This window comes from Pollachius pollachius (assembly GCF_949987615.1).
Source record: "Pollachius pollachius genome assembly, chromosome: 7".
Taxonomy (NCBI): domain Eukaryota; kingdom Metazoa; phylum Chordata; class Actinopteri; order Gadiformes; family Gadidae; genus Pollachius; species Pollachius pollachius.
Window position 1 is genome coordinate 15,757,574 of NC_136940.1, and position 243,219 is coordinate 16,000,792.

At 43.4% G+C, this 243,219-nt stretch overlaps 13 protein-coding genes and 1 pseudogene across 21 annotated transcripts; 6 read left to right on the forward strand and 8 right to left on the reverse strand.

Annotated features, from left to right (window-relative positions):
• Positions 1–16,749: 16,749 nt before the first annotated feature.
• Positions 16,750–17,220, forward strand: LOC307078280 (uncharacterized protein; the record flags this gene model as incomplete). Its single annotated transcript, XM_079740024.1, has 1 exon — positions 16,750–17,220. The coding sequence occupies one exon, from the start codon at positions 16,750–16,752 to the stop codon at positions 17,218–17,220; it is 471 nt and encodes a 156-aa protein (XP_079596150.1).
• An 11,031-nt stretch (positions 17,221–28,251) lies between these two features.
• On the reverse strand, positions 28,252–35,284 carry LOC307078281 (lamin-B2-like; annotated as a pseudogene). The gene is made up of 9 exons: positions 35,270–35,284; positions 33,214–33,350; positions 32,494–32,512; positions 31,940–32,059; positions 31,270–31,335; positions 30,802–30,873; positions 30,536–30,661; positions 30,182–30,402; positions 28,252–28,633 (listed from the first exon to the last, which is right to left on the reverse strand). The product of its transcript is annotated as a lamin-B2-like (transcript).
• Positions 35,285–40,610: 5,326 nt separating this feature from the next.
• Positions 40,611–76,195, forward strand: LOC307078282 (cystinosin-like; the record flags this gene model as incomplete). The annotated part of the gene is given in 11 exon segments (XM_079740025.1): positions 40,611–40,683; positions 41,414–41,492; positions 71,057–71,147; positions 71,348–71,451; positions 73,403–73,540; positions 73,846–73,919; positions 73,922–73,944; positions 74,922–75,038; positions 75,546–75,716; positions 75,799–75,916; positions 76,068–76,195. Coding segments are annotated over 11 exon segments (1,116 nt in total).
• A 533-nt stretch (positions 76,196–76,728) lies between these two features.
• LOC307078041 (lamin-B2.L-like) lies at positions 76,729–89,088 on the reverse strand. The gene is made up of 13 exons (XM_079739612.1): positions 88,656–89,088; positions 87,333–87,469; positions 86,161–86,317; positions 85,910–86,035; positions 84,836–84,934; positions 84,356–84,427; positions 84,090–84,215; positions 83,740–83,960; positions 82,905–83,133; positions 82,570–82,677; positions 82,105–82,224; positions 79,881–79,988; positions 76,729–79,658 (listed from the first exon to the last, which is right to left on the reverse strand). The coding sequence occupies exons 1-13, from the start codon at positions 88,866–88,868 to the stop codon at positions 79,620–79,622; spliced, it is 1,755 nt and encodes a 584-aa protein (XP_079595738.1). The 5' UTR covers positions 88,869–89,088; the 3' UTR covers positions 76,729–79,619.
• Positions 89,089–94,653: 5,565 nt separating this feature from the next.
• On the forward strand, positions 94,654–96,702 carry rpl36 (ribosomal protein L36). Of its 2 annotated transcripts, none has more exons than XM_079740332.1 (4): positions 94,654–94,714; positions 95,403–95,497; positions 95,709–95,843; positions 96,587–96,702. In XM_079740332.1, exons 2-4 carry the CDS (start codon positions 95,405–95,407, stop codon positions 96,674–96,676), a joined length of 318 nt encoding a protein of 105 aa, XP_079596458.1. In that variant the 5' UTR covers positions 94,654–94,714; positions 95,403–95,404; the 3' UTR covers positions 96,677–96,702. The 2 variants fall into 2 exon arrangements, with proteins under 2 accessions (XP_079596458.1, XP_079596459.1); XM_079740333.1 differs by having other exon boundaries at positions 94,674–94,710.
• Positions 96,703–97,955: 1,253 nt separating this feature from the next.
• lonp1 (lon peptidase 1, mitochondrial) lies at positions 97,956–111,642 on the reverse strand. The gene is made up of 21 exons (XM_079739449.1): positions 110,988–111,642; positions 110,517–110,605; positions 110,088–110,207; positions 109,088–109,259; positions 108,303–108,416; positions 108,151–108,212; positions 107,577–107,706; positions 106,880–106,963; positions 106,640–106,708; positions 105,883–106,034; positions 105,550–105,688; positions 105,172–105,350; positions 104,600–104,687; positions 104,358–104,480; positions 102,201–102,317; positions 101,864–102,004; positions 99,727–99,892; positions 99,541–99,627; positions 99,269–99,396; positions 98,888–99,052; positions 97,956–98,338 (listed from the first exon to the last, which is right to left on the reverse strand). Exons 1-21 carry the CDS (start codon positions 111,525–111,527, stop codon positions 98,189–98,191), a joined length of 3,015 nt encoding a protein of 1,004 aa, XP_079595575.1. The 5' UTR covers positions 111,528–111,642; the 3' UTR covers positions 97,956–98,188.
• Positions 111,643–122,356: 10,714 nt separating this feature from the next.
• On the reverse strand, positions 122,357–126,289 carry LOC307078498 (F-box only protein 24-like; the record flags this gene model as incomplete). The annotated part of the gene is made up of 10 exons (XM_079740345.1): positions 122,357–122,458; positions 122,682–122,852; positions 123,103–123,234; positions 123,401–123,516; positions 123,831–123,992; positions 124,223–124,436; positions 124,723–124,973; positions 125,586–125,754; positions 125,937–126,005; positions 126,140–126,289. The coding sequence occupies 10 exons, from the start codon at positions 126,287–126,289 to the stop codon at positions 122,357–122,359; spliced, it is 1,536 nt and encodes a 511-aa protein (XP_079596471.1).
• A 4,331-nt stretch (positions 126,290–130,620) lies between these two features.
• Positions 130,621–132,463, reverse strand: vmac (vimentin type intermediate filament associated coiled-coil protein). Its single transcript, XM_079740335.1, has 2 exons — positions 131,763–132,463; positions 130,621–131,527 (listed from the first exon to the last, which is right to left on the reverse strand). The coding sequence occupies exons 1-2, from the start codon at positions 131,951–131,953 to the stop codon at positions 131,050–131,052; spliced, it is 669 nt and encodes a 222-aa protein (XP_079596461.1). The 5' UTR covers positions 131,954–132,463; the 3' UTR covers positions 130,621–131,049.
• A 374-nt stretch (positions 132,464–132,837) lies between these two features.
• ndufa11 (NADH:ubiquinone oxidoreductase subunit A11) lies at positions 132,838–134,664 on the forward strand. Its single transcript, XM_079739505.1, has 4 exons — positions 132,838–132,952; positions 133,439–133,531; positions 134,212–134,334; positions 134,497–134,664. The coding sequence occupies exons 1-4, from the start codon at positions 132,874–132,876 to the stop codon at positions 134,607–134,609; spliced, it is 408 nt and encodes a 135-aa protein (XP_079595631.1). The 5' UTR covers positions 132,838–132,873; the 3' UTR covers positions 134,610–134,664.
• Positions 134,665–135,671: 1,007 nt separating this feature from the next.
• On the reverse strand, positions 135,672–147,586 carry wwtr1 (WW domain containing transcription regulator 1). Of its 2 annotated transcripts, none has more exons than XM_079739257.1 (7): positions 146,857–147,586; positions 140,606–140,757; positions 139,740–139,925; positions 139,426–139,532; positions 139,002–139,129; positions 138,460–138,575; positions 135,672–138,287 (listed from the first exon to the last, which is right to left on the reverse strand). In XM_079739257.1, the coding sequence occupies exons 1-7, from the start codon at positions 147,258–147,260 to the stop codon at positions 138,100–138,102; spliced, it is 1,281 nt and encodes a 426-aa protein (XP_079595383.1). In that variant the 5' UTR covers positions 147,261–147,586; the 3' UTR covers positions 135,672–138,099. The 2 variants fall into 2 exon arrangements, with proteins under 2 accessions (XP_079595383.1, XP_079595382.1); XM_079739256.1 differs by having other exon boundaries at positions 139,411–139,532.
• A 1,935-nt stretch (positions 147,587–149,521) lies between these two features.
• Positions 149,522–152,565, reverse strand: commd2 (COMM domain containing 2). The gene is made up of 6 exons (XM_079739247.1): positions 152,396–152,565; positions 152,113–152,190; positions 151,524–151,606; positions 151,336–151,410; positions 150,475–150,573; positions 149,522–150,317 (listed from the first exon to the last, which is right to left on the reverse strand). Exons 1-6 carry the CDS (start codon positions 152,460–152,462, stop codon positions 150,117–150,119), a joined length of 603 nt encoding a protein of 200 aa, XP_079595373.1. The 5' UTR covers positions 152,463–152,565; the 3' UTR covers positions 149,522–150,116.
• Positions 152,566–152,993: 428 nt separating this feature from the next.
• On the forward strand, positions 152,994–155,759 carry ddx10 (DEAD (Asp-Glu-Ala-Asp) box polypeptide 10). The gene is made up of 2 exons (XM_079739244.1): positions 152,994–154,371; positions 154,516–155,759. The coding sequence occupies exons 1-2, from the start codon at positions 153,022–153,024 to the stop codon at positions 155,638–155,640; spliced, it is 2,475 nt and encodes an 824-aa protein (XP_079595370.1). The 5' UTR covers positions 152,994–153,021; the 3' UTR covers positions 155,641–155,759.
• An 807-nt stretch (positions 155,760–156,566) lies between these two features.
• szt2 (SZT2 subunit of KICSTOR complex) lies at positions 156,567–213,999 on the forward strand. 6 transcript variants are annotated; one of them, XM_079740181.1, is made up of 74 exons: positions 156,567–156,895; positions 157,382–157,507; positions 158,513–158,686; positions 158,914–159,084; positions 159,286–159,408; positions 159,701–159,863; positions 160,131–160,237; positions 160,475–160,685; positions 161,550–161,720; positions 163,600–163,831; positions 164,481–164,610; positions 164,974–165,119; positions 165,508–165,660; positions 165,981–166,095; positions 168,043–168,251; positions 168,688–168,924; positions 169,006–169,084; positions 169,819–169,907; positions 170,207–170,372; positions 170,900–171,011; positions 171,202–171,321; positions 171,551–171,751; positions 172,997–173,094; positions 173,540–173,678; positions 174,021–174,284; positions 174,645–174,837; positions 177,999–178,126; positions 178,415–178,664; positions 178,774–178,927; positions 179,132–179,224; positions 180,481–180,553; positions 180,959–181,267; positions 181,582–181,717; positions 182,047–182,163; positions 182,247–182,316; positions 183,062–183,247; positions 183,506–183,754; positions 184,248–184,491; positions 184,834–184,908; positions 185,129–185,267; positions 185,357–185,471; positions 186,122–186,242; positions 186,875–187,027; positions 187,218–187,320; positions 188,168–188,276; positions 190,080–190,167; positions 190,588–190,706; positions 191,037–191,201; positions 191,562–191,646; positions 191,963–192,136; positions 192,766–192,957; positions 193,530–193,723; positions 193,982–194,148; positions 194,755–194,852; positions 195,014–195,146; positions 195,258–195,388; positions 195,607–195,654; positions 196,178–196,299; positions 196,708–196,890; positions 199,079–199,349; positions 199,441–199,520; positions 199,755–199,880; positions 200,143–200,345; positions 201,894–201,993; positions 202,166–202,249; positions 204,208–204,282; positions 207,466–207,531; positions 209,178–209,391; positions 209,793–209,988; positions 210,191–210,313; positions 210,443–210,998; positions 211,609–211,719; positions 212,492–212,560; positions 212,651–213,999. In XM_079740181.1, the coding sequence occupies exons 1-74, from the start codon at positions 156,872–156,874 to the stop codon at positions 212,792–212,794; spliced, it is 11,094 nt and encodes a 3,697-aa protein (XP_079596307.1). In that variant the 5' UTR covers positions 156,567–156,871; the 3' UTR covers positions 212,795–213,999. The 6 variants fall into 6 exon arrangements, with proteins under 6 accessions (XP_079596307.1, XP_079596309.1, XP_079596308.1 ...); XM_079740183.1 differs by having other exon boundaries at positions 209,793–209,976; XM_079740182.1 differs by having other exon boundaries at positions 202,169–202,249.
• A 120-nt stretch (positions 214,000–214,119) lies between these two features.
• hyi (hydroxypyruvate isomerase) lies at positions 214,120–216,621 on the reverse strand (the record flags this gene model as incomplete). Its single annotated transcript, XM_079740187.1, has 8 exons — positions 214,120–214,342; positions 214,423–214,557; positions 214,730–214,799; positions 215,055–215,104; positions 215,360–215,438; positions 215,701–215,815; positions 216,021–216,132; positions 216,372–216,621. 8 exons carry the CDS (start codon positions 216,619–216,621, stop codon positions 214,287–214,289), a joined length of 867 nt encoding a protein of 288 aa, XP_079596313.1. The 3' UTR covers positions 214,120–214,286.
• Between the last annotated feature and the right edge of the window lie 26,598 nt (positions 216,622–243,219).

Below are 243,219 nucleotides of genomic sequence, written 5' to 3' on the forward strand. Positions count from 1 at the left end.
GAGGGACCACCGCCACGGCGCTGCAGGAGGCGGTGCCTAAGCGCTGACCGCTGCCGAGGTGGTGGTCCCGAGGTGGCAGCGAGGCTCTGGCGGGAGACAACCACGGTCAACAATCGCAGGCAACAATCCCTTTCTCATCCATGTCGTGGTTCAGTCTACTTCAGATTGAGGTGGACGTGGAAGAACCAAAGACGTCGGAGACCCCAACGCATTTCATAATATCGTCTGGAGGCTCACACAGCTTTTGGCCGTGATAATATAGAATATATGATATAGATATCTATGTATAATATGATATTATTTAGATATAGAGCTCCAGGACTCCCGTGTGTTCTAGAATATTTACAGAACACGGCTAAAGGCTGTGTCTCATTTGCATTAAAATTACAGACACCGAAACGGCACATTTGGGGAAAGCTCAATGTGCGACTGGCTCGTAGTGGCTGTAATTCTGCACCACGGCTGGATTTCGGGAACGTCTTCAAATACTGTGTTTGGGGCCTACTAATATCTATATTAAAGCATCTATAAAGTAGCATGCCATGGGACCTTTAACGTTCTTACGTGGTTTAATTTACATTTACATTTAGGGCATTTAGCAGACGCTTTTATCCAAAGCGACTTACGATAAGTGCATTTGTTACAATAAGTACATTTGTCATAAGAAGTGAAACAATATATCGCTGTCGGTACAGTAAAGACGTTCATAGAACCAAGTGCAAGTATTACAATCGCTAGGCTACCCCATTCCCCGTGTAAAGCAGCTACTGTAGATGCTACACAATTAAGTACCTTGAATAAATGCAATGTACAAGTGCCAGGACGTACAACATTCAATGGTGGCTGTGCATTGGTTTCTATGCAGAGTCGAGATGAACTCTGAACAGGTGAGTTTTGAGTCTTTTGCGGAAGCTGGTGAGCGACTCTGCGGTCCTGACATCGGTAGGGAGCTCGTTCCACCACTGAGGTCCCAAAACAGAGAAAAGTTGTGACTTTGCTGATCGACCTTTGCTTGCTCTTAGCGATGGCGGTACCAGACGTCCAGCTGAGGTAGTTGAGCGGAGGGATCGAGCTGGGGTGTGTGGCTTTACTAATGCTTGGAGGTAGACAGGGGCAGTTCCATTGACTGCTTTGAATGCCAGTACCATCATCTTGAATCTGATGCGAGCTATTACAGGGAGCCAGTGGAGGTCTCGGAAGAGGGGGGTTACATGTGAGAACTTTGGTAGGTTGAACACGAGGCGCGCTGCCGCATTCTGGATGCGCTGCAAGGGTTTAATCGCAGAGGCAGGGAGTCCAGCCAGGAGCGAGTTGCAGTAGTCGAGGTGGGAGATGACCAGTGATTGGACTAGAAGCTGAGCTGCTTCCCTTGTGAGGAAGGGCCGGATCCTGCGGATGTTGTAAAGGGCAAATCTGCAGGATCGGGCCACCGCAGTGATGTTTGCGGTGCAGCATAACTGATTGTCCAACACTACACCAAGGTTTTTGGCAGTTGGAGAAGGAGATACAGTGATGTTCTCAACAGTGACCAGTAAGTCCATGTGTGGGCAATCTTTCCCTGGTATTAGGAGGAGCTCAGTCTTGTTGAGGTTAAGCCTCAGGTGATGGGCAGTTGTCCAGGTGCTGACTTCTGCCAGACATTCAGATATGCGTGTTGCAATCAGGGCTTTGTCAGATGAGGGAAAGGAGAGAAATAGCTGAGTGTCGTCAGCATAGCAGTGATAGGAAAAGCCGTGGGATGTAATTACAGAGCCCAGAGATCTGGTGTAGAGGGAGAACAGAAGAGGCCCCAGTACCAAGCCTTGAGGGACACCTGTAGCAAGGTTTGGACAAGGAGCCATTTCATGTTACCTGATAAGTGCGATTCATCAGGTAGGACGTGAACCAGGAAAGGGCAGATTCAGCTATGCCAAGCTCGGCGAGAGTGGCGAGGAGGATCTGGTGGTTCACAGTGTCAAATGCTGCAGACAAGTCAAGGAGAATGAGAACCGATGAGAGGGACGAGGCTCTGGCCGCCCGGAGGGACTCAGTCACCGCGAGGAGAGCCGTCTCAGTGGAGTGTGCTTTTTTGAAGCCTGACTGGTGAGGGTCAAGCAGGTTGCTAGATGAGAGATAGGAGGACAGTTGGTTAGCGACGGCACGGGTTTGATTTAATTCTATTGAGTGTTGTTTATCACATTACCAACCTGAAAATCAGGAAAAAAGGATGAAACAGGGCAACAGCTTCTTCATTCAATGGAAGTCTCTGTGGTTATGAGAAAGCTTTCAAATAACACACAGGAAATCGCTACCGTAAGCCTGCTCCCTGCTGGTACCAAGGAAATCAACCTTCCGAAAAGCACAAATCCTACATGTAACTTCAGCAACCCTTGTTACTTACTGAAAAACACTAAAGTATAATACGATTCACAAAAACAAAGATAACATTTTTGTGGATGTCACACACTCCCCAGCAAAAAGAAATGGGTCCCACCGTTTACTTATCTTTTCTAAACTCTGAACTCTCCTAAATTCTGTGTTTTCTTTACTTATCTAGCAAGTGACTGGAACTGGTAACATACATGGTTGTGGTGTGAATGTGTAAGGCATGTATGTAAATGGGGGATAAGGGGTGGTTAATGGGTTGAGTGGGTATGTGAGTGTTGTGTATGGAACAAGTGAGTGTAGGGGCTGGAGGGTATGAGGTAAGTTGTAAGCAAGTGATGGAATGTTTGTGTATGCTGAGTTACTTGTAGCTTGTGTTGTCAGTATGGGCTGATAAGCTCTGTGTTCTCCTGATATCCAGCTTCATTTTCAAGTTCAACAACAATAGAGGGACCATCATCCAGTCTTGGTTCCTCCCTTTGTTCTATTTCAGGTCTTGGGTTTGTTTCAGGTAAGTACTCTGTTATTACTCTTTCTTCTCTCCTTACAGGTACTGGAGCTGGATGACTTGAACTGGTGGTAGGCTTTTGGTGGAGGATTACAGCAGGTGTCTCTTGCATACTTTCTACTGGCACCCTCAGCCAATACCGGTTACAGTTTTAGTCTCCATCACAGTCCGAATCTGGATCTGACCCTTCCGTTGGGTTTGCAGGTTGAGTTCTGGTAAGTTGTGTCCAGCCTTGGCCTCTCTATGCTCTTTTCCCAGTGACAGACTTGGCAGGGCATGGAGGGAAATCAACTGGAAGGTCATTAACAAGCAATAGCAGATTGCAGTGCAGTGTTCTTGTCTTTTGTTTGTCTCCAGATTCACGATACACTAGATACACTGGATTTTCAGAAATCTGTTCTTTCACTATGTAAATGGCCTTCTCCCAATATGATCGCAACTTTCCTGGTCCTCCCTGTCCACTGAGGTTTCTAACTAGGACCCTATCGCCAGACTGTAATACTACACCTCTTGCCTTCTTGTCATAGAGTGTTTTGCCTTTGGCCCTGGCCTGCTTGCTATTCTCACTAACAATCTGGTAGGCCTCTGACATCTGCTTTGCCCACTTCTTGGCATATCCCTTGGGTGAGTCTGGTTCGGCATCTTCGACTAGTCGAAACAGCAGATCTATGGGAAGATTGGAATGACGGCCATAGAGAAGAAAGAAGGGTGAAAAGCCTGTGGACTCATGCCGAGTACAATTGTACGTGTGTAGAACTTGTGGGAGCTTTTCTTTCCATCTGTCTTTCTCTTTGTCAGTCAATGTTCTTAACATCTGTAGTATTGTCTGATTAAGCCGCTCAGCAGAATTTCCCTGTGGGTGGTATGGCGAAGTTCTTGAGTGACCAATACCTGACAGCTGACGAAGTGTGCAAAACAATTCATTCTCAAATTCACGGCCTTGGTCATGGTGCAATTTTGATGGATATCCAAAGCGTGGTATGAAATCATTGAAAATGTGCACAGCTGCTGTCTTGCCACTCTTATTCCTTGTTGGGTAGGCTTGAGCGAATCTTGTGAAGTGGTCAACCACTACAAGTATATATTCAAAGCCCCCGCGGCTTGTTTCCAGATGTAAGTAGTCTATACACATTAACTCTAGTGGTGAGTTTGATGTAATACTGCCCATTGGGGCTCTCATATGAGTTACTGGCTTTTTCGATTTTATGCATGGACATCTCTTTGTGATATGGTCGTCAATGTCTTTTGCCATAAAAGGCCAATAGAACCTCTCTCTTGCCAGATTAAGCACCCTTTCTGTTCCTACATGAGCCATCTCGCTATGAAGCTTCTTCAGCACCAGATCTTTATACTTGCAGGGAGCACTAGTTGTTTCCTTTCATTAGCGCGTCTGTACAAGAGACCATTTTCAAGGCCTAGTTTTCCCCATTCATGGAAAAGTCTTCTGGTGGCAGCACTTGCCGTTTTATGCACTTCATCACTCAAGGCTGTACCTGCTTCTTTTAACTGTCCCAAACAGCACGTACCACATCATTAGAAAATTCTTCAGTACAGGACTTGGCATAGCGTTCAATGCCCAAAGGTAGACATGACAGTGTGTCAGCATCTGCATTGGATTTACCTGGCTTATACTTTAAGTCGAATCTGAATTCTGAGAGTTCTCCAATCCATCGATGCCCTACTGCATTTAGTTTTGCTGTGCTCATAACGTAGATTAATGGATTGTTGTCGGTATATACCGTGAAGTGGGGAGCATAGTACAAGTAATCTCACTTTTCGCACACCGCCCACTTCAGGGCAAGGAACTCCAACTTTCCACTGTGCAGGGGATAGTTACGCTCAGCTGGTGTTAGCGTTCTGGACCTGTATCCAACGACCCTCAACTTTCCATCTTGATGCTGATATAGAATGGCTCCATGGCCAAATCTGGAGGCATCCGTGTGCAATACGAAAGGTAAGTTAAAGTCAGGGTACGTAAGCACAGGGGGGTTAACGAGCAGTGAGTTGAGTTGTTCAAGGGCTTGTTGGTGTTCAGCAGCCCAATTCACAGGTGTCCTGGAGGACAATTGTGGGCCGTTGCTTTTACCACGCACTGGGGCTGTCTGTTCAGCATTGACTTGAAGTAGCTCATAGATGGGTTTTGCTATCCGTGAAAAGTCCTGGATGTAGGAACGGTAGTAGCCCAGGAACCTGGTGAGCTTCCTCACATCTCCAACCGTCTGTGGTGTCCTGTTAGCTAATGACTGCACTGCTTCCAGGTCTTTAGGATCGATTCTCACTCCCTCAGCTGACACAAGACAGCCAACATATCGTACTTCCTGTCGAAATAACTCACATTTTTCAGGCTTTAGCTTCACCCCATGCTTCTGTAGGGCTTGGAGGGCTTTGCGGACCCCTTCCACATGCTCGTCAAATGTCCTTGCATAACAAAGGACGTCATCGAGGTATGGGATACAGCAGTTGTCTCGCAAGTCGCCTAGCATCTCCTCCATATTCCGCTGGAAGGCTGCAGGGGCGTTTGATAGGCCAAACGGGATCCTTACCCATTCATACAGCCCCCAGGGGGTAATGAAGGCAGTAGCAGGTCTAGAGTCTTCAGCTATAAAGCCTTGATGATAGGCCTTGCCCTGGTCAAGGATGCTGAACCAGGAAAAGCCACCAAGTGTGTCAGTCAGGTCTTGTATTCTAGGTAGCGGATGTCGATCGGGGATGGTCTTCTGATTCAAGAGGCGATAATCTATGCAGAGGCGAAGGGTGCCGTCTTTCTTTCAGACGCAAACCACTGGAGACGCATAGGAGGACTTCGATTTCACAATCCAGCCTTTCATCAACGGGTCTTCTATGTACTCCTTCACCTCTTGAAAAGTGGTTTGGGGACGGATGAATATGCTCTCTGCACTGGAATATCATCCTTGAGTGTGATCGAAATCTGTAAGCTAGGGATACATCCAATATCATGGCTGTCTTTGGCAAAGGCAGATGATTCCTCCCACAACATTTTTTGACTTTTTGTTGTTCTTCTTCATTAAGATGGCTAAGGTCCACAGAAGGCTGCCATAAAGTTGGACTAGATTCAGTGGCTGATATTGGTGCTGCGCTAACCACTGTTCTTGGCTTAGACCCCTCGTGTAGATCTGTTTCAATCACCTTTGCCACAGTCTGTACACTACCCAGGGCCGTCTTCCTTGATATAGTGACAGGGTATCGTGACATAAGGGGTCTTGAAAGCATTCTTTACCTCCAGCAGGCCATGTTCAATCCCTAATTCTGTCAACTGTGTATTCATTTCGTCAGGTTCAAACAACAGGATAGTGTCCGCTGAATCTACACAAGGCGGGACCTGGCACCTAACCCAAGCTACTTGTGCTGCTTGAATAACAGTGTCATAAGCACCAGTCCTGAGGCGTCCATGATGCACAGATGATTTGTCAGCTTGGATGAAGTTCACCAGCAGTTCAGTCTTTCCAGTAGGTATTGATATTGCTTCAGAGAGAAGGTTGGCAATAGCTGGCGCGAGTTCTGCTGGACTACTCTGAACAACTTCCTCAATCACGTCAAATCCTAATATTGGCTGATCAAGCTTGATATTGCGGATGAGAAAAGGCACTGTGATAGGCTGGTCAAAACTGTCATTTCCACTCAAGTTGACCGTGATGAGGATCCAGCCATTGAAAGGGAGTATGTCGCCATTCACTGCATGCACTTCTAACTCTTCTTTATCTTCAAATATTTAACTGAGTGGCCTAGTTGGTATGCTTCGTAAGTATTGTTCTTTCCAGCTCCTGTCAATCATGCTTACTTGAGCTCCATTATTTAGCAAGGCATTAACTGTTGAGCCACTAAGGTTATATTTCACTAGAGCTTTAGCTCCTATGAACTTAGCCATGTGCATACTCCTTTGAGTGGGTAAGGAAAGAGCGTTGTGAGGAGATATTGGCCCCGCGTGATCTTTTTGTCTTTGTTCCACTCCATTTGGTTTATCATTAGAACTTTCGAAACTCACTGTGTTGCAATGAGCAGCATGGTGTGTTTGCGGTTGGGACTGAATGTGAAGCCCGGTCACTGCCTTCCCCGTGGCAGGGACGGCTCCGGTTTTCCTGACGTTTGGGTCTCTTCAGACATCCTACAGCCCTGTGGCCTTCTTCACCACAGTGAAAACAATGAGTGCAACCTGAGTGATTCAGCTCAAGACACTTGGCACAACTGTAAGATTTGCTTTTCTTTTGGTCTACTTTAACTTGACAGTGGTGGCAGGGTTCTGCTTGGACCTGCACCGGCTGCTCCATTAGTTCAACTTTGTTCATCAATTTCTCTACTTTCTCAGTTAACTGTTGGAGTGCATCGGGCTTGGGCATTTTATCTGACACATCTTTCCTTGCACTACTGTGATGTGCTGCTGCAACGTCCAGCTGTGTGCTATGCACATTTGCGTGTTTCTGTCGTGTGACAGCTCCTAGACGTCTTCGTCGTTCATTTTCAGTGTTTGTTATCTTCATCACTTGTTTGAGGATTGTCTCATCAGACACATTGCTGTCTGAGAGCAGCGGTTTCAGTCCTCTTCGTATGTCATCATGTTTGTGAGTGAGGCCTTGTTATACTGTGTGCAGGAAAATATCTTGGACAGTGATTGTATTGTATTTCACTTGTGTCAGCATATTTAGAGGTGAACAGGATCTTTTGTTTGAGGCCTATGACACGGTATAAGAACTGCTGTGGTGTTTTATTGTCATTTTGTTTAGTGCACATCAGCTAGCTGGAATAGCTCTCTTACTTCGCCTGACTAAATGAGACTATAGGAAGCCTTTTAGCTCATCTAAGGTTAAATCATCCTTGTGCATTAACATGTCCTTAAAGTTTCCTGATTTGATGACTCTGAGAATGCCTCTTAGGATTTCAGCCTCACTGAATCGTTCTTTAACTCCTTCAATTTGTTTGCATATGTTGTTGTAGCTTATATCTGATGCCTGATCGCTGATTTGTCCTCCTTGAACCTTGAACTCACGCCGGAGTAGTGAAAGATGTCGGAGGGGGACCACTCGGTCAGGTGCATCACGTGAATGTTCAGTTATGCTTTGAGTGTTGTTAGGTTGTAGTGGTGATAGTGTAGGTGTGGGGTTTTTGCACTTGGTGGTAGCACTTTGTTGCTAAGCTCAGCATAGTTAGAAAGCATTCTCTGTAACTGTTACAGCTCCAGGATGTTCGCTTGCTACGTCTAGGGGGGAAGTAGGGGAACCATAACACATGTAACTGTTGGACTGACTGGGAGAACAATAACGCATGGCACAATAGCAAACTAGTTACATAGGTATATTTATTTGGCGAGCATTCCGCCAAGGGGAATAGGGAACTATAAGCGGAGCCAAATCAAAGAAAACAAGATAAAGTGACAACTAACTAGTGCAAACATACAACCTACCTAATACATACAGAGGGTGGCCCTGCTTCTAACCTGATGTGATAACAGAGGAAAACTACGTGATGGTAGTGTACACCCAAGGGTATCTTACCTATTCACCTAAACCCCTATGGCATCTCAAAAACAAAAGGCAACAGCATGACACAGCCAACAAACAGGCAGACAATGGCGTGTTACAATGGAGACAGGCAGGTGCAGGTTATCAAGGCCTGATGACACTGATTGACCATCAGACAGCTCCCAGATTGGACATGGGGGTTGGACGATGGTGGAGGAACAGCCAATGGCGTGAGACCTACAGAGAACACAAGAAGACACAGGAAAACAACCACACACGTAACACCCCCACCCATAAGAGCAAACATCATACACGAGAAAGGGCATCCGCGCACACATTTTCGGAGCCCTTCTTGTGACGAATCACCAGGTTGTACCCCTGCACAATCAGCGCCCACCGCATGAGGCGCTGGTTCTGATTATACATCCGGTGGAGAAATACCAGGGGATTGTGATCCGTGTAGACCACAATAGGCCTAGAACTCAATCCCAAATAAACTTCAAAAACTGGAGTGCAAACAGCAAAGCCAGAGCTTCCTGTTCAATAGTAGAATACCGTCTCTGGCACTCATTGAACTTCCGCGAGAAGTAAGAGACCGGATGGTCCAGACCGTTGGAATTGTCCTGGATAAGAACGGCACCGGCGCCTACATTACATGCGTCTACCTCCATCTTGAATGGCTTCTCAAAGTCAGGAGCCACCAGAACAGGGGTACTACATAGCAGAGCCTTAACGGAAACAAAAGCGTGTTGGCAATCTGGAGACCACGCAAACGGGACCAAGGGGCTCAACAGAGGAACAGAGGAAAAATTCCTACAGAAACCACGATAGTACCCAGCCATACCCAAGAAGCGGTGCAGCTCACGCCGGGTGGTGGGCACTGGGAAGGCAGTGATAGCAGTCACCTTAGCCTCCAAGGGGCGCACTTCACCACCCCCAACCTGTTTACCAAGGTAAGTAACCGTAGCCCTACCAAACTCACATTTTGCCAAATTCAGCGTCAAGGAAGCCCCTGCCAAACGCTGGAACACTGTTGTCAAGGTATTTACATGAGCGGCCCAATCAGACGAATACACAACCACATCATCGAGGTATGCAGCACAGTGTGGGACGTCAGCCAAAACGATATTTCCCCAAGTGCTGGAAAGTGGCAGGTGCGTTCCGCATCCCAAACGCCATCACAGAGTACTGCTGAAACTTGTCTGGAGTAACAAATGCAGAGATCTCCGAAGCACGAGCAGTGAGTGGGACTTGCCAATATCCCTTTAACAGATCCAGCTTTGTCACGTACCGGGCAGACCCAATGGTGTCCACACAATCATCAATATGCGGCAACGGGTAAGAGTCAGGAATCGTGACTGCGTTCACCTTCCTATAGTCCGTACAGAAACGGAACGTGCCATCCGGCTTGGGTACCAAGAGGCATGGTGAACTCCAAGGGCTAGAGCTCGAAGTCGCCAGATTATTCTCTACTAAATAAGACACCTCCTGCGTCATGATCAAACTTTTTGTAGCGTTAACGCGGTATGGATGCTGCCTGATAGGTGCTGCACCTCCCACATCTATATCATGTTTCAAAAAGGTGGTCAGGGAAGGAACATCACCGAACAGACAAGGGAACCCACGTATTAGGGCTACCATGTCAGCCCTGCGTTCCTCATCCAGATAGGCCAGATGCGAGTCAAGAGATAACAGCATCTGAGAGTTCAACAACCGAGGGGTCTGTTGAGGAGCACTCCGCAACTCCAATCCATCCTCGTCACCCTCAGTAACCTGGTAGGAGCTTGGAACCAATACAGCTGGAACGGCAGACTTGACCGTGGGACCCGTAGACCCTTCTACGGAGTCCTCATGAGGAGTAACTTTTGCATGATACAATGATGATACAATGATGCCGGCTCACATAAGTTAACACATTCTGAGAAGAAGCACTACCCGAGCTAAGCTGGTCTTTCAGAACTCTGAGAGGGCCGCGTACCGTGTCTCCAAAACAAGGTCTGCCGGACTAAACCCTAAGGACTCCTGAACGATCTCACGAACCGCAAACAAGGCAAAAGGAACACCCTCATCCAAGTCCCTCCCGGTCTCGAGACAGTACTTTCGCAGTATGGATTTAAGCGTTTGGTGCCAACGTTCGAGGGCACCTTGAGACTCAGGGTGGTAGGCACGGGAAACTCTATGTGTAATAGACAAAGATGTCAATACCTGCTCAAAAAGGTTAGAAAGGAAATTAGTTCCTTGATCAGTTTGCACAACTTTCGGGAGCCCAAACGTCGAGAAAAACTTAATCAAAGCCTTGACTGCTGCCTGAGCAGTGATTTTCCGAAGGGGAATAGCCTCGGGATAACGTGTAGCAACACACATAATGGTCATTAAAAACTGCTTACCAGTCCTAGACTTAGGCAATGGAATAACACAATCAACTAACACATGCTCAAAAGGCTCACCTAACACGGGTATCGGACAGAGAGGAGTGGGTGGAATAACCTGGTTTGGTTTTCGTGTGACCTGACAGGTGTGACAAGTACGGCAGAATGCAGCTACATCACGTTTCAGACCTGGCCAAAAGAAGTGCCTTAGAATCCTGTCGTAGGTTTTTGTGATACCTAAATGACCAGACCATACGTGACTATGAGCAAGTGATAGAATATCCTGTCGATATGCAACAGGTACTACAATCTGATAGATCACACTCCAGTCACTTTCTGAATCAAGAGATGAAGTCCACTTACGCATGAGAAGAGCATTATCTAGGAAGTAACCCACCTTACCGTCGACATCACCACCCGGAGTAACAGCCTTCACATAATACTGCTCCAGTGTAGAATCTATCTTTTGCATCGCAACCAGCTTATCGAGTTATCGGTAGAGGTAATGGGTCGAGACTAAGGCCAGCACACTCAACGGCAATGTTCTTATCAGGCTGTGGAGGGGGCACAGGGGTAGCACCAGTAACCTCATTTGTGTCCCCTACTGGGACAAGAAAGGAGTCGGATAGGTCAACCACATCACTCAATGGTCGGGACTGCGCCCGTGTAACAGCACCCACTGGAAAAATCCCAGGGAATCTCTCGGCTAACTCATCCACAGCGTTAGCTTCGGGACAGTCCAATACCTCCAACATAGGCAGTACTCTGCCTCCAGCAATATCATTGCCCATGATAAACTGAACGCCTTTTACCGGCAGGTTATGACGTACCCCGACTTTGAAAATTCCACTGACCAAATCACATTTTAAATGTACCAGGTGCAAGGGGACTGGCACAAACCCCATCTCTATGCCCTGAACCAAAACACTGGAACCACAGAATGAATCACCTGACAATGGCACTACATCAGAGAGAATAAACGACTGGGCCGCCCCAGTGTCTCGGAGAATCTGAACCTTTTTCTGGTCCTTTAGATCACCGGTCAGTGACACGAGACCACTCAAGATGAATGGTTTGTAGCTGGGGTCAGGAAGGTCAGAAACGCACACATTCGGCATAACTGCCACAGAGTGAGAAACTGTACTTATCAATCCAACCCCCTTTGGTTGTTGAACGGGCGGTAGATGATTTCTCATACGAAGCTGACAGTCAGCAATTAAATGGCCAAGTTCCCTAGAGCGTAAAGGAAGCGAAACTGACTTGCGAAACTGAGTGGTGGGAGAGGTAGAGAACACATGAGCGGGCTTGTGGGTCAGTACAAACTCGTCCGCTAACACAGCTGCCTGGGACAGTGACATCACTTTTTGCTCATTCAAGTATGTTACTATTCATTCGGATATACTATTCTTAAATTCCTCCAGCAGGACTAATTCTCGAAGAGAGGAAGAATCTGTAGTTTTAGAGGCGGTGCACCACCGATCTAACAAGGTGGCCTTCTCTCGAGCAAACTCCATGAAAGTACGATCAGGAGACTTTTTGCAACTCCTAAACTTTTGTCTATATGCCTCAGGCACTAACTCATACGCACGAAGAACAATGGTTTTAACAATTTCGTAATCTAGACTGTCCTCCAACGAAATGGACGCCAACACCTCTTGAGCTTTACCAGATAGTTTACACTGAAGCAAGAGGGGCCACACCTCTTTAGGCCACTTCATAGAAACTGTGATGCGTTCAAACACACCAAAATAAGGATCGACTTCCGATTCCCGGAACTGCGGAACCAAAGCCATTTGTTTAGTCACATCCAATGTGCGAAATGAGCTTGCTAGTGGAGAAGAGAGGGTGGTTTGGGGTGAACGTGCCGCACTTGCAGCCTCCAATTCCAACCTCCGTAGCTTCACCTCCTTCTCTGCCTCAATCCGTTGAATCTCCAGTTGGTGCTCACGCTCAGCTTGCCTCTCTCTCCTGCGCCTCCATATTCAAGTGGGCCAACCTTACTTTCAGACGGGCGTCCTGAGACGACATTGATAAAGTAGGTGACAATGGATTAAAACGCGGTAAGGTAGAGCATGGCATAGCCTCTGCCCCAGCCTGCATGTCCACACTGGCATCACTACAAGGAGAAGCCGCTGTCACACCAAGCACCTCCTTGTCCACCAGCATTTTCACGACACACTCCTTAAGTCTCGCTTTGATCAGGGCCCCCTGAACTGGAAACTCAAAATGATCCGCTATGGCATATAAATCAGCCTTCCGGCATCTGTCAATCCGATCCATAGACGGATCAGCCAAAAAGACACCCAAATCAAAAGCCTCCCTAACGAGCCCTACAAAACAACTACTGCCTATCCTATACACACAAACCAGCTACTCTATGCGCACACCTGCACCGAACAACTCACAGCCATCCTGACGTGGAGTCCTACAATGAGTATCCCGGATGAGCCCCCAAATATGTTACGGCTCCAGGATGTTCGCTTGCTACGTCTAGGGGGGAAGTAAGGGAACCATAACACATGTTACTGTTGGACTGACTGGGAGAACAATAACGCATGGCACAACAGCAAACTAGTTACATAGGTATATTTATTTGGCGAGCATTCCGCCAAGGGGAATAGGGAACTATAAGCGGAGCCAAATCAAAGAAAACAAGATAAAGTGACAACTAACTAGTGCACACATACAACCTAGCTAATACATACAGAGGGTGGCCCCGCTTCTAACCTGATGTGATAACAGAGGAAAACTACGTGATGGTAGTGTACACCCAAGGGTATCTTACCTATTCACCTAAACCCCTATGGCATCTCAAAAACAAAGGCAACAGCATGACACAGCCAACAAACAGGCAGACAATGGCGTGTTACAATGGAGACAGGCAGGTGCAGGTTATCAAGGCCTGATGACACTGATTGGCCATCAGACAGCTCCCAAATTGGACAGGGGGTTGGACGATGGTGGTGGAACAGCCAATGGCGTGAGACCTACAGAGAACACAGGAAAACAACCACGCACGTAACAGTAACTCTGTGTCATTATTCTGTGTAGTTTCAACAGAAGTGCCTGTTGTGGAGGATATTGTATTAGTGACTGTTGAAGCTTCAGCCATGCTAACTGTGGTCTTGTGAGTTGCATTCATATCAGGGACACTAGTTGCATTATTATCTGTGTTTGCATTTAGCTGATCTGTTCTCACATTATCATTTGGTTCTGATAACACCTTTTGTACAACACCATTGACTACAGTTTCAGTAACACGACTCTGAATCACATCATTCACAGTATCATCATAAGCTCTAGCAAAACTGTCCTACCTGAATCCTCGGACTCTACCAAAGTCTCACAGTTCATGAAAGCCAAAAGGTATTCGAAGCAACTCTCTTCATCTTTAACCCGAAGCGTGGATGGATCCTTACCTGGCACAGCACCAACACTTGAAGCCAATTGAAAAAGTTCATCAGATATCAGAGTGAGCAGATTCTTCTTGATGCTCCAGATCAAGCTTTTTCTCTCATTGTCTGCCATGACTGATTTTCCCTCTTCCTCACGGATGATCTCTCTTCCAGGTATCTCTTTCACCCTCTGTTCACGGCATTGCTCGGCACGTCAAGCATGGTCTCAGCTTTCCATTCCTCACAGGTGTTCAGGATGGTGAAGGCCATCGACGTTGCTTGTTGAATGAAGTGGGTTGTTGTCTCTTCGCGATCAGCGGATGAGGGGGAGCACTGTGGTCATCACACCCAATCTTCCACCAGCTGCATGGACTGAAGACGTGTCAGCTTCAGTCAGTTGTTGGTTGAGTCTGGTTGTGCTTGTAGCCTGCGCAGCTGTTGCCGTACCCGTAATGGCCACCAAAAATCTGTAACGGGTACCGCAGCGGCAGCACCGTTCTAACAGATAATACTCCTGAAAATCAGGAAAAAAGGAGGAAACAGGGCAACAGCTTCTTCATTCGTTGGAAGTCTCTGTGGTTATATTTGTTGTGTATTTTGGGCTTTCTATGATTCCGTAGTTATAAAGCACTGGGGTATTCTGGGTGATATTCTGGCGGAAGTCCCTCTCGGTTGTTACCACTGTTCACGTGCCATGGTGGCTTAATAAACAGTTAACGCAACGTTGTTGTCCGTGTTTAAGTGAAGAAGTAAGGATATAACAAAACTGGCGACGAGGACGTCTGAACCGGCGCGTGTTGTCTACTAGAAGTGGAGTTTTCTGAGTTCTCTGTTTCCCACTGATTCGCATGACTGCCGACTTCAGCGCGCGGGGTGTGCTCCGGACAAGTCAGCTGGAGGGAACAACGGACAATCTATGACATCGTGAGTTTTATTTGAGGGGGAAGCAGCACTTATAGCAAGGGGCTTAAAATGGCTGCAATTATTGGCTCAATCGGCACCTTTGATGAGAGCATCGAGCAATGGAGCTCATATACAGAGCGTTTTGGCTACTTTGCCGTGGCTAATGGAATAACAGATGAGAAACTTGTGCCCAATTTTTTGAGTATAATGGGAACAAAAACGTTTAACCTGCTGCGAGATTTGCTACAACCAGTAAAGCCAGGCAGTAAAACATACGAGGAAATAGTGGATATACTGACAAACCACCTTTCACCCAAACCCCTGGTAATTGCAGAAAGATTCAGATTTCACAAACGTGGCCAGGAAGAGGGTGAGTCTGTCACTATGTTTATGGCAGCCCTACGCAAGTTGGCTGAACACTGTGAGTTTGGGGATGTGTTAAATGACACACTAAGGGACAGGCTGGTATGTGGACTGAGAAATGAAGCAGCACAGAAGAGATTGCTCACAGAAAGTACATTGACGCTGGAAAAAGCCATAAATGTTAGTGTGACAATGGAAATGGCATCAAAGGAAGCCCAACAACTAAATGCTACAGGAAGAGTACACCAACTCGTCAGTGATAAAACATACGTACAAGGGCCATGTTTTCGCTGTAGTAAATCTGGACACCTTTCAGCGACAGGCTGGGCTAAAGAGTTGGACTGTCAAGAATGTGGAAAAAAGGGCCACGTAGAAGGGGCATGCAGAAGGAATACGAGCACAGGCACAAGCTCAAAGATAGAGAACAAAAGAGACAATGTCAAATACAAACACAAAAGACATGTGCGCACAGTCCAGCATAAAAATGAGAGGAGTGATTCCTCTTCAGAAGAAGTAAATACTGTGCGGATAATGAGTGTGGATGGGAGCTCAGATGGCTACTGGGCTGAGCCACAGTTGGAAGGGCACTCAGTAAAAATGCAGATAGACACGGGTTCTAAAGCATCATTACTGTCGCACAAACTGTACAAGAAATACATGAGGCACCTTCCACTGCGGCCATCAGACACTGTGTTTAAAGCATATACCGTACATCGAGTGCACATGGAAGGGATGACAGATGTGACTGTAATCCACAACGGACAAACAAAAAAGCTTCCAGTCTATGTGACCAAGGGGAATCATCCTGCTATAATGGGACGTGCATGGCTACGTGAAATTCGTCTTGACTGGCAGGTGGTAAGGAAGCTGTCACACAGTCTCACTCCCCTACAGGAGATACTGGAGAAAAACGCAGAGGTTTTCCGTGACGAATTAGGTAGCATGAAGGATATAACTGTGAAGTTACATGTCAAAGCTGACTCCAAGCCTGTGTTCATGAAAGCTAGACCAGTGCCATATGCAATCCGAACCAAGGTGGAAGCGGACCTGGATGCCCTGGTCAAGAAAGGCGTTTTGGAGCCTGTGACGATCAGTGAATGGGCCACGCCCATCGTTCCGGTACCAAAAAAAGACGGCGGAATTCGGACCTGTGGAGACTTTAAAGTAACGCTTAATCCCTAATTGATGACTTGTTTTCTGGGCTAAGTGGGGGTAAAAAATTCCGCAAGATAGATCTCAGTCAGGCTTACCTACAAATGCATGTGGAAGAACATTCACGTGAAATGTTGACCATCAACACACATAAGGGACTTTTTAGATACTGCAGACTACCTTTTGGCATCACCTTAGCCCCAGCACTCTTTCAACGGGCGATGGATCAGATCCTCAGCGGATTGCCAGGGGTACAGTGCTACCTCAACGATATCTTGTGCACTAGTGATGATGAACATCTGGTCAACTTGGACGCTACCCTCCAAAGACTGAAGAACTACGGCTTGAGAGTCCGTAAGGAGAAATGTGACTTCTTCCGACCATCAGTGGAATATCTGGGGCATGTAATTAATGCAGATTGGCTACACACTGCACCATCCAAGCTAGCAGCAGTCGTGGATGCACCTCCGCCCCAGAACGTCAGCCAGCTACGATCCTTCTTAGGACTGTTGAACTACTACGGGCGCTTCATCCCCAATTTATCTTCGCTGCTACGACCGCTGCACGAACTGCTACGCCAGGATAAAAATTGGAAGTGGACGGCTGGCTGTCAGGAGGCTTTTGAAAAGGCTAAAATGGTGCTGACGTTGTCCGAGGTCCTGACTCACTTTAACCCATCACTTAAGTGGTGAGGAAAAGCCAATGCTTTTCCTCACCACTTGTTTAATGCCCAAAGGACATTAAACAAGGCAGAGTCTAATTATGCTCAGCTAGAACGGGAGGCACTGAGCATTGTGTTCGGAGTTCGGAAGTTTCATCAGTACCTATATGGGAGACGGTTTACACTCCTAACTGACCACAGACCCCTCACAACCATCCTTGGTCCACACACAGGTATACCATCGCTCGCCGCTTCCCGACTGCAGCGGTGGGCTTTGTTGTTGTCAGCACATACATATGACATCAAATATCGGAAGGCAGACTCCGACTGCAATGCGCATGGTTTATCTAGGCTGCCACTGCCTGTCACGAAGCCGGAGTCTAACACAGTGGACATATTCTACTTTAGGGAGGTAGAAAAAGCACCTGTTTCAGCTGTACAGGTTAAGAAGGAGACACGAAATGACCCGGAGTTGTCTGCTGTGATGGATATCATTGTCAAGGGTCGTCTTGCTGGTGATGACACAAACTTGAAACCTTTCCTCGGAAGGAGGTTGGAGCTGTCTGTCCAGTCTGGGTGTTTGATGTGGGGGAGGAAGGTTGTCATTCCCTTGTCACTTCGCACAAAAGTGCTGCAACAGCTACATTCGGGACACAGTGGAATAGTATGTATGAAAGAAATAGCAAGAAGCTACTTTTGGTGGCCTAAAATTTATAGCCAAATTGAGGAGCTTGCCAAAAGCTGTTCATCATGCCAAAAAGTCAGAAACAAACCTCCCCCCGCACCTCTTCACCCCTGGGAGTTTCCACAAGGACCATGGCAGCGTGTGCATATTGATTTTGCGGGACCATTTGAGGACAGAATGTTTCTTATCGCTGTTGATGCACACAGTAAATGGACGGCGGTGGCTATCATGAGATCTACCACAGCAGAGAAGACTATTGAGAAGTTTGGGGGAAATGTTTAGTCGGTTTGGATCTCCTGCACAGCTAGTCTCTGACAATGGACCCCAATTTGTCTCACAGGAAATGGCCGGGTTCCTACAAGCTAATGGAGTTCAACACATTAAGTCAGCTCCTTACCATCCCGCGACGAATGGTCTCACTGAAAGGTTCATTCAGACCATGAAGCATGCTTTGAAATCATCACAGGGACAAGGAACACTACATCAGAGACTGCATATCTTCCTGCTGACCTACCGCAACAGTGCACATGCAACCACCAAGACTTCTCCTGCTAGCCTAATGCTAAAGAGAGACCTGCGCACCACCTTTGACCTCTTAAAACCCTCATCGGTGAAGGACGTTGTCCAAAGTCAACAAGAGAAACAGGTTGGGTACAGAGAACAGAAGGGCAAAGAAAGAGTTTTCACCGCAGGAGAATCTGTGCTGGTAAGGAACTACCGTGGCGAACCTAAATGGATTCCCGCCACTGTTATTGCACAAACTGGTCCGGTGTCTTACACAGTCGAGACAGCTGATAGTGTTTGGCGAAGACTCGTTGATCAAGTCCTGCAGACTCCGTCAGTGCCAGCGGTGCCGGTACTGGGGAATTTTCCAGATGCACCTGTCACTACACCGGTTCATTTACCCTCACAAGTGCAGGACCCAACTGCACCAGAGACAACTGTTCCATTGGAGAATACGGCTGTAGCAGACGCTGAGAGACCGCCCCTTACAGTAGCACCTGCATCAAGCTCACCTTTGGAAGACCATGAGATTAATGTGTCTTCGGAGAATAGATACCGTACCAGAGAGCGACGGCCTCCTGCTCGCATGGACTTGTAGAGATTTAGTTAGTGACTGACCCAAGTTGCTGGGGCAGAATAATCCCCGTGGGTATGGTCAGGGAACTGAGGTAGTTCACCCTCGCCCCTAGGTAGCTATTTAGAGAAAATCTGTATCGTAAATTTTACGTTATTCATAACTGTTTAATGGTTGATGTGTTAGACATCTACAATGTTATATAATTTATGGTTATTTCACAAAAGCATGTTCTTTGTAAGAGGGGAGTTGATGTTGTGTATTTTGGGCTTACTATGATTCCGTAGTTATAAAGCACCGGGGTATTCTGGGTAATATTCTGGCGGAAGTCCCTCTCGGTTGTTACCACTGTTCACGTGCCATGGTGGCTTAATAAACAGTTAACGCAACGTCGTTGTCCGTGTTTATGTGAAGAAGTAAGGATATAACAATATTTATTTCACATTTTCTTTCAGGAATTGCATTTGTTTTATAAATCATCTTTAGGTTAAATGTAGAATATATATTCACATTAGAATGAGTTTCAATTACAATTGTCATACAAAACCCATAGCAATGTATTTTATACAGGATTAACACATAAATAATAGTCTAATTAATCAAATAGCAAATCTGAATACATTGGCTTTTAAGACCAGGATGTGACATTACATGTCTTTATAATCAGCACTAATTTACCACTTTACTGTGTAAAATGCTCACATCTACTATTACCTATACATATGCAACATTAACCATTTAGCGTCTTAACACAAACACATACGGTACAACACATCTTTACGTTAACTTAAAGGGTTTTATGCATGAACCGCGCTAATATTAACACGTCTATGCAAATATATACGAACAAACGGGCGAACACGTGTGCGCCACAACAGCACTTAACATTCCCATATCAGGATGTAACCACTTCCTGGCGTTTTAAATAACAGGATCCTGAGTGCTTAGCAGTTGATGGTGAGTTGGCTAAATCTCCTGTTTACCAATAGATGTTATCAATACAGGCGTATGTAATTAGAATGAAAGAATCAAGAAATAATAGCACGGTGCCTCCACTGTGGAATTACTTAACTCACACACTATGAGCTGTACTGATATTTCCTCAGAAACAATGTATATTTGAAATGCTTATAAAATGTTATCAAATGATATGTCCAGGACAACCAAATAAAGGTATAACAAATACACATGTATTTGTGCTATGGTTAAGTCAGTACCCGTGTACTAGAAAACCCTTAAAGAAAATAACAAATGCAAATAACATTGTAGGCACGTGCCCTTTGACCCGTTTTACCTTTCACAGGAAAAATACCAACATTAAATAATACTTAGTTATAACTAATATCTAAACAGTCCAAACCAGAAATTGTATTTTAAAACAATAAAATATGAACACAAATAACAGTCCATGAAATGATTTGCTTGTGGTGAACCAGTTCAACCTTTTCAAATGTATCTATTACCAAGCGCTTCGGTTTCTAACCTTTGGGGCCCATAAGTTGATGCACATTTGGAGAAAACCAATCCTTAGTTGCTTAGGCGAGATGAAAAAGATAATCCAGTGTGACAACGCAGGTCGGGTAGCTGAGTCCCTCCTCACGAGGCCGCAGCAGCTAACCAACGGCACTGAAGGGAAGTATTTTCCTCTCCGGTGAAGCAGGCCAAACAAGTCACTAACTCCCAGTGGCACATGAAGTTTCTCTGCCAGATACCCGTGCCACCAACACTCAATAAAATACTGAAGTATTCTGTCTTCAAATATCCGTCTCTTCGCTAAGCTCACTCACTCCTTCACTTGTTGAACGCATCACCTTTTTCAACCTCGTGCTAGAGGCATTTTTTTTAACAAGGCCGTCTCTGATTGGCTAAGAATGCAGTAGTACATAAATCTTATTGGCTTAATGTTACTTCGCTTAAACACATTGAAAATACCTTACAAGCCGCCACAAAACAAAGGGGTATGGGCCATGCAGTTTATTTATCTTTATTCACAAATGAAATAAAACACACTCTTTATTCATCAAGTGGTATTTATCCGCAGATGAAATAAATCAATTGGTATTTATTTAACTGTATTTTTGTAGGTCCCTCCATTCTTCCCCCACCAAAATCCAGCGTGCCTGTCAGGATTCTCGTATGGACTGTTGTTTTTGTCTCCCCCTACCTGTTGGAGTGTGATAATTCTGGACTTTGTCTGTGTTTGTAGTCATGTGTTGGTCATGTGCCCGGAGTAACACCCATGTCCTTATTTAGGCAACTTCCTCCCTTTGCTTGTTTCCCTCCATTTTCTCTGTTCACCTGTCTCTCATTGGGTATTGATTGGTGGAGTATTTAAACACTGCCCTTTCTGTTCATTTTGTCAGATCGTCACGGTATGTACTGTTTGCTACCTGACTGCCACGTGAGTGAGACTAGCGTGAAGCTTTTTAAAGAGGAGCTATAGTTTACTGTTCTTCCCGGTTTTGAACCCTGCCTGACTGGACTAAGTCTTCTGCCTATCGGTTTTGGATCTCTTGCCCGTACCTGTCCGTCTGTATCTGTCTGCCTGCCTGCCTGTTTACGAACCCTGCCTGTACCTGGAATCTGATTTGCCTGCTGGACTGTTTGGGAATAAATCCTTTTTGATCTGCAATTGATTCCCACTCTGAGTCGTGACAGTACGATCTGACCAAGATGGAATCAGCAGATCTGATTCAGGTGAAGACTGTGCTGGAGAGGCAAGGAGCGCTTCTCGGTCGACATCAAGCCCAGTTTGAGACACTTGAGAGGCCTTTGGAGGCCATCACCACCCACATCAGAGACTTGGCTGCCCAGCTGCAGCAGGTCCAACTGGCCCTGGTGCCGCCACTCCAGCCTCAACTGCCAACACCGCCCGACCCACCCGGTCCATCTGGTAACCCGCTCCGAGATCCCCGACTGCCAGCTCCTGCACTTTATGCCGGGGAACCAGGAACATGCAGATCGTTCCTTTCGCAATGTTCGCTGGTGTTCCAGCTGCAACCCGCCACCTTTCCGTCGGATCAGTCCCGGGTTGCATATATCATAACCCTCTTGACAGGCCGTGCAACAGAGTGGGGAACTGCGGTTTGGGACTCCAACTCCCCAGTCTGCCTCAGCTATCAGGCATTCATAGGTGAGATGAAGAAGGTCTTCGATCGCTCGGTGCATGGGAGAGAGGCTGCCAGAGTGATGTTGCAGATCCGTCAAGGCAAGAGCTCTGCTTTCGACTATGCTATAGACTTCCACAGCCTCGCCACCACCAGTGGCTGGAATCCAGATGCACAGTATGATGCCTTCCTCTATGGACTCTCTGAGGCCATCAAGGATGAGATCGCCACCCGCGAACTACCTTCCACCTTTGACAACCTCGTTGAGCTTGCCATCAGAGTGGACAAACGCCTGAGGCAGCGCACTGGGGAGCAGCAAAAGGCAACGCTCACCCGTAGAAGGGGATTACTGGTGAGCGTCACTCCTCTTCATCCCTCTTCTACCCTCCGTACCCTTGTCCCTGCCACGCTCATTACAGGAGATCATTCCGACCTCGTGTCCGCACTTATTGCCTCGGGAGCTGATGGCAATTTCATGGACACCTCTCTGGCCTCTGAGCTACACCTCGTCCCAGCCCAGCTGAAGACACCCCTGGAGGCAAGAGCACTAACCGGAGAAAGGTTCTCCCAGATAACCCATGTCACGCCCCCGGTGAGTCTATTCATTTCTGGCAACCATCAAGAGAACCTAGTGTTCCATATGTTAGACTCACCGACTGCTCCCATCGTCCTCGGCCGGCCCTGGCTGGTAAAGCACAATCCACATGTTGATTGGGCCAATAACACCATCCTAGGCTGGAGCCCATTCTGTCTGAATAACTGCCTTAAGAATGCTCTTACCCCCCTGCCCGCAATCTCACAAGCCACAGATGATTCCATGGATCTGTCTGATGTACCACCTGAGTACCTGGATCTCAAGGGCGTGTTCAGTAAAGCCCGTGCAACCTCCCTGCCACCACACCGGCCCTATGACCTGGCCATCGATCTTCTACCTGGTACGTCACCTCCTAGGGGCCGTCTCTATTCCTTGTCTCCCCCCGAAACCGCAGCTATGAACAAATACATTGGTGAATCACTAGCTGCCGGTATCATCCGCCCCTCTTCCTCGCCTGCTGGTGCCGGGTTTTTCTTCGTAGGGAAGAAGGACGGCGCCTTGCGTCCTTGTATAGACTATAGGGGTCTAAACAACATCACGGTGAAGAACCGCTACCCTCTGCCTTTGATGTCCTCAGCTTTTGAGCTGTTGCAGGGGACCAAGATTTTCAGCAAGCTGGATCTCCGCAGTGCTTACCATCTGGTCCAAGTAAGGGAGGGGGATGAATGGAAGACTGCATTTAATACTCTTTCAGGTCACTATGAGTATTTAGTCATGCCTTTTGGTCTCACCAACTGCCCAGCTGTGTTCCAGGGTCTGATTAATGATGTCCTGAGGGATATGCTTAACAAGTTCATTTTTGTTTACCTAGATGACATTTAAATTTTTTCTCCGTCGGTTTCCCAGCACTCCCAGCACATTCGTAGTGTCCTGCAGCGCCTTTTGGAGAACCAACTGTTCGTTAAAGTGGAGAAATGTGAATTTCACAAAGAGACTGTTTCCTTCCTGGGGTATGTCATCACAGCAGGAGGTCCAGATGGATGGTCCGAAGGTAAAAGCAGTCACCAGTTGGGAGCGTCCAACGTCTAGGCGGGAGCTACAAAGATTCCTGGGATTTGCTAACTTCTACCGGCGATTCATCCGCAACTATGGTTCAGTGGCTGCTCCCCTAACCGCTCTAACCTCCCCCAGGGTGAAATTCTCTTGGAAACCAGCTGCCGAAGCAGCGTTCAACGACCTGAAGAGTCGTTTCACATCGGCCCCGATCTTGAGCCAACCTGACCCTGACCATCAATTTATCGTTGAGGTGGATGCCTCAGATGTTGGGGTGGGTGCTATTCTCTCTCAGAAGTCTGGGGCAGATCACAAGATCCACCCCTGTACATTCTACTCCCACAAACTCACTCCCACTGAACGCAATTACGACATTGGGGACAGAGAGCTATTGGCAGTAAAATTGGCCCTAGAGGAGTGGCGTCACTGGCTGGAGGGAGCTAAGGAGCCATTTTTAGTTTGGACGGATCATAAGAATCTGGAGTATCTCCGTTCGGCTAAACGTTTAAACCCCAGACAATCTCGTTGGTCTCTTTTTTTCTCCCGTTTTAACTTTTGTCTGTCCTACCGACCTGGCTCCAAGAATGGTAAACCGGATGCCCTGTCTCGTCAGTTCCCAGATTCGGATCCTGCTCCTGCACCTAGCACCGTCCTGTCTCCACAGTGCCTCATAGGAGCTGCTAGATGGGATATTGAGACCATTGTCCGCACAGCCCTGTCTGGTGAGTCCGGCCCCAGGGCTTGCCCTCCTAACCGTCTGTTTGTACCACAATCCGTCCGCCCCCAGGTCCTGCAATGGGGTGAAAGAGCTCATGAATTGCCTGCTGGACTGTTTGGGAATAAATCCTTTTTGATCTGCAATTGATTCCCGCTCTGAGTCGTGACAGTGCCCCCGTGCTGGCTACACAAATTAGACCAAGTTAACTAATTACCTTAAAAGGGCCCTCACAATGTGATAACTGGTAATATAGTGAGTGAAAGAAATGATTTCATAGTCACACATGACTTTCACTGAGCAAAAGAGTTACACCACCATGCATGTAGCGTGACTGTAGCGTTAAGGAAAATACATTACGGGTACGTTAGCTGAGCGAAAACTTTTCTGCTTTACCACTACCGACTCTCTAATAGGCTCACCAAGCCTTGAATAAGTCAAATGTTCAGCAGGCTTTCTATTCCTCTCTGTTAACTACAACGTCAGTAGCTGGGTCAGGAGTGTAGACTCTGTAGGCATTACATCATCTTCTAGCTGACCACAGATGTCCTCTGACTTGTCTGTTATCATGTCTCCTAGGTAATGTCCATACTCTGACTCAGTCTGAAGAGTACTGCTCTCCCAGGGGCACATCAACTGGCGAGTCATTTATGTCAACATTGGGAGTTTGAGTCCCCTCCTTAGCTCTTCTGCGCCTGAGGGCTCTTGGAGAGGGGGTAGGCGTGAGGTCAACCTCAGGACTTAATCTAACTTGTTGTCCCAGGGGCAAAAGATGATTGCGGTGCATGACTTTGATGGGTCCTGAACCACTTGCAGGCTTAAGACGATAGACTGGAAGATCAGACATTTGACTCTCAACCACATAAGGTGTTGCATACCACCGATCAGCAAGCTTTTGCTTTCCTTTCAGGCCAAGGTTTCGAATAAGGACTCTGTCTCCAGAATTCAAACAATGGTAACACACGTTCTGGTCATACCTCTCTTTATTACTTTGGTTCGATTTGGCAGATGCAGCTTGTGCCAACTGATAGGCTGCTTGCAATTCTTTCCTCATGTTGGACACGTATTTCAAGTAGGACGTTGTGGAGGTTCCATCAGCTGACACACCAAAGGAAACGTCCACAGGAAGTCTGGCTTCCCTCCCGAACATTAACAGGTAGGGTGAAAATCCAGTTGATTCGTTGGGTGTACAGTTGTATGCATGCACTAGATGAGCCATGTGCTGACTCCATCTGGACTTTTCACTGGGCTCAAGAGTTCCTAACATGTTCAAGAGAGTTCTGTTGAACCTTTCGGGTTGAGGGTCACCTTGTGGATGGTAGGGTGTAGTTCTCGATTTTTTTTTTTACACCCAACATGGTCAACATCTCTTTCACCAACTTACTCTCAAAGTCTCGGCCCTGGTCATAATGTATGCGATTGGGGAGGCCATAGTGAATGCACTACTTTTCCCACAATGTTCTGGAAACTGTTATGGCTCTTTGATCTCTGGTGGTGAAGGCTTGTGCATAACGGGTAAAATAGTCAGTCACTACCAACACATAACACATTGCGGGAATCTGGCTCGATGCTCAGGAAATCTATGCACACAAGGTCCATGGCCCCTGAGCTTGTGATATGTGACAGAGGTGCTGCTCTCTGCGGCAGGGTTTTCCGCTTTATGCAGCGATCACATGTCTTGCAGTATGCCTCTACATCTAGCTTCATGCGGGGCCAGAAAAATCTGTTAGAGACGAGGGCATATGTCTTGTCAAAGACTAGATGTCCATTATTATCATGCAACGACTTCAAAACGAGGCTTTAAAACTGTTTGGGGAGCACAAGCTGTCGGCTTGAGCGCTTGTCAGACTGTTTGAATGTTCTGTATAGCAGACCTCGTTCAATGGACAGATTCTTCCACTCTCGTTTCAGAAGTGTAACATCTGGTTGACTTGCTGGTACTTTGATGATAGCTAGCCATGCTTAACCAATACAGGGGTCGCTTTTCTGAGCAGCCTGAAGGTCGGCTGAACTAAAAATGGGCATATGATCTGTTGTTACTGTAGCAGCTTGACAGAATGCTTTGGGAACTGCCGAAACAGTTGCTCCTACTTGTTCAATGACACATGGCTAGGAGTGTTTATTTTGTGTGCTGCCTAACACATTCTGACAGAGAGCTCGCACTCCTGGAACTGGGATCTCTTGCCATTCATCATCAGGTGTCATGCTGTTATTTGGCTGTCGGGACAATGAATCTGCATCAAGATTTTGCCGACCTGGTCTATACTTCAGACTAGGGTTGTCACGATACCAGAATTTCAGTAGTCGATACCAATACCTGTGAATTTCCATGATTTTCGATACTAATTCGATACCACAACTTTTTAAAAAAAACAACAGGACCCATGTACTTTTAAATTCACTAATTCATTGAAAACTGCTTCAAATTGTCAAGTATTTAACACCACTGTGCTTCAACATCTTTTTGCACAGAATTTAAATTACAGTACCAGCTGCTAACAGGTAACTATACATTCAATCTTTGTTTTTTTTAACAAAGCCATCTCTGATTGGCTAAGAGTGCAGCAGTACATAAATCTTATTGGCTTATGTTACTTCACTTAAACACATTGAAAATACCTTACAAGCCACATCAAAACAAAGGGGTATGGGCCATGCAGTTCATTTATCTTTATTCACATTCACATGAAATAAAACACACTATTTATTCATCAAGTGGTATTTATCCGCCTATGAAATGAATCAATTGGTATTTATTTTACTGTATTTTTGTAGGTCCCTACAAGGATAACAAACCTAGAAAAAAAACACATTCTTATCACTTAACTACTTGGCCAGAATTGTTAGTTAACGTTCTGACATGGTTTTATTCTATTGAGTTGTTTATCACATTACCAACCTAAAAATCAGGGGAAAAGGATGAAACAGGGCAACAGCTTTTTCATTCGTTGGAAGTCTCTGTGGTTATGAGAAAGCTTTCAAATAACGCACAGGAAATCGCTACCATAAGCCTGCCCCCTGCTGGTATGGAGGAAGTAAAAAAAGTCCATATTACCAAGGAAATCAACCTTCCGAAATGCACAAATGTAACTCCAGCAACCCTTGTTACTTACAAGAAAACACTAAAGTATAATACGATTCACAAAAACAAAGATAACATTTTTGTGGACGTCACAATTACTACTACTCCTACCAATACAACTACTACTACTACTACTACTACTTCAGCTACTACTTCTACTTCAGCTACTACCTACTACTTCAGGTGCTACTACTACTTCAGCTACTAGTACTTCAGTTACTACCACTACTACTTCAGGTACTACCACTACTACTTCAGCTACTACCTACTACTTCAGCTACTACTACTACTACTACTACTTCAGCTACTACCACTACTACTTCAGCTGATTCTACAGCTACTACTACTTCAGCTACTTCTACTACCTACTACTTCAGCTACTACTACTGTAATGTCTGTGGCTAACTACTAACAGGCATATATATTTGGCTACACGTGAGTTATCATTGTTCGGTTCATTCCAGAACTGCCAAATAGTACAACGCAATGCATTAATGTGTATCCCTTTCTTCGACTACTTGGCACAGAACAATGCCCCCCTCATTAATTACTCAAACATTTCCCCCCCCTTTTTTTTTTTCCTCTCCCCCAAAGTCCATACTGCAAAGTCTCTTGACCCTGAGTTTTCCCCAAAAACAATCCCACAGTCCCTGTTCACCAGCTCAGTTTGACTAGAGGCTTGCTCACTCTGCCAGAATGAGTGACGATCTCAGTCCCTTGTGGTCGTAGGGGAGTGTATAGTGTCCCCGCACCCTGTGTGTCCCCAGTGTCAGTATCAGTGACCTCTGGAGTCACCTGGTCAGAACTTTAACTGACAGGCGTAGACTGCAGGTGGCGTCTGTTCCTCCTGTAGCGCTCACCTTGTGCTGTCTCCACAATATAGGACCTTAGAGTGGAGCTAGAGCTAGGAACAACAGCAGGCGTTGTCCACTGTTTCTGTCCATCCAGTTTCATTAGTGTGGAGTCCCCCGGGCTCAGGGGTGGTAGGATCTTGACTCCATTTCTGCGGTTGTAGAAATAGGCCTGCCGCTGCTTGGCTGCAGCGTCAGCCTGCCTGATCCCATCCTCGTTGGGCCAGTTAGGTCTCAGATTGTCCTGCAAGATGGGCAAGATGGGCAAGGTGGTCCTAATTTTCCTGCCCATCAACAGTTCTGCTGGACTGATTCCTGTCGATGAGGTCGGTGTGGCTCTGTATGTCATTAGGGCCAGAGGGGGTCTTTCTGTCTCAATATAGATTTAGCTATCTGAACTGCCCTCTCTGCCTGCCCGTTACTCTGGGGGTAGTGAGGGCTGGATGTGATATGTACAAAATCATAGTCCTCACTAAACTCCCTAATCTCTGCTGAAGCTAGCTGGTTTTTTTAAAGTTTTTTTTCTTTCTTTCTTTCTTTCTTTCTTTCTTTCTTTCTTATACTCTACAAACTTTCGGACCTATCTCCTTCCTCAATTTTTCACCTAGAGACTCCATTCAAATTTTTAAATATTCAGAATAGCTTGGAATCTCCCTTCTTTTCAGATATTTTATACTTTTTAAGATATTCTACTTTAAAATATTATCTTTTTTTTAACATAGGACGGCTCTGCCGATAATATCCAAAGGGTCTCAGAATCACAGTTTTATTTTCATACCGGCTTCGTTTTCAGTTGGTCTCATTGATTTACGTGGACGCTGGAGCGTGAGGACATTCAGCAGTGTTGCCAGATTGGGTGTTTTTTCCCGCTGGATTGGGCTACTTTCGGGGGACGTTCAGGCAGTGTTGCCAGATTGGGCTGTTTTTCCCGCTATATTGGGCTACTTTTAATCCCGCACTGGCTCGCTATTCTCTTAAAGACACACACACACACACACACACACACACACACACACACACACACACACACACACACACACACACACACACACACACACACACACGCGCGCACACGCACACGCACACCAGCAGTGCAGGGAAATACATTTGACCTTTCAGATACTTCAGTTCAATTCATTTTACATGTCTGCATTTTTAGCATTGCTTTGCGCTTTCCATTCAGCTGTCACTTTATTTTTTTCCAACCATTTACTTTTTCCTAAATGCTGTGCATTTTTATATTGTTTACTCCATTTAGACTTTTGAACTTTTGTTCAAATCCCTTCACTTGGTTTAAGCCATTTAACGTTTCTTTATGTCTTAATCTATGTGGCTTTATTAAAAAATATTTTCATTTCTATTTTTATTTCTTTGTACTACAGCACTCTTCGCATTTTCTGCAAGAAATGCATTTTCTAGTTGTATTCATTACTCCCAATGTGCTTGAAAGACGCGAGTCTTTTGAAAAAAAAAAGTATAACTTTCAATTTGACTACAGCAAAAAAATGTAAAAAAGTGTGCCGTCGCTCAACGAAAGTTTGCACCCCTTTCACTTTTCAGACTTCTTCTGGTACCTTGCGATAGACATTAGTTTTCTCTGTATACCAGTACCTGAAAATGCTCACTGTTGTCATGCTCACTGTTGTTTTTATGCTCACTGTTACCCTGCAGTCTGATATATACACAGAGAGTGAATATAGTTTCAATTATTTTATACTTTTGTATAATATATATTTGTTGCGTTTGTTGCTTAAGCGATGCTAAGCAGCGCTGTTGCTTTTGCTGGCAAAGGGCTGTAGGAATCCCTGTATACTATTCTCAGTTGTAGTTCTGCTGTAGCTTCCTGCATCCATCCAATAATAATTGTGTCCATGTGCAGGCCATACCGATGCTCCTCGCCCTCCAGCAGCTTCCTGTAGGCGTTGATCTCCATATCAAGAGCCAACTTGACATCCAGGAGTTCCTGGTACTCATTCAGTTGGGCATTCATCCGGTCTCTCAGCTCGCTCATTTCCATTTCTTTCCCCTCAACGAAACGACGGTGCTTGTCCTTCTCTGCAGATAACAGCTCTTCAAGCTCTCTAGCACGCTCTTGTGCGGCGGAGGCCTTAAAGCAGACAGTCAAAATGTTGTCAAACTTGATGTACCAAACCGAAGGCCACAGCACATTTCCACCATCACCTCCAATAGCTAATGCATACTTGAAGGACTGATTTACAATGCAGTGACATGGGGTTTACCTGTTTCTACAACAAGCTCAGCTGGTATCCAAGGCTTTCTATCCTGGTACGAGCCTCATGCACTTCCTCCCTGGCTGTGCCCATTGCCTTGTCATTCATCTCTGACGAAACCAAGGCATTACCCAGCTAGATGGCAAACAAATAGGTTATGAACGGTTAGTTGGCCACAATAATGAAAGAGGAAATGTCTTTAGGATTTTGTTGGCATTCTTTTATGGTAGGAGGAGTACAGTAGGAGAGCCATAATGGAGGCATGAGTCTCCTACCTTGGCCTGGAAGGTGTGCTCCAGCTCCTCCTTGTACAGTGAAACCTGTTCATCGTGCTGCTTCCTAAGGTCCTGGTGGCAAAACAAAATACTAACTGAATAAAATTGTCACTTCCATTATGAAAAATTATAACTACAAATTAAAGCCCATACCTTTAGCTCCTAAAGCAAAACATGCATTCTGGTCACCTTACCCTAGATTAAATAATGAAACTGTATAGATTGAATAATGAATTTCAGAACCTGTAATGTAACATTGAACTTAAGAAAGTGTAGCTAAACTGTTGTGTGCAACACATGAAGTATAAGTAAGACCTTTTCTATACACCAAGTATGTATACAACACTTACTAAAGGTAGCACAAATGTCCAACAATGTTTGGAGTGATTATTAATGAACGCTATTGTTATAAGAAACACATTATATTCAGAGCATTGAAACATGCGAAACAAACACAATAGCACATACCTGTAAAGCCTGTGCCAGTTTAAACTCATAGTCCTGTCTAACTCCAGAATCCACTTCCACAATTCTCTGCTCTTACCTACACGAGACCCGCGCACCTCCATAGGAATGAAGAATGCTAAATGTTATAAATACATACATGTATATACTGTCTACCATTTAGCTTGTAGATTGCTACTTGATTGCTCAGTCCTGAGAATGATTCTGTTGTATATGTGCTATAAAAGTAATCCTATCAGCCAATAAAAAAAATTATGTAAATAAATATTTGAGCTTTGTATACATCATTGTATAAAATGCACATACAAACTTTAATATAGGTCATTGACAAGTGGGCACTGGGCGCAGTGTGGGGCTCCTACCACTAGGGGATGCCCCCGCACCGCGGCCCAAAATAAAAAATAAAATAAAAATATAATACACCGACCCTCGCGGCCCAAAAGTCAGACCGGCCCACCGGGAATTGTCCCGGTCCTCCCGATTAGCTTCTCCGGGCCTGGCGGTGCGTATCGTTTTGACCAGGTCCACCCGTCAGTAGCGCATCGAAAACATCAGGAGCAACACCGTCTGATCAGTGCAATTATAAGATTTTTCCATTGTTACAAAACAGATTACATTTTAAAAACGTTACAATAAAGGTTAACGTAAGCGGTACAGTCACCAAATGGTTTACCTCCTCAAACATGTTCTTTCGGAACTCCAGCTCCTCAGACTGGCAGCGGTTTTCCAGATCCACTCGCATCAGGGTTTCAGCCTCCAACAGCCGCTTGGAAACAGTGTGTCTATGTTCAGCCTGTAAACAAATATTTAAATAGCAGCTTAACCAATTATTTACGTTACATAATACACAGCACAAACATGTCATTTTTGATTATTCATACCTCAGCCAGCATGGATTTAACATCTCCAAGTTCTACACTGAGAGCAGCATTTTGGCTTTCTTCTTCAGGCTGGTATAGGCAAATAGTGGTGGAATGTAGCCGATTTAGCATGCAAAACAAATACACATTTATTAGGGATATTTATGAGAAGCAACTTGTTTGGCTTCATTACATTGAAGGAGCATTTCATGGCGAAACAGTAGAGGCTGTGGCGGGAACCAGCATGCCATTTCCCCTTGTCTCACAAACCAGCCAATAGAATGAAGCCTCAAAAGTCATCGTAACAGCACTTGTGTATGAGAATGCCGTGGGTCACTTCCTCCATCTTTTGTCTTTCTAAGTGTACCTCTCTAGCATCACCTTCGCTTCACGGGTTGTGGATCCCATCAATGTGTGAGACAATTTTATTTTAACCCAATCCAAGCCCTTCCATTTATACCTAAATGCGGGAGAAGGTTTGCATGTGTCTAATCAATCTTGAATAATTATTTTTATAATAGGAATAGGACTGTATGTAATACAGGTTATACTGACTTTCCATATGTGTTCATCGGATGGATTTATCGCGATTTGGAATGAATCTATGGAAGATGAGTGCTTTTTTTCCACTATTTACTATTCTATTGGCCATAAGTATTTAAATTTAGCAAGACTCGTCTTATTAGGCTAATGGAAGACACACAGCATTGTAGGCTAGACAATGTCCCACATGATAATGACCTCTATCCCCAACGCCGTTTTCATTTCCTAGATGTGAAGTACTACTTCTTTAGTTCATAGAAGTAGAAGTAGGATAAATGTTGGGTGTGATCAATTTAAATTTTATTGTAATATAATGGTTACATTTCGCTTAGTAAACCGCTGCGTTCGGTTGCACCACTAGCAAACAAATTATTTAATTGAATATTCTTTCTCAACAGCTGATGCTCAATATTGGCACCATGGTTAATTGTTGGTTCACTTATATAGCCTTTATAAAAAACTAAATACATCATGTGGGCAAAAATCAGATGAACAAAAAACAAGGGGTGATCAAACCCTGAGTTTATTACACATTTTGCATTACCTGCTAGTGGTTTCCTCCAAGTCAGCTTGAGCCTTTCCAAGATCAATCTGCAACCTGGCCCTCTATGTAGCAGTCTCATCAAGAACACGGCGAGCATCTGCCAGCTCTGCCTCGTACAACACCTTTAAACCGCTCACCTGGATAGATACCAAATGTTTACATTAAATAAATTATTTTCATCTTATCAATAAATTGGCTTGTATTTATGTTGCAAACACAGACATGCAACACTTCATAGTTGATGAACAAATGTAACTTTCTATCTTATCTATGCCAATGGAAATATGCCAGGCGATTATTTGAATGCAATCTACAAAAGAGAAGAAAAAAATGCACTCTGTAAAGATTATGTATGTATGAACAGCAGAGGGAGTTACACTTAATAAGGAAGGAAACAGACGTGTATGTCCACCAGACATGTGGAGCTCAGTCGTCTCAAGAAACTACTCCAATGATTCCCGACAACGGACACGGTTGACACGGTTTTCAGGAACGGACACTGGTCCGTTCCTGAAAACCCCTGAAGAATGAGTTTGGTGCTGCTTGTGAACCTGTCTGCAGGCCTACAAACATTGTCACCTTATAGGTTGTAAATTATTAATCAGTTTTAGACAGTTAATCCTCCCAGTTAGTTATTACAAAGGGATGCTAAATGTTATTGGTATGAACAAGTTAAACATTATGTAGACTCAGCATTCTCCTTGATTTAGGCCTACAGAAAGCATTCTCAAAACAAGTAATCAGTACTGTGTTCTACATATGAACCATCCAATCAAGTTCATACTAATTTAAACTACTAACTTATTGAGACCCCAATCATAAAAACAATCCAACACACTTCTCTTGCTCATAGACCATCATCATTAATTTGTTTTTCATACATATCGTCCAGTTATTACAAGATGGGATGATGATGTACCCAGAATGTTTGATTATGATTATGATTATATTAAATATATACTCAGAAGATAAGCTTAACCAAACCAACCAAATTTATCCTTTTGAGGGACTTTGGAAATTATACATTTTTGAATAGGCTTATTCAACCGTGTTGAGAATTATTCAGAAGCAATATTGTGAAACAGGAAGCAGCCATAATGAAAGCCTTTAAGTCGTACAGCACACATCCAATACAGGATACATTACCGGTTCCAGTTGTTGCTCCATAAAGGAGCTTTTGAACACATCTTATACAATCAATTTATATTTAATTGATCACTTATCAATTTAAAACAGGTTATCTATTCTGCAAATCCATTTCCTTTTAAGAAATACTATTTTTAAACATGAACTGTTTATCCATATATACACTTTAATATAGAGGGCCTGATATTGCTCCTTAATCACAAACTATCACTGCAAAGCCATCATGTATTCCCTCTTCTTCTGCCGTGCTTTCCGTTGCTCCTCTGACAGAGTGGAAAGATCCACCGGCATCTTTTTTAACACAAACATCTACATATTAGTCACATGTACACACAACAAAGGTAAAATGTCAACTGAATTCAAATGAGCACATACTAACCATAAGAATTTTCCTTGGCTCTTTGTATCTGATATTAATAGTTGATCCATCAGGTCGGACCAACAGAACAGGATAAACTCTCATATTTCTGCCTCCCGCAGCGCACCACCGAGGTCCTGTTGGAGTTGTGTTGAGGTGCATGCACATGGAACAGTGCAACTGAAATCTCTGACCAGGGCACAGTATGCCAAACATGGCGAGGCAGCGCCAAGAGTGAGCCAATTTGTCCAGCGGTGTGACGAGAAAATCTGCCAAAGAAGGATACACTTTGAATGAAAAAATAGTCTGTACTTTATTAAACCAGAAAGGATATTATACAAAATAAAACATCCTTAAAGTTGCGGTATGCAAGATTTGAGAAAGAAAGCCATAGTCATCTCCCTACATTTATTAACCATTAAGAACGGTTGTATTCATGCACCGTCCTGTGTTCGAGCGAGGTATGCACATGTGTGATGGACAGGCAAGTTGAGTTCCCAGATCTAATAAGGGAAAAGGTTATCTGATTATAGAGCTTAAAACATAATTTACCTTTTTCAGAGGCATCCTCGTAGGTTAGGTTTCACTGCTAACACTAATAATGGTCTGCTTGTTTTTTTTAATCTTTTTATATATGTAGGCTACCAGGGCACGAGTAGAAGACCAGAGACTAGTGAAGTTAACACCCACTGACCATGGACCCCCTGTACATAAAAGCAGCAGACCCATAATTAGTTATATATAGTTATGGGCGACTTGCTACGTTTACACCTCTGTGAATATGGTATATTGTCTCATAGAGGCAAGCACAGTCAGTCACTAACTTAAAGCTGACAGATGGCTATGGTACTTTTTGGTAGGTTGTATATAGGGCATGGTAGGTAGGCCTTAACTAATTGCAATTCCGGTGATAGCACGAACAACTGCTGTTGTGTTTTCTGATTTACTGTTGTGTTTTGTACTTCAGGGCCACCGTACTAACACATATGACCCAATTAAAATGACTAGTAGGCCTAGTTAACATGGTTCTGAATGTGTTTATTTCCAAATATCAACCTCTATTCTTCCTGAATCGATGCAAGACAAAAATACTTGAATAAATATTACACTGAGAACCACGTTAATCATTGCTTGGTACATTTACACCCACCCTGTGTTAGATATGAATACATAGTTAGCTGCAAATGTATACACATGATCTTAGGAGTTAATGTGTAAGATGTTACCCAAGATGACACAACCATCATCCTCTAGCCTCAATCAATTCATAAATTAACCAATTACCGTGAAGTAGCAGTGGGCTTCAGCCAAATCTTCAACGGGGACATGTCTGCATATGTTATAACAACTTGACCCTGGTTTAATGTTAAAGCTGTTCGATTTCCAGATCAGACCCGTGTTAGCCCTACACGTTAGCGGGGTCGCACAAGGGCAACAGTGCTACGGTGTGAATTATTTGAAATGAACGTGTTCATTTGAAATGAACGTGTAATTACTACTATTATTTATTTTACTATTTATTATTGAGGTAGTATTATTGTTATTACTTTGATATATGTGATAATGGCCTTATCACCCACTTCATTCACCCTATTATCCAATACAACTCCACATCCACCTCTAACAGTCTTTCCATCTCTATATCATGTTTCCTACAGTGCATTTATGTATGTTCTATCATTTGCTGTCTGGTACTAACTAATTTAGGAGATGCATTTAATCTGTGTTGTATTACCCTGCCCCTATACCTCTGTCTGGTACCAACTAAGTAAAGTGATGCATTTAATCTATGTTGTATTACCCTGCCCATACCTCCTTTCTCCTACATGTCCCCAGCCCTTCTCTAACAGATTTTTGGAGTCTATAACAATGTCTCCTCTTTTGACTCTCGTCCCACTGCTGCCCATTGTCCACTCCCTTTTCTGTTTGGATTTATTTTCATGTTCCTGCATCCCACTGGCATTTATGTCCTGTTTCCCCGGCCCTCCTAGCGACTGCGTCGGCCCTCATATTACTGTTAACCTGCATGTGTTGGAACGTAACACAAACACACCACTCTTCCTACAGTCCTTCCTGTCTTAAATACTTCTCATCTTCCAAATTCTCAGTGTTGGCATTTCCCCAGTGTATGCTTGTATTGCCCCAATAATTGAATAGCCATCAACTATCAATCTCTTCTGCATTTATTTTAGCTGCTGCACCCTTAAAAAAACACCCATCATCCATACATGCCAGATATGTGTACAACACAGACTGTAAAATATATTAGTCTGCAACAGTGTTTGTCTTTCTGCCCCCAAATGGGATCCTTCCACTACCATCATGAGATTTTATTATCCTACACTTTGTTAAATGTCCTTTCCAGTGATCCCATCAAACAATATACCTGAGTATTTCAATTCTGATACTTTTATGCTGACCATATATTTAGCCATATATTTAACCTTCCTCTTAGAGAAGGCCTATACCATCAGATATAAACCATACAATTTGGTCACATGCATCCTAATCGGCATGTTACATTCAGATCTGTCACCAGATCCACTGCCTCGTGTAAATTTTCCATGAACTTTTTAGATTCAACATCACCCCCTCTCTTCCAGATGCAAATCCTTTGCAGCGTCTTCTTCTTCTACTTATTCGTCTTCTTTCACAGAGGTAGTGCGTCATCGCCTCCTAATGTGTTGGGAGAGTTAACTTCGATTTCCCATGTTTATGTTTTTGTTCGTGCAGAGATGCCTTAAAGTGACAGCCATTGCGCATATGCAGTACGGAGCGGACAGGCGGCACGGACGGGTTGTGAGCGTGAGTGACGGCTGGGGAAACCGAGAGGTAAATTGCAAAAACTAAAAAAAGGAAAGAAAAAAGCAATAGTAAACACACGGCGACTATACTACTGCTAATCTTGGCAAGATCGGAAACAATTTGAAGCAAATTAAGATAAGTGTTCAGCAAAGTTAAAGAAGGCAGTCTGGCAAAAACATGGTGAATAATAACAGCAAGTATTTTGATGTAATTTCTGAGTGTTTGGTGTACTACTCAGTGAATGTAGGCTACTTAACGTTGACTATCAGAAACTTCCCAGAGTCGGGCATAAACGTTCGCCTGCCAATCAGTGATCTATTTAGGAATGTGAAGAAAACATCAACACAATCTTTATCCAACTATGCTTCTTAAACCCTTTACATCGAATCGTGTGTCAAATCTACAGTTCCCCACGTTTTAAAGTTCACTTTGCTCTACGAAGCTTAATTCCTAAATCAGGTGTTGTTTGGGCCACAGGTCCAGTGTTGGGAAGGATACTTTTAAAATGTATCCAGTTACAGAATACAGGCCGAAAAATGTAATATGTAACGTATTCCGTTACATCACTCAATCTGAGTATTGTATTCTGAATACACATTGAATTGCATTTTATAAGTGGAGGAATGCGGCATCAAATAGTGCTTACTAAACAGGCCTATTCTGGTGTGTTCTTCTGTTCCAACTGGCTGAATGTGTTCGGCCCAAGTCTCCTTGAAAGTGCACTAGGCCTATAATATATAATTTGCTGTAGAGGAACAAAGACTAGGGTATATTTATGCAAAAGATATGACCAACAGACGAATTTACCAATTTCAAGGTCTTTATTTACTCAGCTGTTAAAGTGGGAAAATAGACAAACATAAAATATTCTGTTTCTGTACAGAATTTGCTATTACATCTAACATTTTTTTAGATGTAATAGACGGTGCATAGGCGTTGCCTATAAAATCACCTTAAAATAAAAATAAAAATAGAAAGAGAGAGAGAGAGAGAGAGAGAGAGAGAGAGAGAGAGAGAGAGAGAGAGAGCGGGACGTTCCGGGACTGACAGATATGACTATACTAACTGTTGTCCCGACTACTTGTACACAAGTTACAATATGATTTTACTGTATAGATTTTGAGAAAATGTCCTTTGAAAACTTCACATATGCATATTTTGGCCTTTGCAAATTGCATTATGTTAGCACTTTGAAGTGAGCTATAGACAAAATTATAGATAAGTTCCGGCACTGACTGATATGACCATATTAACCGTTGTGCTGACTACTTGTACACCGGAACCATGTGATTAGCACTTTGAAGTGAGCTACACCGAATTCTGCATCCCACCGAAATGGTGACCCCAGGGGGCGCTGTTGCATATTTTCTGCAACATGCACGAGTTTGAAGCGTAGACAGGCATGACTAAAACATAAATCAAACTTAAGATCTCCCCCCACCCCCTCATCTTGTTATAAAATGTGCTTAATGAATACATTTGATATGATTTGATTAGCATTCCACAGACCCATACAATGGATAGGGCGTTTAGTACGGTCCATCACGTTGCTTCTTTCCCTATAAAAAGCTACAGTCAGTGTTAAATAGTGTTGATTTACCTTTGAGCATTTCCTATTATAGGCTACTGTGTAAAATAGTGTTTAGAATTAACGTTAGTGTCAAGAAAAGAAAGACGTGGGTCTTTCTTTTCTTATGGGCACGAGGAGTAACGCCTCGTGCCCACTGCACCGTCAATCAAAGGACGTCGGAAGGCGTGGCTGACGGATGGGGGAGTTTTCCAGGGTCGTCACGCCTCGTGCCCACTGCATCCGTCCGTTGACTGATCCACATTGACTTTGAATGGGGAAGGATGCGCAATGCATTGTGGATACGTGCGCTCCGTTGGAGCCTTCGGCGGCGTCAAAAAGTTGAAAAATATTCAACTTTTTCGGCAGCAACGGATCCGTCATCCAATCAGATGACGGATCCGTTGCTGCTTAAGAACTGGATCGGACCGAGGTGCGCTCGCTTTCACATCTCAAGCGAACCGCACCAGGGTTTGTTTGGAAGCGAACCGAGACCACCTCTTCAGGGAGGTCTCGACCGGCTGATTTGGTGCGCATCAAAGTGAGGTGGTTACATTTCACACCAACGCAAACGTACCGAACCAAGGGACCAAAATCGTTTAGTCGCACTAAATGCTGTTGGTGTGAAAGCACGAATTAACTCAGGAAACAGAACGTCATGTAATCCATTGATTTCAACAATGTAACTGTATTCTAAATAGGCTACCAACTATTTAAATTGTAACTGTAACGGAATACAGTTAGGTTATAATTTGTATTCTGAATACGTGACTCTGGTACACAACCTGGTCTCACCGTGAATAGACCACGGACGCTTAACTCAAAATCCGTGGGATCCTCACGGAAACATGCTGATTTCCGTGATATGGCCACGGAATTAGCTCCAATGCAAGTTAATGACACTGATATTCCGTGGCACACACACAGATCCCCGTTTCAACGAGCGAGTCGACCACGGGCCGTTAACTCAAAATCGCCGGTGCTCTCACGGAAACACTTAAATTGTCCGTGATTTGGCCATAGAATTTGCTCCAATGCAAGTGAATGACACTGATATTCCGTGGCACATACACAGATTCCCGTTTCAACGATCGACCACAGGCGCTTGATTCGAAATCCGTGGTGGCCTCACGGAATCTCTTAAATTGTCCGTGACTTGGCCACGGAATTCGCTCCAATGCAAGTTAATGACACTGATATTCCATGGCCGTGAGTCTTTTTTAACCATGCAGAGAACATCTGGACTATGCCAAAAAAAAAATTTTACAACAAGGCCAGACATTCATCCAAATCACATAGCTGGTATCACCATTCTATGCTTTGTCTATAAAATGTATTATAATTAAACGGATACATAATATTTATATATATTCTAATCTGTACAATTCTAATCACAGGTTAACCTGACCATTGAACGTTTATTTCCTTACTAGGCTGTATGTGGCCTTGCCCACTCATCTCAGAAAGAGTGTGCTCATCTGGCCATGTGAGCTGAGTCAGAGTGCTGACAGCTTTAAAAACATGACTACAAGCAGGCCGGCGCTTTTGCTGCTAGCACTGGTGCTGTCTTCGTTGACGGTATACAGTTCATCAGGCAAGTGACTTGCAAGTTACAGCAGACACCCTTTGGTACTACCAATAATTCATTTAGTGAGTAAAGCACACTAATGGTTGGATGAAGCAGACGTTGGGATAACTTTACGTGGCATTTATTGTCATCGGTCTGCAACACATTAAACATACGGTCGGATAACCACACTTCTTCATATACAGCTCTCTAGTTAACTTTCTCAACAGTCACGCTTTCCTCAGGACCACTAAGACCCCCCCCCCCCGCGGGCTGCCCCTATGTGCCTGTGTGTGGCATCCCCATAGCTCCTGACAATTCTACAATAACTTAATTCCTTTCATTCTGCATGTACATATTCAGTCACAGCATAACTTAAAATAAATCAATAAACAAAACCTCAAATAAAATATACAGAGGGTGTAGATGTTTCCCGGCACTGGACAGTGCACCTTTTCCCATAATGTCCAATACTGTAGCCTAAATTAGCCAGAGTCCCACATGAGCATTCATCCAACTAGTGAAATTAAGGGGTCAAATGAATGCAGCATGTCCCGCTTTGCTAGAGATAAGCCTCATTAAAATGGCTTTTGTAGTAATTAGTTGGAATGAAAATAATGGCATGGTTTTAATCTTCATGACATTTGTGTGGCAACTCCTGCATTAAGTTTAAATGATCAAATTGATAAATGGGTATCCAGGCAGTTGGATTAATATAAGGAGATAATTGTTGCTATTTCCTACCCTTTTCTTCAAGGCTCCACTGTTTCGCTGATTGCTCCTGATGTTGTTGACCTAGAGCAGAAGTCTTCAGCATCTGTCACAATCTCATCCAGGTAACTACAGCACATAACTGTAATGGGAAAATTATATTTTCACATTCTGAATCTGTAAACTGCCATTTGGTGATAGTGCCTTTTCATTGACACCCTTTGGGTGGTCAAAGGTCAACGGGTCCAACTGAGAAGTCACACCTCACATTACAATTGTCAATGATCAATTGGATAATGTTAACTTAAGGCAGAGTTTCCTGTATGCTCATCAAGGAAAATAATGCATAAGGGGATCTCTGCTGCATCATGACCGGTATAACCCAGGTACAATGGTTAACGTTAGATAACGCTAGGAACAAGTAGAGTGGATGGACATTGCAAGGAATAGGAGATAGAGCTTACATGATGAAGGGGAAACAACGTGATAGATTTTTCCATCACACATCATGCGTGAAGCAGAGCTGATCTCAGAATTTCCGAGACCTGTGCCACGGTATAAAGTCCTCGCATTAGATAATGCGTCGGACTTCAGCTTGTACAGCTCTTGGAGCGGCACAGGTTGATTTCCCATGCAGGGGACTTCAGCTTGCGCAGCTCTTGGAGTGGCGCAGGTTGATTTCCCATGCAGGGGATTTCACCTTGCACACCTCTTGGAGGGGCGCGGGCTGATTTCCCATCCATTGGATCATTGTTTGTTATGTTTTATGGTTTGCTGTATGATTGTTTGTATGTTATTGTACCGTTATTACCCAAATATATGACCATAATTGTTATAAGATGACTCTTTGTTCTACCCAGTTTGGTCAGTTTATGACTGAATTGGTTCCGGAATTCCCACCACAAACTTGGTGGCAGAAGTTGGATCGCGACTCTCCTCGAGGACCTCCGAGCGGACGCGTTGACTGACTGATCATCCCTGTGGGCTCCGTTTATGGAGAGGCGACATCAGGGCTTGTGAGGGACTTGGAGAGTCTGCGATCCACTCACGTTCTTAGCACGCTGAGAATCTACGTCAATCATGATTAGAAAACCATTGAGGTAATATTGTATCGATTTTATGTTGGCCAAAATAAGTAAGTCGTAGGCTACACACTTAAAGGGATACTTCACTGGTGGAGATATGAAGGTTATATGAAGTAAATAATTCTATGTATTATAAATGTGCAAAAAAAAATGAAATCGGTTCATCCTAGCCTGAGAAAAGGCAGAAATTGTCCCCCTGGCTCAAAAGTAAGAAATCCTCCAACTACCACAGTGCATTGTGCTCGCTGCACCGCCCGCCTGTTTCCGTTTGGAGGGGGAAGGACCCATGGTCCTAGCGCGAGTGGTAGCGCGAGCAAACTTTGTGTAAACATATCCCCGTGATATGTTGACTAGTTTAGACTTCTGCCCTCGTTTTTTCGAACGCATCATTTGTACATTACTGTACAGCATAAAAACATTTGCTAATTACAGTAGCTTAGCATATCGAGTATTTGTACTCAACCTTTTCTCCCCAGTTGAAATAAGGGTTAGGGTTAGGGTTATCTTATACAGTAGGCCTACTTTAGTATAACAGCACTTGGGTTAGTAAACAAATCACAACAACCAACATGAATTTGAAGTTTTATTCATGAAAAAATATGAACTATTTACACAAATAAAACGTGTTTGCTAACAGTCAAAATAGTCACAGCTCTTCTTGAGCATCTACTGTCTCCTGGTAGAACTGTACTGCCAATCTTGTGCTGGGTAATTAGCCCTGATGGCCTGGACAACACAGAGAGCCGATACTGTCTAAGAAAGAAAGAGAAGAACATTAGCAAAGCAAGATAAACTATGCCTTGAGTAGCATATACAGCATTACACAGACTTCAAGCTAACGTAACGTAGCCTATGCTCTGCCAATAAGATCGGCTACTTTTGGATAACTACATTGTCACGTTTCCCGGGACTCAAAACTATTGTAGCCAATGTGTTAGTAAAAAAACGAACACTTAGGCTGAATCCAAATTCATTGCTCATTGCTCAACCCTACCCCTCATTGCTCAACCCTAACCCTAACCCTAACTTTTAAGCCAACCCCCTACCCCTACCCTTCTTCCCCTACCAAATGGGACAACCCTACCCTGTGACGTCATCAGTAGTCCCTACCCTGTGACGTCATCATTAGTCATCATTAGTCAACTCGAAATGCTTGACCCCCAACCTCCCTGTGACCCCCTAGCAGATAACCAGACACCTGGTAATGCTACAAGGGACAGACTGGCTGCCATTGTCTCGGACAACGGCAAGCCCCATTCTAAAGTTGTTTAACCTGAAATGGTATTTATATTATGTGTTTTATAATTGGCAAGTTTAAACAAAGGATTTTTTTTTTTTTACTACAATCTGTCCCTCGTAATATACCATTTATTTTCACTCACTTAGCTACATATTTGTAGCAGGTTCGAGGAATGAGAGCAGGCTGGGTTGTCGTTCTCTCCGCAGGAGATCGGTTTATTCACTTTGTAAACGGAACAGAAATATCAAAATGTAACAAAAGGGTCCATTTAGCCGTCTCGCGGTGGATCTCTGTCAGTGTCACGCTCGCTCAGGACCTCCCTGGTCCGTTCGCTCCTGGGTCTCCCTCTACTATAACAGAAAGCAGGCACATAAGTACAGCCTCCCTGATTGACCTGAGTGCAGACGCCTGCTCACCACCAGGTTCAATCCCCCCCCCCCGGCCAATCCCGTGCGCTCCCAACCTGTCCATACTCCCCCTGCAGGCCAGACGTCGCACGTCCCCCCACACGCCCCCACCGCCCGACACCGGCCGGGGTCACATCCGGCCGCCGACTCACTCCCCCCCCCCGGAGCGGGAGAGGAAGTCTGCCACGGCCATTTGTGCCCCAGGCCTGTGCATGACCCGAAAGTTAAAGGGCTGCAACGCGAGGTACCACCGGGTGATCCTCGCGTTGGCGTCCTTCATGCGGTGGAGCCACTGGAGGGGGGCGTGGTCGGAGTAGAGGGTGAATGCGCGCCCCAACAGGTAGTAGCGAAGGGCGCCGACCGCCCACCGGATGGCGAGACACTCCTTCTCCACCGTGCTGTACCGACCCTCCCGGTCCGATAGTTTCCGGCTCAGGTACAGCACCGGGCGGTCGACCCCCTCCACCTGCTGGGTCAGGACCGCGCCCAGCCCCCTATCCGACGCGTCCGTTAGGGGCGCATAGGACCGACTCTCCACAGAGGGCTGTTTTAATAGCCTGCAACAACACCGGGCATGGCTCCGACCACTGGACTGTATCTGGGGCCCTCTTACGGGTGAGGTCGGTCAAGGGGCTGGCCAGGTCCGAGAAGTGCGGCACGAACTGCCGGTAGTACCCTGCCAGCCCCAAGAACCGCCTCACCTCCTTCTTGGTTCTGGGCCGAGTGGAGGCGGCCACCGCCATGGTTTTAGCGACCTGTGGCCAGACCTCCCCCCCCCAGGTGGTACCCCAGATACTGGATCTCCCTCCGCCCGATCACGCACTTCTTCGGGTTGGCCGTGAGCCCCGCTCGTCTCAACGACTGAAGGACGGCCGCCACCTGCCGCACATGCTGCTCCCACGTTCCACTATAGATGACCACGTCATCAATGTAGGCAGCAGCATACGCGGCGTGTGGCCGTAACACCCGGTCCATCGTTCGTTGAAACGTGGCCGGGGCCCCGAACAACCCGAACGGAAGCACCTTGAACTGGTATAAACCGAGCGGAGTGGAGAACGCCGTTTTTTCCCGGGCTGCTGGAGACAGCGGAATCTGCCAGTAGCCCTTCGTGCAGTCCAGAGTCGTATAATAGGTGGCCATGCCAAGCCGGTCCACGAGCTCGTCGATCCGAGGCATTGGGTAGGCGTCGAACTTTGAGACCGCGTTCACCCTACGATAGTCCACACAGAATCGGACCGACCCGTCCGGCTTCCCCACAAGCACGACGGGACTGCACCAGTCGCTGTGGGACTCCTCGACCACGCCCAACTCTAACATGGTTGCTAATTCGCGCCGTACCACATCTTGTTTGTCGACGGGCAGCCTATAGGGGCGTGTCCGCACCGTTAACCCGGGCTGCGTCTCGATGTCGTGAGTAATTAGCGGGGTGCGACCGGGCAGGGGTGAAAATACGTCAGCGAACTGGAGTTGCAGGCCGGCAACGTCCCGCGCCTGACTCCGCGAGAGGTCCTCGCCCTGACCTACCGGAGGGGTGGGACCTGGGCCCGGGACTTCCGGCCCGAGCTCTTCTCCCTCCGGCAGCGTCGACGCAAACGCGACAGGGACCACGTCGTTCCACCTCTTCAGGAGGTTGATGTGGTACACCTGTTTGTTTTCGCCCCTGTCCGAACGAGCTACCTCGTAATCCACGTCCCCGACTCGCCGCGTGACCACGAAGGGCCCTTGCCACTTTGCGAGTAATTTGGTGTTAGAGGTGGGCAGCAGTACCAGGACCTTGTCCCCCGGGGTGAGATCGCGTAATCTAGTCCCTCTGTCGTACAGGCGTCTCTGACTCTCCTGGGCGCGGTGCAAATGCTCACGTGACAATACCCCTAGTGAGTGAAGCTTTGCACGCAGGTCCATGACGTACTGGATTTCGTTTTTGCTGTCACTGGACCCCTCCTCCCAGTTTTCTTTAATGAGGTCCAGGACGCCCCTGGGCTTGCGCCCATAGAGTAACTCAAATGGGGAAAACCCCGTGGAAGCCTGGGGCACTTCCCGCACTGCAAACAACAGAGGGTCTAGCCATTGATGCCAATTTCGAGCATCTTCATGTACGAACTTGCGGATCATGGACTTTAACGTCCGGTTAAACCTCTCACACAAGCCGTCCGTGGCTGGGTGATAGACGCTTGTGCGGACGGCCTTGACCTTCAACAACCCGTAAAGTTCTCTAATCATGCGTGACATGAAATTGGTGCCCTGGTCAGTGAGAATCTCTTTCGGGATTCCCACCCGCGATACGACATGAAACAACGCCTGCGCAACACTCTTCGCGGAGATGTTGCGCAACGGAATTGCTTCCGGGTATCGGGTTGCGTAGTCGATCAGGACTAACACAAATCGATACCCTTGTGCGGAACGTTCTAATGGCCCGATAATGTCCATGCCAACGCTGTCGAAGGGGGATTCCACCAGGGGGAGGGGCCGTAAGGGAGCCCTGGGGACGCCCGGGGGATTCATCAGCTGGCATTCGGGGCAGGATGCGCACCACCTGCGCACTTCCGCCCGAATCCCCGGCCAATAGAACCGGGCCATTATCCGGTTGAGTGTTTTCTCGTACCCCAAATGGCCCGCCATTGGGTTGTAATGCGCCGCCTGGAAGACCATTTCCCGGCGGCTCCTTGGCACCAGCAACTGGGTGATCACCTCCTCACTCTGGGTGTCACGACTCACCCGAAATAGCCTGTCCCTAACCACCATAAAGTGTGGGTAAGTCAGCGCCGCGTCTGGCCGGACCCGACTCCCATCAATACTTATCACCTGGTCGTAGGCTGAGCTCAATGTGGCGTCACGAGACTGCTCGAGGGGGAAATCCTCCACCGGTGGGAATCTCGGCGCTGGGACTCCCCCGATCCCTGAGCAGCGTCGGACGCCCCGCCTCGGCGCAGAATACCGCACATGACTGACATATCCCTACCTGTCATGTCCGCATCCCCGTAGTCCCCCTAACTGCCTCTGGGAACCCCGCCCAATCCAACCCAAGAATCAGGGGATGCGAGAGGCTCGAACTAACCACCGCCTTCACCCTATATTTTCTACCCCCACAACGAATTTCGATGGGGACCAAAGGATACTCGTGCACATCCCTGTGTATACACCTCACCGAAACGCTCGACGCCTCCAACAATGCCTCGGACCGCACCAGGCGCTGGTGGATCATGGTCTGCATGCAGCCCGAGTCCAACAGCGCCTGGTGCGTCCCCCGCTGTATCCTCACCGGGATACGGTACGCCTCGCCGGGCCCGTGGGGAGGAGACGGGGCCCCGGTGACACGGACGACCTGACCCACCTCCATCATGGGGCACTCCCGCCGGAAGTGGCCAGGCCGCCCACACCGCCAACACCCCTCCCCTGCCGCCTGAGCGCCCGTCTCTGGAAGGGGGGTGGAAGGCGACTCATGTGCCCGCTCTGGACCGCCCCCCCCCCCATCTCGCCCTCGGCGCCGGGGTTTGCTCTCTGCCGCCGCGGGGCAGCCGCCCCGGTACGTGGGCCCGGTGTCGGCGGTCGCTGGCACGCCGGTGGTGGCTGCAGGTGGCTCTCCGCCAGGTCGACCGCAGCAGCGAGGCTCTCGGGCCGGTGGTACCGGACCCAGGCGGAGGTCCGAGCCGGCAGCCCCTCCACGAATCTTTCCAAGGCCACCTGCTCGACCACGTCCTCCGCCGTGTTCCGGTCTGGGACCAGCCAACTCCTGGCCTGGTCCCTCAGCTGCTGGGCGAAGGCGTAGGGTCGGTCCCCCTCGCTGAAGGCCAGCGCCCGGAACCGCCGCCGATGTTCCTCGGGGTAGAGACCCAGCCGGTCCCGGATGGCCCTGGTGATCGCATCGTAGTCCCGCTGGGCCCCGGCCGGCAGGCTGTGGGCCGCGAGCTGCGCCTCTCCGGTCAGGAGCGGTAGGAGCCGGTGCGCCCACTCCGGTCGAGGCCACCCCGAGACCTCGGCCACCCCCTGGAAGGTTTCAAGGAAGGCTTCCGCGTCGTCGGCCTCCCCCATCTTCGGGACGTGAATCTGGGCTGCGGGTCCCGGCCCTCGGGGTCCTCCGCCGCGTCCGCCGGAGGCGAGGAGCTCATGGAGCATGGCCTGATCGGCGGCAAAGGACTGGGCCAGCTCCGTGAGCACCTCGTTCTGTGCCTGGTGGAGCTGGCCTTGCCTCTCGGCCATCTGGGCCAGGTGCCCGAGTACATTTCCCAACGGGGACTGGTCCATTTATCTGCTCTAGGGCCCCGCTTTGGGCTCCAGTGTAGCAGGTTCGAGGAATGAGAGCAGGCGGGGTTGTCGTTCTCTCCGCAGGAGATCGGTTTTTCGCTTTGTAAACGGAACAGAAATATCAAAATGTAACAAAAGGGTCCATTTAGCCGTCTCGCGGTGGGTCCCTGTCAGTGTCACGCTCGCTCCGGACCTCCCTGGTCCGTTCGCTCCTGGGTCTCCCTCTACTATAACAGAAAGCAGGCACATAAGTACAGCCTCCCTGATTGACCTGAGTGCAGACACCTGCTCACCACCAGGTTCAATCCCCCCCCCCCCGGCCAATCCCCTGCGCTCCCAACCTGTCCATACTCCCCCTGCAGGCCAGACGTCCCCCCACAATGTTAAAGGTGGTATTAGATAAGAATCGGTTAAGAAAAAGAACACTTATCGGATCGTCCTATAAAGAAGAAACCCTTTATTTACATTAAGAAAGAAATATAAAAACCTGCGATTCCATGGTCCCTATACCATATATATTTGAAAGTAGGCAATGTCTCTTTTATAGAAGGCTTATATTATTTAATAGAAATTGTATGCGTTAACGTTAAATGAATATTAACTGTATCTATCAGATTGATTCATATCTCATCAAATCGCACCGGATCGTTAGAACATTGAATCGAATCGCATCGAATTGGTATCATCCCTGAATCGTATCATAGCACATGTATCTAGATACGTATCGGATCGTCCTATAAAGGAGAGATGCACACCCCTAATAAATATCATACAAACAAGAGCCAGTGATATAATGGAACTAATATTGCACATTACAAAAAGGCGTCAACCATCACATTTTATCAATAATTTGGTCGGTTTTAAACCATCCAAACCAGTGGATGGTTAATCTTTCTATCTTCCTGGGGGTTTTAGGGCTACCAATGCAGAAGAGGTGCTTGAGGTGATGGCGGGATGGGCGCTGTGATGGCAGCGGCCTCAATGATCTCCTGAAAGAAAACAAATAACAAATAAGAAGGAATTATAACTGGGTTATATGGCCACATGTTATATACAATCTATAATGATAGATAGATAGATATTTCTACCAAAATAAATGAAAAAATACACTGACTCATAAAAAGAACATTGATCCACCATTCTCAAGGCTACTAAGCATTTTTAAAACGAAATATTGCATTACTTGGCAGTAGGGGTGTGACGATACACTCAGCTCACGAGACGAGACACGATATTGGGTTCACGAGAACGAGACGACACGAGATTTAAAGAAAACTACAATGACAAAATATATGACTGTACCAACAGACTTTTATTTAACCGAGTTGCACATGCATTTTGAAATGTTTTATTATAACTCTTTACATGCATGAAATTGAAACTAAAACTAAAAGTTATAAAAGTTAAAGTAAATTAACGTTTAAACTAAATAATTCTCTTTTTTTCAAGTGCAAACAATAACCAAAATCAAAGTTCTACTCCGTCAATACAGAGTGCAAATAGTGCAAACAGAGTCTGACCAAGTATGTCACTGACAACTTGGTGCAACTACACAGCCATGTTCTTTTTTAAGAATATAAGCATGTCCACATTCGCTGGCAGCAGTTGGGATCTTTGCGCATTGACTATGTCTCCTGCTGTTGAAAAGATGCGCTCACTTGGAACGGAGGTAGCAGGGACAGAAAGGCACGCTTTGGCAAGATGAGACAGCAAAGGATATTGGGAGGAGTGCTCTTGCCACCACTTCAGAGGGCAGCCACTGAGAGGGATAGGGGCCTCTTTTCTGTAGTTTTCAACTTCCCTCTCAGCCTGTTTTGAACTGTTGGACTCCTCTGGCTCAGAAGAGAAAGAGTTCCCTAACAGGTCCTCAAGTGCTGTCTTTTTGGGAGCAGGTTCTGTCACTTCAGGCCCATCATCTCTCACAGCCTCCTCTCTACCGTGTGTGGGACAGTGAGCTCCACCTGCTGCCCCTTCTTCCCCCTCCTCAGCTGTGGTCTTTCAACAGAAGAAACACTGGTGTTAAATTTGATAAGTAGCTAAGAGCTCACACACACACACATACACACTGATGCTCTCATATTTCTAACACACACACACACTTCATCAATCTCTTAAAAATGTTTAGCTGACAAACATACACAATACAATTTAAAGTGATATACCTGTTTTTGCAGCAACTGTTCTGCCTTGTTCTGTACCCTCAGGAAGACGGCCTCACACTGGTCATGGTCTAGCTGAGGTAGAGTCCGGAACCGTGGGTCCAGTGCCGTGCACTCCAGCAGATAGCTGAAGGCATCCCCACTGTATCTGTTTGCAATATTTGTGAAGATTGCAGTCTTTGTGTTGGCCACGGTGGTGGGATCTCCATCATTTGGTGTCATGTTCTGTTCAATCATGCTATTCAGTGGCACAATGAGAGACACTGTAGGACTCTTCTCCTCACACAACACTGTGGTGGCTGTCTTCAAAGGATGCAGCAGCTTCATAAGGTCTTCATCATCTCTGACATCGCAGCTGTCAAGTGTATCAATGCTTCGGGCGTTTTGTCTTATCTCTGGGCTGGTGAGAGCTGCTGATATGGCAGCTTTCTGCTCGAGGTAACAAGCCAGCATATCCAACGTGCTGTTCCATCGCGTCGTAACGTCCATGATTAACTTGTGTGATGAAAATTGTAGCTGTTTCTGCTTGGACATTAACACCGCGGTAGCCGTTGAACTCTGATGAAAAAAAGCAACCACACGTCTCACCCGCCCGAGCAAACGAGCGACGCGGGGAACACCGAGGCCAGCTTGGGTTGCAAGATTTATAGTGTGCGCAAAACACTTAATGTGTGGCTTCAATCCCGCCTCACGCATGGCCACGTCCACATTACGTGCATTGTCAGTAACAATAGCGATGCCGTGGTTGGGATTTTTAAGCTCCCAGTCAGTAACAGCTGTCTGTAAAACCTCAGCTATGTTTGCCCCTGTGTGGGACTCGAAAAGTGGCCTAGTCTGTAGTACAACACTTTCCATTTTCCAGTCATTGTTGATTGTGTGGGCTGTAATTGTGATGTAGCTTTGCGTACCTCTCGATGTCCAACCATCTGTTGTTATGGCGATGCTTTCTGCATCTTTCAGTATCTGTACAACCTTGCTCTTGGACTCTCCATAGAGGTTCGGGATCACTGTGCGGGTAAAATGCGTGCGTGATGGGATGGTGTACTTCAGTTCCAGTGTGTGGAGGAGTCGCCGAAATCCTTGATTTTCTACCACAGAAAATGGCCTCATATCCGCTGCGATGAAAACACCTATGTCTCTTGTTATTGTTGTTGCTCTGGCGCTTGACTGTGAAAGTTGAGGTCCGAAACACTATCAGCGTTGTCTGGCTTTTTAGTGTTATCTTCACAGGTACAGTTGTTGATTTGAGTACCGAGCTGTGGTAGTGCTGTATATGTCTCTGCATCGTGCTCGTATTAGCCGCGGTGTACGGCATTATTTTCATACAATGCTTGCATATTGTCCGTGTCTTATCAGTCACTCTACTGCCATTCATGATTTCCGCCGGGTACCCAAAATGCTGCCAAACAAATTATTTAAAAGTGGCGGGGGCATCTTCGACGGTAATACGGGTATTTTCCAACGTCATTCTTGCTGTCTATGGCTGCTTTCGCTGCTTCCCCTGCTTCCCCTCCTTCTCCTCCTCTTCTTCTTTTCCTTCTCCTTCTTTAGGTCCTGGCAGGCTAGACGTAGCAAAGGCGCATTACTGCCCCCACAGGCCACAAATAGAAGTTTGGATAGCTCACAAATCTCACGAGACAGATTTTTAACGCGACGGGTAATATCGTCGAGTTTAATCTCGCGAGATCTCGTGGCACGAGATCTCGTCACACCCCTACTTGGCAGGGGATTAAAGCACATATGGATATCATACGACATGAGACCGGCAGCGCCCCGGCCACGGGCCGCCCGACCCCGGTTAACAGCCGGGCTGCGTAGCCCGCGGCCGGGCTGCCGTGGAGCCCCCGGCGTGATTATTAACATAGAAAACACTTACATTTGTGGTTTTCAATCCTGTCTCATCTTTTCGCCCGCCACCTGGCCTAGGATTTTTCTTGATTTTCCATTTTCTCTCAAGGTATTGTGGGAGAAAGTCACAACTGGAGCGTTCTCAGTTTCTTTGAGTGTGCCCATTGAAAATCTCAATTTTGAGGGGATGTTAGCCCTCCCCCTCCCCTTTACGCTACCTTTAAATCAGGGGTCTCAAACTCAACTTACCTGGGGGCCGCTGGAGGTAGAGTCTGGGTCAGGCTGGGCCACATCAAGTATTTCACAAAAAAAAGTAGCACAACTGACCCAATCTAAGTTAATGATCGGACTATAATGAGATCACGTTGGCTATGTAATCGCTGACAACAGGGAACATTTCATAGTGGTTGGTGGAAACCGGGACACAAGTGATAAAAAAGCGTGGCAAGCGACTCAGCAAAAATGTGCGTTTGACAACAAACACTAAACTTTGATGTCAAGTAGGGGGCCACAAAATATCATTCCGCGGGCCTCAATTGGCCCCCGGGCCATGAGTTTGAGACCCCTGCTTTAAATGGGTTTCGGGCATGGCTCCACGGCGCGTGAACGCGCAACGGCGAGGGGTAGGGCTGAGATTTTCCTAAGAGCAATGATATCGGACTGAGCATTACTCTATGCTCAGACGTCTGTTTCTCCCGGCGGGCTTTGGCTGGCGTTTCCAGTTCACTTTCTGGGTGCGGAAATATGTATCCAATACTCAACTGTTCAGATGAGGCGTAAAGCCTGGGTGAGAGGTTACACACATGGCCCCGTCCTTGCCAGATTCAGCCATTTATTCTAGAAGAAACTGGCATCGCTGAAATTCGCTGCAGCACAGGGACTCTGTGTAAGTGTCTATAGACGAACAGAGCAAACCGGCTCTCCGGCTCCTCGTCCTCGACAACAGGCAAGGCTTGTTCAGCTGCAGCCGCAGCAGCCTCCTCCTCTATTTGTGTCAATTCTTCCTGGCTGTATTCTGGCTACAGCCAGCCCTGAATGAATACAAATAGCCCTGAATGTCCGAATCCAACAATAGATTTTCAAAATCCACTTTGGCTGTTTCACATTGCAAATGTGTTCTCTAGTCTAGCTAAGCGGTGAAGAAACATGGCGGACATTGTGTTTACATCTTGTACGCAAGCTCCCACCCACCCCTTATTAGTGGGCTGACAAATTTGCGGAACCAGTTGTTTTTTAGTCCTCGGCCCTTCTAGCAGGCAAGCAGTTTTACTGAGATGACGTCAAACGCACCATTCAACGTCATCTCAGGAGAAAATTAGGTCAGGAAAGCTGGGCCAAGGCCGAATAGACTGAGTTATAATATGGGTTAATATTACAATAGCGATTTTATAGATAACGATAGAACGCTTGTTCTGAATGGGTGAAGTATCCCTTTAAAGTGGTACGCGATAGGAAATGCGTAAAGGTGAAACTAGGGTTTCTGCTAGAATCCGTCATTTTAACTAGCAATCGCATGCGTGTTGGTAAACTGGGTTTACTTTTTTGAGTAAATCGTATCAATAACATTGGGGTGATACGGGTCGAGTAGCACAATAAGACATTGTGTGAAGGATTAATGCGTAGACATGAGGCAAATAAAAATAATGAGGTTTTATTTTTTCAGAAGCCACAACTAACCTTAGGTAAAATGCATACGATTTCGTAAAAACTGGGTTTTTACAAGAATAAGTAATATGCACAAAGGTGGTATGCAAAGGCAGCAGAAAGGTAGGCCTACCTCGCGACGTTTCAAGGTATGGCCAACATCAAATACAAACAAGTGGCGTGGCGTGGGGATTTTTTTGGAGGAAGCCAAGGGAGACAAAAACCTTTAATCTACATGCTTTTTTGAAGCTTGTATATATTAAATGTAACTACGAGAGCTATTTGAGCGCCTGGTCATTTTACCAGGACTTACACACGCCTGTAATCTGACCGACACTCACTCACACACACACACACACACACACACACACACACACACACACACACAGTCCTCCTAAATTTCTTAATTAAATTATACATTTTATAATAAATGCACCCCCCACCCCGACCGAAATGCAGAACTAGCCGCTTAACGCCCAATCCAAATTCGACAGTGAATGAAAGAAGTGTTCATTCACAATTAGGAGACGTTTTACGTAGGCTATTTCAAGTTTCACGCTCACGTGTAACACGACTCACACAATCAGTTGTATATGTGCTTGACATACACACATACTTTTTATACATCCTTTTCGTTTAAAACTAGGCCAAATGTTCATTATACAACACTACTTAAAATACAACACCAAGACAACCCAGAAAAAGCGGCTATAAACAACCACAGCTGCATCTGTTCAGGTGAGCCTGTGTTTCAGTTCAACTCGTGACCGTGTTAACTGGTGACCATCAGCCGAATGCGTCGCTTGTTGTCGTGGCTACAGCAGCTGTTGGAAATCAGGAAAAGATTCATAGATTTCCTTGCGAATGCCTCTTTGATTCGTTTTCAATAAAATGTCAAAAACATACCCATCTCATTCGTATTTGGAGTCTAATTGGAGGAAACTTGTCACGTAGAACCATTTTAAGTGAAAATAAATGGAAAATGTGTGCTTTTTTAATTATAAATACAGGATTCGAACTCATACCATTTTGGGGGAAAATATTTCAAGCTGAGATTCCATTTCATTGTGCCTTTGAGTCACAGCAGAGACTTTAGAGTACTAAAAAGCACAACTAGTCTTCTTGCAAAAGGCAGGAGGCAGCCAGATCAACTTGTGACCCGACTGTCCATGTTATTATAGACCATGGTATTTGTCTCGTTTCCAAAAAGAAGAGGCCATTACACCAGTTATTCAAAACCTAATGTTGTGTTTCCCTCCACTGCCCACAACCCAGCCAAAAAAACTGTTATGCGCTCTTTCGCTATCATTTCGGTTGCCTGATGGTGTAGTCTCTTGCTCTGGATCGTATCTAAGCAAAGCAGCGAGCTCGAGAATCAATGTGACGCAAGGCAATATCACTCTGAGGCACAACGTTTATTCAGAAAAACAAAGCATACCTACAGATCGTCCAAGGGATGATAACATTATTTCAGTAACTAGTTATTGACTAGTTATTTCAGTAAAGTAGCCTATACAAGCAGAAAAGTGGCACACACGGTTATAATAAGAATACATGTATACATTGTATGAAACAATCACTCACGGAGATTCATTAATGAAACGACATGGGAATGATGCATATGCACATTTTCAGATATAGAAGCAGAGATTGTCCGAACACATTGATAAGTTACATGATATGGCACAAATCCCAACAAACAGAGAAACACTTTTGGAACAAACGATTGATTGCATTTATATAGCGCTTTTCTGAGTGGCCACTTACATTTAGGGCGTTTAGCAGACAGTTTTATTCAAAGCGACTTACAAAAAGTACTGTTATGTATGTGGTATACCCACATAACGAAGGCACTACTTTTTGTTGCATGCGTTACCTGGGTGCTATGTGTGCGCAGTGTTTTATGTTTTTAAGCCTGCTGAGCAGTAAAGCTATGTTGACTGCAGCTCCTGGTTTAGACATCCTTATTACGGTTATTAATGAAGTTAATATATAACAATTGGCGACGAGAATCGTGTTGTATCCCCGTGGTGCAATGCTCCATAAGACAGTGCAAATGTGTCTTTGATGGCTGTCAGAATCACGTTGTTTGCCAACCCGCATGGCTGCTGCTTTAATTGAAATGCTACGGAGGAGGAGGGAGCGCGTGATGACAACTACGGAAGAAGTGATTGGATAAAAGTTTAACAGTGAGTGAAAAGAAACAAAACAAGTGAAAATGTTTGGAGATATCGGACCAATGGATTGTTTTGACGGTACTGTAGAAGATTGGTCTGCTTATGTGGAAAGACTCAAGCAATACTGTGTGGCAAATGAAGTGGAGGAGGAAGGTTGCTGTGCTTTTGAGTCTGATGGGAGCTAAGACATACAATTTGCTACGTAGCCTCACAATACCGGATAAGCTGTCTGAGAAAACCAACAGAATGTGGATTGGCTAAAATGCCACTTGAATCCGAAGCCACTAGTCATAGCCGAACGTTTCTGATTTCATAAGAGAGATCAGCACAAGACGGAGTCTATATCCGAATATATGGCAGAGCTGCGCAGATTGGCTGAACATTGTGAAACGAGCCTGTCAGAGACAGGCTCGTATGCGGATTGGCCAATAAGAGTACACAGAAAAGACTTGATGAAGAGAGATCTAACACTGGACATGGCATTTGACATCGCCGTTTCAATGAAAACTGTTGCAAAAGACGCAATTCAATTGCAAACGAAAAAAATGGGAGAATGCTCTGTGAATAAATTTCACACAAAACCAAAGGAAAGAACACAGTCATGTTTGAAACAGATGAAAGACTAAGATGGATACTGTCACAGTCTGCACAGGTTTTCCAGGATGGAATAAGCACCCTGAAGCACCTGAAAGCACAGGTTGTTCTAGAGGAAAATGCAACACTGAAGTTCCACAAGGCTCGTCCTGTGCCCTACGCCATTTGCCCAAAGGTGGAGGCGGACCTACAGCACTTGGAGGATCACTGTATTCTTTACAAAGTTGACTGGTGTGAATGGGCAACACAATTGTGCCCGTGGTCAAGAGGACTGGGGCTGTGCACATCTGCGGTGAATTCAAGGTCACAGTGAATCCTGTCCTGCATGCAGACCAGTATCCCTTCCCACGCATTGATGATATATTTGCGTCCCTGGCAGGTGGAGAGCGTTTCTCAAAGATAGACCTTGCTCAGGCATACTTACAAATGGAAATGGAGGAGTCTTCACGGAAGTATCTGACGATAAATACCACAAAAGGCCTTTTTCCAATACAATAGATTGGTCTTTGGTATATCTAGTGCCCCAGCGATATGGCAACGTGCCATGGACCAAGTACTCCAAGGGATATTGGGGAACCCAATGCTATCTGGATGACATCATTATCACTGGAGTTGATGACAAGACACACTTGACAAACAGAGAGTTCTGTCCAGATTGGAGGAGTATGGATTGAGAGCCAACAAGGACAAATGTGAGTTCTTCAAAGACTCAATTGAGTATTGTGGTCACATCATTGACAGGCATGGACTCCACAAATCTCAGGACAAAATCGATGCTGTTCCGAGAGCACCCAAGCCGGAAAATGTGAGCCAGATGCGCTCATTCTTGGGCCTCATCAATTACTACCACAAATTTCTGCCAAACCTCTCCACTGTGTTGTACCCACTACACTGTTTGTTACAATTGGGCAAGAAATGGAAGTGGTCGAAATACTGCGAACGAGCGTTTAAGACTGCTAAACAGCTCATCACATCAGAGGAGGTCTTGACACACTTTGACCCCAGTCTCCCTCTGAGCCTTGCCTGCAATGCTTCCCCTTATGGTATCGGTGCTGTGCTCTCACACAGAATGCCTGATGGGACGGAGCAACTCATCGCTTTTGCATCAAGATCTCTAAACGCTGCAGAATGCAACTATGCCCAAATTGACAGAGAAGGCTTGAGTTTAGTGTGGGGGGTGAGGAAGTTTAACCAATATCTATACGGAAAGCATTTCACATTGGTCACAGACCATCAACCGTTCCACTTGACCCAACTAGAGTCGCTTCCTGTCACAAGAGCTCAGATACAAAAGGAGACCAACAGAGATCCCTCAGTATCCAAGGTATATGAGTTGACGTTGAATGGATGGCCAACTCATGGCTACCCCCTGCTACCTGAGTACTCCAGCCGTCGTGACCAGCTATCGGTGTGTCAAGGCAGTGTCATGTGGGGCACACGTGTCATTGTGCCTCCCAAGCTGCGTTCAAGAGTGCTGGAGTCACTGCACGAAGGGCATCTCGGTGTAGTAAAGATGAAAAGCCTTGCTAGAAGCTACGTCTGGTGGTGTGGTATAGACAGTCAAATTGAAAGCCTCGCTAAGACCTGCAGTGGGTGCCAGCAGATACAGCGCCAGCCCCAGACAGCACCCCTCCACACATGGGAGTGGCCCTCTACTCCATGGCAACGTATTCACATTGACTATGCAGGACCCTTTATGGATCAGATGTTCCTCATTGTGGTGGATGCCCACTCAAAGTGGCCCGAAGTATTCACAGTGAAACAGGCCACATCTGCTCAAACTGTGGTCATGCTGCGAACACTCTTCTCACGCACCGGTTTGCCTCAACAACTGGTGAGTGACAATGCAAGCATATTCACTGGAGAGGAGTCCCAGAGGTTCATCAGGAAAAATGGTGTCAAGCACATTACCTCAGCTCCTCACCATCCTGCAACAAATGGCTTAGCAGAGCGTTTTGTACAGTCTTTCAAACAGTCGATGAAAGCAAGTGGGAAGGAGGGAATGTTGTTACCACAAAAAGTGGCAAACTTCCTACTGGCTTATCGAAACTCAGCGCACGCTACAACGGGACAGACACCAGCGATGCTGTTCATGGGCAGGCGTTTGGATTTGCTAAAGCCAGACATTCGCAAACATGTACTGGAAAAGCAGTGTACAAGTGGACAGACACGAAAACAACTGAGAACATTCAGTGTTGGACACAAAGTGCTTGCCAGAGACTATAGAGATAAAAAAACAGAAATGGCAGCTGGGAGAGATTCTGTCAGACAGGACCACTGACGTACACCGTGCGTGTAGGGCCTGACATGGTCTGGCGCAGGCATGTTGACCAGCTACTGGAGGCAACGGCTCGCAGTACCACGGCTAAGGAATCAAAGGCACGTGAAGACTCGGAGGAGGTTGTTTCTACAGCACCAGAGGACTTTGATGATGACATTGAATCCACAGGGGCTGCAGAACCCCAACCAAGTCCCACTGTATCTGGTTCTCCACCCAGGCGTTACCCTGAGAGAAATCGCAGAGCACCACAGAGACCTGATTTGTAGTCATGACTGACTACCACCCTTTTGTTGTTGTTGTAATCAAGTGATGTTTATTTGAGGATTGATAAAGTGTCTTATTTCTGTTATAGTTATAGTTATTTAACACAGTACTTACCTTGTGATGTTTACAGGTTACATCAAAGCTGGAAGGGAGGAATTGTTATGTATGTGGTATACCCACATAACGAAGGCACTACTTTTTGTTGCATGCGTTACCTGGGTACTATGTGTGCGCAGTGTTTTACGTTTTCAAGCATGTTGAGCAGTAAAGCTATGTTGACTGCAGCTCCTGGTTTAGACATCCTTATTACGGTTATTAATGAAGTTAATATATAACAAGTACATTTGTCAGAAGAAAGGGAATCGAGTATATATCACTGTCAGTAGCCTACAGTAAGGATGTTCATAGCACCTCTGAGGTGCTGCTTTCTCCAGTTTCCCTTTCCCCACAGAAACGGGTTCTGTCAGGTCATCTGTTAAAAGATTTAGGGAAGTCAAGTATAGGGAAATGTTTTGGTACGGTCGATATATATTGAAGCTTACCAGAACAGTCTCCTGGCCATTTCTATCCATTGCCACTTGCCCGTGTATTTTACTGAAATAACTAGGGCGTTATCATCCCTTGGACGATCTGTAGGTATGCTTTGTTGATCTCAATAAACGTTGTGTCTCAGAGTGATACTGCCTTGTGTCACATTGATTCTCGAGCTCGCTGCTTTGCTTAGATACGATCCAGAGCAAGAGACTACGCCACATCAGGCGACCGAAATGATAGCGAAAGAGCACATAACAGTGTTTTTGGCTGGGTTGTAGGCTGTGGAGGGAAACACAACATTAGGTTTTGAGTAACTGGTGTAATGGCCTCTTCTTTTTGGAAACGAGACAAATACCATGGTCTATAATAACATGGACAGTCGGGTCACAAGCGGCTGATCAAGTCTCTGTGACTCAATGGCACAATAGAATGCAATCTGAGCTTAAAATATTTTTCCCCCAAAAGGGTATGAGTTCGAATCCCGTATTTATTATTAAAAAAACACACATTTTCCATTTAATTTGGCTTAAATGGTTCTACGTGACAAGTTTCCTCCAATTAGACTCCAAATATGAATGGGATGTTTTTGGCATTTTATTGAAAACAAATCAAAGAGGCATTCGCAAGGACAGCTACAAATCTTTTCCCGATTTCCAACAGCTGCCGTAGCCACGACAACAAGCGACGCATTCGGCTGATGGTCACCAGTTAACACGGTCACGAGTTGAACTGAAACGCCGGCCTTATACAGCTACTGTCCCTGGTGCTGATTCTCAGCACCAGTTGTTGTTTTATTAACAACCGCGATAAAACAACAACAATTTCAGTGGATTGACCAATGCAAATTATTCCAGGCAATCAAGGCACAATTAGCAACAGTGTTGGGGGTAATGCGTTACAAAGTAACGCGTTACAGTAACAATATTACTTTTTTGTGTAAAGAAGTAAAGTAACGCATTACATTTAAAATATCGGTAACTACACTACTTTACTAGAATATAGTAACGCGCTTTACTGCGTTACCCAAGCCGTGTTTGCCTGCTTGTAAAGTTCTGATCTGTTGTGGTGCGTTCACGCGTGCTGTCTGTGTGTCTGCAGTGCCTGCTTGCCTCGGCACGTTGCCATAGCGATCGATTTGAGTGACGTAGCTGCTTGTGCGAAGGAGTGTTCAAGTTTTGGAACGCAGAAGCAGGTGACACAGAAAGACCGGCTGGTTGCAGGGTTCATTGTAGAAGACATGCTTCCCCTGTCGACTATTGAATCGCCCAGATTTAGAACAATACTAGATAAAATACCCGCCACTCACAAGCCAACATCCGACAGGAAAACATTTTCCCATTACCTGTACAAGGATTATAGCGACATGGAATCGAAGTTCTAAATAATTTTTGAGTCCTCCCTGGATCATGTGTCCACCTCCAACAAAAGTTACTTAGGAATGGTGCACTGGATAGACAGCATTACTTTAAAACTTGAGAAGGCTGCTCTTGTCTGCAAGAGGGTGAGAGGAAGACACACTTACGATGTCATAGCTTGCGAAATAGATCAGGTTCATTCAGCCTTTGGACCACATAAAGTAACAGCATGTGTCACCGCCGCTTAAGTGTATTTCTGTTTTGATTGTATAGGATAAAGTGACCTTTTTATATTTTTCATTGACCACTTAATTTTTGTTCTCATGTTTCCCAAATGCTACTGATTGACCTCACCAAAGCCTACTTTATCCTGTTTGTGGATTTTACAGTGAGGCATTTCTTTGTGCTGACAGGGATATTGTTCTTTCATATGGTTTTATATGCTATTTTGTATAGATTCACACAATAAACACTTAGTGATGATAGGGCTATATTGTTTGTCCATGTATCTACAGTAAATTAAGAAACGGGAAAGTAAAGTAATAAGTAGTGAAGTTACTTTTCAAATGCAGTAACTAGTAAAGTAATCTCATTACAATTTACATAAGTAACTAGTAATAAGTAACTAGTTACTTTTTTTGAGTAACTACCCTAACACTGATTAGCAATATAAGAACACAAAAAAGAACACGTGGCTAGACGTTCAGGGAACAGTAAAGCCTCACCGGGAGAAGGTGTGTATTTTACTCACACTATTTATTGTCAATGGCCATAGTTCTCTTCACTTAAAGTGCGATAACCTCTCTTTCTCTCCACACGCAGCTGAAGCTTCGGCATTGGCCTGCCGTCAGATTTGATTTTTAGTTGCTGCTGAAGTGGCAGTTTGGTAAAAATTATTTTTTACTAAATACTCTAAATCTCCGCCCTCCATAACTGCACTTGCTAACAGGCCTAAACTAATATGATAAAAATGCAAACATGCTAATCTCCCACTATTTGTTTACATTTCAGTGACGTTGATAATGATGCTTTGATTTGATTGGTGTGAAGCCAAGGGCCCAGTGGCTTCCCTTGGCATCCTGCTGACTAATTACAGGAGGGCAGTGTCATGACGGTAGCCTCACCTGGGGGGTATTCCATCAACCAAGCTAAAGGCAAAGCCAGGCTTATTTTGCTTAGCTTCGCTACTTTAAGCTAGAGTTGCGTTCCATCAACGTGACTTAAGGGAACCTCCGCTAAGTAACCATGGCAATTTATCCAACCAAATGAACCTGGTCGGTACCAGCCGGCTAACTGTCAGGCTTACTTGAGCGGTGTTCATCAGAAGGAACCTTCTGAACCATCAGAAGGTTCCGCCAAGCCTAGTCCTCACGATTTTGTCATAAATGTACATATATGAAGTACAAACAGCCTATGTTTTCACTAAGGGTCTAAGATTAAATGATGCAAATAAAATAATGAAAAGAATTGCTATCTATTGTTATCGTGGATATTTTCTAAACACATTTTTAGATAAATGTATGTATTCTATCAAACTTAGGAACCAGCAGTTGGGTGAGTGGTCTAGCATCTGCCCTATACTACGTGCGATCCGAGTTCGCGTCCAAGTCATTGAATTCTTGCCGTTGGCTTATTTTTGTAATTTCCTTTATATCAAGAGAAATTAGGCCTAACAATTAACTTTTTATATAATAAATATGTCTTACAATATCCCTAGAACCCAAATATAACCTATGGTCAAGTTAATGTTAGTATTAATGTTACTGATAAGCCTTTGTCACAATGACAAAGACATTGCTGCATGGGAAATTGCAGCCCCATAAATTCCATTCAGGTGAGTTTCACGGCAGGCAGCAAAGACGACTTCTGTTTAGAAAAATACTATGGTCAGTCAATTTAGAATAGGCCTATTCAAAGAAGGAAAATAAATGGCATGAAAAGTTTTTTGATTTCTCCAGTAATCCTTCCTAAATTACCAATTAGGTGGGGATTAAACCCCAGACGACCGGGTGCAAGTCCAACACGTTACTTCAAGACTATCTGCCTGATTTCTAATCTACAGTCAATATTACATTAAAATATGTTACGCTTAATACTACTTAAGTAACAGGGACGCTGGCGAGTCTAAAACCGCTCTGTCTGGCTTGTTTTTATTCAGTATTTTTAAAGGGGACATATTATGAAAACAGCACTTTTCCTGGGATTTGAGGTGTTGTTGTGGGTATATGGTGCTCCCACACGCATACAAACTTTGAAAAAAGTCTGTACATGATTTTTTGAGTGAGATACGCATTTCTGGAAGCAGCCTGCCTCCAGCTACCAAACGAGCGAGTCAGTTTCGGCGCCCCCTCCTACGTAGGAAGGGGGCATTTGAATATTACCTCCCACTTCCCCACTCCCCTCCTATCAAAAGATTTTGTGGACCAGTGGACGAGCAGCTCCGGCGGGGGGAACTCGGCGCTAGCCCTGCAGCCAAGCTCCGGGAGTACAATCCCTTACTCTGGCGCCGAGCTCACCCCGCCGGAGCTGCCGCCGAAGCTTCGGCGGAAGTCGGGAGGAGGAGACATGGAGTAGAAAGGGATTGTACTCCCGGAGCTGAGCTGCCGGACTGCCGCCGAGTTCCCCCAGCCGGAGCTGCTCGTCCGCCGGAGCTGCTAGTCTGCTGGAGCTGCCACCTAGCTTCGGCGCCAGTTCAGCTCCTGGAGTACACCGCCGGACTGCGGCCGGACGGCTTCGACGGCGGCCGGACTCCAGTCTGGCAGCTCCGGCGTGGGGAGCTCGGAGGCAGTCCGGCAGCCCAGCTCCCGGAGTACAATCCCTTTCTTCTCCATTTCGCTGTTCATGGACTTCAGAGAGTCAATGCCAAAGTTCCTTCCCCCAAATTCTTCTCAACCATGGCCGAGATATCCCCCACCCCCACTCCCCCAAGAGTCTTTACTTGTGGAAGAACCAGAGACGTCAGACACAGTCTTTATTATTCATAATATCATCCGAGGTGCACACGGCTTTCGGCCGTGATATTAGATATATTATATAAATACCCGTATATAATATTATTACTATGTTATATTATATTATATAGATATAGAGCTCCAGGAGTCAGCAAACGGCAACAATCCCTTCTCCTCCATGCTGTGGTTCAGCCTGACAGCTCCATGGTCAATGGGCAGCAGCTCATTTTCATCAACGCTACAGACACCAGAAACAGCGCATTCTGAAGGGACTGAAACAGAGGGGAATAGCGGTAGACGATATTTCTTTTCCTAAAAACTATTTCCAGCAAACAGCCTCAAAAACATGTTTTCTGGAACTCAAATACTATGTTTACTTGTTGGGAAAACACCATAATATGTCTCCTTTAATATTTTTCACGAATGCATTGAACATTTTGTTGATTTTTTTGTCTATAGTAGTTTAGCTAGGTTTACTTGTTATGTATAGTCACTTTTCCCTATTGTAAGTGCGCCAGTTTTCTTTTTTACGTGTTTTATGCGTGGAGTCTACAGTTGCTTGACAGGTGGTGGACGCTGGCGCGTTTGGCTGCCGCTTCTCGCTCTGAACATCATTTTGAACATTATTTTTAAGTTCTTTGGTGCTGCTTTCCTATTTTAGCTAGCTACCTACTTTTTCGACCAGCCGTCTTGGACACTTGGACTTCTGCTACAGGATCCATCGCCGTAACTTGGTCGAAGGTAAACACGGGCGAGCTTCCACCTGTACAGGTACGGTTGCGTTGGCCCTCGCTCTGGCCGGACCGCTGCTTTCCTTTCGAGCCAACCCAGCTCCCATCTGGCGGACATCTTTCATCGCCGCTCAGTTGAGGCCACCATCCACCTCCAGCAGCGTTTGCTTCTTCACAGCCTCGGCCATGGCACTTCGCAACTCAACCATGCAGCTCCGCCAGCTTTTTCCCCAAATGTCTCCTTCCACTGAACTCATCGCCACACTAAAGAATTCTCGACTTCTTCTCCATCCCCGTTACATTCACAGAGGCTCCCGCCGTAAATGTATGTACAGTTCCACTGCCATAAACACTATTCCATCGCTGTGCTCTGGTCGCAGTTCACACACCGGCTTCCGCACTTCCTCATTGCGTCATCACAACAACACACGTCCTCAGAATGACTCCAGCGTGAACACTTTCTCCTCCTCCTGAACACTTTCTCCTACTCCTCGGCGATTTCAACCTCCACATTGACTCCCCGGAATGTAAAAACGCTATGGACTTTCTAGACCTACTCAACTGCTTTAGCTTCACCCAACACGTCAACTTTCCCACCCACCACCGTGGGCACATCCTAGACCTGGTTTGCTCCACTGGCCTCCAAATCCACAATGTCTCCAGCGCCGACCTCTCCATCTCTGACCACCTGGCCATCACACTTGTTATTGACATTTCCGCCCCCAAACCCAAACAGGACCGCAAAATCCCTTTCCGCAATCTTAAATCCATCTGTCCAGTTTCTCTCCACCTGCATATCAAACACTCTCTCCGGCCTCACCCTTTCTGTAAATCCAGCCCCCATGGACCTTGTCAACATCTACAACAACACACTGTCTACCTCCCTCAACAAACTTGCCCCCCTGAAAACTAAAACTGTCACGTTCACTCGCTCGGCTCCCTGGTTCACCCCAGAACTTCACAAACACTAAAAACAACTTAGACAACTAGAACGACTACACCAGAAAACCGGTCTCACAGTACACGCCCTCGCGTACAAAGAGCACATGTACCTCTACAAATCAGCACTCAACAAAGCCCATTCTGTCTTCTACTCTGGCATTATCCATTCTGGATCCTCCAACCCACGCACTCTTTTTTCCACCATAAATTAACTCCTCAAACCCAAGGATAACATCTCATCCTCATTCACCCCGGAGAAATGCAATAACTTCCTATCATTTTTCCACTCCAAGATAGAAATCATCCACAGCCAGCTTACCACCTCCTCTGCCACAAGCCTTGACTCAGAACCTCCACTTCCTTCAACCCCTGAACACCGGCTTTCCATCTTCTCACCCATAACCACAGCAGACCTCTCCAAAGTACTCTCAACCATGAAATCTTCCACCTCCCCCCTGGACCCCATGCCTTCTGAACTCGTCAAAGCCTGTTTCACCTCTCTCGCCCTACTCATCATAGTCACCATCAACTCCTCCCTAAACTCTGGCACCGTTCCCCCACCTCTTAAGCTTTCTGCCATCACCCCCCTCCTTAAAAAACCTGGCCTTGACTCCGACAACCCCAACAACTTCAGACCCATCTCCAACCTCACATTCCTCTCAAAACTACTGGAAAGAGTCATCGCAACTCAAGCAATACCTACTCCCCAATAACCTGTACGAAACATTCCAAACCGGCTTCCGAACCCACCACAGTAAAACAGCCCTACTTAAAGTCACCAACGACCTCCTACTCTCCTCTGACTCCGGCTCCCTCACCATTCTCCTCCTCCTCGACCTCAGTGCTGCCTTCGACACCGTCAATCACTCCATCCTCCTCAGCCGTCTGCAATCCATTGGCATCACTGACTCCGCCCTCTCCTGGTTCACCTCCTACCTGTCTGAAAGATTCCAATACATCTCCATCAACAACCACAAATCCCACACCATCCCTGTCTCACACGGAGTCCCCCCAAAGCTCAGTGCTTGGCCCCATCCTCTTCATCCTCTACATGCTCCCACTAGGTCACATCATCCACCGCCATGGTCTTCAATTTCACTGTTATGCCGACGATACCCAACTATACATCACCACCACAGCCATTACTCCTGCCATCCTATCCACTCTCACCAACTGTCTCACTGACATCAAAACCTGGATGGACCACCACTTCCTCAAACTCAACGGCAATAAAACTGAATTTATCATCTTCGGCCCAAAAACCATCATCCCCACCTCCCAGAACTTCTCACTCTGCATCGATGGTCACTCTGTCACTCCCTCCCCCCTGGTCAGAAACCTCTGCATCATCATGGACCCCACGCTCTCCTTCAAGTCACACATAAACAGCGTCAGAAAAACATCCTTCTTCCACCTCCACAACATTGCACGCCTTCGACCCACTCTTTCATCCTCAGCTGCCAAAAAACTAATCCACGCCTTCATCACTTGCAGACTCGACTATTGCAATAGCATTCTGTATGGCCTCCCCTCCACTATTCTTCAAAAATTGCAATATGTACAAAACTCTGCTGCACGACTGCTTACTAACTCCGCATCCAGAGAACACATTACTCCCATCCTCCGTCAACTTCATTGGCTTCCAATAAAACAATACATCAATTTCAAGATCCTCCTCACCACTTACAAAGCGCTAAACAACTTTGCACCCTCGTACATAACAGATCTCCTCCATCGCCACTCCCCCACTCGCCGCCTAGGCTCCGCTGATGCCAACCTTCTCACCTCCATAACCAAGACCAAGTATCGCACCCTGGGGGACAGAGCCTTCGCCATCGCCACCCCTACCCTCTGGAACTCCCTCCCTCTGGCCATCCGAAACTCTGATACACTCGGTTCATTCAAAAGTCAACTTAAAACCTATCTCTTCAGGACCACCTACAACATTTGACAAATCATCCTCCGCCATCTTCCACTCTCTCCCGCTCTCTTAATGTGTTGCCTATTGTTGTGGTGTTGTTTATTTTTTCCCTATTGTTTGAGTGTCTGTACTGTCTGTATGCATTCCTTTCTTATTTGTAAAGCGTCTTTGAGTATTTAGAAAAGCGCTATAAAAAACTGATCAATTATTATTATTATTAATCATTCTAAAGATCGGCGATTTTATTGCCAGGCGGCCTCCCTGTTTTTATTAATGGTTACGGTGTTCCCTTTTTGAGTTATTGTATGCTTGTGCTCCTCATAGACCTCCACAAGCATCTTCTGTTCGCCTCTGGAAAAGATCCCGCTCAGTCCTTTTCGGACATTTGATCCATGATTCGACATTCATGGTTCTGGCCACGTTACATATCTCGTGAGTGCGCGTAATCCACAATAACGTAAGCCTGGCTTGAACTAACCTGAGCAAGGCGCGGCTGAACTGGGTTGATGGAACGGCTTTAGCCTCAATTGGAAGTTGCCGTTAGTTCTAACCGGGCTCAATTAAGCGCCGCTTTCGTTAGCGACTTTGATGGATTACCCCCTGATGGTTAATCCTCCTTTGTTTTTCACCAAGGAATGCCACCTCGGCCTGGCTTCCTCGTGGACATACAGTGTTCAATGTTGTATTTTACCGCGTATTCAGTATTTAACATTTAGAGGGGCGCTGTTTCGCACATTGTGAAATGCTCAATGAGAGGTTAAAATGGTGAAGAAATGACAGCAACACAGCACCAAAGAATTACCGAAACTGTTAATATAAATGTTTTCATTGGATGACAACTAAAGTCTAAAAAACAGGGAAGCATGGCTTCCCTTGGCCTCCGGGAGAAAACGCCACTAATAAAAGAAGATTAGGACCGGTTTAAATAGTAAGTGTAGGAAGATCGGGAAGAATAATGAAGTTAATAGTTTTTATGAGTAATCGTCAAAGCAGAAGTCAGTTGCCTGATATTGAAAATGCAAATTTTAATATTGTGATTTTCTTTTTACATTTTTTACGGTCAAGGCAACGAGGTGAAGGATGTATAAGAGCGATTGGGAGATGTATGTGTCGTGGAAGGAATAGGCAGATAGACGAGAATTCAAGACAAGATAAGGAGAAGGGCAGGGAGAAAGATAACCCATCTGCATCTAGTTTGGTTCAAATAGATCCGGACCTGGACAACGCTCCTCCTCCTCCTGCTTTCAGCCCAGCCAGCGGCCCAACCAGCGGCCCAACCAGTGCAAATACCCAACGTCACGACTCCTCTACATCAGACGCTATGAAGACGATTATGCATATCCAAGTCATATCAAGGATTTGTATAACGAGAACTGTGGCTACGGACGCTGACTATGGACCATGGGTGGCCCACCTGAAGAGAAACAGGACAGTCTGTTGGGAACGACAGCTGGACAACACAAAGAGACAGTCCAGCCAGACCAACGAGGCCAGAGCGGTGGCCTCCATGACGCCAGCGTAACCAGGAATAAGAGGCCTGAACAAAGCCAAGGAGAAGGCTTAGGTAAACGGGAGTCCCAGTGCCTGAAGAAACGTAGGGAGAGGCACTTCAGAGGACAGCCCGTTATGCGGGTGAGGATCTAGAAGCAGAGGGAGAGGTGGAGGCGTGTCCAGGACCCGGAGGGAGAGGAGAGCCGTGTACGGAAAGTATTGCACTAGAAAATAGACATACATATTACACAAGCCATAAGCTATTAAGAGTAGCTCAAGCCATAAGCTTTAAAGAGTAACTCTCCTGTTAGAATAAAAACAATTCCAGTTAAAAAGATCAGGCGCAACCACACGAAGTAGCAACATGGTGGCCTACTAAAGTAGATGGTTTTTGGTGCGCTCCAGGCGGCAAGCCATGCTTACTGGCCTGTTTTTTTCCCCTATTATGCTAAGTTGACACATGGGAGAGTCCATGTGTAAAAAGGGGGAATAGAGGCACACTACAACAACATTGGTTTACCAAAGTAAACCAAAGTAAATAATTATTCTAAACTTTTTGGTTCAAGGTGCGTAGTTTCTGCTCAGTGTACCATTGCCGGTGGCACACAGCCAGTACAAGCAACCCATCTGCAACCAAATGCTCCATTCGATCACAGAATGATGCATTTTAAAGAGTTGTCAACGGCTCTACCAGAGGAGCCCCAAAAGGAACACTGGAAGGAAGCCCAACGACAAGCCCTTTAAGCCCAGAGCAACACAAACCAGACAAGTGAGCGTCTGGATGAGTGTCATTTAAAAGGACCGGGGAAAGAGAAGACTACCTGTTCTGGCTCTGGTACTAACCAGGTGTAGTGACATTATACTGTTACGTATACGTATATGTATACGTTTTTTAATGCTGAATGTATCTTAACAGATGATTTGAATGTGATGATTATGTGTATAATTATCAAAAGGGGGGAATTTTTGTGTTTCTTTAAACAGCCATTTGGTGATTGTGCCTTTTCACTGACACCATTTGGGTGGTCAAAGGTCAAGGGATCCAACTGAGAAGTCACACCTCACATTACAATTGTCAATGATCAAGCGGATAATGTTTAATTAAGGACAGAAATTCCTGTATTCTCATCAAGGAAAATAATGCATAAGGAGATCTGTGCTTCATCGTGACCGATATAACCCAGGCACAAAGGTTACCGTTAGATAACGCTAGGAACAAGTAGACTGGCTGGACAATGCATGGAATAGGAGATAGAGCTTACATGATGAAAGGGAAACAACATGATTGATTTTTCCATCAAACATCATGTGTGGAGCAGAGCTTATCTCAGCATTTCTGAGACCTTTGCCACAGTATAAGAAGTCCTCGCATTAGACAATGCGTCAGACTTCAGCTTGAACAGCTCTTGGAGAGGCGTGGGCTGATTTCCCATCCATTGGATTATTGTTTGTTATTGTGTGCTGTATGATAGTTTGTATGTTATTGTACCGATATTACCCAAACATTTGACCATAATTGTTATAAATTCGGATTACTCTATATTCTACCCAGTTTGGTCAGATTATGATTGGCGTGGTTCCGGAATTCCCACCACAATAACTACCAAACTGAAATACTTAAATAGATTTCAGACAGACCTCTGGTGGTTGGTAGCTATCTGCAGACCCCTGGAAGTTGAAAACCTTTTTTGTAGCTACAATCAAAATTCACAAACAAAAGGAATTTAGATAGAATAATTCAAATATTGCTGTTGACTTAATGATCCCTAAGGGGATTAGTGAAGTGTTGTTCTTCTCTCAATATACCATGTCTTTCTTCCCAGCTCCCCGGTCAACCAGTCTGAAGATATCCAGTTTAATGTGACCTACAGCTCCAAGCATAACTACTCAACAATCATTACATGGCCTCAGAAGGTAACAGCGATTGATGCGTTCCTACAACAGCATAACCAATAAAATATAACCTAAAAATGCTGCTGGCTGAATGGAAAAGTGATGTGCAGGTTATTACCAACAGAGAAACATCTGATTTATGTACTTGGTGAATGATCTCATTCAGTGTTTGAGATGTTGAAGAGATTATGTTGCTGTCTGATTATTGGTTCTCTTTATAGGTTTTGTTACAACCAGGGAAAACCTCTGTCATTTTTGAGGTGAAAGCCCACGCTATTGGTCGGGTGACCGTTTATCTTCTGAGTAACAGCTCAGAAATCAGAAGGTAGGTATGGTGATAAGGAAGACACAATGGGCACTATCTTGCATCCAGCGCAATTTACTTTCTACACTGACGCATGTGTCGTTGTGTCGGGTTCTTGAAGAAAGTAGTTCAATCCAGATCGCTTTTAACTCACTTTATTTGTTAAAGTTTTTCGGTATGGTAACTACGAAGCAAAAGGAGGGAATTGTATTTAACACGCGTGGAGAGAAATACCGCAGCGCTATCTTCCATCTCAACGGGGCTGCCATATGTCTCTGACCTCATCTGACTCCCGCTCCCCGTTTGTATCAAGTAGGCGTGGCCTATGTGAAGCAGGCGTAGCCTATGTGGCGTATTGGCTCTGGCTTCCTCACCTGTCTAAAGGTGCTGCCATCTGTGGCTGGAGTAGTTAATGCAGCTTGTATGTTGCGTCCTGCTCCCCCTGTGTCTATGTATAGTAATAACAGCTTATATGTTTTATCCTGTTCCCATGTGGCTATGTGGGAGCAGCTTATGTGCTCGATCCTGCTTCCTTGTGGCTATGTGGGGGCAGCTTATGTGCTTAAAATAAGTAACAGTTGCTAGTTTGCAACTGGCGCAGAGCGTTCTTTTCCCTCCACCGCCACACGTCGGTAAATTAGGGAATGATCTTGCGCCCCAAGGTGCGGTTTGACTAAAAAGAGGAGGCGTGTTCTGGGGCAAACGTTCCCTGGTGCTATTTTGCAGTTTCAGAAAACAATTCCGCCAATAAAACCAGGAAATACCTGGTTTAAAGTCAGTGGCGCGTTGTTCAGATGCTATTTTAAGGGCGCATGCATAATGTTGCTTGTGCATCTCGTGCATACACTTTGCTTCTCTCATCTACCTAGCCAAAATGCGATTTGTGAAAAAACCAGAGGGGGGGATAATTTTGAGAAACATTTTAAAATGTTTCAAAATGAAGACGGACCCTGTGTATTTTGGTTGTTAATTATTACGATGTAATGGTGAAAATACTTTGGGTGGGGGGGATAATTTTTATCCCCACCGAGGAAAAAAATAATTCAGCAGAGGGTAGGACGTGTAAACCAGAAGGGGGGATAATCCCCACCATCCCCACCGGCAAATCGCACCCTGTACCTAGCCACACATTCTTGGTAAATTATTTGGGAAAGATCAGCTGATACAGCGGTAATAAGTTGCACTCTTAAATCAATGCATCTGCAAACACCGTACAGCAAACATATACAGTTACCGCATATCATATGTGTGTTAAGTTTTCTTTGCCGAAATTTATTTGAGGACTCCGTTTTTCTGAAGTTGTTGGAAAAAAACGCTATTCCATGTGTGAATTAGGCCATATTATTTGGCCATAAACTGAGCAATTTGAAGTTTGAAATTTATGTGGTCATGCATGTCTCATCGGAGACTGCAAATGCGCTGTCAAAATATCAACTCGTCAGATTCAAATGCGCTCATGGCTCTTAAAGGGAATGGGAGATGGCACTCTCATTGGTTTATTGCACGTTACACCCAAACCACACCTACGGTTAATTAGGCTACTTCTGACCAACCCTTTTTTTTTAAGAGTCATTTATCCGCCGGTAGAATAGCAACATCGCCATATAACCGCCCATAAAGCTACTTGCGTTTGGTACTTCTCACTTGCGTTTCAGACAGTTAAAATAGGGCCCAATGGGTCAGTTTTGCAGGATCAGTTAGTGTAGTGAAGTGACAATCATTTAACACAGTCACGAAAAAAAATTCTTACCTTCTTACGAAAATAATCTCTTTTCAATGAAGACCATATTTTTGTGAAATGGAAGTGTTAAGAATTTAATACAAAGAATGCAGGGCAAATTATTTATATTGGTCTAGTGCAAAGTAAGAAACGATCAAAAAGTAGGCAATAGGAAGCACACCTTTCTTCTATCTTTCTATCACCTTTCTTTCTAGTCCATAACTCTGATCCTATTTTCACTTGCTTATCTAGCTTTGAAACAAGGATTCGCTTTGCTGTCATCTCCAGCAACACTCTGTCTATTGTGAATCAAGCGATAGGATGGTTGTACTTTGTTGCCTGGTCAATCTCTTTCTACCCACAACTCTGGGAAAACTGGAGAAGGAAAAGGTAACTTAACTGTCTTGACTGGTTTTCATTTTGCTTCGGAAATGCTGCAAAGGATGTTCATTCCAAAAAGAAAAACAGTTATGTTAATACTTCTTGTGGGTTTTATTTTATTATTCTGTATGGAATAATAATCATATTTTATAAAATAAGTATACATTCTCTGTAATATGATTGTTTAAGACTAAAGACTGTTGTCTGTAATTGGAGTACTGAACTGAACCTAGCACATGGAGACTTTGCACTACTTACTTCATTTGTGTGTGTGCTTTTACTGTAGTGACTGATCTGTATGCTTCTCTTTTCAGTGTCATAGGTCTGAATTTTGACTTCCTCTCTCTTAACTTAACGGGCTTCATCTGCTACAACATCTTTAATATCGGTTGTTTTGGGTGCCTTACATCAAGGTAAGTCTTACTATGAACGCCATCGATATTTCAGGACGCTCTTATTCCTGACCTATTCGGTCGTATGGATGATGTTTTGATTAGTCAAACATGCTTTCAGGGATTTTAATTAATAAATTCACTGTCAAAGCCAGTCAGGCAATATTTCAAATCAAATTGGATCAAACTATAGGTTTGAAAGCGCCCTCAAAGTGGTTATCTTTGTGTCTTGCATAAAGATTCATCATAAATATTAGGGCAGGGAAAAATAATCGATTCTTCGATGCTCCGCGCTTCTTTTTATTACGATTCCGTCTCGATGCAGACAAAGTAATAATCTGAATAAAAATAATAATTATTTATTTTTTTATTTGTTTGCCTGCTGCAACATTCTGCTCACCAAAGAGGGATAATTTTAGTAATTTTAAAATTATTAAATTGATCTTCAGTGTGTACTGGCCAATCTGATTTGTCTTGACATGATTGCGATTCAGCCTACGCATAGCATGCATGCAAACTCACAGCCAGACACAAGAACTCCTTCTAATTCAACAGCATCTTTTTCTTTAATGACATAGAAAGGATTAGAAAGAAAAGTAAACTGAAACCTATTTTTTACATACTTCCATATTGTGTTGTAATGCAAGCTGCATTGATTATTGCATTGTTCATAGAAAGTCATATTTGTAACAAAAGCTTTCTAATAAAATATTAGATAAGTTAATTAATCTGTTGATGTCTTAAATGATCATCACAAAAGTAGGAAGTGATTAGTAAACTCTGAGTAGCAAACTCAGATGTATATATATATTTTTGAAAATAACGCATGGAAATGTGAAAATTGTTGCATCGAGATGCATCGATAATCGCTTTAGAATCAAATCGTTGACCTCATAATCGGAATCGAATCATGAGGTGCCAAGAGATTCCTACCCCTAAAAAAGTAATATAAAGTCCCTGTCTCTTCCTTTGTTTTTTCGCATTTTAATGATTTATAGGAGTTCATTAAAGCAAACCCCAATGGAGTTAACCCTGTAGATGCAAATGACGTGTTTCTTAGTCTTCATGCTGTCTTACTTTGCCTGATCTACGTTTGTCAAGCTGCGGTATATGAGGTATGCATGTTTTTCAAATATTACGAACTTAAGCATAAATTTTGTCAGATGAGGGAAACGTTTGAAGCCTAAACACATTTTGAGAGGAAAATTCTTCCTAATTCTTTAGGAAGATTTCTAAAGGCATCATTAATTATTTCAAATGTATATATTGGATGGCATTCTTCATGGATTTACCAGATTTTCCTTGTTGATATGGAAGTTACGCAGTAATACTGCATAGGTTAGAAGAAACTGTATTGTAGATAAATAAAAAACAATATGTTTTAAGACTACGGTCTTTCGGCAAGTGTATACATATGCACAGGAGGAGAATCATGGGCTGTTTCGGTTATCTTCGTGATGATGAGCTCAAGATGATGCAACTCACTTACCGTAGCGGTTTCAGCTGAGATCTCAAATGGTTTGACAACCCTACTGCACTAATGGGAAAGAGTATTTGGGAAGGAATTTATATTATTTAAGGGAAAAAAGAGTGTATCTAACCTCAATCTGCTCTCTTTCAAGAGGGGCGGTCAAACTGTGTCCCGCATCTCATGGGTCCTATTGCTCATCAGCTGGACATTTGCCCTCGTCAGCCTGTTTGTTGCAGTAGCAAAAGTAACCACCTGGCTGGATTACCTCTACTATTTCTCTTATATTAAACTTGTAATCACTCTAATAAAATATATACCACAGGTAGGTAACGAATGTACACTCATCAAATTATTAATGCGTTTCATTTGTTTCTCGATTTCATTGTTTCTGCTTTTTTTTGTAGGCTTATATGAATTACAGATGGAAGAGTACTGTAGGATGGAGCATTGGGAATGTGGTGCTAGACTTCACGGGGGGAACGCTCAGCATTCTACAGATGCTCCTGCAATCGTATAATAACGGTAACTATATTATTGTAAATGCGGGGGGGTCGGCTTAGCTCAGGAGGCTCAGCAACCGAAAGTAGGCTAGTTCGATCCCCAGCTCCTCCTAGCTGAGTGTTGATGTGTCCCTGAGCAAGACCCTTATTTCCAACTGCTTTTCACTTTTTAGATGAGTGGGGGTTGATATTTGGTGACCCTACAAAGTTCGGCCTGGGACTGTTGTCCATTTTGTTTGATGTACTGTTCATGGTTCAGCACTATGGCCTCTATCGACATTCCAGGGCGTATGACCTGTAGCAGACCAGGAGAGTATATCGAACACACCTGCACACATTCCTTGTTGACTTGAACCCAATGACATACATGTGGCCAAAGCCCTGACCCAAAAGACTACGGTTTCACAACTCTTCTGAAAGCTATGATTATTTTCGATTTCACATCTCGATTTTTTAAATAGGTAGAACAAAAAGCTTTTCCTCTGCCATTTATCTTCTACAGCCTTGTGAATTGTATGAGATCATCTTCTGATCAGTCTGTCGAACAATAACTGAAATGTCTTAAATTGAATGTTCTAAAAAGAGTATTTTTTCTGATGCCAATAAAGTTTTACAGCAAGTTTCAATGGCGCATCTATTTTTTCTACCACTGCTACAGGAAGATGAATTCCGATGATTTGAGCGATGTATGGGTTGGTAAGGTAAACCCCATTTATAAAACCGAGGATGGCTTGCTTTAAGTAAATAATTCTGATGATTTGCAAGACCCATGATTGCTCATTTAATTCTGTAAATGACCATCTCCATCCTGATAAAATAGAAAATGAGACAACATATTTTAAAAACATTTATGCATACAAAAAGTTATATCAAGGTGAATGAACAGACATTTGGCATGCACCCCCCCCCACACACACTTCAATGGTGATTAAGATTTGGGTGTTATGGTTCAGTGTTGTGTCAAGGTAGTGATACCCAATTTCGACATTATCCAACATTGTTGGGTGTGGACTAGTTTTAGCTAGGGATGCCTGGTGACTAATCCTGTGCAAATCTATACAGGATTAACAAAGTGCGTATTTAAAGTGTTAAGCACAGAGCATGACCAGACCTTCATGTCAGACACCAGGGACCTATGATCATTTGTCTACAGTGTAAATGGTGTAGTGGTCTTATTGTCCAATTATCAGAATACTGGAATAATAAAAATTCCCAATAAGGCTTCCTATTACAATAAGTTTATTGTCTTGTATTTGCATTCTTAGTTTTCTTTGAATGCAGAATGCCAATTATCTGGGTCACACTGGAAAAACACTATCCCAGAACATCCAAATTACCCTCAACACCCTGAGACACATACAAATGTTTAACAATATTTCTAAACAAATGGATTACATCATAAAAATGCCTAAATATGTTTATGACAAGCAATGCATTGAAATACACACAATATAGTAACCAATTCCCAGGGTGATACAATATTATCTGAAAAGCAGTGTATGCATTGCATCATTAGTTCCCATTACTGAACACAAAGTAATGCCAACAGATCAAAACATCCAAACGACCTAGCCCACCACACTTCTCCTGCTACTGGTGGTGTTGGCGGGGCTAAAGGTGCATTCACACCAAAAGCGTACTGGCGCAAATTCATACAAAGTCAATGCAAAGACGCAAATAGATGCACATTTTTAACAACCAAACAGGCGGCCCGAACTACACGGTTCACACAAACGATGCAAATTTGCATGTTGGCTCAGGTTGAAATATTTTAACTTTGGTGCGAATTTCTCTCGATGCTGATCACTTGTGCTAGAAAAATTTGCGGTTAGTTACGCAAATAGACTATTTGCGTCGCTTTTTGTGTGAACACACCTTTAGAGGCAACTCAAATCTTTACATTCACGATTTAACAACCTTTTAAAAGGTCCAGCACTCTGCCAATTTAGCTCCGGCATATAACTGTTGCCTAGCCTGGTCCTACCAGACTCTCGTACTTCATTTAATCTGTACATCTGTTGAACTTTAAAACTATTGGATCTGCCCAGTGCCACTCTGGATCTGCCATAACCAGTCGTTTGGCCGGGAATTACGTTACGCGCAGGCTGTGAACAAACCAAAAACTGTGCGTGAAGATGTCAGTCAACGAGAGCTGACTTTAACGTCATTGATCTCAGCCACTCCCTCTTCGCTGATTGGACGCAGAAAATTTAGACGGCGAAAACCCACTAACATACCGCAGACCTAGTAGTGAAGGGCAATTCAAATTGAGCGGAAGTACTTAGGATGGCGGAGCCAGGCTAACTGTTGCCAATTTTCGACATAATTTCTAGTGGAAATAACTTCACTAAGATGTTATTTTGCCCAACAAGGTACAGCAATGACTATCCTTGCATAAAAAAAAAAAAAGAGCAACTATACTGAAAAATAAGTTGATAAGACTAGGATTTCAAAGAATGAGGTGTTGGACGCAATCAATTTTAGCCTAATGACTATCCAACACATTTGATTAACCAGCCTTCCAGCTTTATTTATTTTTTCGTCAATACACAATTTAACCATCTTTCAGATTACAGAGGGGTGTAGAATGGTTTAATGTATGCGTAAAATTCACTTTGAATTAAAGTGACAGCTCAGTGAAGTAATGTTTAAACATGTTAAACTTTAAACAGCCACCTGTGATCCACACATTAAGAGATTCAATGTCATTATGGTGATCCAGCCATTGTATTAATACTCTCTGGTCATGTGGCATTATTTTCCAAGTATCTATTTTAATACTCCAATTATAGACATGTCTGGGTCCAACATTCTAAGTTGAGATATTATATTTTGAAAGTATTACATTAATATTCCCACATTGAGTACAACCCTTCTTGACCTGATGCTAGTCATGTCAAGAAGTTTTCATTACCACTGCAATTTTCAAGGAATAACGTAAAAAGTAATTTAAGAAATACAACCATAAGAGCTTCATATTAATCATCTGTCTTTCCCCCCCTGCCCCCGCTTGATGGAAAACCCATCATGGCAGGTTTTTGCATGAAATGATCAGCTGCATTTAAGGACATTCAAATATATGAAATAGTTCTCCAAGTGAAATTAGTCACAAAAAACAATGGCAGGCTGAATACATCCCTGACATCCCATTCATTGGGAGCCAATCTGCCATCGCCATTGAAGGTAGGGTAAAATGTGTGTAAACATTTATTCTGTGAAACTACATCAACCATTTTCTGATTGCTTACTGAAACATTGTTGATCTAAATAAAAAAAATTGGTGGGAAATCCTACCTATTGGTTACCAGTATACAGAAATGATTCAGAGGCAATAATTTATATCGGGAGTTCAAATTTAAGATGCGTTGGCAAAAGAGCTTCCTTAAACCACCAAGCCTCAAAACAAACAATATCCAAAGCAACTACCTTAGATTCTGTAAAGGTAACCACATAAGGTTGAAAGTCACAGGCAGATGCCAACTTCAGTGTTGGCATATAGTTCTCTCCATCTTTATGACTGAACATCATAAAGATAACTAGTTGTGTACATTATCAAAAGAAGGTCCATGGCTGGGCACAACAGTAGAAACGTTTAAAAAAAAAAGTCCATGTCTTGCGTAGCCATAAAAAAGCAAAAACAAAAACTAGATGACAAGACAAATAGAAAAATATGCGAGTGGCTCTATGGTGAAAACCAGGAGTAAAAATTGGAAAGAGGGAGAAGCTCACATAATGGCACACTCTCTAGAAGATGCCTTCTTGCCCTAGTTGGATGAAAGAGGAGACATTAGCCATCTTTCAACATTGAAATAAGTATCTATGAATATTCCAAGTTACACCATTGAAACCCATTAATCCGAGTTGCAAATTCAGAGATTTGAGATTAGCAGTACCTTATAAATAAATAAATACATCTAGTCTATTTAAAGATTTTGTTTATTATCCAGACAGATGCTCTGAATAGTTGACTGAAGGTTTCTGCTTACCGTTCCCACAATCATCTCATCCTCTTCTTCTTCTTCCTCTTCTTCTTCCTCCTCCTCCTCCTCTCCATTCTCTACCTCGGTTTTAGCAACACTCCTCTTAGCCACCTCCTATATAGAGAACAAAGTTGAGTGAGATACTCTCCAAAGAGATGGACCTAATTGTTTAAGATAAATTCTGTCCCATTCTTTACAGAAATATAGGATTCTGTATGTCACCAGCTTATCATGTCAGCTGCCGTGGCCATTAGGCTTTGTTAGCCTAGCGGCCATATTGGTTCTACATTCTAGCTGGGCTTGGAAGCTGAATGCAGAAGTTATTCACTATTGACAATGTCAACATAGTGATGCATACTGGCTTGTAGTTTATATAGCAGACCTGCAAACTCCTCAGTAAAAAAGGTGAGTGTCGGAGGGGGGGGGGATTATCGGTCCAAGGACTGATCGTTGTTCCGAGATATACGACTACTCGAATTCTGAGTTACCCTGGGCGGGATTTAGTGTGAATATTCATTACGGAGGTTGTAGCACACAATACAATGGCAAGACTTCAAACGACAGACTTGGATGCAAAATGTAGCTCTTTATTATACAGAAATTTGCTGTTGGTGTATTAGCCTAGGACAACACCCTTGCCAGATTATTTATCTAAATAGCCCTATGTTGTTAGAATTTACTAACTTTAAGCAAGGTCTACGTTCGTGCAGTACTCGGCGTTGACTCGGTCCTAAAAATACAATATTATTGTAAATTATATCACATCAAAAAAGCGGTAGCTAACGTTAGTTGAATCAAGCAAACAAATAGCTGTTGTTTTTGCTCTAAAAAGCTTGACTTACCTCGAATTTAACAAAAGATAGATCCTTCAAATTAGGGCTGTACGGTATGGACTAAAATGTATATCACGGTATGATTTGAGGGATAGACGGTAACGGTATTATATCACAGTATGTTAATTTTGTCTTCTAATTTCGATATAAATGCTTCTGAAGGGGTAAAATACAGGCAGCAAAACTGCATAAAAAACATTAAAATCTTTTCTCAAGTTACTTCCATCTCTGAAAAACACAAATGTTTAATGGTATGGATTTGTTTCTCCACTTGCTTGCGGACATTGCCGTATAGTTTTGGCATCTCAATTTGGCTGAAGTGTGTGCGGGCAGGTAACGCGTACCTGGGATCGAGTGTTTTGACCATCTCTTTAAAGCCCTTTCTATCTACATTTTTAAAGGGAACCATGTCCTTACACAGGTAAACAGTGACGACGATTGTTATCTCGTTCCACCGCTGGCATTTTGTCGTAAGGACTGGCTTTCAAAATGCCTGCGGAAGCAATGACTGATATGAAGAGACAGCTTCACTCTACCAGCGTCTGTCTCATACGGTGTGGATTGGAATGAGCTCGCCTGCGTGCTTGCGATATAGCATACTGCCTGAGAAGGCAGTATCGCTGTCAAATCTGTAAAGTGACGCTGCGCGTCACTTTACTTTTAACATGAAAAAGTAGTTAGGTTACTGTATTAACGCGTTACTTACTTTGTTACGCGTTACACACAACACTGTCTACGGCAACGTCAAAATCCATACCGTAGCGCAAATTCACACTGGTGTACTTTCTATACTGTTTATACCGTAGGCCTACACCCCTACTTCAAATTGACGTTAAGAGTTTCCATCAGACTCGCGCGGTAGCCAGGCGTCTCATCCGGCGAGCTCAGTTGGCGCTGTGTCGTGCTTCAAGATTCTGAAGCAAGTGCTGGGATTCCGATTGGCCCAGAGAAATGTCAATTATAAGAATTATCCAATAATGTTTTATATGAAGGACAGCCCCCCCTGCCCCCCCCAAAAAAAAACTCTGGGGTTCTACGCGATTCACGTTAATTGACCAAATTGACCAAGAAAACGGCGATTGATGCCGAAATGCGACAAGTTTGCAGGTGTGATATAGACACAGAGTCCAAGACAAGCACATACAAATTTCTGACATTCATAAAATACTTAATTATATAACAGAATATTTGTAACATTTTGGTAAATAAAAAGATCACCTAGAAATGTACCATAGAATGTAGAAACATAAGGATCACGGCATCACCCATTGGTTTAGAAAAACATTTTTTGAGGCCAAATAACACTGGTCGGTCTGATGGTATTCCAAAGAAGAAAAAAGGATACTGCTTATTCCCTAAACATTTGTCTTCCGCTAAATCCCTACAACAAACATTACCTCTCCATCCGCATTGACCAAGCTGGTGAGGATGTCACTTCCTGTTCCCCAGGAAGCCTGGCTCTTCCACAACAGGTCGGATGGGGGACTGTGAGCAACACCTGCATCTGCGGACCAGACCTATTAAAATGGAAGACATACATGAGCATTCAGTGGTCGTCGTATAATTTGATTAACATTTCAAAGTCAAAATTGGCTGTATTGGCTATCGTATCAAACTGTTCACCTAAATCGGACAGTTCAACATTTGCTTGCAGAATTAAATAACTTTGGTGCGGAAACACGCACTAAACAGTTATAACACACAACAATAATACTCAACTGGCCCCCGCCACAAACTTTTCTAGCTCATCTTTGACAAATGGTCAATGTCCCTAGTTGCAATCTTTGCATTAGTAGCATTCATTATGCAAGTAGTTAGGGTTAGCTTTATTTGATTTATGAATCTCATGATTTGCTTCTTACCGTCACGGACTGGCCAGCCTTCAGGATAAACTTTGGAGAGAACTTGTAAGTGACCTCCTCTCCTCCGTCCACCTGCCTTTTCAAGCGCCAGCTGCCGAGAGGCTGATCCTATGTGAATAAATGCGAGAATGTTAGTCTTACCGTCAAGAGGAAGGCGAGGTGAATCATTGTGCTTTCTAGACTCTACGTTCATTACAGTATTCTTAAAGGTTATATAAAGAGTCTATGACCATTACCTTGATGTACCGACTTACACATGTATTGCAAAACATGTTTGAGAAAGGATAACCCATTACAATATGTTCCATTGCAACATTAGAGCGTGCTCAGTGTACCTGTTCAGTGTCGTTGGCCAGTGTGATGGCGTTCCCGTCCATGTCAGTGGGCAAGATGGTCACTGCTCCAGAAGCCGTGGCTTCCTCAGACACAAGGAGTTGGCCACTCGCCGCCTCCAGGTAGGCCCCTTCCTCCACCTCAAGCCTCTTCCTTTTGGTGCTGCGGGTCGAGGAGCCTGTCACCCTGGAAACGGTCACGCGGGACGAGGGACTGGGGGACAGCTTCAGCCTATGGTAATAATTGTATTCATTACTCCCAAGTCATTAAAAAAAAAAAGGTGTACCTTTTAATTTGACTACAGCAAAAAATTCAAAAAAGTGGGCGATTGTCACCGTCACTCGACGAGTTTGCACCCCTTTGATTCTTTCAGACTTCTTCTGATACCTTGCGAAAGACATTAGGGTTCTCTGTATACCGGTACCTGAAAAGCACCGTGGTTCCCACATTTTGTACTTTGGTAGATCAACATCAACACGCATCAAGTTTTGGATCCCCATATGGGGTTAAATGCATGAAAAGAAGTTGGGGGTGCGGTCTTTTATAGGTGGACCATTTATGCTTGTTTTCATGCTCGCTGTTACCCTGCAGTCTGATCTATACACAGAGAGTGAATGAAGTTTCAATTATTTTATACTTTTGTATAATATATATATATTTTTTGGACGATGTAGTTAAGGTGGCAGGCGTTTGTTGCTTAAGCGATGCTAAGCAGCGCTGTTGCTTTGGCTAAGTGGCAAAGGGCTGTAGGAATCCCTGTACACTATTCTCAGTTGTAGTTCTTCTGTAGCTTCCTGCATCCATCCAATAATAATTGTGTCCATGTGCAGGCCATACCGATGCTCCTCGCCCTCCAGCAGCTTCCTGTAGGCGTTGATTTCCATATCAAGAGCCAACTTGACATCCAGGAGTTCCTGGTACTCATTCAGTTGGGCATTCATCCGTTCTCTCAGCTCGCTCATTTCCATTTCTTTCCCCTCAACGGAACGGCGGTGCTTGTCCTTCTCTGCAGATAACAGCTCTTCAAGCTCTCTAGCACGCTCTTCTGCGGCGGAGGCCTTAAAGTAGACAAAATATTGTCAAACTTGATGTACCAAACCGAAGGCCACAGCACATTTCCACCAACACCTCCAATAGCTAATGCATACTTGAAGGACTGATTTACAATGCAGTGACATGGGGTTTACCTGTTTCTGCAACGAGCTCAGCTGGTATCCAAGGCTTTCTATCCTGGTACGAGCCTCATGCACTTCCTCCCTGGCTGTGCCCATTGCCTTGTCATTCATCTCGGACGAAACCAAGGCATTACCAAGCTAGATGGCAAACAAATAGGTTATGAACGGTTATTTGGCCACAATAATGAAAGAGGAAACTTCTTTAGGATTTTGTTGGCATTCATTTATGGTAGGAGGAATACAGTAGGAGAGCCATAATGGAGGCGTGAGTCTCCTACCTTGGCCTGGAAGGTGTGCTCCAGCTCCTCCTTGTACAGTGAAACCTGTTCATCGTGCTGCTTCCTAAGGTCCTGGTGGCAAAACAAAATACAAACTGAATAATATTGTCACTTCCATTATGAAAAATGGTAACTACAAATTAAAGCCCATAACTTTAGTTCCTAAAGCAAAACATGCATTCATGCATGTTTTGACCTTACCCTAGATTAAATAATGAAATTAAAAGAATGTGATTAACAGGTCCTATTCAGAACCTGTAATGTAACATTGAACATCTTAAGAAAGTGTAGCTAAACTGTTGTGTGCAACACATGAAGTATAAGTAAGACCTTTTCTATACACCAATTATGTATACACTTACTAAAGGTAGCACAAATGTCCAACAATGTTTGGAGTGATTATTAACGAAAGCTATTGTAATAAGAAATACATTATATTCAGAGCATTGAAACATGCGAAACAAACATAGTAGCACATACCTGTAAAGCCTGTGCCAGTTTAAACTCATAGTCCTGTCTAACTCCAGAATCCACTTCCACAATTCTCTGCTCTTGCCTACGCCGAGACCCGCGCACCTCCTTAGGAATGAAGAATGTTAAATGTTATAAATACATACATGTATATACTGTCTACCATTTAGCTTGTAGATTGCTACTTGATTGCTCAGTCCTGAGAATGATTCTGTTGTATATGTGCTATAAAAGTAATCCTATCAGCCAATAAAAAAAATTATGTAAATGAATATTTGATCTTTGTATACATCATTGTATAAAATGCAAATACAAACTTTAATATAGGTCATTGAAGTTAAAGCATGACCAGTCAGACTACGCTTATGAATCACATTGCTAAGGCCAGCACCTTTGAAATGTCTGTCAGAACGTTTTGTTGTGTTATAATTCACATTTCTCTGCGTACCCGGGTTGCCAGATATGAAACTAATTGGTGCAAACACAGCGTGGTGCAGATATGGAAGCAAGCAAACTAGGATATTGTAATACATTCTCCCTGACCTGAAGAGCCTCAGATCCTTTAGAAAAAGCTCCAGGACCAAAGACGTGCTGAAACACTGGCAAAGCCCGGACGGATTTCAAGACGGACGCCATAAGTTTATCATTTGCAATACAGGAATTGCAATCGTACGCATTAGCTGATCAACTTGCAGTGTAGGACTTGTCATAGCCCGTCATTTGCAAAATAGAATAATTGCGCTCATCTTAGAATAGAAAGCTGCACTCGTGTTGGTTCAGTGTCCTCCACCTGGCAACCTGCATGAGCTTTGAGTCTGTGGAGGAGGGGGCGGGCCGAGACCACTCTCCAAAAGTGGGAATTTGGACGGCAGTACCATTCCTAAGCCAGTAAGTACACTGAACACGACAGCGGTGCGTATCGTTTTGACCAGCTCCACCCGTCAGTAGTGCTTCGAGAACCTCAGGAGCAACACCGTCTGATCAGTGCAATTATATGATTTTGCCATTGTTACAAAACAGATTACATTTTAAAAACGTTACAGTAAAGTTTAACGTAAGCGGTATGGTCACCAAAAGGTTTACCTCCTCAAACATGTTCTTTCGGAACTCCAGCTCCTCAGACAAGGACTGGCAGCGGTTTTCCAGATCTACGCGCATCAGGGTTTCAGCCTCCAACTGCCGCTTGGAAACAGTGTGTCCATCTTCAGCCTGTAAACAAATATTTATATAGCAGCTTAACAAATAGTTAACGTTACATAATGCACAGCACAAACATGTCACCTTTGATTTTGCCCTGTTCAAGTGACAAAGTTGTGTCTTGATATTATTCATACCTTAGCCAGCATAGATTTAACATCTCCAAGTTCTGCACTGAGAGCAGCATTTTGGCTTAAGGCAGTAGCCAGAGCCGCCTCACTCTGGTTCAGCTGTCCTTCAAGAGCTGAGGCCCGGGAGACAGCTGCAGCCAGGTCCCCATCTTTCTTCTTCAGGCTGGTATAGGCAAATAGTGGCGGATTGTAGCCGATTTAGCATGCAAAACAAATACACATTTATCAGGGATATTTATGAGAAGCAACTTGTTTGGCTTCATTACATTGAAGGAGCATTTCATGGCGAAACAGTAGAGGCTGCAGCTGGAATCAGCATGCCATTTCCCCTCGTCTCACAAACCAGCCAATTGAATGAAGCCTTAAAAGTCATCGTAACAGCACTTGTGTATGAGAATGCCGTGGGTCACTTCCTCCATCTTTTGTCTAGTTTCTAAGTGTACCTCTCTAACATCACCTTCACTGGTTCTGGATCCCATCAATGTGTGAGACAATTTTTTTAAACCCATCCAAACCCTTCCATTTATACCTAAATGTTAACCATACGGGAGAGAAAGTTTGCATGTGGCTAATCAATCTTGAATAAGTCGTTTTCTAATAGGAATAGGACTGCATATAATACAGGTTATACTGACTTTCCATATGTGTACTTCGGATGGATTTATCGCATACTTTTAGTTGACACAAGAAGTTCTACTCATTGCGATTTGGACTGAATCTATGGAAGATGAGTGCTTTTTTTCCTATCTACTTATTATTCTATGGGCCATAAGTATTTAAACTTAGAAAGACTTGTCTTAGTAGGCTAATGGAAGACACACAGCATTGTAGGCTAGACAATGTCCCACATGATAATGACTTCTATCCCCAAATCTGTTTTCATTTCACTTCATAGATGTGAAGTAGGATAAATGTTGGGTGTGATCAATTTAAATTGGATTTTAATATAATGGTTACATTTCGCTTAGTAAATCGCTGCGTTCTGTTGCACCACTAGCAAACAAATTATTTCATTGAATCTTCTTTCTCAACAGCCGATGCTCAATATTGACACCATGGTTAATTGTTGGTTCACTTATATACATAAAAACTAAATACATCACGAGGGTAAAATTCAAATGAACAAAAAACAAGGGGTGATGGTGAAACCAAACACTGAGTTACACATTTTGCATTACCTGCGAGTGGTTTCCTCCAAGTCAGCTTGAGCCTTTCCCAGGTCGATCTGCAACCTGGCCCTCTCTCTAGCAGTCTCATCAAGAACACGGCGAGCATCTGCCAGCTCAGCCTCGTACAACACCTTTAAACCGCTCACCTGGATAGATAACAAATGTTTACATTCAATAAATTATTTTCATCTTATCAATAAATTGGCTTGTATTTATGTTGCAAACACAGACATGCAACACTTCATAGTTGTTGAACAAATGTAACTTTCTGTCTTATCTCTGCCAATGGAAATATGCCATATTACATGTACGACTCCCTTTTTCAGAGTTCACCTGGACTCTGCATAGCCTTACTCGCCTAAAAACACCCGTCTTACGCACTAATTGGATGTTGTGCGTCCTGGCATTTATAAAGAGTACAAATTGTAAGATCTTGGCATTTGTTTAGATGAACATCCTTACTGTACCGACAGGGACATATTTTGGTTTCTCCTTCTTCTGACAAATGTACATATGTCACTTTGGATAAAAGTGTCTGCTGAATGCTTTTAATGTAATGTAAATGTATATGTATGACACCACTGAAAGCCATTTCATATGATCGTCCATTTCGTTTTACAATAACATGGTGTATATTCAGTCCCATAAAACAAAAGTATTCTGCTCATTGGCTGGAGCTGTCTGATTCAATGGAAGTATGAATCTTGTTCTTGAGTGGAAGAGCATGAGTTGCTGTTCAAATCATAATTGCAATAATCCCTATTTTCTATTACAGAAGCCTACCCAAAAATCGGGTTACGGGTCATTCTCTTGTTGCATATATTTTAGTTTCCAAATTGCATTAATCGTGTTTCTAAAAATCCTCGAGTTAACAACTTCATGAACCATAACAGGGCAGGGCTTTTACGATTTGAAGAACGTGACAGAGTGACGTCAGCGTCAGCCTATTGGCGCGCGATCTCCCGCTCGATCCTCCAAGAGGAGGATGTGTAAACCAAACACCGGACCCCCAATAAAAATGCTCAGGCTCAAGGTGGTATACAGTAATAATATGTTCAGTTTTTAAATATACATGGCGTCAGACGGATCATTAACTTGCACTAGCATTAATTAATAACTGTTAGTTAAAACAAGTAATAGACCCTATCAAGAAGCCCCGGGATTTCACGTTTAACGTTACGACAATCGGCTATAGTTTTTAATTGAGTATAAGGCATAATTAATTTGGGATGTGTTTCATAGGATCGAAATGAACGTCGGCTCCAACCCGCAAGGGCAAAAGCCACCAACTGGACGCAAATAACAGATGGTTTGCATTCATGTCCGGCTCACCTCTCGAGTAGTCACCTCCTCCTTCTCCGACACCTTCACCATCAGACGGTCATTCTCCAGCTCCAGAGAACGGACGCGGTCTATATAGACCGCCAGGCGGTCGTTAAGATGCTGCAATTCTTGCTTCTCCTGCAAGCGAGATATCCGAGTCGGGGAGAGAGGAGTCGAGGCCGCAGGACGGCCTGATTCTCGGCTCGGGGTAGCGGTCGCCATGACGAGTATTAGTCCAATCCAAGTTTCGCTCCTCCACTCGTTTGAACAAGTATATGAACCTCTCTCAAACGTGAGCCCTGTGTTTGCTTTTAGAAAAGCGCGGAGACTGAATACACTCTATGGAAACTATTTCTAAATGAGAAACTGCAGTCTATTTGTTATAATGTTCCCGAGGCGCAGTTTAATAAAGAGCTCCGGTCTCGGCTACGAAAAGTCAAGATGGCCGATTGTGCTCACGAGGACCGCGCCGAAAGAGGAGGCTTCCTCGAACGAGAATCCCGTTCAGAAGATGGCTCCATTGCTTGTGGCTTCCCTCCACAGTTAAAAATGGGAACTGCATATAGTTTCCCAAATAAATTATATGCATACTAATAGCTCATACAATGAGTCTTTAATAAAAATGTCAAAACAGTGTCTCTGTCTCCTTATATGTTTTAGGTCATTTGATTCTGCATAAACCTCCTAAATTCTGTCTCTACCCATACTGCTTACAGTATACAAATACCCCATCAAAAGTATTTTTTTCTCCTACACTGAACATGTAGGGTAACTGAATATACAACATAATACAACGTTAGAAAACTTATCGAGAAAATATGCTTGCCATAACAAAACAAGATACAAGTTAGATAGTCAATTTACCATTTATTTAATTAATGTAACCCAGAATAAAACATTTAATAACATTTTATTTTCTATGTTATATTAATGTGTTTGTGTTGCTTAAGCAAAAAGGCAATCATTTATAAGTAGTCAATGCTTGAGCTTTAATATAACAAAACCCCACCCTATAAGTTCCGAACTAATCGAATGTGTGCATATGTTCATAGGAATACACTAAAAAAGTACTTCCAGGTTCAGGAAAAATAATGAATGGCAAATAACAATCTTCTTCTGATTAATGGAGGATGATAGTTTTTCACTATATACCGCCAACTACTGGACTACTACACTGGAGTGTGTTACAAGGACGTTGGCAAATGATACTTTAAATCATAAAAGTAAATTCAGAGAAAATACATACAAACATACGGTGGCGCTGCATGGTGGCGCTGAGCATTCACCAAAAAAAATGCACACCTTATGTAGCCGTTATAGTACGGTGGCGCTGAGCATTCACAAAAAAAAAAAAAGGTAAGTTTCACACCGTTAGCGCACCAGGATCTCGTAATTACGAGAAAATATCTCGTATTTACGACATCAGGATCTCGAAATTACGAGGCCAGCAATAACACGGGGATTGCTATTTGTTGTGGGGGTTTAAGTTTGTCGTATGAATCGACGTGCCACAAAAAGTTTGGACCTGGGTTTATGTAAAGACGACGTCTTAGACGATTCCGTTTCCTCAGTTGTACTCCTCGAGGATCTAGGATTAAGAGCAGGTGCCGTATCGTTGTTTGAGTAACTACCAAGCCTGCTTGGATGCATTTCAGATGCATAAATTTGTATCTGTGAAGCATCCCGTACTGGTTCAACTGCTCCTGCAGGAAGAGAGCCACTTGTAGCACGTCCGACTGGGCTTTTCTCCTGAACAGTCCCAATGACTTCAGATGTCTGCGCAATGTTGACATACTCATATAAATGCCCTCCTCACTTTTAAGGAACATCAATATTTCCCAATGCCTCAATCCGAGCAAGAAATAAAATACAATAGCGTCGGATAGCGTCATCGTTGCCATCCTGCAGCCAGCCAGCCACGTTATTGATGAATGAGAGGGGTGATCCTGATGTCGTAATTACGAGAAAATATCTCGTAATTACGAGATCTTTTCTCGTAATTTCGAGATCGTGATGTCGTAAATACGAGATCTTTTCTCATAATGACGAGATCCTGATGTCGTAAATACGAGATCTTTTCTCGTAATTACGAGATCCTGGTGTGCTAACGGTGTGAAACTTACTTTTTTTTTCTTTTTTTTTTTGTGAATGCTCAGCGCCACCGTACGTTAGTCTCGTAATTACGAGAAAAGATCTTGTAATTACGAGAAATGATCTCGTAATTACGACATTAGAATCTCGTAATTTTGAGAAAGGATCTCGTATTTACGACATCAGGATCTCGTAATTACGAGAAAAAATGAACGGCCCCACTGCCACTACTTTGCTCAGTAGAGCCAATGCGCGTCCATGGAGAGGTTAAATAACATTGGTAAGCTTGATACTTATGTGGAGGCTAAATACTAATGGACATTTCAGTGACAGTATAGATAAAGGTTGTAGATAACGGTTTTATGACCAAAAGTGCTTGCTTTTTTTCTACCTTTTCCTATTTTAAGTAGAGTTGCTTTAGCTAACAGGCAAAGTAACATCAGCTGTTAGCTCCATGGTTAGCTCTGTTAACAGAAGTGCACGCCACGGTAGAGATGACAGACCAAACGCCATACGATAATGGTCTGTGGGATTTTCTACGAAAAAGAGGGGTTACTGAAGAAAACATTAACCAAATCAAGGAAGAAAATGTAAGCCACAGTGTCTCTTTTTTGGCAAGAACGCAGCAAATATTTCCATAGGAAGTATGCACCGTCCTACATTAAACACATTCCTTAATTAAAAGTGATGAGTAGGCCTACTCATTGCAGTAAAAGTGTCCCTCAGTCCTCAGTGTTTTAGTAGCCTATTAATTTATAGCCTATAGGATATTTTCGAATTACTACTGCTATATTAGGCCTATATGTAGACTTATATTGCATTTTATTGCTGTACTAGCTCAAGACGCAACGCTGTCCAAAATATTTACAGCTCATATCGCTCTTGCGATTTTGCTTTTCCATTTAAAGGAGCCGCGCTTTTTGCCTGCACGCTCGTAGTTGAGGCAAGTGCTGCTGCTGATGCCGAGCCACAAAACACAAGATAGTCATAAGTTTGGTCAATAGAAAAATAATAATAAGCATAAATACATGAAACACTGATTAATTAGTAATTAATTAATTAATTACTAATTAATGGAGCAATTTCTTATATGCTAGATTATAGCTTAGTTGATCGCTATCGTTTGTGTGTGTGCGTGTATCGTATATTTTAATTGACTAATTAAGGGCGCCACCAGAGGGCGCCCCCAACGCATTTGCCGCCCTAGGCGATCGCCTAGTCGCCTATGCCGAGCGCCGCCCTGCCTGCATAGCCGCAATTATTCTCTCAAGCAACATGATGAAGGAACAAATGTGCGGTAGGAACTAGGAACTAAAGTCTTCGCGTATGTTTCCTGGGACCCACGCCGGCGAGACAGCTACATTCCGATTGGCTGGCGGTCATTTATAGCCGAAACGCTACTAGCTCATTTGCATAGAGTTGAGCTGTTTTCAACTCATTTACAGGTTTACAGCTTTAAAACTATCGCTCAAGCGTTTTTTCGCTCCTATCGCTTTATCGCTCATGTCTAATAGAAAGTGAATGGGCGTTTATCCCTCAAAACGCTTTACAGCTTTTGGTTTGAATGCACCATTACAGCTTTTGGTGTGAACGTACACGGGCGTTTATCGCTCAAAACTAGCCCTTTTTGCAAGACAGTTTTTTCTATTTCCTCTTCTGTTTTAGTTTTTAAATTCGTACCATGGCACCAATTCTCAATTAACAGTGTGTTGTTACTTCTAATGCCTGACAACTGCGTTTTTATTCTAACCACAAAAGCCCACTCTTTCCCTAGACAATTTAGCTTAGTAAATACAAAGTTAAAATAAATAATTTTAGTAAATGTGTAATACATAACTGTATATTAACTTGGATAAATATTTGTTGTTGGTAAAAATTGTGAAATCACAATGTTGAAAAAAAAACACATTATTACAACAATGTATGTTACAGTATATAATCTGGTATGAACAGTGAGACAAACTGGCGTTTGAAGATAGTTTTGCTAACGCTTATTGTTTCTTCACAGATGGACATATCAGCCATCAGAGAATTGGATGCTCAAGGATGTCCCTTCTTGAAAAACTGAGAAAGAAAATGAGGACAGAAACAGCAAGCCATGATGAGGAGTCTGAAGAGGACCCTGGGCCTTCAAGAAGAGCAAAAATATTGCTATAGCCTATATGTAGGCCTATAATACATCATTTTTAAAAAGAAAATAACAAGAAATGCCGTTCAGAGCGCTTTTCAATGATAAATGACACACAGATCATCTAGCTTAGCTAAACAGAAAGGCATTTTAAAGCATTAGAGAGATTTGTTAATAAAAGAAAAGATCCATAAAAGAATAAATCAGTGAATAACAAAAGTTAGGCTACCTCAATTATTTCCAGACATGTGAACTGTATTAGATTTTTGTTGAGGAAGTCCCCTGAGAAGTGGTCCGGCTCCTTCAAATCTTGAAAGATATTCATCCAGTATTGTGCATGGTGTTTTCTTAAAAATCCCCACCATTGTTCAATCCTTTGGTTATGATTACTTGAGCCGGTAATGTAGCATCGCTCAGAAAACTGGTCGTCATGGTAACCTCTTAAAAATATCTGCATCTGCTCCATTGATCGGTTTTCTGTACCCAGGTCTGACCTGATTCGGGTGGGAGTGCCGCTCCTTTTTCCACTTCATCAAGGAAGTAGCCAGCAATTACACGGGGATTGCTATTTGTGGTGTAAGCATATAGCCATATGACCATACAGGAAAACCCATCGACAGCACCATTAATATGCCATAGGGTTTAAGTTTGTCGTATGAATCGACGTGCCACAAAAAGTTTGGACCTGGGTTTATGTAAAGATGACGTCTTAGACGATTCTGTTTCCTCAATTGTATTCCTCGAGGATCTAGGATTAAGAGCAGGTGCCGTATAGTTGTTTGAGTTACTACCAAGCGTGCTTGGATGCATTTCCGATGCATAAATTTGTATCCGTGAAGCATCCCGTACTGGTTCAACTGCTCCTGCAGGTGGAGAGCTACTTGTAGCACGTCCGACTGGGCTTTTCTCCTGAACAGTCCCAATAACTTCAGATGTCTGCACAATGTTGACATACTCATAGAAATGCCCTCCTCACTTTTAAGGAACATCAATATATCTCAATGCCTCAATCCGAGCAAGAAATAAAATACGATAGCATCGGATACCGTCATCGTTGCCGTCCTGCAGCCAGCCAGCCACGTTATTGATGAATGAGAGGGGTGATCCTGATGTCGTAATTACGAGATCTTTTCTCGTAATTACGAGATCCTGATGTCGTCATTACGAGATCTTTTCTCATAATTACGAGATCCTGATGTCGTAATTATGAGATATTTTCTCGTTATTACGAGATACTGATGTCGTAATTACGAGATCCTGGTGTGCTAATGGCTAGATAAGGTGTGGAACCTTTTTTTTTTGGTGAATGCTCAGCACCACCATAGCTAACGGCTACATAAGGTGGGAAACTTTTTTTTTTATTTGGTGAATGCTCGGCACCACCATACCTTTGCCACATGGAATGTTAATATCTGTTTGGTCTAATTCCAGTGCTTTTTAGCTAATTTGTCGGAAATTTCATTGCCATAGATTCCATAGTGGGCTGGAATCCAACAGAACTGAATAACTAATCCAAGGCTTATAATCATAAACCAATAAGCATCAGCAGTGCGATTTAAAGGGACCTTTGTTCATGGAACTGTCATTGGGTTAAACATGTGCACAAAAAAATTGCATTATTATTTTGGAGTTAAATAATATTTCATATTTATTAAATAATATCGATAATATTAAAGCATTCGTGCATATTTTTATTAATGGCATTAGTAATGGATAATACAAAAATATATTAAAGCATCGCAAACTGGAGCAACACCACATCGCTAGAGGGCGCTGGACCAGAATCCTTCTTTGCCGACCGGCAACCTCACAACTCTCCTTCCTGTTTGACAGCCATTGAAGAAGGTCGGTGAGTATTATTTTGCCATGTTTGTATTTTAAAAATCGTTTTAAAATCTCTGCAATCTCGCCAATTGAAGGCTTCATACTACACTTATTAGTGAACTATAGCGGATTAAATCATACATAGAGAATATTGATAGAATATAATAAAGGCAACCGTCTTACTTCAGTGAAGTAATCTTTGCCACAAAGCTATAGGATAGCGAACAGCTTTCTGACGAGCTGGACCCCCTCTCCATAATTTCAATTTAATAATTGTAATGTCCTTATTAGACAATCAAATGAATGGTGCCAGTGCGTCAGTGTTGGCTCGAAATCCATTCAAGTCGTAATCGTCAACGTTAATGTAAAGCTACAATATCCACGATTTGCTATTAAGCTAGCTTACTCTAAACTATAGCTCTGCTACTACTCTGGTCTCTAAAGCCGCCGGACCTTGTTAATGGGCTGCAAGGATGATTGAATGTTATATCTATGGGGTACATGGATATCAACTATCTGTGATGGGCCAGATAAAGCTGTTCTGTGGCCATTTCCTAGAAATATACCGATATCGCTAAAGAATCTGGATTAATAAACCTAGGTCAATATACACAATGTGTTGATAAAAAGGTTTTGAATTGTGTTCAATTAAAGCATAAGATGAGGTACTCTTTTAACACCTGTTGGTATTTCTTTCCCCTCCGATCTTTCAGACATGGCTATCCGCTACCCAATGGCTGTGGGCCTCAGCAAAGGCCACCCAGTCACCAAGAATGTTTATGCCCCTAGGCACAGTCGCAGACGAGGCGTAAGTGTCTTTCCGGTCACCTGAAGTGTTTGGTATCTCAATTAAACACTGTAGTGACTAAACTATTTTTTGCGGTGTTAAGGGAACTGGAACAAGTGGTTCTGCTAGGAGTACTTTTAAATTGTATCAGTCAATATTCAAGTCCATGTACTCATGAATGCCCTTTTTCCACTGTCATTCCCAAATAACACTGAACAATATTATCTTACAGCGCTTGACCAAGCACAGCAAGTTTGTTCGCGATATGATCCGTGAGGTGTGTGGTTTTGCTCCTTATGAGAGACGTGCCATGGAGCTGCTCAAGGTGTCCAAGGATAAGAGGGCTCTGAAGTTCATCAAGAAGAGGGTATGTGGAGTGCGGACAATAAAATGTGGTTTATAAGTGAGGGTTCCCTGCAGCCAGTTTGAGCGTGCATATTGCCACAAATGTTAACTATAGCAGTAGTGCATTGGTCTTTATGATCATTGTCTAAAATACTTTAGTGATTCAGTGTTTTTCCCCTGAAACTAAAACACTGAATGCATGGTTTACAGAAGATTAAAGTCCTATTTACATTTTCTAAAGTCTTGTGCAGAATCAGTACAACCAAGTAATTGACCAATGTTTGTGATGCCAGAAGGCCCGTACGATGGTTTAATCCTCCAAATAACCCATCGAAATCTGGGTGAATACAATCAATATGCTGCTGCCTTGGTCCTCCCAGCGTACCAAATTTTATATGCACAAATACATGATTAATACTTGCCCCATATGTGCTCCATATGATCATGTGACTCTCGGGTCTCTCTCCGTCACTCACTTTCTTATGCAATGGCGGATCACTCTTTAATAAAGCACATTTTGATTAACATCTTTGGTCGTTTTATCCATCGTATGTGCATGCAGCCATGTTTAAAGTGCTGCACTTGTGTGGATGTTTTTCACTCTGGAATAAATAAACAGGGTTACACACTCTTGCTATTAAAGAAGCAATTTCCGATGCAGCGCATGGCTTGAAATGGAAAGTAAAGACCATGACATTGTTTGGGCAAATCTTTTTTCATGAATAAATGCAAACACTGGACTCATTCTGAATTTTATGTTTACAGATTGGTACTCATATCCGGGCCAAGAGAAAGAGAGAAGAGCTGAGCAACGTTCTGGCTGCAATGAGAAAGGCAGCTACCAAGAAAGAATAAACTGCCAATAAATCTTTTTAAGATGATATGCTGTTCGAGTTATTTTTGAAATCTCCAATTGGTAGGAAGAAAACGTAGTGCTGAGCAATTCCAAAAGCCTTCCTTACAGATGCTGAAAGAACACTTGACTTGCATTGGCAAACAGCCTCCAATTGTTGAATATGCAAAGTTGTATGTCCAATACAAAATAATTTCAGAAACTGCTTCTGGGTTTACAGGATGTTGAGGTGAACTTGCAAAATTGTCTTGAAGCAAGATAATTAATGAAATCTTTGTAAACAAAGCAATCCTTTTATAGGGTCTATTTTTAAGGATCAATACTAAATACGTTAAAGGTTCCACGGCATGCTGCCAGGTGTGGTCTGATTAGCAGTTACAAGCAATTTTGCAAATCTGCCCCTTATGACATCACAGGTGGGTGTCCACCTAGATGTGTGCTGGATAGATTAGTCTACCAGCCTACCTGGTGGATTGTAGCAAACGTTGCTCATCTATCCGTCACACATCTAGGTGGACACGCCCACCTATGATGTCAAAGCAGATTTCCAAAACGTGTAGCGGCTAATCAGACCACACCTGGTAGCATGCCATGGGACCTTTTAATATTTAGGTACTTGTAGCCATACATGGGTGATTCTAAACTGGGTTGCAGAGTGTATGCCAGAATCTGATCTTTAAAAAGAAAATTGTTTGCTCTGTTAATCAGTACATGATGGCAATATTGGTGAATCTAGTTGATGGGCCTGACCTTATGACACTTGTTGGTCCTCAGGTTTGACCGGCTAAGAACTACTGACAAGGCACTTCCAGGTTCAGAACAAACCAAATAATTAGCAGAGTTTGCATTCAAAACTATTGCCTATTTAACTTTCTAAAAAATGTATTCAATAGATTAGCTTGAATCTGTCAATTTACATGAACCATACAAACTAGTGAGTGCGGAATAACCTGCTGTTTCATCTATAGGTTTTTTTTACCAAGAGACAAGGCATTGTCGCTTGGTATTCTCTTTTGCTATGGAATGTCCACGTTTTGCCAGATAAGACTAATCCTACATCCTGATTTGTTTGAGTTTGGGAACTTCAAGCTGTAAGCTGCTTTTGTTAGCGAAAGGGATAGTAAAAGTCCTGAAATCAAATTCTGCCTTTTCCTATTCTCAAAGCTAAGGCCAGTGAGTTTGACCTTGTCTTCCCAAGGAGCTGCAGATATGCTATAGAATTAATTGAACAAATTCAGATTACATTACACTTTAATTTATATTTATAAAAAAACATCTATTATACTATAAATGAATAATGTGTTGACGCATTATTTGAATTAATTGTTGACCAATTAGCATCCATTCATCTGGCTTAAGTCGCTTAGTCCATGGCAAAGGGTGTGTCTCATAAGGACAGGTAATAAGTGTCCAGGGTACGGCCTGCACCCTTGTGTTGATAACGGAGTCCTTCAAATATGAAACAATTGGGAGACATTGCAGTGTGTGGTCCTTTCTTGGATGACAAGGTACCGCTATGCCTCTGGAAACACAATGGGGTAGATCTTGGAATAGTGGTCGACAAAGTGGACTTCCAGGCCTTGTGTAATATATTGAGGAAGGTCTGAGAAGTCCTTCTGGTTCTCTGCTGGTAGGATCATACATGTCACGCCTGCACGACGAGCCTAGAAGACATGAGATTTTTTTATTCATTAAAAGGTAGTAAAATATTGTTACTTAAGGTAACTATATTTGCTATCTGTAGTTAAAACTTAAAGGGGACATATTATACCACAAGGTGTGAGTGTGAATAGCCCTTAAAAGCCTTAAGGTGATGATCGTTATTATGATGAGTCATCATTTTACTTCGGCCTATTGAATGTTAGGATAGAGAGGTAATCAAATAAAACCACTTTGAATATAACAGACTGCAATTGTCATTGTCTTGTTTGAAAAATGAATGAAATTAATTTTCTTTCTACACTTAGACAATGCTTTCAATGCCGATGGTTTAGGTGAACTGGAAAGGCATTAACTAAAATTGTGCAGATGAATCCCCTTCTTTTCACTTCCCACATCTCTTCTCTTCCCTCATTAATAAGTTTAAGTTAAGGTTGGGGTGGTGTCTCGGTTCCTATCAGTGTCAGCCTGTGGACCGTCTTCAGACTTAATTTATTAATAAAAGGAAATAATTATAATGAATTTGCCCAAAGAAACATGATGATGATACTTACAGCAATAGTCTTCTCCTTAATTCCCCCTACTGGCAGAATCTTCCCTGTCAGGGACAATTCTCCGGTCATCGCTACGTTCTGGCGCACTGATTGGTTGGTTGCTAGGGACAACAATGCTGTGACAATAGTGCAACCAGCACTTGGTCCATCTTTAGGGGTGGCACCCTGGAACCAGAATAAAACATGGAATCAGTGATTACTTCATTGGCATCTGCCAGAAATCTACAAACTATCTGACAATAGAAATGATAACCTCAAGACACAAGAGAAACGAAAAACCAGAAAAACAAAAACATTTACTTTCTTTTTTTCTCCATTTTGGTAGATTGACATCTTCACAATTGTTTCAGGAGTCAATGGATATATATACTTTACGCATACCTCAGGAACATGCATGTGCAGATGAGAGTTGACCAGGAAGCTGTTCTGGGGCTCCTGGGTCATGAGGAAAGATCTGGCAAAGGTTGTTGCAATCTTAGCACTTTCCTTCATCACGTCGCCAAGCTGCCCTGCAGAGGTACAAGCAGCAATGCTTAGCGGGAAAATATGCCAGGCATTCAAATAAAAAACATCATGAACACAATACAAAATAGGGGGACTTTAATTTAGACAATATTATGCTAGAACAAAGTGTAGTAAAATCTGACACTGACCTGTAAGCTCCAGAGACCCCTCCCCTTCTTTCAGCACCGGCTCATGAGGACGTCGCAACGACGTCTCAATAAATAACGTTGAACCACCTGGACAGAACCGGTTACATGCAACACTTTAGAGATGTATCTAAACCTAGTCTCTCCTGAGTGAATTCATCAGCCTGACGGTGCGTATGCAGGGCTTACCCATGGCGGTCCAGGCCAGTCCCATGACCACGCCAGGGGGCGTGACGTCGTACATCCGGTCGACGGTGAACAGGGGTTTGCCGACATAGTCGTGCAGGTTGTCAGGCGTGATGGTGACGGCGTGGTCTTTACCACTCACGATCTGGAAGGCCACCTTGCGGAACACCTTGGAACAGAAGGAGGGATATATGCATTACCAAAATGGAAAGGTATGTATTTTATTACCCAATAACTTCGAAACAAATCACATCACTCATTTACACGAGTAGGGTGAATCTGTCATCGCAAACATTTGAATTAATTAAGTGACCTGTTATAATCCATTCATTTTATATTATTAATATCCATTAAAGGGATACTTCACCCATTCAGAACCGGCGTTCTATCATTGTAAAATCGCTATTGTAACATAAAAAGTAAGGTTTTTTTCCCGCAGTCTAACCCAGTCTTCCCTTGGCCCAGCTTTCCTGATCTAATTTTCTCCCGAGATGACGTCAAATGACGCGTTTGACGTCATCTCGGGAGAACTTTGCTTGCCTGCTAGAAGGGCCGAGGACTACAAACCACTGGTTCCGCAAATTTGTGAGCCCACCAATAAGGGATGAGGGGGGGCAGGAGCTTGCGTACGAGATGCAAACACAATGTCCGCCAAATTTGCAATGTGAAACAGCCGAAGTGGATTTTGAAAATCTATTGTTGGATTTGGACATTCAGGGCTATTAGTACGAGCCAGAATACAGCCAGGAAGAATTGACACAAATTGAGGAGGAGGCTGCCGCGGCAGCAGCTGAACAAGCCTTGCCTGTTGACGAGGACGAGGAGCGTGCCGGTTTGCTCTGTTCGCCTATAGACACTAACACAGAGTGCCTGTGCTGCAGCGAGTTTCAGCGATGCCAGTTTCTTCAAGAATAAATGGCTGAATCTGGCGAGGACGGGGCCATGTGTGTAACCTCTCACCCAGGCTTTACGCCTCATCTGAACAGTTGGGTATTGGATACATATTTCCGGACCCAGAAAGTGAACTGGAAACGCCAGCCAAAGCCGGCAGGGAGAAACAGACGTCTGAGCATAGAGTAAGTGTTTGTTTTTTTACTAACACATTGGCTACAATAGTTTTGAGTCCCGGGGAACGTGACAATGTAGTTATCCGAAAGTAGTCGATCTTATTGGCAGAGCATAGGCTACGTTACGTTAGCTTGAAGTCTGTGTAATGCTGTATAGGCTACTCAAGGCATAATTTTTATTTTGCTTTGCTAATGTTGTTCTCTTTCTTTCTTAGTCAGTATCGGCTTCCTGTATTGTCCAGGCCATCAGAGCTAATTAACCAGCACAAGATGGGCAGTACCATGGCTACCAGGAGACAGTAGATGCTCAAGATGAGCTGTGACTATTTTGACTCTAGCAAACGCACCCTACACGTTTTATTTTTGTAAATAGTCCACATTTTTTCATGAATAAAACTTCAAATTCACGTTGGTTGTTGTGATTTGTTTACTAACCCAAGTGCCTTTATACTAAAGTAGGCCTACTGTGTAAGATAAACACCTATTTCAACTGGGGAGAAAAGGTTGGGTACAAATACTTGATATGCTGAGCTACTGTAATTAGCAAATGTTTTTATGCTGTACAGTAATATACAAATGATGCGTTTAAAAGAATGAGGGCAGAAGTCTGAACTAGTCAACATATCACGGGGATATGTTTACACAAAGTTTGCTCGCGCTACCACTCGCGCTAGGACCATGGGTCCTTCCCCCTCCAAATGGAAACAGGCGGGCGGTGCACAATGCACTGTGGTAGTTTAATGATTTCTTACTTTTGAGCCAGAGAGACACTTTCTGCCTTTTCTTAGGCTAGGATGAACCGATTTCAATTTTCTTTGCACATTTATAATACATATAATTATTTACTTCATATCTCCACCGGCGAAGTTTCCCTTTAGGATGCTATGATGAGAGGCATCATAAATAGAATACAGATCAAATCAATTGATCACTCAATCAGTAAATGTATTTTTTAATGTTAAAAATAGGGAAGTGGTCTTTCATAGGCAAGTTTATGGAATGTTCTGGATCTCCTAAATTGGACATGTATATAATCTCCAACAAGACACGTCCACAGCATGGGTGAGGGCTACCTTTTCCACTTGCTTCTGCAGGTTCCTCACACCAGACTCTCTGCAGTACTGTTTGATCAGAAGACTCAGTGCCTCTGGTGATATGGCGCCGCTCTCCTGAGTCAAGCCGGTAAGAGCACGCAGCTGGGGGACCAGGTAACGCTGTACACAATGGGAGTGAGGGGTTAGAAGAGGAGGGGAAAAAGGGGATTCAAAAGGATGATACTGTAACGATTAGCTTCATTAGTACAAAATATATATGTTTTAACCCTCATTAGAGACACTATACCTCTTAATATTTAACACCCCCCACACACACACACACACACACACACACACACACACACAATGTTGCTACCTCAGCAATAGCCAATTTCTCTTCGGCCACATATCCGGACACGTTGATCATCTCCATCCTGTCTCTGAGAGGCTCTGGAATGGTGTCGAGGATGTTTGCTGTGCAGATGAACAGCACCTGATGGGAGCACACAGAGGAACCAGAGTAGGGGGCCCATTTTAGGGCTACTCCACACCTTTATATCCTTTCTCCTAGCATTACATGAGGCGGATACAAGTGTTGACCTGTGTCATACCTCTGATCACTTACCTCCTGCATATTATTGTCATAGGCTGAGGCTAATTGTACAGGACTTTAAGTAATATTCTGCATTACCCGACTACAATTTTCGTACAATGTCAATGTCTATTTGGCTGTTGGTTCCGTATTACCTAAACCAGGCGTCAGCAACCCGCGGCTCGGGAGCCAAATGAGGCTGTTCCACCCCTCTGCATTTGATCCAATGGGAGAGAGGAAGAAAGTCCTCCTCTGAGTGGGTGTGACTAGCTGGGATCTGGATGACCCCAACGTCTATTCACGAATAGGCTGGAGCCCTGGCTGCGCTATGAACCAATAAGCAGGAGCCCTGGCTGTGGAGCAGCCCGGAGGGAAGGGTTATCCCCACAAGTCTAGGCTACGAGAACCTTTAATAGGTCCATGAACGACGACCAACAAACCCATGCTCAGTCGCATGCCTCTTTTCTACCGAACGGTGAGCTACTGTTCGTTGCGGTACAGTGCGGCTCAGTTAGCTTATATTGGAGTTTCGGCCGAGAAGTACGGTTCGGTGCAGCTTGGTTCGCTTATATTGGCATTTCCACCGCCAAAAATTGGGCAAGGTGCCGAAATAGACACTCTGAGCCTACATATTTTTCGACACTCCTCCGTTGGGTTACCAAGCCGTCTGAAAGGCTGGCGAAAACGTGGAGCTACACACACCGTTATTCTGAAATCACTTTAAAAATATCCCGTTTGGTATGACTGGTCACTGATCTTTGCAACACAAACAGCAAGGAGGATTGACTTGATCTATAAATGAAGTCCATCAATCTTAATTGGCTTAATGCCATGACCAACATTCTGAAACATCCAGTAACATCCACATTTGCCTCAAACAATGTTATGCTTACAGCCCATGTAAATAGTTGTTGTTCGGAAATAATGTTCTTGTTCTTTTAATTGTTTGTTACTTCGTTCTGTTTGATATTGTGGAAAGGATGTTAGTGAATGATTCAGAGCATGATGCATTTTAAATGGCATCACTTTTGGTCTTCATCTTTGAGTCTTCATTTTTCTTAAAACAATTGTAGCTCAAAATGAACATAGCCAAATTACAACCGATAGCTGCAGTCATTGAGGGCAAAAATAGGCCCAGATATTTTTATTTAGTTTTACAAATCAAGAGTAGACCTGATTTGATTAATTGGCTTTGCATCCTTTTCTTCTGCCCTTGTAGTCCAAGACATGCTGCCCACCAGCTTTCAAAGTACATTGCTGCCACTGGTGGATTTGTATCAATTTTATTCACATAATTATCCCTCCCTGCTATTTTGTAGTTCACCAAAACACCCTGAAACAACTTGAGTCTCAAGTACTTATGCCACCATGCGCCACTAACAGTGCAAGTAGGCCAATGGCAACGAAGCGCGCCATCCTTCCTCCCTCACTTTAAAAACTACCAGCCGCCACTGATAACTATAGCTAAAAATGAAGTTGCTGTGTTATCTTCATTTTAGGGAGCAAATAGGTTTTGTGGTTTTTATTTGAGATTTTATTTGCTGGGAGGGACCAGAAATGGCTCTTTTGATGGTGAAGATTGCCAACCCCTGACCTAGGCCTATTCTAAAATAAAATACTGTAAAAAGAATTTGCTCAGCTGCAGTCAAATATATTGTGCACTGATTCTCTCTGTCCAGATATTCCATTCCAGTCTTAAAGGGAACATATTATACCACCAGGTGTGAGTGTTATTAGCCCTTATAAGCCGTTTTGAAAATCTGCAGATTTTCAAAACGGCTTATAAGGGCTAATCACATGGTGGTATAATATGTCCCCTTTAAGTTTTAAACACAGATAGCAACTACACACAAAAGTGGTAGTGTGTTATTCACCTTAATGAGTGGGTGTTAAATGGACTTCTTCAATTGACATTCACACACACATACTCTTAGTCATCACCTTTGACAGGTCCACAGGAACATCCAGATAATGGTCAAGGAAGTTTGCATTCTGCTCAGGGTCCAGAAGCTCTAGCAACGCTGAGGATGGGTCCCCTTGGTAGCCCCGCCCCATCTTATCTACCTAGTTGAACAAATTACAATAAAATCAACATCAGCATCACCAACAAGATACACAACAATGACCAATCATTTTCAATGTACAGTTCACATCCTATACAATATTGTCAGTAAAAGCCTGACCTCGTCTATAAGCACCAGTGGGTTTTCAGTCTTGGTTTTCTTCAGGCACTGGATGATCTTTCCTGGCATCGCTCCAACATACGTCCGTCTGAAATAACAATGAGCATGCACACAGGGGCATGTCAAAGTTAAGAATAACGGATGATACATCTATATATAATCTCTTTATGATGTTGACACAAAGACATTGGTCTCACTGATTTCAAGGCAGCATAAAATCTGTCAAGAGTGCCCCTTGAAATCATGAACCAACTCATTCCGAAGCAAAACAGGTAACAATCACAAAAAACTGTTGCAACAAATCTTAAAACCAGACTTCAATGAATGGCAAATACATTTGTATCATTGTCTATAAATTGAAAATTAACTTGTGGATGTAATTAGCTAACATGACATCAACAAGGAATTTATAAAAAGGGTCAGCATTGAAAAGCAATTAATTAGGATACTCAAGCAACATTGTAGGACACACACATTCATAACAAGAGTTGTGAGCATCACCTCTGTTTGTCCTACGATGACGCCTCTGTGAAGAGGGTCAATACAGGAGTGAATACGGCATGTTGTGTTACCTGTGGCCCTTAATCTCAGCGACATCAGTCATGCCGCCAACACTGAACCGGAAGTACTCTCTGTTGAGGGCTCGAGCAATGGAGCGAGCGATGGAGGTCTTCCCTACTCCTGGAGGGCCGTAGAAGCATAATATCTTTCCCTGGGTAGTTCCCCGGAGCTGGCTGACCGCTATGAACTCCTACCCGCCGCAGGTACAAGAAGGCAAGTGACAGAGAGAGATAGAGAGGAGGTTAGAAGATCGCAATATGAAAGTCATTGAATCATATACATATATGCTTAATTTATTTATTTTGGGGTTAACATCAGTAATATGTTTCCATGCAGAGAGACACCCTGTTTATTTATATGGTTAGGCGGAAATGCACGCATTTTCTAACCAAAATGCGTTTTTTGACATCATCCATCCCGTAGTGGTCCTCTTCCAGAACTTCATTAGCCCGATCGAGTGCTAGATTCTCCTCGCTGTTGGTACCCCAGGGCATGTTGGTCAGCCAGTCCAGATAGTTACGGGTCACACTGGAACACAAACCTTCTTTTTTCACTGTCCTATTTTATTAGACACTGTTATAACCCTTTAGTTAAGTTGATAACATGGAGTTAGGCACTCTAGTCTAAATGGCGTTTAAGAACATTGCCCATTTGTTACCAAACCTCAGTGACGATAAGTGTGATTGTCAATAACACAAACCCTGCCAAATGATATACTTTACTTGAACTCTGAAGAGTGGTTGTCCAAAAGTCCGAGTTTATTGAGTTCTTCATCAATGACAACCATGATGTGAGGAGGGACGACTCTGTCTTTAAGTCTCTCCCTGAACTTCTCCTCGATGGCATCTTTATCCTCCTTCTCTAAACCAAGCTCCTGAAAAGCAGAATTCATTCATCAAACATATTACAAATCAAGCCTGAGTACTTAAGCCTGAGTACAACTTGTATGAGATGAAATTAAATGAAGTGTAGACCGGGCCAGTGCATACCTAGAACAAACCTGAGGGAAAGAGCGGATGGGCGCAATTACCGGTTCTCACAAGATCATTGTTTTTTACAAACTATGTTTGTAATCTATGTTTATAAAAACTTTTACTCAAATGGTCTATCAATCTAATGAAAATCCCAGCCCTTCTGGGTTCCTAGAACTGTATTCTGCCACACAGGACGACCTCTAATTTTTTTTCTAATGTGTGTACTAGACTGTTTTAAATATATGTATACATGGAAAGTTCAAATCATGGTGATGCCATTTGAACGCCCAGTCCTTGCGTTTTCCTTTACTATGTTCGCCTCAGTTTGAGGTTTTTCAACACTTCCAATATATCCAATGACACCTAGGAGTAGGAGCATGCTACTTTCAACCGCATGTGGAATTTCTAGAATGAAGAGCCAGGGTCACATTTTACATGGTCTGATTGCTTGTTAATGCGCTACCACATGTTGAGCACAAGTATCTTATTCTGACCTTTCACCAACCTTCTTAATAATCTTGAGCTGCTCCTGTAACAGATATTTCCTGTGGGTTTGTTTGATCTTCTCTTCTACCTGAAAACATGAAGAAAGTCTGTTGAGCACATTATAACAATGATAATTGTTCTAAAATAATGAACCGATCAAAACAATAAAATATGAAGAAAAAAGATCATAACCAAAACAATAAATGAAGATAACAATGTATCAATAACTGATTTCTGTGTGTGTGATAAGCATGCTGACCTCTCTCCCCAGTCGCTGCTGCAGTTTACTGAGCTCGTATTCCTTCTTCAGCAGAGACAGAGCCTTGTACAACCGCTTAGGGATCTGGACATAAGGACATACAACCAACAACATTATTGTACAGGTGTGTTTAAAGGTAATCTCACAAATCAGACTTTAGATTAATATCTGATGGCAGACTAGCCATCAGATATGGCTACGTTCTTCACAGTTTTTCTTCATCCTGTGTATCAACTAAACAGCACACAGTGATAGCGTCCCATGCTCTGTTACAGTGATTGGCTGAGGGACTCGGTCTGTCAAGGCAAATACTCTCACCCGCTGAGATCGATGTGAGGTCAAGACAGATCTGTGTAATGAAATGTGATACGTAGCCTGGATCAGTCTCCAGGCTCAATTCATTGTATTTAGCTTTATATTTGTTTCGTCCCATCACGTTGCTGCAGGCTGGGACTGATAGGCACTGATGGCTATTAAGAGCCAAAACAAACTCGGCCAGCATTATTTAACCGTCATTGTAATTGCCCTCGGAAATTGTAAATGAGTTTCCAGACTAATAAACATTTGTGAAGTGGCCTGGCGTTGTCAGGCTGCCATTGTCAAGCATCAGAGGGGAATTCTGGAAATCATGGATAGAGGCATATAAAAAAGAGTGGAATGAATTGGAGGGATGATGAAACTGTTGTATGTGATTTACATTAGTCTCCTCCAGAATATCCTGCAGTTCGCTTGACTCCGCCCCGGTCAGTGCGGCACCCATGTCACTGAGGTAAATAGGGTTATCTACCACTCTCTGGCCTGCTTGCATCATCTGGAGGACTGACTCCCTAACAGGGAATCAAGTGAAGTAGCATAAGTATTAAGGACCATTGCGACCAGCATGCATGCTATACCTACACAAACATACACAGACATTTTATCAGGTACATTCATTTGATTGTAGCCAAGTTACTCTGTCTCCTAGACAAAGGCCAACGTAGCATTTTTTGCATCACCTTTGTCTCTGAATGCTTTCTGGATATTGATGAAGTTAAACCCTTTGACCCGTCTGACCTTATATCCTGACCTAGAATAGCTACTTTCAGGGCAGAAAAAATTGGTAACCATACTTAAATCATTTGTAATACTTTCACGCTTAATGTGTGATTAATTAATGTGTAATTGATAGTGTGATTTTATAAAAAATGTAAATGCCTATACTTGCCAAAACAACTAATGTCATACAACAAACAAGACATTGCTTGGCTGTTTGACTAAATGAAGAAGCTCACCTATACAGAGGGTTTAGAGCAATAATGTCACGGATGGTCTTCACAATTTCGGCTGTCAATGCCTGGAAGAGATAGACACAAACTCGTCTTTACAAGAATGACCCAACCTAGAATATTATGCTACTCAACAGTGTGTATGCCTTTCAACATACCTTGACCTCCTCTGTGACAGTGAACTGGTCGTGATTAATGTTCTCCACCTCCACCATGAGAATGTCCAACGAGGGCACAGCCTCTACAACGGGGGTCACATCTGTATCAGAGATCTAAGAGAATCAACAACCCCCATTCCGCAGAAAAATGTTTTAGTTATTTTCAGGAGGTTGGTGGGTTAGCCATTAATACATGTATACACAGTATAGGTATTGCTTCCTTGGACAATCATGAAAGTCCCTTTTCTTCTGGCTACATTATTATAGAATTGTTTCTACTCAAAACATAATTGTTAAAGATCCCATATTATACTTTTTAGGGTTAATAATTGTATTTGGGGGTACTACTAGAATGGGGTTAAATGGCTGTATGTTAGAACTGTTACACTGTTCATTTCTGCAAAACCAATTTCAGCGTCTTCCTAGAAACGGTCTGATACGTCTCCCGAGTTGCCCAGTCTGCTGTGATTGGTTAGCACATCAACTCTGTTGCGATTGGTCGAACAATTTGCCTGTGCGTCGGCAAATTAACATCAAGTTGTAAACGTTGCAGGTAGCCGGCAGGCGTGACTTCTGCACGTCAGCACCGCACTGACATCACACTATTACAGAAGTACCTGTTTCACGCAATTAAATGGACTCTCTCTCAGTGGTCAATTCAGCAGGGTGATGCCCTTGCATTCAATCTTTATCTCTCTTAACCACACATATGAACATAAGCTGATCCATCTCTCTCCTGGTGTAAATACCTTAAAGAAATAAAGGTATTAAATCTTTTCCCCCACCTTAGCCTCCAGATGTTCTGCAGTGGCCCCAGCAGGGTCCTTGCGACTCCGTTTTGGTTTGCGTTTCAGCATGGTTTTAGGCTGTGATTCACTGTCTGCATCCGACTCTGATGATGGAAATGATGTGACAGGCTCTTCGGGCTCCACGTCTAGCTCTCTTGTGATACGGATCCTGCCAGAGAAGAGTGTGAGAAAATAACAAGTCATCATACTGATAATAACAACAATTGGAATATCTAAACAATATCTAACTCTAACTTTAGCAAACAATAAACATGTGCTAGCATGGTCATAACCATGAAATACTCCAAAGTCGGATCTTATGATCTTCTATGGCTATATTCCCGCTGTGCGTGTATGATACAGTAAAAGTAGAAGTAATTTCATATGGATCAGACAGCATATCATATCAGCATATCGTGACAGGCTGCATATATTCACCAGAGGTGGGCTAATTGTCGATTTATATTCTGTAGTGAACCTAAGACACACATCAAACCAACACACATTTCTACAATCAACAACAAGGTTTCCAACAGCAATAAATAAGCTATGGATCTCAGACAGATCTTGCTCCAAAACTTCTAGAACACAGTGGGGTAATCCAAAGGACCCCAAAGACTCAACTCCATTGAACCCACACAGGCTAGAGGCATACATCTTTGACCTGCAAGCTACTCAACATGATGAAACATGCTGGCTGCTTTACAAAGCGGAGGATAAGTGGCCCTAGTTGTAGGTAGTCGAATGACAACCCATACCTTTTTGGCATTTATTTATCAACAAAGGAAGCTTCATGGAATTATCCAACTTTTACTTAACTGGTATTTTATTTACAATATATAGGTACCAGAAAATCAGATAACAAATTTTCAATATACAGGGGGATTGAAATACTGGCAAATTCTACCTTTTTTAGGCATTCCTTTTGTGCGGACAGTAGTGATATCATAATATAATGGTTTCATTCGATAACATTTAGTATATAAGAATGTCATACCTGCGATGTCCCATAACAATCATTCTCAATTTGTCGCCCAGATCCTGCATCTCATGTATCTGAACAAATGTCCCAGTTGAGTATATAGCATCCAGAGAAGTCACCACATCTGATTGATTACTGGAAAGAAACATACACACACATACATTTGGTGGGATAGTGGTAAGGTTAAAAATACCACCAACATTTTAAATAAAAAAGTGCCAGGTCAAAAGTCAAGTCAAAAACGTTTGTACTTCACAACACTAGTTTCAGCACTTGGTGATGCAATCTTGCCTCAAGCCTTTTAGAAAATAAGGTTTAACTATTTGCAGTTGCATGCAAGGAATGTCCAATGCTCTATGGTTAGTTATATAAATGATATGACTATATCATTTATTTAATTATAAAAAATACTGGTAAGCATTTTACAATATGTAAGCCCCTTACTTATCGTCTCTCTTTAGAAAGACTCCAACATATGGCTGAGCAAGTCGAACTTTCCTCTTCAACAGCTCCATCAATGCAGTGTTCTTCACCTAGCAGAAGGAGAGTAATTGTATTAATCCAGCAGAAAGAAAAAATAATTTATATTTACAAAGATAAACAACAGGACTCCGTGATTTCCTTCTGATATTTTCCAGCAGCTTTGCTGAAGTGCGAGGTTCACTCCGGTGTAGATGCTTTATGCACGGTGCTGATATGCGCAGAGGTTTCAGTGTGATCAGTGAAACCAGGAGAGCACTGGTGAATGAATTCCAACTGAAGTAGTAGCAGATTTGACATATTCTCATGCTACTGAAGTGTTATAATAACAGAACACCAAATAGCATTATAAATAAATATCTAATTTTACATATAGGGTTAGCTAGGCTGTCCGTCAAGCTGTAACATTGCACAACTACTGAAGGCCATTCCTACCTCGATGATTTTGATAAATCGAGGAAACACAGGATTCCTGCTGACAGCGATCAGGGGAACATTAGGAAACACATCCGGCACCATCATCGGTGTGAGAGCTGTCATTTGTGGCTCATTGTAGGGCATGCTCCCACCTCCCCCGGATTCCTCTCCACCAGACCCAGAGCTCTCTCCGCCATTGTCTCCGGAGAAGGCTGACCCACTGCCCCGGCTCCCATAAGCCCTGTTGGGGATGATGTGTGGATATCCACGGGGCAAGACGTCCTGTCCCTCGCTAAATATACCACAAACACGAACCCGACGGCCCGGTCCTGTCATTGACATGTTGAAACGAATGTTACCGACGCAATCGTTGAGTAACGTCCTCTTCACGGTTCCAGACATAGCACAACTACTTCTGTCAACCCGTCGGTACGTTGATGTTGAATGGCTCAGTTTGGAGACAGTGTTAAAAGTTCGGTACATGTTCGGCCAGTTGAGGAGAAGGGAGTTCTTGTGCAACTGTCTGTAAGAGCCCAACATTCTCATGCAGGCCGCCATGTTGCGATAGAGGATGATGCACCTGGAGGCGCGACACAAGATTCTGACGCAAGGGCAGGCTCGCCGCGCGGTTTAATGACGACGTGATGTCTGGCCCAATGGCTGCGACAGAAACCTTCTTTTCCGATAACGTCCACTCTGGTGTGTTCCCGAATCCTCGAACGCCAGCCTTCCAAGTTACACTTTTGACGCCTCGGAGCATTTATAGCGTTCCTGTTGGTCTTCGTGATTGTGTCATGAAATTGGCTAGTCGTTGTTTATTGTTAGCTACATTAGCATCTTTAGCAAACCAGCCCGAAAACAAACAACACAACTTTACATTGTTTTGCACGCACAGCAAGACCATGCAATGTATAAATTGGTGACCGGAATGAAGTAGCAATGTAACCAAGTGTGTAGGAGCATTAAAAGGACCAACGTGGCACAAATACAAATGCTCTGTGTTCTATATATATCTATGCGCACAGCGTCATGAGGCAGGTACGCAGGAAGTCCGAGTCGGGATGCTCCGAGAAAATCTATATGATGAGGTCATAATCAATGCTGCGCAACATTCATTGTTTTCGTATTAAAATGGCCAGCAACATTTTACACCAGCATAGTAGCCTAGCAGATTCAGCGATGGACAGATCACACACGAAATGCAGGTTTATTTCTAATCAGAAGATGATTTATTATTGACAGACAGGCGCTTCGTTAGACCTGGGCATTCGAGGCTATAGCCCCGGATCTTTTGGGAATAGCCCCGGATCGCTCTGCCGGCAAAAAAAATAAAAATAATAATAATAATGAGGAAAATAGCCCTTCTAAAGTTAAGTATACTTCTTTGTGGTTGCATTACCAGCAGCCATAGATGCAACATTGTACCCAGTGAAAACCGCAAAATTCTGACGTGTCCATATATGGGCAGATTTAGAATAATTCGTTGCAAAATGTTGCAAATTCAACGTCGATATTCTTTCTTCTCTATGCATAGCGCATCTCGTCGATATTGCTGTTTCGTGCTGCTAGCCTTTTAGTGAGATCAGAGTGTTGAGAAGGACAGTAATAAAATATCTTTTGTAAGATGGTTATAAGAAGAGAGACCCGCAGTGAATTCAACCCGGTCCACTTGACATCGGGTAGGTGCATGACAGTGGTACCGTAAAACTTTTCAATCACTGAACTTTCGAACAAAACTCTTTCTTAGCAAAGATGGGAATTACTATCAAATGTATTATTTAAACCAGTATGGATATTAGTAACCTAGGTCAAATAACGCCTGCTAACACACACACACACACACACACACACACACACACACACACACACACACACACACACACACACACACACACACACACACACACACACAGGCGGAGTGGTAATCGGGCGAGTCGGGAGAATTCCCTGTGGGCCGTTAACGTTTCGGGGCCGCCGGGCTGAATACTGCGGGATAACAATAATGCGTTCGGGTCATTCCTACTATTCGGTGCCATTTCAGTCTGGTAACTTTCTATCAAAAACTTTAAAATGTTCCATGATTTTATCTTGTCATCTGAAGGAGGGCATGTTAAATTATAAGAAAAATATATTGGTCCAGCTCAGGATATTATATTTTAATAATTTTGACCAAATTCTTCACACCTAACACAGGCCAAATGTCCACCCTGTTACGGGACATTCTCATTTCTATTAAAAAATGATTTGAATTCGCAGCTGTTATAAAATTTACATTTTCTTAGAGATATAATGTCCCTTATTTAACCCTGCAAATGTTTTTTAACAAAAACTCATAAACAAGCATTATCTTGAGAAAAGACATGTGTTATTTTAGGACACAATGTAATTTCAACACATTTCTTTTAGTATAAAAAGGAATTTTAATGGGATTTGGCCCATTTTTTCAGTAATTTAATTTAGTCAATTTACTCCCTTTAAGCAACCACAAAGATATACATATTTTTTGATGATTTCATTTAACTATTATCAATAAACACACAGATAACAGGGTGGACAGAAGAGTAACAGGGTGTACAGGACGTAACAGGGTGGACATCACAATATATATTTTATGAAAGAAAGGCAGTTAATTTACCTTAGAACCCCCCCCCCCCCACACACACACACACACACACGCACACACACACACACACACACACACACACACACACACACACACACACACACACACACACACACACAAACACACACACACTTCAACCATCAAATGTACTGCACACCCAAAAGAAACATCAGGAACATTTTTCAGTCTTTGACCTCACAGTTGTTTTGGCAACAGCAAACTATTTATCAGACCAGCAACCCAGGTTTTCTAGGAACTTCCACACTTCCTTCTCTAGCTGGACAGACCTCTTATTCAAAGGTTGTGGCTCTTTCATCAGGCACACAATCTGGTCATCTCTGTACCAGCTAATGTCCTCTCGTGGACCTGGCCAGAAGAACTTGTTGATCCCATTCTTATGCATGCATTTTACTCTTACATCTTCTTCAACTTCCAGGATGATTCCTGGGTAGGGTTCACCATCATATTTGACAATGCACCACTGCCCAATGTTTTCTTTCATGATGGCCTCAGGCCGTGAAGGCTCTTCAGTGCACTGCAGGCTTGCCTCTTCTCCCAGGCTCACCTCCTTTATCCCATAGCAGGCACAATCCAGTACACCTTTGTCTGCCTGACAAAGGCAAGTTATGTCCCGGTATTTAATTGTCCCTGGAGAGAAACTGATGACTTGGTGGATTTTCATTGTTCCTTTGACAGGAACAAGTGGGGGCGCTTCCATCATTTCCTGCACTTTCCTCTCAACATCTCCTTCTCCCACAAAAAAAAGTTCCACCGAAGTACCCACGCTCCTCAACTGGTGGAGCATAGCCTCTGCGTTGGGGATATCTCCTCCATGGCGGACGATTTGGTCAGCTGATCTTTTAAGGGTACCCCCGACACCATCTGGAGCTCCCTTTCCATGGCTGGCCTCAAAAAAGTTCCAGCTGATATCTTTAAAGCCTTTCTTGAAAGGCTCTTTTGAGATTAGGTAAAAGTTTCCCTTCTGTTTGTATTGTGTAGCTGGGCCGTCACTGAAGACATGAAGGCGATTAATCAGAGGGTATCTCTCCCTCACCATGTCTAACAGAGGGTCGAGGTGGGCCCAGATAGCTGGGGGATCGTGCCGCCTAGAAGGCGAGATGGAGCAGAACGTCACTGGGGACTTCTCAGCTGCAGTGTACAGCACTCCTGTATGTAGGGTTGCTTGCTGATGTGACCCTCCAAAATGGACCGATTGAATTTCTTGAGAATACTTACAGGAGTAGTTCTCACTGAAATCTACATGTAGTAGTCATTCGTTGTTCCTCAAGTTTTCTCTGAGCTGTCTGTAGGCCCCGTACTGCCACCTGATATTAAAGATGTGTCGCCTAAATCTAAACAGCCTGTCATGAAATTCACTTACAAGTTCATCCTCTGTTGTCATCACATTTTTCTTCACAGTGATTGTTGACCTTTTCTGGACTTGTAGGAGGAGTGTTCATTGACTGAAAGGTCTTCCTGGCTCTGTCATTTTTCCTCAGCTTTCTCTTTCTTTCTCGCCTTTTGTTTCTTACTGCTCTCTTCTCTCTTTCGCTTAGGTCTGACACTTTCTTTTTTCTCCCTTCATCAATGTCCTTTCTCCACCTCTCCTTCTCTTTATTGAGGTATTGCTGCCGTCTTTCATGGTCTACATCCCGACGAGCCCTGTAGCGCCGTTGCTTTTCTGCGGCAGACAACGGCGCCATTCCCTGATAATTACATGCAAACCATTTTTAAAAAATCTTATGGAATCTTATGGAAGTATGGAACAAAAAAGGCATAATAATGTATAAAAAATCCAATACAAACTGGAAACACTTATTCATCTAGCCCTCTTACATCCACCCTGTTACTATGTGTCCCCCCTGTTACTGTGTAAAACAGTAACAGGGGGGACAGTAACAGGGGGGACATTTTATGCTAAATTTAGCTATTACTACTCATGTGATGCAGAAGAAGCTAGCTAATGTTGACCACTGAGGAGGATTTTTAACATGTTTTTTAACCATATTTTCAAAATTACAAAAAAGGATCAGTTTCCACTATTTATAAGCATAACAGGGTGGACATGTTATGCTTTACCGCATCAGTCAAGCTTTCTAAAACATTGAAAAAAAGGTTGATTAAAGAGTGATACTTACTCTGCTTCTTGTAGATGATTTCTCTCCAAAAAGTAATGTTACTTGTTGAGTCATGTGACTAGAGGGATAGTCGGAGGGGGGTGTTCAGGGGGACTTGCATCAGAGTAACAGGGGGGACAGTCGATTCAGGGACACAACATATTTTAAATACTTAAAGTCTTAAAAATGTTTTAATCACAAAAAATAACATTTGGTAAGGAATATTATAACCAAAGCTATACAACAATTATGACAAATGTAGAATTTCTTTGATTTTTATTACTTATATTTGTAACTGAAGTTGAGCAAACACGATTGGGGACATGGAAGTTTAGTTGTTTGTGCTAAAGTTGGAGGAATTATTTTAAATGCAATTAACGGTAGAGGGGGATTAACTATATAAGATGAGCTTTTAAAAATAAGTATTGGCCAATTTTTACAAAAAATATACCATATTAGGCTATGGGGACTCAAATGGCACCGAATACTAGGAATGACCCGTTTATAAAAGTTCCTTGCAGCGCCGTCCGGTAACCTGAGCTATGCAACTACAACCTCTCACTCACTCTACACACACGCAACACATACAATCTGTCAACGTCGCAACCAATTCGATTTTGTCTAGAAGGGAGTAACTGAGCGCCCCCTCCTGAAGTGGTACAGCCCAGGTCGGCCTTGAACTGCGATTGGTCAGAAAGAGTAACAGCTATTGAAAACATTGTACTCTCGTGCAGGCTGGAATAGAGTGGCACACACACACACGCACACGCACACACACACAGTTTTTAGCATGTTCCACGCTTAAAGCACCCAGGCTACTAGTATGCGGCGTGCTGGGGCTCTAATGTTCCCCCCTGCGGTGTATTCCTTGTCCGCAACCCCTGCCATCCAGTTGTCATATGATTCATGCAGACTGGCTTTGAACGGCTGATTCCATGGATTTACTTTGCTTGTGTTTTCCCGCCGATGTGGGGAAAGCATATGGTTATGCTTTTTTATATGTAATTGTCAACAATATGTTCAAATGTAAAAAAATCCATGTTAAAAATTATATATAAATGTTATATCTGAATCTAAATGTTATATCTAAATTTAAATGTTAAATCTAAATCTTAAATTCATATCTAAATGTTAAATGTTAAATCTAAATGTTAAATCTAAATGTTAAATCTAAATGTAATTGTTATATACAAATCTTAATGTTAAATGTTAAATCTATATCTAAATATTAAATGCTAAATCTAAATGTTAAATCTAAATCTAAATGTTATATATAAATCTAAATGTTAAATGTTAAATCTAAATGGGTCGCCAAGTGTAAAGCTAAATGTTTAGAAAATATTCAAATCCCCAAGGAAACCACGCCTCCGCAGTGGCTTCAAATCGTGCGGCAACAATCGCACGGCCCCGCCCCCCTCCCCCGGACTTTGGTGAAAGGCATGGCCTTTCACCAAAAGGCCCAGCCCCAAGAACGACTTTACCTGCTTCTTTGTGCGGGGTTGGGGCCAGTCCCGGATGGTAGCTACCTTGTTGTCCTGTGGCGGCACGGTTCCCCTCCCGACCTGGTACCCCAGGTACGCCGTCTCCTCCACTCGAGACGACATTTGGCCGGGTTGGCGGTGAGGCCCGCCTTCCGCAGCTCCCCCAGCACGGCCCTTAGCTGGCGGACATGGACGTCCCAGCTGGGGCTGTAGACGATGATATCGTCGATATAGGCCGCCGCATAGGCCTGGTGGGGCCTCAGGAGCTGGTCTATCATGCGTTGGAAGGTGGCCGGGGCGCCATGTACTCTGAAGGGGAGGACGGTGTATTGATATAACCCTCCGGGGGTTGAGAACGCGGTTTTCTCTTGGGCCGACCGGGTCAGCGGTACCTGCCAGTACCCCTTGGTCAGGTCTAGGGTCGTGAGGTACCGCGCCGGTCCCAGGCGCTCTATGAGTTCGTCGACGCTGGGCATGGGGTAGGCGTCGAACTCGGACACCTCGTTTAGCCTCCTGAAGTCATTGCAGAAGCGGTAGGACCCGTCGGCTTTGGGCATGAGGACTACCGGGCTGCACCAGGCGCTGCGTGACTCCTCGATAACCCCGAGTTGTAGCATCCGGCGTACCTCGGCCTGTATGACCTCCCTCCGGGCCTCCGGGATCCTGTAGGGGTGGACCCTCACCTTCACTCCCGGCGCCGTCCGGATGTCGTGGCGGGCGATCGTGGTCCTCCCTGGTAGCTCGGAGAATACGTCCCGGTGTTGCATGACGACCTCATCGAGGTCGTGCTTCTGGGACGGGCTGAGGTCCTCCCCCACCGGGACCTCCGGGATCTCTTGCCGGGCCATCAGCGCCAGGGGAGCGGGGTCAGAGGGTTTCTCCTTCCCCCCTCTCCACTGCTTCAGGATGTTGACGTGGTAGATTTGGGTCGGCTTTCACCTCCCTGGTTGCCTGACCCGGTAGTTCACTTCTCCCACGCGTTCAGCCACCTAGGGGCCCTGCCACTTCGCCAGGAACCTGCACTCTGCCGTGGGTACCAGGACCAGGACCAGGTCTCCAGGCTGGAAGGTTCGTAGCTGGGCTCCTCGGTTGTAGACCCTCGCCTGGGCCTGCTGGGTTCGTTGGAGGTGTCCACGAACGATGGGCCACACCCGGGCCATGCGGTCTCTCACCTGCTCCACATGGTCCACGGTGGTGCGGTGGGGGGACGGCTGGCTCTCCCAAGCCTCCTTCGCTATGTCCAGGATGCCGCGGAGCCTTCGACCGTACAGCAGCTCAAAGGGGGAGAATCCGGTGGACGCCTGGGGGACCTCCCTTACTGCAAACAACACATGAGGTAACAGCTGGTCCCAGTTCTTACCGTCCAGTTGCATTGCTTTCTTGAGCATTTGCTTCAGGGTCTTATTGAAGCGCTCGACCAGGCCATCCATCTGGGGGTGGTAGATTGAGGTCCGGAGCTGCTTCACCTGCAGGAGCCTGAGTACTTCCCTCATCACCCGTGACATGAAACAGGAACCCTGATCTGTGAGCACCTCCTTCGCTATCCCTACCCGACTAAATAGGAGCACCAACTCACGGGCCACCGCCTTCGCGGTGGCGGCGCGCAGGGGCAGAGCCTCGGGGTACCGAGTGGCGTAGTCCACCAACACCAAGATATAACGGTGTCCCCCGCTGGTCTTGGGAAGAGGCCCCACGATGTCCAGAGCTATCCGGTCGAAGGGGGTGTCTATAATCGGCATGGGGATAAGGGGGTTTCGGGCTGTGGACCGAGGCGCTACCCTCTGGCACTCGGGGCACCCCTGACAGTGACGCTCCACGTCTCTCTTTACGCCCGGCCAATAAAACCTCGCGAGGACCCATTCCCGGGTCTTGTCCATGCCCAGGTGGGCCCCCAGGAGGTGGGTGTGGGCCATGAAGAGCACCTTGCTGACGTAAGCGCGGGGCACCACTAACTGCTCCCTCACTCCCCCCTCTCCTGCCGCTACTCTGTATAGCAGCCCCCCCCTTGTGCTGAAGTGTGGTTGTGGTAGGTGACTCACCGAGTCTCGGGCCTGTCCATCGTGGACCAAGACGTGGCTCCATGCATGCTTTAGAGCCTCGTCTTGGAGCTGGGCGGTGGCGAACTGGCCGGGTCGGGCCGAGCCTTCCCCCCTTCCCGGTAGGAAGTCCGAGAACTCGGTGAGGGGGGAACTCTCAGGCTCCTCTGGGGAATCCGGGCGCTCGGGTGCCAAGGGTTTCCGGGTTGTCGGGGGAAGGGTTCGGCGACCCGGACCTGATGGGTCCTCCCGCCGTGCGGATCGGGGACCCCGGTGGAGAGGGCCCATTCCCCTCGGAGTCCTGGTCTTCCGCCGTTCGCCCCCCGGGGGACGACGGAAGCCTGGTGGCCCCGTAGGCCTGTCGAGCTCCCTTCACCCCTCTGCTGGGGGGTTCTCTCCGGCTCCGGAGTTCACGTGCCGGGTCCCATAGCCGGTGGAAGATCGGGCAGTCCCTCCCGATTAGCAGCGGCACCGGGAGGTGGGGTATGATCCCTGCCCGCGTCGTGAATACCCCGTGCGGGGTCCGGACGACGACGTGGCAGGTTTTGTACGTCCGGGTATCCCCGTGTACGCAGGCCACCTCCATGGGTACCCCTTCCTTCCCGCCCGCCAAGTCGGGGCGGAGGAGAGTGACCACGCTGCCGGTATCAAAGAGGGCCTGCGTGTCCCGGTTCATAACCCGCGCCGGTATAGTCGGGCTTCCTGATATCCCCTGCGCCCAACAGGTCGCTAGCATGCAGGGTCAGCCCGCCCCCAGGTCCGCGTAGGCCGACGGCATCGACACGTCTCGGTTTCCAGGGCAGTCGCGAGGTGGCCGGGCTGGCCGCGCTCAAAGCAGCGCCTCCTCTCGCGACTCTCCTGCATCCCGTTCGGCGGGTCGGGGGGGTTTCCCGGGGCCCTGCTCACGTGTCCCCGTGGGTCCCGGCGGGTCTCGGCACGTCGTGGGGTGGTCCCGGTTCTGACGCTCAGGTGCTGGGCCACCTGCCAGTTCTCCATTTGCCGGACCAGGTCGTCGACTGTGTCGGGGTGGTGGTGGGCCAGCACCTGTCGGGCGTCCGGCGAGAGCCGACGAAGCGTATTGTCTATAATCACGTGGTCGATAGGGCTGGGCCCTACTCCCGTCGCCAGCCACCGCTTCACCAGCCGAATGTGCTGGGTGATCTGCATCCGTACGGCGCCCCGGACGTCGAACCGCCAGTCGTGGATGCGTTGCGCGCGGGCCGCGAGGTTGTGGCCGTAGTATGCCGGGATCGCCTGTTTGAGGGCCGGGTACTGTCGGGTGGTCTCCGCCGGTAGGTCCTGGCTCGCCTGCTGGGCGGGCCCGGTGAGGAACGGGGCCACAATATGGGCCCACTGCTCCTCTGGCCAGCTTTCCCTCTGGGCGGTCCGCTCGAAGACCTCGAGGTACGCCTCCACATTGTCGTCGGGCCCAAGCTTGGTGAGCCGGCTGGTCGGGGCGGCGCGGACGGCGTGCTGAGTGAGCCGTAGTAAGGCCTCGCGGAGCAGGGCCAGACTCTCCGAGGTCTCCCGCTGCTGTTGCTGGGCGGACGTCGCCGCGGTCCCATCCAGGTTCTGCATGCCGGCAAGGGGGGGGTTGTAGAGGGGTCCGTCAGACTGCCTGCATTCTCCACCATATGTGGAAGCCCGTCTCCCCAAATGTCAGGTTCCCGGTATGAAACACACGGTAAGCAAGGGTTAAGCCGCAGTCGCAGTTTATTCAACAAGAATCAATAAAGTCTGTATCCTCGTTCTAGGGTCTCCGTGAGCCTCTAGTCCGCTGGCGTGGTGCGTAATCCCTCCGTGTCACTCCGTTTCCTTCTCCCGTTCTAGTGCTCCTTTTAAGATGGCTCCTGGTCCTTTCCCTCCCTCCGGCAAGGTGTCCCCTATCACGCTGATTGGGGGGAGAGACGTGGTGCTCTCTGTCGCTGGCTGGGGGGTGGCGATGGTATACCCCGTCTACTACGGATCCTCGGACCCGCCCGGTCCGAGGTACAGCGGGCGGGATGCCACAATACCTAGTGCTCGTTTTACAGCTAACGCCATTTCTAGCTACTGGGGGACCATAGGCAGGCTAGGGGAACTCATATTCATGTTAGAAAACCTCATAAAGTGCAATGTTCATGCCATGGGACCTTTAATCTTTTTATGATTGTGAAATCACATCCAAATTCAAACATCTTTCTACAATATTATCTGTTATCTACGCAACTATCCTCTTCTATTTTCCATGAAAGATATATTTTGATATTGACAAAACTATGTTTACATTTTTCCTAAGATAACTTCGTACACGCTCTATTTTTTGTCAAACCTGATAAAAATAAGAAAAAGTAACCTTGTTCAAATCCAATTGTTATTCATTTTGTGGCAGAATGTTCATGCTTCTGAACTTCCTTAAGGTTGTAAAAGATCCCAACCATGTGAAACTTCTATTCCGGATGACAATGTATTCACTGACACATCTTGAGACGTTGAGATGCTTTTTGTTTTTTATTATTTTTATTATAATTTCTTTTGTCTGTTGACTACCAAAAGCGTGATGGAGGGATGGATGGGGTGTATTTTATCATGTGAATGCTGGCTGCAAAGGAACAAGGAAAAATAACTATATTATATTATATTATATTATAATCCTGCTATTAAAACAGTAAAACAAAGTAGCTTATGATTTTGTTCCCTACTGTTGATGATGAACAAATGTAAATGCAATGTGTGAAAAATAACATTCAGGCTGGGAACAATAAAAAAACTGATGCACAAAAAATTATTGTTCACCATGTTGGATACTTGGGCCCCTAACTCACATATTAATTGTGTTTACATTACATGTTGGTACATTATCCTACTCCACTATTCTCTGTTTATTTTTCACTTTCTTTCACAATGAAAAAGTGTGTTTCCAACACTAACAAATGCCTCCCGTTCTCTGATGACTTTAAGAGAAAGAGAGATACAGAGACGGACATGATGATGCCACAAAGTGTATTTTTATGTAGGCCGATGACAAAAACAATTCCTGTGCACACAGGTATGAAAGCCAAAGTCATTTCTAGGTGGCATTAAATCAAATTAGATGTCTGCAGCCGTAGTCGATGTCAGTGTTGGCATGGGATGGTAGCGCTGTGAAGGGTCAGTTGTGGCCGTCATCGAACAATGCCTCGTCAATATCATGGCTGCTCATGATATACAGGCAGTTTTTGACGGCACAGATTGAGCGGGAGGCCCGGGGTACCTGAGAGAGAGAGAGAGAGAGAGAGAGAGAAAGAGATAATTTTGTCTGTATATACATTTAGAGAGTGTGTGTGTGTGTGTGTGGCGGTAAAAGTTGGAGATGGCCATCATGATGGCAAGTGAAGACACACTTAATGTTTTTGAGTTGCCGCAAATTTGCAGTCTTATAGACAGTCGGTAAAAAGGAAAACAGCAGAGAATGTATAGGAAACACATGTTCCCACCAGGACGTTGAGCTTGACTAACACATTGCTGCCTTTGGGGTGGCCGGGAAGGCGGCCTGCGGCACCAAAACCACAGCCATGGAGCTCCTTGGCCCCAGACTCATCTTGTAGCAGGACCAGAGTGTGGTTGGGCCCGCACCACACATCCACAGGCCTCATGGACACTGTCACCTAGAGGGGAGGAGGCCACCATGAGCTCAAACAGTGAAGTTGAGAATAATTTGAGAGAACTAGATGCAGGATTGAGTATGCAAGACTAGACTTTATCTACCAAAATTGATATTACATTTAGATTATTTCAGTCAATGTCACCATCCCGATTGACCTGGCTTTAATACTCTTTGAAAAAAAGACAAAATTAATAGTTACAATGCATTACAAAAATTCATTCTTATTATTTCACACACACATAAAAACAGACCTGAGTGAGTTGTCTGCGGTCAACTCTGTCCCCAGTACCTAACTGGCCAAAGCTGTTATCTCCCTGCGTGAATATGCCCCCCCTTTCATCCACCAGGCAGATATGGCTGGGGCCCAGCGAACACTTCACCACCTGCCAAGGTTGTACGGAATAATTGACAATAATGGAATTCTGAATGTCAAATGTCAAAATACACAATTACACATTCCTAAAAGCTGGATATAGAATGGATAACTATTTTTTCACAGACACTTTTGAACCTGCATGATTTATTATGGTGAAGTGGTTGACACTTTACCTTGGTAGGAAGTGGCAGATGCACAGGCGGTTGCAAGGCAGGGCAGACCTGCTGGTCGCCAAACATCTTCTTGTAGAGAGCGGGGGAATAGACCTCCAGACACACTGTCCCGTCCCCTTCAGAGAGAACAGAGGGAGACGACAGTGAGCACACCCCCTACCAACGGGAAACGCCATCCTAAACATGAAATGAGATAGATTCAAGGACATATGTGTGGAGATATCTTTAGGAGAGAGAGATTGGAGCGTGTGCGGTCCCTGACACTCAATGAAAAGACAGATGGGTTCGGGCCAGGTGTTGTCAAACAGTACTCACATGATGATGATCCCAAAGATCCGGATATGTCTTTATTTAATTGAGAAGTAGTCGAAAACTAACCTAGCAGCACTGGCAATAATACATTAGTCTTCCAGTGTGAGCTGTTGCCTACCACTCAGGTAGAGGGCGCTGTTCTGGCTGCTTTGGACCTGCCGGATGGACAGCGGACCCTGAGGGACACTCATGATCTTGCGTGTCATGTGCACAGAGAAGTTGTGCCACCTCAGCAGCATGTTGGCCTCGTTGAGTGAGAGCCCATACACCGCCCCTGTGCCTGAGAGACGGAGGGACAGAGCATGGCGAAGGTTTGGACCGTGTCCCTTTCCATTGGAAATTAAATGGAAAGGGATACAGAAAACATAATTCTACATACATATACAGTTGACCTAAAACATGTTTTTATAGAATATACCTGTTCGGTGTGGCTTGGTAGAGCATTACGTATGGGCCTCTGCAATATTGTTAGTCTTTACATACCAGGGTCAATACAATATCTCTCCTGACCAGAAAGGAGCAGCAGCTGCCGGTGAATCTTAGTCCCAGTGAGGCAGATCTGCGCGAAGGCCAGTGAAGGGTGAAAGGTCATCCGGAACACGGGTGCACCGGTGCCCAGGCCGTAGAAGGTCACTCTGCTGGTTCCCTGGGAGACATCCTGGGGGTTGGCCAAGACGTAAACGTGATCACGGTGGCGGGCATCGTTGCGAGGATCAACGGCAAACTGTTTGGCCGAAGAATAGAACCAAAATAGGGATTAGGGTGAAGGAGTTGGCCAATCTGTTCCTATTGTACTGTGGTCATCTGATACAGTAAGTAACTAAGCATGTAAACAACTTATGCCTGCAGGTCAACATTTTACACTATCCTAAAGTTTTGCATTTGCTCCATAATAAACACATTTTGTGTTGGTAACTGCCGTTTATTTCTCCAAAACAACTCGGACTTAAACATCTCAAACCAAACATCCAATTGGAAGCAAGTCCCAATAGTTACTGTATACTCCCTACATCCTTGACGTTGTGGCAGAGGACGTTGGGCTGGGACAGCAGCCCTTCAGCACCATCATGCCTCAGCAGGTGGAGTGTGCCCTGGTAGTCCCAGAGCAGCACGCTGCCCCAAGCAGGCACCACCCGCCGGTACCCATGGGCCTCGGGAAGTTCCATGGCCCTGGAGGTGGGGGGCTGGGAGCGGCGGGACCTGGTGCCTGGGGAGCCGCGCTGGGCCGGGCCCAGTCGCTGAGTGTGCAGTGCCTGGGTGTCTGTCAGGAAAGACTGGAAGGTTAGTATATAGCTGTAGATAGACTAACTACTAGGATATAAAATATAGATTGAGAAAGAGTGTATATAGGCTAACTAATATGATCTACTTAGTAATTATCTAGTTACTAGATAGAGAAAAAGTGTAATTAGTGGTATATCTTACTAACTAGAAAGGGAAAGAGTGTAATTAGTGGTATATCTTACTAACTATATGGAAAAAGAGTGTAATAAGTGGTATATATTACTAACTATATGGAAAAAGAGTGTAAATAGCGGAATATCTTACTAACTAGATAGAGAGTGTAGATAGATAACTACTTGGATTAACTAATAACCCGAAAGAGAACGAGGTACAAGGGAGAAGTGACTAGAACTTATACTACTAGCTAGACAAAAATGGGCACAGTTTTCCACACAGAATCTCTCTACTGATTGTGTTAATTTACAAAAGGACAACATTGATGTTTTATGTATTGATAGTTCACAAGGTTATTTTAGTTCCAGTGATCTATATTTAGGTTGTTTATACTGGTGATATTCCATCAAAGCATTACATTTTTTGTTATTGTTATCCTGACCGCTGTGCCGCTCACATTGTATCCCTAACGTACGTTTGAGAATGGCCAACCGCTGCCAGTCGCTGGGCTCTGATGGGCCTGGCATGCGGCTGCAGAAGCTCTTCCAGACCCAGGGGCCACTGTTCTGCTGGTGGTATCTGGCGCAGGTCGCTCCAAAGGACATGACATCACATGGCGAGAGATGTCCCAGAATGACCTCCATCTATGTCGTGGATAAATATATACATGGGATTAATTTATTCTGAACTGGCCAACAGACAAAATTCTTGAATGTTTTCATTTTTGTCCTATAAATAATGTAGGCATCTTACATTGGACTATAAGCAGCTCATTCATCCAAAAGGTTCTCTAAAGGTTGAAAGCAGGGAAAGGGGAGTTTCTTACAATCTCAGGTGGTAAATCTTGAATACAGGCCCCGGGCCTCTCAGCTGTGACATCTTCTGTCCTCTCGTGCTGGGAACATCATGGGACATGGGCAAATGTTAGAAAGCAAAGACAATATATATTGACCACACATCAGCAAAAACACAATACAATGTTAGGAATAGCAGTAAAACTTTAGATACATTTGTTAAATGGGACCTTACTTGGAAGGAGCTGGATGGTGTTTCAGGGGAGGGGCAGCGAGTCCTCCTCCCTCTACTTCCCTCCACTCTCCTCAGTCTGGAGGAGGGCGGTGCTCCCTCCAGAGAGGGTAAGCGCACCCTCTTCTTTACCGGGGGTGCAGTTCCCAGCATTGTATAGTATTTTAACAAGCAAAGGTTTGTAAATGATTTCTGAGCATTCGCCGTGTTATGATGTGGGTTAAGAATTCTAGAATTTCTGCGGTGATTGGGTTATTGTGACTTCATAATGTATAAAGTGTGTGTGTGTGTTTGTTCAGCATTGGATTGGTTATGATAAAAAAAAAGTACAATGTCCCCAATAAATACTTAATAAGAATTGTATTCTCAGGCTTCAGTGAGGTAATACAAGTAGTCAACAACGTATGACATTCATTATCAATATTATGGAATATTTGTTTTTATTTATTTTTATCTTTCAAATGTATGGATTTTTTTATAGTGTCCTGATATTGACATACTTTAATAAAATGTGTGTTTGTTGCAAATTCGTGAAAAAAAATAAAGGAGACTTCAACTTCAATTCAACTATTTATTACAAAACCCACATTTAAATATATAACAATATTACAGAACAAAGTACACACCATGAGTATAAGGCAACAAGAGATTGTTGGAACATTAATCAGTGATAGCATTAGAACATCAATTGCCCATAATCAAACAGAAAAATACTTTCATAGTGTAGCACCTGTGGTCTTAGCCGGAATGGGCAGATAGGATGCTAGCATCAGTCCAGGTCCTTAAGAAGTTAAACACTAATGACTCACGGAGGGAGTTGGTGTTGGTTGAATAGATGAGCAATTTTAATGCCTTTTATCATAAAACATTGACATTGATACAAAATAGAGCTTTTGCTTTTCCTACCAAGGTAAATAACAAACAAAACCAAAATATTAAGTCCTTTGTAGCTGGATTCCCAGCTGAGGCAAATCTGGGTTTGAAAACTCAACACCTTGTAAAAAAGGTTTTGCAACACTGAAAAAAGAGATTATAGCCTGAAAAAAAGATGAAAACGTCTGCAAACATGATTTTGTGTTCTATTTTATCTTCTTCATCATTTTCACCAACACATTTTCAAAGTTTAAAAAATGTCACCAGCGCATTTGCAGAGTTTCAAATCTGGCACTGTTCTAACAGTGTATTTCATTGTTTCCCGATTTTGAAACCTTGTAAATGGGATTCTGCAAACAGGTGTCCATACATTGAGAAATAAGTTTTGAAAGGTTGAATATATATTTTTAAAAACTTGTAAAGGTGTAAATTTACACCATTGCAATGTATTTTTTCAGAACTAACTTTTCAGCACTGACTTTTCAGAGATTTGACCACAGGCGCAAGCTTTGAGTCACGTGATTATTGGCAGTGTTCTGTCGCGCATTCGTTTTGAAACTCCTGACAGTCAAAGGTCTGAAATCGTTGATCTGCAAAAAGGAAAAAAAAACCTACGGCTTCCGTAGGTTCCGTACCCAGCCATGGTTCCAGAAAATGGAAAACATAATCAACCGCGCAGGTCGCTTGTTATTCTTGTCATCGGCAGAGCACTGTCAATCACGCACAGCACGGTCAACGGCACATGTGATTGGAATGTACGTCGGCAGAGAGCAACCAATAGGTTTAGAGCCAAATGGTCCCGCCCCCAGGAACGTTTTTTTTTTTCCTTTTTGCAGATCAAAAATTTCAGACCTTTGACTGTCAGGAGTTTCAAAACGAATGCGCGACAGAACACTGCCAATAATCACGTGACCCAAAGCTTGCGCCTGTGTGGTCAAATCTCTGAAAAGTCAGTGCTGAAAAAATACATTGCAATGGTGTAAATTTACACCTTGTGGCAACCCCACGCCGGAGGACTGGGAGGAAACCAGTCAACGCACGGAACGGCGCCCCCTCCATGGACAAGTAGTGCAAAGGAGATACATCCCTTCCAACACGGCTGGAACCGCCCTGGAATCAAGCAGGCACAGACGATCAGGGGGAGTGAGATCACCTGGGGGAAGGCGGCGGCAGGAGGGCATTAAAGGCCGAGCACACGGCAGTCAAGGTACGAGACGCGGGGGTGAGACCGACATGCTGTTGTCCTGACCTATGGAATACTTTCCCCCAGGAATAGCGGAAGGACGCCGGGAGCAGCATCCACGCCAGACACCAGGACGGGCCCGGCCGGAGACCCTACCCCCCCTTTCCCCATAGTGGAAGTAACCTCAGTTGATTTATGATTTTCCTTATTCCCCTGAGCGGTCCTCCAATAAAAACCCTCGTTCCGACACCAGGCTTGCGCATACTTTATTGGGGAGCACAGCCCCCGACCACCGGGGTTGCCACAACAAGGTACAAGGTTTCAAAACCGGGAAACAATGAAATACACTGTTAGAACAGTGCCAGATTTGAAACTCTGCAAATGCGCTGGTGACATTTTTTAAACTTTGAAAATGTGTTGTTGAAAATGATGAAGATAAAATAGAACACAAAATCATGTTTGCAGACGTTTTTCAGGCTATAATCTCTTTTTTCAGTGTTGCAAAACCTTTTTTACAAGGTGCTGAGTTTTCAAACCCAGACTTACAAGCCTTTGAAACTTTTTTTTCAGGTTTGAATTATGGCAGGATACTGGCTCCATAGATATCCGGATATGTGTGTTTCAGTTTCTCTTACTACTACCCGGGTAGGTTAGTGTGTATCTATCTGTTGTGTCTTATCTGTAATGAATGAATCTTCATAATCGTCTCTGGCTGTGTTCACGGCTGGCCACGCCGTATCCAACACATCCACAGTTCTATTGGGCAAAGCTCGCCATCGTAGATTCAATCTTCCTGGGATCAAACAAAAAAACAACAACCGGAGATTCAAGTGAACAATACAATTCACGGTAGTTATCTTGTATTTTCAATGTTCAGGTCCGAGAGATTCTCTGTTGTGCATAATACCTGCTGTCTTTCCAGTGTTACGGCTCAAGGTGACCCCTGGAAACAGGGTGCTCACGTGTAACTTCCTGCTACTGGAATTATGTTGAGCTCCCTACTGGAGAACACATGCAATTGCATCTTTAAATAATAAAGGGTTTAGTAGGCCTATATTCCATATGGGTTACAATAGCAAACACAAACACACACACACACACACACACACACAAACAGTGTGTGTTGAGTGGAGCGCTGCTCTCCATGGCAACAACAACGTTGCAGCGTGGTGATCCTGGGAATAAAATTGTACCTCAGCTAAGCTGGTTTATGGCCAGCCGCTCCAGGTCCGAGGGGATCACTACTGTTCCCTGGTCTGCACCTGAACAACAGCATTCTCTCCTGGACAAGGGCAGAATGGTCTACCGGTCCCCACCTCAAACCAAGGTCTCCCTCAGGTGTACGCCGCTCCCATCCTGCAGGTGGAGGAGTTGGTCTTTATCCGCCACTACACCAGTCTGGGTCCACTTCACAACTTTTAAATTTCCTTTTTTTGAGACCAAAAATAACTTTTACCCATTTGCTAGTTATGAGACTTTAGTATATGAAGTCGAAGATGGTTAAATGTGGGATGCATATTTGTTTGAATTGAATTAACAGTCATTATTGTACCATGTTGCGTAATGATACATTAGGCCTTCTCATGGTCCATAATAGCATTTTCTTTCTTTCCCTGACTGACAAAAGGCATTGAAATTGTCTGGTCACTCGTTCCTGAATCTAAGACCAATCATCAGCAAAGGGATGTAACAAGCAACACTGTACCCACAATTGAAATTAACTGAGATTCTGGATCACCAAAACCGTCATACTCCAGCTTTAAGTTTAGGTATAGTATTACAAATGGTCACGGCCGGCCCAGGACTTTGCTGGCCCAGAACAAAAATGTCTTTGTGGCCCCAAGCTACTCCCGGTACAGATGTATTGCAAAAAAGGCAGCGTTACCATAGCTACACAGAGTGTTCATGAGAAAGGCAACTTAGCACTGTTTAAAGTTTGAGGAATGGGCAACACAGAAAGTCACCCTTATCCTGTGTCCCCGCCTAGCAGTTGTGGCCCTAAAGAACTGCACAGTGTGTTTATGCCAGTGGCAGGCCCTGCAAATGGCATCTAGCATGGCTTCATTGATCCTGAAGACCAAGGCCAGAAGAACAGAATCAGATCAAGTTAAAGAGGGTCTTTAGTTTTGGTGTCTGTATAGTCGATAAAACTCAATCATTGTAATCTTGGTTGCAGAGATGAACTCTTTTCATCTGAATTTCCTGTAAACATTATTTAGAAACGTACCACATATTGTGTGCAGAGTAGCGTTTGAGGTTCTTACATGTTAATAAATGCATGTGCAGCAAGTTGACAATCAAGTATTATTAAACCATTTAATGAAAACTTTTGATTTTTTTTTGCTAATGTTACATATCAAATGAATTTAGTTTATTAAATACAATAAAATAAAAACATTCTGAAAAAAACCATCAGCTCTAGCACAAATCGTACACATTGTAAGTATTTCACATTATTGACAATGTAAGTTAGATAAACCAAATCACCATTTAATTATTACTACCACATATTTTACCATCTGGTCTGATTGCATTGATTTTTTTCTGATTCACATACGATTAAAAGGTGCATTTCATTCTTCATAGCATTTCTAATGCCACCTTCTCAAAATCAGTTCAGGGGCCCTTCTTAAAAAACATTTGATTTAGCATTGGATTTCATTCAGGGCATTTATCTTTTAACCCCAATGCAATGTCACTCCAATGTGTGGTGGACCTATACTGAACCTAGTACATGTTTGGTAACCTATGGAGTTTCAAACCCATCAAGGCAGACGTGTTGTCCATGTACTGGGAGTTTGCTTTACTACTGTGTAAATAAACTGGTGAGTATTAACCAATATAGTTGCACCTATACCTAAACAGTAGTTCCAAACTCCATGTCATCCATTTCCTTATTATCTACATCATCGTCACTCAGAGAGAAATCTTTATGATTTGAGATAACTTTGCTGTAATCTATAGTTCCCTCTGCTTGCATAGAAATGCACCTTGATTCTAAACAAATCGGGAATTCCCTTCTTTCATCTCCTCCTGCGCCCTCTTCTCCTACTGTTTGAGCGACTGCTACTCCTCCCGTTTCCTTGGTTGCTCCAATGCCTGCATCCAAACTGCTGTTCAGCCCAGATGCCCAGGCTACAGGTTCCATTCTTTCCGCTTCAGCCATCAGGGCAAGCATGCTGTCCATAGTTGGCCTGTTCTCACAAATGCTGTCCAGGAGGTGGCAACGGTGCTGTAGCTGGACTACCAGAAGCTCTCTGTCTTTTAAAGATTGTTGGTAATGTTGGATGGTTTCTTCACTTTTGCAGAGTTTCTTGTAGAGAAAAGTTATTTCCCTGAGACGTACAAGAGGGGATTAATTGTGCTCAGGTCATCATTAAATAGGTATGCACCAACATTCTGATAATTCTTTAACAATCCGATAGGCCTACGTCTATTTGGAGCATAATAGTACTACAGCGCGACTTAAATTGTATGTCAACGTTGTAATATTTACTTAAATGTTTATTCAGCAGATTTGTTCAACGTGATTATAGTCATTCCTTTCCAGCGTTTCCAATGTGTCCTCACCTTTCCTTGGTCTCTGTTACTTCTCGAGTTGCAGCACTCATCTGTTCATCCTTACGGATCAGACTCTCAGCCTGCTCTCTCACGGTGTTCTCCGCCGTCTGGAGCCGAGCCTCCAGCTCCACTACTCGTTGGTGAAGTGCAGCTAGGTGGGCATTTGCTTCTCTAATTTGCACCGAGGACGGCGAATACATGTCTGGTGGTGGAACTTTGTATCCAGCCTGCTCTAAATAAGTTTATGTATATTAAACATTTAAATCGGCATACACTACTGTCGAACGCTAATGCTGAAATCGGAACCCTTCATCACGGTCCGCTCCTTGTTTTTCGCCTCAAGTCTGATACGAGGCTTTCTACGGAAGTCGCCCAAAGTTAACCAAGTAGGCGACACAACCAGTATGGGATCAGCCGTGCTTCAGCGACTCTGCTGTTGTGACATTTGTTCATATTTTACCATGAATTTGGATTCCCTGAACAAGTTTCGTGGCATACGCCTGACATATGTTAATGTCATTCGAGAAAAAAAACATTTTACAACGATGACCCTATTTTGTTAGCGAGTAAACATTTCACCTGACACAATTCAAGTCGCTCTCCCACCAGTTGTTGAAATGGTTTGGAATACTTGGTCAGTCTTTTGCATAGACTGTACAAAATAAGGCTCTCTTTGGCTTTTTCTCCCCTGAATGACGCGAACAAGCAGCTTACCTGTGGAATAAACCGGAAACGCGCACTGATCTTTACAAAACCAAAAAACATAGGTGTATAAAATCAATGCCAAAATATATGTACTCGTCATTGTTGTTATTCTTCTTATTATTATTATTATTATCGTAATAATCACAATAATTTTTCTCATTATTAAAAAACTATATTGTAACATTTGAAATAATGTAATATTATGTAGTCAGAAGAAATACATACATACAACAGCTGTTATTTTTTCTTTGCATTTATATTTAAAATAATTTTTGCTACCTCAAAGTTTGCCAGGAAAGGTTGTTGTAAAAGTAATCGTCATGGATGTATACGGTCATTTGTCAATAAAGTTTTGCAAATATCCCCTCTCGCGACATTTCTGCAGTAGCCACTGTGTCCTTCATAATCCACCAAAATGGGATACTGGGATCTGCAAGAGGGCAAGGACTGCATTGAAAAAACATGGATAACTACCAAGCTGGGCACGGCTTTGGGTAAATATCAGCAGCATAATTTGACCACAACACTCAGGCTCGCCTTAGCAGGAATGAAATACTTCAAACTAGCACTGTGGGGAAACAGGCTAGCTAATGACGCTAGCATATCAGCTATGTATGTAGCAATTAATGCTTGCTACACCATTTCATTTCGACATAATCTTGAAGTCATGATGATTGTCGTAACCATCAAAATGGCAATTGATTTGTCAGGGACCAGTAGCTTTTGAATATTTATCTTGACATAGTCTCCCTTCACTCTTCTTAGTAGTGATTTAGAGTGGACCATGGATATTGATATGTGGGCTATGGATAAACATCTCGACTTCAATGCACTAACACCATAGTGGACAACAATAAGTGTTAATATATAAACACATATCCTGCTAAATAGGACTTCAATTCCCATTGACATAAAAACATTGGATGTATACAAGAATAACAAAGTTTAGCTTTGACCTAGTTTTGTCTTGTATGTTTCAGGACTAGTGGGTTCCGCTTATCACATTGTGGCCTTCCAGCCAGATTCTGCAGTGGCTGCCCTCCAGAGAGCCACCAATGGAACTGTTACCATGGGTAAATCATTTCTCCATGTGTACAGCTCAGCATCCAATGTCAAGACATAAAATGGTGGTACAAATAGTAGTACTTAGCAAAGAGCAGAAGACATTACCATAGAAAGCCCAATGGTTAAAGAGTGGCGAATCCAGCTACTCCTACCTTTCAGCTCTGAATGTGTCACCAAAACAAAAGGAGTTTCTTAACCAGATTTCTAGGGTTGGTGTTACTCTGGGCTTATAACACAGTCAGTTAGGGTCTATTTGAGCCTGTATGGAAGTGGGCAGTTCGAAAAAAAAAAAAGTTTATTCCATGAATTTACAAAAGTATGGCTTTTCCAGTAAACGTGAAGGAATAAGGATAGAATTTGTACAACAATTCCTTAAAATGTTGTCATAATGTACTGGTTGACCACTGCTGATGAGTGTTGTTGTATGAGTGTTGTTTTTGCAAAACAAAAAAAAAGAATCTCGAGCTATTTGTATCTGTATCTTTATCTGTCTATATCTTCTTTCAGTTTATACATATGCACTTAAAATAAGTTGTTTTGCCTATTTTTGAAGTTGTTGGCACTTAAATGGTTCTCACACTTTTTATGTTTATCTTCATCGTTGATTGCTCTTATACATACTAAATTAATGTGAAATCATCTTTGTATGTATTTGTCTCCCATTTCAACATGTCCCTATTTACTTCAGCTGCTCTGGGAGCAGTCTTTGGTATCACAACATGTCTGAGTGCTCAAGCCCGTGACGCCCCAGAGGACCCCTTTAATTACTTCATTGGAGGCTGCGCCTCCGGTGCGTTCCTTGGAGCCAAGAGTAAGTATTTACATGAGAAAGCAAATATAATACTGTGCAAGAAACCCCTGCAATATAATTAGACAGTGTTCTGAGCAACTATTTTTAGAGGTTTATATGGAAGGAAAAGTAAGACGTAGAGGAAGGAGCATGTGTATTCTGACCTGTTAGTCTCTTTTCCAGCCCACAGTGTTGTGACCGGTACATCAGCCTGTCTTGGTCTGGGGGCGCTGGCTTTTTTCACCAAGGTTGGAAAGGTAGAGGGCTGGAAGCTTTCTACAGAACCGAAACTCTGAAAAGGAATTGTCAGAAATGTAAATTGTATAATACTGATTAAATTTAAATGTCTTAGGAAATATCAAAACAAATGTCCTGTCTCCTTTTATTCAATGTTTTTAGAGTGTTCAATTTGTTATATTTACCATATCAAAATGGCATTTATTTGCCATTAAAAATGATCTAATGCATTGCTGGTAATTCTCTTCACAATTTGTTTCAATTTCTTAAAAAGGCTCAGAATCTAATTCAGCATTAAGACAAGTTTGCTTTTAACTTAAATAAAATTATTCTACAACGTATTGTTAGGGACAAAATTAGTTTTTGTAGACTTAAAGTAGGGAACTCAAACTCTCAACCTATCAAATTTGAGGTTTACATTTCTCCAATGCAATAAGGGATCAAATCAGTGCAGTAACTTTCCCTTAATTTCAATCAATCTATCTTGAATGGCTATCTGTTTTATAATCGCATCTTACCACGCTGGGTACCACCCTGTCGATGAATTTCTCATACTCTGATACCTCATTTTCACAATTATCTACTTCAAAAATGTAACTTTACTACTTAGGTTAAGAGAAAATGTGTAACTATTGAGTATTTTCCAATCTAACCCGATTAACTAGTCAACATGTTGCAGAGTTGCAACTTGTCTAGCGAAATAGGGCTACTTTAACTGCTACATTAAAATGTTAAAAGACAACTAGTGGGTGAAAAAGTTGATTTGATATGGTTTCATTAGTTTGTAAGGTGTAGAAAATTATACTGAATACATGGCCTCTGCAATTAAGAGAAAGGCTGGCAGTTAATGCATGGCCACCCACACAGTAGCTGCTTTTAGCAACTGACAGCTCAAGTACAATGGACTATACCACTCAACTGGGTTGAGTGGTATTAATTGAAGATAGATTAATTCAGCCAGTTTGAATCCTTGCACGGCACTCTCCCTCCTTGACCTTAATGTCATAGGCTTACCCCACCAAAAGACAGGATCTAACCAACATTCAAGCATCTCCACCACAGAATGCTGCAGAGTTCAAGCAAAAACATATACACATTAATCAGTCAATCATTGCATAAGATATTGTGGTTTATTCTTTAGCCAAGTTACACCATTTCATGCAATTCATTTGGAGACACATTCCAGACAATACTTGCATGTCCTTTGCAAAGATTGCAGGACATTGTTAACAATACCTATATACTTTATCTTCCACATACAAACCCTTGCCTTTTTGTAACTTTGGCCAGGGGAACAATTCAAATCAGTCAGATGTGAAATCTAGTTCCTTTTATTAAGCTTTACCAATCCTTGCTCTAACTGTTTTCCTCCATCTGCTCATCTCACTATCACTTTCCGTCCCTCCTTGATTGTAATCTCAGTAACAAGCCATATAGTGTAGAATCAATCAACTTGAATTTCTCCTCAGCACAACTTAACCCAACTTATATCCTCTTGTCAGTGATGGTTATATTAATAAATGTAGCTGGAGTCCAAAGACCACCTGTAGAACACAAAGGCTGCCCAACTAAGCAGAATCCAGCCTAGATGCAAAATGAGATACAAAGCAGTTGCAACTTGTTTGGTCGCTTATATAAAAAAGGTAATTCCACAAGACTTTTTATACCTCAAGTATTTTTGGATTGCTGGCTGGCTCACACCTGATTAGTTTAGGTCCTCATGTTTTTCTTATGTGGTGGGAACATGTTGTTCATTCATCAGCCATAACATAGTGTCTTAGGCAATCAACACTCCAATAACCATTTCTGTCATTTTCTTTCAAAAAGTAAAGCAAACAAGGAAACCACCAGATAACAGTAAATCTTGTTCAACAGGCCAATATGCTGCAGAAACATAACAAAAACATTAAAAACAAGCATCAAACAAAGTTAACATAGTCCTTGGTATTGATAATACAAATAGTACATAATGTAGTAAACAATGATCTGTGACAGGTTTCAAAGACTTTGAAGTTGGCTGATATTCTGACTAATAATTTCATGCAATGAAGAAACTGTATTCCATTCTGTTTACTGTAATATATCACATCTTCCAATTTAACTGGAATACTGTTTCATGTCCACTGAATAATGTATAGTAGATGAGTATTCTTGTGATTTGATATAATTTTAGAGGCAGTGTTGAGTGGATATCATTTCCTCACATCCAATGTCTTGTTAATATTACGACAGGGAGGGTAGATGTGTCATCCAATCCAACAAAACATTTCTATAATTGGTGTATATCCCTTTGTAGTAGTATTACAGTAAATGCATAATTGCCAACCTTCAAAAGCTGAAAAAGACAAGCCCTCACTGACTTGCCTTTGTAACGTTCTCTTGTGGAAAGGCATCCTGGGAGGCATGCTCCTCTGGCCAGTTGGGATATTCCAAGTTGTATCTTATTTGGTGGGCAGCGACAGCTGATATTGTGTGTGTGCATGCCAGTGTCTGTGTGGAGGAGGGATTGACATGTAATCCTCTCCCAGCGTCCAGCTTCGAAGAGTTTCTCAATTCATGTTAGGGATGTGAAAACAACTGAATTCGTCTTTGGATAAAAAAAATCTGTCATTGACAGAAAAGGTTAAAAAAAAACAATAAAAATAACAAAACTGCCATGATAAAAGCTTGATAAATAATACATATACAATCTAATTTAGAGCAGAGATTATGGCCTCTCATTCTTGGGATCAGAGTAAAAAAACAGGCCAGACTGTGCCTGGAGCCGTCCGGTTACATCAACGGGAAGGAGCAAAGGAACAGCTAACCCACTGGCTTATTAGTAGATTAGAAATAGGTGCTCTACAGGCAGCAATGGCATAACTAATCCATTTGTCTGATAATCCAATTTCACAACAACACGGTAATATTAATAATACACAGAATACTGTAGAAAGGAGTATAAAAGAGTATAAAGTGTAGATTCCACAACACCATTTCTTGTTCACATGGCCTTATCAATACATAATTGTCTACAATCCTAGTAATATGTATAGGATTCATCATTTAAAATATCTGCAAAAAGATAACAAAAAGGCCAGAAATACAAACGTAATAAAAAATATATATATCAAGAAATGTGTTTTGTTGCACTTGGGCATCATGCAAAGCTTAAAAAACTCAATCCCCCATGATTAGGGGATTGAGTTTGCAGATATAGGAATCCGCTTTATTACGTTTTACCTATGTGGGTGTCAGATGTGTGCAGGTTTTTTACTCATCTGTAAAATAAATAACAGAATAGGATTCTACAAATTTGATCTGTGAACTATGACTGATGCTAGAAATAGGATTGAAGATAGATACTTCTAATGGTATCCAGTCGGTGTGTTGGCCCGGGCTTCAAGAGAACAACACGATGTATACCATACATACCGTAGAATAATGTGTTGATGGCAAAAATTGCTTGAGGAGGAATCGCTTAAAAATACTTCTATTTAAGGTCTAAATTCTTGTGGTGAACTGTGTGTGGGTGTGTGTCTGTGCGTGTGCATTCATATTGAAACATCTTTAAAGCCAGGTGAGGAAAGGTTCAGTTTTGTTCAGAACAGACTCCACGTCGTTGAGGATGGGTATGATGTCGGAACCCTCCAGTGTTCCCAGGTCGACGTTTGTTCCTGGGAGTGAATCCAAGAAGTCTGCAAAGCGACCAGGCTGCCCACCAGGTACACTCAGAGTCCCGTGGGCTAGGGCTTCACCTGGAGGACGGCGGAGGTTAATTAGGTACATACATGTGCACAGGAAACAACAGTGTGTGTGTGTGTGTGTGTGTGTGTGTGTGTGTGTGTGTGTGTGTGTGTGTGTGTGTGTGTGTGTGTGTGTGTGTGTGTGTGTGTGTGTGTGTGTGTGTGTGTGTGTGTGTGTGTGTACCAGTGTCCATCTCCTCCATATTGTTGAGGAAGTCCTCAGGTGTGGTGGGGATACTGTAACAGCCTAATCCCAATCCACTGTCACTGCTCTGTTCCCTTGAGTGGTGAAAATGACCACTGACATGACAGAGAAAGATGCAAAAGTCAGACTCTGGAGTTACTAGATCCCAGTGGACAGCTACCAGCAGCAAATACTGATCCAAAAAGAAAGCAGCAAAACAAATTTGATGAGTAACTAAATAACCATTCAATTCATCTTAATGTCGTGCACCAACATGGTTTTAATTGAAAGGTGAGAAGGTACAAATTAATACGAGATGTCCTTCAAAGAACTGGAAAAACCGGTGCCTTCCTGGTTAAAAGTAGGCCTTGTGTGAACAGGCCATTTATAGCAAACATATACAACTACAGTATATAGCAGTATATATAAGGGAAAATTGCCTTCGCAACAAATGTTTTGGTTAGCTGTAATTCATCACATTGTTTGCTTTGCAATGCTTATAGTCCAGTAGATTTAAGTTTAGGACTTAAGGTTTTTCTCACGTGTTGAGAAAAGGGTCAGAGCCACTTGTTGGGATATTGTTGTTGTTGTTCTGGATTGCGCCAGCAGAGGGAGGTGCTGTTGCCATACTTTCTGCTTCAGTAGGGAGCTGCTGGCACAGTGCCACCTCCTAATGGAAAAAGAGAGGGGAGGGGAGTGTGATAGAAGAAATGTGGAAATAAGATTTATATGATGACCAACATGCTATTATATATATAAAATATACATGTATATGTATATTTTATATATATGTATAGATAAAATATATATATACACGACGTATATAAATATATATATATATATATATATATAAAATATATCAAATTAAATGTAAAAGAAAAAACAAGAAAGAAAGTGTGTTGCTGTAAAATAGCTTAATGTGTGAGCAAAAGAAAAAAAGGATATCACTACTTTTGCATGCGTCACCTGTCTCATGAGCTCTTCTTGTCGTCTCTGAATCCTCTCTCTTTCCAGCTGGATTCTTTGGAGCCTCATCTTCTGCTGCTGGTTCACACTGATAGGACTGATGGCACCTATACAGCAAGCAAACAACAAACATTATGAACAGCACAACTACATTGAAGAACAACATTTGTGTGTTTTCACTGTTGAATGGGTGCAGATACATGTAACCTCATTATATAATGGCACTTATTTGACCATTTACAGGCCATTTGATTAACTGCTCAGGTTTACATCTGGTGTCAAACTTAATACAGACAACAAGAAGTGTGATTTACCTTTGATGCCACCAACGCCACCCAAGCCGTTACCCAGGGGTCCCGGCAGATTCATGAGGCCCCCCGAGCTGTGCTGCTGCTGGGCCAGGCCACCTGCTGGGCTCAGGGTCGAAACCGGTACCTGCTGGGTCTGCATCTGTTGTGGGTGCTGGAGGAGACGGTGCTGCTGCTGATGCTGCTGCATCACTAGAAACACCAATGCACATTTGTAACTAGATGTACGTCACACACAAAATGAACATTGTCTACCCATGCACAGCCCGACAAAACTATAAGGCTATTTTTATCTTCATCAGAATCGCTCAGTTATATGTGTATGAAGTGTATGGAGACACTTTATTTCTAATTGTGAATGAGGGATTGCTCCCATTCTTCAAGAAGTAGTAAATAAATACATACATTTAGGATTTGTTTTTGCATCAAAATAACAAACAAAGAAAGACTCCCTCATAATTGAGACAGCCAAAACTCTCAGTGGCCAAATAATCTGTCACCAGTGGTGGTCCCAGCACAGCTACACATTAGCTTTAGAGGGGACTGATGTGTCATCAGTGTTCACTGTTCCCTATGAAATGATCTATCGAAAAGTCACAGCTTTAGAAGTTAACCCCTTTTTAGAAGTGACTTTTTGGAAGATTTTCCAGGTTGCCGCTGCACTCAAAGTTCAAACATTTAAACTTTTGACCCTTTTATTCTTCTCAAATGGAAGTTTAGTAGAAGGGAAATTCCATAAATATTGAGATGGTTTGGCAAGAAAAGAAAAGTAGCTTTCACTCAAAGTAAGTATATTTACTTTGAGCAAATGTACATGACAAGTTAGCAAACTTATGCTGCTGCAAGGCAGAGCATGTGTGTGTATAACGTACCCAGGTTTGGTTGAGACAGGACCAGGCTTCGTTGTGGTGGAGCAAGGCTGTGTGTGTTGTTGCTCTGCGCATTGTGGTGCAGGGACATGGCTGCCATGTTGGGTGCCATGGATTTCCGGGGATCAATCCATGTTGTTATCTTCTCCATGTGGCTGGAATGACAGTGATAGGAGAGCAGAGTGTGTATGGTTATTTTAAAAGGCCTTGGTTTTAAAATGTATTAAGAAAACAATTACAGTAACAACAGAGAATACTGACAAAAATTTAATTTTGTATTGATCATTATGATAACAGGCATGATACTATTCCTTAACACTAAGAGATACTATGAATAAAAGTCAGTAGATGGGACACTCCCTTCAGAGCTACAACCTCAACAAAAATGATGGATAATATATGGCAAACATTTTTATATGTGTATGTTAAGTCAGTTTAACCTGTATTATATACAGTCTTTGTTAAATCAGTTTAATCTGTATTATATACAGTCTTTGTTAATTCAGTTTAATCTGTATTATATACAGTCTTTGTTAAATCAGTTTAACCTCTATTACATACGGTCTATGTTAACCTGTTTGATATTGTCTATGTGCGTTGCACCACACTGAGCTCCAATGAAACAGCTTTTGACTGGCATTTTACAGGTGAAAGCTAGCGGGATATACTTCTAAACATCCATCTAAAATGTCCCCTATGCATTAAATACATTGGGTACATTTAGAAAAGTGAGGCATCTCCTGATTGATTGGGCTTTAGCTTGGCTGTTGTTTAGTAGAGGATACTTTGTAATATCACCGATTGTGTAGAGATATTGCCCAAAGGATGGCTCTATAGAAATGAGAGCTGATGCCTGACCGTCTCCTTGCTAGGTTTACACTGCTAAACACACAGGACTCAAACGCGTCAAATTGTGGTTATTTAGGAAAGTGAATATCTGTGGAATATCTTTCTAACTTCAAAATACTTAAACTGCGACTGAGATGTGTGATTATATGTGTGATTATTATTTTACCACCACAGCAGCGCTACAATGCTATAAAAGTCACATTCAGTTTGATATTGGGACGTTATCGTATAACTTCAAAGGGAAACAACGCTTACCTGATCCACCCACTAATCATTGGTGAACAAACCCATTGCAGTCTCAACAAGAATGCAACAGTGAAGATTTTATTATACAGTGAGTATTTCATTATAGGCTATAACCTGCTCCATAACTTGGCCAAAATACATATCAACGTAATAAAAAATGGGAGTGTCTGTATTTTTGACTGTACTGAATCATACTTTCTGTGTTCCTAAATACCCTGGTATACCGTAAAACCATGACACCGCCCAAGCCTAGGTTATACATGAATTAAAAAGGCAATAGCTTGTTAACGGGGAAGATCCCAGATTACTCTAACATTGTAAACTGACAACGCATACCCGGTTGTATGCACATGTAAATGTGGATACATACACATTTACCAGTTTGGAAGAAATTACGCTATAGGCTACATTGCCTCCATCACAGACATCAGCACGGCAATCAGAGACATTCAAACTTAACTGAATAAGAGTGCGAGGGGAATTCCAGACAAACAACACAGGTTTTAAATACTCACACATGGTCAAGGGTTATTAATTGCATCAGCACGGTATCAATAGTCTACATGATTCCATTAAAGTTGGTCTGCATTGCAGGGGATATTTTAAAATGGCATCCATTCAATGGCTCAACGTCAAGCACATTGATCATTAAATGATGCTCTTCAAATCTTCAAACCTGACACTGTTGTGGTCAGTGAGCTTTTACTTTTCTCTTTCATATGACCGCAAACAATTATTAAATTATAATCAGTTAGAATGTATGTTACATAAAACCTAATTAAGAAACCTAATTTATGTCTCTTTTCCTCTGCTATAAATTATGGATTCTTATTTATTTATGCAAATTGCTTTGCAGTGTAATTTTGGTTGACATTTTTAGACATTCTTCTATTCTATTTCTTAACCTTGCAAAGCTGAACTTACAAACAAGTATGACAGCGATATTGTTTGCTGTGCCTGGATTCCATGAAGCAAGCTGTAAAGTTAGTTTCAGTCACGTGTTTTTCTTTAATTTACTTAATCTTGAGCTCAGCTATTTATTCCAATTTTTAGTTATCATTTCTGATTTTCTTTCTTTAAGATCAATATTGTGCTTAACATCTCCAAGGCTTAAACCCGGTTCACAAATTTCCATGAAGTAGTTGTTTTTGCATTGACTTTTTCATGCTAGTTCAGGAAAAAAATTGATTTGGTGTCTATTCTAATCACACAAATATGACTTGACACATTTATTTGTTTCTGTATGTGCATTATGGATGTTAAACGTATAAAGTCCAGGTGAAGAACAATCTTAAAAATAGTAAGAAACCCGATACCAAGGCTACAAATGTACTCCTAAACTTTAGTTCTCCTTTGAACACTATCGAGCTACTTCCAGGGAAACTCCGCTGACACACACATTCATACTGCTTCATGGCTCTTCCTTCCTTTGTACATCGCAGCAATAACTTATTCCAACCCTTTTGGTTGAGGAATAACGCCTTGTATTGCCAGACTCAACTAGCCTCCACAAAGCTATTGGCTGCAACAACTGCTTGTGTGCCGGTCATGAGGCTATACTTAGACTTCCTGACAACAGCTGTTGTCTTTTCCTCCCCCCTGATAGACACACACGGCATGTGCAAGAATTCAACACACCCACACCCAAAATTATGTGGTATACTAGATGCCAATAAAATCTCCAGAAAAGGAGAATTAGAATCAGACGGGAGTTTTCACTGAATTGAAATGTCTTAATTTCTCAACTGCAATAAGCCCACGATATAATATCCCATAATTTAGTTAACTCACTAAAAGTAATTTTTTAAGAGCACCATCAAGTCCACTTTAACACATTTGTTTATTATTGTGTGTACACAACGCTATGGCCAACACACAACTTGTACAACTCGGTGGAGGAGATGTGGAAATATTGGATCAGTGTGTCTGGATACCAAATCAATCACACAGTCAATGTTTCATAGCCCCCTTACATGCACTAGCATGAAAGAGTCAATGCAAAAACAACCACTGCATAGGAATTTGTGTACCGGGTTAGAGCCTTGGAGATGTTATAAAACCAAAGTTAATCTTAAAGAAAGAAAAACAGAAGCAATAACTGAAAATCAGAATAAAAAGCTGAACTCAAGATTAAGTCAGTTAAAGAAAATCATGTGACTGAAACAAACACTTTACAGATTGCTTCATGGAATCCAGGCACAGCAAAATGATATCTCTGTCATACTGGTTTGTAAGTCCAGCTTTGCAGTGTTAAGCAATAAAATAGAAGAATGTGTAAAAATGTCAACCAAAATTTGAATGCAAAGCAGTTTGCATAAATATATAAGAATCGATAATTTGTAATAGAGGATAAGTGATGTCTACTTTAAATAAGGTGCCTTCTTTCATAAGCGGTATAGGACTCAAGGAAGTCCTTTGGTAAACTGAAAAATTGGTTTGATTGGTATTAACATTCACAAGTATATATATACATAAATTTGGCTCCTCTGTATTTATTATCAGTTCATGTTGGGATTAATATAATTTAGCTCACACTATTGTTAATAATATAGTGATCAAATAGTGTTAAAAGTTGACTACTTGTTAGCCATTGCAACTTAATTAACTAGTTAATAATATATTAAGACTTTGCCCATGCACACTAGATACCAAGAATAAGGAAGAAGGAAAATTCACTTGATTTGTGAGTTGTGAAATGAAATCTAAAGATAAAAAGAAATACATATCTTGCAATTGTATTAGATGTATGTAAGAACATAGGACATATGAAATGAATGAAACCACACAGCTAAATCCAAGAGAACACATTGTGTTATCCCATGCGTTATTTGTGAACACCTATATCATCTTTATAAGAACTATAATTGCAATGTTAACACATATTGCTCGGTATGTGAACCACATATTGATAATCCCTAAGAGAACGTAGCCCACATCTAATAGCATTGTTACAGAGGTAGGTTTTCAAGACATGCTGTCTCCAAGAAACACTGCTTCATAAACAGATGTGGACGATATTATTGGTTTGATTTTGTCTATATATATATATATATATATATATATATATATATATATATATATATATATATATATATATATATATATATACACACACACACACACAAACGATGTCTGTTTGTGGATTTGCTATTAAAAATTAAAAGGAAGGTTACTCACTTAAGGAATGTGTTGTCCTGCTGCATGTATTAGCACACATGCATGCACACATTCCACTCAGTATGAGGCGGACAAAGCTGTCAATCAGACTGTCAAGTGGCCAATAGCAGGCCAGATCAAACGGGACCTCAGAATGCACCATGCATCACACAGGACAGCCTGGTGTCCATGCAGGACACAGGCAGAGTGTGTGTGTGGCGGGGGGCGGGGGGGGGGGGGGCAGACGGACTCCAATGTTCAGACTTTGTTTTCTAACATTGTTTTGAACATTTAGCAGTCCACTCCATTCCTACCACCCTCCCCCCTCCCCCAACCACACACACACACACACACACACACACACACACACACACACACACACACACACACACACACACACACACACGACAACAATACACCCACATGATTGCTGCTCACATACAAATTCCACAGCAATGAATAGAGTGAGAGGGATAGAGAGGGAGCGACACATAAGCAGAGTATAGGAAGTTGAGGAGAAAATGTGGGTCGATTTTCCCACTAGTTTACAAATGCAAACAGGGAGAGGAATGATGTCTGCTTAGCCGCACGTGACTGCTCTGTGCAGTTATTATTTCAAGAAGATAGAAACCGCTGTACAACAAAGGTCTCTTGTTGGCAGTGATTTATAAGTTGCTTCCACAAAGATGCTCTGAGGCTTCAGCAGAAAACCTGGACTTCAATTTCCTGTCTTGTTGACCATGTGTGTTTGCATTTAAGAACTTTGATATGAACCAAATTAACCATTCAAACAAATGTTGGTAGATGGTTGGCCACGTTCCGAGACAGGGAGACTCCCACCACCTGCCTAGCATTAAACGCTCGCACCTCAACAGCACACAACACGTGGGACCGGACAGAATCATTAAGCCCAATTCCCAAGGATTGAGAACAATTTGCTTTGCTCTTTTATTCATGTCTCTTTGTTGATTTGAAGCTCCAGTTTTCTATTTAAATAGTCATCATTCTTTGTCTCCAAACACAATTTGTATATTTGGAGATAAGGAATAGGTGAAGGGGATACATTCTTAAGAAAAGGCTAGCCAGGCGGCTGGCCTTCGTCTTGCTTAAATTTTATTTTTTATTAATATTATTAACATTGTGTTCCATCCATTGTATTATTTGGCCTTCTGCATGCTTAACAATGCAATACTCTATCAGCCTTAGTTTTCAGTGTTGAATTTATTAAACTTATGACGTTTTTTTTAAAGGAGATAGGAGCAGATGTTAACAGAGGGTTAACAAGTGGAAGAAAGAGCAGGAAGATAGACAAAGTATGTGGTAGCTTTTCTGTAGTGCCCCATAGACTAAACACAAATACACTGAAGAAACACACGCACACGTTTACACTTTTTTCTCTATCTCCCCTAAACATTGATAGTCTGGGGTGTTATTGGAGTAGCCTCTGTTTCACTGCCGCAATATGAGGTGTGGGAGGTGTCAGGGATCCCCTCCCTGAGCTGCACCCACCCTCACTATGTCAAGATTATTTTCTAGGTTAACATATATATAAATATAAAAAAATATATGTAATTATTTTTTATTTGTTTCTTGTTAAATCGTACTTATGCATCAATATATCAATGCCTGATGACTGATGGTTGTCCTTGTGGGCATTTAATAGGGAATTCAATGATGAAACCATGTCACATTTACAGGGTTCAATTAACATTTATGTTAATTTTTGTCACTAGGTGTCTGTGTGTCGGTCTACAGTGGTCTATTTTGACGGCTTTTAAATAGAGACATGAGACATTTCAGCGTGTTATGCCCGTTTTCAATCACACACACACACACACACACACACACACACACACACACACACACACACACACACACACACACACACACACACACACACACTTAAAGATGCCCATTAATGTCTGTTGAATCTTTCTGTGCCCTAAACAGACCCAGTTAAACAATCAAAATACAAAATAAATCCAGTAACGATTACTACTTACTTTAAAAAATACTTTTGTCCATTGCTGGTATAAGCCATTTCCCAGCCGGGAGGCAGAGGCAGTTCCTCGGCCACATCGAAGGACTGGTGGCGCTGGTGGTGGTGGAGGTTCTGGGAGCTTGGGTTGGCCCCGGTCCCGAGCTGAAGGGAGGCCGGAGAAGAGTGGGAGCGGGTGTGGGAGACTTGGAGACGGGGAGGCTGGCAGGTGGAGTCGGTGCTGCTCTGTCTAGAGTGAGACCCCGAGTCTGGTTCTTTGAAAAATGACTCTGGGAGCATTTTCTTTCTCCACGACGAGGGTTTTGGATTCATGACAGAATTGAAAAGGGCCTGTAGTTCAGTGTCCGAGTCCTGGGCTACGTGCACGACCTGTTGCCCCGGCATGAGCTGGTGCTGGTTGGAGTTCATATCGCTTTAAAATAGTTGAAGAAAGGGACGAGGAAACGAGTACAATGTCGGAATGCCTGGACAATAAACTGTCCCCTCGATGACGACAAAAGAGTACAGATTGCGGCCTCCAGTCTTGTCAACAGTACCCTCCCGAGTTCTCTACCGACACTCCAGTTTGGGAAAAAACTTTTTTTTTGTTCAACCGACCGAAATAAATTTGAACGATTAGAAAGACGATCCTGGTGCTATAAAAGTTCCAATAGTATAATAATAGCGATAGTTTCCCCGGTTCACAACAAGTTTTGCTTGTTTTTCTCCCCTTGTAGGTCGACGTCCCAACTCAACGTTGGTAACTGGGGAATTTGCTAGGACCGGACGCTCGGGCGGTGCTCATGAATATTCAACAGGGGAGGGCTTGGCGTTAGTTTATTCAAGTTAGACAAGGCTGCACCGGTGTACTGGTTGTATGACAGGGAATGGCGCTCCTTCACTTGTTGTATTTTGCCAAAAGAAAATGCTTGAGTTTCATTACGAATGTAGGCTTCAGTTCAATCTATCTAAAAGGTTGTTAAAATGGTTTTGGGCAGGTTGCCCTCGGTTTCCAGGGCAAGAACCCCCTAGACCCCCCTACTCAATCGGTCATTGTAGGCTATTATGTTGTACACCCTAGTTACCTATTGAATATTACAGGGTATGGTATAATACAAAAGTCTAGATGTGAACAAACTCATGGTCTTATGTTATGTGATAATGATTTGATAAAAGGGAGTTATCCTACTTCCCCATCACTACTCCACTGAGAAGCGTATCAACTATTTAAGATTATTGAAAAATATAATGTGTCACTGATCTCTGCAGATATCCACTTCCACACTTGCATCTTTCAAACAGAGCTGGTGACAAGATGTTAGTTAACACATAAACAATGACCACGCGTGCAAACAATTCTAGATGTGGAGGTGGAAACAGAATAACAATTATAAAGGTCAGTTATCCTTTATTTTGACAGAACGATGTAGAACTGACAGCAAGAAGTCCATTCAATATATATGCTGTCAGTTCTATATGCTTATCTTACCTGTGGGTAATAGGGATAAAATGGAGGAGAAACAATGGGCAGGGGCTAGGGAGTGGCATTGGGGAGAGCCTACACAGCAAGGGCACCACCAAAGTTTGAATAAATCAACTAAATGCCTCGAAGAAATACTGCTGAAAATCTGAAAAATTGTCTCATCAGAGCTCTTCTCAGGAATTATTATTTTATTTGGGATTATAGTTTTGCTGGATAACTGACTGAGCAAGACGTTCTTGTGCAGAATGTTCTGGTAAGAGAACATAATTATTCATTCATATTTTAAAACAGCAGCCAAAATCCTTGACACTTTTACCTTGGTTGACTTTTGATTTGATGTTGTGTGATGATATCATTTGCTTTATGACAGGAGGTAATGGATGGATGATAATCTCACGGTGGTTTTCCTAGAGCCTTCAGAACTGCTTTGTGACCCTTTTCAAATATGACTGAACAACTTGTTTTCTTAACTCACCAAGAATTTATTTTGATGGCAGCAATGATGACCATCACTGCTTGCTGAGACAACTTTACAATAATGATACGATTGCTAAGATCATGTTTGGATTCAAAATGATCAACCAGCCTGGGTGTGTCCGGACCAATTTAATCCTATGATCAATCACATTTGGATTAATGATAAAGTAACTAACACACACACACACACACACACACACACACACACACACACACACACACTTTTGCTTTAAATGAATACAACTTAAAACTTTGACAAATGTGCAAAATATAGGAAATTAAAAAGGGGGCAAATATTTTTCACAGCACTACGCAAAATATGTTTGTAACCTGATTCTGATATCAACACGACTTAAACATGAATTAACAGACTTCTGCAATTCAAGACCTCCCTTGGCCAATCATCTTTTGCTTTCATGGCCATAAGACAACTTAAAGATATTCCAACAGAACTAATGAACTCATGTTCCATCTTTGTCTCTTCTAAGAAAACATTAGATACTCACACAGCAGTCATTTGTAGAGATGGCAGAGATCAAATAAGTAACAAGCAGCCTTCAATAAAAGGTATTAGGTATTTTTTTAAATCTATTTGCAACTTCGTTAGCTAGTATGTATAAAGCAAGTGTAATGTAACAATCATAACATCTTCCATTTAAGTCACAGCAGGTAGATTTATTCTTAGTTGTCTGGTTGCAAAATAGAAAACTGGACATTTTCCTTCCGAATTGTCTGTTAGAATTTATTTTTACTTCAATGATGGCAAATCTTTAGGCTCTGAGCATCCATACACACTCACACTACCACTTACATGAAAGACCTTATATTTTCACAATAAGAATGAAAGGGCCTGTTATTTGATGATGAACTACACCAACCATTTGATTTTCTCCTCATCTCAAGGGGTCTTAATAATTTATTTATTACTATTATAGATTATGTACACAATAAAATTGGTTAATATGGGCAATACACACAGTTCAATAATAAATTCTAAGTGGCACAATGCAGATTACATAACATGAATATTGATGAGCTGATTGCAATATGTAAAAAACAAAGTGGCAATATATGTTTACTAACAATACACAAATGCAGTATCAAAAGCAACAACGTTCTTGTTTCAAAATAGAACATTTGTTAAGACCAGAGATCACTTTCATCATCATCATCATCATTAATATACAAAAATGTTCTGAACAGACCTATGGCCAGTTCTCCAAGAGTTTTGGAGTCAAAAGCAGTTGGTGTGCTATAAAGAACAGGATGTTTCAGTCTAGCAATAGGAATGATCATAAGGTTGTAGAAAAAAAAAAAAGAGGTATTCATTTAATGTTGCGCAGGATGCGGCGTGCATGGTTGTTTTTCATTGAAGCCAGTGCAGCTTCCAGCACTGCGATTAGGTGAAGGAGTGTTGAGGGGTTGGTCTGTAAACAGCACCTCCTGTTCTCACTGGTTCCCATTGTCAGGTTTAACAGCATCGTTACCACGGGAACAACCTGATGGCGCATGGAGCGGCTCCCCAGCTGGAAACAAGTAGTAGATATCATGGTGAATTCTTTTTTTCTAACAATTTATGCAAAGAATTTCCTGGGGGCTTTCCTTGGGTTTTTTGTGCTTTTACCTTTTATTTTGCATGCATACAGATTGAGGCTAAGTTGCATTCACAGATGTTGCACCAACCTGTACATCCAGCCTCCATTCTAAGTTATGGTAAGAGGGCAGACTTGGCGCCAGCTGAGTGAGTGTGCTGCGGATCGTAGTCTGGTTCTCCACATAGAGCTGAAAACAGGAAATCGATTATATTTTTGGTGTTACATTGTTACATGGAATGAGAAAGACTGAAGAAAGCTAAGATATTGTTTTTATTTATTCACTAGCCACTTCCCCTTCAGGCTTTGATATTCAAGCTTGTTATTTAATAATCACAATCAAATATGAAACAAAAAGATGGATATTTTAGTATTTGTATGTAAGCTGCATGCATGCCACGAAAAAAAACGTCAATGTGCTAACCATCTGTCTACCCATGATATCTGAGTTGATATATTCTTACTATTTGCAGCATTATCATTGTTGCAGCATTATCACAGCAGAAGTGACTTACAATGAATTCAGATATATCATTATTGAGCATATGGGGGTTAGGTTTTTTGGCTCAAGAGTGCCTACGAAAGCTAGGCTGTAGACATTCAGGATCTAATCCGCAACCTTTCGGCTGGAAGCCGATACCCTAGCTAGCCACTAGTCTATCCTAACCCCACATTATCTTGTCTTAATGTTGACATGACAACCGATGTCTGTGTCTGAGGTGGTATCTAACACACATTGGAAAAGTATTGAACAATTTGAATGAACAACTAAATCAACATTATAAATTGTGTCATCTAGCTTAACTATTTAATTATGTGCACTTTTGCTTAGTTATAGACTTAATAGCTCTAATAAACTGTTTTTATTTATCATAGGTCATAGGACGCCTAATGGGAACATGGAAGAGATTGTGTACAATATTCGACATGTCATGACAGAAAGGAAACTCACCTGTAAAAGGATTTCGTTTAGCTCTGTACTGAAACCCAAAACCATCACAGAGTCCCTGAAATCAATATCTGTAATCTGTGTGTGCATGGGTGCGCGCGCACACACACACACACACAAAAAATTGTTTGGTTAGAATTGCTTACATACACAAAAGATTCAATATTTACCAATGTTTGAGTTAGACGCACCATAAGTTTAGAACTTTCAGTCAACAGAAACATTAGGCCTTCTACTCCATGCTGCACGGTTGTGATAGGAAAACCAAGCTTTCCTTAAAAAGAAAACACTCATGGTTGTGAACATCAGTAATATAATGCAATATTTGGTTAAAAATAAAATACATACTACTGTGATACTATTCAATGTGTTCCATATTTGCTTTATTAATGTTTTCATACACATTAAAGAAATCTACGGCAGCAAGCAAGCTTGTTTGGGGATCTATATTTGGTGTTATGTGAAGAGGCAGCGGACATTTATAAAAGGAAAATAATGGAAAACAAGTGTTAAGAGTCTTAAGGTTGGAGGATGGTTAAGCTTCACAAAAAAGATCAAAATATTTGACAAAATGAAAGGAAACAGGCTTTACAAACATCACCTTTACTGTTCTGAATGAAGGTTAAGTTAAGTCATGCGTTTTGGTGGCAATATTGGAATTAATGAAGTCACAGTTGAATATAGTTTAGTAATATAGTTTGCACTACTGCCTTTTGTGTCTTGCGAGGTTTGACAAATGAAATTTGTCCAGATTAGTGGTTACAAATAAAAGCAAATTACTTGCTGCTCCGTCGTAGACTTTTGAGTTTATTCCTCTCTTCAAGAACTCCACTGCTATCCGCCCGAACTCAAACACCACTGCGGAGACAAATCTGAGATGAATCGTGATGCAAAACAAATGTATACGAAATATGCAGGAAATCTGATTGAGGGCTGAATACCGCTGTATACAATGAACTATCTTGTCCCGTTGATTAAGTATACGTTTTTTGGAAAAAGCCCAAAATAATGACATTGCGATCGATCAGTCTTTCCCTGAGGTGGGAGTTGGATAAAACGTTACCTGCAGGATCGACCTTAGGCAGGAAAGCCAGATGTTCTTTATATTCCTCTGACAAAACTAGTAACATTTTCACTATTTATTGATTAAATGTTCTCTCTATGTGACTGAAACAGTCTTTATCAAATAGTCTACCAGACGGCAAAGGGAAATTACTTTTCCTAAAGATGATCAGTCACATGACAGCCGCTGTGCAGCGTTTCTATGATCGGATAAAAACACACTGCAGCATTTTCGTTCCGCAATCAACTTCTTCTACTATTTCAACAATGAACAGAAGGTTGTTTCACATGTATTAGCGTGAATAAGTACATAATTAATATTCAGAACTGTGCACCTTTTTTTGTACATGTTTTTATTATTAGTCAGTTATTGTCATTATTTTGTTATTGCAAGTAGATATGCGGGGTAAGGCTTAATATAACTGTATATTATTTGAAATGACCCTGCGTCTATATGTCTGTTATATATTGTTGTTAGGACCTTATGAATCACTGTATGTGGAAGTAAATCGACTAATAAAGGTGGTTAAAAAAAAGTTGCGTCGCTTTTTCAGCAACGTCATATAGCATGCGACAGAGACCTGAGTTTTCCACGTTGTGAAAGCATAATTCTGTTGTCGTGTAAAAATGGGCAAAGAAGAAGAGTTTGCTACATTAGGAAAAGTAAATGTTCTTAAGATAAATCATGCGGATGACCCAGTGATCAACTTCGAAAAATGGAAGAAAAAGTACCACAAGACGAAAATGCGAGTGAAAAAGGAGAGAAATCAAAGAAAGAAACCGGAGTGGCAAGTGGAGAGGGAACAGATAGAGAAACTTGTCGGCAAGTATGACCAGATAAACGCAAAGGACGCTATTAAGTTTTCAGATTTCCCAATTTCAAAGAAAACTCTGAGAGGTTTACTTGCGGGACAGTATCGGCAACCCACTGAAATACAGAGGCAGACTATAGGGTTTGCTTTACAAGGAAAAGATGTCCTTGGGGCCGCAAAGACCGGGTCTGGTAAGACTTTGGCCTTTTTAATACCTGTGTTGGAGTCTTTATACCGACATCAGTGGACTGCCATGGATGGGCTGGGTGCGCTAATCATCTCTCCAACCAGAGAGCTCGCCTACCAGACATTTGAGGTGCTACGCAAGATTGGTAAAAACCACGAGTTCTCCGCAGGACTCATAATTGGAGGCAAGGATCTTAAAACTGAATCTGAAAGAATCCATCGAACGAATATTGTCATCTGCACCCCAGGGCGGCTGCTGCAACACATGGACGAGACAGCAACCTTCCACGTCTCTGACCTACACGTTCTTGTTCTGGATGAAGCTGATCGTATCCTTGACATGGGCTTTGCAGACACTCTTAACGCAATAATCGAGAATCTCCCTAAGACACGTCAGACACTGCTGTTCTCAGCCACGCAAACCAAATCTGTCAAAGACCTGGCTCGTCTCAGCCTAAAAGACCCAGAGTATGTGTGGGTGCACGAGAAGGCCATGTTCAGCACACCTGCTACCCTGGAGCAAAGCTTTGTGGTGTGTGAGCTCCACCAGAAGGTAAACATGTTATTTTCCTTCATCCGGAGCCACCTGCAAAAGAAAGTCATAGTTTTCTTTGCATGCTGCAAGGAGGTGCAATATTTGTTCCGCGCGTTCTGTCGATTGCGTCCAGGCATGCCCATCCTGGCCCTTCATGGCAAGCAGCAGCAGATGAAGAGAATGGAGGTCTACAAAGACTTTGTTGGGAAGAAAAGTGCTGTACTATTTGCTACGGATATAGCTGCCAGGGGGCTAGATTTCCCTTCTGTCAACTGGGTGCTACAGTTTGACTGTCCAGAGGATGCCGACACCTATATCCATCGAGTTGGCCGTACCGCCAGGTATAAAGAGGGAGGCGAAGCCCTGTTGGTGCTCCTGCCGTCAGAAGAAGAGGGCATGATCACTCAGCTCCAGGACAAGAAGGTTCCAATCAACAAGATTCAAGTAAGTTCAGATAAAGTTGTATGTTCAAGGAAGGTACTCAGGACACATTCATATCATGCATTGATTAGCTGGTCTGACTGGTAAGATACATGGCAGTTTAGGTTATATGCAGGGCAATAAATGTGTTTTCATTGGTTTATGCAGGTGAATCCAGAAAAACTTCAAAATGTCCAGCTGAAGTTGGAGGCCTTCCTCGCCCAGGAGATGGATCAAAAGGAGCGGGCACAGAGGTGTTTTGTCTCCTACCTACGCTCTGTATACCTCATGAAGAACAAGAATGTCTTTGATGTATTCCAGCTGAAAATGCACGAGTTCGCTCTTTCACTCGGCCTTGCCGTGGCTCCGAGGGTGCGATTTTTAAATAAGGCCCAAGTACAAAAAAAGCAACTGAAGGGCCAGGCGGAACATGAGCAGTCTGAAGATGCCGAACTCACACAATTCAAGGCAAAATTGAGAGGAGAGGTGTCTGGTAAAGAAAGGAAGACATCAGAACCAGAGGAGGATGAGAAGGATTCCAGCCCTGCACTGTTTCTCGGTGCAGCCTGTAATGATGATGATGACGATGATGATCTCCGGGAGGTAGACCTGCTGACAGTCAAGAGGAGAGATGTCTTCAGTTTGTCTGAAGACCAATTGGATGATGATGAATACCTTGACCTTCCCAAGGGTAAAAAAGTGACCACATTGTCGGAGGCTAAGAAGATCCTAAAGAGAAAGTTCCAAGTCAACACCAAGATCACTTTCTCTGAGGAAGGGGACATGGTGCAGCAGTGGCCGCTTGTCCAGAAGTCTGCAGTGCAGGCTGCAAATGAAGAGCTGGAGGAGGAGTTCTCCGGTATCAATGTAGAAAAGGCTCGGGAGAGGCTTCAGCGGGAGGACCAAGAGTTTGACAAGCAGGAATACAACCGCAAAATCAAAGAGAAAAAGAGGGAGAAAAGGCTAAAGGCTAAGGATGCCAGGAGAGAGGCCAGCAAACGCTCAACAGATAAGTCTGACGACGAGGAGGAAACGGTGGCATGTCTGGAATACAGTGGTGAGGAGTTTGACCCCAGTACACTGCCAGATCCAGATAAACCTCAGACAACCTGGGAGCTTAGCACCAACACATCTCTGATCGCTCGTGATATGAGTGGGGAATGCAGCAGTGAGGACAGCGACGTGTCCCCAGCAAGCAAAAGGAAGAGAACGCTGCATCACCAGCCTCTCGATACAGGGCTCTCCTTGGCTGAAGATGAGGAGCTGGTTCTGCGCTTACTTGGGAGCAGTTAATCTGATATTTTATGTTTGGAATTTTCAGTTATGCTCTCCCTCTTTCTCAATATATTGTATGATTAATTGGCATATGTGGAACAAGAAGTCAGCAAATAGTGTTCCTTGACTAAATAGTCTGCAATAGAATACTGTTTATAATTGTATAACTTCATTGATTTCATGCTTTAAAGAAATAATATGTATGCATCTTTTACTAAGGTGTCGAGTTAATAAAATGATTACAGATAAAATACTGGTATCTGTACTTTTAATGTTTCCACTATAGCAAATACAGTTGAACAATATAACCATTAATATGTTAAAACTATTTATATTATTATGTTGTGCACACACTTTGCCACATGTAGCATTTTAAGCCTCACTGAATTGACAGGGTTAGTGTGAAATTAGTGATGGTTTTTTTTTAGATGTTGAATGCCATAACATATCCAACATTTACCATTGACAATAACGGACTGAAACCTAGAAAACTGAACTAATTGCATCAATGTCCAAACAATATCTGGTCGTAAATTGCCTCTAAAAACCTAAATACAATTAATTTGTATTGTATAAGTTTAGTTGACTGTGGAACAGGTGACACAGAGGCAAGGAGTAGATTGACAAGAAGATGAGTTTGGTCAGAAAAGGAAAGGAGTTTGCGGAGCTTAAACGTCATATAATACTAATACATCAGTCATTTCGTAATCATAACATACAATATAGACTTATCAACTTGTTATTAGCGTACGAAAATATTTTTTGTTGACTTAATTTACAAATTTTTCGGAGTACGGTAATGTACAATTGATGAGGCATAAAAGCAATTTTAAATGTATTGCTTTGCTTCTTGTTTGCCGTCACTGTGGAGTGGAACCGGAAGTCACCGTGCGTACATGAAGTATGGTCATCGTTGCAGCGTCTAACCTGTCCGTGCGGAAACTTTTGGGTGCATTTTTCTGCTTTGACGTTACGATGTTTTACTCATAACATTTTTAATTTTATGTACTTTTGAATTTATGACTTAATGTAAACATATCCACAGTGCAGTCAAGTAAACCGCCGGGTCGTCCTTTTAGCATAAATCGCTCCCTAATCAATATCAGATACTTCCAGGTCAAGTGCAGCTCAACGAAATAAACAAGCGTACAAAAGACTGCGACGCAAAAAGATTAAAACAAACAAAGTAAACGAAAACCAAAACAGACCAGAAGGCCCTGGTTCATCTACAAGTTATGCTACACACGGGATGGCGGAAAGACAGGACAATGAGGTATCTTCATTACAAACTAGTAATAGTCTAAATAGGAGTAACGTTTGTGCTACTGACAGCTACTCAACCCCTGGCACGTCTGAATGTGTTTTTTTTCATGAATTAAAATTGGTACAGACTTTTGTCTATAAACGTTACGTTAGAACAGAGGAAGTTCTTGAACATGAAAAATAATTAAGCAATACCTTTCCTCAAATGAGTTTCTAGTTTACACATTTAAACACTTTAATACTCGTGTAATTTACCATCTCTTTACGAAACTACAAATAACTTGCCTTAGACTTGCAGCTGATGGACCTCAACAACACAATCAAATGCTTAATAGCCATAATAACAACCGACTTAAGGGCTGAGTATTTAGGGACATTTGTGTGCTAGAGTTGAAATTTTCAGGTCTTTTACGTGTTCAAAAACAATTATGTTAATGCTATCACTGATGTATGCAATGTAAAGTAAACATGTCTTTGAACTTTACTCAATTTGAAGATTGAAGAAGCAGACCAAATATACCTTCTGATGAAGGAGGAGTACCGAATATCCAGGAATGTCCGCCTTGCCTGGTTTCTTGGCAAACTAAACCAAGTCATCAGGCCGACCTCAAACTCTGAACTGGTGGGTTAGACCTGACATAGTGTTTTATGATTGTGTTTTTTTTCAAATGTGTTCACTCTAAAATTAAAGTTATTACTGTTGATTCATTGATCCACAGTCAGCTCTCTGAAATTTTTTGTAATATTCAGTTTGTGATAATTCCCCAAAAAGCTAAGCTTTCTTTTTCGATTGTGGAATGTTATTTATTTGGACCTGATAAGAAATTGTGGTTCTCAAAGAGCCATGAAATAAGGTTAATCCTCCCTAAATTGACAAACATTTTATAAGTGGTTTCCACTATTAAGCCCTTGCAAAATAAACTGATATCTGCATAAGTCTAAAGAGTCCCACAACATGTCAATGTGATTGCGGATTCATTTCATCCATTGGATTTTGTTTAATTTGCTTATGGCTTTGAGGCTTTGTCTTTGTCTTGTTGCATGATCCAGTGTAATTCTGTCCATAACAGTGGAACGGATTGTTCTCAATTTTCTTAAACATTTACATAGCTTGCCAGAGCCATGTCGATTCCCGCATGTTGCCTGGTGTTTTTTTTCTCCTGATTTTAGTATCACAATATTTTACACATCGCAATGCAATCTTTAACTACAATTTCATAGCGTTCAGCAGCAAGTATTTCTATAATATAATAAACCTAGCTCATCAGGACGCATTGTTTTCCTCTTTTTCTGTGTTGAGCTGTATTTCTCTATTCCATTTGCCAAATTGTATGGCTTGGTGTTGATGCGGTTTGTGAACTGACATATGAAACTATAACAATCAGAGCTCATTTTAAATCTGCAGGAAAGTGCAAATTATCTTACCAGACACTTGTTTGCATAAAGACAGACTTTTTATATATTTTTTGTCAAATAGACAAAAAATGCTCCTTCTTTCAATGTTAGATCTCCCTAACTACCGATTGCGAATATAAGTTCTCAACAGACAAAATGTGCAAAGTCTGGACTTTTGTTTAGTTTTTCATAAATTGTCAATGTTTTACTAACACTACAACATCTTCTACAGCTACACTCAGAGAACGAGCTCGACCTGTTAAGTGTCTTGCCCAAAGGATGGCAGCCAGAAACGCCTCCTACAGCACGAGCCTGTATGTTGATACCTTCCACCCGGGCCATGTTCCTGGCCCGCCGATACCGCTTTGTCATTGAACTGGACCTCAGCCCTTCAACTGGAATTGTGGTAAAAGCTGGCTTAGCTAATATGGATTTTAAGCTTTGATTGCCATATTCTACTTTCAAATTTTTTTTTTTTATTCATAAATCATACCAACTGTCAAAAATAAAAAACAAATAACGTTAACAAATTGAGTGAATTTGTTTGGAAATTATTTATTTTAATACTTTTTACTTTAGATTAATCTTTGATCCTTACGGATTGAAAATAAACCTCTACTTTGTACTCTACAGGATGACAGTGCCGGAAAGCTGATATTTGATGAAGTCTTCAATGCCCTTTCAAAATGTCTCGCTGGTCTTGCTCGACCCTTCCGAGTTCCTGGCACCAGTCAAGTTTTCCAACCAAAGATTTTCATCACTATCCTGGCTTATTCCTCAATCATTGGACTTAGTTCCCACCAGGTGAGTCATTTTTATTCTTCTTTGTTTATGAGCATGTCTTTGTATGAATAATAGTAGATTTTGAGGCATGGCAGAAGGTAAAATACCTTGGTGTTTGTACGTTTTGCCTTGTATCCCAGGATTTGAGACCAAGCACGAATATGCATTAACTTTCTTCTTCTTCTTTTAAACAACTGTTCCACTGCATCCTTTGTCATATAGGTACTGGTTCAATGTTGCCAGCTTGATTGCACAGATCTAACACAGTTCCTGCAAAAGGTGTACCACCAGCTCAGAGCAGTGGAGAACAACATTGCAGAGGTCCTGCAGCAGCAGCATGAGCAGGTCAGATATTTAAATGCATTCGTTATTACACAATATAATGAACTATATTTCCGTAACCACAGCAAATCAAGCTATTCATATTGGTACTTTTTCTAGAGGGTTAAATGTTTCCTTGCTTTGGTAAATCAGTGAGTAGACGTGTCATGCTATACATAAGAACAATTTCATATAATGATGAATTTTTGCGTTTTAGTGCCATTTTACTACATTATGACAAACTTTTCTCATCTTACCATTATAAATTGTTATGTATTTTGTAAAGCACGAATTCCATGTTTTTTCCTCCCAATAGTCTGAACGGCGTCTTTTGAGTTCATCACTTGATGGTTGCAAGTTGGACAGCCAGTTCCACCAGAAGCAGGGTATTACCATGGTACCGGCTGACATAGGACTGGTCAGTATGGTTCGCCAGGGGATTCTGGCCCTTCAATTGCTGCCCCCCAACTCAAGTGCAGGTATGTTGGTCCAAACTCTGTGCAAGGATTAGTTTTTGGTTGCTAGGCTGTCAAACATGTATCAGACTGAGCTATGTTTGATTATCTTGTGGTTCCAGCATGCTCCTACAAATTGTAATGGGAGGAAATTGAAGAGATTGATATAATTCAATCCCAACCATTCAATCCTTGAAACTAAAGGAACAATCCCACAAATTATTGTGCTCGTCTTTTGTTCAACATTCACGATGACCTCTACTAATCAAGGAGCCACCATCTACCTTTCAGGTATAATCATCATCACAGATGGAGTGACCAGCGTGCCTGATGTGGCAGTGTGCGAGACTCTTTTGAACCAGCTCCGCAGTGGAACCATTGCCTGTTCTTTTGTTCAGGTACAGAGAATATTGTCAGTGTGAGCAACAGAATGGCTATTAAAATGCTGAAAATCATAAATATATAATTGATGTATCATGTCGATGATATATTCAATCCATTCCAATCTTTTTGCAACTATTTGAAAAGAGTCAGTGAATATACTACACTTTTTTTGTTGTATTTGGTTGCATGGGAGGATATGGCTTTGCTGGATGCTATGATCTAACAATGTGCTCTACACCTTGCATTAACAGGTAGGCGGCACATACTCCTACGACTGCAGCTTTGGTTATGTCCCAAATGTGGAACTTATGAAGTTTATATCCTTGGCTAGCTTCGGCTCCTACCTAGCCAGCTGTCCGGAAGTAGACGTTGATAGCTTGGAGATGAACTCCTATCACAAGGCCCTCCTCAGCTACTCCTTCCTAAAGACAACAGAGTCGATGTTCTCAGAGTACTTCTGTGGTAAGGCCTGTGAGGAGACAGTTCTAACCACAAAATAACTCTTACGCCTTATTGTGACGCTAATGATGTCTGAAATATCAATGCAATGATGCTACCCAAAGATTGTTGATATAACCTACAAACGTCTGGTTCGATAATACACACTGTGCACACTTATTGTATGTTGTACATCCTGGCACTTAAAATGAGTACTTGGATGTGTAGCATCTTATCCTAGCTATTGTTATTATGTACGGGGAATGGATTAACCTAGCAATTGTTGGTGCTTGGTACTCGGCTCTATGAACATCCTTACATCCGTTCCGACAGTGATATATTGTTTCTCCTTCATCTTACAAATGTAGTTATTGCAAGTCGCTTTGGATGAAAGCGTCTTCTAAATGCCCTGAATGTAAATTTAAATGTAAATCTGCTAGTAGGAAGGAGTTTCAGTTCATGACGAACAAGGAGCTCCGCAGTCTGCAGAACTTCTAAACAATGGTGGCACCCAACGAGAGTGTAGCAATCCAAACCATTTGATATAAATAGACAGAATAACAAGGTGTAAAGTTGAACACAAATAGCACGGAAGGCTTTTTTCAGACGAAAATATGTTTTAACCTTACTTCAAACCAGATTCGGCAGGTGCAATTATGAGCAAGAGCATCACTTAGTTATTTTATTTGATTGGCTGGAGTTTTTTGAAAAACGTAAGGCCGCGGCCTTATGTGGAAATCAATGGCTGCCCATCAAAGCCAAGACTGATCTTCATTGCCAAAACGCAAGCTTGAATATTTGGATGGTCTCGCTACTGTATGTGTTGCATACATCCCTAAATGTCCCTGCACCATGTATTTATTGTAATGCATCCCTTCCTTTCCGTAGTGAGCCAGCATAAGTTGTTCAATGAGCACCTGGTGTCCACCAGTGGGAACCCAGCCTTGGTGATGCGCAGAAAGAAGCACACGGAGAAGGAGGTGCACGCCCACCTCATCAGCGTGGTCTCTGTGAGACTCCGAGAGGGTTACACCATCAGGGAGATCAACCTCACCAAAGGTAAACATGCAATCAAATCATTCACATGACGTAACGGCCGCGCCCACCAATTGATGTGCACTATAGTCCATGCAGAATGTTAAGAGCTGCAACTGCTTTGGTGTGGGTGTGTGTACTAAACTTGCCGTCTCTCCAACTGCTTTAAAGTCCTTGGCTGAAGAAGAGGAACTGGCTACTTTAATGTATTTGTCTGAAGCTATTTTCAGAACCAACCTAACACTAAACATTAATGTGAATAACACATTGCAATTTTATAACATTCAGGGTTTTAAACATGTTCTCCTAATGCACTTGTTCTCAACTGGTCTAGCCTATGGACCCACATGTGTCATTAAGTCAGGACCCAAAAATAAGTAATGCATTTAATAATATTGCAGTAATCAATATTATGCTGTTTGGTTGCCAGTATAGAGGGGTTATCAGTCTACGTCACACTACGTCACTCCCCGCTCTACGCGCATGTCGTTGGCAGAAAGAGACAGAGCGACAAGAGCCGCAATCATGTCTTGTTGTGCGATTGGTTGCACAAACCCTTTTAATAAGACTGATTATCCCATTTATTCTACTTCTTGCTTGCCAACATAATAAATCAATTCAAATATTTTAATAATTAAGCTTTTTCGTATTCGTATTGCATGCTTATTAAATGTATACTCTGTTTGAGTTCATCTCCCTCAAAAAGTAGTCCCCTTTAATTACGATCGATCAAACATGTTTCTGACACCTCGAAGGGCATTATCCTGCTTATACCAAGGTCACTTGCCAAAGAATATAAATTAAGATCATTCATTGATATTTTTCATGCGTTTTACAATCCAAATATAACGTTTTTCACATAAATAGGACGGACTGTAGCTACGACTTGGCAACGGGAGGTATTCTAGTCCGCTGAGCTATGAGCCAACGTTATGGATTGTACATATTTATAATTCGAAATTCGTCCTAGTCTTTATACCACAGATACTCTAGGGTCTATAGCATATAACCGCATTGTCTGATTACAGTTTAATTCATTTTTCACAATTTACCAGCTCTCGTTTTGAAGAATAATCACTGCGCAATCGTTTCAATCGTTTGCAATCGTTGGGAATCGTGACGGTCTTTATTGTCAACATAAAGTGTACATATTTATAATTCGAAATTCGTCCCAGCCTTTATACCACAGATACTATAGGGTCTATAGCATATGACCGTTTTTTTTTTTGTGATTACAGTTTATTGTAACAATAAGCTGACAAAATTGCTAATTAACACTGCAACTGCAAGTAAACCGCACGGAGATAACCATGGCAACTGGTCAAAAATTTTTCTTTTTGCCATCTTTCTGCGTGCACATGCGCTGTGTTGATAAAAAAAAATCCCCCTATTGTTAAAAAACAAACAAACCAAGTTTGATTCTGTGTTTAGAAAATACATTATTTTAGTGGGAGAATGAAGTGCGCAGTTCGAATCCTGTGCAAAGATATTGGCTGCGTTATGCGCTGACTGATTATTCTGAGTGCAGACATTTCAATAAGTCGGGAGGATAAGTATATATGTATGTATGTATGAGGGTGGGTTTTTGATTGAATTGGAATTAAAGGCCATCTCTCCTCTGCATGGTCGTTGGACCCTGTAAAGATATCCAAATATCTATAAATTAAACCCTGCTCTTCACCGCAGAGCCTAAGATGGTTGCCTTGTGGGACTTTGTCATGTCTCACACAGACTCAAATAATCCCTACCGACCGAAATGTCTCCTGTCTAGAACAGGGACCCTGTTCAAATGAGGAAACACAATGTGCAAACACCAACCAAAGCAGCTCACATGCATAGAGCCATCCTGCTCTTTGTACCACTGTTCTGTTTTTCATTGCGGTTTCATTTCTTACACTGGAAGGTGGCAGTCAGCTGGAGGTGAAGCTGGTGTTGCTATGGAAACACAACATGAGCATTGAGTACCTGGCGGCCGCTGCCTGGCCGCTGGATCCTGACCTGCGCAACACTAGGGTTGAGGTGATAATGGAGGGGAGCTACGACATCCTGCATGACATCAGCTGCACGCAGAAGAAGCCCATCACCAGCCCCTACCGCACTTCCGTCATCCGGCGCTTCTGGAACACTCTGCAGAGGTGAACTGTCTGAACCAGAGCGTAGTGCCATAGTTTTATGGTTTATTTTTGTTTTATTTGTTAGCCCTATGGTGTACCCGCCTAGCAGTGCTGGTTTGTTTGGTGGCTAAGCTGGAGGGCCTGCTGGATCCTTGGATGGGAGACCAGGTGGTGCTTGTGTTGGTTGGCCATTAGAGGGTGCTCATCCCTCACCACTCGGCCTACGTAATCCCCCAAGGCCCCAAGACAATAGGGGCTCTGTCCTGTGAAGAGCACCGTCTATCGAATGAGATGTTAAACCCTGTGATCACTGAAGATCCAATGGCCCTCATCAAGAGAGTAGGGGTAGTTACCCTGGCATCTAGGCCTGATTACCAAACCTGGGCCCTCTTTTATCAATATTTAATAATTTATTAATTTGAACAAATGTGGGATTTAGCAATTTGTTTTTTGGCTTGAGTTGATTGATTTACTTAAATTTACATTTATTGTATCAAGTATAATTGATAATTGCCAGATTATCAAGGGAAATTGACTATTAAATATGATTCATACTTACAATCGCAATTTCATGCGTAGGCCAGGATTTAGAGCTTTTTTAATACACAGTAAAAACTCCTTGTATGTATGACCACTAGTTTCAATTCTTGTTCATGTTCTGCTTTTCAAGTATAAACCAGACAGATCAAATGCTGGTGCACCTGCAGGCCTTTAACTCTCTCCCTGAGAATTACATGATCCCGGAAAGCACCAAGAATGGAGTCCCACTCTTCTACATACCTCCGGGGTCAACAACACCGGTACGCTATCTTGCTGAACTAATCGCATGCATGATTCACACACATTCACATAAAAAAATGCATTCTATTTCAACCCAATATCCATAATATCACCATCAATTCTTCGACCCCTGGTTTAGATTAGAGAACCCATCTTTAATCTAAACCAGTTTTAGCTTCACACCCTAACCCTGACCCATTGTGAAAGTGCTCTATGAGTCTAAAAGATTACTTTGCAGACCTCTTGCCTGTAAAAAAGTTACAACAAAACCAACTAAAAATCCATCTAAAATTGGTAATGGTTTCTGTTCTCTCCCATGTTAGGCTGTATCCCATTTGCTAAATTGTATTCATCCAGCTTGATAAAGTCTTAAATTTTTCCAGGTTCTGTCCTTGCAGCACAGTGGATCCAAAGATTCGTCCCGTTCACTTTTTTCCTCCTACTGGAAACCCATCCTTTCCATGGATGCCAACTTCTGGCAGAGGTGGCTGCACATGCACCGCATCAGTATCATCCTGGAGCATGACATGTAAGCTCTTTCAGAACCTTCTAGAACAGTGATTTAAACCTGCACTTTAAAACATTTCTACTGTATCCATTTACTCCATAAAAAATATGTGAACTAGAATGTTTCTCCAAAATAAAACAAACCCATACATGAGTCAATCCATCCAGTGAATTGTCCTCTATAATTTTTTTGTTTTGTTTCTGGTAACTGTCTCCTCACGAGCTTTAACTGTTGTTACAACTCAAGGCACTTGAGGCTGCTAATTAGAAAACATAACCAACATAGCCAGGTATCAACATAATATAGATAGCCTTGATGTGTATTTAATCGGGCATTCAATTAATTTTTGGAATATGCATATGTAGGGATTTTTTGTCCGGTTATTGCATTGACAACGTCTCCCTTGCAGGCCTCTACCGAAACATGTTCATACCCCTGGAAACAATGGGCGCTTCAGTACCATTCAGTGTCGCATCTCCCACTCCGCTCTAACATCCCTTCTCAAAGACTGGACCAGCTTTGTCTTGGTTGAGGGCTACTCCTACATTAAGGTCATTTACAGGTGAGTCAGTGGCAGTAGCCGTACACAAGAGAAACGCATGACAAACGGCTGTAAACCTCAAAGCAGATTGCTAGCCTCTTGAGTTCTTGATTTGTGTGACTCAAGTGTGTTTTGAACTAGTACTTGGGAGTCTGAATGGATCATAGAGAAGTAATTGAATGAAAATAAGCAATTATTTACAAGAAAATTCACCTTCAGATTACTTTGAACTAGATATGTTTGTTTGTGTGTGTGTGTCTCTGGTCCTCCCTAACATCATATTCATTTTTGTGATATCTGTAAAAGGAACCTTAAAAAAGATTTAAATGTTTATTTTCCAGTTCGCCTGAACACCCTCCTTCCTCTTTCTACCTGGTGCGTCTGATCTCCAAGACCCCTTGCATGGTGCTGCGCCTAGGCTTCCCTATCGGCACTCTGGCCCACATCAGGAACAAGGTGACCCTTAAAGATCCCATGGCATGCTACTTTATGAATGCTTTTATATAGCTGTTAGTGGGCCCCTAATACAGTACTTGAAGGCGTTCAGGAAATTCAGCCTTGGTGCAGAATTACAGCCACTACAAGCCAATCCCTCAATAAGCTTTCCACAATCGTGCCGTTTTTTAGGGGTTGGTCAAGGTGGAGGGTGGGGGTGTGGCCCTGAGCAGCTTGCGGCCACGGTACCATGCGCTAGTGTTTACAGTGGATGTATCGCAATGGCGAAGTGCACACAGCTTTTGGCCGTGTTTTGTAAATAAACACTCCCGGTGCTCCGGCGGGAGTCCTGGAGCTCTATATCTAAATAATATCATATTATACATAGATATCTATATCATATAATATTTATTATCACGGCCAAAAGCTGTGTGCGCCTCCAGACAATATTATGAATATCTAACGACTGCGTCAGGTTCTCCAACGTCTCTGGTTCTTCCAATTCCACATCAATCTGAAGTAGACTGAACCACGACATGGAGGAGAAAGGGATTGTTGCCCGCGATTGTTGCCCACGATAGTCTCCCGCCGGAGCCCCACTACCCGCTGCCGAGGCACCACTGCCTCGGCAGTGGGCAGTGCCGAGGCACCACCGCAGTTGCCTTGCGATGGTTGTGCCTCGCGACAGCGGGCAGCAGGGCTCCGGCGGGAGACTATCGCGGGCAACAATCCCTTTCTCCTACATGTCGCGGTTCATGTACTTCAGGGAGTCAAAGCCAAACTTCCTTTCCCCCAATTTCTTCTCAACCATGGCTGAGATAACCCCCACTACGAGTCTCGTTGTGGAAATACTATAGACGTCAGAGAACCTGACGTGTTATGCGGCATAATACCAACAGCAGAACGGTTATCCAAATAACTAAAAAGTGTGAAACACTTGCGTTACAGTGTGTATATTCACACACACACACACACACACACACACACACACACACACACACACACACACACACACACACACACACACACACACACACACACACACACACACACACGGCACTCGAAAGGTCATAGCTCATTGTCTCATTGGCGGGCCAAATTCTCTGGGCGGGCAAGGCAGAGAAAGGGGAGGTAACTTGGCCCCTTATGACGACATATGGGGCCAAATTCGAAATCGGAGCGTCTGAGCTTTCATTTTTCAAAGGCAGAGCAGGATACCTAGTGGTCGTTTTACACCTAACGCCATTTTTAGCTGCTGGGTGACCATAGGCAGGCAAGGGGAACTCTTTATTAATGTTAATTTAATGTTAGAAAACCTCATAAAGTGAATTTTCATGCCGTCGGACCTTTAACCTGAGCATATGCACAATGATCCCTCAAATGCACCTCTTTCACTATGCTAACAAGCTTTGGGTTAGATATTGTCAAACGTTGTCAAACCTCTTCAATAAGATCACATTTAACCAGGAAATAACGATGACATGTGCTGTAGGTATTATTTCTGAATATCATGTGTTGAATGTTGCCTTTTCCTTCCTAGCGGTAGCCATGACCGCCTGTTGGTGAAGCCCATGTGAAAGCAACATACATGTAGTTCATCTAATGGCCTGAAGATATCTCACTGTAGAGACTAATGTGTAGTTTATCTAGTGAGCTGTAGATGTAGATGCAAATTTACATTTACATTTAGGGCATTTAGCAGACGCTTTTATCCAAAGCGACTTACAATAAGTACATTTGTCATAAGAAGTGAAACAATATATCGCTGTCGGTACAGTAAAGATGTTCATAGAACCAAGTGCAAGTATTACAATCGCTAGGCTAGCAAATGTTTTACTATTTCATTTCATTAATGGATAGGTATTAATTCAATATAATTCTTTATCTTAATAATTTAACTGTAACTGTATTTCTGCATGGTTTGGTTATGTCATGCCGGCCTCTTTGTTTCCCATGACTAATCCACAGATTGTGGATGAGCTCCGGGACCAGATCCTTAAACTCCGCTTCCCTCATCGTGTTCAAAACATCAAGGAGGTTACTCCCAAGACTAAGAGGAAGCTACCTGGCCAGCCGTCGCCATCCAAGTCCCCCTCTCTCCCTGTCCCCAAGCTGGCCTTGTCAGACAGACCCTGCGTGGTGGTGCTCAACAAGCCCCTGGAGAGACTGCTGATAAGGTGCCTGCATGTGATGGTAGCATGAAGCAGTTGTACTCCATTTGTACACCAAAGGCTGATAAAAAGCTGTTTCTAGAAAGAGCACTTTTAAATAATTTCAATATAATTTGTAACAGTAAATATATAAATATGTTAATTATTTGAATATGATCATGTTCTCTGGTGTTCTAATTTACATACATATCTAATCCAGATGCAAAGGCCTTCCTTTCAGGGATCAATGGGTCTGTTGAGGATTGCAGATGATGGTCACAGGCATGTCTTGAAACCAAACCCAAAAAGGATTGGTCATTTTCTCATAAGATAACTTGATGATCAATGTTAAATTATCTATTTTTAAGATCTACCTGTTCATAGAAGGGTGAAATGAAAAATGTGGAACTTTATATCGTTACACAGAGTAATTAATGTACAATGAACGCTCACTTCCCCACAGGTATGACAAGCTACCGCTGGACTTCCAAGTGCCTTTCATGTTCAACATGGAGAACCCCGCCCACGTGCCTAACACCGGGACCCCGCTCAACGTGGCTGCCAGCCGCTCCGCCTCATCCACGCTGGCCTCCCTTTCCCGCTACTTCTACCACCGGCGCTGGGTCTGGGCCATGCAGAGGAACCAGGGCCCCGTGGTGTCCATCCAGGCCATGGGTCACATCCTCTCCATTCTGTCTGAGTGAGTTCTCCCCTCTACTAGGATGACCAATGCCGCTTGAGCACATCACTGACAACGGTATGCGGTCTGTTATGTCTCCAGAATCAGGTTGTCAGAGGGGTTTCACTTTGCAGCCAGTGGAGAGGGCATTGTCAACATGGTTCTCGAGCTTCCAATGAAGGTAATGGAAATGGCGCGTGCACACACCAAACAGATTCGAAGAAGCAGCAGAAATGGCGAGTTCGGAGCAATCCGATGAAAAGTTGGCATTTTCTGTAGTATTCGGCAGATGTTCCGTAGCCTTTGCAACCAAGCAAATTAAAATTATGTTGAAGTATATCAGGGCCTTGAATGGGCAATTCAACCATTTAACACATTAAGCCCAAGTGAAAACTGCTCAGAAAAATCCAAATTCTTTGACATATAGCAACTTTTTTTTTTTACAGTAACGCAAATTGTTACTTTCCCTGATAACTAGTTACTTTTATTATAGAGTAATTCAGTTACTAACTCAGTTACTTTTTGGAACAAGTTGTGAGTAACTATAACTAATTACTTTTCTAAAGTTTTCCCAACACTGGTTATCATTAACTCACAGACTCATGCTGTAAAGTTGACTGTAATATTTTGGCCTCTGTTGAATTAGCAGTCCGCGAGCATCAAGCGTTGATGAAGCGACGGGAATAGAGGGTTGTCTCATTTCTTAGCGGAATGGTCTTAGATCTTCTGTAATGAGGGGCAAGGGGAAGACAAGGGGGAAGGGGTGGAAATGGGATTGGCCCCTGCTATTCGTGTACAGAATATATCAGTATATCATTATTCATTTTCAATGCACTTACTCTTTTATTTTGTAAATGTAAATAATGTGGAGATGTTTGTGGATAGTAATGCGTAACTCGTCTGCTGTTTTTGAAGGGCACATCTTTGGACTTGGACAAAGAGAGTCATTCATGCATGGTTCAATACATCTTGTTCCCGCCCCACTCCAACGCTACCAAAGACAGGTACAGCTACCTGTTAAACAGATACATAAGAGTTTAGATTGGCCTCCATGAATGGGTTTAGTTACTGTAAAGTTTTGGCCTCTGTCTGATCACATTCTTCATTCTGTATAGCAATAATAAAGATAGTTCCTTTTGTGAACTGAAAAATGAGAGAGAGTGCAGTACTATTAGCTCTGTAGTGACAGCATTAAAATCCTCCCTTGGGTTTATGAACCACCAGTCTATCGTGTGTGTGTGTGTGTGTGTGTGTGTGTGTGTGTGTGTGTGTGTGTGTGTTATATGGATTTATTGGGAGCCAGTTTCTCCACCGACGATGACAATGACACAGAGGTGGAGGCCATCGACGCGGATGTGGAGCTGAACCTGGTGACAGAGTGTTGGGTGGAGCCACAGACTGGGACAGTGCTGAGCCACACTGAGCATCACCAGTACCACGGCCTCAAGTACCGAGAGATCCCTCAAGCGGTTGGTCAACTTGTGTGTCGTCTTCTGCATTTATGTCTGGGCCAGGTCTCTGGTGAATGATGTTTACGACACTTCACCAACTGCCAGTGTGCAGTACAAGTACAGAGGGACCACCTTCAGTAGGTACATTTCAGGAGCAATTCAGGAGCTGTCTCTATCCCATAGACTGAAACATCAAACATAGTTTGAAAAAAATAAAACGGGTAACTAGTCCTGAACCAAGGTCCTTGGATAAACAGAGTGACATGTTTCACCAACACAACACCTTCTTTCAATTCACGTAGAAGAAAAAATTGTCTGGATGATTGGAGCTCCGTGGTCGACACACCCAAGATGCTTCCCATAGGGGGAAACACTTCACTATGTTCATCTCACAACCTTGGTCCATGACCTCTTACCCATTGTTTGTACAGCCAATAGTCTAGCATCAGTACATACATTCAGCAAACCTCCCTTAATCAACAAATTTATTTAACAAATGCTGTTTTGGTGTTTATGCATATACATGTGTGCTATCGTTTTGATAGATCTTCCCAAAGGATTTGTCCTGCATGTCAACCATGTTGACATTTGAGTACCTGAGCCAAATGTGTCAGAACAAGGACCAGATGCAGCCCATAGTGGCAGATCTCCACGATGGTAGACATTTTTGATGCATTTCATCCAATATATCTCTACATTTTAAGTATTTTTATGTCGCTCAGTCCAGGTATATTTTTGATATTGAGCAGGTGTTTAAGCTATTATTGGCCAATACCGATAGATGTTTAATATATCATGCATCCCTCATGTATATGTATGTATTTCTTTTCACTGTATTACTTCATAGGGGAAGGAGAGTTCCTGGCGTCTGAAGACAGAATTCTAACCGTTCCGTTTCAGTTTGACCTCATCCAGCTGCTCCCCAAGTGTCAGCAGATAGAAATGTTCTTCCTCATGTTTGGCAAAGGTAAAGTGTTTGTCAATGAAGCTGTATTTATCTGTATTATTCTATCACTTCTAAGAGTAGGTTATGGTCATTTGGTTTAATTTTTATGGAGTCTATTCTATCTCAAATGCGTCGTGTGTGCATCGATGCCTAAACATTGCCCCTAGTAATTAAGATAAGATATTCATTAAATGTTGACTGATGACACCTTTCTATTTCAGTGAATCAGCATTTTTTTCCCTTTCTTTAGTGGAGAATGAGGATGCAAACCAGGGCCTCTCATTCCTGCCCAATGACATGCTGCTCAGCCTCTTCCACAGCAGTCTGGAGCAGGACCTCAGCGACCGAGAGATACTGCTGGCTGACAGTGACCATCTGTTGTTCATCCAAAACATCCTGGAGCGGGAGCGGGAGGGGCACGTTGCACCGTTTTCTCTGCCCATTCTTAAAGGTGTGTGTACAAAGTACCTGGGTGTTTATACACACCAGGGCAACCTACGTGTCTCTTAAATCGCTTTTTAAATAAGTCAATAAGCTGGGCCCAAATATATGCAAATACACGCCCAAACCAGCAGCAAACAAATAACTGAATATATTGTGAAAGTTCTTAAAGGTGTCATTGCATAGTTTGTTCATTCATTTTGTGGTGGTCACTAGTAGCAATGAATGACCTGTGAGTCGGTTGTGGTAAATAAAAATGCTGTGGTGCTCCTGTTCCACACTGTTCTAGTGTTGTGGAGGAGGTGGGCGGGGAGGAACAACATGATTTTGGCTCTTACTCATGACATGCAAATGTCCCGCCTCTGATTGGCTAACAGCACTGTTCGTAACAGTTATAAAACCAGAGAGAGAGAGAGATCATTCACTCCCGTCGTGCCTCAGTGCGGGTCGGACACCGTGAGCACTCCCGCGACTCCAGGCCGCAGTCACGGTGAATGAATGTCCAATCCAACCATTTCTTCCTCAACTCTTCTTTCTTGGCCAAGAGATGCAACGTTGATTTGTCATTGCCACAAATAGCACAGGCACAAACTTGTTCCGCAATGTAAGCACCTTTCTGTTACCTCCTACCTGCTGAGATGGGCTCTGTGTCACCTCGACGCAAAATCAATTCTGTCTTCCCGTGGGCCGTCGCGAGCCAAGGTGGGTGAGGCCATGAATACTAATTCACCAAATGACGTCAGTTGGTTAGGCTTTTCTGATTCGCTCGTTTATGCGTCTATTTTCTTGCATTTGCCAATGCAGGCAATCAAGGTAGAATAATATTTTCAGGTTCAGCATGCATATGCAGCTCAGAGTGAACAAAATTAAACGGTTTCTCGGGGAATGACAGATTTAATTATTATAAAGTCATACTTTTCTTAAATGAAAACGTGTGGCTTCATTGGAGGTGGTCATATGTCTACTTAATATTGTTGTCCCTTACTAATGACATTTATTAAGATACAGACTGTAACAGAGAAAAAGCTATGCATGTACTCAACAGATATATTCTAGATGGATGTTCATGCTTTTGTGTGCGTGTGTGATTGTTTTGTGTTGCAATAGAAACAATTAAGGGAATTCCCTTTTGATTTGACATTTGCCACACAGAGTTCCTTTGCAAGCTATTGACTTGGTCATACTTTTCATGATTATTTTATATTGAGGTTGCAATCTTTTTAAAGAGACATCCTATGTCTGCTTTTCATTGTAGAGGAGTACCTCGGGACTCCAGACCGGCAGGATACGACAATGTCCTTCCACACCATCAGCAGCAGCCAGGAGGTGACGGGCTCCACAAGCACTTTACAGGTAGCCTGATCTCATGTCCAGCATTCCTACTATGTTATAGCAGGACATCCGGGGGGGGGGGACGTCACGGAGCCCGGGCTGGAAACCAGAAACTGCAAGGGGCGGAGTTACTATTGTAACTATTCTACTTCAATAGTGATATTGAATCCAACTTGGGTGAGTGGGTGTGGATATTCATATTTACATTACATTTAGGGAATTTTTTCGCTTTTATCCAAAGAGAATTACTACCATTCATTCACACACCAACGGCAGAGTCAACCACGCAGGGCCAGCTCGTCGGGAGCAGTCAGGGTGGTGGTGTCTTGCTCATGGACACCTCGACACTCAGCTAGGAGCAGCCAGGGATCGAACTAGCAACCTTCCGGTTACCAGTCTACCCGCTGAGCTACTGCCGCCGTATTTGTGTGCATATGCGTGTTGATCTGTGTGTATGTGTCCTCAGAGCTTCAGTAACGTAGACCTTGTGGATGAGGAGCCGGTCCAACCGGGCCGGCGCTACTCTGCCCCCCAGTGGAGGTGCTACGCCAAGTACATCAGCTCCCAGCAGATCTTTCTGACCTTCCTCCCCACAGCATTAACAGGCAAGAAGCCTCCTTTTTCTCTAATGCGTAGAGCGCTATTTTAGCTCAGAGTAATTCAGGCCCTTTTGCTCTGAAGGGAAATCCTAGTTTGATGAAATCCCCAGCAATTGTCTAATAGTGACCAAAGAATCACATTAATTGCTAAACATTTTATTGATTTGGTTTGAATTGTGTTAAAATTAGCTATGCATCTTCCTTCAATTCATGTAACAATTAGATCCTATGTTTCCAGGGGCTTAATATGCCTGTTGGCCACTGTTGTGTTAAGTATAACAGCCAAATAGTTCCCCAATTACCCCAATCCCATGCCTTTGTCGTCTGCTGCTGTCTCCTCATCCCCAGATGTTGTAATGTTGATGTCCTCGGAGGCGGCGACAGAAACGGAAGGCGGTATGGGCGTAACCCAGACCAATGATTCGCTCCTTGACTCGTTGGGCGGAGCCCAGGCCGAAGCCCTGTCTTTCTACTTGAGCAGAGGGGAGCAGTCAGACTGTTCCCGGGGGGCGTCCCCTGGTCTGGAGAGTGAGGGGCCTTCCCCAGACAGCCTCACCCAGGACAGCAGGGACAGGAGGCGCTCGGAGACTGAAACCCCAAGGCCCCAGTCAGGTCAGGAGAGCCGTGTTTGTCTTGGTAGGACTAAAGTCATTACTTTGTACTCTTTGGAAGATATTCTCTCCTGTTACCGTCTGTTGCAGAAAAAAAGAAAAGGGAAATATAGAAAGGTGTGAGTGCTTGCGTGTGCATTTGTGTCAGCTCGCAATTACAAACATTTAACTTTCACTGCCGTACCGAGAATGTTTGCTGCTGGAGCAAGTATGTTGCAGGTCCAGTTTAGTTGTCCATATTTGGATCATGTTTGGGGATTTTAGTTATAATGCCACCAAATATATTCTAATATAACGACTCTTCATGATTCATTATGAGTGAGCGATTATGACCTCACATTTTGTCTTCTTTGGATTGTAGCATTCCCAGAAAAAGAGGGAGTGCAGTTTTGGGAGCCCCAGGTGAGTGACGTCAGTCCTCCATCCCAGCAGAGGCCAGCCCACGGAGGCCACCTGCGCTGCCCCGTTTACGTCTACCACGTCTCTCTGGACCACCTGAAGGACCAACTGGTCCACCCCACCTCTAGCCGACAGAGCCGCGATGTGTTCATGAGGTACCGGCAGAAGGAAGGCAACAGCACGTGGAGACAGAGCTATTTGTTTATTATACAATGCTTAACCTGATCTGGTTCCACTATAGGGGGGATGTTGCTTTTGAAACTGCAGATGTCCTACAATATCTATCCTTTTTTACAATTGTAGATCGTAGCATAATATTTTGGTTGGAAACTTCTTCTCGCTTGACCATAATACCAGTGTTCAGTGTTCCAGTGTTCGTATTTTCATAATGCTAACTTAGTCAGAACAATACAAAACCACGCAATCTCCGTCAGTCAGGATTCAAATAAAGATAATTCTGAAGCTTGAAATAGTTTAATTTGCAAGATGGAATGGAGGAATATTATCATCCTTACATTCATTGTAAAATTATCAGTTTTGTAAAATAATCCAAAATCTGTATTTGTTTGTTGCAACCAGACATTTGAACCTGGTGTGAGGCTTATGGATGTTAAGAGATAATGAGGATACTTTTTGCCTAACCAATTAGGCCAATGATCGCCACATGATTTGCTATTCTCCCGACTGGCCGTATATGTGAACGACATATCCTGACATTGGTATCCTGTAGGGCTGTAACGATACGCGTATCGAAACCGAAATCGCGACACTCAAAGCCACGAACCTGTCTCGCGGTGCGAGAAGGCAGAAGCGCGACACGCCCTTTCTACTCTCCGGTCAAATTGTCGGATTGAAATTTGCTAATAATCGGTCTAAATAATAGTGTGCTGACACCGCTCCTCTTATCGATGCCGTAAATCTGCGACTCTCTGTGATGACAGCTCTCCGTGGCTACGGAGGATTGCAGTTCTCCACAGCCTGCGAAGACCTATGCGATGACCTATGCAATATGAACGACGTTTATCAAGAGTGGTCCAAGCGCGCAAAAATAGCCTGTGTGATCCCTGTCTCTAGTGTTTTGTGTGCTTTGACCGGCAGTTGGTCTGCTTATAGGTCGGAATGAAGCGGCCACCGATTATTGACAGTATTCTACCGGACTCGTTCGTTTCTTCACTAGACACACACACACACGCTACTGTTCGCTCTCCTCGCTCGTCCACTCACTCGCTGACGTCACTCACACACGCACACTGCCATTCTCGCGCACACACATACGCTACTCGCAACACTACGCCTCGTTATTGCGAAGCAGACGTTCATGTTTCTTCCCATCTATTTGAAAGTTAGGCTATTAAGCATGTTGCATTCTATACGGCCTGATTATATCATTATTTAAGCTACATAGCGATAATAGGATATTTGACGGAAAACGAAACCTATGCAGGTCACTTTGACCGGCACCGTTTTTCGGGTTAGCGCTACCAAACTATTCAAATTACTATTATATATTCCAATTACGTAAGCCTAAACCACAAAACTAGTTGAGGGTTTTTGCTTTCCTGCAAGCATCCTCGAACTGCAATCTTTGGTTATTTATTTATTCATTTTGCTATACTTTAATAGTATTCTTTCTGTTCAGTGTTCCAAATTATTTGTTATTAAATGGTACATTAAGTTAATTGTTATATAAGTGTTGTTTAAATAAAATGCTTCTTAAATTTAAAAAAATCGTGGGATGTATCGAACCGTGAGCCAAAAATTGTGATACAAACCGAATCGTGACTTGGTGTATCGTTACAGCCCTTGTATCCTGAAAACATCCTGAAAAAATACTACCCCTGAGGTAGTACTTTAGCCGCTGGAAATGTTAATTACCTTATATGTGAATGAGGAGTAGAAAGTCGACATTTCACACCATTTGAGTGGGCGTGTTGATGACGCTTCGGTTTATTATGCCATTATTATGATATTGAGTGGCACCCTAAATTATAATCTGCCTGTTGCATTTTGTTCGCTGAATGGTTCAAACATATTTAAATGTTGTCACTGTTTTTCAGAGTAATTCGTGGTGAATGCTAAATGATAGGTCTTAGCATATCCACAAAAAGTACACATCATACAATAAATTACAATCTGTGAGTTCACAGCTGCACGCGTATATAGAAAATGTTTCTTTTATTATTATTATTTACAACAGTTAGCTTAACATTATAGGGTCCCGTCCTTCCACTCCCTGTTTTCTCAGTTAAACAAAGAAATCAACTACATTTGTCCAAGTGTTTGTTATATGTGTTTGTTATATTATCTTTCTTTCTCCGGTAATGCAGTCGTTCGCAACGCCTTTCTTCTTCATCATTTCTTCTATTTGTCTCTAACTCATGCTCCAATCTTTCATCGATCAATGCGGATGTTGTGGAAGCAACAGAATATATGATGCAACGCTGCAGCAACATTTAAAATGATTGCGATGAGTTCTGCCCATTCTGCCTCCGTGCTGTCTGCGGTCAAACCCAAACAAACTACTGTGAGAGCGGCCACTTGCGAACCTCGACCCTTAGTCATTTCCCGCCCCTTGCAAGCCCAACCCACTAAACCCCCCGTTAATTCTACTGATGTCTGAGCGACACTGATGTCCACATATCGGGCATCAAGTGGGAATAAATGTGAATGACCCTCACGGTCAAACCTCCTGATATACAAATGCGGAGAAAAGACGGAGGACATGTGTGAAAACTGCAATATTTATGAGATGTGAAGCACATAGGTTTCTGTACACGTGTTCAGATGTATAGTGTGCACTGGCAACCAAGACGGTTCAAGAGCTGTCTGTGTCATTTAGTGGATTAATTCTCTGATTTAGCCTGGGACCCCGTTTTTTGCGCATCTGCCTCCCAACACATTGTTGTGTTTGAAGTATTTATGTCCTAGTTAACATATGCACAACAAACTAGCAGTTGGCTCGTGGCTACAAATTCAAAGGTGTCATGAACAAACTTCCTAACAAACCTCAATCTCAAATATAAAAGATTGATCATCGGCTATCTATAGGTAAGTTGTCCGCTATCTCCCGCGACTCCACATGCATAACAGGCGAGCCCAGGTTGGGAAACTCTTACAAAAACAGAACGGAAATTTTAAAGGAGAAAATACTGGCTCTGGCATTGCCGTCGGAGAGCCAATATTTCAACGTGTTGCCATTAGGTACCTTTATCGTATCTTTTTAAACAACAACAACATGGTGAATTCAAATAGAGGGGGAGAATGACAATTCCTTATTGCGTTTGAGATTAATTTTTTGTTTTGTGTCCTCTGCTAGGTCGCTGTCTCAGGAGCGCAGCAGCATGTCTTCCTGGACAGATTCTCTAACCCAGTCTCACAAGCACAAAGAGCTAGCCAACTATTGCAGTCTTCTTCAGGAGCATTACCATCAAAGCTATGTCAAAGGTCACTAATCCCTCCTACTATTTCCAACATCAGGATCGGACCTATAAGTGAAAAGGTGTAATAGTCAAAGGCGCTGTAGGTAGGATTTTGAGAAGAGAGAGCATAGAACAGCGACATTTTGAAAGTATGCAACCTAAAAAAGCATCTGAATTAGCCAGAAGAAGTCTTAAGTACAGGGGCAGTCACCTTGAAGAGATATTCTCACATGGTATTTTAACAAATGACAATCAAATTTAAATCGTACCTACCTCACCTTTATGTGTCATCATTATTACTGCTGTCCTGCAGGTGTGTACCGAAGCCTGCAGCAGTCCTATAACATCTGCTCCCAGGACTTCCTGACAGCCATGGACTATTGTGAGGAATCCCTCCAGGAGATTGATATCACATCCTTCCTGCAGACCCTCTGTGGCCACGTCCGGGACTTTCAGGAAAGTGCTGACATTCAAAGTGAGGAAATTCCGGGAAATTCCACAAGATCCCCGATGTTGGTCATCGGTGAGGCAGAGGAAGATGGGACATCTTCCTCCTCACCCAGGTAACAGGTGTCGCTCAGACATCACCCACTTGATACAGGCTCTGTGTCTTTCGGTATTAAAATTTGTTGAGCACTATCTTTAAGATATCTCATACATGGTTCTCCCTAGTGTTGAAGTGACAAAAGGAAAAGAGCCATGCATGCCAGCATCTCCAGCCGTCCTGGAGGGGAACAGGACCAACAAGAGCCAAGACATCCTTCTGTCTCTGCTTAGGACGCAGCACACGTGTGAGGTGCATCCGGATCTCAACAAAATAATACAGGTATTTAACGTTTACATTCATGTAGTAAGTCCTCCCCTCTCCAGTGTGTAGTGAGCGTTCTGGCACAACCTCTTGTTTTATGTGGATCTTTGTTATTGAATTGTGTTATATATATATATATATATATATATATATATATATATATATATATATATATATATATATATATTTTTTTAACTAAACATTACATCTTATTTTCACCAGGACAAGTTTACTGAAATTGGATCTCAGTATTTCAAGATGGTGCCCTTAAGCCCCCACTACTTCTTCTATTGTCCCCCGTCATCAAAGAATGAGGTGAGTCGGAAGCGTGTGCGTGTGTGTGTCATTGTTGGCAGGGGTTAGCATTTAGCAACATTACTTAATCTCATGTAGTAGTAATAATAATAATAATAATAATAATAATAATAATGAATTGCATTTACATATTGCTTTTTCAAGGTACCGAAAGTGCTTTACATAGGGAGTGTGTATTGTTAAGTCTTGTCTCGGACATCACTTTAACAAGGAAAGTGATCAGGAAACCACAGAAAAAAGTTGAAGACTTCTATTTAGAACGTTAACAAAGTAATACAAATGCAGAGCACAACTGCAAACTGTTTTTATACTCTCGCTTCTGTGATACCTCCCATAAACTCATGGTATGGCTCCAGAACCAAGCAAGGGGTGAAGCTACAAAACTGAATTACGCATGCACTCATCTCTGAGAAGTTCTCAACCGCTGATGTTTTTTATACAGTGGTATTTAGTTTCCAATTGTATTTTTTGACTGGACCTCGGTGACCTCATAGCTGGCTAAGGGCAGGCTCTTGTCTTAACATTCTCTAACTTTGTATCACACACCGTCATGCATGTGTCATTCACATATCTTGTTATTAAAGCCCTGAAGTCAACTTCAGGGCTTTAATTGTGAGAATGCCTTGTGTCACCTTGGTTCCCAGGCCTGAATATTAGTACATACTGGGGGCACAGAACATCCGATGACCTTTTCTCAGATACAAGAGTCTCCTCAGAAGACTCTTTTCCCACACTTATCTTATCCATATAGCATCTAAGGCAAGATATTGATTATAATCCTTCTAATGGTATAGCAATTCTCCCACATTCACATCCACCACCACTGTGGAGCACGCATCTGGATGCCAAGACAAATAAGGGAGAAAAAACAAGGAGAGCTGGCCAGTTTTCACCCAGGTAGTGGTGGCTGGCTCCAGGACCTGGGGGAAAACCGACCAGCTCTCCTGGTGTTTCTTCTTTTCCCTTGTGCTGCTGGCTAGATTATCCCCAGGTAGTGGAGCTAGCCAGGGTGCTGCTGGCCAGGTTAACCCCAGGTATTGGAGCTAGCCAGGGTGCTGCTGGCAATGTTAGCCCCAGCTAGTGGAGATAGCCAGGGTGCTGATCTGCCAGATGTCTTGAGGAGTGTGGGTGCTGGCCAGGTGCCGCCTTGCCCCCTCACAATATGATGCTAATATTGCTGTGTTGCTTACGTCAACATGCTATTGCCAGTCAGATGTTTAGCGTGTGACATGCAGCGTGTTTGTTCTGTAATACAGAAGGATTCTGATGGAGGCGAGAGGAGACCCAGTGAGGAATTGATGTCTGAACCCGATCCAGTCACTGAGGATGGTGATACTGATTCTTCTAAATTCCTTTTCTGTGCTAGATGAAAGGAAAATAAATGGGCAGACATAGAGGGATGAGAAATGCAATGTTATTTTTGTCAAAATACCATCAAGGTGCATAGCTGCTTTGTTTGTCCTTGTTTTGAAACAAGGACAAACAAAGCAGCTATACCACATTCGTGGTTTCAGAGCTTTTGATTTATTTTAAAATTCTTATACCAATCAAACAGTCTTTGTTGCCAAATGAGTATCTGTTGTTTGAATGTTTGAATACAGTGGAAGTTATGTGAGGAATGAACCAATGCGGGCTGTGCTGAAAACAAGAGACTGGGTGCATTGTGCACACGTGAACTTGCGGCTGCTTTATGTCATTTATCATTGAGCGATCCTTGGTCTCTGCTGCGTGCAGAGAACCTGTCGGGCTGCTGCATCGTGACGGAGAGCGACACCGACCTGGAGGTGGAGTACCAGGAGGGCGGTGCCGCCAAGTCGGACGGAGGCGAGGGCGAGGGGGACGACAGGTCGCTGTCAGACTCGGACACCGTCAACCAGGATGAGGACGAGGACGACTCCTTCAGCATCCTGGACGCAGACTCCCTCCTGGAGCCCGAGGCCACGTCACAGGAGATGCCGCCTCTGTTCGTGCACCTCACCTGCTCTGTCAACCTGAAGAGCTGCCATGGGTCCAAGCCCATACAGACCCTGCCCACCTGCCTGGGTGAGCACGTTGCTCTGTTAAGGAGAACCCCCCCCCCCCCCCCCCCAAACCCCGAATATCCTTTGAACAGTATAGCGCTTCATTAACTGTACCAGCTTCTAGTATGTGCAAACTTACCTGGCCACAAATGTAACTCTTTCTAACTATTTCCATTCATGTTTTAAATATATAAAATCATGTGTATGACGAAAATGTCACATAAATGCACAATTTATAAATGATTTGATCAGATGTTCAAGTCTTTATATTGATGACTGATCTCTTTTGTATTCTGACCCTGTTGTAATTGTGCTGATTTTGTCTTGTGGTCCCAGCTGAAGTGTTATCCTGCCTGGACAACGCAGAGTCCCTTCAGATTGTAGATTTGAACGAGCTCTCGGTTACGTTGGACATTTTTGTCCTGACGCTACCACCCGAGATTGAAGTCATGGCAGACTTCCATCACAACAGGTACATCAAAAGCGATTAAAAGATGTTCATCAAAATGATCGAAGATTTGCCGCTATTGAAGCTAGTGCTGGTTTCATTTGATTTCCATTTATTTTTGTGCTATTATAAGGGAATGATATAATAGGCTTAGTTAATGAGCCCAAAGAAGAACAATATTCCAAATAAATGTCAAGTATATATATGAAAAAACAACATTATTACCTCAACACGACGACATTTCAACAATTCATGGCAAATGGCCTCAAATTCCATCCCAAAATAACCAAATCTATTAATTCTTGTACGGCATACTGTGGCCACAATTCCAGCTAAGGTTGTCATGTCTGCAGGTACACATCGGAGAGCAGTGTGTCTCTGAACCGTTCCCCTGGACAGCCCTCCTCATACCGCTCGGATGAGGACATGATGTGTGGGCTGGACGACCTCAGAGGAACCAACGTTAACGGGTGCCTTACCTCAGCAAGAGACCATCAGTCTGAATACTGTATATAATATGGAACAGCATATGACCCTGTGGTCTTTTCAACAGGGTCACTGGAGATTCTCTGTCCAAACTGCCAATGCCACAAAAACTGGCTTTGCTGGCTACAATGGAAGAGGTCAGTGTGTTTTCTGTTTCTTTTTTTGTGTAGGACTTTCCTGTAAAAATGGTGACATTCATCCTGCTTTTTCTTTCAGTAGAATGCATTTCTCACTGCCGTGCCTCAGTTATTGATTTCTTAAAGGACTATTCTAGGTATAATGGATCTGGGATATGTTTAATATGATGTTTTAACATCGTTCCAAGTTTATAGCGTTTTGGTGGAATCGGCTAAAAACAACCAAGAATGTGTCTATACACGCTTTTTTGCTCCCAAACAAACATTCTAACTCGTTATCATATTAAACATATCCCAGATCCATTTTACACCGGAATTGTCCTTTAAGACACCACATAACATGGTATAACTGCAGTTGGAACTCTACGCTTGCAGGGTTTCCTCATTGCCCCAACTAATTCAAACCAGCACCAACGTCGGGCCAGTGTGCCATACCCAAGATGGGGACTTGCTGCTGTTGGATGAGGCTTTCAATAACCTTATGGTCATTTTGGCGTATTGGCCTACCTCCCCAAACAACACTTCATGTTGGTTGGGTGTTTGTGTTTGCTAGGCAGTGATAAAAATCAACAATTACCATTTACATCCTGAATGAACGTCACGTCGGAGCGACATATTTTGTATATAATCAAATGTACGCTCAGACAAGAGGACTGACTTCCGACATGGGGGGATTATCAAAGGGTTGTCTGTGAAGATGTTTGCTCCGAGGTCTTCCTGGTTGAAAGCTCCTGTTATGTTCCAGATCCGCTGGCTCCTGGAGGACGAGATCGTGTCGGCGCTGAGGTGCTCGCAGGCCATCAGCTTGACGGTCCTGCAGAAGGTGGCCGACCACGTGGTGCGGTCCAGTGGGCGGATGTGCTGCCAGCACGAGACTGTCCCTCTGCAGTTTGTCTTTGGCCCAGAGCAGTCCCTCGAGAAATTCAGACAGGTAAGTGCTGCCCCATCAGTGGAAGTTTACCCAACATATCTGAAATCTCGATGGGGAGCACAATATATCTGTAACAGTTGGTTACAGATAACGTATTCCAAGCATTTATGGCAATTCCGGTCTGTATAATTACTAAAAAGAAGTAAATAGTTGGGATGAAATTTAAATATAGCCCTCTTTTGGCATACCACAGAAGAACATTTTTTTGAGACACAAGGCTGCAGTTAATGATGCAAAATGCATTGTTTTCTGCTGCAGGAGTTCTGCAGAATATCTTTCCATGGGTACATTTTGAACGGTGAACAAGACAGCTTCCACTACATGTCCCTGAGTCGACGGACCCTGGCTGGCAAGACCAAGGCAGACCACGCGTTGGACCTCCGCCAACAGCTGGACTTGTGTGCCATCAGAGTGAACGCTGGAGACAAGTCCGGGTGTAGTCAGGCTTCTCTCGGCAAAGTCCCAGAGAATGAAAAATCGGTAGGAGCGACGGAGGCAGACAGTGAGGTAACTGACATCATCATACCTTTCTTCAATTAAAGTAAAATCAAAAGTAGATAAACAACACTAAATCATAATTAAAACACTGATTGTACTGCCAGTGGTTCTAGGGAGCCTTCCCTTGGCACTTATTTGAAACTATTAAAGCAACAAAATGTAAGAATTTGTATTTTTGCAATTTGGCGCCCCTACAGTTTCTGAGTGCAATTCACTTTTACAACACTATGGTGAAACTATCATCGACAGCTGGACACATGCATTTGTTGACAAGTTGAAGGAGTTGTAACAGCTCTCTCCCTCTGCGGTCTCTGTGTCCCTCTGCTGTATGCTCTGATGTCCGTACTAGAGACACAAGAAATACCCCAAACTCTAATGTAATACTTTACTTACTTCATTTCACTTTACCTTTCTCATCAAGGTTAACAAGGTACATTATATCTTAAGATGTATTCTGTGCAATGATTTCCATTTGAGTGACCTTGAGTCTGTTTCCTCGTAGGGCGAAGAGATGAAGCCTTCTAACACCGATTGTAGCCTGGCGTCTGGATCCTCGATGGATGGTGTCAAAGTGGTCAAGCAACAGTCTGAAGGCGTCCACTCAAAGAATTCCTCCACCAAGTCCCCCATCAGCCCTAATCTGCTGCCAGGACCCAGCAGCGCTGAGCAGGGCTCGGAGCCTTCCTCGCTCCCCAAAACCCCGTCCACCGTCAGCCTGACGGAGTCTTTGCAGTCAGCCACCCATTGTAAGTGAGCTCCGCTTCATCTCAGTGGCCATACAATATCACTAATTATTAAAATGGACTTACAGAATTAAAGGTCAATAAAAGGCATTTTGGCTCAAACACTAGTGTTTCCAATTTGATGCGCTGTTTAATACGCATTCCATTATGTACGGTACCATTTTTGTTAACTTAAGGTTAACTGTATGAAGGCTAGATGGCAAGTTTGGCTTGCTATCCAGTGATGTAGACATTGTGAGTTGTGACTGGAGATGTATTCTCCAGGTCTGAATTCAAGCCCTTGCATGCTCATGGGGTCATCATGAGCAGACCAGATCCTTGATGACAAGTATTTTGTTTCCACAGGTAGTGGAAAACTAAGACCTAACCGTGTCCAAAGTGTGGTGTCCAGCCAAGGAAGTCTTGATTCAGACATGTTGGGTATGCCAATCAACAGAATTCTGACAAAAGTAGATAACATGAGATAATAAAGATAATTGGTCCGTTACCTTCAACATTGATAGCACTAGAATTAGCATTAATAGTAAAAGCTCAGAATTCACATGAAGCAGTAATGGCTCTCTTTTATGGCATTGCAATTTCCATTCAAAGCATGATTTGTGAATGATGATGTTGATGCAAGCCTTCTTTGCATGAAAAGGGTACGATGGCGACAGCAGTGACTCGGAGAGCGAAAGCCCCGCGTTGGATGAACAGGAGCCGAAGGTGTTACTCATGCCCAACTTCTGGCTCATCATTAGGATCCACCAGGACAGGGTGGAGGTGTACTCCCACTCTCGGTAGGATGGGTGGCCGGAACGGCGGACATGACCAGGAGCTCCTTCTTCGTTACATCTTGACTCTCCCGCATTGTTTTTATTTTCCTCAGGAGCTTCACGGAAGAAAAAGACGAGCTGGAGAAACCGGCAGACCTTCCCGAGTACCTCAAGCTGCATCAGATGATGGTGCGCAAGATCAGTGATATGTGCAGAGTCGTCAATCAGGTATTGGAGTGAGGCACAGAATGTGTTTACTCTGACGTTGAAACTTTCCTCACACATCCACAACTATTGTTGGGTTCCTCTCTTTTGTGTTTTTTATGCCTCCAAGTTCTGTACAATCAGACTAATTATTGATAGTATATTAGTAGTTGAGTATTATAGATCTTTCTACAATTTGTTGTAATTTTTCAACACATAACCAAAATGCATAAATGGGTGTGCACAGAACCCCTTGAGGGATTTGAGTGAATGAGGTGTGCCATATAGATGCATAGGAACCAAGAGTGCTCTATGCAGGAAAAAAACAGGCCTACACAGAATAATTCTAATTCTGAGCGCGTAGTATGGAACGCCATGGTATGGCCCCATTCGCTGGTGTGTTAACCATGTAAACCAGACGCCTTGCGAGGACACAGGCTGGATTCCAACTACATGTCATTCCCTCTCTTCTCCAACCCAATTTTTCTATTTCTCATCGCTCAGTTTGAGACAAGATAAGTCAACGGTACAAAAAGCCCTAAATGTTTTCTGTAGGATCCAAAGGACATCAATTATCGATGAACGTTTTGATAAGCATCAGCGTATAAGTTAAAGATAGATCAGTTTTTGTTTTGTAGATCTCTGTGGTCAGCGCCTGTTTCTGTTCTGTGTAGCGCATGCTGTTGCAGGACCTGCACGATAGACACGTATGCAACTCTCTGCTGGTGGCGGAGAGCGAAGACGAAATTTGGAAGAATGACTCCCTCTACAGGCATAGGCATGCCATCTCGGATGGTGAGTTTTACCTTGATCATTACGATATACCTCGAAATGTATTCCATCCCCTAACTTAAGATGTTTTTTTAATTGAAAACATCAGAAAAGATCTTGTATTTGGGAATGCAATAATTTCTTTTTAAATGATCCTATAGTAGGCCTAGAGTTTCTTTATATGGGGCTTTAAATGTCTGCCCCCTTTACTAAATACTGCATGTGGTGAATATGATGATAATGAAGGACGACTACCACTACATATGTACATTTCGTATGTAACTGTTGCAGTGTAAAAAATGAGCAGGTTAGATTTTCATGCAAAAAAAAACAACATATTGGTCCCCTCCAGTTTGCTGGAAGAAGCAGACATTTACTGGTCTGCTTCAGTCCCAGCACTCTCCCCCCGCCCTTCCCACTCCCATTGGGCCGTCCACCACTCTCCCCACGCCCTTACCACACCCATCCACCTTCCACCACTCTCCCCCGCCCTTCCCACAACCATCCACCGTCAACCACTCTCCCCCCACCCTTCCCACACCCATTGGGCCGTCCACCACTCTCGCCCCGCCCTCCCGCCGTGTGTAAGGTTTTTTGAATTTAATTAAATTGAATTGCACCCCCTTTGCATTCAAATAATTTCCCTCAACTTTCAGATTACACTACTGAGGAGAACTACCAACCCAGGGATTACCTGGCCGCCACAATGGAATTCATCCCTGGATACTTTGCCTGCGAAGTGGTGTGGAGCACCATCATCCTCATCCACCCACGCCTCAAGATAGGGCCCAACATGGGCGTGTCGCGAGGTCAGCCGTGCCAGCCGTAGTTTTCACCCTGCTGGCTCTCTTCAGCATTCTCTTTTGATTTAAGGCCAATAAAAGGGCCATGCTCAGAAATGTCCTTTCCTTTCATGAGATATGATAATTGACCATATCTCGAGAACAACTGCTAAATTCTTTCTTGTGTTTAAGTCTCCCTCTCCTCCCTTGTTTGCAGCCATTCAGGCCTTGCGCTCTGTGCTAAATTCCTTCTGCGTGGGCAACAGGAAGAACATGTTTGTCTACCAGGAGCGAACAACTAAATCTGTCTTCTATCTCAGGTAGACGCCACCACAGTTGGCTACTTTCATTTGTTCTGTATATTGACATTGTGGTAGAAAATAACCACGTTCTATCACTTCAACTAATTAAGAGAGAAAAGAAATCGAGGGGTCCGGAGCAAGTATGACAAAAAGACTTTATCGTTACAAAGACAACAACAAAGCCGAGTAGTTTGCAAAGCACTGCCGGTCAACCGATCCCGGCCACTTTTTTATCCCCACATACAAGGTTGTTTCTTGTTTGAGGTGTCCGCCCACGGTTACCCATGGCCGATCAGTCATAAATTTCTTTAAGCGAGTGGCTGGCAACACTAATTTAAAACACCGGGCTGACGTCAGCACGCATTGACCCCATAGCCTCTGCTGACGTGTAGGCCTCGAACTCATGCTCAGACCCCAGACTCCCTGACGATGTGCCAAGTCCTAGATAAGAGTCCAGAGACGTTTTTAGATGGTTTCTACCATTAGCTATATAGGTCTAATTATAATCAAGGTTAGCCTTAGAATATAGTCATTAATTTCTTCCATATCATTAGTGTAATTGTATGCGTTTAAGGGTGCTTTCGCTAGGACTTGAGAGCTGTAAAGAGACTGTGTAGAAGAGAACAAGATTTTGAAACAAAGAACAACTCAAAACTCCCTCTCTGCTCCCTCCTAACCCATGTTTCTCCATCATTGATTCATGCACCTTTGTTATTGTCCGGCAAGATAGATTTCCCTAATTAATCAGGGATTAAATGCTCTGATTAGTCCGAAATTTGCCCTATTTTATTGTCTATAAATCTATATTGGCTTACCCTCAGCACTTCTTAAATGCGTCATATGTACATTCCTCACCAACCACCAGGCTCTCTGAGACCTCTCAAGCAGGGAAGTACTGTGACATGGAGGGCAACCTCTCCGCCAGTCGTTCGCTAGGACTGTCAAGGAGTCAGGAGCCTTCGGAGGAGATGAACGTAAGCAAACTTAATGTACAGGATAAAACATTTCCAGTGTATAACACCTCCAAAATGTACTGATTCTCGCAAGTTTTGGTTAGCTGATAAACCTTGGAAGTTTATTGAAAATATTGTATATTAAACCAAAAGTATCCAACAAACCATTTTAAGCTGTTTATAAAAGATGTGTACATTATTTAATATACAGTGGGGCAAAAAAGTATTTAGTCAGCCACCAATTGTGCAAGTTCTCCCACTTAAAAAGATGAGAGAGGCCTGTAATTTTCATCATAGGTATACCTCAGCTATGAGGTATACCTAAAAATCTAGAAAATCACATTGTCTGATTTTTAAAGAATTTATTTGCAAATTATGGTGGAAAATAAGTATTTGGTCAATAACAAAAGGTCATCTCAATACTTTGTTACATGCCCTTTGTTGGTAATGACAGAGGTCAAACGTTTTCTGTAAGTCTTTACAAGGTTTTCACACACTGCTGCTGGTATTTTGGCCCATTCCTCCATGCAGATCTCCTCTAGAGCAGGGATGTTTTTGGGCCTTCGCTGGGCAACACAGACTTTCAACTCCCTCCAAAGATTTTCTATGGGGTTGAGATCTGGAGACTGGCTAGGCCACTCCAGGACCTTGAAATGCTTCTTACGAAGCCACTCCTTCGTTGCCCGGGCGGTGTGTTTGGGGTCATTGTCATGCTGAAAGACCCAGCCACGTTTCATCTTCAGTGCCCTTGCTGATGGAAGGAGGTTTTCACTCAAAATTTCACGATACATGGCCCCATTCATTCTTTCCGTCACACGGATCAGACGTCCTGGTCCCTTGGCAGAAAAACAGCCCCAAAGCATGATGTTTCCGACCCCATGCTTCACTGTAGGTATGGTCTTCTTTGGATGCAACTCAGCATTCTTTCTCCTCCAAACACGACGAGTTGAGTTTTTACCAAAAAGTTATATTTTGGTTTCATCAGACCATATGACATTCTCCCAATCCTGTTCTGGATCATCCAAATGCTCTCTAGCAAACTTCAAACGGGCCCGGACATGCACTGGCTTTAGCTGGGGGACACGTCTGGCACTGCAGGATTTGAGTCCCTGGCGGCGTAATGTGTTAGTGATGGTAGCCTTTGTTACTTTGGTCCCAGCTCTCTGGAGGTCATTCACTAGGTCCCCCCGTGTGGTTCTGGGATTTTTGTTCACCGTTCTTGTGATCATTTTGACCCCACAGGGTGAGATCTTGCGTGGAGCCCCAGATCGAGGGAGATTATCAGTGGTCTTGTATGTATTCCATTTCCTAATAATTGCTCCCACAGTTGATTTCTTCACACCAAGCTGCTTTCCTATTGCAGATTCAGACTTCCCAGCCTGGTCCAGGTCTACAATTGTGTTTCTGGTGTCCTTTGACAGCTCTTTGTTCTTGGCCATAGTGGAGTTTGGAGTGTGACTGTTTGAGGTTGTGGACAGGTGTCTTTTATACTGATAAGGAGTTCAAACAGGTCCCATTAATACAGGTAACGAGTGGAGGACAGAGGAGCCTCTTAAAGAAGAAGTTACAGGTCTGTGACAGCCAGAAATCTTGGTTTGTAGGTGACCAAATACTTATTTTCCACCATAATTTGCAAATAAATTCTTAAAAAATCAGACAATTTGATTTTCTGGATTTTTTTTTTTCATTTTGTCTCTCATAGCTGAGGTTTACCTATGATGAAAATTACAGGCCTCTCTGATGCTTTAGATCCATCCGTCACTCGACTTCACTTGGGGGCAATAAAGTTGTGTTGATTGTCTTTCCTTCCGTCTTCCTCATCAGTACCAGAGGTCTCCTATGGAGAGCTCTCGGCCGATTGGTCTGGTGGACAAACACATCCTACTGCTGGTGCATGGTGTCGGGGACGCAGGTGAGTCATGAGAGTTAGAGATGAGAATTGGGTGACTTAAATGGAAGGGAAACACTGAACTGTTATGCAATCATAACATTAGGCATTAGACAGTTACACTGGCTATGTATAAGAACCCAAACTTAATATAACTGGAATTATAAGAACGTGACATACCTCCCAGCCAAGTATAAAAGTTTTTATTGAAACATACATCTCACATGCTGCAGAAAAGCACTTGGTTAATCATAATTTTGCATACATGTAGGCATGCAACATCAAGATGAGTAACATAAGTAAAAACATAATTCAAAAGATTGAATGAAGAAATCCCTCCAACCCGTGTGACAGGTGCATATAGGTTGTTCTGAGGTCTGCTACGGCCCCAGTTCTAAATATATTTTGTTATGTTATAGTGTATTTTCATTTTTTCCTTTGCAGGTCCAGAGATAACTGATGAGCTGGTCAAGTTGCTCCGCAAGCGTCTCGACGAGACCACTCTGGACATCATCACGGTCATGCTGGTCAGGAACTGCAAGTTGACCCCCGCTGATGTGGAGGTGAACATAGTCAGATCTTCTTCACTACCGTTTTAGCATTAGGAAAGATGATATACTTCCTTTGACGGTGTCAGTATCCCTGCAAAAGACCTTTAAACAAGGCTTTACTCCACCTCTCAGTTGTATAACACAGAAGCTCTACTATAAAGTCGTAGGACTGATGGATCCCAGATTAGGGTAAGGCTAAGCCTTGTGTAGGGTAGAACACCCATCTATTTATCCCAAGCAGTACCTTTCCACCAGATCCCTGGGACAACGCTCATGCTCCTCTATTGTCAAATGTGCTGTGGGATGCCGATGCTAAAATGATGTCATTATTTGAATGCATAGTTCATCCAGCCATTGGGCTCTCCTTCAAACGAAGTGATGCAGTTCAGCCTCCCGCAGTACTGCTTGTCTATCCTGCCGGCAGTAGCCCACTACCTCAGGCAGAATCTGCTCATCTTCCTGCATGTCCCAAAATACACAGACAGCAACACAGCACACCACTTCAAGGTAAGTCTCTTACCACTTTGAGGCGGGTTTGAAGATTTGATCCTCCTGGCAAAGGTGACAAATCATCGATGGCTCAGCAAGACGCTGAGCTATTCATTTCTCTCAATGAGCTGGCCACTGCCTGGTTGTTTCTTTTATCCTGAGAATATACAATCAGGTAATATTAGTAAAACTATAATGTTAATCGTTTGGGTGAGTTAAAAACCTAATCATTACAGTCCTATTCTTATGTTGTTCAAACTCTAACTCCTACATCCACATCATTGTCAGCCATGTGAGCTGACTACCAGCTCATGTGCAGTAACACATTTGACCTTGTGTTTGATTGTGAAAGCGTCACATCCTGTACCCTGTTTGCAGCACTACTTCCATGCGTGCAGTGGTTTGCCTGATGGTGATATCTACCTCTACAATAAGCCCGGTGGACAGGGGACCGGTGGCAAAGGTAACCATGGATCCTCTTTTCACATGTGCTGGAAGTTTTCTGTGTCCCACAATTTGTATTCTTCGGGTCACGATTAGATTAAAAAATCTTTGATGCATTGATTCTTTCTTACACCCCTTGCAGCTATGTACGACACTTTAAAATTTGTTAATGTTGAGGTAATACCTACCTGATTTGGCGAGAACAATACTTTTTTATCCAAATCCCTACCAACAGAAAATGTACAAATATACACTCAAAGCCTGAAACCATTATGCATTCATTTTTCGTTCTTGTATTCTTAATGTTTTGTTTTTCTGCCTACTGTGCTATCCAGGGATCGCTTGCATCACGCTGTCGTTTGTGGATGCTCAAGGGGGCGCTGTAGTGGTGCCAGCACAGGACTGCACCGCACTGCAGAAGCAGAACCCTTTCAACAGCCCCCTCCACCCAGACCAGTTTGAAGAGCTAACAGCTGTTTTAAAGATGGATTCTTCACATAGCCTCTCAGGTATGGTCTCTTATTGCATGAGCTAAAACTACCACTCACCATTATCTAATATATGCATCACTATCAAACATGAAAATCAAAAGATTGACTCGCATCCTTTATTTCCTCACTTTAGTACAATCAAATTAATAATTGATCCGTTATTATTAATATAATTATGTATTGTATCGAGTGTTCTCACAGTCAAAAAGGCTAGGTACATGAAGTACATTTCACATTTCAATGATCCTGTTTCTCCATTGCTGGTGTCAGTTGTATATTACCGGTATATTATAATTATATATTTGCTAAGATCGGCTAAAGCTTGTCCTACCTAGACAATAAACTCCTTGTTGTCTCCACAGATTCCTGGTTGTTAATTGCTTATCATAATTTTTAAAACTTCTCTACAATAAAAAAATGATATTTCATGAAGTGGCATTTCAACAGTGAACATTAGAGACATGACTTTATCTGTGATATTTTCAATGACAATGATGTATCTATGTCACTTTGATTTGGACAGATATTATCGTTCAGGCCCTACTGTCAGTGAGCTTTTTTAGACTGTATTATCAGAAACAACACAGGTGTATTACAAAAACAATAAGCGTGCTACTGGGCTTAGTACTAAGCTTTTTCTTTATCAGTGCCACAAATACAGGTCCGCTTTGATGTCTGGGAGCAAGGCAACATCAGCCCCATGCAGCTCGGAGAGAAGCTCCAGGGAGCTCTCCGCCATGCACTGTGTGACGTGGTCATGGAGCTGAACCTGCTGCCCAACCCTCTTTGTTTGGGGGCCTTCTGTGCGGCGCCAATAGTTCATAAGGAAGAGAGTAAAGGTAAGGATCTTTAGAAATGTATCTCAAGTTAAAGCTGCTGTAGGTATGAATGAAGAGCCATGATTTGAGGGTATTTTTAAGAGAAATGCCAAAGCCATCTGTCACCTATTGGTGAGTGAAATTCACTGTGAGAATATCTGCTCTGGTTGTCGCCCCTGTGTGAGAACATTTAGGTATGATACCGTTCCCGGCTGCTTCCTGACCAATCGGTTTGAGGTTGTGTTATATGTACTGTATGTTGCTTTCTTCGAGCTAATTCATTGTTTATCTCAAGGAGACCAACCTGGTTAAACCAAACATTTGATAATTGTATAGCAATCAGGACACTTCATTGGTTCAGGGAATGAATCTTTGCCTGTTGAAGTGTGAGAAGTGTTGCATTCATGCACACTTCTCACACTTCAAGACTTTGTTTTTGGGGTTATTTTGTTTTAAAAAGTTGCTCTCTTCTGCTCTTTTCTGCTCTCTCCCTTTACAACCCTTAAATCTTACAGACACCTTAGTTAAATCTTTACATTATCAGTCAATGTGAAGTGACGTGTGTTTCATGGTGCTGTTGTTTTTCATTACAGCAGTGTTCAGTCCCTCACCTGAAACAAAGGAGCTCAAGGAGACGCACCGCATCAGCTCCCGTGTGTCCAAGAACAGCCCCTCCCCCATCATCCTACCCCAGGCCCAGGTGGGCATCCCCACCCCAGGGAGCAGCACGCCAGAGTCTACCACCCCCACTAGCAAGAGCGGTCGGCGCAGCTTCTGGGAGATGCTGGTGTGTGAGACGTGGGGGGGGGGGGGGGGGGGGGGGGGGGGGGGGGGGTTCTGCATCAGCAGCCCTTCTCAACATGCACTAAGCAGATCCATGTGTTCTAACATCACCCCCAAATTATGTTAATAGTCAGAACTTATGTTCTGAACAAAATGTAATAAAGTGGAACACATTAGCTAATGTTGTCCAAAGAATGTTTTGACACCCAATATTTTTGCCGTTAAAATAGGAACCAAACGGTTTTATACCGTGTCTTCACAGGGCAAGGCGGAGTCTTCGGAACTGGTGAGCCCAAAGACGACGGACGACATTGTGCCAGAGAAGGTGGAGGAGGGGAGGGTGGTGCGCCGTAGGCACAAGACGGAAAGTGTGAAGCAGCAGTGGAGCCAGGAGAGGGCTGGGGCGGTAGAACTGGAGCAGCTCCAGAGGTGCCTTCCTCCACCCAGCCGACAAATAGCATTAACCATTAGCATTAAAGGACCCATGACATACTACCAGGTGTGGTGTGATTAGCCGTTACAAGCCCTTTTGGAAATCTGCCCCTTGACATGGACAGGTGGGCGTGTCCACCTAGATGTGTGCTGGATAGATCAGTCTACCAGCCTACCCAGTGGACTGTAGCAAACGTTGCTCATCTATCCGTCACACATCTAGGTGGACACGCCCACCTGTGATGTCATAAGGGGCAGATTTCCAAAACGGCTTGTAACGGCTTATCACACCGCACCTGGTGGCATGTCATGGGACCTTTAAAAAAAATTGGACATTTCTCTTACCAACCCTGTTCAGTTGTTATATAAGTGTACTTTATATGAGCATGCTTTCTTTGTACTTGTGGAGCTTCACTAACTTACTTCACTTAAGATGAACTACCTCCAACCAATAAGCCTTGAAATCATCTAGAATTGTTACCAAGGCAAATTATCATCACCATATTTTTTTCCTTCTTGAATGTTGAATGTTTACCATGTCTTAATGTGGCTACTGTGGTGGTTCTTCAGTAAGGTAATTTCTCCTGCTTTGGTGTCGCCTAGGAAACAAGTGTCCCAGTTGGAGGAGGGCGATCTGGGCACCCTGCATCCTGTTTACCAGTTTATTTGCCAACCATGGATGACCTTCATGGCTAAACTTGGTCCGTCTCCTCGCAACATTTTTCATTTCAAATCATGTCACTTTTTCGACTGTCGAATAACTAAATTGCTTCGTATGGGGTGTCATTCAAAATGTTGCGGCCTTTTCTCTTTCTTAATGTTAATGTTTTCCTTCTCTCTGTCGCTCATCTCTGCTGAACAGGCTGCACGTCAGTCCAGCAGTGTACAGCTGAAATAGCGTCACACTTTCTGCTGCCTTCATTGTTGATGGAGATTGTTAATTTGGTCAGTTCACTGGCCAATGATACAACAGTAAAGGTGTTTGAGAAGCAAAGGTCAGTCATGGCTTCTGGTGCACTGTTGTCTCTTAATTTCAATAACGTAAAAAAATTATATTGCATTGTATGCGTTTCATCCCCTTCCTTTTCTATACAACGACCTTTCAGTCGTTCTCAAAGCACAGACGTCTTCGTCCCGTTGCCGCTGGTGCAGCACTCCAGACCTGCTAGTTCGAACCCCAGGACCTTCATTCTCGTCGGACGTAACTTCCATCAGTGGCACTGCAGCACAGACCAAGGTATCCCGAGGCTCCCCTCTTGTCCACTCGCTCATCCCATACTGTCGCCTGCTGCACCTCCTCCCCCCACGCTCGTTGTCCAGTGTGCTCCTTTAACATGTAGGCAGTGTTCCACGGCTTTTAAAGCATCCATGCCTCAGCTGCCCTTTTTTTTGTGACTCGTCTGTTGTTCCTTTTGTGTCTGCCTTGCTGCTGTACCCATCTCTGTTTACCTGCAGAGCAAAGTTCAGATGAGGAGCACAGCCCTTTGCTAAATAGGTTCACACGTAAGTCCACTATTCAGCTCCAATACATTTTGAGGTGTTTTTGTTTATTTGCATCGATAAACTGATTTACTTTAGTACTGTGTACAATGTAAATGTAAAAGCACAGACAAAATATCCTTTTATTTCACAACACTTATAGTAGAGTGAATTTAATGTCTGATTGAACAAGATGAAAAGAGAGCTCACTATTGGCCTTTCAAAGTCTCATCTTAACCAGATTGCAGGACGTTTTAATTTCAATGCATGCTTTCACTTATTGTTTCTATCTATTCTATCCTTATTTTTACTATATACCACATCATTTCTATTATTCTCATAACTTCCTAATTCAAACACCACAGGGTGTTTACAATCAGTAACTGAACATGGCTCTTTGGCTTCCAGTTCCTGGTGTGGTGTAACCTAGTTTATGTAAGCAAAGATAACGGTGCTTCAAAGGATTAAATTGACACTCCAGTGTCTGCCTTTGCACAGCTCTTCCTCGCTCTCTGACTTATGTGAATGTGCCTCTCCCCCATCACAGCTCATAAAGGCCTCCAGCGATTCGAGGCCTTGGAGCCAGCTGATTGGCCAGGCCCGGGAACGGCCCATGGAGGGGTAGCACCACGACAGAGGTTCCTCTTCATTGCTGTGCAGGGCAAAAAGGTAATGATATGGATACAAAAAGAAAACATCTGCATAATATTATACTTCCAAATACAAATCACTACATTTCAGTCATATGTTGGTTCCATTTGAACTGTGACTGCCAAATGTACCATTGAATTGCAATAATATACCAGATATATGCTCTGCTTGTTTCATGTATTTGTGTTTTAATTTTGACATTCCATTCCATTTATTGTTTTACATTTTTGAAAGACAAATAAATAAATCAAATCCGATCAAACACAAATCAATAGCGCTTGTGAATAACTATTAATTCGCCTCCCCAAAAAAAATTATATAAAAGATTGTATATGAATATATAAAAAATAACATAAGCGGATTTGATGAGGAGGATTTAATTGCTCTGTGTACATAACAATGCATCCCCACTACAATGTGTACCAGGTCACCCTCCACTGCTATAACTGGCATGTGGACCTTGGCTCCGATCTGAACCGGAGGCTGGGTCAGCTTTTCAAGTGGCAGAACGCCAGGGCCCATGTGGTGCACTGCCTGCTCAACCAGAAGATGGGCCTGTTCCATCACTACTGCTTCTCAGACACTCCCAGCCATGACGACTCCAAGCAGGTGATGTTTGATCTACAAAGTGGGTGGTTTATGAGTGGTATGGGACGCAAATCAATTAATACGTCAATTCACTCTATTGAGTAATTCTATGATTTTACGACACATTGTGACGCACATTTGGAATATATTTATTTTGATGAAATATGGTTGAAGTTTTAGACGATAACGATGAATGGAAACACATGAGGGCTGGGTCGAATACATCGTTCAAAACTTTGAATAATGATAAGGTTTTTCTGACAAATAAGGGGACAAAATAACAAAAGAAAGAAGAAGTTAATTCAAAGTTCTGCCCTGCCTGAATCTGAGTCACCGGAGACCGCTGCTGCAGAGTCGTGTTTCCTCAACCGAACATTTTGCCTTTTAATTTCTACCGTGTCATTTTAATAACCCTAAAAGTAAAAGTTCAATATCAGCAGTATTACAATAGGATGGCTTTTGGATCCACTCCTAGGGCAGGGCTTCACTGTAGCGTTGAAGGCTCTGAAGACACAGGGCTCCCATGGTATGTGAGTAGACCTACTAGTTTGAACAACAAGCAACGTTTTGATGTAACTGCACAGCAAGACTACTCAGCCGAAGAGAAATCAAACAGGCACTATGGGTTACTGATCACAATTAAAGGAAAAACCTCCCTTCCTGTTCCCTTCATGTTTATTCAATTCAATCAAACCAACCCGTTATTATTAGAAGGTAGGGGTTTCGGTATCTTTTTTCTTGTTTAAACACTGAAATATAAGCTGAATAAGTTCATTATTAAAACCTGTCTAAAGCACTTAACCTTGTGTGTAGTGGGAGCGCCCCATGGAGCCTAAAACATGTAATAAATACTATTATTATTACTTCACATCTGCCGATATTCACACTGAATGGTAGGTGTCGGTGCTACGAAAGTATTTGGATAATGTTCTTATATCAGAATACAAAGCTAACAAAGGATAATTCAGTCCTCCCATGGTTGTCCATTGTGATGATGCTATCGTTACCTCAAATGAAGTGCTGACGTGAAGTATTCTCAGACTGAAGGATGCCTTACACTCTTTCGTATTATTTTGCATTTTATTCCTGGGATATAACTGGGATAATTTAACAATGTAAACTAACCTACCACCGGCTGTTCGCAAATATGCAAAGGGTTTAAAAATCTAGAAATTTCAAGCATCTGAATACTGAACTGAGATTGGAGTACCTACCTAACAAATAGATATCTGAATATTTGGCCTCAGCACCTTCTAAAAAACATGAACACAGCTAGATTTTGCAAGGTTTTCTGTAAATAAGACAGATATTAGTCTGGAAGTAGAACATTTGTTTTATTGATGTACATTTTTATGTCTGCATCCCACAGTGACCGTTTGCACAATATGCAATTTATTGAACTACTTTTGCAGTAGTGGGATATGAAAGTTTTGACGGCCCATTTTGAGGATTAAAAAAGCCAATCCTAAATAAGCTGAATCCCTCTCAGAACGGCTCCTCTGCTCTGAACGACTCTCATGCTAGAGTGACGGTGCACAGAAGGCCGAGGCAGAGCAGAAGAAAATGTGCCCTTGCCGAGTGTCATCTGTCAGTGCCTCAATGAGGCGTGAAGCGGGCACCAGTGGTCTGTGAAACAACCCCCCTGCAGCCTATAGGCATTAAACACAGGGGCATCTGTCCGTCCCCCCCCCTTCCCCCCCAATCCCTCTAGCCCAGTTATCTCCAGCAGCCTGTAAGATGCTCTTCCGAGCATATTTTCCCAAAGGCAAGGCCCAGACGGAAATAAAATACACAAATAAAGACTTCTTCAAAGTCGCAAGAGAAGACCAATAACTTGTTATGGGCTTAATTTTCTCCACTGAAAGTTTGTGTTTGGAAAAAGTGAAATGTCTTGATGTCTGATCAGATTTATTAAGTTAGTTTTCATAATGAAATATATCAACATACTTGCATTTCAAAACATTAGTGCTTTATTCAGCCTTTATTTGCTTATGTACAAGAAAATGTTAATAAATGTAGGCATTTTTGGGACTTTCCAGCCAGGTCCTTCATGTTGGCAGTAACCTAATTTGATTAGTTTGTTACTAATCCCATCAAAATAACTGAAAATTAAGGTCATGACGTCTCACTAAACTTCCATTCCATTTTACCCTCTGAATTCCCCCCTCTGATTTTGTTCTCATCCTCCCGTGTCTGTGTCCAAAAACAGGAGCCCAACCCGTTCCTTAACCCTGCGGTGGAGCCTGATGCCCTGCTACGAAGCCCCGTGCCTCCAGTGACAAGCAAGGACCCGGGGCGGCTGGGCAGCTCCGGCCGCAGCCTGGCCCCCCTTCACTTCCCCTCAGAGCTGCTGCCGTTCGACGAGGCCCTGAGAGACATGAGCACGGTGCGCCCGTTCGCCGTGGGTGAGCAGGACTGCCCAGATGTCGTGACGAGGCATGGGAACCAGCTTCTGGAGGTCAAGGCAGCCGAGCGCAGAGGTCCGTAGCACCTAATAGATGGATACGTTTTTAGTAGTTGGGAGTCTTTATTCAAAGCCCCTCACCGTTCCAATCCTGTTTCTGTTGACAGAAATGGAGAAGCAGATGAAGATTGAGAACTTGTTTGTGACTTGGCAGCAGAGGTCTGCACAGTCCAACATGCCTATCTCAGTAAGTGCCTCTCCAGTTGGACACATTAACCACACACATACACTCCTTTACTCCTCAATGAACTCAATCACTCACTCACTCACTCACTCACTCACTCACTCACTCACTCACTCACAATCTCATCTTCTCACTCACTCACCCAGTCACTCCCTTAGTGTTTAACTCTGAAGGTGCACACTCTTTAAATCAACACAATTGAATGCACAACCCTTTGAAATCATTCCCCACTCCCAGGCGGTAGACCTGGAAATTCTGAAGCAGTCCTCAAGGCTTGTCCACTACTGCGCCACCCCGCTCCTGTTTGATCCCGCCTTCCGCAGGCAGATCCAGGACGAGCAGTTCAACCGGCCCCCGGCTAAGGTAATACTTCTCTTCAACCCTCTTGCAGTATTTGTCATTTTACTGGGCCTTAACCCTGGGAGACGATTTGTCTGCTGGGACTAAGATGGTGTGTATGCTGGGACAAAGACAGTGTTAAGGCTGGGAATATGCTGGGACAAAGACAGTGTGTATGCTTGGACTAAGACGGTGTCACTGCTGGGACTATGCTGGGACTAAAACGTTGTGTCTGCTGGGACTAAGAAGATGTTTCCTGTGTGTATTCTTCCTGTATGGGTGGCAGAAGCGACACTGCTCCAACGACTCGGTGGCCTCAGGACGCGACCGGAGCTACAGCACAGACTCAGCGGACACCATACCCAGCCGGCTGAAGGAGGAGTCCTGGCTGCTGGAGCTCTCTAACACCTTCCTGCAGCAGTACATCCAGTATCTGCAGAGCACAGGCTTCATCCTGGTGCAGATCCGGCCTCAGTCTCCTGCCCGCAAGTTAGTCCTGTATATTCACATATAGGGGCCTATTTTAACGGTCTGAAACGCAAGTGAGAAGCGCCACGCGCAAGTAGCTTCATAGCCGGTTCTATGGCGATGTTGCTATTATACCGGCGGATAAGTGACTCTTGTGCCCGACACAAATCTAAAAAGGGTTGCCTTGAAGTAGCCCCATAGGTGTGGTTTGGGCGTAATGTGCAATAAACCAATGAGAGTGCCATCTCCCATCCCCTTTAAGAGCCATGAGCGCATTTGAACCTGACAAGTTGATATTTTGACAGCGCATATGCAGTCACCGATGAGACAGATGCATGACCACATGAATTTCAAACTTCGAATGGCTAAGTTTATGGCCAAATTATATGGTCTAATTCACACATGGAATAGCGTTTTCTTCTACAACTTCAGAAATACTGAGTCATGTAAATTTCGGCAAAGAAAACTTAACACACATATGATATGGGGTCCTGTGGCCGCAACTGTGGTTCTATTTAATGGTATGCAGCAATACATTAACAAATTGTTTCTTACCAGTATTGTATACATTATCGTTATCGACTTGTGTTCCTAATATGCATGTTAATATACCCCCGTTATACATTGACTGTATTATGCGTATTGCCTGTTTAGTTTGCGTGTGTTTAAACAGATGGATGCACACACGCGCGCCCGCATTTATTCATTCTTTTACACAAACCCACATACGCGCCCGCGTTCATTCATTCTTTTTAACACTCACTTGCGGTAAAAATATGTTTTCTCACAAGCAAATACTCTGCAATCCTAAAAGTTATGGGCTTGTAAGCGATGTCTGTGTCAAGAAAATATTTGTTTGCTGTACGGTTTTTGCAGATGCATTGATTTAAAAGTACAACTTATTACCGCTGTAACAGCTGTTCTTTTCCAAATAATTTTAACGTTATCATTTACCCTAAGACGAGATTTTGTTTTGGAAGGCTGGAATATTTGCTCGAGTTTATTATTGTTGTTATTATTATTTTAATGCATGGCATAGCCTGGCATTGCATGGCATTCATGCAGCCCCTATGGAAAAAAGGTGTTTCCACAATCCACATCATCATCATAATATTTCAATTAGGCAAATCGTTTGTATATCTGTGCTGTGTATAGCCTACTGGTGTGTAAGCTTATGTTGCAGTTCCGACCTGCCATGGTACGTCAAAATAGCAAAACCAACTGCGCTATCCGCTAGTGCACTTAGATCAGGTATTTTTCGGTCAGTTGCGCAACTGCTTTATCGATCTGTAAGATAGCACCATGTATCATTTGCGCCGGAACACGCCTCTCAGGGCGCAAGTTTAGTGGCAGGAGTTTGCTGCTGGGGAAAATCAGCTTTGCGCTTGGTGCAAACTAGCAACGGTCCATGCGTCGGTGTAGAATGTCAATTGCGCTGGTCGCAAGATAGGGCCCATAATCTGTCTATCACATATAGTCCCACTTTTATTGAATTGTATTAATGACCTCCTGCTTGAGGTCCCAGTGAACCTCGGCCTCTCACCATTGTGATTTTGTTTAACTTTGCAGCAGTGTTGCACGGGCCCGTGCTGCAATGCTGAGCTCCATGTTGTCTGAAGGGAGGATGTCCTTCTCCTACGTCAAGCAGAAAAGCGAGGACAGCCCCAAGGTCAGCATTGACTTCAAGTCCATTGGGGGAAATGCAACTGCAGCGATTCATCATCATCACCAATCACTCGTTTATCATTCCTGACCAAAAGTCGGACTTGTATCAAACAGGGGTGCGTTCTACACCCCTGATGACACTGTGCCATTTTGTCTTGTGTTAAAACTGCTCTTAGCAGATCACAGCGAGTGGCACCACACCATACCACCTCCAGAGGGCGCTGCCAGGGGGAATCGTGCTCATCGAGTTGACTTTCCAGGTGAGTTCTTTCAGTTCAGCTTTCAGCTATCACTGGGAAAATCCAGATGATATTCTGACTCAATTTCACACTAAACTTAACATAAGACAAAATAAATATACCTCTGTCAGTAAGGTACGCCGTCGGCAGGTTAAATTACCATGGTTAAACTCTGAGATACTCAAACTCCTTAAACAGAAGGCTTCGTCTCTCAAAAAATTCAGATTACATCAAACGCCTGAGAGCAAAAATGAATGATTTAGAAATAAATGCATTACTCAACTACGCAAGGCTAAGAAAACATACTTTCAACAGCATATTATCCAATCTGCTTCCAAGCCAAAGTCACTATGGCAGCCAACAAATTAAACGTAACAATCTCCCCTCTTGATGCTTGACTGTTTTAAATTTGTTTACGTCTCCATTATATTATAATCATAATATAATAATTCTACTGCAGAGGTTTGGGTCTATTTTAAGCAATATTACTGGTTAAAAAGTTCAGATTTAGAAGCGTTCGCGGTGCCCCTACCCAATAACATGGAAGCCAAACATTGCGCCTGGCAAACTCTATACTCGATTTTCAATTAATAAATTACCTGGAGTGCTTCTTTGATGGCTATACATACCAAAACAAAGACCCTGGGTTCAATTTTCGCCGGAATTACACTTTAACAGATAGATCACTAGTTGTCAAAATTTAGTTGAATTGCAATATCTCAGCCCTTAGGATGTGGTATGGTAGTTCCACAAGGAAAAATTCTTGGGCCTATGCTGTTTCTTTTATACATAAATGATATCCCACAAGTGTGTGAATACTCTAAATGCCTATTGTATGCTGATGACACAGTGCTCTTTCTGTCTGACTCTAACAAAGATATCATAAAGTCCAAACTGTCATCTGATCAGTGGTTGAATGAAAATCACTTAACCATTAATGTTAAAAAAAACATTGTGAAAGCATCTGTCCTTTTACCAGTCCTATCATCTTCTCAAATCAAAATCTTGTTATCATCAAAAAACATGCCAGTATCTGGGTGTGTTACTTGTCTCACACCTAACATACCGTGAACATGCCTCCAAGTTAACTAAAAAGTTAAATTAGAAACTATATGTATGTCAAGATTATTACATACCTATCCTACTGCCTCCAAAAACCTACCTGCAGGCAATTGTATTCTCAACCATTTCATACTGTTTACCAACTGTCTCTCATCACAAAGGAAGTTACTGAACCCATCGCACGGCTATAAAACCAAGCTTTAAATATCCACAGTAATCTTCCAAAATGGACACACCACTGCACTCACTCACCTGTTTTGTCCTTTCAAAATTGTATTTACAGTCATGCCGTCAGATTTTATTTTCAACTCCTACGCAGTACCTCACAAACACTCATCTCTCTCTTACCAACGCATAACATACCCTAAGATGCATGTCACTAGATCAGTTTCCATTGCGCTCCACCCAATGCCTGTATACAATAATGGCTATGGGCAGAGGTCTTTCATGCATACTTTCACCAAAGTCTGGAACAGCATCCCACAAAACATTAGAGCATTACAATCCATCACAGAGTTCAAAAAGGAATACAAACTGTTACTCCTCAATACCAACACTTGCAAACACTGAGTGGTTATAGACCACTTTGTGTGTTCAGTCTGTTGTTTATGTGATTGTCCTACTGATGTCTGTGCTGTGTTCCTGTTATGTGCTGTATGTAAATGTACAGTGTGATGTGCCTTCTTCCTGTTATATGTTAAACGTGCTGCAGAACAGGAACCTGCTGGAAATCAGCTTTATACTGACTCAGGCCTGTTTTAAATTGTAACTTTGTTACCTTTAATACTTTCCTGTATAATAAAAAAATAATAACAATTAACCCAACATTGATCCAAACCTTGTGTTTCATTGGATATTAAAATCCCCTATGTTATCACTGTTATCCCCCACCTCTCTGTCTCTCTCCCTGCTCCTAGGGCTGCTACTTTTGTGTGAAACAGTACGCCTTGGAGTGTACACGGATCCCCATGGGCCAGACAGTCAACTCTCAGGTATGCACTGAGGATGTGAAATGCTGAAATATGGAAAATTGTCTACTATCATTGTCCAATGGTAGTAGCCAAGTGTGGTGAGCAGGATCCAAATTAATCAATACATTTCAGAATAATAGCAGAGCAGAGCTTAGGTGCTACACTGGCAGCGTCCCTTTGTGTAGCAGAGGGTAAGTTTTAGTTTTCATTGACGATTCCACGATTTTGTTTACTTTGTCTCTTTACTAGAAAAGTGGGTTTGGGGAGTACGGTTGGTTCACCCCCTGAAAAATGTGTATACATAACGGGTCAGACAGAGCGGCAATGTCCCTGGTACAGAACTCTTGAGAAAGGACTTAAATTAAGTGTGGTTTTATAAACTATTCAATAGCCACTGCTGTTGTATATTTGCATGTAAAATTTATGGCTACAGGCAGTTTTTTTTCCAATTATTCTTTAAAGTACCGCCAATGAGTTGACTTACATCTGAAAAGCTGATAAAAACCCTGCCCAAAAAAACAGACATGGAAGGGTTTGTCTATGGTTTGCAAACCACAATCAAATGATGGCTTGGTACAAATATTCTAGCCAAGTGATAAGTAATAGCAGGTGAGTACTGGGTAACAGGAGAGTTGATAGGGGTCCACTTGGCAATTATAACACAATATCATTGTGGCTCAATGGTGGTTTTCGGTGTTTTTTTGTAGAGTCGCAACTACAGATATGGGATGAAACTACAAAAAGGGGATGAGTCTTCCCTTATCAATAAACGTAATCTATGATTATGATGATTATTGTCTTTTAACGATAATCCCATCAAAAGTGGGTTGTGCACTGGGGGGGGGTGACCCATTTGTCCCGCAGCGGCCAAACAACACCCACGTGTGTGTGTGTGTGTGTGTGTGTGTGTGTGTGTGTGTGTGTGTGTGTTTGCCAGCCTAAGGACTTGAAGAGACTTTGTTTCTATATTCCTCCCTCAATTCCTTCCTCAAAACTGAAAGATTCTAGCGCCCAACTCTACTGTTGACCAGCTGGTCTGGAGCCCTCCTTATTTAAATCAAGATGTGCATGGAGCCCCTCCCCTCTAGGATCTCATCCGGGTCCTTGGCAGCCACGTTCTAAAGGAGGTTCTGAGTCATGGGGGACCCAATGACGTTGTGTGGTAGCGCAGCCTCAAGGAGAGGAGGGCTTGAACAAACTCATCAGTCATATAGGGTTGGGTGCGACCATCGTTGTTGTTGAGGTGGCACCTTGTGTGGTACAATTATATTTATTATGGAGGTCAAAGGCTGGAGGCAGGGGTCAAGGTTGATATTGAGGTTGGTGATGGAGGCGGGATCGGAGGTGGCTTGGCCAGCGATCGAGAGGTGGGTTATGCTGGTATTTAGTTTGCCATAAGTGTAGCAAACAATATAATGATATCCCAGGCCATGATGGTGTCACTGAGGGAGAGAATATAAAGGATGAGATTAGGCTAGAGTTTGGTTAGCAGCAGATTAAAGATAATCACAGATTAAAGCAATAATGTTTAAGGGTTCTCTGACATGGCATTTAGTCTCATATCCTTTTCATTATCTTAACTTTTATTAAACTGCTGACACATTTAGTGCCAGTGACTATGTGCAGCGGCCTATAGAGCTCGTAAGTCCGCCCCTTCCGGTAGACCCCCATGGGACCTCTGAGATCGTAAAATATGAATAGGCTGTAGAAAACACAATGAGAAAGAGTACACGTCTCGTATGTGACGTCACGGTGTCTGCGATTGGCGTGGACAAGACCAACAATCTCCCCATCGGCATAACTGAAAATCTACACATGCCCCGACTTATAATGTTTTTCACCTCTTTCGATGCTGTTATCCTCCCCTTGGAAAAAAATGGTGAAGTGGAGCAGAGAGATTGACATGTCTGTACCAGAGTGGTGTTGACGTATATCATTTGCGTCGAGAGCAGCGAGGGGCTGTAGTTCACAAAGCGGCCTCACACAAAACCTAACATTATCAAACTTCTTGGCAATTTTTTTTGTTTTCTTTGCATGAAAAATTATAATTTAAATCCACAAACATCATATGTATAATCCAGGGCATATAAAGACTGGGACCAGAAAATAATTATTTACTCTCCATTGAAACCCATTCTAATTTTCCTAGCCCAGAGGTCCCATGGGGGTCTCCCGGAACGTTCGGACTTACGAGCTCTATGGTCAACCGAACATTGCATTCAGTACCACAGTGGTTCTCATAGTGCAGTACTTCAAAGGATTGCAGGGGGATCACGAAACATTTTAAAGTAACATTGTTGTGGTTTTAATATCGGTCATGAACAGTTGTAAAATAATTCCACCTTAAGAAAATGATTGAGTACCCCCTTAACATAAGTACATCTGAACAGTTACACGTTCTGTAAATCATGCCAATATGAGCACATCGTAATAACTTTAAAGGGGTACTTGTCTGAAAAAATATCTTAGTAATAATTGTTTGAGAACCACTGGGGTATAAGAAAAATAAAAGTATTTGATGCTAAAGTGTTGGGCTGAATTGCGTTTGCATTGAAGATTCTCCAATAGAGCCGAGAGCTTGAATATGTGTGCTTGAGTGTGTTTGTGTATAAGTGTTTTAAGCTCATGTCCAACTACATTCATGTACATGTAATCTTGTTTGAGTTGGAACAAACCTTTTCCAATGTCTGACTAGGTCAAGGAGACTCCGCCCAAAAAAAACCTGCCTTAAAGGATTGCTGTCATCTTCTAATCATTTTTCAAACATTCTCACTTCCTTCAGAAACTTTAGGAAGATTTTAACTAATTTGTATCACGTCTCATCAGCCTTTTACGTCCAAAGTTGTTTTTGCCTTCTACTTATCTGTGCCTGTCCCTGTCTTCCAGTCTGTACTGTGTTCCAGTCTATCAGTCCCTGTATATCTTTCATTATTTCTTACAGTTCCCGTCCTTACCCGTCTGGCTATTTTTACGAAAGCCTGTCTGTCTGTCTGTCTGTCTGTCTGTCTGTCTGTCTGTCTGTCTGTCTGTCTGTCTGTCTGTCTGTCTGTCTGTCTGTCGGCCTGTCTGTCTGTCTGTCTGTCTGTCGGCCTGTCTGTCTGTCTGTCTGTCTGTCTGTCTGTCTGTCTGTCTGTCTGTCTGTCTGTCTGTCTGTCTGTCTGTCTGGCTGTCAGTCAGTCCCTACACATGTCTTTTCTCCATCAGGGCACCTTCCTCACCAAACCCCGTTGCAAGCCGTTTCCAGAAGCCATACCAGTGTCTGACTCCGCGGTATGTCCCATTCTTTTTTAGATGGGCGCTATATCTCTCTCATCATAATAATTAGCCTCCGACTCATCTCCATCAACCTGCTTGCAGCAAATCTATCCCTGGGCTGTTCCTCTCATTCCTTTCTGTTCCTCAATCGGGATGGTGCTTACATTTATATCTATTAACTCCCACTAATTCCACAGAAACACTTGTCCTCTGTCTGACAAATCTGCTCTCAGGAAATGCCATTGACTTAGATGGATTTTTTTACATATGTTTTTACATGGTTTGTTTTCAGTGGTTTGGGGGAATTTGATTGGTTGAAGGTGCAATGTGTACGATTTGTGTCCACCCCTATTATCTTTGGTCCTTCCTCCTGCCTTCCCCTTCCTTCCCTCGCTCCAAACACATGGCCTCACTGACTATGGAGTAATGCTTACCGTTTACAGTTGAACTGTGCAATGCCATTGTCAAGTTATTCTCCTTCAAGTGAGCCGCTAAGTCTGAACCAACATTATATTTTTCATGGAATATTGACATTAGATTACTGTACTATTGACGTTAAAGGTTAAATACACGCCTCTTTAGGCACAGAGTTGGATTTCAACGCGGGTGGGATGGCGCTAGCTTGGCTAGCAGCTAACGTAAATATCGCTGCCACACAAACAGACATCTTTGTCATAAGGTCAAAAGCAAATTTCTTCACATTCTGTAGATAAAAGTAGTTAATACTGGTATGTTTTAAATAAATAATCGTACACGTTGCACCTCAAAGAATGACCGCTCTATCAACGGGTTTGGAGCTGAAAATGTGTTTTTGTTTTTATCTCTTTTCAGTTCCTATCATGCTTATTCCTTTACTTTGGATGCTCTTTATTCCAATTCGCCCCAAATTGATTGCTGCTCTGGTCCTGTGTTTGGTGTTTGTTTGTACTTGGCTAATCACACCCCTACTTCCCTCTTCTACTGGCCCTTCTGTGCTTTGAAACAGCAGGGAGAGAAATGTTTTGGTTTTGATTTCAACGTCAGATTGATTGTTTCTTCTATGTTCATGGCCTGATCAAAGGCCATACAGTGATTGATTTTGGTGAATTACGCGGTTGAAATGTTGTCGTGCTCGATCCTTGGTTCATTTTTATGGCAGACTTGCGATTTGCTAATATTTTATTTTGTACTTATAATTTAAAAGTCTGTTTTTGCCAAGACTAAATTCTTGACAAAGTCCTGTTCATGTTATGTCTCCAACATGATGGAAACACAATTGTTTTTTTTTTTTATCAATTTGACAGAGGAAATGTTTAGAAGAAACCGAAATGCATAGAAATGTATGATTATTTGATTCCTTTGTTTTATTTATTCCTTACACTGCTGCTAATTCAGAGAACTTCTTCCGATGTGGGATTTATTAAATACAATATGAACTTAAAGTAGAAAGAAATGGTACGTTTCATGTTCTTACCTGGTATTATCCCATTGTACCAGTATGATTTAACATGAGTTAACCATTTATAAACGGAAACCAAAAGTAGGCATTTCCTGCTAGCATTGTTATCATGTGTATAACAAAACAAATGGATTCGGTAAACTGGGAAGTTGGACCTTTCAAATTCAAATTGGATGTGGGTGTTTGTGTTTTTGTTGTTGTGTGGCTACTTATTCCCCTCTAGCTCTCCATGCTCTTTACCGAGGAGTGTGACAAGGTGCGGGACCTCATGCACGTGCACTCCTTTAGCTACGACTACCACCTGCGTGTGGTCCACCAGCACCTGGTGGGCTGCCACATGATGCTCCGCCAGGGCTACCAGCTCACCCATTTCCTGGAGGACTTCATTTCCCATCATCCTGATATTCCCAAATTTGGTCGCAATCATGTGTTTCAAGGTGAGAGACATATGATGTTCTGATTTTTGTTCTGTATCGACACAATTGGAGAAAGTAAAGAGCAATACCAGGCCAACAAACATTTTTTTCTTAACACACATTGATAAAGTCTTGGTTCCAGTTATCCAGGATATCATAACGAGATTAGGGTGAATGAAATCCCTAGTATCACTCTGCCTTTAACAAAGCCTTATCTCATTGTCATCTGGATCTCATTCACGTCCTGTCTCTCTCTGGCCATCACATGGATGATGATGTGATATTCATTACGGAGAGCAAACCTGAACCTGATCTGTACGGTCTCACGAGGCTGCCCACATTCAAGAATTATCCTTCACATTGCAACCTTGTCATCCTTCTTCTAACTGTCCTGTTTTGAATGTTTCCTGGGACACGACCAGGGAGCTTCTCAGTCTCCACGGGGATGATCACGGCCCACCAGCTGTACAACTACATCACGGACCACGCCAACACCTACAGCATGAAGCCCGTCCGCATGTCCAAGACCGCTTGCACCGCTGATGGCAAGAAGGGGGGGCCGAGCGCCGAGCAGCACGAATACGCCCTGGTGGCTCTGTGGAACAGGTTGTTACGGCGGTACCGTTTGTTCATGTCTCGTTGGGTGGCGAGAAATACGCTTGCATTGTTTTTGTTTAATTTTATGTTTTGTGGATTGACATTTTGGTTTTTAACATTTCTACTAATCTTTTGGTATCCCATTTGATTTGTACTTACAACTATATAACAATAACTTTGCATGAATAATTTTTTTCACACTTCGTCCTCATTGTTTTTCCAGCTCTGGTTCCTATAAGGACCCTGAAGGACTCCAACACTATGATGACTTTGACGTGTCTCTGCTCGTGTGCCACAATGCCGCCCCCTTCGAGGAACAGCTGGAAGGAGACCGACACGTGCTCAAGTAAGAGCTCTTGGGAGATGGGGGGGGAGGCACACACGCACACACAGGCAGTGGGCAGATTCCTCTGTGTTTTAATGTGAAAAAAGGTTAATGTGACTTTATGTGTTTGCACACCACCCTTTGTCCCAGGCTCCGGTTCTACGTGATCATGACGAGCCAGAGGGAACTGTTCCCTCGTCTCACCGCCGACATGCGGCGCTTCAAGAAGCTCCCCCCTCAACTCCACCGCGACCCCGCTGACCCCTCCGCCAACAGCAGGAGCCTGGAGCCGGCCGAGCTCGGAGGAGGAGGGGGTGGAGGAGGAGGAGGAGCGACAGACATGGAGTGGGACCCTTGGGAGGAGCACAGAGCTGCGACCGCCGCCTCCCCCGAGGCCAGCGAGCCCACGGCCTCGGCGGGTGTTCTAGCATCACTCATCGGCGACGCCCGTGGCCCCCTGTACCCGTTCGCTCCGTTTCCCCTGCTCAACAGCGAGGTGCTGGCGGCGGAGCACCACATCCAGGCCAGCGTGGAGCAGGCCATGGGCCACTGCCGCCGGGACACCCTGTGGAGGAGGCTCTTCCATGGGGAGCACCTTGACCTGGTCCTGGACAAGCTGAAGCTCACCAAGCTGTCCTTCTGCGAGCTGGAGGAGCTGCTGGAGACGGTGGTTAGCCGCTCCATTGGGGAAATCGATCCTCAGCTGGTAAAAGCTCCACTCTCTTTCTCTGTGTGTAGCACGCAGACCCACCTCCAAGTCATGTCCGTGTTCCCTACATGTCTTGACCTTCAGTGTGTCTTGGGGATTTGACGAGCCTCAGTGTTGCTTGTAGAAGTATGAGCTCAAACTAAACGTCCCAGATCACTCTGATCCCAGGCGCTCTCGTCTCACTACGGAACAGCTGGAATGGGGTCTTGAGACTCAGGGCGTCCCAACGTCCCAGTGAGGATTAGAAATGTGTTGGGGACTAACGTCAATCCCCTCCGGGACAAGAGGGGATTTGGGGATGTTTTAGTTCCCACTCTCTATTGGGGCATAGCCTGACAAAGATGCCCATCTATCACAGTCTACAACTGAACACATTATTTTGGCTTCTCTTAAGAGGTGCAACACCTGTGAAAATAACACATCAATACTATTTTTTACACAAATTTTATTACATTATTACTCTTGTCAAGAGCTTGCCTATTTTTGCCAAATGCTACTATGTATAACTATTCTCATATACTCAACGATACAATGGTTCATGGCAAAAAGAAAAGTGAATGGCAGTGAAACCCTGTGCAGTTTCTTACATGCGGTTCTGTTTCCGCAGGACTGCTTCCTCACCATGAGTCCTGGCTGGTACCAGAGTCTCATTAAAGTGCTGCTTTCCCGCTTCCCTCAGAGCTGCCGACACTTCGATGAAAACGGCATCCAGTATCTGGTAAGACTTGGAGGAAGTCGGGGGAAGTGGATGAAAGCCTGTAAAGGACGTGGGATATTCCTCACATGAACTCTGTACACACAGTCTTTGCTCATGTTGATGGTGAGAACACTCTTGAGAATGAGAATATTTTTTGGTTCATGCTCTCGGATATCATTGCTGTCTTTCAGGAGATGACACCAAACAATATGTATAATGACAATTATGTATATAGCTTAATGTCACGAGGAAGGTTTTAGGAGTAGGGTGACCAGATCCCAATTCACCAGAAGTGGGACAAAGACTACATTTGTCCGTTCTATTTAGAAACATATTTGATAAACGTGTTTTATTTCGCTTATTTAGTTATATGTCATAATTAATTAAGGCCGCCACCAGAGGGCGCCTTCAACGCATTTGCCGCCCTAGGCGATTGACTAGGATCGCCCTTGCATTGCTTCTTGGTGGTGGGCGTGCCCTTAACCTGCGTCCGAGACCAAGTTTCATTGACATGATCAAACAACCTGCCCCTCCCCCTGATGACAGCCCTGCTGTCTCCGCACACAGCTATTTGATAAATGCTAGATGATAAATCACGCATTTCCAAAAAAAAAAAAAAATCGAGTCTGACTGTCAATAACAATGCGGGACAACGTCTCAATTTGCGGGACGCGTTCAAAGTCATGGAAATGCGGGACTGTCCCGCACAAAGCGGGACATCTGGTCACCCTATTTAGGAGGAGCAAAGAAAAACTGAATCGTTCACAAATTAATCTTCTTTATTTTCTTTCAGGCAGTACTAAATCAGAAATTTATAGACTGCTTTGTCCTCGTTTTCCTTGACACACAAGCTGGAAAAACGGTGAGTAGTTTGTCAAGTGTGTGCGTGCGCATCTGTCTTTCTGCCCAGACTGTCCTGACTGACTGATTGACTGTTCGTCTCTGTCTCCAGAGTCTCAAAGTGGTGTTCCGCGAGCCGCTGCCTTCCCAACCGCAGGCCAGTACCAGCCCTCCACCACAACTGGTGTCCATGTACCACCACTTGGAATCGGTCATCAACACCGCCTGCTACACCCTCTGGACGGGTCTGCTGTAGACCCTTTTCTGCATCACAGGACTTCTCTGGGATGTTTAGCATGTAGGCTCATTCTTTGTCTTCTACACCAAGTCAAATGCATTGGTACCTTTTGTGTGTGGAGACAGATTTCTAATGATATTTTCCTCTTAAAATAGAATCTCCGTTCCTTAGAGTCTCTTGAAACACACTGAACATGCAGGGGCGTTAATTTGAATATTTGCTTGCCAAACAGTTGGGGGAAAACTTTTGTTTGTAATTGGTTCATTACTTATAGTATGCTGTATGTGAGCCCTTTTAAAATAAAAACACAACTTGAGGCACAGGGATTTAATGCAGCACGGCTGTTGAGTTGACATGGTGTGAGATATTTTGACACCAATACGGTTAATAATCCTGCAAAAAAGGATCTACGAGGAATTCATTACCTACAGCAGTTTTGATTTGCTTTATTGCTTCACTCGCATAAGCAGTCTTTATTTATAGTTAATGTAATATAACCACTTTTTATAAATAATTAAAAGCATTGTAAATACCTTATTTTAATATACACTGAAATACCACTACCAGTTTTTCTGGTAAAGAACAGACAGGTGAACTTAATTGTGAACTTGTTGAGTGACAAATGATTCTGCTAAATCACTTCCCGAACCAGACTCACTTTACCTTAATCCCTCAAGTGCCTTTCTGGATTTCTTGTTTTGTGTGTCTTGATAGTATTTGTTGCATCTGCCCCCAAATATTAAACACACTCATTTGGTCAAATAAATTTCAAAGGGCCTGTTATTTGGTTTTATCAAATTGACTGTTATTTTCAAATAGCTACACAAATAACCATCACAGCTCTTTCATTATTCGTTTTGGCTTTAATTTCATTTTTTTTGGTTTATCCCATTATTTGGTTTACTTTGAATAACCACCGTCAAGACTGAGAAGAATGATGAAGCCAGATAGTCTTCAGGAAAAGTTCTATCATAAAAATTAAGATATAAATTCTTAAGTGGTTGCATTTTTTAAGGAAGGAAAATTTGAAGGGAGCTTCGTTGCTTATTACTAATAGTTATATTGTTGGAATATCAAACGAAGGAGAAGGGTGTGGTCAAATGTGAAATCTGAAGAATGAATGCAGAATGGTTACCCCCTAAGCATTTTCCATATCAAACTAACTGTACACTGTTATTTTGAATGTATTGATGGATTTGTATGAATAAAACTCATTAATAAAATAGATTGTCCTCTACAGTGAAACAAAAATATTTCCTGAAACACTTATTATGAATACAAACTTGAAATGTAGAAGCAAGTTGATTTTACGAAACAATGTGGGTAATAAAGTCACATGTGAAATTGTATTGGGTTTACTATATATATATATATATATATATATTTCATTCAATTGAGATGAGAACAAATTTCAATTAAAAAAGATGAGTGGCAAGAGCTGAAATAATCCATCAGGACAGCATGCGATTTTCTCCCGTCAATCAAGTCTTCAGTCATCTTACTTCGGAATTCACTTGCTTGCTGTCGTATAATCTCTAAACCAACCAAGACTTTCACTTGTGGATCCTAAATTGAAAAAATATGAAACCAAATCATGTTATGCCCACAATAAGAAATACAATTTCTGAATGACATGGGAATCTTACCTAGTGGCTTGTATTCACAGCCAATGTATTCTGTGTATCCCATACTCTCCAGCAGGCTGAACAGATACTGGTATTTTAGTTCACCAGCGCTATCTGGTTCGTTGCGTCCTGGGACCTGAGCGATCTGAATGTGGCCTGTAAAATGAAGATTATCACCCTGGAGCATATTTGGGGTTGAAACTTTTGAACTTGATAACTATTGGCTTTGTGTCTTTCCTTAACCAAAGGAACATATAACAGGATATATTATCACAGTAAGTATGACCAATTCCACTGTACTGAACAGAAATATGTGCTGTGTACTTACCAATTAAGGGATAATATTTCTTCAAGTTTTGTGTGAGATTGCCATCCATTATTTGCCAATGAAATACATCCTACAGGGGAAAATGAAAATAAGTATTACGCAAGTAAACAAACATACAAATATGTATATAAAATATAGTAGCGGTGAGTGTTATCTATGTAGCTATGTATGTATACAAATATATATCAAATGTAGTAGCGGTGAGTGTTATCTAGATAACACTCACCGCTACTACATTTGATATATATTTGTATACATACATAGCTACATAAAGCATAAAGCACAGCTACATAAAACGTAGCTGTGAGTTTTGTCAACAACCTACCATTTGCAGCTTGATGTTCGGCTTCCCCACCTTCTCTATCACTGCAGCTGCTATAGGGAAGTCAAATATTTGTTGATCGCAAGATTATTAAATGTTATTTTAAAGATCCTCAGAGGTTCACAGTGAATATTTTTGTCAGTATGATGTCAAAGTTTCAAATTGATTTCAGACAAGTCAGCCGACAAGTATTTGCCGATTAAGATTTGTCAAATCAAGTAGGGCCTATACTGATGTGATTTAATAAACATAATAAATAATATAACACTACATGGATACGCTTGCTGGAGATAGAATGTCATGTTTACCATGATGTGGAGAATCCAGGAAATATCTGGGATCTGTAATCCTTGTATTGATGGGTTCAATCAGACCAGTCACACCCTCCTTAAAGTGTAGAATCATAATTTATGAGGCTTTATGAAAAGGCACATTGCAGTTGTAGCTACAGTTATAGCTGTATCATTTTCAGACGACAGTGACTGTCAACCAGAATAAAACGATTTAAAGTTTAAGATTCCCTGATGGTTTAAATTGTGGATGGGTGTGTTTTATTCCTGAAAAAAATATATAAATATATTATATACAGTAGTTGCAGCAGGAGACTTAAACAGTGCATCTGGTTCCCAGCTATGTTTTTATCCTTTACCTTCATGAGGACATCTGCAGCATACTGGAGGTTTTGTACAAAGGTGGACTCCATCTCACTGGCAACTTGTGCTCTGTCAGACCCCACTGGTACCCGTCCTGCCATCAGATGGATCCTGGGGATAACACGATATACATTATATAGAAGCTGTTTGGAGAATCCTGAGACTCACTCACTTACCTTGATACAGCATTGTTCAACTTGAATTCAGATTTCAGGTCAAAGTCACACTGACTTTTCTAATTTTCTTCTGAAAGAATTGTTTTGATATATTTATTTTACCATTCAATCAGAACGTAGAATAGGACTTAGTTCTCCACCTTTTGCAGTCCAATGCATTTGCATACTTCAGAGCAAGTTGTAAGCCCTGTCTGAACTCTGCCTCTCGTCCAGGCACTGCTGCAAGGCCAAGATCACCTGCCTTCATGTCTCCTGGAATGTATAGTCAAACTCAGGATTAGTCAGTAGACCACCCTTGAACCATTCCCGTTAAATCACACACCTTCCATAACACATACCTTCCATAACACACACACACACACACACACACACACACACACACACACACACACACACACACACACACACACACACACACACACACACACACACACACACTAACGAGCATATAAAGTGTTGGGAAGTGAAAAAATAAGCAGTTTGAACTCTACCTGGGGGGGTGTTTATCAATACCACTTTCACACCGGTGTCATTCCTGGCTCTTTGGATGTGCTCTATTTTGGTATCATATGGCCACGCCGCCTCGACAGCCTTGAATCCATCAGATGCAGCAGCGCACATCCTTTGAGTCAAATTGGGCAGTTCCGTATACAGCCAAGAAAGGTTAGCACAGAATTTTAAACGCGACATGTTTGAATCGCAGGATGCACTACCTGTAGAGGGAAACATACCAGCGTTCATTCACCTGGTGGATGGGCGGCATTCCCATTCCTTCTTCTTCCCCGATTTGGTGTTGGATGCGTTCCAAAGTTCAGCGCGCTATACCGTCACCTACTGTACTGGAGGGTAGATTAGATCAAATTAAATTATCTAAATTTCCTGAAATCTTGTTCAGTTTATTATGTGAGGTAATTATTGAAAACCTTGGTTTTTAAATTCATACACAATATATAGGCCAGGCCTGCGCAGAGTCGGATGGAGGGTGCATTATCTCATCTCATCTTGCCTGGTAGCAATTTACTCAACATGTCTGAATTGACAAATTAGTTTACGATTATATAGTGAGACCTCATTCTCAGACCTCCTTTTTAGGTGATTGCTGCATGCAGCGCTCAACTATTGTTCTTCATAAGTTTGATTATTGTGAATGCTGTAGCATTCACATTCTAGATATTGAAATCTTTATTTTTCTTAATACACTCTTGTCAAGACCTCCTGTGTATGAAATATGTAGGCCATGATGTGATAACATGGTATGTTGAATAGCCAAGTAAGTTTTAGACTTTAGATTTCTTCGCACATTACATTTAAAACAGATGATTATTATTATTATGAGTATGCATAATAATTACTGTGATGTGTAATGTCACCATCAGCCCCTCTAGGACGTTGTATTTACAATAGTCCTCTTTATTCTTCCCAGCATAAAAAAATGAAAGTGTAATTAATTTGTGCTCTTTCTGTCTTTCTTATTTCAGAGGAGGCATTCCAGGGTCTTGCAAAGAGCAGAAATGGCATCAGATGATGGTGGTGAACAAAGTGCCACCACACCTCCTTTCAAACAAGTAACACTCTTGAGTTCATAATTGCAGATATGCAGCCCTTTTCATTAGTGGAGAAAGTCACATTCCGTAAGATGATTGAAGGAATTAGTGGGGGTAGGACACCCATGTGCAGAAAAACATTGATGCTGGGCATTGAAAAGGGATCTCTAAATATGAAGGAGACACTCACTGAAACTCTTCAGGATGTTCAAACCATCTGTACAACAGCAGATATATGGATGGCTCATCATAGGAGTTTCATGGGAATCACGTGTCACTGGATTGACCCAGAGACATTAGATCGAAAGTCTGCTGTGTTGGCATGTGAAAGGATAAGACACACCTATTATGTCAATGAATATGGAGGGTGTGAAATGGATGATGAGATGCAACAGGATAGCACAGATGATGTGCAGTTTGCTGATGTCTCTGCAGTTTTTCTCGAGGAGCCAGAGGATGAGAAGCTCTACTTTCTTCTGCCACCTCACCATCGATGTGCCGCGCACACTTTGAATCTTGTTGCCACGAATGATCTTGACAAAGTCGCCGCACAAGGGTGTTTCTCGAAAAATATACAGAAGTGCATTGTCAAAATGTGCTGCAATATGGAATAAGTCTCATCGCTCATCAGGTGCTGCTGATGCAATTGAGGAAATTGCCCTAATTAGATGTTTGGTACCTTCAGTGACTAGGTGGAGCTCAGAGTATCGTGCAATCGAAAAGCTAATGAGTCTCAGTGAGGGTCAGCTCAATGGAATCTGTGACCAGCTGAAAGTGGCCAAACTGCATCCTCAAGAGACTATTTTTCTGAAAGAGTACACAGCCATATTACAACCTTTTGCCTACTCAATCAACCTCCTTCAAGGAGAAAAGAACTGTTGCTTTGGGTACATAATTCCCACCATTCTGAGCCTGAAAGCGAAGTTGGCTGAAAAATTGCCCCAAGTGCAGTTCTCAACCCACATCCTCTCAGGTGTTAAGAAAGCCATTGACACTCGATTTGGGCAGGTGTTGGCCTCCCATGAGGCAAGGATGGCAGCTTCCACCATCCCAAAGTTTAGACTGTGGTGGCTCGCTGAAGAAGAGAGGGGGGCCATGTAAACAGCAATGATCCAAGAGACTCAGACAGAGTCTTCTGAGGATGTCGGCACCTCTGGAAATGCCACAGTTGGAGGTGATCCAGAAGATGATAACAACTTCTTCAGTTTTGAGACAGCACAAATGACAAGTTCATCAGCGGAGGAAGAGGTGCAGAGGTATCTCCGGGATACAGACAAGTCATTGGCTTCATTGAAGATGTATCCAAAGATCAGAGCCCTCTTCTTAAAGTACAAAACTACTCTGCCATCAAGTGCTCCTGTCGAGCGGCTTTTTAGCCAGCTTATGGCTAAAAAGCCGCTTATTTTCACTCCACATCGTAACATAATGCCAGATAAGCACTGTGAGCAGCCTCTCCTGCTGCGATACAACCGACTTTACTGGAGTGTTGACATGTAGAGTAGGTGGGTCCACACACACACACACACAAACACACACACACACACACACACACACACACACACACACACACACACACACACACACACACACACACACACACACACACACACACATACACAAACACACACACACTACCCAGGGTTAACAAAATCCCCCTTGCCTTCCTGGGAGCAGCTCAGTTAATGATTGCTCGAGTCTATATCTGTTTGTGGAGCTTTGGCAACTTTACTGGAGAAGATCCACCATGTCAAATATTACACCTTACATGTTTACTGCAAATGTTTGCACAAAAGAGTTTTTCACCCAATGATATGTTAAAGTTTTCAATGGAACATTGTTTCATGTGGGTAAAATGATATTTGCTGGGGTAGTTAAAAAATATATATTATTTAGCCATCATCGCATTCAGTTTGAGTTTCTATTTTTCTTAGATGGGCCGTTATTATGTTTTTATCCTGTGAAATCAGGAAAAGGGTAAGGGAAAATGCAGGTTTCCTTCTGGTTTTTTTTTATTTTAAGGTGATGTTATATGCAACACCTATGCACTTCAGCACTTGTTTCATGTGGGTAAAATAATATTTGGTGGCGTAGTTAAAAAATATATATTATTTTGCCATCATTGCATTCAGTTTCAATTTCTGTTTTATTTAGGAGCAAGGTACGTTTTATCAATGTTTTCTGGGAATAATTGACACAAGCAGAAACCAGAAAACAAGCCGTTTTTTCGTTTTGTCAAAAAACGAAAATCAAAAGTTCAGCTCGTTTATTCGTTTTTTTTGGTTCTGTCAAAAAACGAAAATCAAAAGTTCAGCTCGTTTATTCGGTTTTTGGTTCTTACTTAACAAAACGAATTTACCACTCAATATCTTGATTCCGTCGGTGGGCAGGTCCTCTGATTGGCTACTGTGCTTCGTTGCCCTGTGCTCTTCAAAATAAAAGTTCTTCCGTTTGATAATGTCAACAAAAATATTACTGTATTATAGACACTAGCAGACACAGAGGACCCCATCACCCACAGTCAAGACTGACACGGCTTCCAATAACAATAATAGTATTCATAATCATTTGAAAATTAGAACTTATGAAGTTATGATGACTTCAGTGCAGTTGACATTAAGTTATTACATGAAGACCTGAGGGCTTTACTACCACGGAGGCTCAACATATCCAGGCTCCCGGTCAGAGTTAACTGGTATGACGGCGGTGGTCATTGTCCGGCTCTGAGTTTTGCGCTCTGTGCGCGTTCACATCAAAGGAGCTGCGATCGCGGTCTGCTGATTTCCTCACAGCCTGAGAGCTATGAGGAATGCAAGTGATCATCAACACATTTCTGACAGCTGAATATTGCGCATCTGTTGACCTTTATCCATTTATAGTAAACAAATTATTTTTTCTTGTTGAAATATATTTTATATTGTTTTCATATTATTATTTACTGATGGTGATTACAGAATGGGAGTGTGTGTTATATTGAAAGTGAGGCTGGGTGTGCCTATGAATAGGCTACAGTGAGTTTTTTAAGGTGCTGTACAAGCAAATTATATGGGCTACTCTGTACAGTGACAAAGAGTGTACAGTAACCTACTTCATTCAATATTGAATAGGCTACTGTAGCCTACACTATAAACAAATGGTTTTGCTTTTTGCTCATGGCAGTTGTGGCAGTCATTTTAACATGTCAACAGGCAAGCTTCACTCATTCCAGGTTGCATTATGCTTTATCCTATAGCCTACTTGGAACATGTTTTGAAATAGATATATAGTAGCCTATAGAAATTTGCTCATGACAGGCCAGCTGGAATACAAAGCAAACTCTCTCTCAAATGCACATTCATGGAAGTCTTGTATTGTCTTTTGAGAAGTTTTTTTTTGTCATGTTTTTATGATGTTTTAATGTTGCATTGTTAATGTGTTAGACAGCTTAGATGTTCTTAGATGTTTTGTTAACCTGATTCCTCTCCCACTCTGTTTAAGTAAAAGTGTGCTACTGCTGCAAAATCTCTCTTTGCTTTTGTTTATTTATTTTCTTTAATTTGTTTGGAAATTACTTTTAATGATTTTAACTAGATCTTATAAAGGGCCTAAACACATCAAATCGGTAGACCCTATACCGTTTGACTTTAAGACTTCTATAAGAATCTCCTCTGTGCAACTATTCATGTAGTCAGTCAATGATCAAACTAGTAGCATGAATATGAATTACAGTCCAAGCGAGTTAGGCAAGGCAAGGCAATTTTATTTGTATAGCCCGTTTTTAACAGTTTGTCTCAAAGGGCTTTACATAGCATGAGCATCATAACAACATCCTCTTCCCTTAAACCCTCACATCCACTGAGTAAAAACTCCCAGGAAAGCCCTTTTAACAGGGGAAAGATTGCAGTTGGTGCAGATATGGAGCTGTGGAGAATCTGTGAAAACACAGAGACTGCGAGACGCCAAGGCTAAACTACAAGTTGCGAAAGGTGAGGGGGGAGGCTCTACTTAAATGTAGTTAGAGTGTGTGCCTCTCTGACCCATGGAGAGAGCTGGTTCCACCGTAAAGGAGCCCAGTAACTGAAGGCTCTACTTCCCAGTCTGTTTTTAGAGATACTGGGAGTCACTAACAGACCTGCATTCTGGGAGCCAATAAAAACATTTAATAAGTCTCTAAATGACTCATTATTGCGCATTTAAAGATGTATATTATCACCTTACGGCATTATTTGTGTTTTGTCCTGGGATGACAAGACTTCCATGAATGTGCATTTAAGAGAGAGTTTGCTTTGTATTCTAGCTGGCCTATTATTAGCAAATCTCTATAGGCTACTATAGATCCATTTCAAAACATGTTCCAAGTAGGCTATAGGACAAAACATAATACATCCTGGAATGAGTGAAGCTTGCATGCTGACATGGTAAAATGACATGAGCAAAGACCAAAACCATTTGTTTATAGTGTAGGCTACAGTAGCCTATTCAATATTGAATGAAGTAGGTTACTGTACACTCTTTGTCACTGTACAGAGTAGACAATATGATTTGCTTGTACAGCACCTTAAAAAACTCACTGTAGCCTATATATAGGCACACCCAGCCTCGCTTTCAATATAACACACTCGCATTCTGTTATCACCGTCAGTAAATAAGTATATGAAAACAATATAAAATATCTTCCAACAAGAAAAAATAATTTGTTTACTGTAAATGGATAAAGGTCAACAGATGCGCAATGTTCAGGTGTCAGAAATGTGATCACTTGTATTCCTCATAGCGCTCAGGCTGTGAGGAAATCAGCAGCCCGCGATCGCAGCTCCTTTGATGTGAACACGCACAGAGCGCAAAGCTCAGAGCCGGACAATGACCACCGCCGTCATACCAGTTAACTCTGACCGGGGCTTTAGGTTTTGTTGAGCTGGATTATGAACACAGAGCCTGGATATGTTGAGCCTCCGTCGTAGTAAAGCCCTCAGGTCTAGTCTTCATGTAATAACTGCGCCACCTTGTGGCTAAACATCAGAGGCGGACAAAGTACACAGCTTCCTTACTTGAGTAAAAGTACAGATACCCCTTGCTAAATTTTACTCAAGTACAAGTAAAATTACTACAGTCAGATGTCTACTTAAGTAAAAGTACTGATCAAGAGTACAAGAGTATATTTTCTAAATATTGCATTACTACTGCCACAGTGCTTACATTTATGTATAGAAACGTCCTACATGGAGTTATGAAAAATGTTAATACCTTGGAGAATGTAAAAGGAATTGAAAGCAAAATCAAGTCATTCATCTTTTTACCATGTTGCTTTATTTAACATTTCTCACTTGCCCACAAGGCAATAGCACAATAGTATACAGTATAACAGTATACTCAAGAACATAAAAACAAATGCTCAGCTTACATAAATATGTAATATCAGAAAAAAAAATTCCGCTAACAATTGTATGTATGTGTGAGTATCTGTTTTTTCATCAATCAAATCAATAAACCTAAACCAGCAATATAGCAATGTTCTGACACACCTCTGAACCTGACCGTGTTATACACGCAGCATAGCAAAGAAGAGAAAATAATGATGATTAAAGAAAATCAGCTAATCAGCTGTGTTAAGTTCAGCGTACAAAAAGGGAAAAAAAAATCAGACAGTATTAAGCCCCTTCCTCTCATATTGACATACAGGCAAAGGCAGGAGAAAATACTTTCAGCTGAATAACACCATTCTCACACATCGATGTGTCATGATCCGCCCCTGGTTTTCCCATTCGACTGCCTGCCACCCTGATCACTCCCAATTAACCCAACCACCTTCACCTGTGTTTCCCCTATATCAGTCCTTTCCTCCCAAACATTCCCTGCCAGATTGTCTCTTGTGTTTCACAGTGCTTTCCCGCGATTCGAATCCTGATCTACCACCTATCCTGCCTGCTCTCTGATCCTCGCCTGTCTGACTATCCTGCCTGCTCCTGATCCTCGCCTGTCTGACTATCCTGCCTGCTCCTGATCCCCGCCTGTCTGACTATTCTGCCAGGTCCTGATCCCCGCCTGTCTGACTATCCTGCCTGCTCCTGACCCCCGCCTGTCTGACTATTCTGCCGGTTCCTGATCCCCGCCTGTCCGACTACCCTGCCTGCTCCTGATCCCCGCCTGTCTGACTATCCTGCCTGCCGATCCTGAATCCGAATAAACGATTGACACTGTTCCACGCTCTTCGCCCGTCTGTGCACTTGGGTTCAGCCAAACGCTCGCGTTACACGATGTGTGACAACTCTGTGTGTGTGTGTGTGTGTGTGTGTGTGTGTGTGTGTGTACTATACTTCAATTCAATCAAATGTCATGAAGTCCTTGTTCAACTTGAGAAGTTGGTTCTCAAAATTCTGTGAATGAATTGATCCCCTTCTTGGGGTGAATAGCAAACCTGCTATGCTAAAAAGCCTTTCACACGCGGCTGAAGCTGGCAGGGCTGTGTTGAGCTTTAGTGAGAGGTTACGCACAGCTGGATAGGGGGCCAGTGTATTCACGCCTTCAGCTGTAGGTGCTAGGTATCCATCAAGTTGCTTACTTATCTCATGGGAATGCGTCTGCTTGAGGAAAGTCATCTTCATCAGAAGAGGTTGATGTGGTATCAGGAGACCGAAGACCTTCATCGTGTTCTGGCAGATGTGTCTTGATGTAACTAAGGCCTTGATTAGAAACACAGAATCACACCAACAAACACATATTTTTGTTATTATTACTCTGTAAGTAAACAACTGCATAGAATCATTGTTGGATGTAAAGGTTTTTGAAAACAAACAAACAAACAAACAAAAACAAACTAAAAAAAAACATTTTCCTTACCAAGTTGTAGGACTGTGTCATTGCTGGTCAAGGAGGTTTTGAACCTTGGAACGAGAATGGCTGCTGCAATTAGCTCTGGCTCTGACATCATGCTCTCGAACCGCTTCCTCAAACCTTCAAGAAGAGCATCAACAAGTGGCTTGCAAAATCTAAGTGAAGGTCTGGACTTTTCAAGCTTGGTTGTGAGGGTGGTGATTGTCGGAGCCAGCCAGCCCATCTGAACGTTGACTTCTCCTTGTAGTATGTTCAAGGACTTCGCAACTGGACTCATGGTGGTGACATATTCCCCTAAAAAGGCTATGCCAGCCGGTGTGTACCTAATAGAAACAGAAGAAAATAAACAAACACATATTTCAACAAAATGTATACAGAACCACTGTGCAATGCTTGACATTTATTTATTTGTTTATGTACCTCCAGCAGATAATGTTACTCTAACAAAATAATAACACAATTATACATTAACATAAACTACTTACATTGGAACATTGAGTGCAGCACAGACCGTTCTCACAGACCCATCTCCTTGGTCTCTAATGATTCTGACCACACGTTCCACGGCCATGAAAGAGGAGTTCCATCGACTTCAATTAGGCTGTACCAAGTGAAACTAACAGCGTTCCTCTATAAGCTCTGCATTTTGAGGAGACCTTGATGCTTTATTCCAGAGTGCCTGACACTTAGAAAAGGCTGATCTGGACAATTTCTTGTAAGCTTCTGTCTTATTAGCCCGATCAACATCGACTGTGGAAACTAAATTTAGTAAATGGCATGCACACCGATGATGTTTCGGCAGCTGATACTGAAGCCCATCATCTTCCTCCAGAGTGGCTTCCACATCCATGAATTCCACCTCCTCTTCACCATCAGATGCATCACAATCTTCTCCTACTTCGCCTTCTGCAACTAACTCTTCATTGTTATTTTCGTCCTGCTGACCAAAGACACGGAACGCTTTCGAAACGCTTTCGAAATTCGACCGGCTGTCTGTTGTAGTTCTAACAACCTTTTGACTTATTTCATACTCTGCATGAATGTCGGTCAAAACAGCTGCCAAGGCATCGAATTTGAGGGAGCCCCTTAGTTGACGGCAAGCAAGGGCAACTGAACGGCGTTCAAAACTGCAAGGATCGAGCCAGTGGGCTGTTACACCTATAAAGCTCCTTCTCCTTGCTGTTCAACAATCAGTAGTGGTGGCAATGTATGGTACCTTTTTCATTTCGTTCTTGAGACGTTCTTTCATTTTAGATGTAGCTGAATCAATCTTGTGCCGCACAGTTGTGCGGGACATGACAGCACTACTCGGTTGTAATTCTACAATAAGGTCTTGGAAGAATGGTTTCTCCACCAGGGAGAAGGGTTGGAGACCTTGAACAATGAAGCGGAGGATAGCCCGATCAACCGTCTTCTGAGACATCTGCTTGGTCTCCAGCAGTTTCAGTTGCTTCGCCTTGAAGCCTGTTCCACCTTCGGATGGCCTCTAGCAGGCTGTTGAAGTCAGTTGACAGTATTCCTCCAGATGTGTCTCATGCCTTCTCTGTAAAACACAGCATTATATTTCAGTTTACACTATAATAAACTAATAAATATTAGAAAAGATACCCATCATGTAGTCTATATAGCAATATTATTAATTATGAAGTGCTGGTTGTTCATAATTTTCCAATGGCTCCAGACTAACTTTTAAATTGGTTTTACTGGTGCAACTTACTTTAATTTACATGGACCAGCAAAGTATTTAAGTGCTTCTGACATTCTAACTAGGTCAGGCAAATACAAGACTTTGGGTAGAATATCTCTCATGTATTTAAATACAATTGTAGGCAACAGCAAAATTTCATTGTATAATAAGACAGGTATAAGTACACTCAAGAGCGTTCCCCCACTTAAATAGGCATTTAAGCCTTACAGTTCAACAAACACTATTGTAAATTGCTGTCTAGGCCATCTGAACTGTTATTTTTTAAAAAAGCCAAATAGCCCCTTAGACTAAACTGTAGGGCTAGCTCTAGTTATTCGCTCTAGTGATATAAGTGAGCTGAAATGCCCTGCTTGCAACTAGCATAGCCTACGACTGAACTAATAAGCTTTTGCATATTTTTTGTATGGTAAAAAAGACGTTTCGTACTCGAGCTCACACTAGAAACGATACATTGTATGCCCTCCCTATTTGTCAGGGGCATGTCAAAACATGAATCTGAAAGTTCTTCAGTTGATTATCTACGTTACACGATTAGCTTGCCTCGGCTTATGCTAATTGTCAGGCCAAAGTTAGCCATCTGAATGGCTAGCTACAGCCATGGCTGCTGGCAAATTGGCGGGTGCATGTGGCTTCGACTACTCAAACGTAACCGAGAATGTAAAAAGCTGCATTATCGCAGCTAGCCAATCATTTAGTGCACTTTTCTGTAGCTAGAATCTAGCTTAGAAATGCAAGGAAGTTTATTACAATGTACGTAGCTTGACATGCTTCAGCAAGTTGGAGGATGGATTTTTGTAGGTGGTGATGAAGTTCTCTTTTGGCAAACACAGCAAACACTTGAAGCGAAAACTATCATTAACTTGTTCAGAAAATTTAAATAGTCTAGCGAGGTGGGGCCACGGGTTGGCACATTCCCGGGATGGACCTGCTGCGTCTTCATCCATTGTTCCCTCCATGGTTTCGTCTCTCATCTAAATCTGACCATGGAGTTGATTTTGGCGGAAAGCGAAGGTGATTGCTGATAGGCTGAAGGTTGCCCCAATCAGTGACGCCTGCACAATTCAATCACGTTTGAGAGGGAAACAACAAATTGAGGGTTTCCGAGATTCTTCTTTGCTTCTCTTGTTTTTTATTTTTTAGAAGAAGTAACGGGTACTTACGGTTATGGATAGAAATGTAGCGGAGTAAAGAGTACAATATTTGCCTCTCAAATTTACTTGAGTAAAGTCATGAGTACTCCCCAGAAATGATACTCGAGTAAAGTACAGATCCCTCAAAATTGTACTTAAGTACTGTACTCAAGTAAATGTACTCCGTTACTGTCCGGCTCTGCTAAACATCAACTGTGCTGAAGTCATCATAACTTCATAAGTTCTCATTTTCAAATGATTATGAATACTGTTATTGTTATTTGAAGCCGTGTCAGTCTTGACTGTGGGTGATGGGGTCCTCTGTGTCCGCTAATACAGTAATTCTTTTGTCGACATTATCAAACAGAAGAACTTTTATTTTGAAGAGCACAGGGCAACTAAGCACACTAGCCAATCAGAGGACCCGCCCACCGACGGAAACAAGATATTGAGTGGTGAATTCGTTTTGTTAAGTAAGAACCAAAAAACGGATAAACGAGCTTGTGGAGTGCGGTAAATGACGAGACAAGAGACGGAGATGGGTCGAGTCAGCTTTACTCTCCACTTAAAACTAAACAAGTTACTCCAGCATGAGTTCAAACGTAACAGCCGTAAACCAGAACACCCTTTTCCTTAAAGGAACAGTCCCTTGGTGAATGTCTTTATTATGTTGTTGTGGGTCACCACACAGGCCCCCCCAGAATTCACCCAAACAAACAGGTCCAGACCCGACAGGGAACCTACAGAGAACATCGGACACCCACTAGTGTTAAACAGAACATAGCAGCATATAACAGCCCCCAGAAAAATCAACGCCTAGGGGGGCGGACAAGGCGGCCCGAACGGCTGTGCCTAACAGGAGAAGGGCAAAAGGCAGGAGCAGGTGCCGAGGCCGCCGCAGGGCCAGGTGTCGAGGGTGCCACAGGCGGGCGCCCCCGCCGCGGGGGCTGAGCCAGCTGGAGCGGTTCGCAAACATCCACATGAGCAGGCTTGAGCCGGTCTATAGCCACCCGCTCAGGCCTGCCCCCCATATCCACAACAAAGTTCTTAGGCCCACCCTCCAAGACGCGGAAGGGGCCATCGTAGGGGGGCCGCAGCGGGGTACGGTGGCCGTCGTGGCGGACGAAAACGTACTTGGCTGACGGTAAATCCCTGGGAACGTAGGACCGGGGGAGACCATGGTGAGACGTTGGAATGGGAACGAAAGCATCCGCAATGTCCCGGGACGCAGCACGATGGGAGGCAGCCGACCACGGGGCCGTGGCGTCCGGAAGAAACTCCCCAGGGACGCGCAGGGGCTGGCCGTACACCAGCTCTGCCGACAAGGCCTGAAGGTCGTCCTTGGGGGCGGAGCGAAGGCCCAGCATAACCCATGGGAGGCGGTCAGCCCAGTCGCTGCCCATAAGGCTGGCCCTGAGCGCGGCCTTCATGTCTCGATGAAACCGCTCGCAAAGCCCATTGCTCTGTGGGTTATAGGCTGTGGTACGGTGGACCTTCACCCCCAGGACCTCGGTGACCGCAGTCCAAAGCTCCGACGTGAACTGCGGCCCCCGGTCCGAGGAAAAGTCGGACGGTGTGCCGGGCCACCCAAGCCATAACGAACGCCCGGGCCACCTCAGCCGCTGTAGTGGAAGACAGGGGAACCACCTCTGGCCACTCGGTGGTCCTGTCCACCATGGTGAGGAGGTAGGTGTAACCACGGGAGGGTGAAAGCGGGCCCACCAGGTCCACATTTACATGGTCGAAACACCTCTCCGGCACTTTGAAGAGAGCCAAAGGGGCTTTGGTATGCCGAGTCACCTTTGCACGCTGGCACGCCACACAGACAGCGGCCCAGGCCCTGACGTCCTTCCGCAGGCCCGGCCAGACGAACTTGGCCCCCACCAGCTTGGCAGAGGCCTTCACCCCCGGGTGGGAAAGGCCAGCAGGCACCATGGGGCGCGGTTGGCCAGTGGAGACGTCGCAGAGGAGCGTAGTGTTGGCCGTGCCAAATACCACATCCTCCATGAGGAGCGCCTTGGGGGCCGCCCTGTAGGCCTGTACCTCAGAGTCCGTAGCCTGATCCCCCGCCATAGCTGCATAATCGAGGCCCAAGTGGACGGAACCAATAACCACCCGAGAGAGGCAGTCAGCTACAAAATTGTCCTTGCCGGCCACATGCTGAATGTCCGTGGTGTACTCAGAGATGGCGGAGAGCTGACGCAGCTGCCGACCAGACCATGGCTCCGAAGACTTGGCCATGGCGAACGTCAGCGGCTTGTGGTCAACGAAAGCCGTGAACCGACGGCCCTCCAACAGGAAATGGAAATGATGGGTGGCGAGGAAAAGAGCCAGGAGCTCCCTGACGAAGGCGCTGTATTTCCTCTCGGTGTCACGGAGCTTCCTGCTAAAAAAGGCCAGCGGCTGCCAGGCTCCGCCCACCCACTGCTCACACACAGCCCCTACGGCGTAATCAGAGGCGTCCGTAGTAAGAGCAACAGGGGCGGTCGGAGACGGGTGCGCCAGCAGAGCAGCGTTGGCCAACACGGTCTTGGCAGCATCGAAAGCAGCCGTCATCTCTGTGGACCAATCCAACACGTCTGCCGGCCTCCTGCCCCGCAAGGCGTTGTACAAGGGTCGCATGAGCTGGGCCGCATGGGGGAGGAAACGGTTGTAGAAGTTCACCATGCCCAGGAACTCCTGCAGGGACTTCACAGTGCGCGGGCGTGGGAAACTGGCGATGGCGTCCACCTTGGCCGGGAGGGGAACCACCCCCTGCGGGGTGACGTGGTGGCCGAGGAAAGTGATGGAGGACCGGACAAACTCGCACTTGGTTGGGTTGACAATGAGACCATGCTCACTGAGCCGACCGAACAGCTGCCGTAGATGCGTCAGGTGGTCGTCTGCAGATGCACTGGCAACGAGAATGTCGTCCAAGTAGACAAACAGGAACGGCATGTCCCGCAGAGTCCATGAGGCGCTGAAACGCCCTTGAGGCCGAAAGGCATCCTCAGAAACTCAAAAAGTCCAAAGGGCGTGATGACCGCCGTCTTGGGGACATCCTGCGGGCGGACGGGCACCTGATGGTAAGAGCGTACCAGGTCCACCTTTGAAAAGATGGCGGCGCCGGCCAGGTGGGCGGAGAAGTCCTGAATGTGCGGTACCCGGTACCGCACATTCAGGACTTCTCCGCCCACCTGGCCGGCGCCGCCATCTTAAACGGCGTACGATGCCGAGGCGCTCCATGGTGGCGAACTCCTCCCTGGCGATCGCGAGCTTGGCAGAGTCGAGGCGCCGGGCCCGTGCATAGACCGGGGGGCCAACCGTGGTGATGTAGTGCTCCACACCATGCTTAGCCACAGCCGATGAAAACGTGGGCGAGGCGAAACACACCTCCACATACCTCGTGCCATAGGTACGAATGGGTGTGCCGTTGGCGGCGTCCATTGGGGGACCATGGCCGCCAGCCACAGTGTCTACAGGCGTCGCCGGCCGGACAAGGCGTCAGTGACGAACAACAGCTTGCAGTCCCGACCAGCGCTCACAGCTGTTAACGAGCGCTGGCCCGGACGTTTGCCGGGGCCCCAAAACTGCAAGGCTGGCGACACTGCTTGGCCTTGGCCCCAAACCTGGCATGGTAGTAACAACACCCGTCGTCACGCTGTCGGCGGGCTGTCACAGTGGCTGCGGTGTCCGGGTCGTACCCCGGGGGCGGAAGCAGGGCCGACGTGTGCTGGGGGGGCAGCAGCGCATGGACAAACTGCTGCCTGCTGGCGAGGAAAATCCTGTCGGCCTCCACAGCCACCGCCCGGTAGTCCTTGGAGGCAAAGAGGGGGGAGCTGGTCAGAGCGGTGCGCACGGGTGCTGGAAGCTGCCGCAGGAATATGTGGGCGAAAAGGAAGGAGGGAACCGCCGAGCCCAGCACAGCCAGCATCCTCTCCATCAACTCAGACGGCTTGCCGTCACCCAGGCCGTTCAGGGAAAGCAGGCGGTCCGCCTTCTCCAGCTCCGACAGTTCAAAAAGGCCCACGAGGAACGTCTTGAGTGCGTCGTACTTGCCGACAGCTGGAGGAGCCTCCAACCGCGCCATAGACCTGGCCGTCGTCGCGGCATCTAAGGCTGCTACCACGTGGAAATATTTCGTGATGTCCTGCGTTATTCCTCTCAGCTGGAACTGGGCTTCGATGTGTTGGAACCACGACCGTGGGCTGTGCTGCCAAAAGTCCGGTAACTTGACGGTGGCAGCATAGATAGCGCCGACGTTAGCCGGGTCGTTAGCCGCGCCGCCAGCGGCGGCCGGCGCCACAGCGGGCGCGTTGTTATCACCGTCGATGTGCAACATAATCCAGCCGTATCCAACTCGCGTTGGGGGTCACCAATTGTGGAGTGCGGTAAATGACGAGACAAGAGACGGAGATGGGTCGAGTCAGCTTTACTCTCCACTTAAAACTAAACAAGTTACTCCAGCATGAGTTCAAACGTAACAGCCGTAAACCAGAACACCCTTTTCCTTAAAGGAACAGTCCCTTGGTGAATGTCTTTATTATGTTGTTGTGGGTCACCACAAGCTGAACTTTTTTTGACAAAAACGAAAAAAACGGCTTGTTTTCTTCTTTCTGCTTGTGTCAATTATTCCAAGAAAACAGACTGATAAAACGTACCTTGCTCGAAAACGATAAGGCAGAAAGTTGCTGTGCGATTGGATGTATTAACTGCCGAGGAGTGAAGCCGGGGTTATGTTTTTACCGGATCCCATCCGAAAAGGAGAAAAACTGTATCATTGTCTATAAGATTAGAATTTGCCATGAGTAAAATATATTGTTTAATTGCACTTTTTAATTACGATTATTTCAAAATGAAAATAACCCTCCGTCTGCCGTCATGGGGATAGCCCGTGTTGCCAGATTGGGGGAGAAATCTGGCCCAATCTGGCAACGTTGGCGTATGCGTCACTAAACGATCCTAACCAGTTTTATTTCAGAGTGCAGCAATAAGCTCCGCTGCGCTGGAACTTCAGAAATGCTTAAGAAAATGTAACTTGTGTGGACGCTACCGCATTACTTCGTCAATAAAAGAGCTACTTAAAAGTTACTTGACTCAACTTTGCTTTGATTATGAAGATATTCCTGTTTTTCACCTCCAATACGACAACGTTGTTAATCAACCCACTCTTCAAAAACAGTTAGCTATCCATACTTTTGTAGGCTTTCATTTTTTGTGCGGTATAAGGTGACGGATTCTCTATAAGATAAATGTAAGTATCTCCAAAGTTGGCATCTCTGCCAACTTCAAAGCAATGTACACATCAGCGGGTGCTGTGCATGGATCCCAAGTTCTGAGTATGTTTATCTTTTCTTGATATCTAATTTGAACATTTATGGTCTAAATAGTTGATTGACTGTAGTTTTGGCAATCTGCAAGGCTGCAATTCCCCTGGCTAGCTGCTGTTCGTCGCCTTTTTGTCGGCGTCTGTTGCCCTCCAGATAGCCATGGTAGTCACGTGACTGCAAAATATGAATTATATAATATAGTGCACTTTCAGGGAGACTTGGGCTTGGCCTAACACATTCAGCCAGTTGGAACAGAAGAACACACCAAAATAGGCCTGTTTACTCAGCAGGATTTGATGCCGCATTCCTACACTTATAAAATGCAATTCGATGTGGAAGTAATCCAAGTATTCGGAATACGATACTCAGATAGAGTAGAGTTGGGCATGTATTCTGTATTCTGTAACTGGATACATTTTAAAGTAACCTTCCCAACACTGCATATCAGGTAGGCTAGCAAACACCGTTTCCATTCAACTGCCATTCAACTCAGTGTACGCTGACTTTCTGCATAATGTGAAACTCATAACAAGTCCTGCATGTCTGCAAGTGTGTGTGGTTTCGTTTTTTTCGAGAACCGTTTTAGCACCGGAACCGTTCGAAAAGTAGACACGGGTATCGGATAAAACCCAAACGATACCCAACCCTGTTGAAGATACAAGTGTGTAGATTTGTTAAATGGTTTGAAGGAAGGTAAACGGTTGAAAATTGATTGAGTTACGTATTAAACAGTTGGAAACTGAGGAAACTGAAGTAGCAGTAGTAGTAGCTGAAAAAGTAGTAGTAGTAGCTAAAGTAGTAGTAGTAGCTGAGGTAGTAGTAGTAGTAGTAGTAGCTGAAGTAGTAGTAGTAGTAGTAGCAGCTAAAGTAGTAGGTAGTAATAGTAGCTGAAGTAGTAGTAGTAGCTGAAGTAGTAGTAGTAATTGTAGTAGTTGTATTGGTAGGAGTCGTAATGGTAGTAGTAGTATTGGTGGGAGTAGTAGTAGTAGTAGTATTAGAAATAGGCAGTAGAAATGTTGAATAGCTTTAATCAAGTGAGAGATTTGAACAGAGTTCAAAATGTTAAAATCAAATTAGAATAAAGCTGTGTGTGTGTGTGTGTGTGTGTGTCTTTAAGAGAATGGCAGAGCTATTGCGAGTGTGTGTATTGGTGCGCGTGAACGTCCTCACATTCTGACGTCAACGGAAATCAATCAGAGCAACTGGAAACTATGCCGGTTTGAAACTAAAACTGTGATTCTGAATAAAAGTATAAATGCCATCGAAATTTCGTTTGGATAGTATTGAAGATACAAATGTGTAGATTTGTTTAATGGTTTGAACGATGGTAACTGTGATTCTGAAGAAAGTTTAAATTATATCGAAATTCCGTTTAGATATTATTGAAGATACAAGTGTAGATTTGTTAAATGGTCTGAATGAAGATAAACGGTTGAAAATCGATTGAGTTACGTCTTAAACAGTTGAAGTACCAGAGGTACTGATTCCCATGTTAAGAAAAAGCTGAAAAGTTTAAAAAGTTGAAAGAGTTAAAAAACGCTGAATAATAGTTGGAGTTGAAGACCAAAAACCGGGAGGAAGAGGAATAAAAAAAAACTGGAAATTGCATTTCCTGCAGAAAACGCGTGTGAATGCTGACGGCTGAATGAAAAGCGCAAAGCGTTGCTGAAAATGAAGAAATGCAAAATTAATAGAATATGAAAGTAGTAGTACTAGTAGCTTAAGCAGTAGTAGTAGCTGAAGTATGAGTAGTAGTAGCTGCAGTAGTAGTAGTAGCTGAAGAAGTAGTAGCTGAAGTAGTAGTAGAAGCTGAAGTAATAGTAGTAGAAGCTGAAGTAATAGTAGTAGTAGTAGCTGAAGTAGTAGATGGTAGCTGAAGTAGTAGTAATAGCTGAAGTAGTTATAGAAGCTGAAGTAGTAGTAGATGAAGTAGTAGTAGATGTAGTAGTAGTAGCTGAAGTAGTAGTAGTAGCTGAAGTAGTAGTAGAAGAAGCTGAAGTAGTAGAAGCAGCTGAAGTAGTTGTAGCTGAAGCTGTAGTAGCTGAAGTAGTAGTAGCTGAAGTAGTAGGTAGTAGATGAAGTAGTAGTAGTAGCTGAAGTAGTAGTAGTAGCTGAAGTAGTTGTAGTAGCTGAAGTAGTAGTAGCAGCTGAAGTAGTAGGTAGTAGCTGAAGTAGTAGTAGTACTTGTTGTAGTAGTTGTATTGGTAGGAGTAGTAGTAGTTGCTGAAGTAGTAGGTAGTAGCTGAAGTAGTAATAGTAATTGTATTAGTTGTATCGGTAGGAGTAGTAGTAATGGTAGTAGTAGTATTGGTAGGAGTAGTAATGGTAGTAGTAGTATTGGTAGGAGTAGTAGTAGTAATGGTAGTAGTAGTAGTAGGCAGTAGAAATGTTGAATAGCTTTAATCAAGTGAGAGATTTGAACGTAGTTCAAAATGTTAAAATCAAATTGGAATAATGCTGTGTGTGTGTGTGTGTGTGTCTCTTTAAGAGAATGGCGAGCTATTGTGTGTGTGTGTGTCCCTGAACGTCATCACGCTCCAGCTCAACGTGAATCAATGAGGCCAACTGAAAACGAAGCCGGTATGAAACTAAAACTGTGATTCTGAAAAAAGTATAAATGCTATCGAAATTCCGTTTGAATAGTATTGAAGATACGGATGTGGAGATTTGTTTAATGGTTTGAACAACGATAAACGGTTGAAAATCGATTGAGTTACGTCTTAAACAGTTGAAGTACCAGAGGAAATGGGAGGACGGAAAAGCTGAATAGTTTAAAAAGTTGAAAGAGTTGAAAAAATCGGAACAATAGCCATCATGTCGTTAAAATGCTGAACGTTTTAATAGTTGAATGGTTTCTGTAGCTGAAAGTATGGCGGAGGATTTGAAGACCAAAAAACGGGCGGTATAAGAAACATAAAGATTTCAATATCTAGAGTGTGAATGCTACAGCATTCCCACTAATAAATATTTCAAAATCCAGAGTGTGAATGCTACAGCATTCATACTAATAAGAATAATAAAGATTTCAATATCTAGAGTGTGAATGCTACATCATTCACACTAATAAATATTTCAAAATCCAGAGTGAATGCTACAGCATTCATACTAATAAGAATAATAAAGATTTCAATATCTAGAGTGTAAATGCTACAGCATTCATTGTTAGTGTGAATGCTACAGCATTCACACTAATAAAGATTTCAATATCTAGAGCAGGGGTCTTCAACGTTTTCCAGGCCAAGGACCCCCAAACTGATGGAGAGATGGAGCGGGGGACCCCTACTTATATATTGTATAAAATTGTGTTTTAAATTACACTGGTCCTAGTGCCATGTATAAATGTACCTTGTTATTCTGCATTCAATACTAAGATGTTCAAATAATACACAGGTTCATATATTCATGTTTTTATTTTAAACATGTGCAAGGTACAGTGAGTAGGATGGCCATGCCACTACCATTAATAAACATTACATAAAATAATAAACTGAAACCTGCCAAGATCAACAATGTCTGTCAATTGCATGTAATCATGCATAAAAGCTATTCAAATGGAATAAAAAAAAAAAAAAGTGGAAACGGATATTAGTGATGTTTGTTAGTGTCTTTCTTATCACTCCGCGAGTAGTCCGGTAATCAACCCTACTGTGTCCGGTTGCTAAGCGACGTCAAAGTCTTTGGCGACTATTTCCCTGCTGATCGCTTATTTTCCCGATAATGACCAACGTTCTGTTTATTACCCGTTACATAACAGCACTCTCTCTCCCAACAGTCTTATTAGTATTATTAGTATTATTTGCAGCGTATTAAAATTGCGGGGGGAATATAAAAAAATGTTGAATCAACCAAAACTTTCACGACCCCCCTGCAGTACCTCCCCTGTTGAAGACCTCTGATGTAAGTAAACATAAGACAGTAGCCTAACTGAAGAAAGTAGGCAGTGGGCTAAATGTAACTAACTGCTATAACTGCACATTAATAAGTAGATAGAGATAATAGCTGTATCATGTTACAACGAATGCAAAGGTAGTGGAGCGAAGCTATCGAGCGAACTTGAGAGCTGTCAAAAAACAATGTGCTCCGACCTCCGGGCAGCAACACCTGTCTACATGCAGAGGGTGCACTGCACCATTATATTTTTTTCTCTGTTCTCTTTTTTAAATGTGAAATGCTGTTTGAATTTCTAAGATAGAAACGCATTCCTGCTCTGGCTCTGTTGTGTCTGTTCCGGTGTGTGTACCAGATTGACTCGGCTGCCAGATCGACTCGGGGTCCTAGATGCGCAATAATGACGCACTTCCTGTAAACACTGTCTTTTAAATGCGCATGCATGTTTCATTCATTCCCATGTAATTCCCAAGTATTAACAATCTCATTTTGTTTTCTAATCTATGAATAATAATCTAATGTATAAAGATTGATCAGATAATATCTGTGGCTAACTGGCTAACGTGAGCTAATAAACGTTGGGGGTTGGGGGGGGGGGGCTTTCATCAATATAGGATTAGTTTTGTAGGTGATAATTACTTAAACATATGTGAAAACCAAAATATATGTGTAACTGAGCGTTTTATTGTTGCCTATACTTGGGTAATATATAATAGAAGAATCGGTTAACTCCATTCACTGAACGGGGCGATCCACTTTATTTCCAGCGCTCCAAACACAGAGTCAAAACAGCGACCCACACGCAGACACTTCCATTCTCCTCCTTCAGAATAAGAGTCCCTAACAGGAACTGGGTTACATATGCATTCATCAGTGCTTTTAGACGTGTTTCCAATGGCTTTGTTTGTGCGAAAGAACGGGCTGCGTTGAATGAAATCAAAACCAAAGTGGATTGAGCCTTCTTTTTATGTCCATAATTGAGCCCCGTTTATAAACAACCCTTCCGGGTTTTGTCCGTTGGCTTGTGTCGATACATCAAGTGTCGATACGTCACCTGTAAGCGCAGGACCCTGAGTCGATCTGGCAGCCGGGTCAATCTGGTACCCACACCGGCTCCAGCGCTACCTCTAGCTCCTCTTCCGACACCATTGTAACTGAGTGATGATTACTGATCAGCGATCAGTCATGCAAATAGATCAGTTTTTTTCGTTTTCATACAGGGGCTTCTGGGAAATGCATGGGGTTGCCTTAACGTATTTAGAGAGTGAATAAACTCGCGAAACAGAAGAATCGTCATGTAATCCATTGATTTCAACAATGTAACTGTATTCTGATTACCAACTATTTAAATTGTAACTGTAACGGAATACAGTCACTTATAATTTGTATTCTGAATACGTAACGCCGGTACATGTATTCCATTACTCCCCAACACTGTTGATATGCAAGATTTACAGTTGGCATTAAATTACTCGATTTACCCGAAGAGGAAAGGCTGCTGGGAATGCTGTGAATGCTGTGACTGATAAATATCTTTTCAAAAAAAAAAAAAAATTACAAATAATATTAATTACTCGCTTAAAGCAGGCAGGCACGCACCTATGCTGCTCGCGTCTACACTTGCGTGCATGGCGCAACATTACTGCCAAAGTCATATTAAGTAATATAACTTAGGTGCGCAAGGCCACAGGAGACGCCAACATTGTTTTCAACCGCTCGGTACCGTGCCGTATTAATTCACAAGTTTTGAAAATAAAATAAAGCATTTGAAGCGAATAAGTACGGTGGCGCATTGCATTCACATCACAAAAAAAAAGTATCAGGTTATCACGTAATTATGACATAAAATATCTCATAAATACGAGATAATTATCTCATAATTACGAGATCTTTATTTTTCTCATAATTACAAGATAATTATCTCATAATTACGAGATCGTTATGTCATAATTACGAGATAATTATCTCATGATTACGAGATATTTATCTCGGAATTATGAGATAATTATATCGTAATTACGACATCAGAATCCCATAGCCTAGTCTTCCACCACATGTTGTTCAGTTGATTGTTGGTCGGTACTTCCGTAAAGATGGAAAGAAATTGGCAGATTTGGAGTTTGTGGTTCAATAGATCGTCAGTGAAACATCGTTGAGACACAAATGACACCTCTAGCTAAATGTAGTTACCTAGAGACCCAGCTACAACATTGTTTTCATCCAAACGAGCCGTCTTTAGCGAACGGTGAATTGCATTGGTATATGTGAGCTGTCGGCTTTCAGTCGCAAGCTTAGGGATCGTCTGAAAAGTGCAAAACGGAAAACGACCACAATGGTCAAATTTCAATAGCGTCGCCATTATTGACTCTAGAGCCCCACACCTTGTCCATAAAGTTATTGCTTCTATATGGTCTTACTACAATCTTTAGTTTTGAAAAATAGATCTCTACTTATTTTAAAGGATTTTTTATTTTGCAACAATTTCAATAGCATCCCCATTATTAACTCTAAAGCTCCAAAACTTGTTCTATATAGGCATGGCCCATATTTTTCCAAACCATAGGTTGTAGTAGGACCATAATGAGCCCAAGCCTCTATGGAACAAGTTTTGGGGCTCTCGAGTCAATAATGGCGACGCTTTTGAAATTGGAAGGGTCCGTCATAGGGAGGCCGTAGCGGAGCCCGGTGGCCGTCGTGGCGGATGAAAACGTAACCCGCTGAAAGCAGCTCCGGGGGCACCCGCGAAGCAGGGACGCCATGCTGCGTGGTCGGGACCGGGGCGAAGGCCCTGGCGTCGTCCAGCAAGGAGGCGCGCTGAGCGGAGGTGGACCAGGGCTCCGTCGACTTGGGGATGAAGTCACCAGGGACCCGCAGTGGCTGTCCGAACACCAGCTCGGCCGACGATGACCGGAGGTCCTCCTTGGGCGCCGTCCTGAGCCCCAGCATGACCAACGGCAGTTTGTCGAGCCAGTTGCTGTCCGTGAGGCTGGCTCGAAGGGCGGCCTTCATGGAGCAAAGAAAGCGCTCAACAAGTCCGTTAGCCTGCGGGTGGTAGGCGGTAGTGCGGTGGAGCTTGACCCCCAGATTCTCCGCCACCTCCGCCCACAGCTCTGAAGTAAACTGCGGGCCACGGTCAGAGGAGAGGTCAGCAGGAGTGCCGTAGCGGGAGAACCACACCGCGATGAACGCCCGGGCCAGGTCGGGGGCTGTTGTTGAGGAGAGCGGGGCTGCCTCTGGCCAGCGCGTCGTCCTATCCAACATGGTAAAGAGGTAGGTGAAGCCATGCGAGGGGGGCAGGGGTCCCACCAGGTCCATGTTGACATGGTCGAACCTCCGCTCGGGCACTGAGAACTGTTCCAGGGGGGCCTTGACATGGCGATGCACCTTGGTGCGTCGACAGGCAGTGCAAGTATCGACCCAGGCTCTCACATCCCTCTTGAGCCCATGCCAGATGAACTTCTCTGACACCAGCCGTGAGGACGGTTTCCTACCTGGGTGAGATAAGCCCGTGTACCGCCTCGAAGACGGGGCGTCTCCAGTTGGCGGGGACTACCGGCCTTGGCTGACCCGTGGAAACGTTGCACAGGAGCTTGGCCCCTGTATCACTGAAGAGCACCTCCTCCAGGCGCAGCCCCATGTTTGACGACTTTAGACCCCTACAGAGGGGTCGACGGCCTGATTTACAGCCATGCGGGAGTAGTCCAAGTTCAGCTGGACTGCACCGTCCACCAATCTGCGACCACGTTGGACTTCCCAGCCACGTGCTGGATGTCTGTGGTGAACTCGGAGATGTAGGAGAGTTGGTGCTGCTGGCGGTCGGACCACGGCTCCGCTGTCTTGGACATGGCGTGTGTGAGCGGTTGTGGTCCACGTAGGCTGTAAACTCACGGCCTTCCAGTAAAAAACGGAAGTGTCTGACCGCGAGCCACAGCCCGAGGAGCTCTCTGTCGAAGGTGCTGTACTTAAGCTCTCTGGGAGACAGCTGGCGGCTGAAGAATGCGAGTGGCTGCCAGGCATCCCCAACCCACTGCTCGTACACCGCCCCCACGGCAAAGTCTGATGCGACCGTGGTGACAGCCGTGGGCGCAGAGGGTGAGGGGTGGGCCAACATGGCCGTGCGGGCCAGGGCCGCCTTGGTGTCCTGGAAGGCCTTGTTACTTTCCGCCGTCCAGTCGACCGGTTGCTTCAGAGCCTTGCCCTTCTGGGCCTCGTACAGTGGTTGCAGGATGTGAGCTATGTGATGGAGGAAGCGATAGTAGAAAGTCACCATCCCGATGAACCCCTTGAGCTCGCTGACTGTGCAGGGGCGTGGGAAGGCTGCAACAGCTTCCACCTTCGAAGGGAGGGGGAGCACACCCTCCGCGGAGACCTGATGGCCGAGAAAGTCAAGGGTGTCCCGTCCGAACTCACACTTTGCCGGATTGACAATCAGCCCATGTTGGTTGAGCCGCGTGAAGAGGGTCCGGAGGTGGGACAGGTGCTCCTCTTCCGTGGTGCTCACGATGAGGATGTCATCCAAGTAGACGAAGAGGAAGGGCAGGTCCTGGAGCACCGAGTGCATGAGGTGTTGGAAGGTCTGCGCCGCGTTCCTCAGGCCGAAGGGCATCCGCAGAAACTCGAAGAGACCGAAGGGGGTGATGACGGCTGTCTTAAGGACGTCCTCTTGGTGCACCGGCACCTGATGGTACCCCCGTACCAGGTCCACCTTGGAGAAGAAGCGTTTGCCCGCCAGGTGCGCTGAAAAGTCCATCCCACTCGATCACTCACAGTAAGAGGGGAACACAAACCCATAATGTAGTCACTACAAGATAACTATCTCGTTATTATGCGAAATATAAAGATCTCGTAATTATGAGATAATTATCTCGTAATTAGGACATAAAGATCTCGTAATTATGAGATATTATCTCATAATTATGAGATCTTTATGTCATAATTACGAGATAACCTGATATACTTTTTTGTGATGTGAATGCAATGCGCCACCGTAAATAAGCGACTCTGTTTTTGTTATCTTTATTTGGTTTTGAACAGATAGTTTTGGATGCATGCATCGACTTTGAGTTTGTCTGTTACTTTGAAATTACATTCGCTCGCAACACACACACGTTCATTCATTCATTCACGCATGCACCCACCTGCCGATCTTCAATCAAAACAACATCAAGTAAGTGATGCCGCAGCGCGTTGACAAGTCCATCTCGAGGCGCCCATAGGCTTTATGGTTTATATGTTTGAAAGCCGTGACACACTCTTTTACCAGTTGGCCTGAATACCACGACTCGCAGTCATGGACCTATAAAGAATATCGCAGTCTTAGTCGTACCATGCGTGTTAAGCGCAAAATTGAAAAAGGTCCCGTCCCGTCTGAAACAGTGTCGCGCGGCGCTGCGTTCCGAACGTTATGTTATCAAATACACCGGTATGGCGGTATTTTTAAAAATCATATCCTAACGAAAAGACACACCGTTATTCGTGAACTGGTATACCGCCCAGCACTTACGCAAGTTGACGCCCCAACTCAATGGGGGCGGGGCAGGGGGCGTTAAAAAAAGTCAGTTACCGTTATGAGGCACCGAAATGTGCGTTCTAATTCGTTACAATCGTTTACGAACCGGTTCCCTACTGGAACGTAGTTTCGGTGCTCAACCCTAATCTTCAATAATATCTAAATGGAATTTCGATATCATTTAAACTTTCTTCAGAATCACAGCCCAATCTGGCAGTGTTGCCAGATTGGGTTGTTTTTCCGCTCTATTGGGCTACTTTTAATCAAACACTGGCTCGCAATTCTCTTAAAGACACACACACACACACACACACACACACACACACACACACACACGCACACGCACACGCACACATCAGCAGTGCAGGGCAATACATTTGACCTTTTACATTTCTGCATTTTTAGCAATGCTTTGCGCTTTTCATTCAGCTGTCACTTTATTTGTTTCCAACCATTTACTTTTTCTTAAATGGTGTGCATGATTACATTGTTTACTCCATTTACACCCCTTGCCCACTGCATCCGTCCATTGACGGATCTCATTGACTTTGCATGGGGCGATCCTGAAATGCATTGTGGGTCAGTCTGTTCCGTCGGCTCCGTCTCTTGCATTCAGAAGTTGAGAAAATTGTAACTTTTCAGGCTGCGGATCCGTCAGCCAATCAGATCGTGGCTGCGTCTGGCTCCTTCGGCAAATACCACTCCCCATCCGTCAGACACGCCTTCCGTTCCGTTGACGGACGGATGCAATGGGCAAGCTGTGTTAGACTTTTGAACTTTCGTTCAAATCCCTTCACTTGATTTAAGCCATTTAACATTTCTTTATTTCTTAATCTATTAAAAAATATTTTCAACCTCACTTTGTACTACAGCACTCACTGCATTTTCTGCAGGAAATGCAATTTCTGCAGGAAATGCATTTTCTAGTTAAATATGTAATTGTTATAACGCCCAAAAAACCTATAAATTCTACTCATTTCAAGGGATCATTACGCGCATACAATTTTACATTACATTAAATTACAAGAACAGATCAATTCAATTAACTAATTTATTATTATAAGTTAGTAGTTGACTTTATTAGTATAAGTCAACTTCTATATTAATTATAACAATAATTCACAATTTAATATCTGTGTTATCTGGCCACTGGGAAATTTCTTTATAGCCTGTAATAGTCGCTGATAAGATTGTGATACAGACCAAAACATGATTTGATGACAATATCTCAAATAGAAAATTGATAAACCCATTCTCTGTGAACTGTATACTATGCTCTGAGCTACACTTCCATTGGTCCTCAAGGTCTTTATATGAAGCCAGATGAACCAATTGTGAGCCTCCCAGTATGCCAACAGAGGCTATCTTGCCGGCTGGGGTAAGCTATCTGCCAAGCCCACTCCAGTCCAAGGGTCCATTTCAACATTTTTTCTTAATGCTTGAG

Coding starts and splice junctions, on each gene's coding strand:
- rpl36 (XM_079740332.1), top strand. CDS start 95,405: ATGGCTATCCGCTACCCAATGGCTGTGGGCCTCAGCAAAGGCCACCCA. Junction 95,498..95,708: donor GGCACAGTCGCAGACGAGGC/GTAAGTGTCTTT, acceptor ATTATCTTACAG/CGCTTGACCAAGCACAGCAA. Junction 95,844..96,586: donor TGAAGTTCATCAAGAAGAGG/GTATGTGGAGTG, acceptor TTATGTTTACAG/ATTGGTACTCATATCCGGGC.
- wwtr1 (XM_079739256.1), bottom strand. CDS start 147,260: ATGAACTCCAACCAGCACCAGCTCATGCCGGGGCAACAGGTCGTGCAC. Junction 139,926..140,605: donor CCTGTCTCAACCAAACCTGG/GTACGTTATACA, acceptor TGGTGTTTCTAG/TGATGCAGCAGCATCAGCAG. Junction 139,533..139,739: donor TGGCGTTGGTGGCATCAAAG/GTAAATCACACT, acceptor CTTGCTGTATAG/GTGCCATCAGTCCTATCAGT.
- vmac (XM_079740335.1), bottom strand. CDS start 131,953: ATGTATTCGCCGTCCTCGGTGCAAATTAGAGAAGCAAATGCCCACCTA. Junction 131,528..131,762: donor GTAACAGAGACCAAGGAAAG/GTGAGGACACAT, acceptor TGTACGTCTCAG/GGAAATAACTTTTCTCTACA.
- szt2 (XM_079740181.1), top strand. CDS start 156,872: ATGGCGGAAAGACAGGACAATGAG. Junction 187,321..188,167: donor AAATCTGTCTTCTATCTCAG/GTAGACGCCACC, acceptor ACCAACCACCAG/GCTCTCTGAGACCTCTCAAG. Junction 207,532..209,177: donor TACCAGTGTCTGACTCCGCG/GTATGTCCCATT, acceptor ATTCCCCTCTAG/CTCTCCATGCTCTTTACCGA.
- ddx10 (XM_079739244.1), top strand. CDS start 153,022: ATGGGCAAAGAAGAAGAGTTTGCTACATTAGGAAAAGTAAATGTTCTT. Junction 154,372..154,515: donor TTCCAATCAACAAGATTCAA/GTAAGTTCAGAT, acceptor TGGTTTATGCAG/GTGAATCCAGAAAAACTTCA.
- commd2 (XM_079739247.1), bottom strand. CDS start 152,462: ATGTTACTAGTTTTGTCAGAGGAATATAAAGAACATCTGGCTTTCCTG. Junction 151,607..152,112: donor AGTCTACGACGGAGCAGCAA/GTAATTTGCTTT, acceptor TTTCTTTTTAAG/GAAAGCTTGGTTTTCCTATC. Junction 150,574..151,335: donor TAAACGAAATCCTTTTACAG/GTGAGTTTCCTT, acceptor TCCTGTTTTCAG/CTCTATGTGGAGAACCAGAC.
- ndufa11 (XM_079739505.1), top strand. CDS start 132,874: ATGGGATACTGGGATCTGCAAGAGGGCAAGGACTGCATTGAAAAAACA. Junction 132,953..133,438: donor CAAGCTGGGCACGGCTTTGG/GTAAATATCAGC, acceptor TGTATGTTTCAG/GACTAGTGGGTTCCGCTTAT. Junction 133,532..134,211: donor CAATGGAACTGTTACCATGG/GTAAATCATTTC, acceptor TATTTACTTCAG/CTGCTCTGGGAGCAGTCTTT.
- LOC307078041 (XM_079739612.1), bottom strand. CDS start 88,868: ATGGCGACCGCTACCCCGAGCCGAGAATCAGGCCGTCCTGCGGCCTCG. Junction 86,318..87,332: donor TTGGAGGAAACCACTCGCAG/GTAATGCAAAAT, acceptor TGCCTATACCAG/CCTGAAGAAGAAAGATGGGG. Junction 79,989..82,104: donor TGGTCAATGCGGATGGAGAG/GTAATGTTTGTT, acceptor TTCTCTATATAG/GAGGTGGCTAAGAGGAGTGT.
- lonp1 (XM_079739449.1), bottom strand. CDS start 111,527: ATGGCGGCCTGCATGAGAATGTTGGGCTCTTACAGACAGTTGCACAAG. Junction 99,893..101,863: donor TGCAGAAGCAAGTGGAAAAG/GTAGCCCTCACC, acceptor TTCTGTTCCAAG/GTGTTCCGCAAGGTGGCCTT. Junction 99,397..99,540: donor GGGGTCTCTGGAGCTTACAG/GTCAGTGTCAGA, acceptor GTACCTCTGCAG/GGCAGCTTGGCGACGTGATG.